The following is a 288,358-nucleotide window of genomic DNA, read 5'->3' as shown; positions in this document are numbered from 1 at the left end:
GCGGAGAGGTATTTGTACATGGAGCGGAGAGGTACTGTCGACACTTGACATTGAGCGGAGAGGTACTTGTACATGGAGCGGAGAGGTACTTGTACATGGAGCGGAGAGGTACTTGTACATGGACCGGAGAGGTACTTGTACATGGAGCGGAGAGGTACTTGTACATGGAGCGGAGATGTACTTGTACATTGAGCGGAGAGGTACTTGTACATGGAGCAGAGATGTACTTGTACATGGAGCGGAGATGTACTTGTACATTGAGCGGAGAGGTACTTGTACATGGAGCGGAGAGGTACTTGTACATGGAGCGGAGATGTACTTGTACATGGAGCGGAGAGGTACTTGTACATGGAGCGGAGATGTACTTGTACATTGAGCGGAGAGGTACTTGTACATGGAGCAGAGATGTACTTCTACATGGAGCGGAGAGGTACTTGTACATGGAGCGGAGAGGTACTTGTACATGGAGCGGAGAGGTACTTGTACATGGAGCGGAGAGGTACTTGTACATTGAGCGGAGAGGTACTTGTACATTGAGCGGAGAGGTACTTGTACATGGAGCTAGGGCTGGGTATCGAGTTTCGATACTTACTTGGCACCGAAATGGAAACATCGATACTAAGGGGTATCGAAGCCTCCCTTGTCAATCGATACCAATTTTCGATACCAAAACAAAACAGCGTCATTGAGCCTATAAGCATGCGACATGCTTGCACGCCGCGCTCTAATACGGCTGGTGATTGGCTGTCATGTAGAGGCATGCAGGAAACGTTACGCCCACTTTAGCCGGTGTGTTTGTTGTGACTGTGAGCCAGGCGTGCGGTGCGGATAGTATACAAGAAGTTAGCCACTCAAGCTACTCCTATGCTGGATTACCATATGGCGAAGATGATGAAAAGCAGGAAAAGAAACAGAAACAACACGGACTGGTTTCCACAGACAAGAGAAATAATTGAGAGGTGGGTCAGCTCAGCTTACCGCAAGTTAGCGGTTATCAGATCCCTCAGTCTGACAAATCCATGCATCTGGCTGTGAGTTGTAGCATTAGATCGTTTAATTAATTGCCGCCGTAACGTTATGCGCAAGCGGGCATTGTGTATTTTTAGCAACTCGTTAACAAACGCTGATGTCATGATAGTTTGTTGAATGTAAATGCGATTCATTTATATTGATTGGCTAGTCAGTGAAGTTGAGCTGTCTCGTCAGATTTGACAAGAATGACGTTCTGTTGCAGCAGTGAGCACACTGATCTGCAACGCTAGCGTTAATGTTTAATTAATTAGCGTTATGTGCAAGCGGGCAGTTATCGCCCATGTATTTTTAGCAACTCGTTAACAAACGCTGATGTCATGATAGTTTGTTGAATATAAATGCGATTCACTTTGTGGCATATAAGGCTATATTGATAGGCTAGTCAATGCTCAACTAGTCTTCCATGCATGAAGTGGAGCCATCTCATCAGTTTGTACAAGAATAGAGTTCTGTTGCATCAGTGAGCATTAAACCCTGATTTGCAACTCTCTGTTTTGCACTGAAAACTATTCCACTGATTTATTTGTTTTAGCTACATTTCTTTCCTTTGTAGTACTCCAATATTTTTTGTAGGGACGGCAATACGTTTAGAGAACTTAAAGTTATGTTAAATACAGTAGGTTTTATTTTTTTCTGCTGTAAAACTTAAGATGGGGGGAAACTAAAGATTTGTAAAATAATTTCAATGTGTAATGCAGTTTTATTTTTGTTAAAATGGATTTTTCTAAAAATTGGTATCGAAAAAAGTATCGTTCAGGAACCCGTATCGAAATCCAAGTATCGAAACGGTATCGATATCGAAAAATTTTGAACGATACCCAGCCCTACATGGAGCGCAGATGTACTTGTACATTGAGCGGAGAGGTACTTGTACATGGAGTGGAGAGGTACTTGTACATGGAGCGGAGAGGTACTTGTACATGGACCGGAGAGGTACTTGTACATGGAGCGGAGAGGTACTTGTACATGGAGCGGAGATGTACTTGTACATTGAGCGGAGAGGTACTTGTACATGGAGCAGAGATGTACTTGTACATGGAGCGGAGATGTACTTGTACATTGAGCGGAGAGGTACTTGTACATGGAGCGGAGAGGTACTTGTACATGGAGCGGAGATGTACTTGTACATGGAGCGGAGAGGTACTTGTACATGGAGCGGAGATGTACTTGTACATTGAGCGGAGAGGTACTTGTACATGGAGCAGAGATGTACTTGTACATGGAGCGGAGAGGTACTTGTACATGGAGCGGAGAGGTACTTGTACATGGAGCGGAGAGGTACTTGTACATGGAGCGGAGAGGTACTTGTACATTGAGCGGAGAGGTACTTGTACATTGAGCGGAGAGGTACTTGTACATGGAGCTAGGGCTGGGTATCGAGTTTCGATACTTACTTGGCACCGAAATGGAAACATCGATACTAAGGGGTATCGAAGCCTCCCTTGTCAATCGATACCAATTTTCGATACCAAAACAAAACAGCGTCATTGAGCCTATAAGCATGCGACATGCTTGCACGCCGCGCTCTAATACGGCTGGTGATTGGCTGTCATGTAGAGGCATGCAGGAAACGTTACGCCCACTTTAGCCGGTGTGTTTGTTGTGACTGTGAGCCAGGCGTGCGGTGCGGATAGTATACAAGAAGTTAGCCACTCAAGCTACTCCTATGCTGGATTACCATATGGCGAAGATGATGAAAAGCAGGAAAAGAAACAGAAACAACACGGACTGGTTTCCACAGACAAGAGAAATAATTGAGAGGTGGGTCAGCTCAGCTTACCGCAAGTTAGCGGTTATCAGATCCCTCAGTCTGACAAATCCATGCATCTGGCTGTGAGTTGTAGCATTAGATCGTTTAATTAATTGCCGCCGTAACGTTATGCGCAAGCGGGCATTGTGTATTTTTAGCAACTCGTTAACAAACGCTGATGTCATGATAGTTTGTTGAATGTAAATGCGATTCATTTATATTGATTGGCTAGTCAGTGAAGTTGAGCTGTCTCGTCAGATTTGACAAGAATGACGTTCTGTTGCAGCAGTGAGCACACTGATCTGCAACGCTAGCGTTAATGTTTAATTAATTAGCGTTATGTGCAAGCGGGCAGTTATCGCCCATGTATTTTTAGCAACTCGTTAACAAACGCTGATGTCATGATAGTTTGTTGAATATAAATGCGATTCACTTTGTGGCATATAAGGCTATATTGATAGGCTAGTCAATGCTCAACTAGTCTTCCATGCATGAAGTGGAGCCATCTCATCAGTTTGTACAAGAATAGAGTTCTGTTGCATCAGTGAGCATTAAACCCTGATTTGCAACTCTCTGTTTTGCACTGAAAACTATTCCACTGATTTATTTGTTTTAGCTACATTTCTTTCCTTTGTAGTACTCCAATATTTTTTGTAGGGACGGCAATACGTTTAGAGAACTTAAAGTTATGTTAAATACAGTAGGTTTTATTTTTTTCTGCTGTAAAACTTAAGATGGGGGGAAACTAAAGATTTGTAAAATAATTTCAATGTGTAATGCAGTTTTATTTTTGTTAAAATGGATTTTTCTAAAAATTGGTATCGAAAAAAGTATCGTTCAGGAACCGGTATCGAAATCCAAGTATCGAAACGGTATCGATATCGAAAAATTTTGAACGATACCCAGCCCTACATGGAGCGCAGATGTACTTGTACATTGAGCGGAGAGGTACTTGTACATGGAGCGGAGAGGTATTTGTACATTGAGCGGAGAGGTACTTGTACATGGAGCGGAGAGGTACTTGTACATAGAGCGGAGAGGTACTTATACATGGAGCGGAGAGGTATTTGTACATTGAGCGGAGAGGTACTTGTACATGGAGCGGAGAGGTACTTGTACATGAGAGCGGAGAGGTATTTGTACATGGAGCGGAAAGGTACTGTCGACACTTGTACATTGAGCGGAGAGCTACTTGTACATGGAGCGGAGAGGTACTTGTACATGAGAGCGGAGAGGTACTTGTACATGGAGCGGAGAGGTATTTGTACATGGAGCGGAGAGGTACTGTCGACACTTGACATTGAGCGGAGAGGTACTTGTACATGGAGCGGAGAGGTACTTGTACATGAGAGCGGAGAGGTATTTGTACATGGAGCGGAGAGGTACTGTCGACACTTGACATTGAGCGGAGAGGTACTTGTACATGGAGCGGAGAGGTACTTGTACATGGAGCGGAGAGGTACTTGTACATGGACCGGAGAGGTACTTGTACATGGAGCGGAGAGGTACTTGTACATGGAGCGGAGATGTACTTGTACATTGAGCGGAGAGGTACTTGTACATGGAGCGGAGAGGTACTTGTACATGGAGCGGAGATGTACTTGTACATGGAGCGGAGAGGTACTTGTACATGGAGCGGAGATGTACTTGTACATTGAGCGGAGAGGTACTTGTACATGGAGCAGAGATGTACTTGTACATGGAGCGGAGAGGTACTTGTACATGGAGCGGAGAGGTACTTGTACATGGAGCGGAGAGGTACTTGTACATGGAGCGGAGAGGTACTTGTACATTGAGCGGAGAGGTACTTGTACATTGAGCGGAGAGGTACTTGTACATGGAGCTAGGGCTGGGTATCGAGTTTCGATACTTACTTGGCACCGAAATGGAAACATCGATACTAAGGGGTATCGAAGCCTCCCTTGTCAATCGATACCAATTTTCGATACCAAAACAAAACAGCGTCATTGAGCCTATAAGCATGCGACATGCTTGCACGCCGCGCTCTAATACGGCTGGTGATTGGCTGTCATGTAGAGGCATGCAGGAAACGTTACGCCCACTTTAGCCGGTGTGTTTGTTGTGACTGTGAGCCAGGCGTGCGGTGCGGATAGTATACAAGAAGTTAGCCACTCAAGCTACTCCTATGCTGGATTACCATATGGCGAAGATGATGAAAAGCAGGAAAAGAAACAGAAACAACACGGACTGGTTTCCACAGACAAGAGAAATAATTGAGAGGTGGGTCAGCTCAGCTTACCGCAAGTTAGCGGTTATCAGATCCCTCAGTCTGACAAATCCATGCATCTGGCTGTGAGTTGTAGCATTAGATCGTTTAATTAATTGCCGCCGTAACGTTATGCGCAAGCGGGCATTGTGTATTTTTAGCAACTCGTTAACAAACGCTGATGTCATGATAGTTTGTTGAATGTAAATGCGATTCATTTATATTGATTGGCTAGTCAGTGAAGTTGAGCTGTCTCGTCAGATTTGACAAGAATGACGTTCTGTTGCAGCAGTGAGCACACTGATCTGCAACGCTAGCGTTAATGTTTAATTAATTAGCGTTATGTGCAAGCGGGCAGTTATCGCCCATGTATTTTTAGCAACTCGTTAACAAACGCTGATGTCATGATAGTTTGTTGAATATAAATGCGATTCACTTTGTGGCATATAAGGCTATATTGATAGGCTAGTCAATGCTCAACTAGTCTTCCATGCATGAAGTGGAGCCATCTCATCAGTTTGTACAAGAATAGAGTTCTGTTGCATCAGTGAGCATTAAACCCTGATTTGCAACTCTCTGTTTTGCACTGAAAACTATTCCACTGATTTATTTGTTTTAGCTACATTTCTTTCCTTTGTAGTACTCCAATATTTTTTGTAGGGACGGCAATACGTTTAGAGAACTTAAAGTTATGTTAAATACAGTAGGTTTTATTTTTTTCTGCTGTAAAACTTAAGATGGGGGGAAACTAAAGATTTGTAAAATAATTTCAATGTGTAATGCAGTTTTATTTTTGTTAAAATGGATTTTTCTAAAAATTGGTATCGAAAAAAGTATCGTTCAGGAACCGGTATCGAAATCCAAGTATCGAAACGGTATCGATATCGAAAAATTTTGAACGATACCCAGCCCTACATGGAGCGCAGATGTACTTGTACATTGAGCGGAGAGGTACTTGTACATGGAGTGGAGAGGTACTTGTACATGGAGCGGAGAGGTACTTGTACATGGACCGGAGAGGTACTTGTACATGGAGCGGAGAGGTACTTGTACATGGAGCGGAGATGTACTTGTACATTGAGCGGAGAGGTACTTGTACATGGAGCAGAGATGTACTTGTACATGGAGCGGAGATGTACTTGTACATTGAGCGGAGAGGTACTTGTACATGGAGCGGAGAGGTACTTGTACATGGAGCGGAGATGTACTTGTACATGGAGCGGAGAGGTACTTGTACATGGAGCGGAGATGTACTTGTACATTGAGCGGAGAGGTACTTGTACATGGAGCAGAGATGTACTTGTACATGGAGCGGAGAGGTACTTGTACATGGAGCGGAGAGGTACTTGTACATGGAGCGGAGAGGTACTTGTACATGGAGCGGAGAGGTACTTGTACATTGAGCGGAGAGGTACTTGTACATTGAGCGGAGAGGTACTTGTACATGGAGCTAGGGCTGGGTATCGAGTTTCGATACTTACTTGGCACCGAAATGGAAACATCGATACTAAGGGGTATCGAAGCCTCCCTTGTCAATCGATACCAATTTTCGATACCAAAACAAAACAGCGTCATTGAGCCTATAAGCATGCGACATGCTTGCACGCCGCGCTCTAATACGGCTGGTGATTGGCTGTCATGTAGAGGCATGCAGGAAACGTTACGCCCACTTTAGCCGGTGTGTTTGTTGTGACTGTGAGCCAGGCGTGCGGTGCGGATAGTATACAAGAAGTTAGCCACTCAAGCTACTCCTATGCTGGATTACCATATGGCGAAGATGATGAAAAGCAGGAAAAGAAACAGAAACAACACGGACTGGTTTCCACAGACAAGAGAAATAATTGAGAGGTGGGTCAGCTCAGCTTACCGCAAGTTAGCGGTTATCAGATCCCTCAGTCTGACAAATCCATGCATCTGGCTGTGAGTTGTAGCATTAGATCGTTTAATTAATTGCCGCCGTAACGTTATGCGCAAGCGGGCATTGTGTATTTTTAGCAACTCGTTAACAAACGCTGATGTCATGATAGTTTGTTGAATGTAAATGCGATTCATTTATATTGATTGGCTAGTCAGTGAAGTTGAGCTGTCTCGTCAGATTTGACAAGAATGACGTTCTGTTGCAGCAGTGAGCACACTGATCTGCAACGCTAGCGTTAATGTTTAATTAATTAGCGTTATGTGCAAGCGGGCAGTTATCGCCCATGTATTTTTAGCAACTCGTTAACAAACGCTGATGTCATGATAGTTTGTTGAATATAAATGCGATTCACTTTGTGGCATATAAGGCTATATTGATAGGCTAGTCAATGCTCAACTAGTCTTCCATGCATGAAGTGGAGCCATCTCATCAGTTTGTACAAGAATAGAGTTCTGTTGCATCAGTGAGCATTAAACCCTGATTTGCAACTCTCTGTTTTGCACTGAAAACTATTCCACTGATTTATTTGTTTTAGCTACATTTCTTTCCTTTGTAGTACTCCAATATTTTTTGTAGGGACGGCAATACGTTTAGAGAACTTAAAGTTATGTTAAATACAGTAGGTTTTATTTTTTTCTGCTGTAAAACTTAAGATGGGGGGAAACTAAAGATTTGTAAAATAATTTCAACGTGTAATGCAGTTTTATTTTTGTTAAAATGGATTTTTCTAAAAATTGGTATCGAAAAAAGTATCGTTCAGGAACCGGTATCGAAATCCAAGTATCGAAACGGTATCGATATCGAAAAATTTTGAACGATACCCAGCCCTACATGGAGCGCAGATGTACTTGTACATTGAGCGGAGAGGTACTTGTACATGGAGCGGAGAGGTATTTGTACATTGAGCGGAGAGGTACTTGTACATGGAGTGGAGAGGTACTTGTACATAGAGCGGAGAGGTACTTATACATGGAGCGGAGAGGTATTTGTACATTGAGCGGAGAGGTACTTGTACATGGAGCGGAGAGGTACTTGTACATGAGAGCGGAGAGGTATTTGTACATGGAGCGGAAAGGTACTGTCGACACTTGTACATTGAGCGGAGAGCTACTTGTACATGGAGCGGAGAGGTACTTGTACATGAGAGCGGAGAGGTACTTGTACATGGAGCGGAGAGGTATTTGTACATGGAGCGGAGAGGTACTGTCGACACTTGACATTGAGCGGAGAGGTACTTGTACATGGAGCGGAGAGGTACTTGTACATGAGAGCGGAGAGGTATTTGTACATGGAGCGGAGAGGTACTGTCGACACTTGACATTGAGCGGAGAGGTACTTGTACATGGAGCGGAGAGGTACTTGTACATGGAGCGGAGAGGTACTTGTACATGGACCGGAGAGGTACTTGTACATGGAGCGGAGAGGTACTTGTACATGGAGCGGAGATGTACTTGTACATTGAGCGGAGAGGTACTTGTACATGGAGCAGAGATGTACTTGTACATGGAGCGGAGATGTACTTGTACATTGAGCGGAGAGGTACTTGTACATGGAGCGGAGAGGTACTTGTACATGGAGCGGAGATGTACTTGTACATGGAGCGGAGAGGTACTTGTACATGGAGCGGAGATGTACTTGTACATTGAGCGGAGAGGTACTTGTACATGGAGCAGAGATGTACTTGTACATGGAGCGGAGAGGTACTTGTACATGGAGCGGAGAGGTACTTGTACATGGAGCGGAGAGGTACTTGTACATGGAGCGGAGAGGTACTTGTACATTGAGCGGAGAGGTACTTGTACATTGAGCGGAGAGGTACTTGTACATGGAGCTAGGGCTGGGTATCGAGTTTCGATACTTACTTGGCACCGAAATGGAAACATCGATACTAAGGGGTATCGAAGCCTCCCTTGTCAATCGATACCAATTTTCGATACCAAAACAAAACAGCGTCATTGAGCCTATAAGCATGCGACATGCTTGCACGCCGCGCTCTAATACGGCTGGTGATTGGCTGTCATGTAGAGGCATGCAGGAAACGTTACGCCCACTTTAGCCGGTGTGTTTGTTGTGACTGTGAGCCAGGCGTGCGGTGCGGATAGTATACAAGAAGTTAGCCACTCAAGCTACTCCTATGCTGGATTACCATATGGCGAAGATGATGAAAAGCAGGAAAAGAAACAGAAACAACACGGACTGGTTTCCACAGACAAGAGAAATAATTGAGAGGTGGGTCAGCTCAGCTTACCGCAAGTTAGCGGTTATCAGATCCCTCAGTCTGACAAATCCATGCATCTGGCTGTGAGTTGTAGCATTAGATCGTTTAATTAATTGCCGCCGTAACGTTATGCGCAAGCGGGCATTGTGTATTTTTAGCAACTCGTTAACAAACGCTGATGTCATGATAGTTTGTTGAATGTAAATGCGATTCATTTATATTGATTGGCTAGTCAGTGAAGTTGAGCTGTCTCGTCAGATTTGACAAGAATGACGTTCTGTTGCAGCAGTGAGCACACTGATCTGCAACGCTAGCGTTAATGTTTAATTAATTAGCGTTATGTGCAAGCGGGCAGTTATCGCCCATGTATTTTTAGCAACTCGTTAACAAACGCTGATGTCATGATAGTTTGTTGAATATAAATGCGATTCACTTTGTGGCATATAAGGCTATATTGATAGGCTAGTCAATGCTCAACTAGTCTTCCATGCATGAAGTGGAGCCATCTCATCAGTTTGTACAAGAATAGAGTTCTGTTGCATCAGTGAGCATTAAACCCTGATTTGCAACTCTCTGTTTTGCACTGAAAACTATTCCACTGATTTATTTGTTTTAGCTACATTTCTTTCCTTTGTAGTACTCCAATATTTTTTGTAGGGACGGCAATACGTTTAGAGAACTTAAAGTTATGTTAAATACAGTAGGTTTTATTTTTTTCTGCTGTAAAACTTAAGATGGGGGGAAACTAAAGATTTGTAAAATAATTTCAATGTGTAATGCAGTTTTATTTTTGTTAAAATGGATTTTTCTAAAAATTGGTATCGAAAAAAGTATCGTTCAGGAACCGGTATCGAAATCCAAGTATCGAAACGGTATCGATATCGAAAAATTTTGAACGATACCCAGCCCTACATGGAGCGCAGATGTACTTGTACATTGAGCGGAGAGGTACTTGTACATGGAGCGGAGAGGTATTTGTACATTGAGCGGAGAGGTACTTGTACATGGAGTGGAGAGGTACTTGTACATAGAGCGGAGAGGTACTTATACATGGAGCGGAGAGGTATTTGTACATTGAGCGGAGAGGTACTTGTACATGGAGCGGAGAGGTACTTGTACATGAGAGCGGAGAGGTATTTGTACATGGAGCGGAAAGGTACTGTCGACACTTGTACATTGAGCGGAGAGCTACTTGTACATGGAGCGGAGAGGTACTTGTACATGAGAGCGGAGAGGTACTTGTACATGGAGCGGAGAGGTATTTGTACATGGAGCGGAGAGGTACTGTCGACACTTGACATTGAGCGGAGAGGTACTTGTACATGGAGCGGAGAGGTACTTGTACATGAGAGCGGAGAGGTATTTGTACATGGAGCGGAGAGGTACTGTCGACACTTGACATTGAGCGGAGAGGTACTTGTACATGGAGCGGAGAGGTACTTGTACATGGAGCGGAGAGGTACTTGTACATGGACCGGAGAGGTACTTGTACATGGAGCGGAGAGGTACTTGTACATGGAGCGGAGATGTACTTGTACATTGAGCGGAGAGGTACTTGTACATGGAGCAGAGATGTACTTGTACATGGAGCGGAGATGTACTTGTACATTGAGCGGAGAGGTACTTGTACATGGAGCGGAGAGGTACTTGTACATGGAGCGGAGATGTACTTGTACATGGAGCGGAGAGGTACTTGTACATGGAGCGGAGATGTACTTGTACATTGAGCGGAGAGGTACTTGTACATGGAGCAGAGATGTACTTGTACATGGAGCGGAGAGGTACTTGTACATGGAGCGGAGAGGTACTTGTACATGGAGCGGAGAGGTACTTGTACATGGAGCGGAGAGGTACTTGTACATTGAGCGGAGAGGTACTTGTACATTGAGCGGAGAGGTACTTGTACATGGAGCTAGGGCTGGGTATCGAGTTTCGATACTTACTTGGCACCGAAATGGAAACATCGATACTAAGGGGTATCGAAGCCTCCCTTGTCAATCGATACCAATTTTCGATACCAAAACAAAACAGCGTCATTGAGCCTATAAGCATGCGACATGCTTGCACGCCGCGCTCTAATACGGCTGGTGATTGGCTGTCATGTAGAGGCATGCAGGAAACGTTACGCCCACTTTAGCCGGTGTGTTTGTTGTGACTGTGAGCCAGGCGTGCGGTGCGGATAGTATACAAGAAGTTAGCCACTCAAGCTACTCCTATGCTGGATTACCATATGGCGAAGATGATGAAAAGCAGGAAAAGAAACAGAAACAACACGGACTGGTTTCCACAGACAAGAGAAATAATTGAGAGGTGGGTCAGCTCAGCTTACCGCAAGTTAGCGGTTATCAGATCCCTCAGTCTGACAAATCCATGCATCTGGCTGTGAGTTGTAGCATTAGATCGTTTAATTAATTGCCGCCGTAACGTTATGCGCAAGCGGGCATTGTGTATTTTTAGCAACTCGTTAACAAACGCTGATGTCATGATAGTTTGTTGAATGTAAATGCGATTCATTTATATTGATTGGCTAGTCAGTGAAGTTGAGCTGTCTCGTCAGATTTGACAAGAATGACGTTCTGTTGCAGCAGTGAGCACACTGATCTGCAACGCTAGCGTTAATGTTTAATTAATTAGCGTTATGTGCAAGCGGGCAGTTATCGCCCATGTATTTTTAGCAACTCGTTAACAAACGCTGATGTCATGATAGTTTGTTGAATATAAATGCGATTCACTTTGTGGCATATAAGGCTATATTGATAGGCTAGTCAATGCTCAACTAGTCTTCCATGCATGAAGTGGAGCCATCTCATCAGTTTGTACAAGAATAGAGTTCTGTTGCATCAGTGAGCATTAAACCCTGATTTGCAACTCTCTGTTTTGCACTGAAAACTATTCCACTGATTTATTTGTTTTAGCTACATTTCTTTCCTTTGTAGTACTCCAATATTTTTTGTAGGGACGGCAATACGTTTAGAGAACTTAAAGTTATGTTAAATACAGTAGGTTTTATTTTTTTCTGCTGTAAAACTTAAGATGGGGGGAAACTAAAGATTTGTAAAATAATTTCAATGTGTAATGCAGTTTTATTTTTGTTAAAATGGATTTTTCTAAAAATTGGTATCGAAAAAAGTATCGTTCAGGAACCGGTATCGAAATCCAAGTATCGAAACGGTATCGATATCGAAAAATTTTGAACGATACCCAGCCCTACATGGAGCGCAGATGTACTTGTACATTGAGCGGAGAGGTACTTGTACATGGAGTGGAGATGTACTTGTACATTGAGCGGAGAGGTACTGGTACATGGAGCGGAGATGTACTTGTACATTGAGCGGAGAGGTACTTGTACATGGAGTGGAGATGTACTCGTACATTGAGCGGAGAGGTACTGGTACATGGAGCGGAGATGTACTTGTACATTGAGCGGAGAGGTACTTGTACATGGAGTGGAGATGTACTTGTACATGGAGCAGAGATGTACTTGTACATTGAGCGGAGAGGTACTTGTACATGGAGCGGAGATGTACTTGTACATGGAGCGGAGAGGTACTTGTACATGGAGCGGAGATGTACTTGTACATTGAGCGGAGAGGTACTTGTACATGGAGCGGAGAGGTACTTGTACATGGAGCGGAGATGTACTTGTACATGGAGCGGAGAGGTACTTGTACATGGAGCGGAGATGTACTTGTACATTGAGCGGAGAGGTACTTGTACATGGAGCAGAGATGTACTTGTACATGGAGCGGAGAGGTACTTGTACATGGAGCGGAGAGGTACTTGTACATGGAGCGGAGAGGTACTGGTACATGGAGCGGAGATGTACTTGTACATTGAGCGGAGAGGTACTTGTACATGGAGTGGAGATGTACTTCTACATTGAGCGGAGAGGTGCTGGTACATGGAGCGGAGATGTACTTGTACATTGAGCGGAGAGGTACTTGTACATGGAGTGGAGATGTACTTGTACATTGAGCGGAGAGGTACTGGTACATGGAGCGGAGATGTACTTGTACATTGAGCGGAGAGGTACTTGTACATGGAGTGGAGATGTACTTGTACATGGAGCGGAGATGTACTTGTACATTGAGCGGAGAGGTACTTGTACATGGAGCGGAGATGTACTTGTACATGGAGCGGAGAGGTACTTGTACATGGAGCGGAGATGTACTTGTACATTGAGCGGAGAGGTACTTGTACATGGAGCGGAGAGGTACTTGTACATGGAGCGGAGATGTACTTGTACATGGAGCGGAGAGGTACTTGTACATGGAGCGGAGATGTACTTGTACATTGAGCGGAGAGGTACTTGTACATGGAGCAGAGATGTACTTGTACATGGAGCGGAGAGGTACTTGTACATGGAGCGGAGAGGTACTTGTACATGGAGCGGAGAGGTACTGGTACATGGAGCGGAGATGTACTTGTACATTGAGCGGAGAGGTACTTGTACATGGAGTGGAGATGTACTTGTACATTGAGCGGAGAGGTACTGGTACATGGAGCGGAGATGTACTTGTACATTGAGCGGAGAGGTACTTGTACATGGAGTGGAGATGTACTTGTACATTGAGCGGAGAGGTACTGGTACATGGAGCGGAGATGTACTTGTACATTGAGCGGAGAGGTACTTGTACATGGAGTGGAGATGTACTTGTACATGGAGCGGAGATGTACTTGTACATTGAGCGGAGAGGTACTTGTACATGGAGCGGAGATGTACTTGTACATGGAGCGGAGAGGTACTTGTACATGGAGCGGAGATGTACTTGTACATTGAGCGGAGAGGTACTTGTACATGGAGCGGAGAGGTACTTGTACATGGAGCGGAGATGTACTTGTACATGGAGCGGAGAGGTACTTGTACATGGAGCGGAGATGTACTTGTACATTGAGCGGAGAGGTACTTGTACATGGAGCAGAGATGTACTTGTACATGAAGCGGAGAGGTACTTGTACATGGAGCGGAGAGGTACTTGTACATGGAGCGGAGAGGTACTTGTACATGGAGCGGAGAGGTACTTGTACATTGAGCGGAGAGGTACTTGTACATTGAGCGGAGAGGTACTTGTACATGGAGCTAGGGCTGGGTATCGAGTTTCGATACTTACTTGGCACCGAAATGGAAACATCGATACTAAGGGGTATCGAAGCCTCCCTTGTCAATCGATACCAATTTTCGATACCAAAACAAAACAGCGTCATTGAGCCTATAAGCATGCGACATGCTTGCACGCCGCGCTCTAATACGGCTGGTGATTGGCTGTCATGTAGAGGCATGCAGGAAACGTTACGCCCACTTTAGCCGGTGTGTTTGTTGTGACTGTGAGCCAGGCGTGCGGTGCGGATAGTATACAAGAAGTTAGCCACTCAAGCTACTCCTATCCTGGATTACCATATGGCGAAGATGATGAAAAGCAGGAAAAGAAACAGAAACAACACGGACTGGTTTCCACAGACAAGATAAATAATTGAGAGGTGGGTCAGCTCAGCTTACCGCAAGTTAGCGGTTATCAGATCCCTCAGTCTGACAAATCCATGCATCTGGCTGTGAGTTGTAGCATTAGATCGTTTAATTAATTGCCGCCGTAACGTTATGCGCAAGCGGGCATTGTGTATTTTTAGCAACTCGTTAACAAACGCTGATGTCATGATAGTTTGTTGAATGTAAATGCGATTCATTTATATTGATTGGCTAGTCAGTGAAGTTGAGCTGTCTCGTCAGATTTGACAAGAATGACGTTATGTTGCAGCAGTGAGCACACTGATCTGCAACGCTAGCGTTAATGTTTAATTAATTAGCGTTATGTGCAAGCGGGCAGTTATCGCCCATGTATTTTTAGCAACTCGTTAACAAACGCTGATGTCATGATAGTTTGTTGAATATAAATGCGATTCACTTTGTGGCATATAAGGCTATATTGATAGGCTAGTCAATGCTCAACTAGTCTTCCATGCATGAAGTGGAGCCATCTCATCAGTTTGTACAAGAATAGAGTTCTGTTGCATCAGTGAGCATTAAACCCTGATTTGCAACTCTCTGTTTTGCACTGAAAACTATTCCACTGATTTATTTCTTTTAGCTACATTTCTTTCCTTTGTAGTACTCCAATATTTTTTGTAGGGACGGCAATACGTTTAGAGAACTTAAAGTTATGTTAAATACAGTAGGTTTTATTTTTTTCTGCTGTAAAACTTAAGATGGGGGGAAACTAAAGATTTGTAAAATAATTTCAATGTGTAATGCAGTTTTATTTTTGTTAAAATGGATTTTTCTAAAAATTGGTATCGAAAAAAGTATCGTTCAGGAACCGGTATCGAAATCCAAGTATCGAAACGGTATCGATATCGAAAAATTTTGAACGATACCCAGCCCTACATGGAGCGCAGATGTACTTGTACATTGAGCGGAGAGGTACTTGTACATGGAGCGGAGAGGTATTTGTACATTGAGCGGAGAGGTACTTGTACATGGAGCGGAGAGGTACTTGTACATAGAGCGGAGAGGTACTTATACATGGAGCGGAGAGGTATTTGTACATTGAGCGGAGAGGTACTTGTACATGGAGCGGAGAGGTACTTGTACATGAGAGCGGAGAGGTATTTGTACATGGAGCGGAAAGGTACTGTCGACACTTGTACATTGAGCGGAGAGCTACTTGTACATGGAGCGGAGAGGTACTTGTACATGAGAGCGGAGAGGTACTTGTACATGGAGCGGAGAGGTATTTGTACATGGAGCGGAGAGGTACTGTCGACACTTGACATTGAGCGGAGAGGTACTTGTACATGGAGCGGAGAGGTACTTGTACATGAGAGCGGAGAGGTATTTGTACATGGAGCGGAGAGGTACTGTCGACACTTGACATTGAGCGGAGAGGTACTTGTACATGGAGCGGAGAGGTACTTGTACATGGAGCGGAGAGGTACTTGTACATGGACCGGAGAGGTACTTGTACATGGAGCGGAGAGGTACTTGTACATGGAGCGGAGATGTACTTGTACATTGAGCGGAGAGGTACTTGTACATGGAGCAGAGATGTACTTGTACATGGAGCGGAGATGTACTTGTACATTGAGCGGAGAGGTACTTGTACATGGAGCGGAGAGGTACTTGTACATGGAGCGGAGATGTACTTGTACATGGAGCGGAGAGGTACTTGTACATGGAGCGGAGATGTACTTGTACATTGAGCAGAGAGGTACTTGTACATGGAGCAGAGATGTACTTGTACATGGAGCGGAGAGGTACTTGTACATGGAGCGGAGAGGTACTTGTACATGGAGCGGAGAGGTACTTGTACATGGAGCGGAGAGGTACTTGTACATTGAGCGGAGAGGTACTTATACATGGAGCGGAGAGGTATTTGTACATTGAGCGGAGAGGTACTTGTACATGGAGCGGAGAGGTACTTGTACATGAGAGCGGAGAGGTATTTGTACATGGAGCGGAAAGGTACTGTCGACACTTGTACATTGAGCGGAGAGCTACTTGTACATGGAGCGGAGAGGTACTTGTACATGAGAGCGGAGAGGTACTTGTACATGGAGCGGAGAGGTATTTGTACATGGAGCGGAGAGGTACTGTCGACACTTGACATTGAGCGGAGAGGTACTTGTACATGGAGCGGAGAGGTACTTGTACATGAGAGCGGAGAGGTATTTGTACATGGAGCGGAGAGGTACTGTCGACACTTGACATTGAGCGGAGAGGTACTTGTACATGGAGCGGAGAGGTACTTGTACATGGAGCGGAGAGGTACTTGTACATGGACCGGAGAGGTACTTGTACATGGAGCGGAGAGGTACTTGTACATGGAGCGGAGATGTACTTGTACATTGAGCGGAGAGGTACTTGTACATGGAGCAGAGATGTACTTGTACATGGAGCGGAGATGTACTTGTACATTGAGCGGAGAGGTACTTGTACATGGAGCGGAGAGGTACTTGTACATGGAGCGGAGATGTACTTGTACATGGAGCGGAGAGGTACTTGTACATGGAGCGGAGATGTACTTGTACATTGAGCGGAGAGGTACTTGTACATGGAGCAGAGATGTACTTGTACATGGAGCGGAGAGGTACTTGTACATGGAGCGGAGAGGTACTTGTACATGGAGCGGAGAGGTACTTGTACATGGAGCGGAGAGGTACTTGTACATTGAGCGGAGAGGTACTTGTACATTGAGCGGAGAGGTACTTGTACATGGAGCTAGGGCTGGGTATCGAGTTTCGATACTTACTTGGCACCGAAATGGAAACATCGATACTAAGGGGTATCGAAGCCTCCCTTGTCAATCGATACCAATTTTCGATACCAAAACAAAACAGCGTCATTGAGCCTATAAGCATGCGACATGCTTGCACGCCGCGCTCTAATACGGCTGGTGATTGGCTGTCATGTAGAGGCATGCAGGAAACGTTACGCCCACTTTAGCCGGTGTGTTTGTTGTGACTGTGAGCCAGGCGTGCGGTGCGGATAGTATACAAGAAGTTAGCCACTCAAGCTACTCCTATGCTGGATTACCATATGGCGAAGATGATGAAAAGCAGGAAAAGAAACAGAAACAACACGGACTGGTTTCCACAGACAAGATAAATAATTGAGAGGTGGGTCAGCTCAGCTTACCGCAAGTTAGCGGTTATCAGATCCCTCAGTCTGACAAATCCATGCATCTGGCTGTGAGTTGTAGCATTAGATCGTTTAATTAATTGCCGCCGTAACGTTATGCGCAAGCGGGCATTGTGTATTTTTAGCAACTCGTTAACAAACGCTGATGTCATGATAGTTTGTTGAATGTAAATGCGATTCATTTATATTGATTGGCTAGTCAGTGAAGTTGAGCTGTCTCGTCAGATTTGACAAGAATGACGTTCTGTTGCAGCAGTGAGCACACTGATCTGCAACGCTAGCGTTAATGTTTAATTAATTAGCGTTATGTGCAAGCGGGCAGTTATCGCCCATGTATTTTTAGCAACTCGTTAACAAACGCTGATGTCATGATAGTTTGTTGAATATAAATGCGATTCACTTTGTGGCATATAAGGCTATATTGATAGGCTAGTCAATGCTCAACTAGTCTTCCATGCATGAAGTGGAGCCATCTCATCAGTTTGTACAAGAATAGAGTTCTGTTGCATCAGTGAGCATTAAACCCTGATTTGCAACTCTCTGTTTTGCACTGAAAACTATTCCACTGATGTATTTGTTTTAGCTACATTTCTTTCCTTTGTAGTACTCCAATATTTTTTGTAGGGACGGCAATACGTTTAGAGAACTTAAAGTTATGTTAAATACAGTAGGTTTTATTTTTTTCTGCTGTAAAACTTAAGATGGGGGGAAACTAAAGATTTGTAAAATAATTTCAATGTGTAATGCAGTTTTATTTTTGTTAAAATGGATTTTTCTAAAAATTGGTATCGAAAAAAGTATCGTTCAGGAACCGGTATCGAAATCCAAGTATCGAAACGGTATCGATATCGAAAAATTTTGAACGATACCCAGCCCTACATGGAGCGCAGATGTACTTGTACATTGAGCGGAGAGGTACTTGTACATGGAGTGGAGATGTACTTGTACATTGAGCGGAGAGGTACTGGTACATGGAGCGGAGATGTACTTGTACATTGAGCGGAGAGGTACTTGTACATGGAGTGGAGATGTACTTGTACATTGAGCGGAGAGGTACTGGTACATGGAGCGGAGATGTACTTGTACATTGAGCGGAGAGGTACTTGTACATGGAGTGGAGATGTACTTGTACATGGAGCGGAGATGTACTTGTACATTGAGCGGAGAGGTACTTGTACATGGAGCGGAGATGTACTTGTACATGGAGCGGAGAGGTACTTGTACATGGAGCGGAGATGTACTTGTACATTGAGCGGAGAGGTACTTGTACATGGAGCGGAGAGGTACTTGTACATGGAGCGGAGATGTACTTGTACATGGAGCGGAGAGGTACTTGTACATGGAGCGGAGATGTACTTGTACATTGAGCGGAGAGGTACTTGTACATGGAGCAGAGATGTACTTGTACATGGAGCGGAGAGGTACTTGTACATGGAGCGGAGAGGTACTTGTACATGGAGCGGAGAGGTACTGGTACATGGAGCGGAGATGTACTTGTACATTGAGCGGAGAGGTACTTGTACATGGAGTGGAGATGTACTTGTACATTGAGCGGAGAGGTACTGGTACATGGAGCGGAGATGTACTTGTACATTGAGCGGAGAGGTACTTGTACATGGAGTGGAGATGTACTTGTACATTGAGCGGAGAGGTACTGGTACATGGAGCGGAGATGTACTTGTACATTGAGCGGAGAGGTACTTGTACATGGAGTGGAGATGTACTTGTACATGGAGCGGAGATGTACTTGTACATTGAGCGGAGAGGTACTTGTACATGGAGCGGAGATGTACTTGTACATGGAGCGGAGAGGTACTTGTACATGGAGCGGAGATGTACTTGTACATTGAGCGGAGAGGTACTTGTACATGGAGCGGAGAGGTACTTGTACATGGAGCGGAGATGTACTTGTACATGGAGCGGAGAGGTACTTGTACATGGAGCGGAGATGTACTTGTACATTGAGCGGAGAGGTACTTGTACATGGAGCAGAGATGTACTTGTACATGGAGCGGAGAGGTACTTGTACATGGAGCGGAGAGGTACTTGTACATGGAGCGGAGAGGTACTGGTACATGGAGCGGAGATGTACTTGTACATTGAGCGGAGAGGTACTTGTACATGGAGTGGAGATGTACTTGTACATTGAGCGGAGAGGTACTGGTACATGGAGCGGAGATGTACTTGTACATTGAGCGGAGAGGTACTTGTACATGGAGTGGAGATGTACTTGTACATTGAGCGGAGAGGTACTGGTACATGGAGCGGAGATGTACTTGTACATTGAGCGGAGAGGTACTTGTACATGGAGTGGAGATGTACTTGTACATGGAGCGGAGATGTACTTGTACATTGAGCGGAGAGGTACTTGTACATGGAGCGGAGATGTACTTGTACATGGAGCGGAGAGGTACTTGTACATGGAGCGGAGATGTACTTGTACATTGAGCGGAGAGGTACTTGTACATGGAGCGGAGAGGTACTTGTACATGGAGCGGAGATGTACTTGTACATGGAGCGGAGAGGTACTTGTACATGGAGCGGAGATGTACTTGTACATTGAGCGGAGAGGTACTTGTACATGGAGCAGAGATGTACTTGTACATGGAGCGGAGAGGTACTTGTACATGGAGCGGAGAGGTACTTGTACATGGAGCGGAGAGGTACTTGTACATGGAGCGGAGAGGTACTTGTACATTGAGCGGAGAGGTACTTGTACATTGAGCGGAGAGGTACTTGTACATGGAGCTAGGGCTGGGTATCGAGTTTCGATACTTACTTGGCACCGAAATGGAAACATCGATACTAAGGGGTATCGAAGCCTCCCTTGTCAATCGATACCAATTTTCGATACCAAAACAAAACAGCGTCATTGAGCCTATAAGCATGCGACATGCTTGCACGCCGCGCTCTAATACGGCTGGTGATTGGCTGTCATGTAGAGGCATGCAGGAAACGTTACGCCCACTTTAGCCGGTGTGTTTGTTGTGACTGTGAGCCAGGCGTGCGGTGCGGATAGTATACAAGAAGTTAGCCACTCAAGCTACTCCTATCCTGGATTACCATATGGCGAAGATGATGAAAAGCAGGAAAAGAAACAGAAACAACACGGACTGGTTTCCACAGACAAGAGAAATAATTGAGAGGTGGGTCAGCTCAGCTTACCGCAAGTTAGCGGTTATCAGATCCCTCAGTCTGACAAATCCATGCATCTGGCTGTGAGTTGTAGCATTAGATCGTTTAATTAATTGCCGCCGTAACGTTATGCGCAAGCGGGCATTGTGTATTTTTAGCAACTCGTTAACAAACGCTGATGTCATGATAGTTTGTTGAATGTAAATGCGATTCATTTATATTGATTGGCTAGTCAGTGAAGTTGAGCTGTCTCGTCAGATTTGACAAGAATGACGTTCTGTTGCAGCAGTGAGCACACTGATCTGCAACGCTAGCGTTAATGTTTAATTAATTAGCGTTATGTGCAAGCGGGCAGTTATCGCCCATGTATTTTTAGCAACTCGTTAACAAACGCTGATGTCATGATAGTTTGTTGAATATAAATGCGATTCACTTTGTGGCATATAAGGCTATATTGATAGGCTAGTCAATGCTCAACTAGTCTTCCATGCATGAAGTGGAGCCATCTCATCAGTTTGTACAAGAATAGAGTTCTGTTGCATCAGTGAGCATTAAACCCTGATTTGCAACTCTCTGTTTTGCACTGAAAACTATTCCACTGATTTATTTGTTTTAGCTACATTTCTTTCCTTTGTAGTACTCCAATATTTTTTGTAGGGACGGCAATACGTTTAGAGAACTTAAAGTTATGTTAAATACAGTAGGTTTTATTTTTTTCTGCTGTAAAACTTAAGATGGGGGGAAACTAAAGATTTGTAAAATAATTTCAATGTGTAATGCAGTTTTATTTTTGTTAAAATGGATTTTTCTAAAAATTGGTATCGAAAAAAGTATCGTTCAGGAACCGGTATCGAAATCCAAGTATCGAAACGGTATCGATATCGAAAAATTTTGAACGATACCCAGCCCTACATGGAGCGCAGATGTACTTGTACATTCAGCGGAGAGCTACTTGTACATGGAGCGGAGAGGTATTTGTACATTGAGCGGAGAGGTACTTGTACATGGAGCGGAGAGGTACTTGTACATAGAGCGGAGAGGTACTTATACATGGAGCGGAGAGGTATTTGTACATTGAGCGGAGAGGTACTTGTACATGGAGCGGAGAGGTACTTGTACATGAGAGCGGAGAGGTATTTGTACATGGAGCGGAAAGGTACTGTCGACACTTGTACATTGAGCGGAGAGCTACTTGTACATGGAGCGGAGAGGTACTTGTACATGAGAGCGGAGAGGTACTTGTACATGGAGCGGAGAGGTATTTGTACATGGAGCGGAGAGGTACTGTCGACACTTGACATTGAGCGGAGAGGTACTTGTACATGGAGCGGAGAGGTACTTGTACATGAGAGCGGAGAGGTATTTGTACATGGAGCGGAGAGGTACTGTCGACACTTGACATTGAGCGGAGAGGTACTTGTACATGGAGCGGAGAGGTACTTGTACATGGAGCGGAGAGGTACTTGTACATGGACCGGAGAGGTACTTGTACATGGAGCGGAGAGGTACTTGTACATGGAGCGGAGATGTACTTGTACATTGAGCGGAGAGGTACTGGTACATGGAGCGGAGATGTACTTGTACATTGAGCGGAGAGGTACTTGTACATGGAGTGGAGATGTACTTGTACATGGAGCGGAGAGGTACTTGTACATTGAGCGGAGAGGTACTGTCGACACTTGTACATTCAGCGGAGAGGTACTTGTACATGGAGCGGAGAGGTACTGTCGATACTTGACATTGAGCGGAGAGGTACTTGTACATGGAGCGGAGAGGTACTTGTACATGGAGCGGAGAGGTACTTGTACATGGAGCGGAGAGGTACTTGTACATTGAGCGGAGAGGTACTTGTACATGGAGCGGAGAGGTACTTGTACATTGAGCGGAGAGGTACTTGTACATGGAGCGGAGAGGTACTTGTACATGGAGCGGAGAGGTACTTGTACATGGAGCGGAGAGGTACTTGTACATGGAGCGGAGAGGTACTTGTACATTGAGCGGAGATGTACTTGTACATGGAGCGGAGATGTACTTGTACATGGATCGGAGAGGTACTTGTACATGAGAGCGGAGAGGTACTGTCGACACTTGTACATTGAGCGTAGAGGTACTGTCGACACTTGTACATTGAGCGGAGAGGTACTTGTACATGGAGCGGAGAGGTACTGTCGACACTTGTACATTGAGCGGAGAGGTACTTGTACATTGAGCGGAGAGGTACTTGTACATGGAGCGCAGAGGTACTTGTACATTGAGCGGAGAGGTACTTGTACATGGAGCGGAGAGGTACTTGTACATGAGAGCGGAGAGGTACTTGTACATGGAGCGGAGAGGTACTTGTACATTGAGCGGAGAGGTACTGTCGACACTTGTACATTCAGCGGAGAGGTACTTGTACATGGAGCGGAGAGGTACTGTCGATACTTGACATTGAGCGGAGAGGTACTTGTACATGGAGCGGAGAGGTATTTGTACATTGAGCGGAGAGGTACTTGTACATTGAGCGGAGAGGTACTGTCGACACTTGTACATTGAGCGGAGAGGTACTTGTACATGGAGCGGAGAGGTATTTGTACATTGAGTGGAGAGGTACTTGTACATGGAGCGGAGAGGTACTTGTACATAGAGCGGAGAGGTACTTATACATGGAGCGGAGAGGTATTTGTACATTGAGCGGAGAGGTACTTGTACATGGAGCAGAGAGGTACTTGTACATGAGAGCGGAGAGGTATTTGTACATGGAGCGGAAAGGTACTGTCGACACTTGTACATTGAGCGGAGAGCTACTTGTACATGGAGCGGAGAGGTACTTGTACATGAGAGCGGAGAGGTACTTGTACATGGAGCGGAGAGGTATTTGTACATGGAGCGGAGAGGTACTGTCGACACTTGACATTGAGCGGAGAGGTACTTGTACATGGAGCGGAGAGGTACTTGTACATGAGAGCGGAGAGGTATTTGTACATGGAGCGGAGAGGTACTGTCGACACTTGACATTGAGCGGAGAGGTACTTGTACATGGAGCGGAGAGGTACTTGTACATGGAGCGGAGAGGTACTTGTACATGGACCGGAGAGGTACTTGTACATGGAGCGGAGAGGTACTTGTACATGGAGCGGAGATGTACTTGTACATTGAGCGGAGAGGTACTGGTACATGGAGCGGAGATGTACTTGTACATTGAGCGGAGAGGTACTTGTACATGGAGTGGAGATGTACTTGTACATGGAGCGGAGAGGTACTTGTACATTGAGCGGAGAGGTACTGTCGACACTTGTACATTCAGCGGAGAGGTACTTGTACATGGAGCGGAGAGGTACTGTCGATACTTGACATTGAGCGGAGAGGTACTTGTACATGGAGCGGAGAGGTACTTGTACATGGAGCGGAGAGGTACTTGTACATGGAGCGGAGAGGTACTTGTACATTGAGCGGAGAGGTACTTGTACATGGAGCGGAGAGGTACTTGTACATTGAGCGGAGAGGTACTTGTACATGGAGCGGAGAGGTACTTGTACATGGAGCGGAGAGGTACTTGTACATGGAGCGGAGAGGTACTTGTACATGGAGCGGAGAGGTACTTGTACATTGAGCGGAGATGTACTTGTACATGGAGCGGAGATGTACTTGTACATGGATCGGAGAGGTACTTGTACATGAGAGCGGAGAGGTACTGTCGACACTTGTACATTGAGCGTAGAGGTACTGTCGACACTTGTACATTGAGCGGAGAGGTACTTGTACATGGAGCGGAGAGGTACTGTCGACACTTGTACATTGAGCGGAGAGGTACTTGTACATTGAGCGGAGAGGTACTTGTACATGGAGCGCAGAGGTACTTGTACATTGAGCGGAGAGGTACTTGTACATGGAGCGGAGAGGTACTTGTACATGAGAGCGGAGAGGTACTTGTACATGGAGCGGAGAGGTACTTGTACATTGAGCGGAGAGGTACTGTCGACACTTGTACATTCAGCGGAGAGGTACTTGTACATGGAGCGGAGAGGTACTGTCGATACTTGACATTGAGCGGAGAGGTACTTGTACATGGAGCGGAGAGGTATTTGTACATTGAGCGGAGAGGTACTTGTACATTGAGCGGAGAGGTACTGTCGACACTTGTACATTGAGCGGAGAGGTACTTGTACATGGAGCGGAGAGGTATTTGTACATTGAGCGGAGAGGTACTTGTACATGGAGCGGAGAGGTACTTGTACATAGAGCGGAGAGGTACTTATACATGGAGCGGAGAGGTATTTGTACATTGAGCGGAGAGGTACTTGTACATGGAGCGGAGAGGTACTTGTACATGAGAGCGGAGAGGTATTTGTACATGGAGCGGAAAGGTACTGTCGACACTTGTACATTGAGCGGAGAGCTACTTGTACATGGAGCGGAGAGGTACTTGTACATGAGAGCGGAGAGGTACTTGTACATGGAGCGGAGAGGTATTTGTACATGGAGCGGAGAGGTACTGTCGACACTTGACATTGAGCGGAGAGGTACTTGTACATGGAGCGGAGAGGTACTTGTACATGAGAGCGGAGAGGTATTTGTACATGGAGCGGAGAGGTACTGTCGACACTTGACATTGAGCGGAGAGGTACTTGTACATGGAGCGGAGAGGTACTTGTACATGGAGCGGAGAGGTACTTGTACATGGACCGGAGAGGTACTTGTACATGGAGCGGAGAGGTACTTGTACATGGAGCGGAGATGTACTTGTACATTGAGCGGAGAGGTACTTGTACATGGAGCAGAGATGTACTTGTACATGGAGCGGAGATGTACTTGTACATTGAGCGGAGAGGTACTTGTACATGGAGCGGAGAGGTACTTGTACATGGAGCGGAGATGTACTTGTACATGGAGCGGAGAGGTACTTGTACATGGAGCGGAGATGTACTTGTACATTGAGCGGAGAGGTACTTGTACATGGAGCAGAGATGTACTTGTACATGGAGCGGAGAGGTACTTGTACATGGAGCGGAGAGGTACTTGTACATTGAGCGGAGAGGTACTTGTACATTGAGCGGAGAGGTACTTGTACATGGAGCTAGGGCTGGGTATCGAGTTTCGATACTTACTTGGCACCGAAATGGAAACATCGATACTAAGGGGTATCGAAGCCTCCCTTGTCAATCGATACCAATTTTCGATACCAAAACAAAACAGCGTCATTGAGCCTATAAGCATGCGACATGCTTGCACGCCGCGCTCTAATACGGCTGGTGATTGGCTGTCATGTAGAGGCATGCAGGAAACGTTACGCCCACTTTAGCCGGTGTGTTTGTTGTGACTGTGAGCCAGGCGTGCGGTGCGGATAGTATACAAGAAGTTAGCCACTCAAGCTACTCCTATGCTGGATTACCATATGGCGAAGATGATGAAAAGCAGGAAAAGAAACAGAAACAACACGGACTGGTTTCCACAGACAAGAGAAATAATTGAGAGGTGGGTCAGCTCAGCTTACCGCAAGTTAGCGGTTATCAGATCCCTCAGTCTGACAAATCCATGCATCTGGCTGTGAGTTGTAGCATTAGATCGTTTAATTAATTGCCGCCGTAACGTTATGCGCAAGCGGGCATTGTGTATTTTTAGCAACTCGTTAACAAACGCTGATGTCATGATAGTTTGTTGAATGTAAATGCGATTCATTTATATTGATTGGCTAGTCAGTGAAGTTGAGCTGTCTCGTCAGATTTGACAAGAATGACGTTCTGTTGCAGCAGTGAGCACACTGATCTGCAACGCTAGCGTTAATGTTTAATTAATTAGCGTTATGTGCAAGCGGGCAGTTATCGCCCATGTATTTTTAGCAACTCGTTAACAAACGCTGATGTCATGATAGTTTGTTGAATATAAATGCGATTCACTTTGTGGCATATAAGGCTATATTGATAGGCTAGTCAATGCTCAACTAGTCTTCCATGCATGAAGTGGAGCCATCTCATCAGTTTGTACAAGAATAGAGTTCTGTTGCATCAGTGAGCATTAAACCCTGATTTGCAACTCTCTGTTTTGCACTGAAAACTATTCCACTGATTTATTTGTTTTAGCTACATTTCTTTCCTTTGTAGTACTCCAATATTTTTTGTAGGGACGGCAATACGTTTAGAGAACTTAAAGTTATGTTAAATACAGTAGGTTTTATTTTTTTCTGCTGTAAAACTTAAGATGGGGGGAAACTAAAGATTTGTAAAATAATTTCAATGTGTAATGCAGTTTTATTTTTGTTAAAATGGATTTTTCTAAAAATTGGTATCGAAAAAAGTATCGTTCAGGAACCGGTATCGAAATCCAAGTATCGAAACGGTATCGATATCGAAAAATTTTGAACGATACCCAGCCCTACATGGAGCGCAGATGTACTTGTACATTCAGCGGAGAGCTACTTGTACATGGAGCGGAGAGGTATTTGTACATTGAGCGGAGAGGTACTTGTACATGGAGCGGAGAGGTACTTGTACATAGAGCGGAGAGGTACTTATACATGGAGCGGAGAGGTATTTGTACATTGAGCGGAGAGGTACTTGTACATGGAGCGGAGAGGTACTTGTACATGAGAGCGGAGAGGTATTTGTACATGGAGCGGAAAGGTACTGTCGACACTTGTACATTGAGCGGAGAGCTACTTGTACATGGAGCGGAGAGGTACTTGTACATGAGAGCGGAGAGGTACTTGTACATGGAGCGGAGAGGTATTTGTACATGGAGCGGAGAGGTACTGTCGACACTTGACATTGAGCGGAGAGGTACTTGTACATGGAGCGGAGAGGTACTTGTACATGAGAGCGGAGAGGTATTTGTACATGGAGCGGAGAGGTACTGTCGACACTTGACATTGAGCGGAGAGGTACTTGTACATGGAGCGGAGAGGTACTTGTACATGGAGCGGAGAGGTACTTGTACATGGACCGGAGAGGTACTTGTACATGGAGCGGAGAGGTACTTGTACATGGAGCGGAGATGTACTTGTACATTGAGCGGAGAGGTACTGGTACATGGAGCGGAGATGTACTTGTACATTGAGCGGAGAGGTACTTGTACATGGAGTGGAGATGTACTTGTACATGGAGCGGAGAGGTACTTGTACATTGAGCGGAGAGGTACTGTCGACACTTGTACATTCAGCGGAGAGGTACTTGTACATGGAGCGGAGAGGTACTGTCGATACTTGACATTGAGCGGAGAGGTACTTGTACATTGAGCGGAGAGGTACTTGTACATGGAGCGGAGAGGTACTTGTACATTGAGCGGAGAGGTACTTGTACATGGAGCGGAGAGGTACTTGTACATGGAGCGGAGAGGTACTTGTACATGGAGCGGAGAGGTACTTGTACATGGAGCGGAGAGGTACTTGTACATTGAGCGGAGATGTACTTGTACATGGAGCGGAGATGTACTTGTACATGGATCGGAGAGGTACTTGTACATGAGAGCGGAGAGGTACTGTCGACACTTGTACATTGAGCGTAGAGGTACTGTCGACACTTGTACATTGAGCGGAGAGGTACTTGTACATGGAGCGGAGAGGTACTGTCGACACTTGTACATTGAGCGGAGAGGTACTTGTACATTGAGCGGAGAGGTACTTGTACATGGAGCGCAGAGGTACTTGTACATTGAGCGGAGAGGTACTTGTACATGGAGCGGAGAGGTACTTGTACATGAGAGCGGAGAGGTACTTGTACATGGAGCGGAGAGGTACTTGTACATTGAGCGGAGAGGTACTGTCGACACTTGTACATTCAGCGGAGAGGTACTTGTACATGGAGCGGAGAGGTACTGTCGATACTTGACATTGAGCGGAGAGGTACTTGTACATGGAGCGGAGAGGTATTTGTACATTGAGCGGAGAGGTACTTGTACATTGAGCGGAGAGGTACTGTCGACACTTGTACATTGAGCGGAGAGGTACTTGTACATGGAGCGGAGAGGTATTTGTACATTGAGCGGAGAGGTACTTGTACATGGAGCGGAGAGGTACTTGTACATAGAGCGGAGAGGTACTTATACATGGAGCGGAGAGGTATTTGTACATTGAGCGGAGAGGTACTTGTACATGGAGCAGAGAGGTACTTGTACATGAGAGCGGAGAGGTATTTGTACATGGAGCGGAAAGGTACTGTCGACACTTGTACATTGAGCGGAGAGCTACTTGTACATGGAGCGGAGAGGTACTTGTACATGAGAGCGGAGAGGTACTTGTACATGGAGCGGAGAGGTATTTGTACATGGAGCGGAGAGGTACTGTCGACACTTGACATTGAGCGGAGAGGTACTTGTACATGGAGCGGAGAGGTACTTGTACATGAGAGCGGAGAGGTATTTGTACATGGAGCGGAGAGGTACTGTCGACACTTGACATTGAGCGGAGAGGTACTTGTACATGGAGCGGAGAGGTACTTGTACATGGAGCGGAGAGGTACTTGTACATGGACCGGAGAGGTACTTGTACATGGAGCGGAGAGGTACTTGTACATGGAGCGGAGATGTACTTGTACATTGAGCGGAGAGGTACTGGTACATGGAGCGGAGATGTACTTGTACATTGAGCGGAGAGGTACTTGTACATGGAGTGGAGATGTACTTGTACATGGAGCGGAGAGGTACTTGTACATTGAGCGGAGAGGTACTGTCGACACTTGTACATTCAGCGGAGAGGTACTTGTACATGGAGCGGAGAGGTACTGTCGATACTTGACATTGAGCGGAGAGGTACTTGTACATGGAGCGGAGAGGTACTTGTACATGGAGCGGAGAGGTACTTGTACATGGAGCGGAGAGGTACTTGTACATTGAGCGGAGAGGTACTTGTACATGGAGCGGAGAGGTACTTGTACATTGAGCGGAGAGGTACTTGTACATGGAGCGGAGAGGTACTTGTACATGGAGCGGAGAGGTACTTGTACATGGAGCGGAGAGGTACTTGTACATGGAGCGGAGAGGTACTTGTACATTGAGCGGAGATGTACTTGTACATGGAGCGGAGATGTACTTGTACATGGATCGGAGAGGTACTTGTACATGAGAGCGGAGAGGTACTGTCGACACTTGTACATTGAGCGTAGAGGTACTGTCGACACTTGTACATTGAGCGGAGAGGTACTTGTACATGGAGCGGAGAGGTACTGTCGACACTTGTACATTGAGCGGAGAGGTACTTGTACATTGAGCGGAGAGGTACTTGTACATGGAGCGCAGAGGTACTTGTACATTGAGCGGAGAGGTACTTGTACATGGAGCGGAGAGGTACTTGTACATGAGAGCGGAGAGGTACTTGTACATGGAGCGGAGAGGTACTTGTACATTGAGCGGAGAGGTACTGTCGACACTTGTACATTCAGCGGAGAGGTACTTGTACATGGAGCGGAGAGGTACTGTCGATACTTGACATTGAGCGGAGAGGTACTTGTACATGGAGCGGAGAGGTATTTGTACATTGAGCGGAGAGGTACTTGTACATTGAGCGGAGAGGTACTGTCGACACTTGTACATTGAGCGGAGAGGTACTTGTACATGGAGCGGAGAGGTATTTGTACATTGAGCGGAGAGGTACTTGTACATGGAGCGGAGAGGTACTTGTACATAGAGCGGAGAGGTACTTATACATGGAGCGGAGAGGTATTTGTACATTGAGCGGAGAGGTACTTGTACATGGAGCGGAGAGGTACTTGTACATGAGAGCAGAGAGGTATTTGTACATGGAGCGGAAAGGTACTGTCGACACTTGTACATTGAGCGGAGAGCTACTTGTACATGGAGCGGAGAGGTACTTGTACATGAGAGCGGAGAGGTACTTGTACATGGAGCGGAGAGGTATTTGTACATGGAGCGGAGAGGTACTGTCGACACTTGACATTGAGCGGAGAGGTACTTGTACATGGAGCGGAGAGGTACTTGTACATGAGAGCGGAGAGGTATTTGTACATGGAGCGGAGAGGTACTGTCGACACTTGACATTGAGCGGAGAGGTACTTGTACATGGAGCGGAGAGGTACTTGTACATGGAGCGGAGAGGTACTTGTACATGGACCGGAGAGGTACTTGTACATGGAGCGGAGAGGTACTTGTACATGGAGCGGAGATGTACTTGTACATTGAGCGGAGAGGTACTTGTACATGGAGCAGAGATGTACTTGTACATGGAGCGGAGATGTACTTGTACATTGAGCGGAGAGGTACTTGTACATGGAGCGGAGAGGTACTTGTACATGGAGCGGAGATGTACTTGTACATGGAGCGGAGAGGTACTTGTACATGGAGCGGAGATGTACTTGTACATTGAGCGGAGAGGTACTTGTACATGGAGCAGAGATGTACTTGTACATGGAGCGGAGAGGTACTTGTACATGGAGCGGAGAGGTACTTGTACATTGAGCGGAGAGGTACTTGTACATTGAGCGGAGAGGTACTTGTACATGGAGCTAGGGCTGGGTATCGAGTTTCGATACTTACTTGGCACCGAAATGGAAACATCGATACTAAGGGGTATCGAAGCCTCCCTTGTCAATCGATACCAATTTTCGATACCAAAACAAAACAGCGTCATTGAGCCTATAAGCATGCGACATGCTTGCACGCCGCGCTCTAATACGGCTGGTGATTGGCTGTCATGTAGAGGCATGCAGGAAACGTTACGCCCACTTTAGCCGGTGTGTTTGTTGTGACTGTGAGCCAGGCGTGCGGTGCGGATAGTATACAAGAAGTTAGCCACTCAAGCTACTCCTATGCTGGATTACCATATGGCGAAGATGATGAAAAGCAGGAAAAGAAACAGAAACAACACGGACTGGTTTCCACAGACAAGAGAAATAATTGAGAGGTGGGTCAGCTCAGCTTACCGCAAGTTAGCGGTTATCAGATCCCTCAGTCTGACAAATCCATGCATCTGGCTGTGAGTTGTAGCATTAGATCGTTTAATTAATTGCCGCCGTAACGTTATGCGCAAGCGGGCATTGTGTATTTTTAGCAACTCGTTAACAAACGCTGATGTCATGATAGTTTGTTGAATGTAAATGCGATTCATTTATATTGATTGGCTAGTCAGTGAAGTTGAGCTGTCTCGTCAGATTTGACAAGAATGACGTTCTGTTGCAGCAGTGAGCACACTGATCTGCAACGCTAGCGTTAATGTTTAATTAATTAGCGTTATGTGCAAGCGGGCAGTTATCGCCCATGTATTTTTAGCAACTCGTTAACAAACGCTGATGTCATGATAGTTTGTTGAATATAAATGCGATTCACTTTGTGGCATATAAGGCTATATTGATAGGCTAGTCAATGCTCAACTAGTCTTCCATGCATGAAGTGGAGCCATCTCATCAGTTTGTACAAGAATAGAGTTCTGTTGCATCAGTGAGCATTAAACCCTGATTTGCAACTCTCTGTTTTGCACTGAAAACTATTCCACTGATTTATTTGTTTTAGCTACATTTCTTTCCTTTGTAGTACTCCAATATTTTTTGTAGGGACGGCAATACGTTTAGAGAACTTAAAGTTATGTTAAATACAGTAGGTTTTATTTTTTTCTGCTGTAAAACTTAAGATGGGGGGAAACTAAAGATTTGTAAAATAATTTCAATGTGTAATGCAGTTTTATTTTTGTTAAAATGGATTTTTCTAAAAATTGGTATCGAAAAAAGTATCGTTCAGGAACCGGTATCGAAATCCAAGTATCGAAACGGTATCGATATCGAAAAATTTTGAACGATACCCAGCCCTACATGGAGCGCAGATGTACTTGTACATTCAGCGGAGAGCTACTTGTACATGGAGCGGAGAGGTATTTGTACATTGAGCGGAGAGGTACTTGTACATGGAGCGGAGAGGTACTTGTACATAGAGCGGAGAGGTACTTATACATGGAGCGGAGAGGTATTTGTACATTGAGCGGAGAGGTACTTGTACATGGAGCGGAGAGGTACTTGTACATGAGAGCGGAGAGGTATTTGTACATGGAGCGGAAAGGTACTGTCGACACTTGTACATTGAGCGGAGAGCTACTTGTACATGGAGCGGAGAGGTACTTGTACATGAGAGCGGAGAGGTACTTGTACATGGAGCGGAGAGGTATTTGTACATGGAGCGGAGAGGTACTGTCGACACTTGACATTGAGCGGAGAGGTACTTGTACATGGAGCGGAGAGGTACTTGTACATGAGAGCGGAGAGGTATTTGTACATGGAACGGAGAGGTACTGTCGACACTTGACATTGAGCGGAGAGGTACTTGTACATGGAGCGGAGAGGTACTTGTACATGGAGCGGAGAGGTACTTGTACATGGACCGGAGAGGTACTTGTACATGGAGCGGAGAGGTACTTGTACATGGATCGGAGATGTACTTGTACATTGAGCGGAGAGGTACTGGTACATGGAGCGGAGATGTACTTGTACATTGAGCGGAGAGGTACTTGTACATGGAGTGGAGATGTACTTGTACATGGAGCGGAGAGGTACTTGTACATTGAGCGGAGAGGTACTGTCGACACTTGTACATTCAGCGGATAGGTACTTGTACATGGAGCGGAGAGGTACTGTCGATACTTGACATTGAGCGGAGAGGTACTTGTACATGGAGCGGAGAGGTACTTGTACATGGAGCGGAGAGGTACTTGTACATGGAGCGGAGAGGTACTTGTACATTGAGCGGAGAGGTACTTGTACATGGAGCGGAGAGGTACTTGTACATTGAGCGGAGAGGTACTTGTACATGGAGCGGAGAGGTACTTGTACATGGAGCGGAGAGGTACTTGTACATGGAGCGGAGAGGTACTTGTACATGGAGCGGAGAGGTACTTGTACATTGAGCGGAGATGTACTTGTACATGGAGCGGAGATGTACTTGTACATGGATCGGAGAGGTACTTGTACATGAGAGCGGAGAGGTACTGTCGACACTTGTACATTGAGCGTAGAGGTACTGTCGACACTTGTACATTGAGCGGAGAGGTACTTGTACATGGAGCGGAGAGGTACTGTCGACACTTGTACATTGAGCGGAGAGGTACTTGTACATTGAGCGGAGAGGTACTTGTACATGGAGCGCAGAGGTACTTGTACATTGAGCGGAGAGGTACTTGTACATGGAGCGGAGAGGTACTTGTACATGAGAGCGGAGAGGTACTTGTACATGGAGCGGAGAGGTACTTGTACATTGAGCGGAGAGGTACTGTCGACACTTGTACATTCAGCGGAGAGGTACTTGTACATGGAGCGGAGAGGTACTGTCGATACTTGACATTGAGCGGAGAGGTACTTGTACATGGAGCGGAGAGGTATTTGTACATTGAGCGGAGAGGTACTTGTACATTGAGCGGAGAGGTACTGTCGACACTTGTACATTGAGCGGAGAGGTACTTGTACATGGAGCGGAGAGGTATTTGTACATTGAGCGGAGAGGTACTTGTACATGGAGCGGAGAGGTACTTGTACATAGAGCGGAGAGGTACTTATACATGGAGCGGAGAGGTATTTGTACATTGAGCGGAGAGGTACTTGTACATGGAGCGGAGAGGTACTTGTACATGAGAGCGGAGAGGTATTTGTACATGGAGCGGAAAGGTACTGTCGACACTTGTACATTGAGCGGAGAGCTACTTGTACATGGAGCGGAGAGGTACTTGTACATGAGAGCGGAGAGGTACTTGTACATGGAGCGGAGAGGTATTTGTACATGGAGCGGAGAGGTACTGTCGACACTTGACATTGAGCGGAGAGGTACTTGTACATGGAGCGGAGAGGTACTTGTACATGAGAGCGGAGAGGTATTTGTACATGGAGCGGAGAGGTACTGTCGACACTTGACATTGAGCGGAGAGGTACTTGTACATGGAGCGGAGAGGTACTTGTACATGGAGCGGAGAGGTACTTGTACATGGACCGGAGAGGTACTTGTACATGGAGCGGAGAGGTACTTGTACATGGAGCGGAGATGTACTTGTACATTGAGCGGAGAGGTACTTGTACATGGAGCAGAGATGTACTTGTACATGGAGCGGAGATGTACTTGTACATTGAGCGGAGAGGTACTTGTACATGGAGCGGAGAGGTACTTGTACATGGAGCGGAGATGTACTTGTACATGGAGCGGAGAGGTACTTGTACATGGAGCGGAGATGTACTTGTACATTGAGCGGAGAGGTACTTGTACATGGAGCAGAGATGTACTTGTACATGGAGCGGAGAGGTACTTGTACATGGAGCGGAGAGGTACTTGTACATGGAGCGGAGAGGTACTTGTACATGGAGCGGAGAGGTACTTGTACATTGAGCGGAGAGGTACTTGTACATTGAGCGGAGAGGTACTTGTACATGGAGCTAGGGCTGGGTATCGAGTTTCGATACTTACTTGGCACCGAAATGGAAACATCGATACTAAGGGGTATCGAAGCCTCCCTTGTCAATCGATACCAATTTTCGATACCAAAACAAAACAGCGTCATTGAGCCTATAAGCATGCGACATGCTTGCACGCCGCGCTCTAATACGGCTGGTGATTGGCTGTCATGTAGAGGCATGCAGGAAACGTTACGCCCACTTTAGCCGGTGTGTTTGTTGTGACTGTGAGCCAGGCGTGCGGTGCGGATAGTATACAAGAAGTTAGCCACTCAAGCTACTCCTATGCTGGATTACCATATGGCGAAGATGATGAAAAGCAGGAAAAGAAACAGAAACAACACGGACTGGTTTCCACAGACAAGAGAAATAATTGAGAGGTGGGTCAGCTCAGCTTACCGCAAGTTAGCGGTTATCAGATCCCTCAGTCTGACAAATCCATGCATCTGGCTGTGAGTTGTAGCATTAGATCGTTTAATTAATTGCCGCCGTAACGTTATGCGCAAGCGGGCATTGTGTATTTTTAGCAACTCGTTAACAAACGCTGATGTCATGATAGTTTGTTGAATGTAAATGCGATTCATTTATATTGATTGGCTAGTCAGTGAAGTTGAGCTGTCTCGTCAGATTTGACAAGAATGACGTTCTGTTGCAGCAGTGAGCACACTGATCTGCAACGCTAGCGTTAATGTTTAATTAATTAGCGTTATGTGCAAGCGGGCAGTTATCGCCCATGTATTTTTAGCAACTCGTTAACAAACGCTGATGTCATGATAGTTTGTTGAATATAAATGCGATTCACTTTGTGGCATATAAGGCTATATTGATAGGCTAGTCAATGCTCAACTAGTCTTCCATGCATGAAGTGGAGCCATCTCATCAGTTTGTACAAGAATAGAGTTCTGTTGCATCAGTGAGCATTAAACCCTGATTAGCAACTCTCTGTTTTGCACTGAAAACTATTCCACTGATTTATTTGTTTTAGCTACATTTCTTTCCTTTGTAGTACTCCAATATTTTTTGTAGGGACGGCAATACGTTTAGAGAACTTAAAGTTATGTTAAATACAGTAGGTTTTATTTTTTTCTGCTGTAAAACTTAAGATGGGGGGAAACTAAAGATTTGTAAAATAATTTCAATGTGTAATGCAGTTTTATTTTTGTTAAAATGGATTTTTCTAAAAATTGGTATCGAAAAAAGTATCGTTCAGGAACCGGTATCGAAATCCAAGTATCGAAACGGTATCGATATCGAAAAATTTTGAACGATACCCAGCCCTACATGGAGCGCAGATGTACTTGTACATTGAGCGGAGAGGTACTTGTACATGGAGTGGAGATGTACTTGTACATTGAGCGGAGAGGTACTGGTACATGGAGCGGAGATGTACTTGTACATTGAGCGGAGAGGTACTTGTACATGGAGTGGAGATGTACTTGTACATTGAGCGGAGAGGTACTGGTACATGGAGCGGAGATGTACTTGTACATTGAGCGGAGAGGTACTTGTACATGGAGTGGAGATGTACTTGTACATGGAGCGGAGATGTACTTGTACATTGAGCGGAGAGGTACTTGTACATGGAGCGGAGATGTACTTGTACATGGAGCGGAGAGGTACTTGTACATGGAGCGGAGATGTACTTGTACATTGAGCGGAGAGGTACTTGTACATGGAGCGGAGAGGTACTTGTACATGGAGCGGAGATGTACTTGTACATGGAGCGGAGAGGTACTTGTACATGGAGCGGAGATGTACTTGTACATTGAGCGGAGAGGTACTTGTACATGGAGCAGAGAGGTACTTGTACATGGAGTGGAGATGTACTTGTACATTGAGCGGAGAGGTACTGGTACATGGAGCGGAGATGTACTTGTACATTGAGCGGAGAGGTACTTGTACATGGAGTGGAGATGTACTTGTACATTGAGCGGAGAGGTACTGGTACATGGAGCGGAGATGTACTTGTACATTGAGCGGAGAGGTACTTGTACATGGAGTGGAGATGTACTTGTACATTGAGCGGAGAGGTACTGGTACATGGAGCGGAGATGTACTTGTACATTGAGCGGAGAGGTACTTGTACATGGAGTGGAGATGTACTTGTACATTGAGCGGAGAGGTACTGGTACATGGAGCGGAGATGTACTTGTACATTGAGCGGAGAGGTACTTGTACATGGAGTGGAGATGTACTTGTACATGGAGCGGAGATGTACTTGTACATTGAGCGGAGAGGTACTTGTACATGGAGCGGAGATGTACTTGTACATGGAGCGGAGAGGTACTTGTACATGGAGCGGAGATGTACTTGTACATTGAGCGGAGAGGTACTTGTACATGGAGCGGAGAGGTACTTGTACATGGAGCGGAGATGTACTTGTACATGGAGCGGAGAGGTACTTGTACATGGAGCGGAGATGTACTTGTACATTGAGCGGAGAGGTACTTGTACATGGAGCAGAGATGTACTTGTACATGGAGCGGAGAGGTACTTGTACATGGAGCGGAGAGGTACTTGTACATGGAGCGGAGAGGTACTTGTACATGGAGCGGAGAGGTACTTGTACATTGAGCGGAGAGGTACTTGTACATTGAGCGGAGAGGTACTTGTACATGGAGCTAGGGCTGGGTATCGAGTTTCGATACTTACTTGGCACCGAAATGGAAACATCGATACTAAGGGGTATCGAAGCCTCCCTTGTCAATCGATACCAATTTTCGATACCAAAACAAAACAGCGTCATTGAGCCTATAAGCATGCGACATGCTTGCACGCCGCGCTCTAATACGGCTGGTGATTGGCTGTCATGTAGAGGCATGCAGGAAACGTTACGCCCACTTTAGCCGGTGTGTTTGTTGTGACTGTGAGCCAGGCGTGCGGTGCGGATAGTATACAAGAAGTTAGCCACTCAAGCTACTCCTATGCTGGATTACCATATGGCGAAGATGATGAAAAGCAGGAAAAGAAACAGAAACAACACGGACTGGTTTCCACAGACAAGAGAAATAATTGAGAGGTGGGTCAGCTCAGCTTACCGCAAGTTAGCGGTTATCAGATCCCTCAGTCTGACAAATCCATGCATCTGGCTGTGAGTTGTAGCATTAGATCGTTTAATTAATTGCCGCCGTAACGTTATGCGCAAGCGGGCATTGTGTATTTTTAGCAACTCGTTAACAAACGCTGATGTCATGATAGTTTGTTGAATGTAAATGCGATTCATTTATATTGATTGGCTAGTCAGTGAAGTTGAGCTGTCTCGTCAGATTTGACAAGAATGACGTTCTGTTGCAGCAGTGAGCACACTGATCTGCAACGCTAGCGTTAATGTTTAATTAATTAGCGTTATGTGCAAGCGGGCAGTTATCGCCCATGTATTTTTAGCAACTCGTTAACAAACGCTGATGTCATGATAGTTTGTTGAATATAAATGCGATTCACTTTGTGGCATATAAGGCTATATTGATAGGCTAGTCAATGCTCAACTAGTCTTCCATGCATGAAGTGGAGCCATCTCATCAGTTTGTACAAGAATAGAGTTCTGTTGCATCAGTGAGCATTAAACCCTGATTTGCAACTCTCTGTTTTGCACTGAAAACTATTCCACTGATTTATTTGTTTTAGCTACATTTCTTTCCTTTGTAGTACTCCAATATTTTTTGTAGGGACGGCAATACGTTTAGAGAACTTAAAGTTATGTTAAATACAGTAGGTTTTATTTTTTTCTGCTGTAAAACTTAAGATGGGGGGAAACTAAAGATTTGTAAAATAATTTCAATGTGTAATGCAGTTTTATTTTTGTTAAAATGGATTTTTCTAAAAATTGGTATCGAAAAAAGTATCGTTCAGGAACCGGTATCGAAATCCAAGTATCGAAACGGTATCGATATCGAAAAATTTTGAACGATACCCAGCCCTACATGGAGCGCAGATGTACTTGTACATTGAGCGGAGAGGTACTTGTACATGGAGTGGAGATGTACTTGTACATTGAGCGGAGAGGTACTGGTACATGGAGCGGAGATGTACTTGTACATTGAGCGGAGAGGTACTTGTACATGGAGTGGAGATGTACTTGTACATTGAGCGGAGAGGTACTGGTACATGGAGCGGAGATGTACTTGTACATTGAGCGGAGAGGTACTTGTACATGGAGTGGAGATGTACTTGTACATGGAGCGGAGATGTACTTGTACATTGAGCGGAGAGGTACTTGTACATGGAGCGGAGATGTACTTGTACATGGAGCGGAGAGGTACTTGTACATGGAGCGGAGATGTACTTGTACATTGAGCGGAGAGGTACTTGTACATGGAGCGGAGAGGTACTTGTACATGGAGCGGAGATGTACTTGTACATGGAGCGGAGAGGTACTTGTACATGGAGCGGAGATGTACTTGTACATTGAGCGGAGAGGTACTTGTACATGGAGCAGAGATGTACTTGTACATGGAGCGGAGAGGTACTTGTACATGGAGCGGAGAGGTACTTGTACATGGAGCGGAGAGGTACTGGTACATGGAGCGGAGATGTACTTGTACATTGAGCGGAGAGGTACTTGTACATGGAGTGGAGATGTACTTGTACATTGAGCGGAGAGGTACTGGTACATGGAGCGGAGATGTACTTGTACATTGAGCGGAGAGGTACTTGTACATGGAGTGGAGATGTACTTGTACATTGAGCGGAGAGGTACTGGTACATGGAGCGGAGATGTACTTGTACATTGAGCGGAGAGGTACTTGTACATGGAGTGGAGATGTACTTGTACATGGAGCGGAGATGTACTTGTACATGGAGCGGAGAGGTACTTGTACATGGAGCGGAGAGGTACTTGTACATGGAGCGGAGAGGTACTTGTACATGGAGCGGAGAGGTACTTGTACATTGAGCGGAGAGGTACTTGTACATTGAGCGGAGAGGTACTTGTACATGGAGCTAGGGCTGGGTATCGAGTTTCGATACTTACTTGGCACCGAAATGGAAACATCGATACTAAGGGGTATCGAAGCCTCCCTTGTCAATCGATACCAATTTTCGATACCAAAACAAAACAGCGTCATTGAGCCTATAAGCATGCGACATGCTTGCACGCCGCGCTCTAATACGGCTGGTGATTGGCTGTCATGTAGAGGCATGCAGGAAACGTTACGCCCACTTTAGCCGGTGTGTTTGTTGTGACTGTGAGCCAGGCGTGCGGTGCGGATAGTATACAAGAAGTTAGCCACTCAAGCTACTCCTATCCTGGATTACCATATGGCGAAGATGATGAAAAGCAGGAAAAGAAACAGAAACAACACGGACTGGTTTCCACAGACAAGAGAAATAATTGAGAGGTGGGTCAGCTCAGCTTACCGCAAGTTAGCGGTTATCAGATCCCTCAGTCTGACAAATCCATGCATCTGGCTGTGAGTTGTAGCATTAGATCGTTTAATTAATTGCCGCCGTAACGTTATGCGCAAGCGGGCATTGTGTATTTTTAGCAACTCGTTAACAAACGCTGATGTCATGATAGTTTGTTGAATGTAAATGCGATTCATTTATATTGATTGGCTAGTCAGTGAAGTTGAGCTGTCTCGTCAGATTTGACAAGAATGACGTTCTGTTGCAGCAGTGAGCACACTGATCTGCAACGCTAGCGTTAATGTTTAATTAATTAGCGTTATGTGCAAGCGGGCAGTTATCGCCCATGTATTTTTAGCAACTCGTTAACAAACGCTGATGTCATGATAGTTTGTTGAATATAAATGCGATTCACTTTGTGGCATATAAGGCTATATTGATAGGCTAGTCAATGCTCAACTAGTCTTCCATGCATGAAGTGGAGCCATCTCATCAGTTTGTACAAGAATAGAGTTCTGTTGCATCAGTGAGCATTAAACCCTGATTTGCAACTCTCTGTTTTGCACTGAAAACTATTCCACTGATTTATTTGTTTTAGCTACATTTCTTTCCTTTGTAGTACTCCAATATTTTTTGTAGGGACGGCAATACGTTTAGAGAACTTAAAGTTATGTTAAATACAGTAGGTTTTATTTTTTTCTGCTGTAAAACTTAAGATGGGGGGAAACTAAAGATTTGTAAAATAATTTCAATGTGTAATGCAGTTTTATTTTTGTTAAAATGGATTTTTCTAAAAATTGGTATCGAAAAAAGTATCGTTCAGGAACCGGTATCGAAATCCAAGTATCGAAACGGTATCGATATCGAAAAATTTTGAACGATACCCAGCCCTACATGGAGCGCAGATGTACTTGTACATTGAGCGGAGAGGTACTGGTACATGGAGCGGAGATGTACTTGTACATTGAGCGGAGAGGTACTTGTACATTGAACGGAGAGGTACTTGTACATGGAGCGGAGATGTACTTGTACATTGAGCGGAGAGGTACTGGTACATGGAGCGGAGATGTACTTGTACATTGAGCGGAGAGGTACTTGTACATGGAGTGGAGATGTACTTGTACATTGAGCGGAGAGGTACTGGTACATGGAGCGGAGATGTACTTGTACATTGAGCGGAGAGGTACTTGTACATGGAGTGGAGATGTACTTGTACATTGAGCGGAGAGGTACTGGTACATGGAGCGGAGATGTACTTGTACATTGAGCGGAGAGGTACTTGTACATGGAGTGGAGATGTACTTGTACATGGAGCGGAGATGTACTTGTACATTGAGCGGAGAGGTACTTGTACATGGAGCGGAGATGTACTTGTACATGGAGCGGAGAGGTACTTGTACATGGAGCGGAGATGTACTTGTACATTGAGCGGAGAGGTACTTGTACATGGAGCGGAGAGGTACTTGTACATGGAGCGGAGATGTACTTGTACATGGAGCAGAGAGGTACTTGTACATGGAGCGGAGATGTACTTGTACATTGAGCGGAGAGGTACTTGTACATGGAGCAGAGATGTACTTGTACATGGAGCGGAGAGGTACTTGTACATGGAGCGGAGAGGTACTTGTACATGGAGCGGAGAGGTACTTGTACATGGAGCGGAGAGGTACTTGTACATTGAGCGGAGAGGTACTTGTACATTGAGCGGAGAGGTACTTGTACATGGAGCTAGGGCTGGGTATCGAGTTTCGATACTTACTTGGCACCGAAATGGAAACATCGATACTAAGGGGTATCGAAGCCTCCCTTGTCAATCGATACCAATTTTCGATACCAAAACAAAACAGCGTCATTGAGCCTATAAGCATGCGACATGCTTGCACGCCGCGCTCTAATACGGCTGGTGATTGGCTGTCATGTAGAGGCATGCAGGAAACGTTACGCCCACTTTAGCCGGTGTGTTTGTTGTGACTGTGAGCCAGGCGTGCGGTGCGGATAGTATACAAGAAGTTAGCCACTCAAGCTACTCCTATCCTGGATTACCATATGGCGAAGATGATGAAAAGCAGGAAAAGAAACAGAAACAACACGGACTGGTTTCCACAGACAAGAGAAATAATTGAGAGGTGGGTCAGCTCAGCTTACCGCAAGTTAGCGGTTATCAGATCCCTCAGTCTGACAAATCCATGCATCTGGCTGTGAGTTGTAGCATTAGATCGTTTAATTAATTGCTGCCGTAACGTTATGCGCAAGCGGGCATTGTGTATTTTTAGCAACTCGTTAACAAACGCTGATGTCATGATAGTTTGTTGAATGTAAATGCGATTCATTTATATTGATTGGCTAGTCAGTGAAGTTGAGCTGTCTCATCAGATTTGACAAGAATGACGTTCTGTTGCAGCAGTGAGCACACTGATCTGCAACGCTAGCGTTAATGTTTAATTAATTAGCGTTATGTGCAAGCGGGCAGTTATCGCCCATGTATTTTTAGCAACTCGTTAACAAACGCTGATGTCATGATAGTTTGTTGAATATAAATGCGATTCACTTTGTGGCATATAAGGCTATATTGATAGGCTAGTCAATGCTCAACTAGTCTTCCATGCATGAAGTGGAGCCATCTCATCAGTTTGTACAAGAATAGAGTTCTGTTGCATCAGTGAGCATTAAACCCTGATTTCCAACTCTCTGTTTTGCACTGAAAACTATTCCACTGATTTATTTGTTTTAGCTACATTTCTTTCCTTTGTAGTACTCCAATATTTTTTGTAGGGACGGCAATACGTTTAGAGAACTTAAAGTTATGTTAAATACAGTAGGTTTTATTTTTTTCTGCTGTAAAACTTAAGATGGGGGGAAACTAAAGATTTGTAAAATAATTTCAATGTGTAATGCAGTTTTATTTTTGTTAAAATGGATTTTTCTAAAAATTGGTATCGAAAAAAGTATCGTTCAGGAACCGGTATCGAAATCCAAGTATCGAAACGGTATCGATATCGAAAAATTTTGAACGATACCCAGCCCTACATGGAGCGCAGATGTACTTGTACATTGAGCGGAGAGGTACTGGTACATGGAGCGGAGATGTACTTGTACATTGAGCGGAGAGGTACTTGTACATTGAGCGGAGAGGTACTTGTACATGGAGCGGAGATGTACTTGTACATTGAGCGGAGAGGTACTGGTACATGGAGCGGAGATGTACTTGTACATTGAGCGGAGAGGTACTTGTACATGGAGTGGAGATGTACTTGTACATTGAGCGGAGAGGTACTGGTACATGGAGCGGAGATGTACTTGTACATTGAGCGGAGAGGTACTTGTACATTGAACGGAGAGGTACTTGTACATGGAGCGGAGATGTACTTGTACATTGAGCGGAGAGGTACTGGTACATGGAGCGGAGATGTACTTGTACATTGAGCGGAGAGGTACTTGTACATGGAGTGGAGATGTACTTGTACATTGAGCGGAGAGGTACTGGTACATGGAGCGGAGATGTACTTGTACATTGAGCGGAGAGGTACTTGTACATGGAGTGGAGATGTACTTGTACATTGAGCGGAGAGGTACTGGTACATGGAGCGGAGATGTACTTGTACATTGAGCGGAGAGGTACTTGTACATGGAGTGGAGATGTACTTGTACATGGAGCGGAGATGTACTTGTACATTGAGCGGAGAGGTACTTGTACATGGAGCGGAGATGTACTTGTACATGGAGCGGAGAGGTACTTGTACATGGAGCGGAGATGTACTTGTACATTGAGCGGAGAGGTACTTGTACATGGAGCGGAGAGGTACTTGTACATGGAGCGGAGATGTACTTGTACATGGAGCAGAGAGGTACTTGTACATGGAGCGGAGATGTACTTGTACATTGAGCGGAGAGGTACTTGTACATGGAGCAGAGATGTACTTGTACATGGAGCGGAGAGGTACTTGTACATGGAGCGGAGAGGTACTTGTACATGGAGCGGAGAGGTACTTGTACATGGAGCGGAGAGGTACTTGTACATTGAGCGGAGAGGTACTTGTACATTGAGCGGAGAGGTACTTGTACATGGAGCTAGGGCTGGGTATCGAGTTTCGATACTTACTTGGCACCGAAATGGAAACATCGATACTAAGGGGTATCGAAGCCTCCCTTGTCAATCGATACCAATTTTCGATACCAAAACAAAACAGCGTCATTGAGCCTATAAGCATGCGACATGCTTGCACGCCGCGCTCTAATACGGCTGGTGATTGGCTGTCATGTAGAGGCATGCAGGAAACGTTACGCCCACTTTAGCCGGTGTGTTTGTTGTGACTGTGAGCCAGGCGTGCGGTGCGGATAGTATACAAGAAGTTAGCCACTCAAGCTACTCCTATCCTGGATTACCATATGGCGAAGATGATGAAAAGCAGGAAAAGAAACAGAAACAACACGGACTGGTTTCCACAGACAAGAGAAATAATTGAGAGGTGGGTCAGCTCAGCTTACCGCAAGTTAGCGGTTATCAGATCCCTCAGTCTGACAAATCCATGCATCTGGCTGTGAGTTGTAGCATTAGATCGTTTAATGAATTGCTGCCGTAACGTTATGCGCAAGCGGGCATTGTGTATTTTTAGCAACTCGTTAACAAACGCTGATGTCATGATAGTTTGTTGAATGTAAATGCGATTCATTTATATTGATTGGCTAGTCAGTGAAGTTGAGCTGTCTCGTCAGATTTGACAAGAATGACGTTCTGTTGCAGCAGTGAGCACACTGATCTGCAACGCTAGCGTTAATGTTTAATTAATTAGCGTTATGTGCAAGCGGGCAGTTATCGCCCATGTATTTTTAGCAACTCGTTAACAAACGCTGATGTCATGATAGTTTGTTGAATATAAATGCGATTCACTTTGTGGCATATAAGGCTATATTGATAGGCTAGTCAATGCTCAACTAGTCTTCCATGCATGAAGTGGAGCCATCTCATCAGTTTGTACAAGAATAGAGTTCTGTTGCATCAGTGAGCATTAAACCCTGATTTGCAACTCTCTGTTTTGCACTGAAAACTATTCCACTGATTTATTTGTTTTAGCTACATTTCTTTCCTTTGTAGTACTCCAATATTTTTTGTAGGGACGGCAATACGTTTAGAGAACTTAAAGTTATGTTAAATACAGTAGGTTTTATTTTTTTCTGCTGTAAAACTTAAGATGGGGGGAAACTAAAGATTTGTAAAATAATTTCAATGTGTAATGCAGTTTTATTTTTGTTAAAATGGATTTTTCTAAAAATTGGTATCGAAAAAAGTATCGTTCAGGAACCGGTATCGAAATCCAAGTATCGAAACGGTATCGATATCGAAAAATTTTGAACGATACCCAGCCCTACATGGAGCGCAGATGTACTTGTACATTGAGCGGAGAGGTACTGGTACATGGAGCGGAGATGTACTTGTACATTGAGCGGAGAGGTACTTGTACATTGAGCGGAGAGGTACTTGTACATGGAGCGGAGATGTACTTGTACATTGAGCGGAGAGGTACTGGTACATGGAGCGGAGATGTACTTGTACATTGAGCGGAGAGGTACTTGTACATGGAGTGGAGATGTACTTGTACATTGAGCGGAGAGGTACTGGTACATGGAGCGGAGATGTACTTGTACATTGAGCGGAGAGGTACTTGTACATTGAACGGAGAGGTACTTGTACATGGAGCGGAGATGTACTTGTACATTGAGCGGAGAGGTACTGGTACATGGAGCGGAGATGTACTTGTACATTGAGCGGAGAGGTACTTGTACATGGAGTGGAGATGTACTTGTACATTGAGCGGAGAGGTACTGGTACATGGAGCGGAGATGTACTTGTACATTGAGCGGAGAGGTACTTGTACATGGAGTGGAGATGTACTTGTACATTGAGCGGAGAGGTACTGGTACATGGAGCGGAGATGTACTTGTACATTGAGCGGAGAGGTACTTGTACATGGAGTGGAGATGTACTTGTACATGGAGCGGAGATGTACTTGTACATTGAGCGGAGAGGTACTTGTACATGGAGCGGAGATGTACTTGTACATGGAGCGGAGAGGTACTGGTACATGGAGCGGAGATGTACTTGTACATTGAGCGGAGAGGTACTTGTACATGGAGCGCAGATGTACTTGTACATTGAGCGGAGAGGTACTGGTACATGGAGCGGAGATGTACTTGTACATTGAGCGGAGAGGTACTTGTACATTGAGCGGAGAGGTACTTGTACATGGAGCGGAGATGTACTTGTACATTGAGCGGAGAGGTACTGGTACATGGAGCGGAGATGTACTTGTACATTGAGCGGAGAGGTACTTGTACATGGAGTGGAGATGTACTTGTACATTGAGCGGAGAGGTACTGGTACATGGAGCGGAGATGTACTTGTACATTGAGCGGAGAGGTACTTGTACATTGAACGGAGAGGTACTTGTACATGGAGCGGAGATGTACTTGTACATTGAGCGGAGAGGTACTGGTACATGGAGCGGAGATGTACTTGTACATTGAGCGGAGAGGTACTTGTACATGGAGTGGAGATGTACTTGTACATTGAGCGGAGAGGTACTGGTACATGGAGCGGAGATGTACTTGTACATTGAGCGGAGAGGTACTTGTACATGGAGTGGAGATGTACTTGTACATTGAGCGGAGAGGTACTGGTACATGGAGCGGAGATGTACTTGTACATTGAGCGGAGAGGTACTTGTACATGGAGTGGAGATGTACTTGTACATGGAGCGGAGATGTACTTGTACATTGAGCGGAGAGGTACTTGTACATGGAGCGGAGATGTACTTGTACATGGAGCGGAGAGGTACTTGTACATGGAGCGGAGATGTACTTGTACATTGAGCGGAGAGGTACTTGTACATGGAGCGGAGAGGTACTTGTACATGGAGCGGAGATGTACTTGTACATGGAGCAGAGAGGTACTTGTACATGGAGCGGAGATGTACTTGTACATTGAGCGGAGAGGTACTTGTACATGGAGCAGAGATGTACTTGTACATGGAGCGGAGAGGTACTTGTACATGGAGCGGAGAGGTACTTGTACATGGAGCGGAGAGGTACTTGTACATGGAGCGGAGAGGTACTTGTACATTGAGCGGAGAGGTACTTGTACATTGAGCGGAGAGGTACTTGTACATGGAGCTAGGGCTGGGTATCGAGTTTCGATACTTACTTGGCACCGAAATGGAAACATCGATACTAAGGGGTATCGAAGCCTCCCTTGTCAATCGATACCAATTTTCGATACCAAAACAAAACAGCGTCATTGAGCCTATAAGCATGCGACATGCTTGCACGCCGCGCTCTAATACGGCTGGTGATTGGCTGTCATGTAGAGGCATGCAGGAAACGTTACGCCCACTTTAGCCGGTGTGTTTGTTGTGACTGTGAGCCAGGCGTGCGGTGCGGATAGTATACAAGAAGTTAGCCACTCAAGCTACTCCTATCCTGGATTACCATATGGCGAAGATGATGAAAAGCAGGAAAAGAAACAGAAACAACACGGACTGGTTTCCACAGACAAGAGAAATAATTGAGAGGTGGGTCAGCTCAGCTTACCGCAAGTTAGCGGTTATCAGATCCCTCAGTCTGACAAATCCATGCATCTGGCTGTGAGTTGTAGCATTAGATCGTTTAATTAATTGCTGCCGTAACGTTATGCGCAAGCGGGCATTGTGTATTTTTAGCAACTCGTTAACAAACGCTGATGTCATGATAGTTTGTTGAATGTAAATGCGATTCATTTATATTGATTGGCTAGTCAGTGAAGTTGAGCTGTCTCGTCAGATTTGACAAGAATGACGTTCTGTTGCAGCAGTGAGCACACTGATCTGCAACGCTAGCGTTAATGTTTAATTAATTAGCGTTATGTGCAAGCGGGCAGTTATCGCCCATGTATTTTTAGCAACTCGTTAACAAACGCTGATGTCATGATAGTTTGTTGAATATAAATGCGATTCACTTTGTGGCATATAAGGCTATATTGATAGGCTAGTCAATGCTCAACTAGTCTTCCATGCATGAAGTGGAGCCATCTCATCAGTTTGTACAAGAATAGAGTTCTGTTGCATCAGTGAGCATTAAACCCTGATTTGCAACTCTCTGTTTTGCACTGAAAACTATTCCACTGATTTATTTGTTTTAGCTACATTTCTTTCCTTTGTAGTACTCCAATATTTTTTGTAGGGACGGCAATACGTTTAGAGAACTTAAAGTTATGTTAAATACAGTAGGTTTTATTTTTTTCTGCTGTAAAACTTAAGATGGGGGGAAACTAAAGATTTGTAAAATAATTTCAATGTGTAATGCAGTTTTATTTTTGTTAAAATGGATTTTTCTAAAAATTGGTATCGAAAAAAGTATCGTTCAGGAACCGGTATCGAAATCCAAGTATCGAAACGGTATCGATATCGAAAAATTTTGAACGATACCCAGCCCTACATGGAGCGCAGATGTACTTGTACATTGAGCGGAGAGGTACTGGTACATGGAGCGGAGATGTACTTGTACATTGAGCGGAGAGGTACTTGTACATTGAGCGGAGAGGTACTTGTACATGGAGCGGAGATGTACTTGTACATTGAGCGGAGAGGTACTGGTACATGGAGCGGAGATGTACTTGTACATTGAGCGGAGAGGTACTTGTACATGGAGTGGAGATGTACTTGTACATTGAGCGGAGAGGTACTGGTACATGGAGCGGAGATGTACTTGTACATTGAGCGGAGAGGTACTTGTACATGGAGTGGAGATGTACTTGTACATTGAGCGGAGAGGTACTGGTACATGGAGCGGAGATGTACTTGTACATTGAGCGGAGAGGTACTTGTACATGGAGTGGAGATGTACTTGTACATGGAGCGGAGATGTACTTGTACATTGAGCGGAGAGGTACTTGTACATGGAGCGGAGATGTACTTGTACATGGAGCGGAGAGGTACTTGTACATGGAGCGGAGAGGTACTTGTACATGGAGCGGAGATGTACTTGTACATGGAGCGGAGATGTACTTGTACATGGAGCGGAGAGGTACTTGTACATGGAGCGGAGAGGTACTTATACATTGAGCGGAGACGTACTTGTACATGGAGCGGAGATGTACTTGTACATTGAGCGGAGAGGTACTTGTACATTGAGCGGAGAGGTACTGGTACATGGAGCGGAGATGTACTTGTACATTGAGCGGAGAGGTACTTGTACATGGAGCGGAGAGGTACTTGTACATTGAGCGGAGAGGTACTTGTACATTGAGCGGAGACGTACTTGTACATTGAGCGGAGATGTACTTGTACATTGAGTGGAGATGTACTTGTACATTGAGCGGAGAGGTACTGGTACATGGAGCGGAGAGGTACTTGTACATGGAGCGGAGAGGTATTTGTACATGGAGCGGAGAGGTATTTGTACATGGAGCGGAGAGGTACTTGTACATTGAGCGGAGAGGTACTTGTACATGGAGCGGAGAGGTACTTGTACATGGAGCGGAGAGGTACTTGTACATGTAGCGGAGAGGTGCTTGTACATGGAGCGGAGAGGTACTTGTACATGGAGCGGAGAGGTATTTGTACATGGAGCGGAGAGGTACTTGTACATGGAGCGGAGAGGTACTTGTACATTCAGCGGAGAGGTACTTGTACATTGAGCGGAGAGGTACTTGTAGATGGAGCGGAGAGGTACTGTCGACACTTGTACATTGAGCGGAGAGGTACTTGTACATGGAGCGGAGAGGTACTTGTACATGGAGCGGAGAGGTACTGTCGACACTTGTACATTGAGCGGAGAGGTACTTGTACATGGAGCGGAGAGGTACTTGTACATGGAGCGGAGATGTACTTGTACAGGGAGCGGAGAGGTACTTGTACATTGAGCGGAGAGGTACTTGTACATGGAGCGGAGAGGTACTTGTACATGGAGCGGAGAGGTACTTGTACATGGAGCGGAGAGGTACTTGTACATTGAGCGGAGAGGTACTTGTACATGGAGCGGAGAGGTACTTGTACATGGAGCGGAGAGGTACTTGTACATGGAGCGGAGAGGTACTTGTACATTGAGCGGAGAGGTACTTGTACATGGAGCGGAGAGGTACTTGTACATGGAGCGGAGAGGTACTTGTACATGGAGCGGAGAGGTACTTGTACATGGAGCGGAGAGGTACTTGTACATTGAGCGGAGATGTACTTGTACATGGAGCGGAGATGTACTTGTACATGGATCGGAGAGGTACTTGTACATGAGAGCGGAGAGGTACTGTCGACACTTGTACATTGAGCGTAGAGGTACTGTCGACACTTGTACATTGAGCGGAGAGGTACTTGTACATGGAGCGGAGAGGTACTGTCGACACTTGTACATTGAGCGGAGAGGTACTTGTACATTGAGCGGAGAGGTACTTGTACATGGAGCGCAGAGGTACTTGTACATTGAGCGGAGAGGTACTTGTACATGGAGCGGAGAGGTACTTGTACATGAGAGCGGAGAGGTACTTGTACATGGAGCGGAGAGGTACTTGTACATTGAGCGGAGAGGTACTGTCGACACTTGTACATTCAGCGGAGAGGTACTTGTACATGGAGCGGAGAGGTACTGTCGATACTTGACATTGAGCGGAGAGGTACTTGTACATGGAGCGGAGAGGTACTTGTACATGGAGCGGAGAGGTACTTGTACATTGAGCGGAGAGGTACTTGTACATGGAGCGGAGAGGTACTTGTACATTGAGCGGAGAGGTACTTGTACATGGAGCGGAGAGGTACTTGTACATGGAGCGGAGAGGTACTTGTACATGGAGCGGAGAGGTACTTGTACATGGAGCGGAGAGGTACTTGTACATTGAGCGGAGATGTACTTGTACATGGAGCGGAGATGTACTTGTACATGGATCGGAGAGGTACTTGTACATGAGAGCGGAGAGGTACTGTCGACACTTGTACATTGAGCGTAGAGGTACTGTCGACACTTGTACATTGAGCGGAGAGGTACTTGTACATGGAGCGGAGAGGTACTGTCGACACTTGTACATTGAGCGGAGAGGTACTTGTACATTGAGCGGAGAGGTACTTGTACATGGAGCGCAGAGGTACTTGTACATTGAGCGGAGAGGTACTTGTACATGGAGCGGAGAGGTACTTGTACATGAGAGCGGAGAGGTACTTGTACATGGAGCGGAGAGGTACTTGTACATTGAGCGGAGAGGTACTGTCGACACTTGTACATTCAGCGGAGAGGTACTTGTACATGGAGCGGAGAGGTACTGTCGATACTTGACATTGAGCGGAGAGGTACTTGTACATGGAGCGGAGAGGTATTTGTACATTGAGCGGAGAGGTACTTGTACATTGAGCGGAGAGGTACTGTCGACACTTGTACATTCAGCGGAGAGCTACTTGTACATGGAGCGGAGAGGTATTTGTACATTGAGCGGAGAGGTACTTGTACATGGAGCGGAGAGGTACTTGTACATAGAGCGGAGAGGTACTTATACATGGAGCGGAGAGGTATTTGTACATTGAGCGGAGAGGTACTTGTACATGGAGCGGAGAGGTACTTGTACATGAGAGCGGAGAGGTATTTGTACATGGAGCGGAAAGGTACTGTCGACACTTGTACATTGAGCGGAGAGCTACTTGTACATGGAGCGGAGAGGTACTTGTACATGAGAGCGGAGAGGTACTTGTACATGGAGCGGAGAGGTATTTGTACATGGAGCGGAGAGGTACTGTCGACACTTGACATTGAGCGGAGAGGTACTTGTACATGGAGCGGAGAGGTACTTGTACATGAGAGCGGAGAGGTATTTGTACATGGAGCGGAGAGGTACTGTCGACACTTGACATTGAGCGGAGAGGTACTTGTACATGGAGCGGAGAGGTACTTGTACATGGAGCGGAGAGGTACTTGTACATGGACCGGAGAGGTACTTGTACATGGAGCGGAGAGGTACTTGTACATGGAGCGGAGATGTACTTGTACATTGAGCGGAGAGGTACTTGTACATGGAGCAGAGATGTACTTGTACATGGAGCGGAGATGTACTTGTACATTGAGCGGAGAGGTACTTGTACATGGAGCGGAGAGGTACTTGTACATGGAGCGGAGATGTACTTGTACATGGAGCGGAGAGGTACTTGTACATGGAGCGGAGATGTACTTGTACATTGAGCGGAGAGGTACTTGTACATGGAGCAGAGATGTACTTGTACATGGAGCGGAGAGGTACTTGTACATGGAGCGGAGAGGTACTTGTACATGGAGCGGAGAGGTACTTGTACATGGAGCGGAGAGGTACTTGTACATTGAGCGGAGAGGTACTTGTACATTGAGCGGAGAGGTACTTGTACATGGAGCTAGGGCTGGGTATCGAGTTTCGATACTTACTTGGCACCGAAATGGAAACATCGATACTAAGGGGTATCGAAGCCTCCCTTGTCAATCGATACCAATTTTCGATACCAAAACAAAACAGCGTCATTGAGCCTATAAGCATGCGACATGCTTGCACGCCGCGCTCTAATACGGCTGGTGATTGGCTGTCATGTAGAGGCATGCAGGAAACGTTACGCCCACTTTAGCCGGTGTGTTTGTTGTGACTGTGAGCCAGGCGTGCGGTGCGGATAGTATACAAGAAGTTAGCCACTCAAGCTACTCCTATGCTGGATTACCATATGGCGAAGATGATGAAAAGCAGGAAAAGAAACAGAAACAACACGGACTGGTTTCCACAGACAAGAGAAATAATTGAGAGGTGGGTCAGCTCAGCTTACCGCAAGTTAGCGGTTATCAGATCCCTCAGTCTGACAAATCCATGCATCTGGCTGTGAGTTGTAGCATTAGATCGTTTAATTAATTGCCGCCGTAACGTTATGCGCAAGCGGGCATTGTGTATTTTTAGCAACTCGTTAACAAACGCTGATGTCATGATAGTTTGTTGAATGTAAATGCGATTCATTTATATTGATTGGCTAGTCAGTGAAGTTGAGCTGTCTCGTCAGATTTGACAAGAATGACGTTCTGTTGCAGCAGTGAGCACACTGATCTGCAACGCTAGCGTTAATGTTTAATTAATTAGCGTTATGTGCAAGCGGGCAGTTATCGCCCATGTATTTTTAGCAACTCGTTAACAAACGCTGATGTCATGATAGTTTGTTGAATATAAATGCGATTCACTTTGTGGCATATAAGGCTATATTGATAGGCTAGTCAATGCTCAACTAGTCTTCCATGCATGAAGTGGAGCCATCTCATCAGTTTGTACAAGAATAGAGTTCTGTTGCATCAGTGAGCATTAAACCCTGATTTGCAACTCTCTGTTTTGCACTGAAAACTATTCCACTGATTTATTTGTTTTAGCTACATTTCTTTCCTTTGTAGTACTCCAATATTTTTTGTAGGGACGGCAATACGTTTAGAGAACTTAAAGTTATGTTAAATACAGTAGGTTTTATTTTTTTCTGCTGTAAAACTTAAGATGGGGGGAAACTAAAGATTTGTAAAATAATTTCAATGTGTAATGCAGTTTTATTTTTGTTAAAATGGATTTTTCTAAAAATTGGTATCGAAAAAAGTATCGTTCAGGAACCGGTATCGAAATCCAAGTATCGAAACGGTATCGATATCGAAAAATTTTGAACGATACCCAGCCCTACATGGAGCGCAGATGTACTTGTACATTGAGCGGAGAGGTACTGGTACATGGAGCGGAGATGTACTTGTACATTGAGCGGAGAGGTACTTGTACATTGAGCGGAGAGGTACTTGTACATGGAGCGGAGATGTACTTGTACATTGAGCGGAGAGGTACTGGTACATGGAGCGGAGATGTACTTGTACATTGAGCGGAGAGGTACTTGTACATGGAGTGGAGATGTACTTGTACATTGAGCGGAGAGGTACTGGTACATGGAGCGGAGATGTACTTGTACATTGAGCGGAGAGGTACTTGTACATGGAGTGGAGATGTACTTGTACATTGAGCGGAGAGGTACTGGTACATGGAGCGGAGATGTACTTGTACATTGAGCGGAGAGGTACTTGTACATGGAGTGGAGATGTACTTGTACATGGAGCGGAGATGTACTTGTACATTGAGCGGAGAGGTACTTGTACATGGAGCGGAGATGTACTTGTACATGGAGCGGAGAGGTACTTGTACATGGAGCGGAGAGGTACTTGTACATGGAGCGGAGATGTACTTGTACATGGAGCGGAGATGTACTTGTACATGGAGCGGAGAGGTACTTGTACATGGAGCGGAGAGGTACTTATACATTGAGCGGAGACGTACTTGTACATGGAGCGGAGATGTACTTGTACATTGAGCGGAGAGGTACTTGTACATTGAGCGGAGAGGTACTGGTACATGGAGCGGAGATGTACTTGTACATTGAGCGGAGAGGTACTTGTACATGGAGCGGAGAGGTACTTGTACATTGAGCGGAGAGGTACTTGTACATTGAGCGGAGACGTACTTGTACATTGAGCGGAGATGTACTTGTACATTGAGCGGAGATGTACTTGTACATTGAGCGGAGAGGTACTGGTACATGGAGCGGAGAGGTACTTGTACATGGAGCGGAGAGGTATTTGTACATGGAGCGGAGAGGTATTTGTACATGGAGCGGAGAGGTACTTGTACATTGAGCGGAGAGGTACTTGTACATGGAGCGGAGAGGTACTTGTACATGGAGCGGAGAGGTACTTGTACATGTAGCGGAGAGGTGCTTGTACATGGAGCGGAGAGGTACTTGTACATGGAGCGGAGAGGTATTTGTACATGGAGCGGAGAGGTACTTGTACATGGAGCGGAGAGGTACTTGTACATTCAGCGGAGAGGTACTTGTACATTGAGCGGAGAGGTACTTGTAGATGGAGCGGAGAGGTACTGTCGACACTTGTACATTGAGCGGAGAGGTACTTGTACATGGAGCGGAGAGGTACTTGTACATGGAGCGGAGAGGTACTGTCGACACTTGTACATTGAGCGGAGAGGTACTTGTACATGGAGCGGAGAGGTACTTGTACATGGAGCGGAGATGTACTTGTACAGGGAGCGGAGAGGTACTTGTACATTGAGCGGAGAGGTACTTGTACATGGAGCGGAGAGGTACTTGTACATGGAGCGGAGAGGTACTTGTACATGGAGCGGAGAGGTACTTGTACATTGAGCGGAGAGGTACTTGTACATGGAGCGGAGAGGTACTTGTACATGGAGCGGAGAGGTACTTGTACATGGAGCGGAGAGGTACTTGTACATTGAGCGGAGAGGTACTTGTACATGGAGCGGAGAGGTACTTGTACATGGAGCGGAGAGGTACTTGTACATGGAGCGGAGAGGTACTTGTACATGGAGCGGAGAGGTACTTGTACATTGAGCGGAGATGTACTTGTACATGGAGCGGAGATGTACTTGTACATGGATCGGAGAGGTACTTGTACATGAGAGCGGAGAGGTACTGTCGACACTTGTACATTGAGCGTAGAGGTACTGTCGACACTTGTACATTGAGCGGAGAGGTACTTGTACATGAAGGGGAGAGGTACTGTCGACACTTGTACATTGAGCGGAGAGGTACTTGTACATTGAGCGGAGAGGTACTTGTACATGGAGCGCAGAGGTACTTGTACATGAGAGCGGAGAGGTACTTGTACATGGAGCGGAGAGGTACTTGTACATTGAGCGGAGAGGTACTGTCGACACTTGTACATTCAGCGGAGAGGTACTTGTACATGGAGCGGAGAGGTACTGTCGATACTTGACATTGAGCGGAGAGGTACTTGTACATGGAGCGGAGAGGTACTTGTACATGGAGCGGAGAGGTACTTGTACATGAAGGGGAGAGGTACTGTCGACACTTGTACATTGAGCGGAGAGGTACTTGTACATTGAGCGGAGAGGTACTTGTACATGGAGCGGAGAGGTACTTGTACATGAGAGCGGAGAGGTACTTGTACATGGAGCGGAGAGGTACTTGTACATTGAGCGGAGAGGTACTGTCGACACTTGTACATTCAGCGGAGAGGTACTTGTACATGGAGCGGAGAGGTACTGTCGATACTTGACATTGAGCGGAGAGGTACTTGTACATGGAGCGGAGAGGTACTTGTACATGGAGCGGAGAGGTACTTGTACATGGAGCGGAGAGGTACTTGTACATTGAGCGGAGAGGTACTTGTACATGGAGCGGAGAGGTACTTGTACATTGAGCGGAGAGGTACTTGTACATGGAGCGGAGAGGTACTTGTACATGGAGCGGAGAGGTACTTGTACATGGAGCGGAGAGGTACTTGTACATGGAGCGGAGAGGTACTTGTACATTGAGCGGAGATGTACTTGTACATGGAGCGGAGATGTACTTGTACATGGATCGGAGAGGTACTTGTACATGAGAGCGGAGAGGTACTGTCGACACTTGTACATTGAGCGTAGAGGTACTGTCGACACTTGTACATTGAGCGGAGAGGTACTTGTACATGGAGCGGAGAGGTACTGTCGACACTTGTACATTGAGCGGAGAGGTACTTGTACATTGAGCGGAGAGGTACTTGTACATGGAGCGGAGAGGTACTTGTACATGAGAGCGGAGAGGTACTTGTACATGGAGCGGAGAGGTACTTGTACATTGAGCGGAGAGGTACTGTCGACACTTGTACATTCAGCGGAGAGGTACTTGTACATGGAGCGGAGAGGTACTGTCGATACTTGACATTGAGCGGAGAGGTACTTGTACATGGAGCGGAGAGGTATTTGTACATTGAGCGGAGAGGTACTTGTACATTGAGCGGAGAGGTACTGTCGACACTTGTACATTCAGCGGAGAGCTACTTGTACATGGAGCGGAGAGGTATTTGTACATTGAGCGGAGAGGTACTTGTACATGGAGCGGAGAGGTACTTGTACATAGAGCGGAGAGGTACTTATACATGGAGCGGAGAGGTATTTGTACATTGAGCGGAGAGGTACTTGTACATGGAGCGGAGAGGTACTTGTACATGAGAGCGGAGAGGTATTTGTACATGGAGCGGAAAGGTACTGTCGACACTTGTACATTGAGCGGAGAGCTACTTGTACATGGAGCGGAGAGGTACTTGTACATGAGAGCGGAGAGGTACTTGTACATGGAGCGGAGAGGTATTTGTACATGGAGCGGAGAGGTACTGTCGACACTTGACATTGAGCGGAGAGGTACTTGTACATGGAGCGGAGAGGTACTTGTACATGAGAGCGGAGAGGTATTTGTACATGGAGCGGAGAGGTACTGTCGACACTTGACATTGAGCGGAGAGGTACTTGTACATGGAGCGGAGAGGTACTTGTACATGGAGCGGAGAGGTACTTGTACATGGACCGGAGAGGTACTTGTACATGGAGCGGAGAGGTACTTGTACATGGAGCGGAGATGTACTTGTACATGGAGCGGAGAGGTACTTGTACATGGAGCTAGGGCTGGGTATCGAGTTTCGATACTTACTTGGCACCGAAATGGAAACATCGATACTAAGGGGTATCGAAGCCTCCCTTGTCAATCGATACCAATTTTCGATACCAAAACAAAACAGCGTCATTGAGCCTATAAGCATGCGACATGCTTGCACGCCGCGCTCTAATACGGCTGGTGATTGGCTGTCATGTAGAGGCATGCAGGAAACGTTACGCCCACTTTAGCCGGTGTGTTTGTTGTGACTGTGAGCCAGGCGTGCGGTGCGGATAGTATACAAGAAGTTAGCCACTCAAGCTACTCCTATGCTGGATTACCATATGGCGAAGATGATGAAAAGCAGGAAAAGAAACAGAAACAACACGGACTGGTTTCCACAGACAAGAGAAATAATTGAGAGGTGGGTCAGCTCAGCTTACCGCAAGTTAGCGGTTATCAGATCCCTCAGTCTGACAAATCCATGCATCTGGCTGTGAGTTGTAGCATTAGATCGTTTAATTAATTGCCGCCGTAACGTTATGCGCAAGCGGGCATTGTGTATTTTTAGCAACTCGTTAACAAACGCTGATGTCATGATAGTTTGTTGAATGTAAATGCGATTCATTTATATTGATTGGCTAGTCAGTGAAGTTGAGCTGTCTCGTCAGATTTGACAAGAATGACGTTCTGTTGCAGCAGTGAGCACACTGATCTGCAACGCTAGCGTTAATGTTTAATTAATTAGCGTTATGTGCAAGCGGGCAGTTATCGCCCATGTATTTTTAGCAACTCGTTAACAAACGCTGATGTCATGATAGTTTGTTGAATATAAATGCGATTCACTTTGTGGCATATAAGGCTATATTGATAGGCTAGTCAATGCTCAACTAGTCTTCCATGCATGAAGTGGAGCCATCTCATCAGTTTGTACAAGAATAGAGTTCTGTTGCATCAGTGAGCATTAAACCCTGATTTGCAACTCTCTGTTTTGCACTGAAAACTATTCCACTGATTTATTTGTTTTAGCTACATTTCTTTCCTTTGTAGTACTCCAATATTTTTTGTAGGGACGGCAATACGTTTAGAGAACTTAAAGTTATGTTAAATACAGTAGGTTTTATTTTTTTCTGCTGTAAAACTTAAGATGGGGGGAAACTAAAGATTTGTAAAATAATTTCAATGTGTAATGCAGTTTTATTTTTGTTAAAATGGATTTTTCTAAAAATTGGTATCGAAAAAAGTATCGTTCAGGAACCGGTATCGAAATCCAAGTATCGAAACGGTATCGATATCGAAAAATTTTGAACTTTACCCAGCCCTACATGGAGCGCAGATGTACTTGTACATTGAGCGGAGAGGTACTGGTACATGGAGCGGAGATGTACTTGTACATTGAGCGGAGAGGTACTTGTACATTGAGCGGAGAGGTACTTGTACATGGAGCGGAGATGTACTTGTACATTGAGCGGAGAGGTACTGGTACATGGAGCGGAGATGTACTTGTACATTGAGCAGAGATGTACTTGTACATTGAGCGGAGAGGTACTGGTACATGGAGCGGAGAGGTACTTGTACATGGAGCGGAGAGGTATTTGTACATGGAGCGGAGAGGTATTTGTACATGGAGCGGAGAGGTACTTGTACATTGAGCGGAGAGGTACTTGTACATGGAGCGGAGAGGTACTTGTACATGGAGCGGAGAGGTACTTGTACATGTAGCGGAGAGGTGCTTGTACATGGAGCGGAGAGGTACTTGTACATGGAGCGGAGAGGTATTTGTACATGGAGCGGAGAGGTACTTGTACATGGAGCGGAGAGGTACTTGTACATTCAGCGGAGAGGTACTTGTACATTGAGCGGAGAGGTACTTGTAGATGGAGCGGAGAGGTACTGTCGACACTTGTACATTGAGCGGAGAGGTACTTGTACATGGAGCGGAGAGGTACTTGTACATGGAGCGGAGAGGTACTGTCGACACTTGTACATTGAGCGGAGAGGTACTTGTACATGGAGCGGAGAGGTACTTGTACATGGAGCGGAGATGTACTTGTACAGGGAGCGGAGAGGTACTTGTACATTGAGCGGAGAGGTACTTGTACATGGAGCGGAGAGGTACTTGTACATGGAGCGGAGAGGTACTTGTACATGGAGCGGAGAGGTACTTGTACATGGAGCGGAGAGGTACTTGTACATGGAGCGGAGAGGTACTTGTACATTGAGCGGAGAGGTACTTGTACATGGAGCGGAGAGGTACTTGTACATGGAGCGGAGAGGTACTTGTACATGGAGCGGAGAGGTACTTGTACATGGAGCGGAGAGGTACTTGTACATTGAGCGGAGATGTACTTGTACATGGAGCGGAGATGTACTTGTACATGGATCGGAGAGGTACTTGTACATGAGAGCGGAGAGGTACTGTCGACACTTGTACATTGAGCGTAGAGGTACTGTCGACACTTGTACATTGAGCGGAGAGGTACTTGTACATGGAGCGGAGAGGTACTGTCGACACTTGTACATTGAGCGGAGAGGTACTTGTACATTGAGCGGAGAGGTACTTGTACATGGAGCGCAGAGGTACTTGTACATTGAGCGGAGAGGTACTTGTACATGGAGCGGAGAGGTACTTGTACATGAGAGCGGAGAGGTACTTGTACATGGAGCGGAGAGGTACTTGTACATTGAGCGGAGAGGTACTGTCGACACTTGTACATTCAGCGGAGAGGTACTTGTACATGGAGCGGAGAGGTACTTGTACATTGAGCGGAGAGGTACTTGTACATGGAGCGGAGATGTACTTGTACATGGAGCGGAGAGGTACTTGTACATGGAGCGGAGAGGTACTTGTACATGGAGCGGAGAGGTACTTGTACATTGAGCGGAGATGTACTTGTACATGGAGCGGAGATGTACTTGTACATGGATCGGAGAGGTACTTGTACATGAGAGCGGAGAGGTACTGTCGACACTTGTACATTGAGCGTAGAGGTACTGTCGACACTTGTACATTGAGCGGAGAGGTACTTGTACATGGAGCGGAGAGGTACTGTCGACACTTGTACATTGAGCGGAGAGGTACTTGTACATTGAGCGGAGAGGTACTTGTACATGGAGCGCAGAGGTACTTGTACATGAGAGCGGAGAGGTACTTGTACATGGAGCGGAGAGGTACTTGTACATTGAGCGGAGAGGTACTGTCGACACTTGTACATTCAGCGGAGAGGTACTTGTACATGGAGCGGAGAGGTACTGTCGATACTTGACATTGAGCGGAGAGGTACTTGTACATGGAGCGGAGAGGTATTTGTACATTGAGCGGAGAGGTACTTGTACATTGAGCGGAGAGGTACTGTCGACACTTGTACATTCAGCGGAGAGCTACTTGTACATGGAGCGGAGAGGTATTTGTACATTGAGCGGAGAGGTACTTGTACATGGAGCGGAGAGGTACTTGTACATAGAGCGGAGAGGTACTTATACATGGAGCGGAGAGGTATTTGTACATTGAGCGGAGAGGTACTTGTACATGGAGCGGAGAGGTACTTGTACATGAGAGCGGAGAGGTATTTGTACATGGAGCGGAAAGGTACTGTCGACACTTGTACATTGAGCGGAGAGCTACTTGTACATGGAGCGGAGAGGTACTTGTACATGAGAGCGGAGAGGTACTTGTACATGGAGCGGAGAGGTATTTGTACATGGAGCGGAGAGGTACTGTCGACACTTGACATTGAGCGGAGAGGTACTTGTACATGGAGCGGAGAGGTACTTGTACATGAGAGCGGAGAGGTATTTGTACATGGAGCGGAGAGGTACTGTCGACACTTGACATTGAGCGGAGAGGTACTTGTACATGGAGCGGAGAGGTACTTGTACATGGAGCGGAGAGGTACTTGTACATGGACCGGAGAGGTACTTGTACATGGAGCGGAGAGGTACTTGTACATGGAGCGGAGATGTACTTGTACATTGAGCGGAGAGGTACTTGTACATGGAGCAGAGATGTACTTGTACATGGAGCGGAGATGTACTTGTACATTGAGCGGAGAGGTACTTGTACATGGAGCGGAGAGGTACTTGTACATGGAGCGGAGATGTACTTGTACATGGAGCGGAGAGGTACTTGTACATGGAGCGGAGATGTACTTGTACATTGAGCGGAGAGGTACTTGTACATGGAGCAGAGATGTACTTGTACATGGAGCGGAGAGGTACTTGTACATGGAGCGGAGAGGTACTTGTACATGGAGCGGAGAGGTACTTGTACATGGAGCGGAGAGGTACTTGTACATTGAGCGGAGAGGTACTTGTACATTGAGCGGAGAGGTACTTGTACATGGAGCTAGGGCTGGGTATCGAGTTTCGATACTTACTTGGCACCGAAATGGAAACATCGATACTAAGGGGTATCGAAGCCTCCCTTGTCAATCGATACCAATTTTCGATACCAAAACAAAACAGCGTCATTGAGCCTATAAGCATGCGACATGCTTGCACGCCGCGCTCTAATACGGCTGGTGATTGGCTGTCATGTAGAGGCATGCAGGAAACGTTACGCCCACTTTAGCCGGTGTGTTTGTTGTGACTGTGAGCCAGGCGTGCGGTGCGGATAGTATACAAGAAGTTAGCCACTCAAGCTACTCCTATGCTGGATTACCATATGGCGAAGATGATGAAAAGCAGGAAAAGAAACAGAAACAACACGGACTGGTTTCCACAGACAAGAGAAATAATTGAGAGGTGGGTCAGCTCAGCTTACCGCAAGTTAGCGGTTATCAGATCCCTCAGTCTGACAAATCCATGCATCTGGCTGTGAGTTGTAGCATTAGATCGTTTAATTAATTGCCGCCGTAACGTTATGCGCAAGCGGGCATTGTGTATTTTTAGCAACTCGTTAACAAACGCTGATGTCATGATAGTTTGTTGAATGTAAATGCGATTCATTTATATTGATTGGCTAGTCAGTGAAGTTGAGCTGTCTCGTCAGATTTGACAAGAATGACGTTCTGTTGCAGCAGTGAGCACACTGATCTGCAACGCTAGCGTTAATGTTTAATTAATTAGCGTTATGTGCAAGCGGGCAGTTATCGCCCATGTATTTTTAGCAACTCGTTAACAAACGCTGATGTCATGATAGTTTGTTGAATATAAATGCGATTCACTTTGTGGCATATAAGGCTATATTGATAGGCTAGTCAATGCTCAACTAGTCTTCCATGCATGAAGTGGAGCCATCTCATCAGTTTGTACAAGAATAGAGTTCTGTTGCATCAGTGAGCATTAAACCCTGATTTGCAACTCTCTGTTTTGCACTGAAAACTATTCCACTGATTTATTTGTTTTAGCTACATTTCTTTCCTTTGTAGTACTCCAATATTTTTTGTAGGGACGGCAATACGTTTAGAGAACTTAAAGTTATGTTAAATACAGTAGGTTTTATTTTTTTCTGCTGTAAAACTTAAGATGGGGGGAAACTAAAGATTTGTAAAATAATTTCAATGTGTAATGCAGTTTTATTTTTGTTAAAATGGATTTTTCTAAAAATTGGTATCGAAAAAAGTATCGTTCAGGAACCGGTATCGAAATCCAAGTATCGAAACGGTATCGATATCGAAAAATTTTGAACTTTACCCAGCCCTACATGGAGCGCAGATGTACTTGTACATTGAGCGGAGAGGTACTGGTACATGGAGCGGAGATGTACTTGTACATTGAGCGGAGAGGTACTTGTACATTGAGCGGAGAGGTACTTGTACATGGAGCGGAGATGTACTTGTACATTGAGCGGAGAGGTACTGGTACATGGAGCGGAGATGTACTTGTACATTGAGCGGAGATGTACTTGTACATTGAGCGGAGAGGTACTGGTACATGGAGCGGAGAGGTACTTGTACATGGAGCGGAGAGGTACTTGTACATGAGAGCGGAGAGGTACTTGTACATGGAGCGGAGAGGTACTTGTACATTGAGCGGAGAGGTACTGTCGACACTTGTACATTCAGCGGAGAGGTACTTGTACATGGAGCGGAGAGGTACTGTCGATACTTGACATTGAGCGGAGAGGTACTTGTACATGGAGCGGAGAGGTATTTGTACATTGAGCGGAGAGGTACTTGTACATTGAGCGGAGAGGTACTGTCGACACTTGTACATTCAGCGGAGAGCTACTTGTACATGGAGCGGAGAGGTATTTGTACATTGAGCGGAGAGGTACTTGTACATGGAGCGGAGAGGTACTTGTACATAGAGCGGAGAGGTACTTATACATGGAGCGGAGAGGTATTTGTACATTGAGCGGAGAGGTACTTGTACATGGAGCGGAGAGGTACTTGTACATGAGAGCGGAGAGGTATTTGTACATGGAGCGGAAAGGTACTGTCGACACTTGTACATTGAGCGGAGAGCTACTTGTACATGGAGCGGAGAGGTACTTGTACATGAGAGCGGAGAGGTACTTGTACATGGAGCGGAGAGGTATTTGTACATGGAGCGGAGAGGTACTGTCGACACTTGACATTGAGCGGAGAGGTACTTGTACATGGAGCGGAGAGGTACTTGTACATGAGAGCGGAGAGGTATTTGTACATGGAGCGGAGAGGTACTGTCGACACTTGACATTGAGCGGAGAGGTACTTGTACATGGAGCGGAGAGGTACTTGTACATGGAGCGGAGAGGTACTTGTACATGGACCGGAGAGGTACTTGTACATGGAGCGGAGAGGTACTTGTACATGGAGCGGAGATGTACTTGTACATTGAGCGGAGAGGTACTTGTACATGGAGCAGAGATGTACTTGTACATGGAGCGGAGATGTACTTGTACATTGAGCGGAGAGGTACTTGTACATGGAGCGGAGAGGTACTTGTACATGGAGCGGAGATGTACTTGTACATGGAGCGGAGAGGTACTTGTACATGGAGCGGAGATGTACTTGTACATTGAGCGGAGAGGTACTTGTACATGGAGCAGAGATGTACTTGTACATGGAGCGGAGAGGTACTTGTACATGGAGCGGAGAGGTACTTGTACATGGAGCGGAGAGGTACTTGTACATGGAGCGGAGAGGTACTTGTACATTGAGCGGAGAGGTACTTGTACATTGAGCGGAGAGGTACTTGTACATGGAGCTAGGGCTGGGTATCGAGTTTCGATACTTACTTGGCACCGAAATGGAAACATCGATACTAAGGGGTATCGAAGCCTCCCTTGTCAATCGATACCAATTTTCGATACCAAAACAAAACAGCGTCATTGAGCCTATAAGCATGCGACATGCTTGCACGCCGCGCTCTAATACGGCTGGTGATTGGCTGTCATGTAGAGGCATGCAGGAAACGTTACGCCCACTTTAGCCGGTGTGTTTGTTGTGACTGTGAGCCAGGCGTGCGGTGCGGATAGTATACAAGAAGTTAGCCACTCAAGCTACTCCTATGCTGGATTACCATATGGCGAAGATGATGAAAAGCAGGAAAAGAAACAGAAACAACACGGACTGGTTTCCACAGACAAGAGAAATAATTGAGAGGTGGGTCAGCTCAGCTTACCGCAAGTTAGCGGTTATCAGATCCCTCAGTCTGACAAATCCATGCATCTGGCTGTGAGTTGTAGCATTAGATCGTTTAATTAATTGCCGCCGTAACGTTATGCGCAAGCGGGCATTGTGTATTTTTAGCAACTCGTTAACAAACGCTGATGTCATGATAGTTTGTTGAATGTAAATGCGATTCATTTATATTGATTGGCTAGTCAGTGAAGTTGAGCTGTCTCGTCAGATTTGACAAGAATGACGTTCTGTTGCAGCAGTGAGCACACTGATCTGCAACGCTAGCGTTAATGTTTAATTAATTAGCGTTATGTGCAAGCGGGCAGTTATCGCCCATGTATTTTTAGCAACTCGTTAACAAACGCTGATGTCATGATAGTTTGTTGAATATAAATGCGATTCACTTTGTGGCATATAAGGCTATATTGATAGGCTAGTCAATGCTCAACTAGTCTTCCATGCATGAAGTGGAGCCATCTCATCAGTTTGTACAAGAATAGAGTTCTGTTGCATCAGTGAGCATTAAACCCTGATTTGCAACTCTCTGTTTTGCACTGAAAACTATTCCACTGATTTATTTGTTTTAGCTACATTTCTTTCCTTTGTAGTACTCCAATATTTTTTGTAGGGACGGCAATACGTTTAGAGAACTTAAAGTTATGTTAAATACAGTAGGTTTTATTTTTTTCTGCTGTAAAACTTAAGATGGGGGGAAACTAAAGATTTGTAAAATAATTTCAATGTGTAATGCAGTTTTATTTTTGTTAAAATGGATTTTTCTAAAAATTGGTATCGAAAAAAGTATCGTTCAGGAACCGGTATCGAAATCCAAGTATCGAAACGGTATCGATATCGAAAAATTTTGAACGATACCCAGCCCTACATGGAGCGCAGATGTACTTGTACATTGAGCGGAGAGGTACTGGTACATGGAGCGGAGATGTACTTGTACATTGAGCGGAGAGGTACTTGTACATTGAGCGGAGAGGTACTTGTACATGGAGCGGAGATGTACTTGTACATTGAGCGGAGAGGTACTGGTACATGGAGCGGAGATGTACTTGTACATTGAGCGGAGAGGTACTTGTACATGGAGTGGAGATGTACTTGTACATTGAGCGGAGAGGTACTGGTACATGGAGCGGAGATGTACTTGTACATTGAGCGGAGAGGTACTTGTACATGGAGTGGAGATGTACTTGTACATTGAGCGGAGAGGTACTGGTACATGGAGCGGAGATGTACTTGTACATTGAGCGGAGAGGTACTTGTACATGGAGTGGAGATGTACTTGTACATGGAGCGGAGATGTACTTGTACATTGAGCGGAGAGGTACTTGTACATGGAGCGGAGATGTACTTGTACATGGAGCGGAGAGGTACTTGTACATGGAGCGGAGAGGTACTTGTACATGGAGCGGAGATGTACTTGTACATGGAGCGGAGATGTACTTGTACATGGAGCGGAGAGGTACTTGTACATGGAGCGGAGAGGTACTTATACATTGAGCGGAGACGTACTTGTACATGGAGCGGAGATGTACTTGTACATTGAGCGGAGAGGTACTTGTACATGGAGTGGAGATGTACTTGTACATTGAGCGGAGAGGTACTGGTACATGGAGCGGAGATGTACTTGTACATTGAGCGGAGAGGTACTTGTACATGGAGCGGAGATGTACTTGTACATTGAGCGGAGAGGTACTTGTACATGGAGCGGAGAGGTACTTGTACATTGAGCGGAGAGGTACTTGTACATTGAGCGGAGAGGTACTTGTACATGGAGCTAGGGCTGGGTATCGAGTTTCGATACTTACTTGGCACCGAAATGGAAACATCGATACTAAGGGGTATCGAAGCCTCCCTTGTCAATCGATACCAATTTTCGATACCAAAACAAAACAGCGTCATTGAGCCTATAAGCATGCGACATGCTTGCACGCCGCGCTCTAATACGGCTGGTGATTGGCTGTCATGTAGAGGCATGCAGGAAACGTTACGCCCACTTTAGCCGGTGTGTTTGTTGTGACTGTGAGCCAGGCGTGCGGTGCGGATAGTATACAAGAAGTTAGCCACTCAAGCTACTCCTATGCTGGATTACCATATGGCGAAGATGATGAAAAGCAGGAAAAGAAACAGAAACAACACGGACTGGTTTCCACAGACAAGAGAAATAATTGAGAGGTGGGTCAGCTCAGCTTACCGCAAGTTAGCGGTTATCAGATCCCTCAGTCTGACAAATCCATGCATCTGGCTGTGAGTTGTAGCATTAGATCGTTTAATTAATTGCCGCCGTAACGTTATGCGCAAGCGGGCATTGTGTATTTTTAGCAACTCGTTAACAAACGCTGATGTCATGATAGTTTGTTGAATGTAAATGCGATTCATTTATATTGATTGGCTAGTCAGTGAAGTTGAGCTGTCTCGTCAGATTTGACAAGAATGACGTTCTGTTGCAGCAGTGAGCACACTGATCTGCAACGCTAGCGTTAATGTTTAATTAATTAGCGTTATGTGCAAGCGGGCAGTTATCGCCCATGTATTTTTAGCAACTCGTTAACAAACGCTGATGTCATGATAGTTTGTTGAATATAAATGCGATTCACTTTGTGGCATATAAGGCTATATTGATAGGCTAGTCAATGCTCAACTAGTCTTCCATGCATGAAGTGGAGCCATCTCATCAGTTTGTACAAGAATAGAGTTCTGTTGCATCAGTGAGCATTAAACCCTGATTTGCAACTCTCTGTTTTGCACTGAAAACTATTCCACTGATTTATTTGTTTTAGCTACATTTCTTTCCTTTGTAGTACTCCAATATTTTTTGTAGGGACGGCAATACGTTTAGAGAACTTAAAGTTATGTTAAATACAGTAGGTTTTATTTTTTTCTGCTGTAAAACTTAAGATGGGGGGAAACTAAAGATTTGTAAAATAATTTCAATGTGTAATGCAGTTTTATTTTTGTTAAAATGGATTTTTCTAAAAATTGGTATCGAAAAAAGTATCGTTCAGGAACCGGTATCGAAATCCAAGTATCGAAACGGTATCGATATCGAAAAATTTTGAACGATACCCAGCCCTACATGGAGCGCAGATGTACTTGTACATTGAGCGGAGAGGTACTGGTACATGGAGCGGAGATGTACTTGTACATTGAGCGGAGAGGTACTTGTACATTGAGCGGAGAGGTACTTGTACATGGAGCGGAGATGTACTTGTACATTGAGCGGAGAGGTACTGGTACATGGAGCGGAGATGTACTTGTACATTGAGCGGAGAGGTACTTGTACATGGAGTGGAGATGTACTTGTACATTGAGCGGAGAGGTACTGGTACATGGAGCGGAGATGTACTTGTACATTGAGCGGAGAGGTACTTGTACATGGAGTGGAGATGTACTTGTACATTGAGCGGAGAGGTACTGGTACATGGAGCGGAGATGTACTTGTACATTGAGCGGAGAGGTACTTGTACATGGAGTGGAGATGTACTTGTACATGGAGCGGAGATGTACTTGTACATTGAGCGGAGAGGTACTTGTACATGGAGCGGAGATGTACTTGTACATGGAGCGGAGAGGTACTTGTACATGGAGCGGAGAGGTACTTGTACATGGAGCGGAGATGTACTTGTACATGGAGCGGAGATGTACTTGTACATGGAGCGGAGAGGTACTTGTACATGGAGCGGAGAGGTACTTATACATTGAGCGGAGACGTACTTGTACATGGAGCGGAGATGTACTTGTACATTGAGCGGAGAGGTACTTGTACATGGAGTGGAGATGTACTTGTACATTGAGCGGAGAGGTACTGGTACATGGAGCGGAGATGTACTTGTACATTGAGCGGAGAGGTACTTGTACATGGAGCGGAGATGTACTTGTACATTGAGCGGAGAGGTACTTGTACATGGAGCGGAGAGGTACTTGTACATTGAGCGGAGAGGTACTTGTACATTGAGCGGAGAGGTACTTGTACATGGAGCTAGGGCTGGGTATCGAGTTTCGATACTTACTTGGCACCGAAATGGAAACATCGATACTAAGGGGTATCGAAGCCTCCCTTGTCAATCGATACCAATTTTCGATACCAAAACAAAACAGCGTCATTGAGCCTATAAGCATGCGACATGCTTGCACGCCGCGCTCTAATACGGCTGGTGATTGGCTGTCATGTAGAGGCATGCAGGAAACGTTACGCCCACTTTAGCCGGTGTGTTTGTTGTGACTGTGAGCCAGGCGTGCGGTGCGGATAGTATACAAGAAGTTAGCCACTCAAGCTACTCCTATGCTGGATTACCATATGGCGAAGATGATGAAAAGCAGGAAAAGAAACAGAAACAACACGGACTGGTTTCCACAGACAAGAGAAATAATTGAGAGGTGGGTCAGCTCAGCTTACCGCAAGTTAGCGGTTATCAGATCCCTCAGTCTGACAAATCCATGCATCTGGCTGTGAGTTGTAGCATTAGATCGTTTAATTAATTGCCGCCGTAACGTTATGCGCAAGCGGGCATTGTGTATTTTTAGCAACTCGTTAACAAACGCTGATGTCATGATAGTTTGTTGAATGTAAATGCGATTCATTTATATTGATTGGCTAGTCAGTGAAGTTGAGCTGTCTCGTCAGATTTGACAAGAATGACGTTCTGTTGCAGCAGTGAGCACACTGATCTGCAACGCTAGCGTTAATGTTTAATTAATTAGCGTTATGTGCAAGCGGGCAGTTATCGCCCATGTATTTTTAGCAACTCGTTAACAAACGCTGATGTCATGATAGTTTGTTGAATATAAATGCGATTCACTTTGTGGCATATAAGGCTATATTGATAGGCTAGTCAATGCTCAACTAGTCTTCCATGCATGAAGTGGAGCCATCTCATCAGTTTGTACAAGAATAGAGTTCTGTTGCATCAGTGAGCATTAAACCCTGATTTGCAACTCTCTGTTTTGCACTGAAAACTATTCCACTGATTTATTTGTTTTAGCTACATTTCTTTCCTTTGTAGTACTCCAATATTTTTTGTAGGGACGGCAATACGTTTAGAGAACTTAAAGTTATGTTAAATACAGTAGGTTTTATTTTTTTCTGCTGTAAAACTTAAGATGGGGGGAAACTAAAGATTTGTAAAATAATTTCAATGTGTAATGCAGTTTTATTTTTGTTAAAATGGATTTTTCTAAAAATTGGTATCGAAAAAAGTATCGTTCAGGAACCGGTATCGAAATCCAAGTATCGAAACGGTATCGATATCGAAAAATTTTGAACGATACCCAGCCCTACATGGAGCGCAGATGTACTTGTACATTGAGCGGAGAGGTACTGGTACATGGAGCGGAGATGTACTTGTACATTGAGCGGAGAGGTACTTGTACATTGAGCGGAGAGGTACTTGTACATGGAGCGGAGATGTACTTGTACATTGAGCGGAGAGGTACTGGTACATGGAGCGGAGATGTACTTGTACATTGAGCGGAGAGGTACTTGTACATGGAGTGGAGATGTACTTGTACATTGAGCGGAGAGGTACTGGTACATGGAGCGGAGATGTACTTGTACATTGAGCGGAGAGGTACTTGTACATGGAGTGGAGATGTACTTGTACATTGAGCGGAGAGGTACTGGTACATGGAGCGGAGATGTACTTGTACATTGAGCGGAGAGGTACTTGTACATGGAGTGGAGATGTACTTGTACATGGAGCGGAGATGTACTTGTACATTGAGCGGAGAGGTACTTGTACATGGAGCGGAGATGTACTTGTACATGGAGCGGAGAGGTACTTGTACATGGAGCGGAGAGGTACTTGTACATGGAGCGGAGATGTACTTGTACATGGAGCGGAGATGTACTTGTACATGGAGCGGAGAGGTACTTGTACATGGAGCGGAGAGGTACTTATACATTGAGCGGAGACGTACTTGTACATGGAGCGGAGATGTACTTGTACATTGAGCGGAGAGGTACTTGTACATGGAGTGGAGATGTACTTGTACATTGAGCGGAGAGGTACTGGTACATGGAGCGGAGATGTACTTGTACATTGAGCGGAGAGGTACTTGTACATGGAGCGGAGATGTACTTGTACATTGAGCGGAGAGGTACTGGTACATGGAGCGGAGATGTACTTGTACATTGAGCGGAGATGTACTTGTACATTGAGCGGAGAGGTACTGGTACATGGAGCGGAGAGGTACTTGTACATGGAGCGGAGAGGTATTTGTACATGGAGCGGAGAGGTATTTGTACATGGAGCGGAGAGGTACTTGTACATTGAGCGGAGAGGTACTTGTACATGGAGCGGAGAGGTACTTGTACATGGAGTGGAGATGTACTTGTACATTGAGCGGAGAGGTACTGGTACATGGAGCGGAGATGTACTTGTACATTGAGCGGAGAGGTACTTGTACATGGAGTGGAGATGTACTTGTACATTGAGCGGAGAGGTACTGGTACATGGAGCGGAGATGTACTTGTACATTGAGCGGAGAGGTACTTGTACATGGAGTGGAGATGTACTTGTACATGGAGCGGAGATGTACTTGTACATTGAGCGGAGAGGTACTTGTACATGGAGCGGAGATGTACTTGTACATGGAGCGGAGAGGTACTTGTACATGGAGCGGAGAGGTACTTGTACATGGAGCGGAGATGTACTTGTACATGGAGCGGAGATGTACTTGTACATGGAGCGGAGAGGTACTTGTACATGGAGCGGAGAGGTACTTATACATTGAGCGGAGACGTACTTGTACATGGAGCGGAGATGTACTTGTACATTGAGCGGAGAGGTACTTGTACATGGAGTGGAGATGTACTTGTACATTGAGCGGAGAGGTACTGGTACATGGAGCGGAGATGTACTTGTACATTGAGCGGAGAGGTACTTGTACATGGAGCGGAGATGTACTTGTACATTGAGCGGAGAGGTACTTGTACATGGAGCGGAGAGGTACTTGTACATTGAGCGGAGAGGTACTTGTACATTGAGCGGAGAGGTACTTGTACATGGAGCTAGGGCTGGGTATCGAGTTTCGATACTTACTTGGCACCGAAATGGAAACATCGATACTAAGGGGTATCGAAGCCTCCCTTGTCAATCGATACCAATTTTCGATACCAAAACAAAACAGCGTCATTGAGCCTATAAGCATGCGACATGCTTGCACGCCGCGCTCTAATACGGCTGGTGATTGGCTGTCATGTAGAGGCATGCAGGAAACGTTACGCCCACTTTAGCCGGTGTGTTTGTTGTGACTGTGAGCCAGGCGTGCGGTGCGGATAGTATACAAGAAGTTAGCCACTCAAGCTACTCCTATGCTGGATTACCATATGGCGAAGATGATGAAAAGCAGGAAAAGAAACAGAAACAACACGGACTGGTTTCCACAGACAAGAGAAATAATTGAGAGGTGGGTCAGCTCAGCTTACCGCAAGTTAGCGGTTATCAGATCCCTCAGTCTGACAAATCCATGCATCTGGCTGTGAGTTGTAGCATTAGATCGTTTAATTAATTGCCGCCGTAACGTTATGCGCAAGCGGGCATTGTGTATTTTTAGCAACTCGTTAACAAACGCTGATGTCATGATAGTTTGTTGAATGTAAATGCGATTCATTTATATTGATTGGCTAGTCAGTGAAGTTGAGCTGTCTCGTCAGATTTGACAAGAATGACGTTCTGTTGCAGCAGTGAGCACACTGATCTGCAACGCTAGCGTTAATGTTTAATTAATTAGCGTTATGTGCAAGCGGGCAGTTATCGCCCATGTATTTTTAGCAACTCGTTAACAAACGCTGATGTCATGATAGTTTGTTGAATATAAATGCGATTCACTTTGTGGCATATAAGGCTATATTGATAGGCTAGTCAATGCTCAACTAGTCTTCCATGCATGAAGTGGAGCCATCTCATCAGTTTGTACAAGAATAGAGTTCTGTTGCATCAGTGAGCATTAAACCCTGATTTGCAACTCTCTGTTTTGCACTGAAAACTATTCCACTGATTTATTTGTTTTAGCTACATTTCTTTCCTTTGTAGTACTCCAATATTTTTTGTAGGGACGGCAATACGTTTAGAGAACTTAAAGTTATGTTAAATACAGTAGGTTTTATTTTTTTCTGCTGTAAAACTTAAGATGGGGGGAAACTAAAGATTTGTAAAATAATTTCAATGTGTAATGCAGTTTTATTTTTGTTAAAATGGATTTTTCTAAAAATTGGTATCGAAAAAAGTATCGTTCAGGAACCGGTATCGAAATCCAAGTATCGAAACGGTATCGATATCGAAAAATTTTGAACGATACCCAGCCCTACATGGAGCGCAGATGTACTTGTACATTGAGCGGAGAGGTACTGGTACATGGAGCGGAGATGTACTTGTACATTGAGCGGAGAGGTACTTGTACATTGAGCGGAGAGGTACTTGTACATGGAGCGGAGATGTACTTGTACATTGAGCGGAGAGGTACTGGTACATGGAGCGGAGATGTACTTGTACATTGAGCGGAGAGGTACTTGTACATGGAGTGGAGATGTACTTGTACATTGAGCGGAGAGGTACTGGTACATGGAGCGGAGATGTACTTGTACATTGAGCGGAGAGGTACTTGTACATGGAGTGGAGATGTACTTGTACATTGAGCGGAGAGGTACTGGTACATGGAGCGGAGATGTACTTGTACATTGAGCGGAGAGGTACTTGTACATGGAGTGGAGATGTACTTGTACATGGAGCGGAGATGTACTTGTACATTGAGCGGAGAGGTACTTGTACATGGAGCGGATATGTACTTGTACATGGAGCGGAGAGGTACTTGTACATGGAGCGGAGAGGTACTTGTACATGGAGCGGAGATGTACTTGTACATGGAGCGGAGATGTACTTGTACATGGAGCGGAGAGGTACTTGTACATGGAGCGGAGAGGTACTTATACATTGAGCGGAGACGTACTTGTACATGGAGCGGAGATGTACTTGTACATTGAGCGGAGAGGTACTTGTACATGGAGTGGAGATGTACTTGTACATTGAGCGGAGAGGTACTGGTACATGGAGCGGAGATGTACTTGTACATTGAGCGGAGAGGTACTTGTACATGGAGCGGAGATGTACTTGTACATTGAGCGGAGAGGTACTGGTACATGGAGCGGAGATGTACTTGTACATTGAGCGGAGATGTACTTGTACATTGAGCGGAGAGGTACTGGTACATGGAGCGGAGAGGTACTTGTACATGGAGCGGAGAGGTATTTGTACATGGAGCGGAGAGGTATTTGTACATGGAGCGGAGAGGTACTTGTACATTGAGCGGAGAGGTACTTGTACATGGAGCGGAGAGGTACTTGTACATGGAGCGGAGAGGTACTTGTACATGTAGCGGAGAGGTGCTTGTACATGGAGCGGAGAGGTACTTGTACATGGAGCGGAGAGGTATTTGTACATGGAGCGGAGAGGTACTTGTACATGGAGCGGAGAGGTACTTGTACATTCAGCGGAGAGGTACTTGTACATTGAGCGGAGAGGTACTTGTAGATGGAGCGGAGAGGTACTGTCGACACTTGTACATTGAGCGGAGAGGTACTTGTACATGGAGCGGAGAGGTACTTGTACATGGAGCGGAGAGGTACTGTCGACACTTGTACATTGAGCGGAGAGGTACTTGTACATGGAGCGGAGAGGTACTTGTACATGGAGCGGAGATGTACTTGTACAGGGAGCGGAGAGGTACTTGTACATTGAGCGGAGAGGTACTTGTACATGGAGCGGAGAGGTACTTGTACATGGAGCGGAGAGGTACTTGTACATGGAGCGGAGAGGTACTTGTACATTGAGCGGAGAGGTACTTGTACATGGAGCGGAGAGGTACTTGTACATGGAGCGGAGAGGTACTTGTACATGGAGCGGAGAGGTACTTGTACATTGAGCGGAGAGGTACTTGTACATGGAGCGGAGAGGTACTTGTACATGGAGCGGAGAGGTACTTGTACATGGAGCGGAGAGGTACTTGTACATGGAGCGGAGAGGTACTTGTACATTGAGCGGAGATGTACTTGTACATGGAGCGGAGATGTACTTGTACATGGATCGGAGAGGTACTTGTACATGAGAGCGGAGAGGTACTGTCGACACTTGTACATTGAGCGTAGAGGTACTGTCGACACTTGTACATTGAGCGGAGAGGTACTTGTACATGGAGCGGAGAGGTACTGTCGACACTTGTACATTGAGCGGAGAGGTACTTGTACATTGAGCGGAGAGGTACTTGTACATGGAGCGCAGAGGTACTTGTACATTGAGCGGAGAGGTACTTGTACATGGAGCGGAGAGGTACTTGTACATGAGAGCGGAGAGGTACTTGTACATGGAGCGGAGAGGTACTTGTACATTGAGCGGAGAGGTACTGTCGACACTTGTACATTCAGCGGAGAGGTACTTGTACATGGAGCGGAGAGGTACTTGTACATTGAGCGGAGAGGTACTTGTACATGGAGCGGAGAGGTACTTGTACATGGAGCGGAGAGGTACTTGTACATGGAGCGGAGAGGTACTTGTACATGGAGCGGAGAGGTACTTGTACATTGAGCGGAGATGTACTTGTACATGGAGCGGAGATGTACTTGTACATGGATCGGAGAGGTACTTGTACATGAGAGCGGAGAGGTACTGTCGACACTTGTACATTGAGCGTAGAGGTACTGTCGACACTTGTACATTGAGCGGAGAGGTACTTGTACATGGAGCGGAGAGGTACTGTCGACACTTGTACATTGAGCGGAGAGGTACTTGTACATTGAGCGGAGAGGTACTTGTACATGGAGCGCAGAGGTACTTGTACATGAGAGCGGAGAGGTACTTGTACATGGAGCGGAGAGGTACTTGTACATTGAGCGGAGAGGTACTGTCGACACTTGTACATTCAGCGGAGAGGTACTTGTACATGGAGCGGAGAGGTACTGTCGATACTTGACATTGAGCGGAGAGGTACTTGTACATGGAGCGGAGAGGTATTTGTACATTGAGCGGAGAGGTACTTGTACATTGAGCGGAGAGGTACTGTCGACACTTGTACATTCAGCGGAGAGCTACTTGTACATGGAGCGGAGAGGTATTTGTACATTGAGCGGAGAGGTACTTGTACATGGAGCGGAGAGGTACTTGTACATAGAGCGGAGAGGTACTTATACATGGAGCGGAGAGGTATTTGTACATTGAGCGGAGAGGTACTTGTACATGGAGCGGAGAGGTACTTGTACATGAGAGCGGAGAGGTATTTGTACATGGAGCGGAAAGGTACTGTCGACACTTGTACATTGAGCGGAGAGCTACTTGTACATGGAGCGGAGAGGTACTTGTACATGAGAGCGGAGAGGTACTTGTACATGGAGCGGAGAGGTATTTGTACATGGAGCGGAGAGGTACTGTCGACACTTGACATTGAGCGGAGAGGTACTTGTACATGGAGCGGAGAGGTACTTGTACATGAGAGCGGAGAGGTATTTGTACATGGAGCGGAGAGGTACTGTCGACACTTGACATTGAGCGGAGAGGTACTTGTACATGGAGCGGAGAGGTACTTGTACATGGAGCGGAGAGGTACTTGTACATGGACCGGAGAGGTACTTGTACATGGAGCGGAGAGGTACTTGTACATGGAGCGGAGATGTACTTGTACATTGAGCGGAGAGGTACTTGTACATGGAGCAGAGATGTACTTGTACATGGAGCGGAGATGTACTTGTACATTGAGCGGAGAGGTACTTGTACATGGAGCGGAGAGGTACTTGTACATGGAGCGGAGATGTACTTGTACATGGAGCGGAGAGGTACTTGTACATGGAGCGGAGATGTACTTGTACATTGAGCGGAGAGGTACTTGTACATGGAGCAGAGATGTACTTGTACATGGAGCGGAGAGGTACTTGTACATGGAGCGGAGAGGTACTTGTACATGGAGCGGAGAGGTACTTGTACATGGAGCGGAGAGGTACTTGTACATTGAGCGGAGAGGTACTTGTACATTGAGCGGAGAGGTACTTGTACATGGAGCTAGGGCTGGGTATCGAGTTTCGATACTTACTTGGCACCGAAATGGAAACATCGATACTAAGGGGTATCGAAGCCTCCCTTGTCAATCGATACCAATTTTCGATACCAAAACAAAACAGCGTCATTGAGCCTATAAGCATGCGACATGCTTGCACGCCGCGCTCTAATACGGCTGGTGATTGGCTGTCATGTAGAGGCATGCAGGAAACGTTACGCCCACTTTAGCCGGTGTGTTTGTTGTGACTGTGAGCCAGGCGTGCGGTGCGGATAGTATACAAGAAGTTAGCCACTCAAGCTACTCCTATGCTGGATTACCATATGGCGAAGATGATGAAAAGCAGGAAAAGAAACAGAAACAACACGGACTGGTTTCCACAGACAAGAGAAATAATTGAGAGGTGGGTCAGCTCAGCTTACCGCAAGTTAGCGGTTATCAGATCCCTCAGTCTGACAAATCCATGCATCTGGCTGTGAGTTGTAGCATTAGATCGTTTAATTAATTGCCGCCGTAACGTTATGCGCAAGCGGGCATTGTGTATTTTTAGCAACTCGTTAACAAACGCTGATGTCATGATAGTTTGTTGAATGTAAATGCGATTCATTTATATTGATTGGCTAGTCAGTGAAGTTGAGCTGTCTCGTCAGATTTGACAAGAATGACGTTCTGTTGCAGCAGTGAGCACACTGATCTGCAACGCTAGCGTTAATGTTTAATTAATTAGCGTTATGTGCAAGCGGGCAGTTATCGCCCATGTATTTTTAGCAACTCGTTAACAAACGCTGATGTCATGATAGTTTGTTGAATATAAATGCGATTCACTTTGTGGCATATAAGGCTATATTGATAGGCTAGTCAATGCTCAACTAGTCTTCCATGCATGAAGTGGAGCCATCTCATCAGTTTGTACAAGAATAGAGTTCTGTTGCATCAGTGAGCATTAAACCCTGATTTGCAACTCTCTGTTTTGCACTGAAAACTATTCCACTGATTTATTTGTTTTAGCTACATTTCTTTCCTTTGTAGTACTCCAATATTTTTTGTAGGGACGGCAATACGTTTAGAGAACTTAAAGTTATGTTAAATACAGTAGGTTTTATTTTTTTCTGCTGTAAAACTTAAGATGGGGGGAAACTAAAGATTTGTAAAATAATTTCAATGTGTAATGCAGTTTTATTTTTGTTAAAATGGATTTTTCTAAAAATTGGTATCGAAAAAAGTATCGTTCAGGAACCGGTATCGAAATCCAAGTATCGAAACGGTATCGATATCGAAAAATTTTGAACGGTACCCAGCCCTACATGGAGCGCAGATGTACTTGTACATTGAGCGGAGAGGTACTGGTACATGGAGCGGAGATGTACTTGTACATTGAGCGGAGAGGTACTTGTACATTGAGCGGAGAGGTACTTGTACATGGAGCGGAGATGTACTTGTACATTGAGCGGAGAGGTACTGGTACATGGAGCGGAGATGTACTTGTACATTGAGCGGAGAGGTACTTGTACATGGAGTGGAGATGTACTTGTACATTGAGCGGAGAGGTACTGGTACATGGAGCGGAGATGTACTTGTACATTGAGCGGAGAGGTACTTGTACATGGAGTGGAGATGTACTTGTACATTGAGCGGAGAGGTACTGGTACATGGAGCGGAGATGTACTTGTACATTGAGCGGAGAGGTACTTGTACATGGAGTGGAGATGTACTTGTACATGGAGCGGAGATGTACTTGTACATTGAGCGGAGAGGTACTTGTACATGGAGTGGAGATGTACTTGTACATGGAGCGGAGATGTACTTGTACATTGAGCGGAGAGGTACTTGTACATGGAGCGGAGATGTACTTGTACATGGAGCGGAGAGGTACTTGTACATGGAGCGGAGAGGTACTTGTACATGGAGCGGAGATGTACTTGTACATGGAGCGGAGATGTACTTGTACATGGAGCGGAGAGGTACTTGTACATGGAGCGGAGAGGTACTTATACATTGAGCGGAGACGTACTTGTACATGGAGCGGAGATGTACTTGTACATTGAGCGGAGAGGTACTTGTACATGGAGTGGAGATGTACTTGTACATTGAGCGGAGAGGTACTGGTACATGGAGCGGAGATGTACTTGTACATTGAGCGGAGAGGTACTTGTACATGGAGCGGAGATGTACTTGTACATTGAGCGGAGAGGTACTGGTACATGGAGCGGAGATGTACTTGTACATTGAGCGGAGATGTACTTGTACATTGAGCGGAGAGGTACTGGTACATGGAGCGGAGAGGTACTTGTACATGGAGCGGAGAGGTATTTGTACATGGAGCGGAGAGGTATTTGTACATGGAGCGGAGAGGTACTTGTACATTGAGCGGAGAGGTACTTGTACATGGAGCGGAGAGGTACTTGTACATGGAGCGGAGAGGTACTTGTACATGTAGCGGAGAGGTGCTTGTACATGGAGCGGAGAGGTACTTGTACATGGAGCGGAGAGGTATTTGTACATGGAGCGGAGAGGTACTTGTACATGGAGCGGAGAGGTACTTGTACATTCAGCGGAGAGGTACTTGTACATTGAGCGGAGAGGTACTTGTAGATGGAGCGGAGAGGTACTGTCGACACTTGTACATTGAGCGGAGAGGTACTTGTACATGGAGCGGAGAGGTACTTGTACATGGAGCGGAGAGGTACTGTCGACACTTGTACATTGAGCGGAGAGGTACTTGTACATGGAGCGGAGAGGTACTTGTACATGGAGCGGAGATGTACTTGTACAGGGAGCGGAGAGGTACTTGTACATTGAGCGGAGAGGTACTTGTACATGGAGCGGAGAGGTACTTGTACATGGAGCGGAGAGGTACTTGTACATGGAGCGGAGAGGTACTTGTACATTGAGCGGAGAGGTACTTGTACATGGAGCGGAGAGGTACTTGTACATGGAGCGGAGAGGTACTTGTACATTGAGCGGAGAGGTACTTGTACATGGAGCGGAGAGGTACTTGTACATGGAGCGGAGAGGTACTTGTACATGGAGCGGAGAGGTACTTGTACATGGAGCGGAGAGGTACTTGTACATTGAGCGGAGATGTACTTGTACATGGAGCGGAGATGTACTTGTACATGGATCGGAGAGGTACTTGTACATGAGAGCGGAGAGGTACTGTCGACACTTGTACATTGAGCGTAGAGGTACTGTCGACACTTGTACATTGAGCGGAGAGGTACTTGTACATGGAGCGGAGAGGTACTGTCGACACTTGTACATTGAGCGGAGAGGTATTTGTACATTGAGCGGAGAGGTACTTGTACATGGAGCGCAGAGGTACTTGTACATTGAGCGGAGAGGTACTTGTACATGGAGCGGAGAGGTACTTGTACATGAGAGCGGAGAGGTACTTGTACATGGAGCGGAGAGGTACTTGTACATTGAGCGGAGAGGTACTGTCGACACTTGTACATTCAGCGGAGAGGTACTTGTACATGGAGCGGAGAGGTACTTGTACATTGAGCGGAGAGGTACTTGTACATGGAGCGGAGAGGTACTTGTACATGGAGCGGAGAGGTACTTGTACATGGAGCGGAGAGGTACTTGTACATGGAGCGGAGAGGTACTTGTACATTGAGCGGAGATGTACTTGTACATGGAGCGGAGATGTACTTGTACATGGATCGGAGAGGTACTTGTACATGAGAGCGGAGAGGTACTGTCGACACTTGTACATTGAGCGTAGAGGTACTGTCGACACTTGTACATTGAGCGGAGAGGTACTTGTACATGGAGCGGAGAGGTACTGTCGACACTTGTACATTGAGCGGAGAGGTACTTGTACATTGAGCGGAGAGGTACTTGTACATGGAGCGCAGAGGTACTTGTACATGAGAGCGGAGAGGTACTTGTACATGGAGCGGAGAGGTACTTGTACATTGAGCGGAGAGGTACTGTCGACACTTGTACATTCAGCGGAGAGGTACTTGTACATGGAGCGGAGAGGTACTGTCGATACTTGACATTGAGCGGAGAGGTACTTGTACATGGAGCGGAGAGGTATTTGTACATTGAGCGGAGAGGTACTTGTACATTGAGCGGAGAGGTACTGTCGACACTTGTACATTCAGCGGAGAGCTACTTGTACATGGAGCGGAGAGGTATTTGTACATTGAGCGGAGAGGTACTTGTACATGGAGCAGAGATGTACTTGTACATGGAGCGGAGATGTACTTGTACATTGAGCGGTGAGGTACTTGTACATGGAGCGGAGAGGTACTTGTACATGGAGCGGAGATGTACTTGTACATGGAGCGGAGAGGTACTTGTACATGGAGCGGAGATGTACTTGTACATTGAGCGGAGAGGTACTTGTACATGGAGCAGAGATGTACTTGTACATGGAGCGGAGAGGTACTTGTACATGGAGCGGAGAGGTACTTGTACATGGAGCGGAGAGGTACTTGTACATGGAGCGGAGAGGTACTTGTACATTGAGCGGAGAGGTACTTGTACATTGAGCGGAGAGGTACTTGTACATGGAGCTAGGGCTGGGTATCGAGTTTCGATACTTACTTGGCACCGAAATGGAAACATCGATACTAAGGGGTATCGAAGCCTCCCTTGTCAATCGATACCAATTTTCGATACCAAAACAAAACAGCGTCATTGAGCCTATAAGCATGCGACATGCTTGCACGCCGCGCTCTAATACGGCTGGTGATTGGCTGTCATGTAGAGGCATGCAGGAAACGTTACGCCCACTTTAGCCGGTGTGTTTGTTGTGACTGTGAGCCAGGCGTGCGGTGCGGATAGTATACAAGAAGTTAGCCACTCAAGCTACTCCTATGCTGGATTACCATATGGCGAAGATGATGAAAAGCAGGAAAAGAAACAGAAACAACACGGACTGGTTTCCACAGACAAGAGAAATAATTGAGAGGTGGGTCAGCTCAGCTTACCGCAAGTTAGCGGTTATCAGATCCCTCAGTCTGACAAATCCATGCATCTGGCTGTGAGTTGTAGCATTAGATCGTTTAATTAATTGCCGCCGTAACGTTATGCGCAAGCGGGCATTGTGTATTTTTAGCAACTCGTTAACAAACGCTGATGTCATGATAGTTTGTTGAATGTAAATGCGATTCATTTATATTGATTGGCTAGTCAGTGAAGTTGAGCTGTCTCGTCAGATTTGACAAGAATGACGTTCTGTTGCAGCAGTGAGCACACTGATCTGCAACGCTAGCGTTAATGTTTAATTAATTAGCGTTATGTGCAAGCGGGCAGTTATCGCCCATGTATTTTTAGCAACTCGTTAACAAACGCTGATGTCATGATAGTTTGTTGAATATAAATGCGATTCACTTTGTGGCATATAAGGCTATATTGATAGGCTAGTCAATGCTCAACTAGTCTTCCATGCATGAAGTGGAGCCATCTCATCAGTTTGTACAAGAATAGAGTTCTGTTGCATCAGTGAGCATTAAACCCTGATTTGCAACTCTCTGTTTTGCACTGAAAACTATTCCACTGATTTATTTGTTTTAGCTACATTTCTTTCCTTTGTAGTACTCCAATATTTTTTGTAGGGACGGCAATACGTTTAGAGAACTTAAAGTTATGTTAAATACAGTAGGTTTTATTTTTTTCTGCTGTAAAACTTAAGATGGGGGGAAACTAAAGATTTGTAAAATAATTTCAATGTGTATTATTTTTGTTAAAATGGATTTTTCTAAAAATTGGTATCGAAAAAAGTATCGTTCAGGAACCGGTATCGAAATCCAAGTATCGAAACGGTATCGATATCGAAAAATTTTGAACGATACCCAGCCCTACATGGAGCGCAGATGTACTTGTACATTGAGCGGAGAGGTACTGGTACATGGAGCGGAGATGTACTTGTACATTGAGCGGAGAGGTACTTGTACATTGAGCGGAGAGGTACTTGTACATGGAGCGGAGATGTACTTGTACATTGAGCGGAGAGGTACTGGTACATGGAGCGGAGATGTACTTGTACATTGAGCGGAGAGGTACTTGTACATGGAGTGGAGATGTACTTGTACATTGAGCGGAGAGGTACTGGTACATGGAGCGGAGATGTACTTGTACATTGAGCGGAGAGGTACTTGTACATGGAGTGGAGATGTACTTGTACATTGAGCGGAGAGGTACTGGTACATGGAGCGGAGATGTACTTGTACATTGAGCGGAGAGGTACTTGTACATGGAGTGGAGATGTACTTGTACATGGAGCGGAGATGTACTTGTACATTGAGCGGAGAGGTACTTGTACATGGAGCGGAGATGTACTTGTACATGGAGCGGAGAGGTACTTGTACATGGAGCGGAGAGGTACTTGTACATGGAGCGGAGATGTACTTGTACATGGAGCGGAGATGTACTTGTACATGGAGCGGAGAGGTACTTGTACATGGAGCGGAGAGGTACTTATACATTGAGCGGAGACGTACTTGTACATGGAGCGGAGATGTACTTGTACATTGAGCGGAGAGGTACTTGTACATTGAGCGGATAGGTACTGGTACATGGAGCGGAGATGTACTTGTACATTGAGCGGAGAGGTACTTGTACATGGAGCGGAGAGGTACTTGTACATTGAGCGGAGAGGTACTTGTACATTGAGCGGAGACGTACTTGTACATTGAGCGGAGATGTACTTGTACATTGAGCGGAGATGTACTTGTACATTGAGCGGAGAGGTACTGGTACATGGAGCGGAGAGGTACTTGTACATGGAGCGGAGAGGTATTTGTACATGGAGCGGAGAGGTATTTGTACATGGAGCGGAGAGGTACTTGTACATTGAGCGGAGAGGTACTTGTACATGGAGCGGAGAGGTACTTGTACATGGAGCGGAGAGGTACTTGTACATGTAGCGGAGAGGTGCTTGTACATGGAGCGGAGAGGTACTTGTACATGGAGCGGAGAGGTATTTGTACATGGAGTGGAGAGGTACTTGTACATGGAGCGGAGAGGTACTTGTACATTCAGCGGAGAGGTACTTGTACATTGAGCGGAGAGGTACTTGTAGATGGAGCGGAGAGGTACTGTCGACACTTGTACATTGAGCGGAGAGGTACTTGTACATGGAGCGGAGAGGTACTTGTACATGGAGCGGAGAGGTACTGTCGACACTTGTACATTGAGCGGAGAGGTAATTGTACATGGAGCGGAGAGGTACTTGTACATGGAGCGGAGATGTACTTGTACAGGGAGCGGAGAGGTACTTGTACATTGAGCGGAGAGGTACTTGTACATGGAGCGGAGAGGTACTTGTACATGGAGCGGAGAGGTACTTGTACATGGAGCGGAGAGGTACTTGTACATTGAGCGGAGAGGTACTTGTACATGGAGCGGAGAGGTACTTGTACATGGAGCGGAGAGGTACTTGTACATGGAGCGGAGAGGTACTTGTACATTGAGCGGAGAGGTACTTGTACATGGAGCGGAGAGGTACTTGTACATGGAGCGGAGAGGTACTTGTACATGGAGCGGAGAGGTACTTGTACATGGAGCGGAGAGGTACTTGTACATGGAGCGGAGAGGTACTTGTACATGGAGCGGAGAGGTACTTGTACATTGAGCGGAGATGTACTTGTACATGGAGCGGAGATGTACTTGTACATGGATCGGAGAGGTACTTGTACATGAGAGCGGAGAGGTACTGTCGACACTTGTACATTGAGCGTAGAGGTACTGTCGACACTTGTACATTGAGCGGAGAGGTACTTGTACATGGAGCGGAGAGGTACTGTCGACACTTGTACATTGAGCGGAGAGGTACTTGTACATTGAGCGGAGAGGTACTTGTACATGGAGCGCAGAGGTACTTGTACATTGAGCGGAGAGGTACTTGTACATGGAGCGGAGAGGTACTTGTACATGAGAGCGGAGAGGTACTTGTACATGGAGCGGAGAGGTACTTGTACATTGAGCGGAGAGGTACTGTCGACACTTGTACATTCAGCGGAGAGGTACTTGTACATGGAGCGGAGAGGTACTGTCGATACTTGACATTGAGCGGAGAGGTACTTGTACATGGAGCGGAGAGGTACTTGTACATGGAGCGGAGAGGTACTTGTACATGAGAGCGGAGAGGTACTTGTACATGGAGCGGAGAGGTACTTGTACATTGAGCGGAGAGGTACTGTCGACACTTGTACATTCAGCGGAGAGGTACTTGTACATGGAGCGGAGAGGTACTGTCGATACTTGACATTGAGCGGAGAGGTACTTGTACATTGAGCGGAGAGGTACTTGTACATGGAGCGGAGAGGTACTTGTACATGGAGCGGAGAGGTACTTGTACATGTAGCGGAGAGGTGCTTGTACATGGAGCGGAGAGGTACTTGTACATGGAGCGGAGAGGTATTTGTACATGGAGCGGAGAGGTACTTGTACATGGAGCGGAGAGGTACTTGTACATTCAGCGGAGAGGTACTTGTACATTGAGCGGAGAGGTACTTGTAGATGGAGCGGAGAGGTACTGTCGACACTTGTACATTGAGCGGAGAGGTACTTGTACATGGAGCGGATAGGTACTTGTACATGGAGCGGAGAGGTACTGTCGACACTTGTACATTGAGCGGAGAGGTACTTGTACATGGAGCGGAGAGGTACTTGTACATGGAGCGGAGATGTACTTGTACAGGGAGCGGAGAGGTACTTGTACATTGAGCGGAGAGGTACTTGTACATGGAGCGGAGAGGTACTTGTACATGGAGCGGAGAGGTACTTGTACATGGAGCGGAGAGGTACTTGTACATGGAGCGGAGAGGTACTTGTACATGGAGCGGAGAGGTACTTGTACATGGAGCGGAGAGGTACTTGTACATGGAGCGGAGAGGTACTTGTACATTGAGCGGAGAGGTACTTGTACATGGAGCGGAGAGGTACTTGTACATGGAGCGGAGAGGTACTTGTACATGGAGCGGAGAGGTACTTGTACATGGAGCGGAGAGGTACTTGTACATGGAGCGGAGAGGTACTTGTACATGGAGCGGAGAGGTACTTGTACATTGAGCGGAGATGTACTTGTACATGGAGCGGAGATGTACTTGTACATGGATCAGAGAGGTACTTGTACATGAGAGCGGAGAGGTACTGTCGACACTTGTACATTGAGCGTAGAGGTACTGTCGACACTTGTACATTGAGCGGAGAGGTACTTGTACATGGAGCGGAGAGGTACTGTCGACACTTGTACATTGAGCGGAGAGGTACTTGTACATTGAGCGGAGAGGTACTTGTACATGGAGCGCAGAGGTACTTGTACATTGAGCGGAGAGGTACTTGTACATGGAGCGGAGAGGTACTTGTACATGAGAGCGGAGAGGTACTTGTACATGGAGCGGAGAGGTACTTGTACATTGAGCGGAGAGGTACTGTCGACACTTGTACATTCAGCGGAGAGGTACTTGTACATGGAGCGGAGAGGTACTGTCGATACTTGACATTGAGCGGAGAGGTACTTGTACATGGAGCGGAGAGGTACTTGTACATGGAGCGGAGAGGTACTTGTACATGGAGCGGAGAGGTACTTGTACATTGAGCGGAGAGGTACTTGTACATGGAGCGGAGAGGTACTTGTACATTGAGCGGAGAGGTACTTGTACATGGAGCGGAGAGGTACTTGTACATGGAGCGGAGAGGTACTTGTACATGGAGCGGAGAGGTACTTGTACATGGAGCGGAGAGGTACTTGTACATTGAGCGGAGATGTACTTGTACATGGAGCGGAGATGTACTTGTACATGGATCGGAGAGGTACTTGTACATGAGAGCGGAGAGGTACTGTCGACACTTGTACATTGAGCGTAGAGGTACTGTCGACACTTGTACATTGAGCGGAGAGGTACTTGTACATGGAGCGGAGAGGTACTGTCGACACTTGTACATTGAGCGGAGAGGTACTTGTACATTGAGCGGAGAGGTACTTGTACATGGAGCGCAGAGGTACTTGTACATTGAGCGGAGAGGTACTTGTACATGGAGCGGAGAGGTACTTGTACATGAGAGCGGAGAGGTACTTGTACATGGAGCGGAGAGGTACTTGTACATTGAGCGGAGAGGTACTGTCGACACTTGTACATTCAGCGGAGAGGTACTTGTACATGGAGCGGAGAGGTACTGTCGATACTTGACATTGAGCGGAGAGGTACTTGTACATGGAGCGGAGAGGTACTTGTACATGGAGCGGAGAGGTACTTGTACATGAGAGCGGAGAGGTACTTGTACATGGAGCGGAGAGGTACTTGTACATTGAGCGGAGAGGTACTGTCGACACTTGTACATTCAGCGGAGAGGTACTTGTACATGGAGCGGAGAGGTACTGTCGATACTTGACATTGAGCGGAGAGGTACTTGTACATTGAGCGGAGAGGTACTTGTACATGGAGCGGAGAGGTACTTGTACATGGAGCGGAGAGGTACTTGTACATGTAGCGGAGAGGTGCTTGTACATGGAGCGGAGAGGTACTTGTACATGGAGCGGAGAGGTATTTGTACATGGAGCGGAGAGGTACTTGTACATGGAGCGGAGAGGTACTTGTACATTCAGCGGAGAGGTACTTGTACATTGAGCGGAGAGGTACTTGTAGATGGAGCGGAGAGGTACTGTCGACACTTGTACATTGAGCGGAGAGGTACTTGTACATGGAGCGGATAGGTACTTGTACATGGAGCGGAGAGGTACTGTCGACACTTGTACATTGAGCGGAGAGGTACTTGTACATGGAGCGGAGAGGTACTTGTACATGGAGCGGAGATGTACTTGTACAGGGAGCGGAGAGGTACTTGTACATTGAGCGGAGAGGTACTTGTACATGGAGCGGAGAGGTACTTGTACATGGAGCGGAGAGGTACTTGTACATGGAGCGGAGAGGTACTTGTACATGGAGCGGAGAGGTACTTGTACATGGAGCGGAGAGGTACTTGTACATGGAGCGGAGAGGTACTTGTACATGGAGCGGAGAGGTACTTGTACATTGAGCGGAGAGGTACTTGTACATGGAGCGGAGAGGTACTTGTACATGGAGCGGAGAGGTACTTGTACATGGAGCGGAGAGGTACTTGTACATGGAGCGGAGAGGTACTTGTACATGGAGCGGAGAGGTACTTGTACATGGAGCGGAGAGGTACTTGTACATTGAGCGGAGATGTACTTGTACATGGAGCGGAGATGTACTTGTACATGGATCGGAGAGGTACTTGTACATGAGAGCGGAGAGGTACTGTCGACACTTGTACATTGAGCGTAGAGGTACTGTCGACACTTGTACATTGAGCGGAGAGGTACTTGTACATGGAGCGGAGAGGTACTGTCGACACTTGTACATTGAGCGGAGAGGTACTTGTACATTGAGCGGAGAGGTACTTGTACATTGAGCGGAGAGGTACTTGTACATGGAGCGGAGAGGTACTTGTACATGGAGCGGAGAGGTACTTGTACATGGAGCGGAGAGGTACTTGTACATGGAGCGGAGAGGTACTTGTACATGGAGCGGAGAGGTACTTGTACATGGAGCGGAGAGGTACTTGTACATTGAGCGGAGATGTACTTGTACATGGAGCGGAGATGTACTTGTACATGGATCGGAGAGGTACTTGTACATGAGAGCGGAGAGGTACTGTCGACACTTGTACATTGAGCGTAGAGGTACTGTCGACACTTGTACATTGAGCGGAGAGGTACTTGTACATGGAGCGGAGAGGTACTGTCGACACTTGTACATTGAGCGGAGAGGTATTTGTACATTGAGCGGAGAGGTACTTGTACATGGAGCGCAGAGGTACTTGTACATTGAGCGGAGAGGTACTTGTACATGGAGCGGAGAGGTACTTGTACATGAGAGCGGAGAGGTACTTGTACATGGAGCGGAGAGGTACTTGTACATTGAGCGGAGAGGTACTGTCGACACTTGTACATTCAGCGGAGAGGTACTTGTACATGGAGCGGAGAGGTACTTGTACATTGAGCGGAGAGGTACTTGTACATGGAGCGGAGAGGTACTTGTACATGGAGCGGAGAGGTACTTGTACATGGAGCGGAGAGGTACTTGTACATGGAGCGGAGAGGTACTTGTACATTGAGCGGAGATGTACTTGTACATGGAGCGGAGATGTACTTGTACATGGATCGGAGAGGTACTTGTACATGAGAGCGGAGAGGTACTGTCGACACTTGTACATTGAGCGTAGAGGTACTGTCGACACTTGTACATTGAGCGGAGAGGTACTTGTACATGGAGCGGAGAGGTACTGTCGACACTTGTACATTGAGCGGAGAGGTACTTGTACATTGAGCGGAGAGGTACTTGTACATGGAGCGCAGAGGTACTTGTACATGAGAGCGGAGAGGTACTTGTACATGGAGCGGAGAGGTACTTGTACATTGAGCGGAGAGGTACTGTCGACACTTGTACATTCAGCGGAGAGGTACTTGTACATGGAGCGGAGAGGTACTGTCGATACTTGACATTGAGCGGAGAGGTACTTGTACATGGAGCGGAGAGGTATTTGTACATTGAGCGGAGAGGTACTTGTACATTGAGCGGAGAGGTACTGTCGACACTTGTACATTCAGCGGAGAGCTACTTGTACATGGAGCGGAGAGGTATTTGTACATTGAGCGGAGAGGTACTTGTACATGGAGCAGAGATGTACTTGTACATGGAGCGGAGATGTACTTGTACATTGAGCGGTGAGGTACTTGTACATGGAGCGGAGAGGTACTTGTACATGGAGCGGAGATGTACTTGTACATGGAGCGGAGAGGTACTTGTACATGGAGCGGAGATGTACTTGTACATTGAGCGGAGAGGTACTTGTACATGGAGCAGAGATGTACTTGTACATGGAGCGGAGAGGTACTTGTACATGGAGCGGAGAGGTACTTGTACATGGAGCGGAGAGGTACTTGTACATGGAGCGGAGAGGTACTTGTACATTGAGCGGAGAGGTACTTGTACATTGAGCGGAGAGGTACTTGTACATGGAGCTAGGGCTGGGTATCGAGTTTCGATACTTACTTGGCACCGAAATGGAAACATCGATACTAAGGGGTATCGAAGCCTCCCTTGTCAATCGATACCAATTTTCGATACCAAAACAAAACAGCGTCATTGAGCCTATAAGCATGCGACATGCTTGCACGCCGCGCTCTAATACGGCTGGTGATTGGCTGTCATGTAGAGGCATGCAGGAAACGTTACGCCCACTTTAGCCGGTGTGTTTGTTGTGACTGTGAGCCAGGCGTGCGGTGCGGATAGTATACAAGAAGTTAGCCACTCAAGCTACTCCTATGCTGGATTACCATATGGCGAAGATGATGAAAAGCAGGAAAAGAAACAGAAACAACACGGACTGGTTTCCACAGACAAGAGAAATAATTGAGAGGTGGGTCAGCTCAGCTTACCGCAAGTTAGCGGTTATCAGATCCCTCAGTCTGACAAATCCATGCATCTGGCTGTGAGTTGTAGCATTAGATCGTTTAATTAATTGCCGCCGTAACGTTATGCGCAAGCGGGCATTGTGTATTTTTAGCAACTCGTTAACAAACGCTGATGTCATGATAGTTTGTTGAATGTAAATGCGATTCATTTATATTGATTGGCTAGTCAGTGAAGTTGAGCTGTCTCGTCAGATTTGACAAGAATGACGTTCTGTTGCAGCAGTGAGCACACTGATCTGCAACGCTAGCGTTAATGTTTAATTAATTAGCGTTATGTGCAAGCGGGCAGTTATCGCCCATGTATTTTTAGCAACTCGTTAACAAACGCTGATGTCATGATAGTTTGTTGAATATAAATGCGATTCACTTTGTGGCATATAAGGCTATATTGATAGGCTAGTCAATGCTCAACTAGTCTTCCATGCATGAAGTGGAGCCATCTCATCAGTTTGTACAAGAATAGAGTTCTGTTGCATCAGTGAGCATTAAACCCTGATTTGCAACTCTCTGTTTTGCACTGAAAACTATTCCACTGATTTATTTGTTTTAGCTACATTTCTTTCCTTTGTAGTACTCCAATATTTTTTGTAGGGACGGCAATACGTTTAGAGAACTTAAAGTTATGTTAAATACAGTAGGTTTTATTTTTTTCTGCTGTAAAACTTAAGATGGGGGGAAACTAAAGATTTGTAAAATAATTTCAATGTGTATTATTTTTGTTAAAATGGATTTTTCTAAAAATTGGTATCGAAAAAAGTATCGTTCAGGAACCGGTATCGAAATCCAAGTATCGAAACGGTATCGATATCGAAAAATTTTGAACGATACCCAGCCCTACATGGAGCGCAGATGTACTTGTACATTGAGCGGAGAGGTACTGGTACATGGAGCGGAGATGTACTTGTACATTGAGCGGAGAGGTACTTGTACATTGAGCGGAGAGGTACTTGTACATGGAGCGGAGATGTACTTGTACATTGAGCGGAGAGGTACTGGTACATGGAGCGGAGATGTACTTGTACATTGAGCGGAGAGGTACTTGTACATGGAGTGGAGATGTACTTGTACATTGAGCGGAGAGGTACTGGTACATGGAGCGGAGATGTACTTGTACATTGAGCGGAGAGGTACTTGTACATGGAGTGGAGATGTACTTGTACATTGAGCGGAGAGGTACTGGTACATGGAGCGGAGATGTACTTGTACATTGAGCGGAGAGGTACTTGTACATGGAGTGGAGATGTACTTGTACATGGAGCGGAGATGTACTTGTACATTGAGCGGAGAGGTACTTGTACATGGAGCGGAGATGTACTTGTACATGGAGCGGAGAGGTACTTGTACATGGAGCGGAGAGGTACTTGTACATGGAGCGGAGATGTACTTGTACATGGAGCGGAGATGTACTTGTACATGGAGCGGAGAGGTACTTGTACATGGAGCGGAGAGGTACTTATACATTGAGCGGAGACGTACTTGTACATGGAGCGGAGATGTACTTGTACATTGAGCGGAGAGGTACTTGTACATTGAGCGGATAGGTACTGGTACATGGAGCGGAGATGTACTTGTACATTGAGCGGAGAGGTACTTGTACATGGAGCGGAGAGGTACTTGTACATTGAGCGGAGAGGTACTTGTACATTGAGCGGAGACGTACTTGTACATTGAGCGGAGATGTACTTGTACATTGAGCGGAGATGTACTTGTACATTGAGCGGAGAGGTACTGGTACATGGAGCGGAGAGGTACTTGTACATGGAGCGGAGAGGTATTTGTACATGGAGCGGAGAGGTATTTGTACATGGAGCGGAGAGGTACTTGTACATTGAGCGGAGAGGTACTTGTACATGGAGCGGAGAGGTACTTGTACATGGAGCGGAGAGGTACTTGTACATGTAGCGGAGAGGTGCTTGTACATGGAGCGGAGAGGTACTTGTACATGGAGCGGAGAGGTATTTGTACATGGAGTGGAGAGGTACTTGTACATGGAGCGGAGAGGTACTTGTACATTCAGCGGAGAGGTACTTGTACATTGAGCGGAGAGGTACTTGTAGATGGAGCGGAGAGGTACTGTCGACACTTGTACATTGAGCGGAGAGGTACTTGTACATGGAGCGGAGAGGTACTTGTACATGGAGCGGAGAGGTACTGTCGACACTTGTACATTGAGCGGAGAGGTAATTGTACATGGAGCGGAGAGGTACTTGTACATGGAGCGGAGATGTACTTGTACAGGGAGCGGAGAGGTACTTGTACATTGAGCGGAGAGGTACTTGTACATGGAGCGGAGAGGTACTTGTACATGGAGCGGAGAGGTACTTGTACATGGAGCGGAGAGGTACTTGTACATTGAGCGGAGAGGTACTTGTACATGGAGCGGAGAGGTACTTGTACATGGAGCGGAGAGGTACTTGTACATGGAGCGGAGAGGTACTTGTACATTGAGCGGAGAGGTACTTGTACATGGAGCGGAGAGGTACTTGTACATGGAGCGGAGAGGTACTTGTACATGGAGCGGAGAGGTACTTGTACATGGAGCGGAGAGGTACTTGTACATGGAGCGGAGAGGTACTTGTACATGGAGCGGAGAGGTACTTGTACATTGAGCGGAGATGTACTTGTACATGGAGCGGAGATGTACTTGTACATGGATCGGAGAGGTACTTGTACATGAGAGCGGAGAGGTACTGTCGACACTTGTACATTGAGCGTAGAGGTACTGTCGACACTTGTACATTGAGCGGAGAGGTACTTGTACATGGAGCGGAGAGGTACTGTCGACACTTGTACATTGAGCGGAGAGGTACTTGTACATTGAGCGGAGAGGTACTTGTACATGGAGCGCAGAGGTACTTGTACATTGAGCGGAGAGGTACTTGTACATGGAGCGGAGAGGTACTTGTACATGAGAGCGGAGAGGTACTTGTACATGGAGCGGAGAGGTACTTGTACATTGAGCGGAGAGGTACTGTCGACACTTGTACATTCAGCGGAGAGGTACTTGTACATGGAGCGGAGAGGTACTGTCGATACTTGACATTGAGCGGAGAGGTACTTGTACATGGAGCGGAGAGGTACTTGTACATGGAGCGGAGAGGTACTTGTACATGAGAGCGGAGAGGTACTTGTACATGGAGCGGAGAGGTACTTGTACATTGAGCGGAGAGGTACTGTCGACACTTGTACATTCAGCGGAGAGGTACTTGTACATGGAGCGGAGAGGTACTGTCGATACTTGACATTGAGCGGAGAGGTACTTGTACATTGAGCGGAGAGGTACTTGTACATGGAGCGGAGAGGTACTTGTACATGGAGCGGAGAGGTACTTGTACATGTAGCGGAGAGGTGCTTGTACATGGAGCGGAGAGGTACTTGTACATGGAGCGGAGAGGTATTTGTACATGGAGCGGAGAGGTACTTGTACATGGAGCGGAGAGGTACTTGTACATTCAGCGGAGAGGTACTTGTACATTGAGCGGAGAGGTACTTGTAGATGGAGCGGAGAGGTACTGTCGACACTTGTACATTGAGCGGAGAGGTACTTGTACATGGAGCGGATAGGTACTTGTACATGGAGCGGAGAGGTACTGTCGACACTTGTACATTGAGCGGAGAGGTACTTGTACATGGAGCGGAGAGGTACTTGTACATGGAGCGGAGATGTACTTGTACAGGGAGCGGAGAGGTACTTGTACATTGAGCGGAGAGGTACTTGTACATGGAGCGGAGAGGTACTTGTACATGGAGCGGAGAGGTACTTGTACATGGAGCGGAGAGGTACTTGTACATGGAGCGGAGAGGTACTTGTACATGGAGCGGAGAGGTACTTGTACATGGAGCGGAGAGGTACTTGTACATGGAGCGGAGAGGTACTTGTACATTGAGCGGAGAGGTACTTGTACATGGAGCGGAGAGGTACTTGTACATGGAGCGGAGAGGTACTTGTACATGGAGCGGAGAGGTACTTGTACATGGAGCGGAGAGGTACTTGTACATGGAGCGGAGAGGTACTTGTACATGGAGCGGAGAGGTACTTGTACATTGAGCGGAGATGTACTTGTACATGGAGCGGAGATGTACTTGTACATGGATCGGAGAGGTACTTGTACATGAGAGCGGAGAGGTACTGTCGACACTTGTACATTGAGCGTAGAGGTACTGTCGACACTTGTACATTGAGCGGAGAGGTACTTGTACATGGAGCGGAGAGGTACTGTCGACACTTGTACATTGAGCGGAGAGGTACTTGTACATTGAGCGGAGAGGTACTTGTACATGGAGCGCAGAGGTACTTGTACATTGAGCGGAGAGGTACTTGTACATGGAGCGGAGAGGTACTTGTACATGAGAGCGGAGAGGTACTTGTACATGGAGCGGAGAGGTACTTGTACATTGAGCGGAGAGGTACTGTCGACACTTGTACATTCAGCGGAGAGGTACTTGTACATGGAGCGGAGAGGTACTGTCGATACTTGACATTGAGCGGAGAGGTACTTGTACATGGAGCGGAGAGGTACTTGTACATGGAGCGGAGAGGTACTTGTACATGGAGCGGAGAGGTACTTGTACATTGAGCGGAGAGGTACTTGTACATGGAGCGGAGAGGTACTTGTACATTGAGCGGAGAGGTACTTGTACATGGAGCGGAGAGGTACTTGTACATGGAGCGGAGAGGTACTTGTACATGGAGCGGAGAGGTACTTGTACATGGAGCGGAGAGGTACTTGTACATTGAGCGGAGATGTACTTGTACATGGAGCGGAGATGTACTTGTACATGGATCGGAGAGGTACTTGTACATGAGAGCGGAGAGGTACTGTCGACACTTGTACATTGAGCGTAGAGGTACTGTCGACACTTGTACATTGAGCGGAGAGGTACTTGTACATGGAGCGGAGAGGTACTGTCGACACTTGTACATTGAGCGGAGAGGTACTTGTACATTGAGCGGAGAGGTACTTGTACATGGAGCGCAGAGGTACTTGTACATTGAGCGGAGAGGTACTTGTACATGGAGCGGAGAGGTACTTGTACATGAGAGCGGAGAGGTACTTGTACATGGAGCGGAGAGGTACTTGTACATTGAGCGGAGAGGTACTGTCGACACTTGTACATTCAGCGGAGAGGTACTTGTACATGGAGCGGAGAGGTACTGTCGATACTTGACATTGAGCGGAGAGGTACTTGTACATGGAGCGGAGAGGTACTTGTACATGGAGCGGAGAGGTACTTGTACATGAGAGCGGAGAGGTACTTGTACATGGAGCGGAGAGGTACTTGTACATTGAGCGGAGAGGTACTGTCGACACTTGTACATTCAGCGGAGAGGTACTTGTACATGGAGCGGAGAGGTACTGTCGATACTTGACATTGAGCGGAGAGGTACTTGTACATTGAGCGGAGAGGTACTTGTACATGGAGCGGAGAGGTACTTGTACATGGAGCGGAGAGGTACTTGTACATGTAGCGGAGAGGTGCTTGTACATGGAGCGGAGAGGTACTTGTACATGGAGCGGAGAGGTATTTGTACATGGAGCGGAGAGGTACTTGTACATGGAGCGGAGAGGTACTTGTACATTCAGCGGAGAGGTACTTGTACATTGAGCGGAGAGGTACTTGTAGATGGAGCGGAGAGGTACTGTCGACACTTGTACATTGAGCGGAGAGGTACTTGTACATGGAGCGGATAGGTACTTGTACATGGAGCGGAGAGGTACTGTCGACACTTGTACATTGAGCGGAGAGGTACTTGTACATGGAGCGGAGAGGTACTTGTACATGGAGCGGAGATGTACTTGTACAGGGAGCGGAGAGGTACTTGTACATTGAGCGGAGAGGTACTTGTACATGGAGCGGAGAGGTACTTGTACATGGAGCGGAGAGGTACTTGTACATGGAGCGGAGAGGTACTTGTACATGGAGCGGAGAGGTACTTGTACATGGAGCGGAGAGGTACTTGTACATGGAGCGGAGAGGTACTTGTACATGGAGCGGAGAGGTACTTGTACATTGAGCGGAGAGGTACTTGTACATGGAGCGGAGAGGTACTTGTACATGGAGCGGAGAGGTACTTGTACATGGAGCGGAGAGGTACTTGTACATGGAGCGGAGAGGTACTTGTACATGGAGCGGAGAGGTACTTGTACATGGAGCGGAGAGGTACTTGTACATTGAGCGGAGATGTACTTGTACATGGAGCGGAGATGTACTTGTACATGGATCGGAGAGGTACTTGTACATGAGAGCGGAGAGGTACTGTCGACACTTGTACATTGAGCGTAGAGGTACTGTCGACACTTGTACATTGAGCGGAGAGGTACTTGTACATGGAGCGGAGAGGTACTGTCGACACTTGTACATTGAGCGGAGAGGTACTTGTACATTGAGCGGAGAGGTACTTGTACATGGAGCGCAGAGGTACTTGTACATTGAGCGGAGAGGTACTTGTACATGGAGCGGAGAGGTACTTGTACATGAGAGCGGAGAGGTACTTGTACATGGAGCGGAGAGGTACTTGTACATTGAGCGGAGAGGTACTGTCGACACTTGTACATTCAGCGGAGAGGTACTTGTACATGGAGCGGAGAGGTACTGTCGATACTTGACATTGAGCGGAGAGGTACTTGTACATGGAGCGGAGAGGTACTTGTACATGGAGCGGAGAGGTACTTGTACATGGAGCGGAGAGGTACTTGTACATTGAGCGGAGAGGTACTTGTACATGGAGCGGAGAGGTACTTGTACATTGAGCGGAGAGGTACTTGTACATGGAGCGGAGAGGTACTTGTACATGGAGCGGAGAGGTACTTGTACATGGAGCGGAGAGGTACTTGTACATGGAGCGGAGAGGTACTTGTACATTGAGCGGAGATGTACTTGTACATGGAGCGGAGATGTACTTGTACATGGATCGGAGAGGTACTTGTACATGAGAGCGGAGAGGTACTGTCGACACTTGTACATTGAGCGTAGAGGTACTGTCGACACTTGTACATTGAGCGGAGAGGTACTTGTACATGGAGCGGAGAGGTACTGTCAACACTTGTACATTGAGCGGAGAGGTACTTGTACATTGAGCGGAGAGGTACTTGTACATGGAGCGCAGAGGTACTTGTACATTGAGCGGAGAGGTACTTGTACATGGAGCGGAGAGGTACTTGTACATGAGAGCGGAGAGGTACTTGTACATGGAGCGGAGAGGTACTTGTACATTGAGCGGAGAGGTACTGTCGACACTTGTACATTCAGCGGAGAGGTACTTGTACATGGAGCGGAGAGGTACTGTCGATACTTGACATTGAGCGGAGAGGTACTTGTACATGGAGCGGAGAGGTATTTGTACATTGAGCGGAGAGGTACTTGTACATTGAGCGGAGAGGTACTGTCGACACTTGTACATTCAGCGGAGAGCTACTTGTACATGGAGCGGAGAGGTATTTGTACATTGAGCGGAGAGGTACTTGTACATGGAGCGGAGAGGTACTTGTACATAGAGCGGAGAGGTACTTATACATGGAGCGGAGAGGTATTTGTACATTGAGCGGAGAGGTACTTGTACATGGAGCGGAGAGGTACTTGTACATGAGAGCGGAGAGGTATTTGTACATGGAGCGGAAAGGTACTGTCGACACTTGTACATTGAGCGGAGAGCTACTTGTACATGGAGCGGAGAGGTACTTGTACATGAGAGCGGAGAGGTACTTGTACATGGAGCGGAGAGGTATTTGTACATGGAGCGGAGAGGTACTGTCGACAATTGACATTGAGCGGAGAGGTACTTGTACATGGAGCGGAGAGGTACTTGTACATGAGAGCGGAGAGGTATTTGTACATGGAGCGGAGAGGTACTGTCGACACTTGACATTGAGCGGAGAGGTACTTGTACATGGAGCGGAGAGGTACTTGTACATGGAGCGGAGAGGTACTTGTACATGGACCGGAGAGGTACTTGTACATGGAGCGGAGAGGTACTTGTACATGGAGCGGAGATGTACTTGTACATTGAGCGGAGAGGTACTTGTACATGGAGCGGAGAGGTACTTGTACATGGAGCGGAGAGGTACTTGTACATGGAGCGGAGAGGTACTTGTACATGGAGCGGAGAGGTACTTGTACATGGAGCGGAGAGGTACTTGTACATGGAGCGGAGAGGTACTTGTACATGGAGCGGAGAGGTACTTGTACATGGAGCGGAGAGGTACTTGTACATTGAGCGGAGATGTACTTGTACATGGAGCGGAGATGTACTTGTACATGGATCGGAGAGGTACTTGTACATGAGAGCGGAGAGGTACTGTCGACACTTGTACATTGAGCGTAGAGGTACTGTCGACACTTGTACATTGAGCGGAGAGGTACTTGTACATGGAGCGGAGAGGTACTGTCGACACTTGTACATTGAGCGGAGAGGTACTTGTACATTGAGCGGAGAGGTACTTGTACATGGAGCGCAGAGGTACTTGTACATTGAGCGGAGAGGTACTTGTACATGGAGCGGAGAGGTACTTGTACATGAGAGCGGAGAGGTACTTGTACATGGAGCGGAGAGGTACTTGTACATTGAGCGGAGAGGTACTGTCGACACTTGTACATTCAGCGGAGAGGTACTTGTACATGGAGCGGAGAGGTACTGTCGATACTTGACATTGAGCGGAGAGGTACTTGTACATGGAGCGGAGAGGTACTTGTACATGGAGCGGAGAGGTACTTGTACATGAGAGCGGAGAGGTACTTGTACATGGAGCGGAGAGGTACTTGTACATTGAGCGGAGAGGTACTGTCGACACTTGTACATTCAGCGGAGAGGTACTTGTACATGGAGCGGAGAGGTACTGTCGATACTTGACATTGAGCGGAGAGGTACTTGTACATTGAGCGGAGAGGTACTTGTACATGGAGCGGAGAGGTACTTGTACATGGAGCGGAGAGGTACTTGTACATGTAGCGGAGAGGTGCTTGTACATGGAGCGGAGAGGTACTTGTACATGGAGCGGAGAGGTATTTGTACATGGAGCGGAGAGGTACTTGTACATGGAGCGGAGAGGTACTTGTACATTCAGCGGAGAGGTACTTGTACATTGAGCGGAGAGGTACTTGTAGATGGAGCGGAGAGGTACTGTCGACACTTGTACATTGAGCGGAGAGGTACTTGTACATGGAGCGGATAGGTACTTGTACATGGAGCGGAGAGGTACTGTCGACACTTGTACATTGAGCGGAGAGGTACTTGTACATGGAGCGGAGAGGTACTTGTACATGGAGCGGAGATGTACTTGTACAGGGAGCGGAGAGGTACTTGTACATTGAGCGGAGAGGTACTTGTACATGGAGCGGAGAGGTACTTGTACATGGAGCGGAGAGGTACTTGTACATGGAGCGGAGAGGTACTTGTACATGGAGCGGAGAGGTACTTGTACATGGAGCGGAGAGGTACTTGTACATGGAGCGGAGAGGTACTTGTACATGGAGCGGAGAGGTACTTGTACATTGAGCGGAGAGGTACTTGTACATGGAGCGGAGAGGTACTTGTACATGGAGCGGAGAGGTACTTGTACATGGAGCGGAGAGGTACTTGTACATGGAGCGGAGAGGTACTTGTACATGGAGCGGAGAGGTACTTGTACATGGAGCGGAGAGGTACTTGTACATTGAGCGGAGATGTACTTGTACATGGAGCGGAGATGTACTTGTACATGGATCGGAGAGGTACTTGTACATGAGAGCGGAGAGGTACTGTCGACACTTGTACATTGAGCGTAGAGGTACTGTCGACACTTGTACATTGAGCGGAGAGGTACTTGTACATGGAGCGGAGAGGTACTGTCGACACTTGTACATTGAGCGGAGAGGTACTTGTACATTGAGCGGAGAGGTACTTGTACATGGAGCGCAGAGGTACTTGTACATTGAGCGGAGAGGTACTTGTACATGGAGCGGAGAGGTACTTGTACATGAGAGCGGAGAGGTACTTGTACATGGAGCGGAGAGGTACTTGTACATTGAGCGGAGAGGTACTGTCGACACTTGTACATTCAGCGGAGAGGTACTTGTACATGGAGCGGAGAGGTACTGTCGATACTTGACATTGAGCGGAGAGGTACTTGTACATGGAGCGGAGAGGTACTTGTACATGGAGCGGAGAGGTACTTGTACATGGAGCGGAGAGGTACTTGTACATTGAGCGGAGAGGTACTTGTACATGGAGCGGAGAGGTACTTGTACATTGAGCGGAGAGGTACTTGTACATGGAGCGGAGAGGTACTTGTACATGGAGCGGAGAGGTACTTGTACATGGAGCGGAGAGGTACTTGTACATGGAGCGGAGAGGTACTTGTACATTGAGCGGAGATGTACTTGTACATGGAGCGGAGATGTACTTGTACATGGATCGGAGAGGTACTTGTACATGAGAGCGGAGAGGTACTGTCGACACTTGTACATTGAGCGTAGAGGTACTGTCGACACTTGTACATTGAGCGGAGAGGTACTTGTACATGGAGCGGAGAGGTACTGTCGACACTTGTACATTGAGCGGAGAGGTACTTGTACATTGAGCGGAGAGGTACTTGTACATGGAGCGCAGAGGTACTTGTACATTGAGCGGAGAGGTACTTGTACATGGAGCGGAGAGGTACTTGTACATGAGAGCGGAGAGGTACTTGTACATGGAGCGGAGAGGTACTTGTACATTGAGCGGAGAGGTACTGTCGACACTTGTACATTCAGCGGAGAGGTACTTGTACATGGAGCGGAGAGGTACTGTCGATACTTGACATTGAGCGGAGAGGTACTTGTACATGGAGCGGAGAGGTACTTGTACATGGAGCGGAGAGGTACTTGTACATGAGAGCGGAGAGGTACTTGTACATGGAGCGGAGAGGTACTTGTACATTGAGCGGAGAGGTACTGTCGACACTTGTACATTCAGCGGAGAGGTACTTGTACATGGAGCGGAGAGGTACTGTCGATACTTGACATTGAGCGGAGAGGTACTTGTACATTGAGCGGAGAGGTACTTGTACATGGAGCGGAGAGGTACTTGTACATGGAGCGGAGAGGTACTTGTACATGTAGCGGAGAGGTGCTTGTACATGGAGCGGAGAGGTACTTGTACATGGAGCGGAGAGGTATTTGTACATGGAGCGGAGAGGTACTTGTACATGGAGCGGAGAGGTACTTGTACATTCAGCGGAGAGGTACTTGTACATTGAGCGGAGAGGTACTTGTAGATGGAGCGGAGAGGTACTGTCGACACTTGTACATTGAGCGGAGAGGTACTTGTACATGGAGCGGATAGGTACTTGTACATGGAGCGGAGAGGTACTGTCGACACTTGTACATTGAGCGGAGAGGTACTTGTACATGGAGCGGAGAGGTACTTGTACATGGAGCGGAGATGTACTTGTACAGGGAGCGGAGAGGTACTTGTACATTGAGCGGAGAGGTACTTGTACATGGAGCGGAGAGGTACTTGTACATGGAGCGGAGAGGTACTTGTACATGGAGCGGAGAGGTACTTGTACATGGAGCGGAGAGGTACTTGTACATGGAGCGGAGAGGTACTTGTACATGGAGCGGAGAGGTACTTGTACATGGAGCGGAGAGGTACTTGTACATTGAGCGGAGAGGTACTTGTACATGGAGCGGAGAGGTACTTGTACATGGAGCGGAGAGGTACTTGTACATGGAGCGGAGAGGTACTTGTACATGGAGCGGAGAGGTACTTGTACATGGAGCGGAGAGGTACTTGTACATGGAGCGGAGAGGTACTTGTACATTGAGCGGAGATGTACTTGTACATGGAGCGGAGATGTACTTGTACATGGATCGGAGAGGTACTTGTACATGAGAGCGGAGAGGTACTGTCGACACTTGTACATTGAGCGTAGAGGTACTGTCGACACTTGTACATTGAGCGGAGAGGTACTTGTACATGGAGCGGAGAGGTACTGTCGACACTTGTACATTGAGCGGAGAGGTACTTGTACATTGAGCGGAGAGGTACTTGTACATGGAGCGCAGAGGTACTTGTACATTGAGCGGAGAGGTACTTGTACATGGAGCGGAGAGGTACTTGTACATGAGAGCGGAGAGGTACTTGTACATGGAGCGGAGAGGTACTTGTACATTGAGCGGAGAGGTACTGTCGACACTTGTACATTCAGCGGAGAGGTACTTGTACATGGAGCGGAGAGGTACTGTCGATACTTGACATTGAGCGGAGAGGTACTTGTACATGGAGCGGAGAGGTACTTGTACATGGAGCGGAGAGGTACTTGTACATGGAGCGGAGAGGTACTTGTACATTGAGCGGAGAGGTACTTGTACATGGAGCGGAGAGGTACTTGTACATTGAGCGGAGAGGTACTTGTACATGGAGCGGAGAGGTACTTGTACATGGAGCGGAGAGGTACTTGTACATGGAGCGGAGAGGTACTTGTACATGGAGCGGAGAGGTACTTGTACATTGAGCGGAGATGTACTTGTACATGGAGCGGAGATGTACTTGTACATGGATCGGAGAGGTACTTGTACATGAGAGCGGAGAGGTACTGTCGACACTTGTACATTGAGCGTAGAGGTACTGTCGACACTTGTACATTGAGCGGAGAGGTACTTGTACATGGAGCGGAGAGGTACTGTCAACACTTGTACATTGAGCGGAGAGGTACTTGTACATTGAGCGGAGAGGTACTTGTACATGGAGCGCAGAGGTACTTGTACATTGAGCGGAGAGGTACTTGTACATGGAGCGGAGAGGTACTTGTACATGAGAGCGGAGAGGTACTTGTACATGGAGCGGAGAGGTACTTGTACATTGAGCGGAGAGGTACTGTCGACACTTGTACATTCAGCGGAGAGGTACTTGTACATGGAGCGGAGAGGTACTGTCGATACTTGACATTGAGCGGAGAGGTACTTGTACATGGAGCGGAGAGGTATTTGTACATTGAGCGGAGAGGTACTTGTACATTGAGCGGAGAGGTACTGTCGACACTTGTACATTCAGCGGAGAGCTACTTGTACATGGAGCGGAGAGGTATTTGTACATTGAGCGGAGAGGTACTTGTACATGGAGCGGAGAGGTACTTGTACATAGAGCGGAGAGGTACTTATACATGGAGCGGAGAGGTATTTGTACATTGAGCGGAGAGGTACTTGTACATGGAGCGGAGAGGTACTTGTACATGAGAGCGGAGAGGTATTTGTACATGGAGCGGAAAGGTACTGTCGACACTTGTACATTGAGCGGAGAGCTACTTGTACATGGAGCGGAGAGGTACTTGTACATGAGAGCGGAGAGGTACTTGTACATGGAGCGGAGAGGTATTTGTACATGGAGCGGAGAGGTACTGTCGACAATTGACATTGAGCGGAGAGGTACTTGTACATGGAGCGGAGAGGTACTTGTACATGAGAGCGGAGAGGTATTTGTACATGGAGCGGAGAGGTACTGTCGACACTTGACATTGAGCGGAGAGGTACTTGTACATGGAGCGGAGAGGTACTTGTACATGGAGCGGAGAGGTACTTGTACATGGACCGGAGAGGTACTTGTACATGGAGCGGAGAGGTACTTGTACATGGAGCGGAGATGTACTTGTACATTGAGCGGAGAGGTACTTGTACATGGAGCAGAGATGTACTTGTACATGGAGCGGAGATGTACTTGTACATTGAGCGGAGAGGTACTTGTACATGGAGCGGAGAGGTACTTGTACATGGAGCGGAGATGTACTTGTACATGGAGCGGAGAGGTACTTGTACATGGAGCGGAGATGTACTTGTACATTGAGCGGAGAGGTACTTGTACATGGAGCAGAGATGTACTTGTACATGGAGCGGAGAGGTACTTGTACATGGAGCGGAGAGGTACTTGTACATGGAGCGGAGAGGTACTTGTACATGGAGCGGAGAGGTACTTGTACATTGAGCGGAGAGGTACTTGTACATGGAGCGGAGAGGTACTTGTACATTGAGCGGAGAGGTACTTGTACATGGAGCGGAGAGGTACTTGTACATGGAGCGGAGAGGTACTTGTACATGGAGCGGAGAGGTACTTGTACATGGAGCGGAGAGGTACTTGTACATTGAGCGGAGATGTACTTGTACATGGAGCGGAGATGTACTTGTACATGGATCGGAGAGGTACTTGTACATGAGAGCGGAGAGGTACTGTCGACACTTGTACATTGAGCGTAGAGGTACTGTCGACACTTGTACATTGAGCGGAGAGGTACTTGTACATGGAGCGGAGAGGTACTGTCGACACTTGTACATTGAGCGGAGAGGTACTTGTACATTGAGCGGAGAGGTACTTGTACATGGAGCGCAGAGGTACTTGTACATTGAGCGGAGAGGTACTTGTACATGGAGCGGAGAGGTACTTGTACATGAGAGCGGAGAGGTACTTGTACATGGAGCGGAGAGGTACTTGTACATTGAGCGGAGAGGTACTGTCGACACTTGTACATTCAGCGGAGAGGTACTTGTACATGGAGCGGAGAGGTACTGTCGATACTTGACATTGAGCGGAGAGGTACTTGTACATGGAGCGGAGAGGTATTTGTACATTGAGCGGAGAGGTACTTGTACATTGAGCGGAGAGGTACTGTCGACACTTGTACATTCAGCGGAGAGCTACTTGTACATGGAGCGGAGAGGTATTTGTACATTGAGCGGAGAGGTACTTGTACATGGAGCGGAGAGGTACTTGTACATAGAGCGGAGAGGTACTTATACATGGAGCGGAGAGGTATTTGTACATTGAGCGGAGAGGTACTTGTACATGGAGCGGAGAGGTACTTGTACATGAGAGCGGAGAGGTATTTGTACATGGAGCGGAAAGGTACTGTCGACACTTGTACATTGAGCGGAGAGCTACTTGTACATGGAGCGGAGAGGTACTTGTACATGAGAGCGGAGAGGTACTTGTACATGGAGCGGAGAGGTATTTGTACATGGAGCGGAGAGGTACTGTCGACACTTGACATTGAGCGGAGAGGTACTTGTACATGGAGCGGAGAGGTACTTGTACATGAGAGCGGAGAGGTATTTGTACATGGAGCGGAGAGGTACTGTCGACACTTGACATTGAGCGGAGAGGTACTTGTACATGGAGCGGAGAGGTACTTGTACATGGAGCGGAGAGGTACTTGTACATGGACCGGAGAGGTACTTGTACATGGAGCGGAGAGGTACTTGTACATGGAGCGGAGATGTACTTGTACATTGAGCGGAGAGGTACTTGTACATGGAGCAGAGATGTACTTGTACATGGAGCGGAGATGTACTTGTACATTGAGCGGAGAGGTACTTGTACATGGAGCGGAGAGGTACTTGTACATGGAGCGGAGATGTACTTGTACATGGAGCGGAGAGGTACTTGTACATGGAGCGGAGATGTACTTGTACATTGAGCGGAGAGGTACTTGTACATGGCGCAGAGATGTACTTGTACATGGAGCGGAGAGGTACTTGTACATGGAGCGGAGAGGTACTTGTACATGGAGCGGAGAGGTACTTGTACATTGAGCGGAGAGGTACTTGTACATTGAGCGGAGAGGTACTTGTACATGGAGCTAGGGCTGGGTATCGAGTTTCGATACTTACTTGGCACCGAAATGGAAACATTGATACTAAGGGGTATCGAAGCCTCCCTTGTCAATCGATACCAATTTTCGATACCAAAACAAAACAGCGTCATTGAGCCTATAAGCATGCGACATGCTTGCACGCCGCGCTCTAATACGGCTGGTGATTGGCTGTCATGTAGAGGCATGCAGGAAACGTTACGCCCACTTTAGCCGGTGTGTTTGTTGTGACTGTGAGCCAGGCGTGCGGTGCGGATAGTATACAAGAAGTTAGCCACTCAAGCTACTCCTATCCTGGATTACCATATGGCGAAGATGATGAAAAGCAGGAAAAGAAACAGAAACAACACGGACTGGTTTCCACAGACAAGAGAAATAATTGAGAGGTGGGTCAGCTCAGCTTACCGCAAGTTAGCGGTTATCAGATCCCTCAGTCTGACAAATCCATGCATCTGGCTGTGAGTTGTAGCATTAGATCGTTTAATTAATTGCCGCCGTAACGTTATGCGCAAGCGGGCATTGTGTATTTTTAGCAACTCGTTAACAAACGCTGATGTCATGATAGTTTGTTGAATGTAAATGCGATTCATTTATATTGATTGGCTAGTCAGTGAAGTTGAGCTGTCTCGTCAGATTTGACAAGAATGACGTTCTGTTGCAGCAGTGAGCACACTGATCTGCAACGCTAGCGTTAATGTTTAATTAATTAGCGTTATGTGCAAGCGGGCAGTTATCGCCCATGTATTTTTAGCAACTCGTTAACAAACGCTGATGTCATGATAGTTTGTTGAATATAAATGCGATTCACTTTGTGGCATATAAGGCTATATTGATAGGCTAGTCAATGCTCAACTAGTCTTCCATGCATGAAGTGGAGCCATCTCATCAGTTTGTACAAGAATAGAGTTCTGTTGCATCAGTGAGCATTAAACCCTGATTTGCAACTCTCTGTTTTGCACTGAAAACTATTCCACTGATTTATTTGTTTTAGCTACATTTCTTTCCTTTGTAGTACTCCAATATTTTTTGTAGGGACGGCAATACGTTTAGAGAACTTAAAGTTATGTTAAATACAGTAGGTTTTATTTTTTTCTGCTGTAAAACTTAAGATGGGGGGAAACTAAAGATTTGTAAAATAATTTCAATGTGTAATGCAGTTTTATTTTTGTTAAAATGGATTTTTCTAAAAATTGGTATCGAAAAAAGTATCGTTCAGGAACCGGTATCGAAATCCAAGTATCGAAACGGTATCGATATCGAAAAATTTTGAACGATACCCAGCCCTACATGGAGCGCAGATGTACTTGTACATTGAGCGGAGAGGTACTGGTACATGGAGCGGAGATGTACTTGTACATTGAGCGGAGAGGTACTTGTACATTGAGCGGAGAGGTACTTGTACATGGAGCGGAGATGTACTTGTACATTGAGCGGAGAGGTACTGGTACATGGAGCGGAGATGTACTTGTACATTGAGCGGAGAGGTACTTGTACATGGAGTGGAGATGTACTTGTACATTGAGCGGAGAGGTACTGGTACATGGAGCGGAGATGTACTTGTACATTGAGCGGAGAGGTACTTGTACATGGAGTGGAGATGTACTTGTACATTGAGCGGAGAGGTACTGGTACATGGAGCGGAGATGTACTTGTACATTGAGCGGAGAGGTACTTGTACATGGAGTGGAGATGTACTTGTACATGGAGCGGAGAGGTACTGTCGACACTTGACATTGAGCGGAGAGGTACTTGTACATGGAGCGGAGAGGTACTTGTACATGGAGCGGAGAGGTACTAGTACATGGACCGGAGAGGTACTTGTACATGGAGCGGAGAGGTACTTGTACATGGAGCGGAGATGTACTTGTACATTGAGCGGAGAGGTACTTGTACATGGAGCAGAGATGTACTTGTACATGGAGCGGAGATGTACTTGTACATTGAGCGGAGAGGTACTTGTACATGGAGCGGAGAGGTACTTGTACATGGAGCGGAGATGTACTTGTACATGGAGCGGAGAGGTACTTGTACATGGAGCGGAGATGTACTTGTACATTGAGCGGAGAGGTACTTGTACATGGAGCAGAGATGTACTTGTACATGGAGCGGAGAGGTACTTGTACATGGAGCGGAGAGGTACTTGTACATGGAGCGGAGAGGTACTTGTACATTGAGCGGAGAGGTACTTGTACATTGAGCGGAGAGGTACTTGTACATGGAGCTAGGGCTGGGTATCGAGTTTCGATACTTACTTGGCACCGAAATGGAAACATCGATACTAAGGGGTATCGAAGCCTCCCTTGTCAATCGATACCAATTTTCGATACCAAAACAAAACAGCGTCATTGAGCCTATAAGCATGCGACATGCTTGCACGCCGCGCTCTAATACGGCTGGTGATTGGCTGTCATGTAGAGGCATGCAGGAAACGTTACGCCCACTTTAGCCGGTGTGTTTGTTGTGACTGTGAGCCAGGCGTGCGGTGCGGATAGTATACAAGAAGTTAGCCACTCAAGCTACTCCTATCCTGGATTACCATATGGCGAAGATGATGAAAAGCAGGAAAAGAAACAGAAACAACACGGACTGGTTTCCACAGACAAGAGAAATAATTGAGAGGTGGGTCAGCTCAGCTTACCGCAAGTTAGCGGTTATCAGATCCCTCAGTCTGACAAATCCATGCATCTGGCTGTGAGTTGTAGCATTAGATCGTTTAATTAATTGCCGCCGTAACGTTATGCGCAAGCGGGCATTGTGTATTTTTAGCAACTCGTTAACAAACGCTGATGTCATGATAGTTTGTTGAATGTAAATGCGATTCATTTATATTGATTGGCTAGTCAGTGAAGTTGAGCTGTCTCGTCAGATTTGACAAGAATGACGTTCTGTTGCAGCAGTGAGCACACTGATCTGCAACGCTAGCGTTAATGTTTAATTAATTAGCGTTATGTGCAAGCGGGCAGTTATCGCCCATGTATTTTTAGCAACTCGTTAACAAACGCTGATGTCATGATAGTTTGTTGAATATAAATGCGATTCACTTTGTGGCATATAAGGCTATATTGATAGGCTAGTCAATGCTCAACTAGTCTTCCATGCATGAAGTGGAGCCATCTCATCAGTTTGTACAAGAATAGAGTTCTGTTGCATCAGTGAGCATTAAACCCTGATTTGCAACTCTCTGTTTTGCACTGAAAACTATTCCACTGATTTATTTGTTTTAGCTACATTTCTTTCCTTTGTAGTACTCCAATATTTTTTGTAGGGACGGCAATACGTTTAGAGAACTTAAAGTTATGTTAAATACAGTAGGTTTTATTTTTTTCTGCTGTAAAACTTAAGATGGGGGGAAACTAAAGATTTGTAAAATAATTTCAATGTGTAATGCAGTTTTATTTTTGTTAAAATGGATTTTTCTAAAAATTGGTATCGAAAAAAGTATCGTTCAGGAACCGGTATCGAAATCCAAGTATCGAAACGGTATCGATATCGAAAAATTTTGAACGATACCCAGCCCTACATGGAGCGCAGATGTACTTGTACATTGAGCGGAGAGGTACTGGTACATGGAGCGGAGATGTACTTGTACATTGAGCGGAGAGGTACTTGTACATTGAGCGGAGAGGTACTTGTACATGGAGCGGAGATGTACTTGTACATTGAGCGGAGAGGTACTGGTACATGGAGCGGAGATGTACTTGTACATTGAGCGGAGAGGTACTTGTACATGGAGTGGAGATGTACTTGTACATTGAGCGGAGAGGTACTGGTACATGGAGCGGAGATGTACTTGTACATTGAGCGGAGAGGTACTTGTACATGGAGTGGAGATGTACTTGTACATTGAGCGGAGAGGTACTTGTACATTGAGCGGAGAGGTACTTGTACATGGAGTGGAGATGTACTTGTACATGGAGCGGAGATGTACTTGTACATTGAGCGGAGAGGTACTTGTACATGGAGCGGAGATGTACTTGTACATGGAGCGGAGAGGTACTTGTACATTGAGCGGAGAGGTACTTGTACATGGAGCGGAGAGGTACTTGTACATGGAGCGGAGATGTACTTGTACATGGAGCGGAGAGGTACTTGTACATGGAGCGGAGATGTACTTGTACATTGAGCGGAGAGGTACTTGTACATGGAGCAGAGATGTACTTGTACATGGAGCGGAGAGGTACTTGTACATGGAGCGGAGAGGTACTTGTACATGGAGCGGAGAGGTACTTGTACATGGAGCGGAGAGGTACTTGTACATTGAGCGGAGAGGTACTTGTACATTGAGCGGAGAGGTACTTGTACATGGAGCTAGGGCTGGGTATCGAGTTTCGATACTTACTTGGCACCGAAATGGAAACATCGATACTAAGGGGTATCGAAGCCTCCCTTGTCAATCGATACCAATTTTCGATACCAAAACAAAACAGCGTCATTGAGCCTATAAGCATGCGACATGCTTCCACGCCGCGCTCTAATACGGCTGGTGATTGGCTGTCATGTAGAGGCATGCAGGAAACGTTACGCCCACTTTAGCCGGTGTGTTTGTTGTGACTGTGAGCCAGGCGTGCGGTGCGGATAGTATACAAGAAGTTAGCCACTCAAGCTACTCCTATCCTGGATTACCATATGGCGAAGATGATGAAAAGCAGGAAAAGAAACAGAAACAACACGGACTGGTTTCCACAGACAAGAGAAATAATTGAGAGGTGGGTCAGCTCAGCTTACCGCAAGTTAGCGGTTATCAGATCCCTCAGTCTGACAAATCCATGCATCTGGCTGTGAGTTGTAGCATTAGATCGTTTAATTAATTGCCGCCGTAACGTTATGCGCAAGCGGGCATTGTGTATTTTTAGCAACTCGTTAACAAACGCTGATGTCATGATAGTTTGTTGAATGTAAATGCGATTCATTTATATTGATTGGCTAGTCAGTGAAGTTGAGCTGTCTCGTCAGATTTGACAAGAATGACGTTCTGTTGCAGCAGTGAGCACACTGATCTGCAACGCTAGCGTTAATGTTTAATTAATTAGCGTTATGTGCAAGCGGGCAGTTATCGCCCATGTATTTTTAGCAACTCGTTAACAAACGCTGATGTCATGATAGTTTGTTGAATATAAATGTGATTCACTTTGTGGCATATAAGGCTATATTGATAGGCTAGTCAATGCTCAACTAGTCTTCCATGCATGAAGTGGAGCCATCTCATCAGTTTGTACAAGAATAGAGTTCTGTTGCATCAGTGAGCATTAAACCCTGATTTGCAACTCTCTGTTTTGCACTGAAAACTATTCCACTGATTTATTTGTTTTAGCTACATTTCTTTCCTTTGTAGTACTCCAATATTTTTTGTAGGGACGGCAATACGTTTAGAGAACTTAAAGTTATGTTAAATACAGTAGGTTTTATTTTTTTCTGCTGTAAAACTTAAGATGGGGGGAAACTAAAGATTTGTAAAATAATTTCAATGTGTAATGCAGTTTTATTTTTGTTAAAATGGATTTTTCTAAAAATTGGTATCGAAAAAAGTATCGTTCAGGAACCGGTATCGAAATCCAAGTATCGAAACGGTATCGATATCGAAAAATTTTGAACGATACCCAGCCCTACATGGAGCGCAGATGTACTTGTACATTGAGCGGAGAGGTACTGGTACATGGAGCGGAGATGTACTTGTACATTGAGCGGAGAGGTACTTGTACATTGAGCGGAGAGGTACTTGTACATGGAGCGGAGATGTACTTGTACATTGAGCGGAGAGGTACTGGTACATGGAGCGGAGATGTACTTGTACATTGAGCGGAGACGTACTTGTACATTGAGCGGAGAGGTACTTGTACATGGAGCGGAGAGGTACTTGTACATTGAGCGGAGAGGTACTTGTACATTGAGCGGAGACGTACTTGTACATTGAGCGGAGATGTACTTGTACATTGAGCGGAGATGTACTTGTACATTGAGCGGAGAGGTACTGGTACATGGAGCGGAGAGGTACTTGTACATGGAGCGGAGAGGTATTTGTACATGGAGCGGAGAGGTATTTGTACATGGAGCGGAGAGGTACTTGTACATTGAGCGGAGAGGTACTTGTACATGGAGCGGAGATGTACTTGTACATTGAGCGGAGAGGTACTGGTACATGGAGCGGAGATGTACTTGTACATTGAGCGGAGAGGTACTTGTACATGGAGTGGAGATGTACTTGTACATGGAGCGGAGAGGTACTGTCGACACTTGACATTGAGCGGAGAGGTACTTGTACATGGAGCGGAGAGGTACTTGTACATGGAGCGGAGAGGTACTAGTACATGGACCGGAGAGGTACTTGTACATGGAGCGGAGAGGTACTTGTACATGGAGCGGAGATGTACTTGTACATTGAGCGGAGAGGTACTTGTACATGGAGCAGAGATGTACTTGTACATGGAGCGGAGATGTACTTGTACATTGAGCGGAGAGGTACTTGTACATGGAGCGGAGAGGTACTTGTACATGGAGCGGAGATGTACTTGTACATGGAGCGGAGAGGTACTTGTACATGGAGCGGAGATGTACTTGTACATTGAGCGGAGAGGTACTTGTACATGGAGCAGAGATGTACTTGTACATGGAGCGGAGAGGTACTTGTACATGGAGCGGAGAGGTACTTGTACATGGAGCGGAGAGGTACTTGTACATTGAGCGGAGAGGTACTTGTACATTGAGCGGAGAGGTACTTGTACATGGAGCTAGGGCTGGGTATCGAGTTTCGATACTTACTTGGCACCGAAATGGAAACATCGATACTAAGGGGTATCGAAGCCTCCCTTGTCAATCGATACCAATTTTCGATACCAAAACAAAACAGCGTCATTGAGCCTATAAGCATGCGACATGCTTGCACGCCGCGCTCTAATACGGCTGGTGATTGGCTGTCATGTAGAGGCATGCAGGAAACGTTACGCCCACTTTAGCCGGTGTGTTTGTTGTGACTGTGAGCCAGGCGTGCGGTGCGGATAGTATACAAGAAGTTAGCCACTCAAGCTACTCCTATCCTGGATTACCATATGGCGAAGATGATGAAAAGCAGGAAAAGAAACAGAAACAACACGGACTGGTTTCCACAGACAAGAGAAATAATTGAGAGGTGGGTCAGCTCAGCTTACCGCAAGTTAGCGGTTATCAGATCCCTCAGTCTGACAAATCCATGCATCTGGCTGTGAGTTGTAGCATTAGATCGTTTAATTAATTGCCGCCGTAACGTTATGCGCAAGCGGGCATTGTGTATTTTTAGCAACTCGTTAACAAACGCTGATGTCATGATAGTTTGTTGAATGTAAATGCGATTCATTTATATTGATTGGCTAGTCAGTGAAGTTGAGCTGTCTCGTCAGATTTGACAAGAATGACGTTCTGTTGCAGCAGTGAGCACACTGATCTGCAACGCTAGCGTTAATGTTTAATTAATTAGCGTTATGTGCAAGCGGGCAGTTATCGCCCATGTATTTTTAGCAACTCGTTAACAAACGCTGATGTCATGATAGTTTGTTGAATATAAATGCGATTCACTTTGTGGCATATAAGGCTATATTGATAGGCTAGTCAATGCTCAACTAGTCTTCCATGCATGAAGTGGAGCCATCTCATCAGTTTGTACAAGAATAGAGTTCTGTTGCATCAGTGAGCATTAAACCCTGATTTGCAACTCTCTGTTTTGCACTGAAAACTATTCCACTGATTTATTTGTTTTAGCTACATTTCTTTCCTTTGTAGTACTCCAATATTTTTTGTAGGGACGGCAATACGTTTAGAGAACTTAAAGTTATGTTAAATACAGTAGGTTTTATTTTTTTCTGCTGTAAAACTTAAGATGGGGGGAAACTAAAGATTTGTAAAATAATTTCAATGTGTAATGCAGTTTTATTTTTGTTAAAATGGATTTTTCTAAAAATTGGTATCGAAAAAAGTATCGTTCAGGAACCGGTATCGAAATCCAAGTATCGAAACGGTATCGATATCGAAAAATTTTGAACGATACCCAGCCCTACATGGAGCGCAGATGTACTTGTACATTGAGCGGAGAGGTACTGGTACATGGAGCGGAGATGTACTTGTACATTGAGCGGAGAGGTACTTGTACATTGAGCGGAGAGGTACTTGTACATGGAGCGGAGATGTACTTGTACATTGAGCGGAGAGGTACTGGTACATGGAGCGGAGATGTACTTGTACATTGAGCGGAGAGGTACTTGTACATGGAGTGGAGATGTACTTGTACATTGAGCGGAGAGGTACTGGTACATGGAGCGGAGATGTACTTGTACATTGAGCGGAGAGGTACTTGTACATGGAGTGGAGATGTACTTGTACATTGAGCGGAGAGGTACTGGTACATGGAGCGGAGATGTACTTGTACATTGAGCGGAGAGGTACTTGTACATGGAGTGGAGATGTACTTGTACATGGAGCGGAGATGTACTTGTACATTGAGCGGAGAGGTACTTGTACATGGAGCGGAGATGTACTTGTACATGGAGCGGAGAGGTACTTGTACATTGAGCGGAGAGGTACTTGTACATGGAGCGGAGAGGTACTTGTACATGGAGCGGAGATGTACTTGTACATGGAGCGGAGAGGTACTTGTACATGGAGCGGAGATGTACTTGTACATTGAGCGGAGAGGTACTTGTACATGGAGCAGAGATGTACTTGTACATGGAGCGGAGAGGTACTTGTACATGGAGCGGAGAGGTACTTGTACATGGAGCGGAGAGGTACTTGTACATGGAGCGGAGAGGTACTTGTACATTGAGCGGAGAGGTACTTGTACATTGAGCGGAGAGGTACTTGTACATGGAGCTAGGGCTGGGTATCGAGTTTTGATACTTACTTGGCACCGAAATGGAAACATCGATACTAAGGGGTATCGAAGCCTCCCTTGTCAATCGATACCAATTTTCGATACCAAAACAAAACAGCGTCATTGAGCCTATAAGCATGCGACATGCTTCCACGCCGCGCTCTAATACGGCTGGTGATTGGCTGTCATGTAGAGGCATGCAGGAAACGTTACGCCCACTTTAGCCGGTGTGTTTGTTGTGACTGTGAGCCAGGCGTGCGGTGCGGATAGTATACAAGAAGTTAGCCACTCAAGCTACTCCTATCCTGGATTACCATATGGCGAAGATGATGAAAAGCAGGAAAAGAAACAGAAACAACACGGACTGGTTTCCACAGACAAGAGAAATAATTGAGAGGTGGGTCAGCTCAGCTTACCGCAAGTTAGCGGTTATCAGATCCCTCAGTCTGACAAATCCATGCATCTGGCTGTGAGTTGTAGCATTAGATCGTTTAATTAATTGCCGCCGTAACGTTATGCGCAAGCGGGCATTGTGTATTTTTAGCAACTCGTTAACAAACGCTGATGTCATGATAGTTTGTTGAATGTAAATGCGATTCATTTATATTGATTGGCTAGTCAGTGAAGTTGAGCTGTCTCGTCAGATTTGACAAGAATGACGTTCTGTTGCAGCAGTGAGCACACTGATCTGCAACGCTAGCGTTAATGTTTAATTAATTAGCGTTATGTGCAAGCGGGCAGTTATCGCCCATGTATTTTTAGCAACTCGTTAACAAACGCTGATGTCATGATAGTTTGTTGAATATAAATGTGATTCACTTTGTGGCATATAAGGCTATATTGATAGGCTAGTCAATGCTCAACTAGTCTTCCATGCATGAAGTGGAGCCATCTCATCAGTTTGTACAAGAATAGAGTTCTGTTGCATCAGTGAGCATTAAACCCTGATTTGCAACTCTCTGTTTTGCACTGAAAACTATTCCACTGATTTATTTGTTTTAGCTACATTTCTTTCCTTTGTAGTACTCCAATATTTTTTGTAGGGACGGCAATACGTTTAGAGAACTTAAAGTTATGTTAAATACAGTAGGTTTTATTTTTTTCTGCTGTAAAACTTAAGATGGGGGGAAACTAAAGATTTGTAAAATAATTTCAATGTGTAATGCAGTTTTATTTTTGTTAAAATGGATTTTTCTAAAAATTGGTATCGAAAAAAGTATCGTTCAGGAACCGGTATCGAAATCCAAGTATCGAAACGGTATCGATATCGAAAAATTTTGAACGATACCCAGCCCTACATGGAGCGCAGATGTACTTGTACATTGAGCGGAGAGGTACTGGTACATGGAGCGGAGATGTACTTGTACATTGAGCGGAGAGGTACTTGTACATTGAGCGGAGAGGTACTTGTACATGGAGCGGAGATGTACTTGTACATTGAGCGGAGAGGTACTGGTACATGGAGCGGAGATGTACTTGTACATTGAGCGGAGACGTACTTGTACATTGAGCGGAGAGGTACTTGTACATGGAGCGGAGAGGTACTTGTACATTGAGCGGAGAGGTACTTGTACATTGAGCGGAGACGTACTTGTACATTGAGCGGAGATGTACTTGTACATTGAGCGGAGATGTACTTGTACATTGAGCGGAGAGGTACTGGTACATGGAGCGGAGAGGTACTTGTACATGGAGCGGAGAGGTATTTGTACATGGAGCGGAGAGGTATTTGTACATGGAGCGGAGAGGTACTTGTACATTGAGCGGAGAGGTACTTGTACATGGAGCGGAGAGGTACTTGTACATGGAGCGGAGAGGTACTTGTACATGTAGCGGAGAGGTGCTTGTACATGGAGCGGAGAGGTACTTGTACATGGAGCGGAGAGGTATTTGTACATGGAGCGGAGAGGTACTTGTACATGGAGCGGAGAGGTACTTGTACATTCAGCGGAGAGGTACTTGTACATTGAGCGGAGAGGTACTTGTAGATGGAGCGGAGAGGTACTGTCGACACTTGTACATTGAGCGGAGAGGTACTTGTACATGGAGCGGAGAGGTACTTGTACATGGAGCGGAGAGGTACTGTCGACACTTGTACATTGAGCGGAGAGGTACTTGTACATGGAGCGGAGAGGTACTTGTACATGGAGCGGAGATGTACTTGTACAGGGAGCGGAGAGGTACTTGTACATTGAGCGGAGAGGTACTTGTACATGGAGTGGAGAGGTACTTGTACATGGAGCGGAGAGGTACTTGTACATGGAGCGGAGAGGTACTTGTACATTGAGCGGAGAGGTACTTGTACATGGAGCGGAGAGGTACTTGTACATGGAGCGGAGAGGTACTTGTACATGGAGCGGAGAGGTACTTGTACATTGAGCGGAGAGGTACTTGTACATGGAGCGGAGAGGTACTTGTACATGGAGCGGAGAGGTACTTGTACATGGAGCGGAGAGGTACTTGTACATGGAGCGGAGAGGTACTTGTACATTGAGCGGAGATGTACTTGTACATGGAGCGGAGATGTACTTGTACATGGATCGGAGAGGTACTTGTACATGAGAGCGGAGAGGTACTGTCGACACTTGTACATTGAGCGTAGAGGTACTGTCGACACTTGTACATTGAGCGGAGAGGTACTTGTACATGGAGCGGAGAGGTACTGTCGACACTTGTATATTGAGCGGAGAGGTACTTGTACATTGAGCGGAGAGGTACTTGTACATGGAGCGCAGAGGTACTTGTACATTGAGCGGAGAGGTACTTGTACATGGAGCGGAGAGGTACTTGTACATGAGAGCGGAGAGGTACTTGTACATGGAGCGGAGAGGTACTTGTACATTGAGCGGAGAGGTACTGTCGACACTTGTACATTCAGCGGAGAGGTACTTGTACATGGAGCGGAGAGGTACTGTCGATACTTGACATTGAGCGGAGAGGTACTTGTACATGGAGCGGAGAGGTACTTGTACATGGAGCGGAGAGGTACTTGTACATGGAGCGGAGAGGTACTTGTACATGGAGCGGAGAGGTACTTGTACATTGAGCGGAGAGGTACTTGTACATGGAGCGGAGAGGTACTTGTACATGGAGCGGAGAGGTACTTGTACATGGAGCGGAGAGGTACTTGTAGATGGAGCGGAGAGGTACTTGTACATTGAGCGGAGATGTACTTGTACATGGAGCGGAGATGTACTTGTACATGGATCGGAGAGGTACTTGTACATGAGAGCGGAGAGGTACTGTCGACACTTGTACATTGAGCGTAGAGGTACTGTCGACACTTGTACATTGAGCGGAGAGGTACTTGTACATGGAGCGGAGAGGTACTGTCGACACTTGTACATTGAGCGGAGAGGTACTTGTACATTGAGCGGAGAGGTACTTGTACATGGAGCGCAGAGGTACTTGTACATTGAGCGGAGAGGTACTTGTACATGGAGCGGAGAGGTACTTGTACATGAGAGCGGAGAGGTACTTGTACATGGAGCGGAGAGGTACTTGTACATTGAGCGGAGAGGTACTGTCGACACTTGTACATTCAGCGGAGAGGTACTTGTACATGGAGCGGAGAGGTACTGTCGATACTTGACATTGAGCGGAGAGGTACTTGTACATGGAGCGGAGAGGTATTTGTACATTGAGCGGAGAGGTACTTGTACATTGAGCGGAGAGGTACTGTCGACACTTGTACATTCAGCGGAGAGCTACTTGTACATGGAGCGGAGAGGTATTTGTACATTGAGCGGAGAGGTACTTGTACATGGAGCGGAGAGGTACTTGTACATAGAGCGGAGAGGTACTTATACATGGAGCGGAGAGGTATTTGTACATTGAGCGGAGAGGTACTTGTACATGGAGCGGAGAGGTACTTGTACATGAGAGCGGAGAGGTATTTGTACATGGAGCGGAAAGGTACTGTCGACACTTGTACATTGAGCGGAGAGCTACTTGTACATGGAGCGGAGAGGTACTTGTACATGAGAGCGGAGAGGTACTTGTACATGGAGCGGAGAGGTATTTGTACATGGAGCGGAGAGGTACTGTCGACACTTGACATTGAGCGGAGAGGTACTTGTACATGGAGCGGAGAGGTACTTGTACATGAGAGCGGAGAGGTATTTGTACATGGAGCGGAGAGGTACTGTCGACACTTGACATTGAGCGGAGAGGTACTTGTACATGGAGCGGAGAGGTACTTGTACATGGAGCGGAGAGGTACTTGTACATGGACCGGAGAGGTACTTGTACATGGAGCGGAGAGGTACTTGTACATGGAGCGGAGATGTACTTGTACATTGAGCGGAGAGGTACTTGTACATGGAGCAGAGATGTACTTGTACATGGAGCGGAGATGTACTTGTACATTGAGCGGAGAGGTACTTGTACATGGAGCGGAGAGGTACTTGTACATGGAGCGGAGATGTACTTGTACATGGAGCGGAGAGGTACTTGTACATGGAGCGGAGATGTACTTGTACATTGAGCGGAGAGGTACTTGTACATGGAGCAGAGATGTACTTGTACATGGAGCGGAGAGGTACTTGTACATGGAGCGGAGAGGTACTTGTACATGGAGCGGAGAGGTACTTGTACATGGAGCGGAGAGGTACTTGTACATTGAGCGGAGAGGTACTTGTACATGGAGCGGAGAGGTACTTGTACATTGAGCGGAGAGGTACTTGTACATGGAGCGGAGAGGTACTTGTACATGGAGCGGAGAGGTACTTGTACATGGAGCGGAGAGGTACTTGTACATGGAGCGGAGAGGTACTTGTACATTGAGCGGAGATGTACTTGTACATGGAGCGGAGATGTACTTGTACATGGATCGGAGAGGTACTTGTACATGAGAGCGGAGAGGTACTGTCGACACTTGTACATTGAGCGTAGAGGTACTGTCGACACTTGTACATTGAGCGGAGAGGTACTTGTACATGGAGCGGAGAGGTACTGTCGACACTTGTACATTGAGCGGAGAGGTACTTGTACATTGAGCGGAGAGGTACTTGTACATGGAGCGCAGAGGTACTTGTACATTGAGCGGAGAGGTACTTGTACATGGAGCGGAGAGGTACTTGTACATGAGAGCGGAGAGGTACTTGTACATGGAGCGGAGAGGTACTTGTACATTGAGCGGAGAGGTACTGTCGACACTTGTACATTCAGCGGAGAGGTACTTGTACATGGAGCGGAGAGGTACTGTCGATACTTGACATTGAGCGGAGAGGTATTTGTACATTGAGCGGAGAGGTACTTGTACATTGAGCGGAGAGGTACTGTCGACACTTGTACATTCAGCGGAGAGCTACTTGTACATGGAGCGGAGAGGTATTTGTACATTGAGCGGAGAGGTACTTGTACATGGAGCGGAGAGGTACTTGTACATAGAGCGGAGAGGTACTTATACATGGAGCGGAGAGGTATTTGTACATTGAGCGGAGAGGTACTTGTACATGGAGCGGAGAGGTACTTGTACATGAGAGCGGAGAGGTATTTGTACATGGAGCGGAAAGGTACTGTCGACACTTGTACATTGAGCGGAGAGCTACTTGTACATGGAGCGGAGAGGTACTTGTACATGAGAGCGGAGAGGTACTTGTACATGGAGCGGAGAGGTATTTGTACATGGAGCGGAGAGGTACTGTCGACACTTGACATTGAGCGGAGAGGTACTTGTACATGGAGCGGAGAGGTACTTGTACATGAGAGCGGAGAGGTATTTGTACATGGAGCGGAGAGGTACTGTCAACACTTGACATTGAGCGGAGAGGTACTTGTACATGGAGCGGAGAGGTACTTGTACATGGAGCGGAGAGGTACTTGTACATGGAGCGGAGAGGTACTTGTACATGGAGCGGAGAGGTACTTGTACATGGAGCGGAGATGTACTTGTACATTGAGCGGAGAGGTACTTGTACATGGAGCAGAGATGTACTTGTACATGGAGCGGAGATGTACTTGTACATTGAGCGGAGAGGTACTTGTACATGGAGCGGAGAGGTACTTGTACATTGAGCGGAGAGGTACTGTCGACACTTGTACATTCAGCGGAGAGGTACTTGTACATGGAGCGGAGAGGTACTGTCGATACTTGACATTGAGCGGAGAGGTACTTGTACATGGAGCGGAGAGGTATTTGTACATTGAGCGGAGAGGTACTTGTACATTGAGCGGAGAGGTACTGTCGACACTTGTACATTCAGCGGAGAGCTACTTGTACATGGAGCGGAGAGGTATTTGTACATTGAGCGGAGAGGTACTTGTACATGGAGCGGAGAGGTACTTGTACATAGAGCGGAGAGGTACTTATACATGGAGCGGAGAGGTATTTGTACATTGAGCGGAGAGGTACTTGTACATGGAGCGGAGAGGTACTTGTACATGAGAGCGGAGAGGTATTTGTACATGGAGCGGAAAGGTACTGTCGACACTTGTACATTGAGCGGAGAGCTACTTGTACATGGAGCGGAGAGGTACTTGTACATGAGAGCGGAGAGGTACTTGTACATGGAGCGGAGAGGTATTTGTACATGGAGCGGAGAGGTACTGTCGACACTTGACATTGAGCGGAGAGGTACTTGTACATGGAGCGGAGAGGTACTTGTACATGAGAGCGGAGAGGTATTTGTACATGGAGCGGAGAGGTACTGTCGACACTTGACATTGAGCGGAGAGGTACTTGTACATGGAGCGGAGAGGTACTTGTACATGGAGCGGAGATGTACTTGTACATTGAGCGGAGAGGTACTTGTACATGGAGCAGAGATGTACTTGTACATGGAGCGGAGATGTACTTGTACATTGAGCGGAGAGGTACTTGTACATGGAGCGGAGAGGTACTTGTACATGGAGCGGAGATGTACTTGTACATGGAGCGGAGAGGTACTTGTACATGGAGCGGAGATGTACTTGTACATTGAGCGGAGAGGTACTTGTACATGGAGCAGAGATGTACTTGTACATGGAGCGGAGAGGTACTTGTACATGGAGCGGAGAGGTACTTGTACATGGAGCGGAGAGGTACTTGTACATGGAGCGGAGAGGTACTTGTACATTGAGCGGAGAGGTACTTGTACATGGAGCGGAGAGGTACTTGTACATTGAGCGGAGAGGTACTTGTACATGGAGCGGAGAGGTACTTGTACATGGAGCGGAGAGGTACTTGTACATGGAGCGGAGAGGTACTTGTACATGGAGCGGAGAGGTACTTGTACATTGAGCGGAGATGTACTTGTACATGGAGCGGAGATGTACTTGTACATGGATCGGAGAGGTACTTGTACATGAGAGCGGAGAGGTACTGTCGACACTTGTACATTGAGCGTAGAGGTACTGTCGACACTTGTACATTGAGCGGAGAGGTATTTGTACATGGAGCGGAGAGGTACTTGTACATGGAGCGGAGAGGTACTTGTACATTCAGCGGAGAGGTACTTGTACATTGAGCGGAGAGGTACTTGTAGATGGAGCGGAGAGGTACTGTCGACACTTGTACATTGAGCGGAGAGGTACTTGTACATGGAGCGGAGAGGTACTTGTACATGGAGCGGAGAGGTACTGTCGACACTTGTACATTGAGCGGAGAGGTACTTGTACATGGAGCGGAGAGGTACTTGTACATGGAGCGGAGATGTACTTGTACAGGGAGCGGAGAGGTACTTGTACATTGAGCGGAGAGGTACTTGTACATGGAGTGGAGAGGTACTTGTACATGGAGCGGAGAGGTACTTGTACATGGAGCGGAGAGGTACTTGTACATTGAGCGGAGAGGTACTTGTACATGGAGCGGAGAGGTACTTGTACATGGAGCGGAGAGGTACTTGTACATGGAGCGGAGAGGTACTTGTACATTGAGCGGAGAGGTACTTGTACATGGAGCGGAGAGGTACTTGTACATGGAGCGGAGAGGTACTTGTACATGGAGCGGAGAGGTACTTGTACATGGAGCGGAGAGGTACTTGTACATTGAGCGGAGATGTACTTGTACATGGAGCGGAGATGTACTTGTACATGGATCGGAGAGGTACTTGTACATGAGAGCGGAGAGGTACTGTCGACACTTGTACATTGAGCGTAGAGGTACTGTCGACACTTGTACATTGAGCGGAGAGGTACTTGTACATGGAGCGGAGAGGTACTGTCGACACTTGTACATTGAGCGGAGAGGTACTTGTACATTGAGCGGAGAGGTACTTGTACATGGAGCGCAGAGGTACTTGTACATTGAGCGGAGAGGTACTTGTACATGGAGCGGAGAGGTACTTGTACATGAGAGCGGAGAGGTACTTGTACATGGAGCGGAGAGGTACTTGTACATTGAGCGGAGAGGTACTGTCGACACTTGTACATTCAGCGGAGAGGTACTTGTACATGGAGCGGAGAGGTACTGTCGATACTTGACATTGAGCGGAGAGGTACTTGTACATGGAGCGGAGAGGTACTTGTACATGGAGCGGAGAGGTACTTGTACATGGAGCGGAGAGGTACTTGTACATTGAGCGGAGAGGTACTTGTACATGGAGCGGAGAGGTACTTGTACATTGAGCGGAGAGGTACTTGTACATGGAGCGGAGAGGTACTTGTACATGGAGCGGAGAGGTACTTGTACATGGAGCGGAGAGGTACTTGTAGATGGAGCGGAGAGGTACTTGTACATTGAGCGGAGATGTACTTGTACATGGAGCGGAGATGTACTTGTACATGGATCGGAGAGGTACTTGTACATGAGAGCGGAGAGGTACTGTCGACACTTGTACATTGAGCGTAGAGGTACTGTCGACACTTGTACATTGAGCGGAGAGGTACTTGTACATGGAGCGGAGAGGTACTGTCGACACTTGTACATTGAGCGGAGAGGTACTTGTACATTGAGCGGAGAGGTACTTGTACATGGAGCGCAGAGGTACTTGTACATTGAGCGGAGAGGTACTTGTACATGGAGCGGAGAGGTACTTGTACATGAGAGCGGAGAGGTACTTGTACATGGAGCGGAGAGGTACTTGTACATTGAGCGGAGAGGTACTGTCGACACTTGTACATTCAGCGGAGAGGTACTTGTACATGGAGCGGAGAGGTACTGTCGATACTTGACATTGAGCGGAGAGGTACTTGTACATGGAGCGGAGAGGTATTTGTACATTGAGCGGAGAGGTACTTGTACATTGAGCGGAGAGGTACTGTCGACACTTGTACATTCAGCGGAGAGCTACTTGTACATGGAGCGGAGAGGTATTTGTACATTGAGCGGAGAGGTACTTGTACATGGAGCGGAGAGGTACTTGTACATAGAGCGGAGAGGTACTTATACATGGAGCGGAGAGGTATTTGTACATTGAGCGGAGAGGTACTTGTACATGGAGCGGAGAGGTACTTGTACATGAGAGCGGAGAGGTATTTGTACATGGAGCGGAAAGGTACTGTCGACACTTGTACATTGAGCGGAGAGCTACTTGTACATGGAGCGGAGAGGTACTTGTACATGAGAGCGGAGAGGTACTTGTACATGGAGCGGAGAGGTATTTGTACATGGAGCGGAGAGGTACTGTCGACACTTGACATTGAGCGGAGAGGTACTTGTACATGGAGCGGAGAGGTACTTGTACATGAGAGCGGAGAGGTATTTGTACATGGAGCGGAGAGGTACTGTCGACACTTGACATTGAGCGGAGAGGTACTTGTACATGGAGCGGAGAGGTACTTGTACATGGAGCGGAGAGGTACTTGTACATGGACCGGAGAGGTACTTGTACATGGAGCGGAGAGGTACTTGTACATGGAGCGGAGATGTACTTGTACATTGAGCGGAGAGGTACTTGTACATGGAGCAGAGATGTACTTGTACATGGAGCGGAGATGTACTTGTACATTGAGCGGAGAGGTACTTGTACATGGAGCGGAGAGGTACTTGTACATGGAGCGGAGATGTACTTGTACATGGAGCGGAGAGGTACTTGTACATGGAGCGGAGATGTACTTGTACATTGAGCGGAGAGGTACTTGTACATGGAGCAGAGATGTACTTGTACATGGAGCGGAGAGGTACTTGTACATGGAGCGGAGAGGTACTTGTACATGGAGCGGAGAGGTACTTGTACATTGAGCGGAGAGGTACTTGTACATGGAGCGGAGAGGTACTTGTACATGGAGCGGAGAGGTACTTGTACATGGAGCGGAGAGGTACTTGTACATGGAGCGGAGAGGTACTTGTACATTGAGCGGAGATGTACTTGTACATGGAGCGGAGATGTACTTGTACATGGATCGGAGAGGTACTTGTACATGAGAGCGGAGAGGTACTGTCGACACTTGTACATTGAGCGTAGAGGTACTGTCAACACTTGTACATTGAGCGGAGAGGTACTTGTACATGGAGCGGAGAGGTACTGTCGACACTTGTACATTGAGCGGAGAGGTACTTGTACATTGAGCGGAGAGGTACTTGTACATGGAGCGCAGAGGTACTTGTACATTGAGCGGAGAGGTACTTGTACATGGAGCGGAGAGGTACTTGTACATGAGAGCGGAGAGGTACTTGTACATGGAGCGGAGAGGTACTTGTACATTGAGCGGAGAGGTACTGTCGACACTTGTACATTCAGCGGAGAGGTACTTGTACATGGAGCGGAGAGGTACTGTCGATACTTGACATTGAGCGGAGAGGTATTTGTACATTGAGCGGAGAGGTACTTGTACATTGAGCGGAGAGGTACTGTCGACACTTGTACATTCAGCGGAGAGCTACTTGTACATGGAGCGGAGAGGTATTTGTACATTGAGCGGAGAGGTACTTGTACATGGAGCGGAGAGGTACTTGTACATAGAGCGGAGAGGTACTTATACATGGAGCGGAGAGGTATTTGTACATTGAGCGGAGAGGTACTTGTACATGGAGCGGAGAGGTACTTGTACATGAGAGCGGAGAGGTATTTGTACATGGAGCGGAAAGGTACTGTCGACACTTGTACATTGAGCGGAGAGCTACTTGTACATGGAGCGGAGAGGTACTTGTACATGAGAGCGGAGAGGTACTTGTACATGGAGCGGAGAGGTATTTGTACATGGAGCGGAGAGGTACTGTCGACACTTGACATTGAGCGGAGAGGTACTTGTACATGGAGCGGAGAGGTACTTGTACATGAGAGCGGAGAGGTATTTGTACATGGAGCGGAGAGGTACTGTCAACACTTGACATTGAGCGGAGAGGTACTTGTACATGGAGCGGAGAGGTACTTGTACATGGAGCGGAGAGGTACTTGTACATGGAGCGGAGAGGTACTTGTACATGGAGCGGAGAGGTACTTGTACATGGAGCGGAGATGTACTTGTACATTGAGCGGAGAGGTACTTGTACATGGAGCAGAGATGTACTTGTACATGGAGCGGAGATGTACTTGTACATTGAGCGGAGAGGTACTTGTACATGGAGCGGAGAGGTACTTGTACATTGAGCGGAGAGGTACTGTCGACACTTGTACATTCAGCGGAGAGGTACTTGTACATGGAGCGGAGAGGTACTGTCGATACTTGACATTGAGCGGAGAGGTACTTGTACATGGAGCGGAGAGGTATTTGTACATTGAGCGGAGAGGTACTTGTACATTGAGCGGAGAGGTACTGTCGACACTTGTACATTCAGCGGAGAGCTACTTGTACATGGAGCGGAGAGGTATTTGTACATTGAGCGGAGAGGTACTTGTACATGGAGCGGAGAGGTACTTGTACATAGAGCGGAGAGGTACTTATACATGGAGCGGAGAGGTATTTGTACATTGAGCGGAGAGGTACTTGTACATGGAGCGGAGAGGTACTTGTACATGAGAGCGGAGAGGTATTTGTACATGGAGCGGAAAGGTACTGTCGACACTTGTACATTGAGCGGAGAGCTACTTGTACATGGAGCGGAGAGGTACTTGTACATGAGAGCGGAGAGGTACTTGTACATGGAGCGGAGAGGTATTTGTACATGGAGCGGAGAGGTACTGTCGACACTTGACATTGAGCGGAGAGGTACTTGTACATGGAGCGGAGAGGTACTTGTACATGAGAGCGGAGAGGTATTTGTACATGGAGCGGAGAGGTACTGTCGACACTTGACATTGAGCGGAGAGGTACTTGTACATGGAGCGGAGAGGTACTTGTACATGGAGCGGAGATGTACTTGTACATTGAGCGGAGAGGTACTTGTACATGGAGCAGAGATGTACTTGTACATGGAGCGGAGATGTACTTGTACATTGAGCGGAGAGGTACTTGTACATGGAGCGGAGAGGTACTTGTACATGGAGCGGAGATGTACTTGTACATGGAGCGGAGAGGTACTTGTACATGGAGCGGAGATGTACTTGTACATTGAGCGGAGAGGTACTTGTACATGGAGCAGAGATGTACTTGTACATGGAGCGGAGAGGTACTTGTACATGGAGCGGATAGGTACTTGTACATGGAGCGGAGAGGTACTTGTACATGGAGCGGAGAGGTACTTGTACATTGAGCGGAGAGGTACTTGTACATGGAGCGGAGAGGTACTTGTACATTGAGCGGAGAGGTACTTGTACATGGAGCGGAGAGGTACTTGTACATGGAGCGGAGAGGTACTTGTACATGGAGCGGAGAGGTACTTGTACATGGAGCGGAGAGGTACTTGTACATTGAGCGGAGATGTACTTGTACATGGAGCGGAGATGTACTTGTACATGGATCAGAGAGGTACTTGTACATGAGAGCGGAGAGGTACTGTCGACACTTGTACATTGAGCGTAGAGGTACTGTCGACACTTGTACATTGAGCGGAGAGGTACTTGTACATGGAGCGGAGAGGTACTGTCGACACTTGTACATTGAGCGGAGAGGTACTTGTACATTGAGCGGAGAGGTACTTGTACATGGAGCGCAGAGGTACTTGTACATTGAGCGGAGAGGTACTTGTACATGGAGCGGAGAGGTACTTGTACATGAGAGCGGAGAGGTACTTGTACATGGAGCGGAGAGGTACTTGTACATTGAGCGGAGAGGTACTGTCGACACTTGTACATTCAGCGGAGAGGTACTTGTACATGGAGCGGAGAGGTACTGTCGATACTTGACATTGAGCGGAGAGGTACTTGTACATGGAGCGGAGAGGTATTTGTACATTGAGCGGAGAGGTACTTGTACATTGAGCGGAGAGGTACTGTCGACACTTGTACATTCAGCGGAGAGCTACTTGTACATGGAGCGGAGAGGTATTTGTACATTGAGCGGAGAGGTACTTGTACATGGAGCGGAGAGGTACTTGTACATAGAGCGGAGAGGTACTTATACATGGAGCGGAGAGGTATTTGTACATTGAGCGGAGAGGTACTTGTACATGGAGCGGAGAGGTACTTGTACATGAGAGCGGAGAGGTATTTGTACATGGAGCGGAAAGGTACTGTCGACACTTGTACATTGAGCGGAGAGCTACTTGTACATGGAGCGGAGAGGTACTTGTACATGAGAGCGGAGAGGTACTTGTACATGGAGCGGAGAGGTATTTGTACATGGAGCGGAGAGGTACTGTCGACACTTGACATTGAGCGGAGAGGTACTTGTACATGGAGCGGAGAGGTACTTGTACATGAGAGCGGAGAGGTATTTGTACATGGAGCGGAGAGGTACTGTCAACACTTGACATTGAGCGGAGAGGTACTTGTACATGGAGCGGAGAGGTACTTGTACATGGAGCGGAGAGGTACTTGTACATGGAGCGGAGAGGTACTTGTACATGGAGCGGAGAGGTACTTGTACATGGAGCGGAGATGTACTTGTACATTGAGCGGAGAGGTACTTGTACATGGAGCAGAGATGTACTTGTACATGGAGCGGAGATGTACTTGTACATTGAGCGGAGAGGTACTTGTACATGGAGCGGAGAGGTACTTGTACATTGAGCGGAGAGGTACTGTCGACACTTGTACATTCAGCGGAGAGGTACTTGTACATGGAGCGGAGAGGTACTGTCGATACTTGACATTGAGCGGAGAGGTACTTGTACATGGAGCGGAGAGGTATTTGTACATTGAGCGGAGAGGTACTTGTACATTGAGCGGAGAGGTACTGTCGACACTTGTACATTCAGCGGAGAGCTACTTGTACATGGAGCGGAGAGGTATTTGTACATTGAGCGGAGAGGTACTTGTACATGGAGCGGAGAGGTACTTGTACATAGAGCGGAGAGGTACTTATACATGGAGCGGAGAGGTATTTGTACATTGAGCGGAGAGGTACTTGTACATGGAGCGGAGAGGTACTTGTACATGAGAGCGGAGAGGTATTTGTACATGGAGCGGAAAGGTACTGTCGACACTTGTACATTGAGCGGAGAGCTACTTGTACATGGAGCGGAGAGGTACTTGTACATGAGAGCGGAGAGGTACTTGTACATGGAGCGGAGAGGTATTTGTACATGGAGCGGAGAGGTACTGTCGACACTTGACATTGAGCGGAGAGGTACTTGTACATGGAGCGGAGAGGTACTTGTACATGAGAGCGGAGAGGTATTTGTACATGGAGCGGAGAGGTACTGTCGACACTTGACATTGAGCGGAGAGGTACTTGTACATGGAGCGGAGAGGTACTTGTACATGGAGCGGAGATGTACTTGTACATTGAGCGGAGAGGTACTTGTACATGGAGCAGAGATGTACTTGTACATGGAGCGGAGATGTACTTGTACATTGAGCGGAGAGGTACTTGTACATGGAGCGGAGAGGTACTTGTACATGGAGCGGAGATGTACTTGTACATGGAGCGGAGAGGTACTTGTACATGGAGCGGAGATGTACTTGTACATTGAGCGGAGAGGTACTTGTACATGGAGCAGAGATGTACTTGTACATGGAGCGGAGAGGTACTTGTACATGGAGCGGAGAGGTACTTGTACATGGAGCGGAGAGGTACTTGTACATGGAGCGGAGAGGTACTTGTACATTGAGCGGAGAGGTACTTGTACATGGAGCGGAGAGGTACTTGTACATTGAGCGGAGAGGTACTTGTACATGGAGCGGAGAGGTACTTGTACATGGAGCGGAGAGGTACTTGTACATGGAGCGGAGAGGTACTTGTACATGGAGCGGAGAGGTACTTGTACATTGAGCGGAGATGTACTTGTACATGGAGCGGAGATGTACTTGTACATGGATCGGAGAGGTACTTGTACATGAGAGCGGAGAGGTACTGTCGACACTTGTACATTGAGCGTAGAGGTACTGTCGACACTTGTACATTGAGCGGAGAGGTACTTGTACATGGAGCGGAGAGGTACTGTCGACACTTGTACATTGAGCGGAGAGGTACTTGTACATTGAGCGGAGAGGTACTTGTACATGGAGCGCAGAGGTACTTGTACATTGAGCGGAGAGGTACTTGTACATGGAGCGGAGAGGTACTTGTACATGAGAGCGGAGAGGTACTTGTACATGGAGCGGAGAGGTACTTGTACATTGAGCGGAGAGGTACTGTCGACACTTGTACATTCAGCGGAGAGGTACTTGTACATGGAGCGGAGAGGTACTGTCGATACTTGACATTGAGCGGAGAGGTACTTGTACATGGAGCGGAGAGGTATTTGTACATTGAGCGGAGAGGTACTTGTACATTGAGCGGAGAGGTACTGTCGACACTTGTACATTCAGCGGAGAGCTACTTGTACATGGAGCGGAGAGGTATTTGTACATTGAGCGGAGAGGTACTTGTACATGGAGCGGAGAGGTACTTGTACATAGAGCGGAGAGGTACTTATACATGGAGCGGAGAGGTATTTGTACATTGAGCGGAGAGGTACTTGTACATGGAGCGGAGAGGTACTTGTACATGAGAGCGGAGAGGTATTTGTACATGGAGCGGAAAGGTACTGTCGACACTTGTACATTGAGCGGAGAGCTACTTGTACATGGAGCGGAGAGGTACTTGTACATGAGAGCGGAGAGGTACTTGTACATGGAGCGGAGAGGTATTTGTACATGGCGCGGAGAGGTACTGTCGACACTTGACATTGAGCGGAGAGGTACTTGTACATGGAGCGGAGAGGTACTTGTACATGAGAGCGGAGAGGTATTTGTACATGGAGCGGAGAGGTACTGTCGACACTTGACATTGAGCGGAGAGGTACTTGTACATGGAGCGGAGAGGTACTTGTACATGGAGCGGAGAGGTACTTGTACATGGACCGGAGAGGTACTTGTACATGGAGCGGAGAGGTACTTGTACATGGAGCGGAGATGTACTTGTACATTGAGCGGAGAGGTACTTGTACATGGAGCAGAGATGTACTTGTACATGGAGCGGAGATGTACTTGTACATTGAGCGGAGAGGTACTTGTACATGGAGCGGAGAGGTACTTGTACATGGAGCGGAGATGTACTTGTACATGGAGCGGAGAGGTACTTGTACATGGAGCGGAGATGTACTTGTACATTGAGCGGAGAGGTACTTGTACATGGAGCAGAGATGTACTTGTACATGGAGCGGAGAGGTACTTGTACATGGAGCGGAGAGGTACTTGTACATGGAGCGGAGAGGTACTTGTACATTGAGCGGAGAGGTACTTGTACATTGAGCGGAGAGGTACTTGTACATGGAGCTAGGGCTGGGTATCGAGTTTCGATACTTACTTGGCACCGAAATGGAAACATCGATACTAAGGGGTATCGAAGCCTCCCTTGTCAATCGATACCAATTTTCGATACCAAAACAAAACAGCGTCATTGAGCCTATAAGCATGCGACATGCTTGCACGCCGCGCTCTAATACGGCTGGTGATTGGCTGTCATGTAGAGGCATGCAGGAAACGTTACGCCCACTTTAGCCGGTGTGTTTGTTGTGACTGTGAGCCAGGCGTGCGGTGCGGATAGTATACAAGAAGTTAGCCACTCAAGCTACTCCTATCCTGGATTACCATATGGCGAAGATGATGAAAAGCAGGAAAAGAAACAGAAACAACACGGACTGGTTTCCACAGACAAGAGAAATAATTGAGAGGTGGGTCAGCTCAGCTTACCGCAAGTTAGCGGTTATCAGATCCCTCAGTCTGACAAATCCATGCATCTGGCTGTGAGTTGTAGCATTAGATCGTTTAATTAATTGCCGCCGTAACGTTATGCGCAAGCGGGCATTGTGTATTTTTAGCAACTCGTTAACAAACGCTGATGTCATGATAGTTTGTTGAATGTAAATGCGATTCATTTATATTGATTGGCTAGTCAGTGAAGTTGAGCTGTCTCGTCAGATTTGACAAGAATGACGTTCTGTTGCAGCAGTGAGCACACTGATCTGCAACGCTAGCGTTAATGTTTAATTAATTAGCGTTATGTGCAAGCGGGCAGTTATCGCCCATGTATTTTTAGCAACTCGTTAACAAACGCTGATGTCATGATAGTTTGTTGAATATAAATGCGATTCACTTTGTGGCATATAAGGCTATATTGATAGGCTAGTCAATGCTCAACTAGTCTTCCATGCATGAAGTGGAGCCATCTCATCAGTTTGTACAAGAATAGAGTTCTGTTGCATCAGTGAGCATTAAACCCTGATTTGCAACTCTCTGTTTTGCACTGAAAACTATTCCACTGATTTATTTGTTTTAGCTACATTTCTTTCCTTTGTAGTACTCCAATATTTTTTGTAGGGACGGCAATACGTTTAGAGAACTTAAAGTTATGTTAAATACAGTAGGTTTTATTTTTTTCTGCTGTAAAACTTAAGATGGGGGGAAACTAAAGATTTGTAAAATAATTTCAATGTGTAATGCAGTTTTATTTTTGTTAAAATGGATTTTTCTAAAAATTGGTATCGAAAAAAGTATCGTTCAGGAACCGGTATCGAAATCCAAGTATCGAAACGGTATCGATATCGAAAAATTTTGAACGATACCCAGCCCTACATGGAGCGCAGATGTACTTGTACATTGAGCGGAGAGGTACTGGTACATGGAGCGGAGATGTACTTGTACATTGAGCGGAGAGGTACTTGTACATTGAGCGGAGAGGTACTTGTACATGGAGCGGAGATGTACTTGTACATTGAGCGGAGAGGTACTTGTACATGGAGCGGAGATGTACTTGTACATGGAGCGGAGAGGTACTTGTACATGGAGCGGAGAGGTACTTGTACATGGAGCGGAGATGTACTTGTACATGGAGCGGAGATGTACTTGTACATTGAGCGGAGAGGTACTTGTACATGGAGCGGAGAGGTACTTGTACATGAGAGCGGAGAGGTACTTGTACATGGAGCGGAGAGGTACTTGTACATTGAGCGGAGAGGTACTGTCGACACTTGTACATTCAGCGGAGAGGTACTTGTACATGGAGCGGAGAGGTACTGTCGATACTTGACATTGAGCGGAGAGGTACTTGTACATGGAGCGGAGAGGTATTTGTACATTGAGCGGAGAGGTACTTGTACATTGAGCGGAGAGGTACTGTCGACACTTGTACATTCAGCGGAGAGCTACTTGTACATGGAGCGGAGAGGTATTTGTACATTGAGCGGAGAGGTACTTGTACATGGAGCGGAGAGGTACTTGTACATAGAGCGGAGAGGTACTTATACATGGAGCGGAGAGGTATTTGTACATTGAGCGGAGAGGTACTTGTACATGGAGCGGAGAGGTACTTGTACATGAGAGCGGAGAGGTATTTGTACATGGAGCGGAAAGGTACTGTCGACACTTGTACATTGAGCGGAGAGCTACTTGTACATGGAGCGGAGAGGTACTTGTACATGAGAGCGGAGAGGTACTTGTACATGGAGCGGAGAGGTATTTGTACATGGCGCGGAGAGGTACTGTCGACACTTGACATTGAGCGGAGAGGTACTTGTACATGGAGCGGAGAGGTACTTGTACATGAGAGCGGAGAGGTATTTGTACATGGAGCGGAGAGGTACTGTCGACACTTGACATTGAGCGGAGAGGTACTTGTACATGGAGCGGAGAGGTACTTGTACATGGAGCGGAGAGGTACTTGTACATGGACCGGAGAGGTACTTGTACATGGAGCGGAGAGGTACTTGTACATGGAGCGGAGATGTACTTGTACATTGAGCGGAGAGGTACTTGTACATGGAGCAGAGATGTACTTGTACATGGAGCGGAGATGTACTTGTACATTGAGCGGAGAGGTACTTGTACATGGAGCGGAGAGGTACTTGTACATGGAGCGGAGATGTACTTGTACATGGAGCGGAGAGGTACTTGTACATGGAGCGGAGATGTACTTGTACATTGAGCGGAGAGGTACTTGTACATGGAGCAGAGATGTACTTGTACATGGAGCGGAGAGGTACTTGTACATGGAGCGGAGAGGTACTTGTACATGGAGCGGAGAGGTACTTGTACATTGAGCGGAGAGGTACTTGTACATTGAGCGGAGAGGTACTTGTACATGGAGCTAGGGCTGGGTATCGAGTTTCGATACTTACTTGGCACCGAAATGGAAACATCGATACTAAGGGGTATCGAAGCCTCCCTTGTCAATCGATACCAATTTTCGATACCAAAACAAAACAGCGTCATTGAGCCTATAAGCATGCGACATGCTTGCACGCTGCGCTCTAATACGGCTGGTGATTGGCTGTCATGTAGAGGCATGCAGGAAACGTTACGCCCACTTTAGCCGGTGTGTTTGTTGTGACTGTGAGCCAGGCGTGCGGTGCGGATAGTATACAAGAAGTTAGCCACTCAAGCTACTCCTATCCTGGATTACCATATGGCGAAGATGATGAAAAGCAGGAAAAGAAACAGAAACAACACGGACTGGTTTCCACAGACAAGAGAAATAATTGAGAGGTGGGTCAGCTCAGCTTACCGCAAGTTAGCGGTTATCAGATCCCTCAGTCTGACAAATCCATGCATCTGGCTGTGAGTTGTAGCATTAGATCGTTTAATTAATTGCCGCCGTAACGTTATGCGCAAGCGGGCATTGTGTATTTTTAGCAACTCGTTAACAAACGCTGATGTCATGATAGTTTGTTGAATGTAAATGCGATTCATTTATATTGATTGGCTAGTCAGTGAAGTTGAGCTGTCTCGTCAGATTTGACAAGAATGACGTTCTGTTGCAGCAGTGAGCACACTGATCTGCAACGCTAGCGTTAATGTTTAATTAATTAGCGTTATGTGCAAGCGGGCAGTTATCGCCCATGTATTTTTAGCAACTCGTTAACAAACGCTGATGTCATGATAGTTTGTTGAATATAAATGCGATTCACTTTGTGGCATATAAGGCTATATTGATAGGCTAGTCAATGCTCAACTAGTCTTCCATGCATGAAGTGGAGCCATCTCATCAGTTTGTACAAGAATAGAGTTCTGTTGCATCAGTGAGCATTAAACCCTGATTTGCAACTCTCTGTTTTGCACTGAAAACTATTCCACTGATTTATTTGTTTTAGCTACATTTCTTTCCTTTGTAGTACTCCAATATTTTTTGTAGGGACGGCAATACGTTTAGAGAACTTAAAGTTATGTTAAATACAGTAGGTTTTATTTTTTTCTGCTGTAAAACTTAAGATGGGGGGAAACTAAAGATTTGTAAAATAATTTCAATGTGTAATGCAGTTTTATTTTTGTTAAAATGGATTTTTCTAAAAATTGGTATCGAAAAAAGTATCGTTCAGGAACCGGTATCGAAATCCAAGTATCGAAACGGTATCGATATCGAAAAATTTTGAACGATACCCAGCCCTACATGGAGCGCAGATGTACTTGTACATTGAGCGGAGAGGTACTGGTACATGGAGCGGAGATGTACTTGTACATTGAGCGGAGAGGTACTTGTACATTGAGCGGAGAGGAACTTGTACATGGAGCGGAGATGTACTTGTACATTGAGCGGAGAGGTACTTGTACATGGAGCGGAGATGTACTTGTACATGGAGCGGAGAGGTACTTGTACATGGAGCGGAGAGGTACTTGTACATGGAGCGGAGATGTACTTGTACATGGAGCGGAGATGTACTTGTACATTGAGCGGAGAGGTACTTGTACATGGAGCGGAGAGGTACTTATACATTGAGCGGAGAGGTACTTGTACATGGAGCGGAGAGGTACTTGTACATGGAGCGGAGAGGTACTTGTACATGGAGCGGAGAGGTACTTGTACATGGAGCGGAGAGGTACTTGTACATTGAGCGGAGAGGTACTTGTACATGGAGCGGAGAGGTACTTGTACATGGAGCGGAGAGGTACTTGTACATGGAGCGGAGAGGTACTTGTACATGGAGCGGAGAGGTACTTGTACATTGAGCGGAGATGTACTTGTACATGGAGCGGAGATGTACTTGTACATGGATCGGAGAGGTACTTGTACATGAGAGCGGAGAGGTACTGTCGACACTTGTACATTGAGCGTAGAGGTACTGTCGACACTTGTACATTGAGCGGAGAGGTACTTGTACATGGAGCGGAGAGGTACTGTCGACACTTGTACATTGAGCGGAGAGGTACTTGTACATTGAGCGGAGAGGTACTTGTACATGGAGCGCAGAGGTACTTGTACATTGAGGGGAGAGGTACTTGTACATGGAGCGGAGAGGTACTTGTACATGAGAGCGGAGAGGTACTTGTACATGGAGCGGAGAGGTACTTGTACATTGAGCGGAGAGGTACTGTCGACACTTGTACATTCAGCGGAGAGGTACTTGTACATGGAGCGGAGAGGTACTGTCGATACTTGACATTGAGCGGAGAGGTACTTGTACATTGAGCGGAGAGGTACTGTCGACACTTGTACATTCAGCGGAGAGGTACTTGTACATGGAGCGGAGAGGTACTGTCGATACTTGACATTGAGCGGAGAGGTACTTGTACATGGAGCGGAGAGGTATTTGTACATTGAGCGGAGAGGTACTTGTACATTGAGCGGAGAGGTACTGTCGACACTTGTACATTCAGCGGAGAGCTACTTGTACATGGAGCGGAGAGGTATTTGTACATTGAGCGGAGAGGTACTTGTACATGGAGCGGAGAGGTACTTGTACATAGAGCGGAGAGGTACTTATACATGGAGCGGAGAGGTATTTGTACATTGAGCGGAGAGGTACTTGTACATGGAGCGGAGAGGTACTTGTACATGAGAGCGGAGAGGTATTTGTACATGGAGCGGAAAGGTACTGTCGACACTTGTACATTGAGCGGAGAGCTACTTGTACATGGAGCGGAGAGGTACTTGTACATGAGAGCGGAGAGGTACTTGTACATGGAGCGGAGAGGTATTTGTACATGGAGCGGAGAGGTACTGTCGACACTTGACATTGAGCGGAGAGGTACTTGTACATGGAGCGGAGAGGTACTTGTACATGAGAGCGGAGAGGTATTTGTACATGGAGCGGAGAGGTACTGTCGACACTTGACATTGAGCGGAGAGGTACTTGTACATGGAGCGGAGAGGTACTTGTACATGGAGCGGAGAGGTACTTGTACATGGACCGGAGAGGTACTTGTACATGGAGCGGAGAGGTACTTGTACATGGAGCGGAGATGTACTTGTACATTGAGCGGAGAGGTACTTGTACATGGAGCAGAGATGTACTTGTACATGGAGCGGAGATGTACTTGTACATTGAGCGGAGAGGTACTTGTACATGGAGCGGAGAGGTACTTGTACATGGAGCGGAGATGTACTTGTACATGGAGCGGAGAGGTACTTGTACATGGAGCGGAGATGTACTTGTACATTGAGCGGAGAGGTACTTGTACATGGAGCAGAGATGTACTTGTACATGGAGCGGAGAGGTACTTGTACATGGAGCGGAGAGGTACTTGTACATGGAGCGGAGAGGTACTTGTACATGGAGCGGAGAGGTACTTGTACATTGAGCGGAGAGGTACTTGTACATGGAGCGGAGAGGTACTTGTACATTGAGCGGAGAGGTACTTGTACATGGAGCGGAGAGGTACTTGTACATGGAGCGGAGAGGTACTTGTACATGGAGCGGAGAGGTACTTGTACATGGAGCGGAGAGGTACTTGTACATTGAGCGGAGATGTACTTGTACATGGAGCGGAGATGTACTTGTACATGGATCGGAGAGGTACTTGTACATGAGAGCGGAGAGGTACTGTCGACACTTGTACATTGAGCGTAGAGGTACTGTCGACACTTGTACATTGAGCGGAGAGGTACTTGTACATGGAGCGGAGAGGTACTGTCGACACTTGTACATTGAGCGGAGAGGTACTTGTACATTGAGCGGAGAGGTACTTGTACATGGAGCGCAGAGGTACTTGTACATTGAGCGGAGAGGTACTTGTACATGGAGCGGAGAGGTACTTGTACATGAGAGCGGAGAGGTACTTGTACATGGAGCGGAGAGGTACTTGTACATTGAGCGGAGAGGTACTGTCGACACTTGTACATTCAGCGGAGAGGTACTTGTACATGGAGCGGAGAGGTACTGTTGATACTTGACATTGAGCGGAGAGGTACTTGTACATGGAGCGGAGAGGTATTTGTACATTGAGCGGAGAGGTACTTGTACATTGAGCGGAGAGGTACTGTCGACACTTGTACATTCAGCGGAGAGCTACTTGTACATGGAGCGGAGAGGTATTTGTACATTGAGCGGAGAGGTACTTGTACATGGAGCGGAGAGGTACTTGTACATAGAGCGGAGAGGTACTTATACATGGAGCGGAGAGGTACTTGTACATGGAGCGGAGAGGTACTTGTACATGAGAGCGGAGAGGTATTTGTACATGGAGCGGAAAGGTACTGTCGACACTTGTACATTGAGCGGAGAGCTACTTGTACATGGAGCGGAGAGGTACTTGTACATGAGAGCGGAGAGGTATTTGTACATGGAGCGGAAAGGTATTTGTACATGGAGCGGAGAGGTACTGTCGACACTTGACATTGAGCGGAGAGGTACTTGTACATGGAGCGGAGAGGTACTTGTACATGAGAGCGGAGAGGTATTTGTACATGGAGCGGAGAGGTACTGTCGACACTTGACATTGAGTGGAGAGGTACTTGTACATGGAGCGGAGAGGTACTTGTACATGGAGCGGAGAGGTACTTGTACATGGACCGGAGAGGTACTTGTACATGGAGCGGAGAGGTACTTGTACATGGAGCGGAGATGTACTTGTACATTGAGCGGAGAGGTACTTGTACATGGAGCAGAGATGTACTTGTACATGGAGCGGAGATGTACTTGTACATTGAGCGGAGAGGTACTTGTACATGGAGCGGAGAGGTACTTGTACATGGAGCGGAGATGTACTTGTACATGGAGCGGAGAGGTACTTGTACATGGAGCGGAGATGTACTTGTACATTGAGCGGAGAGGTACTTGTACATGGCGCAGAGATGTACTTGTACATGGAGCGGAGAGGTACTTGTACATGGAGCGGAGAGGTACTTGTACATGGAGCGGAGAGGTACTTGTACATTGAGCGGAGAGGTACTTGTACATTGAGCGGAGAGGTACTTGTACATGGAGCTAGGGCTGGGTATCGAGTTTCGATACTTACTTGGCACCGAAATGGAAACATCGATACTAAGGGGTATCGAAGCCTCCCTTGTCAATCGATACCAATTTTCGATACCAAAACAAAACAGCGTCATTGAGCCTATAAGCATGCGACATGCTTGCACGCCGCGCTCTAATACGGCTGGTGATTGGCTGTCATGTAGAGGCATGCAGGAAACGTTACGCCCACTTTAGCCGGTGTGTTTGTTGTGACTGTGAGCCAGGCGTGCGGTGCGGATAGTATACAAGAAGTTAGCCACTCAAGCTACTCCTACCCTGGATTACCATATGGCGAAGATGATGAAAAGCAGGAAAAGAAACAGAAACAACACGGACTGGTTTCCACAGACAAGAGAAATAATTGAGAGGTGGGTCAGCTCAGCTTACCGCAAGTTAGCGGTTATCAGATCCCTCAGTCTGACAAATCCATGCATCTGGCTGTGAGTTGTAGCATTAGATCGTTTAATTAATTGCCGCCGTAACGTTATGCGCAAGCGGGCATTGTGTATTTTTAGCAACTCGTTAACAAACGCTGATGTCATGATAGTTTGTTGAATGTAAATGCGATTCATTTATATTGATTGGCTAGTCAGTGAAGTTGAGCTGTCTCGTCAGATTTGACAAGAATGACGTTCTGTTGCAGCAGTGAGCACACTGATCTGCAACGCTAGCGTTAATGTTTAATTAATTAGCGTTATGTGCAAGCGGGCAGTTATCGCCCATGTATTTTTAGCAACTCGTTAACAAACGCTGATGTCATGATAGTTTGTTGAATATAAATGCGATTCACTTTGTGGCATATAAGGCTATATTGATAGGCTAGTCAATGCTCAACTAGTCTTCCATGCATGAAGTGGAGCCATCTCATCAGTTTGTACAAGAATAGAGTTCTGTTGCATCAGTGAGCATTAAACCCTGATTTGCAACTCTCTGTTTTGCACTGAAAACTATTCCACTGATTTATTTGTTTTAGCTACATTTCTTTCCTTTGTAGTACTCCAATATTTTTTGTAGGGACGGCAATACGTTTAGAGAACTTAAAGTTATGTTAAATACAGTAGGTTTTATTTTTTTCTGCTGTAAAACTTAAGATGGGGGGAAACTAAAGATTTGTAAAATAATTTCAATGTGTAATGCAGTTTTATTTTTGTTAAAATGGATTTTTCTAAAAATTGGTATCGAAAAAAGTATCGTTCAGGAACCGGTATCGAAATCCAAGTATCGAAACGGTATCGATATCGAAAAATTTTGAACGATACCCAGCCCTACATGGAGCGCAGATGTACTTGTACATTGAGCGGAGAGGTACTGGTACATGGAGCGGAGATGTACTTGTACATTGAGCGGAGAGGTACTTGTACATTGAGCGGAGAGGAACTTGTACATGGAGCGGAGATGTACTTGTACATTGAGCGGAGAGGTACTTGTACATGGAGCGGAGATGTACTTGTACATGGAGCGGAGAGGTACTTGTACATGGAGCGGAGAGGTACTTGTACATGGAGCGGAGATGTACTTGTACATGGAGCGGAGATGTACTTGTACATTGAGCGGAGAGGTACTTGTACATGGAGCGGAGAGGTACTTATACATTGAGCGGAGAGGTACTTGTACATGGAGCGGAGAGGTACTTGTACATGGAGCGGAGAGGTACTTGTACATGGAGCGGAGAGGTACTTGTACATGGAGCGGAGAGGTACTTGTACATTGAGCGGAGAGGTACTTGTACATGGAGCGGAGAGGTACTTGTACATGGAGCGGAGAGGTACTTGTACATGGAGCGGAGAGGTACTTGTACATGGAGCGGAGAGGTACTTGTACATTGAGCGGAGATGTACTTGTACATGGAGCGGAGATGTACTTGTACATGGATCGGAGAGGTACTTGTACATGAGAGCGGAGAGGTACTGTCGACACTTGTACATTGAGCGTAGAGGTACTGTCGACACTTGTACATTGAGCGGAGAGGTACTTGTACATGGAGCGGAGAGGTACTGTCGACACTTGTACATTGAGCGGAGAGGTACTTGTACATTGAGCGGAGAGGTACTTGTACATGGAGCGCAGAGGTACTTGTACATTGAGGGGAGAGGTACTTGTACATGGAGCGGAGAGGTACTTGTACATGAGAGCGGAGAGGTACTTGTACATGGAGCGGAGAGGTACTTGTACATTGAGCGGAGAGGTACTGTCGACACTTGTACATTCAGCGGAGAGGTACTTGTACATGGAGCGGAGAGGTACTGTCGATACTTGACATTGAGCGGAGAGGTACTTGTACATTGAGCGGAGAGGTACTGTCGACACTTGTACATTCAGCGGAGAGGTACTTGTACATGGAGCGGAGAGGTACTGTCGATACTTGACATTGAGCGGAGAGGTACTTGTACATGGAGCGGAGAGGTATTTGTACATTGAGCGGAGAGGTACTTGTACATTGAGCGGAGAGGTACTGTCGACACTTGTACATTCAGCGGAGAGCTACTTGTACATGGAGCGGAGAGGTATTTGTACATTGAGCGGAGAGGTACTTGTACATGGAGCGGAGAGGTACTTGTACATAGAGCGGAGAGGTACTTATACATGGAGCGGAGAGGTATTTGTACATTGAGCGGAGAGGTACTTGTACATGGAGCGGAGAGGTACTTGTACATGAGAGCGGAGAGGTATTTGTACATGGAGCGGAAAGGTACTGTCGACACTTGTACATTGAGCGGAGAGCTACTTGTACATGGAGCGGAGAGGTACTTGTACATGGAGCGGAGAGGTATTTGTACATGGAGCGGAGAGGTACTGTCGACACTTGACATTGAGCGGAGAGGTACTTGTACATGGAGCGGAGAGGTACTTGTACATGAGAGCGGAGAGGTATTTGTACATGGAGCGGAGAGGTACTGTCGACACTTGACATTGAGCGGAGAGGTACTTGTACATGGAGCGGAGAGGTACTTGTACATGGAGCGGAGAGGTACTTGTACATGGACCGGAGAGGTACTTGTACATGGAGCGGAGAGGTACTTGTACATGGAGCGGAGATGTACTTGTACATTGAGCGGAGAGGTACTTGTACATGGAGCAGAGATGTACTTGTACATGGAGCGGAGATGTACTTGTACATTGAGCGGAGAGGTACTTGTACATGGAGCGGAGAGGTATTTGTACATTGAGCGGAGAGGTACTTGTACATGGAGCGGAGAGGTACTTGTACATAGAGCGGAGAGGTACTTATACATGGAGCGGAGAGGTACTTGTACATGGAGCGGAGAGGTACTTGTACATGAGAGCGGAGAGGTATTTGTACATGGAGCGGAAAGGTACTGTCGACACTTGTACATTGAGCGGAGAGCTACTTGTACATGGAGCGGAGAGGTACTTGTACATGAGAGCGGAGAGGTATTTGTACATGGAGCGGAAAGGTATTTGTACATGGAGCGGAGAGGTACTGTCGACACTTGACATTGAGCGGAGAGGTACTTGTACATGGAGCGGAGAGGTACTTGTACATGAGAGCGGAGAGGTATTTGTACATGGAGCGGAGAGGTACTGTCGACACTTGACATTGAGTGGAGAGGTACTTGTACATGGAGCGGAGAGGTACTTGTACATGGAGCGGAGAGGTACTTGTACATGGACCGGAGAGGTACTTGTACATGGAGCGGAGAGGTACTTGTACATGGAGCGGAGATGTACTTGTACATTGAGCGGAGAGGTACTTGTACATGGAGCAGAGATGTACTTGTACATGGAGCGGAGATGTACTTGTACATTGAGCGGAGAGGTACTTGTACATGGAGCGGAGAGGTACTTGTACATGGAGCGGAGATGTACTTGTACATGGAGCGGAGAGGTACTTGTACATGGAGCGGAGATGTACTTGTACATTGAGCGGAGAGGTACTTGTACATGGCGCAGAGATGTACTTGTACATGGAGCGGAGAGGTACTTGTACATGGAGCGGAGAGGTACTTGTACATGGAGCGGAGAGGTACTTGTACATTGAGCGGAGAGGTACTTGTACATTGAGCGGAGAGGTACTTGTACATGGAGCTAGGGCTGGGTATCGAGTTTCGATACTTACTTGGCACCGAAATGGAAACATCGATACTAAGGGGTATCGAAGCCTCCCTTGTCAATCGATACCAATTTTCGATACCAAAACAAAACAGCGTCATTGAGCCTATAAGCATGCGACATGCTTGCACGCCGCGCTCTAATACGGCTGGTGATTGGCTGTCATGTAGAGGCATGCAGGAAACGTTACGCCCACTTTAGCCGGTGTGTTTGTTGTGACTGTGAGCCAGGCGTGCGGTGCGGATAGTATACAAGAAGTTAGCCACTCAAGCTACTCCTACCCTGGATTACCATATGGCGAAGATGATGAAAAGCAGGAAAAGAAACAGAAACAACACGGACTGGTTTCCACAGACAAGAGAAATAATTGAGAGGTGGGTCAGCTCAGCTTACCGCAAGTTAGCGGTTATCAGATCCCTCAGTCTGACAAATCCATGCATCTGGCTGTGAGTTGTAGCATTAGATCGTTTAATTAATTGCCGCCGTAACGTTATGCGCAAGCGGGCATTGTGTATTTTTAGCAACTCGTTAACAAACGCTGATGTCATGATAGTTTGTTGAATGTAAATGCGATTCATTTATATTGATTGGCTAGTCAGTGAAGTTGAGCTGTCTCGTCAGATTTGACAAGAATGACGTTCTGTTGCAGCAGTGAGCACACTGATCTGCAACGCTAGCGTTAATGTTTAATTAATTAGCGTTATGTGCAAGCGGGCAGTTATCGCCCATGTATTTTTAGCAACTCGTTAACAAACGCTGATGTCATGATAGTTTGTTGAATATAAATGCGATTCACTTTGTGGCATATAAGGCTATATTGATAGGCTAGTCAATGCTCAACTAGTCTTCCATGCATGAAGTGGAGCCATCTCATCAGTTTGTACAAGAATAGAGTTCTGTTGCATCAGTGAGCATTAAACCCTGATTTGCAACTCTCTGTTTTGCACTGAAAACTATTCCACTGATTTATTTGTTTTAGCTACATTTCTTTCCTTTGTAGTACTCCAATATTTTTTGTAGGGACGGCAATACGTTTAGAGAACTTAAAGTTATGTTAAATACAGTAGGTTTTATTTTTTTCTGCTGTAAAACTTAAGATGGGGGGAAACTAAAGATTTGTAAAATAATTTCAATGTGTAATGCAGTTTTATTTTTGTTAAAATGGATTTTTCTAAAAATTGGTATCGAAAAAAGTATCGTTCAGGAACCGGTATCGAAATCCAAGTATCGAAACGGTATCGATATCGAAAAATTTTGAACGATACCCAGCCCTACATGGAGCGCAGATGTACTTGTACATTGAGCGGAGAGGTACTGGTACATGGAGCGGAGATGTACTTGTACATTGAGCGGAGAGGTACTTGTACATTGAGCGGAGAGGAACTTGTACATGGAGCGGAGATGTACTTGTACATTGAGCGGAGAGGTACTTGTACATGGAGCGGAGATGTACTTGTACATGGAGCGGAGAGGTACTTGTACATGGAGCGGAGAGGTACTTGTACATGGAGCGGAGATGTACTTGTACATGGAGCGGAGATGTACTTGTACATTGAGCGGAGAGGTACTTGTACATGGAGCGGAGAGGTACTTATACATTGAGCGGAGAGGTACTTGTACATGGAGCGGAGAGGTACTTGTACATGGAGCGGAGAGGTACTTGTACATGGAGCGGAGAGGTACTTGTACATGGAGCGGAGAGGTACTTGTACATTGAGCGGAGAGGTACTTGTACATGGAGCGGAGAGGTACTTGTACATGGAGCGGAGAGGTACTTGTACATGGAGCGGAGAGGTACTTGTACATGGAGCGGAGAGGTACTTGTACATTGAGCGGAGATGTACTTGTACATGGAGCGGAGATGTACTTGTACATGGATCGGAGAGGTACTTGTACATGAGAGCGGAGAGGTACTGTCGACACTTGTACATTGAGCGTAGAGGTACTGTCGACACTTGTACATTGAGCGGAGAGGTACTTGTACATGGAGCGGAGAGGTACTGTCGACACTTGTACATTGAGCGGAGAGGTACTTGTACATTGAGCGGAGAGGTACTTGTACATGGAGCGCAGAGGTACTTGTACATTGAGGGGAGAGGTACTTGTACATGGAGCGGAGAGGTACTTGTACATGAGAGCGGAGAGGTACTTGTACATGGAGCGGAGAGGTACTTGTACATTGAGCGGAGAGGTACTGTCGACACTTGTACATTCAGCGGAGAGGTACTTGTACATGGAGCGGAGAGGTACTGTCGATACTTGACATTGAGCGGAGAGGTACTTGTACATTGAGCGGAGAGGTACTGTCGACACTTGTACATTCAGCGGAGAGGTACTTGTACATGGAGCGGAGAGGTACTGTCGATACTTGACATTGAGCGGAGAGGTACTTGTACATGGAGCGGAGAGGTATTTGTACATTGAGCGGAGAGGTACTTGTACATTGAGCGGAGAGGTACTGTCGACACTTGTACATTCAGCGGAGAGCTACTTGTACATGGAGCGGAGAGGTATTTGTACATTGAGCGGAGAGGTACTTGTACATGGAGCGGAGAGGTACTTGTACATAGAGCGGAGAGGTACTTATACATGGAGCGGAGAGGTATTTGTACATTGAGCGGAGAGGTACTTGTACATGGAGCGGAGAGGTACTTGTACATGAGAGCGGAGAGGTATTTGTACATGGAGCGGAAAGGTACTGTCGACACTTGTACATTGAGCGGAGAGCTACTTGTACATGGAGCGGAGAGGTACTTGTACATGGAGCGGAGAGGTATTTGTACATGGAGCGGAGAGGTACTGTCGACACTTGACATTGAGCGGAGAGGTACTTGTACATGGAGCGGAGAGGTACTTGTACATGAGAGCGGAGAGGTATTTGTACATGGAGCGGAGAGGTACTGTCGACACTTGACATTGAGCGGAGAGGTACTTGTACATGGAGCGGAGAGGTACTTGTACATGGAGCGGAGAGGTACTTGTACATGGACCGGAGAGGTACTTGTACATGGAGCGGAGAGGTACTTGTACATGGAGCGGAGATGTACTTGTACATTGAGCGGAGAGGTACTTGTACATGGAGCAGAGATGTACTTGTACATGGAGCGGAGATGTACTTGTACATTGAGCGGAGAGGTACTTGTACATGGAGCGGAGAGGTACTTGTACATGGAGCGGAGATGTACTTGTACATGGAGCGGAGAGGTACTTGTACATGGAGCGGAGATGTACTTGTACATTGAGCGGAGAGGTACTTGTACATGGAGCAGAGATGTACTTGTACATCGAGCGGAGAGGTACTTGTACATGGAGCGGAGAGGTACTTGTACATGGAGCGGAGAGGTACTTGTACATGGAGCGGAGAGGTACTTGTACATTGAGCGGAGAGGTACTTGTACATGGAGCGGAGAGGTACTTGTACATTGAGCGGAGAGGTACTTGTACATGGAGCGGAGAGGTACTTGTACATGGAGCGGAGAGGTACTTGTACATGGAGCGGAGAGGTACTTGTACATGGAGCGGAGAGGTACTTGTACATTGAGCGGAGATGTACTTGTACATGGAGCGGAGATGTACTTGTACATGGATCGGAGAGGTACTTGTACATGAGAGCGGAGAGGTACTGTCGACACTTGTACATTGAGCGTAGAGGTACTGTCGACACTTGTACATTGAGCGGAGAGGTACTTGTACATGGAGCGGAGAGGTACTGTCGACACTTGTACATTGAGCGGAGAGGTACTTGTACATTGAGCGGAGAGGTACTTGTACATGGAGCGCAGAGGTACTTGTACATTGAGCGGAGAGGTACTTGTACATGGAGCGGAGAGGTACTTGTACATGAGAGCGGAGAGGTACTTGTACATGGAGCGGAGAGGTACTTGTACATTGAGCGGAGAGGTACTGTCGACACTTGTACATTCAGCGGAGAGGTACTTGTACATGGAGCGGAGAGGTACTGTCGATACTTGACATTGAGCGGAGAGGTACTTGTACATGGAGCGGAGAGGTATTTGTACATTGAGCGGAGAGGTACTTGTACATTGAGCGGAGAGGTACTGTCGACACTTGTACATTCAGCGGAGAGCTACTTGTACATGGAGCGGAGAGGTATTTGTACATTGAGCGGAGAGGTACTTGTACATGGAGCGGAGAGGTACTTGTACATAGAGCGGAGAGGTACTTATACATGGAGCGGAGAGGTACTTGTACATGGAGCGGAGAGGTACTTGTACATGAGAGCGGAGAGGTATTTGTACATGGAGCGGAAAGGTACTGTCGACACTTGTACATTGAGCGGAGAGCTACTTGTACATGGAGCGGAGAGGTACTTGTACATGAGAGCGGAGAGGTATTTGTACATGGAGCGGAAAGGTATTTGTACATGGAGCGGAGAGGTACTGTCGACACTTGACATTGAGCGGAGAGGTACTTGTACATGGAGCGGAGAGGTACTTGTACATGAGAGCGGAGAGGTATTTGTACATGGAGCGGAGAGGTACTGTCGACACTTGACATTGAGTGGAGAGGTACTTGTACATGGAGCGGAGAGGTACTTGTACATGGAGCGGAGAGGTACTTGTACATGGACCGGAGAGGTACTTGTACATGGAGCGGAGAGGTACTTGTACATGGAGCGGAGATGTACTTGTACATTGAGCGGAGAGGTACTTGTACATGGAGCAGATATGTACTTGTACATGGAGCGGAGATGTACTTGTACATTGAGCGGAGAGGTACTTGTACATGGAGCGGAGAGGTACTTGTACATGGAGCGGAGATGTACTTGTACATGGAGCGGAGAGGTACTTGTACATGGAGCGGAGATGTACTTGTACATTGAGCGGAGAGGTACTTGTACATGGCGCAGAGATGTACTTGTACATGGAGCGGAGAGGTACTTGTACATGGAGCGGAGAGGTACTTGTACATGGAGCGGAGAGGTACTTGTACATTGAGCGGAGAGGTACTTGTACATTGAGCGGAGAGGTACTTGTACATGGAGCTAGGGCTGGGTATCGAGTTTCGATACTTACTTGGCACCGAAATGGAAACATCGATACTAAGGGGTATCGAAGCCTCCCTTGTCAATCGATACCAATTTTCGATACCAAAACAAAACAGCGTCATTGAGCCTATAAGCATGCGACATGCTTGCACGCCGCGCTCTAATACGGCTGGTGATTGGCTGTCATGTAGAGGCATGCAGGAAACGTTACGCCCACTTTAGCCGGTGTGTTTGTTGTGACTGTGAGCCAGGCGTGCGGTGCGGATAGTATACAAGAAGTTAGCCACTCAAGCTACTCCTACCCTGGATTACCATATGGCGAAGATGATGAAAAGCAGGAAAAGAAACAGAAACAACACGGACTGGTTTCCACAGACAAGAGAAATAATTGAGAGGTGGGTCAGCTCAGCTTACCGCAAGTTAGCGGTTATCAGATCCCTCAGTCTGACAAATCCATGCATCTGGCTGTGAGTTGTAGCATTAGATCGTTTAATTAATTGCCGCCGTAACGTTATGCGCAAGCGGGCATTGTGTATTTTTAGCAACTCGTTAACAAACGCTGATGTCATGATAGTTTGTTGAATGTAAATGCGATTCATTTATATTGATTGGCTAGTCAGTGAAGTTGAGCTGTCTCGTCAGATTTGACAAGAATGACGTTCTGTTGCAGCAGTGAGCACACTGATCTGCAACGCTAGCGTTAATGTTTAATTAATTAGCGTTATGTGCAAGCGGGCAGTTATCGCCCATGTATTTTTAGCAACTCGTTAACAAACGCTGATGTCATGATAGTTTGTTGAATATAAATGCGATTCACTTTGTGGCATATAAGGCTATATTGATAGGCTAGTCAATGCTCAACTAGTCTTCCATGCATGAAGTGGAGCCATCTCATCAGTTTGTACAAGAATAGAGTTCTGTTGCATCAGTGAGCATTAAACCCTGATTTGCAACTCTCTGTTTTGCACTGAAAACTATTCCACTGATTTATTTGTTTTAGCTACATTTCTTTCCTTTGTAGTACTCCAATATTTTTTGTAGGGACGGCAATACGTTTAGAGAACTTAAAGTTATGTTAAATACAGTAGGTTTTATTTTTTTCTGCTGTAAAACTTAAGATGGGGGGAAACTAAAGATTTGTAAAATAATTTCAATGTGTAATGCAGTTTTATTTTTGTTAAAATGGATTTTTCTAAAAATTGGTATCGAAAAAAGTATCGTTCAGGAACCGGTATCGAAATCCAAGTATCGAAACGGTATCGATATCGAAAAATTTTGAACGATACCCAGCCCTACATGGAGCGCAGATGTACTTGTACATTGAGCGGAGAGGTACTGGTACATGGAGCGGAGATGTACTTGTACATTGAGCGGAGAGGTACTTGTACATTGAGCGGAGAGGTACTTGTACATGGAGCGGAGATGTACTTGTACATTGAGCGGAGAGGTACTGGTACATGGAGCGGAGATGTACTTGTACATTGAGCGGAGAGGTACTTGTACATGGAGTGGAGATGTACTTGTACATTGAGCGGAGAGGTACTGGTACATGGAGCGGAGATGTACTTGTACATTGAGCGGAGAGGTACTTGTACATGGAGTGGAGATGTACTTGTACATTGAGCGGAGAGGTACTGGTACATGGAGCGGAGATGTACTTGTACATTGAGCGGAGAGGTACTTGTACATGGAGTGGAGATGTACTTGTACATGGAGCGGAGAGGTACTGTCGACACTTGACATTGAGCGGAGAGGTACTTGTACATGGAGCGGAGAGGTACTTGTACATGGAGCGGAGAGGTACTTGTACATGGACCGGAGAGGTACTTGTACATGGAGCGGAGAGGTACTTGTACATGGAGCGGAGATGTACTTGTACATTGAGCGGAGAGGTACTTGTACATGGAGCAGATATGTACTTGTACATGGAGCGGAGATGTACTTGTACATTGAGCGGAGAGGTACTTGTACATGGAGCGGAGAGGTACTTGTACATGGAGCGGAGATGTACTTGTACATGGAGCGGAGAGGTACTTGTACATGGAGCGGAGATGTACTTGTACATTGAGCGGAGAGGTACTTGTACATGGAGCAGAGATGTACTTGTACATGGAGCGGAGAGGTACTTGTACATGGAGCGGAGAGGTACTTGTACATGGAGCGGAGAGGTACTTGTACATTGAGCGGAGAGGTACTTGTACATTGAGCGGAGAGGTACTTGTACATGGAGCTAGGGCTGGGTATCGAGTTTCGATACTTACTTGGCACCGAAATGGAAACATCGATACTAAGGGGTATCGAAGCCTCCCTTGTCAATCGATACCAATTTTCGATACCAAAACAAAACAGCGTCATTGAGCCTATAAGCATGCGACATGCTTGCACGCCGCGCTCTAATACGGCTGGTGATTGGCTGTCATGTAGAGGCATGCAGGAAACGTTACGCCCACTTTAGCCGGTGTGTTTGTTGTGACTGTGAGCCAGGCGTGCGGTGCGGATAGTATACAAGAAGTTAGCCACTCAAGCTACTCCTATCCTGGATTACCATATGGCGAAGATGATGAAAAGCAGGAAAAGAAACAGAAACAACACGGACTGGTTTCCACAGACAAGAGAAATAATTGAGAGGTGGGTCAGCTCAGCTTACCGCAAGTTAGCGGTTATCAGATCCCTCAGTCTGACAAATCCATGCATCTGGCTGTGAGTTGTAGCATTAGATCGTTTAATTAATTGCCGCCGTAACGTTATGCGCAAGCGGGCATTGTGTATTTTTAGCAACTCGTTAACAAACGCTGATGTCATGATAGTTTGTTGAATGTAAATGCGATTCATTTATATTGATTGGCTAGTCAGTGAAGTTGAGCTGTCTCGTCAGATTTGACAAGAATGACGTTCTGTTGCAGCAGTGAGCACACTGATCTGCAACGCTAGCGTTAATGTTTAATTAATTAGCGTTATGTGCAAGCGGGCAGTTATCGCCCATGTATTTTTAGCAACTCGTTAACAAACGCTGATGTCATGATAGTTTGTTGAATATAAATGCGATTCACTTTGTGGCATATAAGGCTATATTGATAGGCTAGTCAATGCTCAACTAGTCTTCCATGCATGAAGTGGAGCCATCTCATCAGTTTGTACAAGAATAGAGTTCTGTTGCATCAGTGAGCATTAAACCCTGATTTGCAACTCTCTGTTTTGCACTGAAAACTATTCCACTGATTTATTTGTTTTAGCTACATTTCTTTCCTTTGTAGTACTCCAATATTTTTTGTAGGGACGGCAATACGTTTAGAGAACTTAAAGTTATGTTAAATACAGTAGGTTTTATTTTTTTCTGCTGTAAAACTTAAGATGGGGGGAAACTAAAGATTTGTAAAATAATTTCAATGTGTAATGCAGTTTTATTTTTGTTAAAATGGATTTTTCTAAAAATTGGTATCGAAAAAAGTATCGTTCAGGAACCGGTATCGAAATCCAAGTATCGAAACGGTATCGATATCGAAAAATTTTGAACGATACCCAGCCCTACATGGAGCGCAGATGTACTTGTACATTGAGCGGAGAGGTACTGGTACATGGAGCGGAGATGTACTTGTACATTGAGCGGAGAGGTACTTGTACATTGAGCGGAGAGGTACTTGTACATGGAGCGGAGATGTACTTGTACATTGAGCGGAGAGGTACTGGTACATGGAGCGGAGATGTACTTGTACATTGAGCGGAGAGGTACTTGTACATGGAGTGGAGATGTACTTGTACATTGAGCGGAGAGGTACTGGTACATGGAGCGGAGATGTACTTGTACATTGAGCGGAGAGGTACTTGTACATGGAGTGGAGATGTACTTGTACATTGAGCGGAGAGGTACTGGTACATGGAGCGGAGATGTACTTGTACATTGAGCGGAGAGGTACTTGTACATGGAGTGGAGATGTACTTGTACATGGAGCGGAGATGTACTTGTACATTGAGCGGAGAGGTACTTGTACATGGAGCGGAGATGTACTTGTACATGGAGCGGAGAGGTACTTGTACATTGAGCGGAGAGGTACTTGTACATGGAGCGGAGAGGTACTTGTACATGGAGCGGAGATGTACTTGTACATGGAGCGGAGAGGTACTTGTACATGGAGCGGAGATGTACTTGTACATTGAGCGGAGAGGTACTTGTACATGGAGCAGAGATGTACTTGTACATGGAGCGGAGAGGTACTTGTACATGGAGCGGAGAGGTACTTGTACATGGAGCGGAGAGGTACTTGTACATGGAGCGGAGAGGTACTTGTACATTGAGCGGAGAGGTACTTGTACATTGAGCGGAGAGGTACTTGTACATGGAGCTAGGGCTGGGTATCGAGTTTCGATACTTACTTGGCACCGAAATGGAAACATCGATACTAAGGGGTATCGAAGCCTCCCTTGTCAATCGATACCAATTTTCGATACCAAAACAAAACAGCGTCATTGAGCCTATAAGCATGCGACATGCTTCCACGCCGCGCTCTAATACGGCTGGTGATTGGCTGTCATGTAGAGGCATGCAGGAAACGTTACGCCCACTTTAGCCGGTGTGTTTGTTGTGACTGTGAGCCAGGCGTGCGGTGCGGATAGTATACAAGAAGTTAGCCACTCAAGCTACTCCTATCCTGGATTACCATATGGCGAAGATGATGAAAAGCAGGAAAAGAAACAGAAACAACACGGACTGGTTTCCACAGACAAGAGAAATAATTGAGAGGTGGGTCAGCTCAGCTTACCGCAAGTTAGCGGTTATCAGATCCCTCAGTCTGACAAATCCATGCATCTGGCTGTGAGTTGTAGCATTAGATCGTTTAATTAATTGCCGCCGTAACGTTATGCGCAAGCGGGCATTGTGTATTTTTAGCAACTCGTTAACAAACGCTGATGTCATGATAGTTTGTTGAATGTAAATGCGATTCATTTATATTGATTGGCTAGTCAGTGAAGTTGAGCTGTCTCGTCAGATTTGACAAGAATGACGTTCTGTTGCAGCAGTGAGCACACTGATCTGCAACGCTAGCGTTAATGTTTAATTAATTAGCGTTATGTGCAAGCGGGCAGTTATCGCCCATGTATTTTTAGCAACTCGTTAACAAACGCTGATGTCATGATAGTTTGTTGAATATAAATGCGATTCACTTTGTGGCATATAAGGCTATATTGATAGGCTAGTCAATGCTCAACTAGTCTTCCATGCATGAAGTGGAGCCATCTCATCAGTTTGTACAAGAATAGAGTTCTGTTGCATCAGTGAGCATTAAACCCTGATTTGCAACTCTCTGTTTTGCACTGAAAACTATTCCACTGATTTATTTGTTTTAGCTACATTTCTTTCCTTTGTAGTACTCCAATATTTTTTGTAGGGACGGCAATACGTTTAGAGAACTTAAAGTTATGTTAAATACAGTAGGTTTTATTTTTTTCTGCTGTAAAACTTAAGATGGGGGGAAACTAAAGATTTGTAAAATAATTTCAATGTGTAATGCAGTTTTATTTTTGTTAAAATGGATTTTTCTAAAAATTGGTATCGAAAAAAGTATCGTTCAGGAACCGGTATCGAAATCCAAGTATCGAAACGGTATCGATATCGAAAAATTTTGAACGATACCCAGCCCTACATGGAGCGCAGATGTACTTGTACATTGAGCGGAGAGGTACTGGTACATGGAGCGGAGATGTACTTGTACATTGAGCGGAGAGGTACTTGTACATTGAGCGGAGAGGTACTTGTACATGGAGCGGAGATGTACTTGTACATTGAGCGGAGAGGTACTGGTACATGGAGCGGAGATGTACTTGTACATTGAGCGGAGAGGTACTTGTACATGGAGTGGAGATGTACTTGTACATTGAGCGGAGAGGTACTGGTACATGGAGCGGAGATGTACTTGTACATTGAGCGGAGAGGTACTTGTACATGGAGTGGAGATGTACTTGTACATTGAGCGGAGAGGTACTGGTACATGGAGCGGAGATGTACTTGTACATTGAGCGGAGAGGTACTTGTACATGGAGTGGAGATGTACTTGTACATGGAGCGGAGATGTACTTGTACATTGAGCGGAGAGGTACTTGTACATGGAGCGGAGATGTACTTGTACATGGAGCGGAGAGGTACTTGTACATTGAGCGGAGAGGTACTTGTACATGGAGCGGAGAGGTACTTGTACATGGAGCGGAGATGTACTTGTACATGGAGCGGAGAGGTACTTGTACATGGAGCGGAGATGTACTTGTACATTGAGCGGAGAGGTACTTGTACATGGAGCAGAGATGTACTTGTACATGGAGCGGAGAGGTACTTGTACATGGAGCGGAGAGGTACTTGTACATGGAGCGGAGAGGTACTTGTACATGGAGCGGAGAGGTACTTGTACATTGAGCGGAGAGGTACTTGTACATTGAGCGGAGAGGTACTTGTACATGGAGCTAGGGCTGGGTATCGAGTTTCGATACTTACTTGGCACCGAAATGGAAACATCGATACTAAGGGGTATCGAAGCCTCCCTTGTCAATCGATACCAATTTTCGATACCAAAACAAAACAGCGTCATTGAGCCTATAAGCATGCGACATGCTTCCACGCCGCGCTCTAATACGGCTGGTGATTGGCTGTCATGTAGAGGCATGCAGGAAACGTTACGCCCACTTTAGCCGGTGTGTTTGTTGTGACTGTGAGCCAGGCGTGCGGTGCGGATAGTATACAAGAAGTTAGCCACTCAAGCTACTCCTATCCTGGATTACCATATGGCGAAGATGATGAAAAGCAGGAAAAGAAACAGAAACAACACGGACTGGTTTCCACAGACAAGAGAAATAATTGAGAGGTGGGTCAGCTCAGCTTACCGCAAGTTAGCGGTTATCAGATCCCTCAGTCTGACAAATCCATGCATCTGGCTGTGAGTTGTAGCATTAGATCGTTTAATTAATTGCCGCCGTAACGTTATGCGCAAGCGGGCATTGTGTATTTTTAGCAACTCGTTAACAAACGCTGATGTCATGATAGTTTGTTGAATGTAAATGCGATTCATTTATATTGATTGGCTAGTCAGTGAAGTTGAGCTGTCTCGTCAGATTTGACAAGAATGACGTTCTGTTGCAGCAGTGAGCACACTGATCTGCAACGCTAGCGTTAATGTTTAATTAATTAGCGTTATGTGCAAGCGGGCAGTTATCGCCCATGTATTTTTAGCAACTCGTTAACAAACGCTGATGTCATGATAGTTTGTTGAATATAAATGCGATTCACTTTGTGGCATATAAGGCTATATTGATAGGCTAGTCAATGCTCAACTAGTCTTCCATGCATGAAGTGGAGCCATCTCATCAGTTTGTACAAGAATAGAGTTCTGTTGCATCAGTGAGCATTAAACCCTGATTTGCAACTCTCTGTTTTGCACTGAAAACTATTCCACTGATTTATTTGTTTTAGCTACATTTCTTTCCTTTGTAGTACTCCAATATTTTTTGTAGGGACGGCAATACGTTTAGAGAACTTAAAGTTATGTTAAATACAGTAGGTTTTATTTTTTTCTGCTGTAAAACTTAAGATGGGGGGAAACTAAAGATTTGTAAAATAATTTCAATGTGTAATGCAGTTTTATTTTTGTTAAAATGGATTTTTCTAAAAATTGGTATCGAAAAAAGTATCGTTCAGGAACCGGTATCGAAATCCAAGTATCGAAACGGTATCGATATCGAAAAATTTTGAACGATACCCAGCCCTACATGGAGCGCAGATGTACTTGTACATTGAGCGGAGAGGTACTGGTACATGGAGCGGAGATGTACTTGTACATTGAGCGGAGAGGTACTTGTACATTGAGCGGAGAGGTACTTGTACATGGAGCGGAGATGTACTTGTACATTGAGCGGAGAGGTACTGGTACATGGAGCGGAGATGTACTTGTACATTGAGCGGAGACGTACTTGTACATTGAGCGGAGAGGTACTTGTACATGGAGCGGAGAGGTACTTGTACATTGAGCGGAGAGGTACTTGTACATTGAGCGGAGACGTACTTGTACATTGAGCGGAGATGTACTTGTACATTGAGCGGAGATGTACTTGTACATTGAGCGGAGAGGTACTGGTACATGGAGCGGAGAGGTACTTGTACATGGAGCGGAGAGGTATTTGTACATGGAGCGGAGAGGTATTTGTACATGGAGCGGAGAGGTACTTGTACATTGAGCGGAGAGGTACTTGTACATGGAGCGGAGAGGTACTTGTACATGGAGCGGAGAGGTACTTGTACATGTAGCGGAGAGGTGCTTGTACATGGAGCGGAGAGGTACTTGTACATGGAGCGGAGAGGTATTTGTACATGGAGCGGAGAGGTACTTGTACATGGAGCGGAGAGGTACTTGTACATTCAGCGGAGAGGTACTTGTACATTGAGCGGAGAGGTACTTGTAGATGGAGCGGAGAGGTACTGTCGACACTTGTACATTGAGCGGAGAGGTACTTGTACATGGAGCGGAGAGGTACTTGTACATGGAGCGGAGAGGTACTGTCGACACTTGTACATTGAGCGGAGAGGTACTTGTACATGGAGCGGAGAGGTACTTGTACATGGAGCGGAGATGTACTTGTACAGGGAGCGGAGAGGTACTTGTACATTGAGCGGAGAGGTACTTGTACATGGAGTGGAGAGGTACTTGTACATGGAGCGGAGAGGTACTTGTACATGGAGCGGAGAGGTACTTGTACATTGAGCGGAGAGGTACTTGTACATGGAGCGGAGAGGTACTTGTACATGGAGCGGAGAGGTACTTGTACATGGAGCGGAGAGGTACTTGTACATTGAGCGGAGAGGTACTTGTACATGGAGCGGAGAGGTACTTGTACATGGAGCGGAGAGGTACTTGTACATGGAGCGGAGAGGTACTTGTACATGGAGCGGAGAGGTACTTGTACATTGAGCGGAGATGTACTTGTACATGGAGCGGAGATGTACTTGTACATGGATCGGAGAGGTACTTGTACATGAGAGCGGAGAGGTACTGTCGACACTTGTACATTGAGCGTAGAGGTACTGTCGACACTTGTACATTGAGCGGAGAGGTACTTGTACATGGAGCGGAGAGGTACTGTCGACACTTGTACATTGAGCGGAGAGGTACTTGTACATTGAGCGGAGAGGTACTTGTACATGGAGCGCAGAGGTACTTGTACATTGAGCGGAGAGGTACTTGTACATGGAGCGGAGAGGTACTTGTACATGAGAGCGGAGAGGTACTTGTACATGGAGCGGAGAGGTACTTGTACATTGAGCGGAGAGGTACTGTCGACACTTGTACATTCAGCGGAGAGGTACTTGTACATGGAGCGGAGAGGTACTGTCGATACTTGACATTGAGCGGAGAGGTACTTGTACATGGAGCGGAGAGGTACTTGTACATGGAGCGGAGAGGTACTTGTACATGGAGCGGAGAGGTACTTGTACATTGAGCGGAGAGGTACTTGTACATGGAGCGGAGAGGTACTTGTACATTGAGCGGAGAGGTACTTGTACATGGAGCGGAGAGGTACTTGTACATGGAGCGGAGAGGTACTTGTACATGGAGCGGAGAGGTACTTGTAGATGGAGCGGAGAGGTACTTGTACATTGAGCGGAGATGTACTTGTACATGGAGCGGAGATGTACTTGTACATGGATCGGAGAGGTACTTGTACATGAGAGCGGAGAGGTACTGTCGACACTTGTACATTGAGCGTAGAGGTACTGTCGACACTTGTACATTGAGCGGAGAGGTACTTGTACATGGAGCGGAGAGGTACTGTCGACACTTGTACATTGAGCGGAGAGGTACTTGTACATTGAGCGGAGAGGTACTTGTACATGGAGCGCAGAGGTACTTGTACATTGAGCGGAGAGGTACTTGTACATGGAGCGGAGAGGTACTTGTACATGAGAGCGGAGAGGTACTTGTACATGGAGCGGAGAGGTACTTGTACATTGAGCGGAGAGGTACTGTCGACACTTGTACATTCAGCGGAGAGGTACTTGTACATGGAGCGGAGAGGTACTGTCGATACTTGACATTGAGCGGAGAGGTACTTGTACATGGAGCGGAGAGGTATTTGTACATTGAGCGGAGAGGTACTTGTACATTGAGCGGAGAGGTACTGTCGACACTTGTACATTCAGCGGAGAGCTACTTGTACATGGAGCGGAGAGGTATTTGTACATTGAGCGGAGAGGTACTTGTACATGGAGCGGAGAGGTACTTGTACATAGAGCGGAGAGGTACTTATACATGGAGCGGAGAGGTATTTGTACATTGAGCGGAGAGGTACTTGTACATGGAGCGGAGAGGTACTTGTACATGAGAGCGGAGAGGTATTTGTACATGGAGCGGAAAGGTACTGTCGACACTTGTACATTGAGCGGAGAGCTACTTGTACATGGAGCGGAGAGGGACTTGTACATGAGAGCGGAGAGGTACTTGTACATGGAGCGGAGAGGTATTTGTACATGGAGCGGAGAGGTACTGTCGACACTTGACATTGAGCGGAGAGGTACTTGTACATGGAGCGGAGAGGTACTTGTACATGAGAGCGGAGAGGTATTTGTACATGGAGCGGAGAGGTACTGTCGACACTTGACATTGAGCGGAGAGGTACTTGTACATGGAGCGGAGAGGTACTTGTACATGGAGCGGAGAGGTACTTGTACATGGACCGGAGAGGTACTTGTACATGGAGCGGAGAGGTACTTGTACATGGAGCGGAGATGTACTTGTACATTGAGCGGAGAGGTACTTGTACATGGAGCAGAGATGTACTTGTACATGGAGCGGAGATGTACTTGTACATTGAGCGGAGAGGTACTTGTACATGGAGCGGAGAGGTACTTGTACATGGAGCGGAGATGTACTTGTACATGGAGCGGAGAGGTACTTGTACATGGAGCGGAGATGTACTTGTACATTGAGCGGAGAGGTACTTGTACATGGAGCAGAGATGTACTTGTACATGGAGCGGAGAGGTACTTGTACATGGAGCGGAGAGGTACTTGTACATGGAGCGGAGAGGTACTTGTACATGGAGCGGAGAGGTACTTGTACATTGAGCGGAGAGGTACTTGTACATGGAGCGGAGAGGTACTTGTACATTGAGCGGAGAGGTACTTGTACATGGAGCGGAGAGGTACTTGTACATGGAGCGGAGAGGTACTTGTACATGGAGCGGAGAGGTACTTGTACATGGAGCGGAGAGGTACTTGTACATTGAGCGGAGATGTACTTGTACATGGAGCGGAGATGTACTTGTACATGGATCGGAGAGGTACTTGTACATGAGAGCGGAGAGGTACTGTCGACACTTGTACATTGAGCGTAGAGGTACTGTCGACACTTGTACATTGAGCGGAGAGGTACTTGTACATGGAGCGGAGAGGTACTGTCGACACTTGTACATTGAGCGGAGAGGTACTTGTACATTGAGCGGAGAGGTACTTGTACATGGAGCGCAGAGGTACTTGTACATTGAGCGGAGAGGTACTTGTACATGGAGCGGAGAGGTACTTGTACATGAGAGCGGAGAGGTACTTGTACATGGAGCGGAGAGGTACTTGTACATTGAGCGGAGAGGTACTGTCGACACTTGTACATTCAGCGGAGAGGTACTTGTACATGGAGCGGAGAGGTACTGTCGATACTTGACATTGAGCGGAGAGGTATTTGTACATTGAGCGGAGAGGTACTTGTACATTGAGCGGAGAGGTACTGTCGACACTTGTACATTCAGCGGAGAGCTACTTGTACATGGAGCGGAGAGGTATTTGTACATTGAGCGGAGAGGTACTTGTACATGGAGCGGAGAGGTACTTGTACATAGAGCGGAGAGGTACTTATACATGGAGCGGAGAGGTATTTGTACATTGAGCGGAGAGGTACTTGTACATGGAGCGGAGAGGTACTTGTACATGAGAGCGGAGAGGTATTTGTACATGGAGCGGAAAGGTACTGTCGACACTTGTACATTGAGCGGAGAGCTACTTGTACATGGAGCGGAGAGGTACTTGTACATGAGAGCGGAGAGGTACTTGTACATGGAACGGAGAGGTATTTGTACATGGAGCGGAGAGGTACTGTCGACACTTGACATTGAGCGGAGAGGTACTTGTACATGGAGCGGAGAGGTACTTGTACATGAGAGCGGAGAGGTATTTGTACATGGAGCGGAGAGGTACTGTCAACACTTGACATTGAGCGGAGAGGTACTTGTACATGGAGCGGAGAGGTACTTGTACATGGAGCGGAGAGGTACTTGTACATGGACCGGAGAGGTACTTGTACATGGAGCGGAGAGGTACTTGTACATGGAGCGGAGATGTACTTGTACATTGAGCGGAGAGGTACTTGTACATGGAGCAGAGATGTACTTGTACATGGAGCGGAGATGTACTTGTACATTGAGCGGAGAGGTACTTGTACATGGAGCGGAGAGGTACTTGTACATGGAGCGGAGATGTACTTGTACATGGAGCGGAGAGGTACTTGTACATGGAGCAGAGATGTACTTGTACATGGAGCGGAGAGGTACTTGTACATGGAGCGGAGAGGTACTTGTACATGGAGCGGAGAGGTACTTGTACATGGAGCGGAGAGGTACTTGTACATTGAGCGGAGAGGTACTTGTACATGGAGCGGAGAGGTACTTGTACATTGAGCGGAGAGGTACTTGTACATGGAGCGGAGAGGTACTTGTACATGGAGCGGAGAGGTACTTGTACATGGAGCGGAGAGGTACTTGTACATGGAGCGGAGAGGTACTTGTACATTGAGCGGAGATGTACTTGTACATGGAGCGGAGATGTACTTGTACATGGATCGGAGAGGTACTTGTACATGAGAGCGGAGAGGTACTGTCGACACTTGTACATTGAGCGTAGAGGTACTGTCGACACTTGTACATTGAGCGGAGAGGTACTTGTACATGGAGCGGAGAGGTACTGTCGACACTTGTACATTGAGCGGAGAGGTACTTGTACATTGAGCGGAGAGGTACTTGTACATGGAGCGCAGAGGTACTTGTACATTGAGGGGAGAGGTACTTGTACATGGAGCGGAGAGGTACTTGTACATGAGAGCGGAGAGGTACTTGTACATGGAGCGGAGAGGTACTTGTACATTGAGCGGAGAGGTACTGTCGACACTTGTACATTCAGCGGAGAGGTACTTGTACATGGAGCGGAGAGGTACTGTCGATACTTGACATTGAGCGGAGAGGTACTTGTACATGGAGCGGAGAGGTATTTGTACATTGAGCGGAGAGGTACTTGTACATTGAGCGGAGAGGTACTGTCGACACTTGTACATTCAGCGGAGAGCTACTTGTACATGGAGCGGAGAGGTATTTGTACATTGAGCGGAGAGGTACTTGTACATGGAGCGGAGAGGTACTTGTACATAGAGCGGAGAGGTACTTATACATGGAGCGGAGAGGTATTTGTACATTGAGCGGAGAGGTACTTGTACATGGAGCGGAGAGGTACTTGTACATGAGAGCGGAGAGGTATTTGTACATGGAGCGGAAAGGTACTGTCGACACTTGTACATTGAGCGGAGAGCTACTTGTACATGGAGCGGAGAGGTACTTGTACATGAGAGCGGAGAGGTACTTGTACATGGAGCGGAGAGGTATTTGTACATGGAGCGGAGAGGTACTGTCGACACTTGACATTGAGCGGAGAGGTACTTGTTCATGGAGCGGAGAGGTACTTGTACATGAGAGCGGAGAGGTATTTGTACATGGAGCGGAGAGGTACTGTCAACACTTGACATTGAGCGGAGAGGTACTTGTACATGGAGCGGAGAGGTACTTGTACATGGAGCGGAGAGGTACTTGTACATGGACCGGAGAGGTACTTGTACATGGAGCGGAGAGGTACTTGTACATGGAGCGGAGATGTACTTGTACATTGAGCGGAGAGGTACTTGTACATGGAGCAGAGATGTACTTGTACATGGAGCGGAGATGTACTTGTACATTGAGCGGAGAGGTACTTGTACATGGAGCGGAGAGGTACTTGTACATGGAGCGGAGATGTACTTGTACATGGAGCGGAGAGGTACTTGTACATGGAGCGGAGATGTACTTGTACATTGAGCGGAGAGGTACTTGTACATGGAGCAGAGATGTACTTGTACATGGAGCGGAGAGGTACTTGTACATGGAGCGGAGAGGTACTGTCGACACTTGTACATTGAGCGGAGAGGTACTTGTACATGGAGCGGAGAGGTACTGTCGACACTTGTACATTGAGCGGAGAGGTACTTGTACATTGAGCGGAGAGGTACTTGTACATGGAGCGCAGAGGTACTTGTACATTGAGCGGAGAGGTACTTGTACATGGAGCGGAGAGGTACTTGTACATGAGAGCGGAGAGGTACTTGTACATGGAGCGGAGAGGTACTTGTACATTGAGCGGAGAGGTACTGTCGACACTTGTACATTCAGCGGAGAGGTACTTGTACATGGAGCGGAGAGGTACTGTCGATACTTGACATTGAGCGGAGAGGTACTTGTACATGGAGCGGAGAGGTACTTGTACATGGAGCGGAGAGGTACTTGTACATGGAGCGGAGAGGTACTTGTACATTGAGCGGAGAGGTACTTGTACATGGAGCGGAGAGGTACTTGTACATTGAGCGGAGAGGTACTTGTACATGGAGCGGAGAGGTACTTGTACATGGAGCGGAGAGGTACTTGTACATGGAGCGGAGAGGTACTTGTAGATGGAGCGGAGAGGTACTTGTACATTGAGCGGAGATGTACTTGTACATGGAGCGGAGATGTACTTGTACATGGATCGGAGAGGTACTTGTACATGAGAGCGGAGAGGTACTGTCGACACTTGTACATTGAGCGTAGAGGTACTGTCGACACTTGTACATTGAGCGGAGAGGTACTTGTACATGGAGCGGAGAGGTACTGTCGACACTTGTACATTGAGCGGAGAGGTACTTGTACATTGAGCGGAGAGGTACTTGTACATGGAGCGCAGAGGTACTTGTACATTGAGCGGAGAGGTACTTGTACATGGAGCGGAGAGGTACTTGTACATGAGAGCGGAGAGGTACTTGTACATGGAGCGGAGAGGTACTTGTACATTGAGCGGAGAGGTACTGTCGACACTTGTACATTCAGCGGAGAGGTACTTGTACATGGAGCGGAGAGGTACTGTCGATACTTGACATTGAGCGGAGAGGTACTTGTACATGGAGCGGAGAGGTATTTGTACATTGAGCGGAGAGGTACTTGTACATTGAGCGGAGAGGTACTGTCGACACTTGTACATTCAGCGGAGAGCTACTTGTACATGGAGCGGAGAGGTATTTGTACATTGAGCGGAGAGGTACTTGTACATGGAGCGGAGAGGTACTTGTACATAGAGCGGAGAGGTACTTATACATGGAGCGGAGAGGTATTTGTACATTGAGCGGAGAGGTACTTGTACATGGAGCGGAGAGGTACTTGTACATGAGAGCGGAGAGGTATTTGTACATGGAGCGGAAAGGTACTGTCGACACTTGTACATTGAGCGGAGAGCTACTTGTACATGGAGCGGAGAGGTACTTGTACATGAGAGCGGAGAGGTACTTGTACATGGAGCGGAGAGGTATTTGTACATGGAGCGGAGAGGTACTGTCGACACTTGACATTGAGCGGAGAGGTACTTGTACATGGAGCGGAGAGGTACTTGTACATGAGAGCGGAGAGGTATTTGTACATGGAGCGGAGAGGTACTGTCGACACTTGACATTGAGCGGAGAGGTACTTGTACATGGAGCGGAGAGGTACTTGTACATGGAGCGGAGAGGTACTTGTACATGGACCGGAGAGGTACTTGTACATGGAGCGGAGAGGTACTTGTACATGGAGCGGAGATGTACTTGTACATTGAGCGGAGAGGTACTTGTACATGGAGCAGAGATGTACTTGTACATGGAGCGGAGATGTACTTGTACATTGAGCGGAGAGGTACTTGTACATGGAGCGGAGAGGTACTTGTACATGGAGCGGAGAAGTACTTGTACATGGAGCGGAGAGGTACTTGTACATGGAGCGGAGATGTACTTGTACATTGAGCGGAGAGGTACTTGTACATGGAGCAGAGATGTACTTGTACATGGAGCGGAGAGGTACTTGTACATGGAGCGGAGAGGTACTTGTACATGGAGCGGAGAGGTACTTGTACATGGAGCGGAGAGGTACTTGTACATTGAGCGGAGAGGTACTTGTACATGGAGCGGAGAGGTACTTGTACATTGAGCGGAGAGGTACTTGTACATGGAGCGGAGAGGTACTTGTACATGGAGCGGAGAGGTACTTGTACATGGAGCGGAGAGGTACTTGTACATGGAGCGGAGAGGTACTTGTACATTGAGCGGAGATGTACTTGTACATGGAGCGGAGATGTACTTGTACATGGATCGGAGAGGTACTTGTACATGAGAGCGGAGAGGTACTGTCGACACTTGTACATTGAGCGTAGAGGTACTGTCGACACTTGTACATTGAGCGGAGAGGTACTTGTACATGGAGCGGAGAGGTACTGTCGACACTTGTACATTGAGCGGAGAGGTACTTGTACATTGAGCGGAGAGGTACTTGTACATGGAGCGCAGAGGTACTTGTACATTGAGCGGAGAGGTACTTGTACATGGAGCGGAGAGGTACTTGTACATGAGAGCGGAGAGGTACTTGTACATGGAGCGGAGAGGTACTTGTACATTGAGCGGAGAGGTACTGTCGACACTTGTACATTCAGCGGAGAGGTACTTGTACATGGAGCGGAGAGGTACTGTCGATACTTGACATTGAGCGGAGAGGTATTTGTACATTGAGCGGAGAGGTACTTGTACATTGAGCGGAGAGGTACTGTCGACACTTGTACATTCAGCGGAGAGCTACTTGTACATGGAGCGGAGAGGTATTTGTACATTGAGCGGAGAGGTACTTGTACATGGAGCGGAGAGGTACTTGTACATAGAGCGGAGAGGTACTTATACATGGAGCGGAGAGGTATTTGTACATTGAGCGGAGAGGTACTTGTACATGGAGCGGAGAGGTACTTGTACATGAGAGCGGAGAGGTATTTGTACATGGAGCGGAAAGGTACTGTCGACACTTGTACATTGAGCGGAGAGCTACTTGTACATGGAGCGGAGAGGTACTTGTACATGAGAGCGGAGAGGTACTTGTACATGGAACGGAGAGGTATTTGTACATGGAGCGGAGATGTACTGTCGACACTTGACATTGAGCGGAGAGGTACTTGTACATGGAGCGGAGAGGTACTTGTACATGAGAGCGGAGAGGTATTTGTACATGGAGCGGAGAGGTACTGTCAACACTTGACATTGAGCGGAGAGGTACTTGTACATGGAGCGGAGAGGTACTTGTACATGGAGCGGAGAGGTACTTGTACATGGACCGGAGAGGTACTTGTACATGGAGCGGAGAGGTACTTGTACATGGAGCGGAGAGGTACTTGTACATGGAGCGGAGAGGTACTTGTACATTGAGCGGAGAGGTACTTGTACATGGAGCGGAGAGGTACTTGTACATTGAGCGGAGAGGTACTTGTACATGGAGCGGAGAGGTACTTGTACATGGAGCGGAGAGGTACTTGTACATGGAGCGGAGAGGTACTTGTACATGGAGCGGAGAGGTACTTGTACATTGAGTGGAGATGTACTTGTACATGGAGCGGAGATGTACTTGTACATGGATCGGAGAGGTACTTGTACATGAGAGCGGAGAGGTACTGTCGACACTTGTACATTGAGCGTAGAGGTACTGTCGACACTTGTACATTGAGCGGAGAGGTACTTGTACATGGAGCGGAGAGGTACTGTCGACACTTGTACATTGAGCGGAGAGGTACTTGTACATTGAGCGGAGAGGTACTTGTACATGGAGCGCAGAGGTACTTGTACATTGAGCGGAGAGGTACTTGTACATGGAGCGGAGAGGTACTTGTACATGAGAGCGGAGAGGTACTTGTACATGGAGCGGAGAGGTACTTGTACATTGAGCGGAGAGGTACTGTCGACACTTGTACATTCAGCGGAGAGGTACTTGTACATGGAGCGGAGAGGTACTGTCGATACTTGACATTGAGCGGAGAGGTATTTGTACATTGAGCGGAGAGGTACTTGTACATTGAGCGGAGAGGTACTGTCGACACTTGTACATTCAGCGGAGAGCTACTTGTACATGGAGCGGAGAGGTATTTGTACATTGAGCGGAGAGGTACTTGTACATGGAGCGGAGAGGTACTTGTACATAGAGCGGAGAGGTACTTATACATGGAGCGGAGAGGTATTTGTACATTGAGCGGAGAGGTACTTGTACATGGAGCGGAGAGGTACTTGTACATGAGAGCGGAGAGGTATTTGTACATGGAGCGGAAAGGTACTGTCGACACTTGTACATTGAGCGGAGAGCTACTTGTACATGGAGCGGAGAGGTACTTGTACATGAGAGCGGAGAGGTACTTGTACATGGAACGGAGAGGTATTTGTACATGGAGCGGAGAGGTACTGTCGACACTTGACATTGAGCGGAGAGGTACTTGTACATGGAGCGGAGAGGTACTTGTACATGAGAGCGGAGAGGTATTTGTACATGGAGCGGAGAGGTACTGTCAACACTTGACATTGAGCGGAGAGGTACTTGTACATGGAGCGGAGAGGTACTTGTACATGGAGCGGAGAGGTACTTGTACATGGACCGGAGAGGTACTTGTACATGGAGCGGAGAGGTACTTGTACATGGAGCGGAGATGTACTTGTACATTGAGCGGAGAGGTACTTGTACATGGAGCAGAGATGTACTTGTACATGGAGCGGAGATGTACTTGTACATTGAGCGGAGAGGTACTTGTACATGGAGCGGAGAGGTACTTGTACATGGAGCGGAGATGTACTTGTACATGGAGCGGAGAGGTACTTGTACATGGAGCAGAGATGTACTTGTACATGGAGCGGAGAGGTACTTGTACATGGAGCGGAGAGGTACTTGTACATGGAGCGGAGAGGTACTTGTACATGGAGCGGAGAGGTACTTGTACATTGAGCGGAGAGGTACTTGTACATGGAGCGGAGAGGTACTTGTACATTGAGCGGAGAGGTACTTGTACATGGAGCGGAGAGGTACTTGTACATGGAGCGGAGAGGTACTTGTACATGGAGCGGAGAGGTACTTGTACATGGAGCGGAGAGGTACTTGTACATTGAGCGGAGATGTACTTGTACATGGAGCGGAGATGTACTTGTACATGGATCGGAGAGGTACTTGTACATGAGAGCGGAGAGGTACTGTCGACACTTGTACATTGAGCGTAGAGGTACTGTCGACACTTGTACATTGAGCGGAGAGGTACTTGTACATGGAGCGGAGAGGTACTGTCGACACTTGTACATTGAGCGGAGAGGTACTTGTACATTGAGCGGAGAGGTACTTGTACATGGAGCGCAGAGGTACTTGTACATTGAGGGGAGAGGTACTTGTACATGGAGCGGAGAGGTACTTGTACATGAGAGCGGAGAGGTACTTGTACATGGAGCGGAGAGGTACTTGTACATTGAGCGGAGAGGTACTGTCGACACTTGTACATTCAGCGGAGAGGTACTTGTACATGGAGCGGAGAGGTACTGTCGATACTTGACATTGAGCGGAGAGGTACTTGTACATGGAGCGGAGAGGTATTTGTACATTGAGCGGAGAGGTACTTGTACATTGAGCGGAGAGGTACTGTCGACACTTGTACATTCAGCGGAGAGCTACTTGTACATGGAGCGGAGAGGTATTTGTACATTGAGCGGAGAGGTACTTGTACATGGAGCGGAGAGGTACTTGTACATAGAGCGGAGAGGTACTTATACATGGAGCGGAGAGGTATTTGTACATTGAGCGGAGAGGTACTTGTACATGGAGCGGAGAGGTACTTGTACATGAGAGCGGAGAGGTATTTGTACATGGAGCGGAAAGGTACTGTCGACACTTGTACATTGAGCGGAGAGCTACTTGTACATGGAGCGGAGAGGTACTTGTACATGAGAGCGGAGAGGTACTTGTACATGGAGCGGAGAGGTATTTGTACATGGAGCGGAGAGGTACTGTCGACACTTGACATTGAGCGGAGAGGTACTTGTTCATGGAGCGGAGAGGTACTTGTACATGAGAGCGGAGAGGTATTTGTACATGGAGCGGAGAGGTACTGTCAACACTTGACATTGAGCGGAGAGGTACTTGTACATGGAGCGGAGAGGTACTTGTACATGGAGCGGAGAGGTACTTGTACATGGACCGGAGAGGTACTTGTACATGGAGCGGAGAGGTACTTGTACATGGAGCGGAGATGTACTTGTACATTGAGCGGAGAGGTACTTGTACATGGAGCAGAGATGTACTTGTACATGGAGCGGAGATGTACTTGTACATTGAGCGGAGAGGTACTTGTACATGGAGCGGAGAGGTACTTGTACATGGAGCGGAGATGTACTTGTACATGGAGCGGAGAGGTACTTGTACATGGAGCGGAGATGTACTTGTACATTGAGCGGAGAGGTACTTGTACATGGAGCAGAGATGTACTTGTACATGGAGCGGAGAGGTACTTGTACATGGAGCGGAGAGGTACTGTCGACACTTGTACATTGAGCGGAGAGGTACTTGTACATGGAGCGGAGAGGTACTGTCGACACTTGTACATTGAGCGGAGAGGTACTTGTACATTGAGCGGAGAGGTACTTGTACATGGAGCGCAGAGGTACTTGTACATTGAGCGGAGAGGTACTTGTACATGGAGCGGAGAGGTACTTGTACATGAGAGCGGAGAGGTACTTGTACATGGAGCGGAGAGGTACTTGTACATTGAGCGGAGAGGTACTGTCGACACTTGTACATTCAGCGGAGAGGTACTTGTACATGGAGCGGAGAGGTACTGTCGATACTTGACATTGAGCGGAGAGGTACTTGTACATGGAGCGGAGAGGTACTTGTACATGGAGCGGAGAGGTACTTGTACATGGAGCGGAGAGGTACTTGTACATTGAGCGGAGAGGTACTTGTACATGGAGCGGAGAGGTACTTGTACATTGAGCGGAGAGGTACTTGTACATGGAGCGGAGAGGTACTTGTACATGGAGCGGAGAGGTACTTGTACATGGAGCGGAGAGGTACTTGTAGATGGAGCGGAGAGGTACTTGTACATTGAGCGGAGATGTACTTGTACATGGAGCGGAGATGTACTTGTACATGGATCGGAGAGGTACTTGTACATGAGAGCGGAGAGGTACTGTCGACACTTGTACATTGAGCGTAGAGGTACTGTCGACACTTGTACATTGAGCGGAGAGGTACTTGTACATGGAGCGGAGAGGTACTGTCGACACTTGTACATTGAGCGGAGAGGTACTTGTACATTGAGCGGAGAGGTACTTGTACATGGAGCGCAGAGGTACTTGTACATTGAGCGGAGAGGTACTTGTACATGGAGCGGAGAGGTACTTGTACATGAGAGCGGAGAGGTACTTGTACATGGAGCGGAGAGGTACTTGTACATTGAGCGGAGAGGTACTGTCGACACTTGTACATTCAGCGGAGAGGTACTTGTACATGGAGCGGAGAGGTACTGTCGATACTTGACATTGAGCGGAGAGGTACTTGTACATGGAGCGGAGAGGTATTTGTACATTGAGCGGAGAGGTACTTGTACATTGAGCGGAGAGGTACTGTCGACACTTGTACATTCAGCGGAGAGCTACTTGTACATGGAGCGGAGAGGTATTTGTACATTGAGCGGAGAGGTACTTGTACATGGAGCGGAGAGGTACTTGTACATTGAGCGGAGAGGTACTGTCGACACTTGTACATTCAGCGGAGAGGTACTTGTACATGGAGCGGAGAGGTACTGTCGATACTTGACATTGAGCGGAGAGGTACTTGTACATGGAGCGGAGAGGTATTTGTACATTGAGCGGAGAGGTACTTGTACATTGAGCGGAGAGGTACTGTCGACACTTGTACATTCAGCGGAGAGCTACTTGTACATGGAGCGGAGAGGTATTTGTACATTGAGCGGAGAGGTACTTGTACATGGAGCGGAGAGGTACTTGTACATAGAGCGGAGAGGTACTTATACATGGAGCGGAGAGGTATTTGTACATTGAGCGGAGAGGTACTTGTACATGGAGCGGAGAGGTACTTGTACATGAGAGCGGAGAGGTATTTGTACATGGAGCGGAAAGGTACTGTCGACACTTGTACATTGAGCGGAGAGCTACTTGTACATGGAGCGGAGAGGTACTTGTACATGAGAGCGGAGAGGTACTTGTACATGGAGCGGAGAGGTATTTGTACATGGAGCGGAGAGGTACTGTCGACACTTGACATTGAGCGGAGAGGTACTTGTTCATGGAGCGGAGAGGTACTTGTACATGAGAGCGGAGAGGTATTTGTACATGGAGCGGAGAGGTACTGTCAACACTTGACATTGAGCGGAGAGGTACTTGTACATGGAGCGGAGAGGTACTTGTACATGGAGCGGAGAGGTACTTGTACATGGACCGGAGAGGTACTTGTACATGGAGCGGAGAGGTACTTGTACATGGAGCGGAGATGTACTTGTACATTGAGCGGAGAGGTACTTGTACATGGAGCAGAGATGTACTTGTACATGGAGCGGAGATGTACTTGTACATTGAGCGGAGAGGTACTTGTACATGGAGCGGAGAGGTACTTGTACATGGAGCGGAGATGTACTTGTACATGGAGCGGAGAGGTACTTGTACATGGAGCGGAGATGTACTTGTACATTGAGCGGAGAGGTACTTGTACATGGAGCAGAGATGTACTTGTACATGGAGCGGAGAGGTACTTGTACATGGAGCGGAGAGGTACTGTCGACACTTGTACATTGAGCGGAGAGGTACTTGTACATGGAGCGGAGAGGTACTGTCGACACTTGTACATTGAGCGGAGAGGTACTTGTACATTGAGCGGAGAGGTACTTGTACATGGAGCGCAGAGGTACTTGTACATTGAGCGGAGAGGTACTTGTACATGGAGCGGAGAGGTACTTGTACATGAGAGCGGAGAGGTACTTGTACATGGAGCGGAGAGGTACTTGTACATTGAGCGGAGAGGTACTGTCGACACTTGTACATTCAGCGGAGAGGTACTTGTACATGGAGCGGAGAGGTACTGTCGATACTTGACATTGAGCGGAGAGGTACTTGTACATGGAGCGGAGAGGTACTTGTACATGGAGCGGAGAGGTACTTGTACATGGAGCGGAGAGGTACTTGTACATTGAGCGGAGAGGTACTTGTACATGGAGCGGAGAGGTACTTGTACATTGAGCGGAGAGGTACTTGTACATGGAGCGGAGAGGTACTTGTACATGGAGCGGAGAGGTACTTGTACATGGAGCGGAGAGGTACTTGTAGATGGAGCGGAGAGGTACTTGTACATTGAGCGGAGATGTACTTGTACATGGAGCGGAGATGTACTTGTACATGGATCGGAGAGGTACTTGTACATGAGAGCGGAGAGGTACTGTCGACACTTGTACATTGAGCGTAGAGGTACTGTCGACACTTGTACATTGAGCGGAGAGGTACTTGTACATGGAGCGGAGAGGTACTGTCGACACTTGTACATTGAGCGGAGAGGTACTTGTACATTGAGCGGAGAGGTACTTGTACATGGAGCGCAGAGGTACTTGTACATTGAGCGGAGAGGTACTTGTACATGGAGCGGAGAGGTACTTGTACATGAGAGCGGAGAGGTACTTGTACATGGAGCGGAGAGGTACTTGTACATTGAGCGGAGAGGTACTGTCGACACTTGTACATTCAGCGGAGAGGTACTTGTACATGGAGCGGAGAGGTACTGTCGATACTTGACATTGAGCGGAGAGGTACTTGTACATGGAGCGGAGAGGTATTTGTACATTGAGCGGAGAGGTACTTGTACATTGAGCGGAGAGGTACTGTCGACACTTGTACATTCAGCGGAGAGCTACTTGTACATGGAGCGGAGAGGTATTTGTACATTGAGCGGAGAGGTACTTGTACATGGAGCGGAGAGGTACTTGTACATAGAGCGGAGAGGTACTTATACATGGAGCGGAGAGGTATTTGTACATTGAGCGGAGAGGTACTTGTACATGGAGCGGAGAGGTACTTGTACATGAGAGCGGAGAGGTATTTGTACATGGAGCGGAAAGGTACTGTCGACACTTGTACATTGAGCGGAGAGCTACTTGTACATGGAGCGGAGAGGTACTTGTACATGAGAGCGGAGAGGTACTTGTACATGGAGCGGAGAGGTATTTGTACATGGAGCGGAGAGGTACTGTCGACACTTGACATTGAGCGGAGAGGTACTTGTACATGGAGCGGAGAGGTACTTGTACATGAGAGCGGAGAGGTATTTGTACATGGAGCGGAGAGGTACTGTCGACACTTGACATTGAGCGGAGAGGTACTTGTACATGGAGCGGAGAGGTACTTGTACATGGAGCGGAGAGGTACTTGTACATGGACCGGAGAGGTACTTGTACATGGAGCGGAGAGGTACTTGTACATGGAGCGGAGATGTACTTGTACATTGAGCGGAGAGGTACTTGTACATGGAGCAGAGATGTACTTGTACATGGAGCGGAGATGTACTTGTACATTGAGCGGAGAGGTACTTGTACATGGAGCGGAGAGGTACTTGTACATGGAGCGGAGATGTACTTGTACATGGAGCGGAGAGGTACTTGTACATGGAGCGGAGATGTACTTGTACATTGAGCGGAGAGGTACTTGTACATGGAGCAGAGATGTACTTGTACATGGAGCGGAGAGGTACTTGTACATGGAGCGGAGAGGTACTTGTACATGGAGCGGAGAGGTACTTGTACATGGAGCGGAGAGGTACTTGTACATTGAGCGGAGAGGTACTTGTACATGGAGCGGAGAGGTACTTGTACATTGAGCGGAGAGGTACTTGTACATGGAGCGGAGAGGTACTTGTACATGGAGCGGAGAGGTACTTGTACATGGAGCGGAGAGGTACTTGTACATGGAGCGGAGAGGTACTTGTACATTGAGCGGAGATGTACTTGTACATGGAGCGGAGATGTACTTGTACATGGATCGGAGAGGTACTTGTACATGAGAGCGGAGAGGTACTGTCGACACTTGTACATTGAGCGTAGAGGTACTGTCGACACTTGTACATTGAGCGGAGAGGTACTTGTACATGGAGCGGAGAGGTACTGTCGACACTTGTACATTGAGCGGAGAGGTACTTGTACATTGAGCGGAGAGGTACTTGTACATGGAGCGCAGAGGTACTTGTACATTGAGCGGAGAGGTACTTGTACATGGAGCGGAGAGGTACTTGTACATGAGAGCGGAGAGGTACTTGTACATGGAGCGGAGAGGTACTTGTACATTGAGCGGAGAGGTACTGTCGACACTTGTACATTCAGCGGAGAGGTACTTGTACATGGAGCGGAGAGGTACTGTCGATACTTGACATTGAGCGGAGAGGTATTTGTACATTGAGCGGAGAGGTACTTGTACATTGAGCGGAGAGGTACTGTCGACACTTGTACATTCAGCGGAGAGCTACTTGTACATGGAGCGGAGAGGTATTTGTACATTGAGCGGAGAGGTACTTGTACATGGAGCGGAGAGGTACTTGTACATAGAGCGGAGAGGTACTTATACATGGAGCGGAGAGGTATTTGTACATTGAGCGGAGAGGTACTTGTACATGGAGCGGAGAGGTACTTGTACATGAGAGCGGAGAGGTATTTGTACATGGAGCGGAAAGGTACTGTCGACACTTGTACATTGAGCGGAGAGCTACTTGTACATGGAGCGGAGAGGTACTTGTACATGAGAGCGGAGAGGTACTTGTACATGGAACGGAGAGGTATTTGTACATGGAGCGGAGATGTACTGTCGACACTTGACATTGAGCGGAGAGGTACTTGTACATGGAGCGGAGAGGTACTTGTACATGAGAGCGGAGAGGTATTTGTACATGGAGCGGAGAGGTACTGTCAACACTTGACATTGAGCGGAGAGGTACTTGTACATGGAGCGGAGAGGTACTTGTACATGGAGCGGAGAGGTACTTGTACATGGACCGGAGAGGTACTTGTACATGGAGCGGAGAGGTACTTGTACATGGAGCGGAGATGTACTTGTACATTGAGCGGAGAGGTACTTGTACATGGAGCAGAGATGTACTTGTACATGGAGCGGAGATGTACTTGTACATTGAGCGGAGAGGTACTTGTACATGGAGCGGAGAGGTACTTGTACATGGAGCGGAGATGTACTTGTACATGGAGCGGAGAGGTACTTGTACATGGAGCAGAGATGTACTTGTACATGGAGCGGAGAGGTACTTGTACATGGAGCGGAGAGGTACTTGTACATGGAGCGGAGAGGTACTTGTACATGGAGCGGAGAGGTACTTGTACATTGAGCGGAGAGGTACTTGTACATGGAGCGGAGAGGTACTTGTACATTGAGCGGAGAGGTACTTGTACATGGAGCGGAGAGGTACTTGTACATGGAGCGGAGAGGTACTTGTACATGGAGCGGAGAGGTACTTGTACATGGAGCGGAGAGGTACTTGTACATTGAGCGGAGATGTACTTGTACATGGAGCGGAGATGTACTTGTACATGGATCGGAGAGGTACTTGTACATGAGAGCGGAGAGGTACTGTCGACACTTGTACATTGAGCGTAGAGGTACTGTCGACACTTGTACATTGAGCGGAGAGGTACTTGTACATGGAGCGGAGAGGTACTGTCGACACTTGTACATTGAGCGGAGAGGTACTTGTACATTGAGCGGAGAGGTACTTGTACATGGAGCGCAGAGGTACTTGTACATTGAGGGGAGAGGTACTTGTACATGGAGCGGAGAGGTACTTGTACATGAGAGCGGAGAGGTACTTGTACATGGAGCGGAGAGGTACTTGTACATTGAGCGGAGAGGTACTGTCGACACTTGTACATTCAGCGGAGAGGTACTTGTACATGGAGCGGAGAGGTACTGTCGATACTTGACATTGAGCGGAGAGGTACTTGTACATGGAGCGGAGAGGTATTTGTACATTGAGCGGAGAGGTACTTGTACATTGAGCGGAGAGGTACTGTCGACACTTGTACATTCAGCGGAGAGCTACTTGTACATGGAGCGGAGAGGTATTTGTACATTGAGCGGAGAGGTACTTGTACATGGAGCGGAGAGGTACTTGTACATAGAGCGGAGAGGTACTTATACATGGAGCGGAGAGGTATTTGTACATTGAGCGGAGAGGTACTTGTACATGGAGCGGAGAGGTACTTGTACATGAGAGCGGAGAGGTATTTGTACATGGAGCGGAAAGGTACTGTCGACACTTGTACATTGAGCGGAGAGCTACTTGTACATGGAGCGGAGAGGTACTTGTACATGAGAGCGGAGAGGTACTTGTACATGGAGCGGAGAGGTATTTGTACATGGAGCGGAGAGGTACTGTCGACACTTGACATTGAGCGGAGAGGTACTTGTTCATGGAGCGGAGAGGTACTTGTACATGAGAGCGGAGAGGTATTTGTACATGGAGCGGAGAGGTACTGTCAACACTTGACATTGAGCGGAGAGGTACTTGTACATGGAGCGGAGAGGTACTTGTACATGGAGCGGAGAGGTACTTGTACATGGACCGGAGAGGTACTTGTACATGGAGCGGAGAGGTACTTGTACATGGAGCGGAGATGTACTTGTACATTGAGCGGAGAGGTACTTGTACATGGAGCAGAGATGTACTTGTACATGGAGCGGAGATGTACTTGTACATTGAGCGGAGAGGTACTTGTACATGGAGCGGAGAGGTACTTGTACATGGAGCGGAGATGTACTTGTACATGGAGCGGAGAGGTACTTGTACATGGAGCGGAGATGTACTTGTACATTGAGCGGAGAGGTACTTGTACATGGAGCAGAGATGTACTTGTACATGGAGCGGAGAGGTACTTGTACATGGAGCGGAGAGGTACTTGTACATGGAGCGGAGAGGTACTTGTACATGGAGCGGAGAGGTACTTGTACATTGAGCGGAGAGGTACTTGTACATGGAGCGGAGAGGTACTTGTACATTGAGCGGAGAGGTACTTGTACATGGAGCGGAGAGGTACTTGTACATGGAGCGGAGAGGTACTTGTACATGGAGCGGAGAGGTACTTGTACATGGAGCGGAGAGGTACTTGTACATTGAGCGGAGATGTACTTGTACATGGAGCGGAGATGTACTTGTACATGGATCGGAGAGGTACTTGTACATGAGAGCGGAGAGGTACTGTCGACACTTGTACATTGAGCGTAGAGGTACTGTCGACACTTGTACATTGAGCGGAGAGGTACTTGTACATGGAGCGGAGAGGTACTGTCGACACTTGTACATTGAGCGGAGAGGTACTTGTACATTGAGCGGAGAGGTACTTGTACATGGAGCGCAGAGGTACTTGTACATTGAGCGGAGAGGTACTTGTACATGGAGCGGAGAGGTACTTGTACATGAGAGCGGAGAGGTACTTGTACATGGAGCGGAGAGGTACTTGTACATTGAGCGGAGAGGTACTGTCGACACTTGTACATTCAGCGGAGAGGTACTTGTACATGGAGCGGAGAGGTACTGTCGATACTTGACATTGAGCGGAGAGGTACTTGTACATGGAGCGGAGAGGTATTTGTACATTGAGCGGAGAGGTACTTGTACATTGAGCGGAGAGGTACTGTCGACACTTGTACATTGAGCGGAGAGGTACTTGTACATGGAGCGGAGAGGTATTTGTACATTGAGCGGAGAGGTACTTGTACATGGAGCGGAGAGGTACTTGTACATAGAGCGGAGAGGTACTTATACATGGAGCGGAGAGGTATTTGTACATTGAGCGGAGAGGTACTTGTACATGGAGCGGAGAGGTACTTGTACATGAGAGCGGAGAGGTATTTGTACATGGAGCGGAAAGGTACTGTCGACACTTGTACATTGAGCGGAGAGCTACTTGTACATGGAGCGGAGAGGTACTTGTACATGAGAGCGGAGAGGTACTTGTACATGGAGCGGAGAGGTATTTGTACATGGAGCGGAGAGGTACTGTCGACACTTGACATTGAGCGGAGAGGTACTTGTACATGGAGCGGAGAGGTACTTGTACATGAGAGCGGAGAGGTATTTGTACATGGAGCGGAGAGGTACTGTCGACACTTGACATTGAGCGGAGAGGTACTTGTACATGGAGCGGAGAGGTACTTGTACATGGAGCGGAGAGGTACTTGTACATGGACCGGAGAGGTACTTGTACATGGAGCGGAGAGGTACTTGTACATGGAGCGGAGATGTACTTGTACATTGAGCGGAGAGGTACTTGTACATGGAGCAGAGATGTACTTGTACATGGAGCGGAGATGTACTTGTACATTGAGCGGAGAGGTACTTGTACATGGAGCGGAGAGGTACTTGTACATGGAGCGGAGATGTACTTGTACATGGAGCGGAGAGGTACTTGTACATGGAGCGGAGATGTACTTGTACATTGAGCGGAGAGGTACTTGTACATGGAGCAGAGATGTACTTGTACATGGAGCGGAGAGGTACTTGTACATGGAGCGGAGAGGTACTTGTACATGGAGCGGAGAGGTACTTGTACATGGAGCGGAGAGGTACTTGTACATTGAGCGGAGAGGTACTTGTACATTGAGCGGAGAGGTACTTGTACATGGAGCTAGGGCTGGGTATCGAGTTTCGATACTTACTTGGCACCGAAATGGAAACATCGATACTAAGGGGTATCGAAGCCTCCCTTGTCAATCGATACCAATTTTCGATACCAAAACAAAACAGCGTCATTGAGCCTATAAGCATGCGACATGCTTGCACGCCGCGCTCTAATACGGCTGGTGATTGGCTGTCATGTAGAGGCATGCAGGAAACGTTACGCCCACTTTAGCCGGTGTGTTTGTTGTGACTGTGAGCCAGGCGTGCGGTGCGGATAGTATACAAGAAGTTAGCCACTCAAGCTACTCCTATGCTGGATTACCATATGGCGAAGATGATGAAAAGCAGGAAAAGAAACAGAAACAACACGGACTGGTTTCCACAGACAAGAGAAATAATTGAGAGGTGGGTCAGCTCAGCTTACCGCAAGTTAGCGGTTATCAGATCCCTCAGTCTGACAAATCCATGCATCTGGCTGTGAGTTGTAGCATTAGATCGTTTAATTAATTGCCGCCGTAACGTTATGCGCAAGCGGGCATTGTGTATTTTTAGCAACTCGTTAACAAACGCTGATGTCATGATAGTTTGTTGAATGTAAATGCGATTCATTTATATTGATTGGCTAGTCAGTGAAGTTGAGCTGTCTCGTCAGATTTGACAAGAATGACGTTCTGTTGCAGCAGTGAGCACACTGATCTGCAACGCTAGCGTTAATGTTTAATTAATTAGCGTTATGTGCAAGCGGGCAGTTATCGCCCATGTATTTTTAGCAACTCGTTAACAAACGCTGATGTCATGATAGTTTGTTGAATATAAATGCGATTCACTTTGTGGCATATAAGGCTATATTGATAGGCTAGTCAATGCTCAACTAGTCTTCCATGCATGAAGTGGAGCCATCTCATCAGTTTGTACAAGAATAGAGTTCTGTTGCATCAGTGAGCATTAAACCCTGATTTGCAACTCTCTGTTTTGCACTGAAAACTATTCCACTGATTTATTTGTTTTAGCTACATTTCTTTCCTTTGTAGTACTCCAATATTTTTTGTAGGGACGGCAATACGTTTAGAGAACTTAAAGTTATGTTAAATACAGTAGGTTTTATTTTTTTCTGCTGTAAAACTTAAGATGGGGGGAAACTAAAGATTTGTAAAATAATTTCAATGTGTAATGCAGTTTTATTTTTGTTAAAATGGATTTTTCTAAAAATTGGTATCGAAAAAAGTATCGTTCAGGAACCGGTATCGAAATCCAAGTATCGAAACGGTATCGATATCGAAAAATTTTGAACGATACCCAGCCCTACATGGAGCGCAGATGTACTTGTACATTGAGCGGAGAGGTACTTGTACATGGAGTGGAGATGTACTTGTACATTGAGCGGAGAGGTACTGGTACATGGAGCGGAGATGTACTTGTACATTGAGCGGAGAGGTACTTGTACATGGAGTGGAGATGTACTTGTACATTGAGCGGAGAGGTACTGGTACATGGAGCGGAGATGTACTTGTACATTGAGCGGAGAGGTACTTGTACATGGAGTGGAGATGTACTTGTACATGGAGCGGAGATGTACTTGTACATTGAGCGGAGAGGTACTTGTACATGGAGCGGAGATGTACTTGTACATGGAGCGGAGAGGTACTTGTACATGGAGCGGAGATGTACTTGTACATTGAGCGGAGAGGTACTTGTACATGGAGCGGAGAGGTACTTGTACATGGAGCGGAGATGTACTTGTACATGGAGCGGAGAGGTACTTGTACATGGAGCGGAGATGTACTTGTACATTGAGCGGAGAGGTACTTGTACATGGAGCAGAGAGGTACTTGTACATGGAGTGGAGATGTACTTGTACATTGAGCGGAGAGGTACTGGTACATGGAGCGGAGATGTACTTGTACATTGAGCGGAGAGGTACTTGTACATGGAGTGGAGATGTACTTGTACATTGAGCGGAGAGGTACTGGTACATGGAGCGGAGATGTACTTGTACATTGAGCGGAGAGGTACTTGTACATGGAGTGGAGATGTACTTGTACATTGAGCGGAGAGGTACTGGTACATGGAGCGGAGATGTACTTGTACATTGAGCGGAGAGGTACTTGTACATGGAGTGGAGATGTACTTGTACATTGAGCGGAGAGGTACTGGTACATGGAGCGGAGATGTACTTGTACATTGAGCGGAGAGGTACTTGTACATGGAGTGGAGATGTACTTGTACATGGAGCGGAGATGTACTTGTACATTGAGCGGAGAGGTACTTGTACATGGAGCGGAGATGTACTTGTACATGGAGCGGAGAGGTACTTGTACATGGAGCGGAGATGTACTTGTACATTGAGCGGAGAGGTACTTGTACATGGAGCGGAGAGGTACTTGTACATGGAGCGGAGATGTACTTGTACATGGAGCGGAGAGGTACTTGTACATGGAGCGGAGATGTACTTGTACATTGAGCGGAGAGGTACTTGTACATGGAGCAGAGATGTACTTGTACATGGAGCGGAGAGGTACTTGTACATGGAGCGGAGAGGTACTTGTACATGGAGCGGAGAGGTACTTGTACATGGAGCGGAGAGGTACTTGTACATTGAGCGGAGAGGTACTTGTACATTGAGCGGAGAGGTACTTGTACATGGAGCTAGGGCTGGGTATCGAGTTTCGATACTTACTTGGCACCGAAATGGAAACATCGATACTAAGGGGTATCGAAGCCTCCCTTGTCAATCGATACCAATTTTCGATACCAAAACAAAACAGCGTCATTGAGCCTATAAGCATGCGACATGCTTGCACGCCGCGCTCTAATACGGCTGGTGATTGGCTGTCATGTAGAGGCATGCAGGAAACGTTACGCCCACTTTAGCCGGTGTGTTTGTTGTGACTGTGAGCCAGGCGTGCGGTGCGGATAGTATACAAGAAGTTAGCCACTCAAGCTACTCCTATGCTGGATTACCATATGGCGAAGATGATGAAAAGCAGGAAAAGAAACAGAAACAACACGGACTGGTTTCCACAGACAAGAGAAATAATTGAGAGGTGGGTCAGCTCAGCTTACCGCAAGTTAGCGGTTATCAGATCCCTCAGTCTGACAAATCCATGCATCTGGCTGTGAGTTGTAGCATTAGATCGTTTAATTAATTGCCGCCGTAACGTTATGCGCAAGCGGGCATTGTGTATTTTTAGCAACTCGTTAACAAACGCTGATGTCATGATAGTTTGTTGAATGTAAATGCGATTCATTTATATTGATTGGCTAGTCAGTGAAGTTGAGCTGTCTCGTCAGATTTGACAAGAATGACGTTCTGTTGCAGCAGTGAGCACACTGATCTGCAACGCTAGCGTTAATGTTTAATTAATTAGCGTTATGTGCAAGCGGGCAGTTATCGCCCATGTATTTTTAGCAACTCGTTAACAAACGCTGATGTCATGATAGTTTGTTGAATATAAATGCGATTCACTTTGTGGCATATAAGGCTATATTGATAGGCTAGTCAATGCTCAACTAGTCTTCCATGCATGAAGTGGAGCCATCTCATCAGTTTGTACAAGAATAGAGTTCTGTTGCATCAGTGAGCATTAAACCCTGATTTGCAACTCTCTGTTTTGCACTGAAAACTATTCCACTGATTTATTTGTTTTAGCTACATTTCTTTCCTTTGTAGTACTCCAATATTTTTTGTAGGGACGGCAATACGTTTAGAGAACTTAAAGTTATGTTAAATACAGTAGGTTTTATTTTTTTCTGCTGTAAAACTTAAGATGGGGGGAAACTAAAGATTTGTAAAATAATTTCAATGTGTAATGCAGTTTTATTTTTGTTAAAATGGATTTTTCTAAAAATTGGTATCGAAAAAAGTATCGTTCAGGAACCGGTATCGAAATCCAAGTATCGAAACGGTATCGATATCGAAAAATTTTGAACGATACCCAGCCCTACATGGAGCGCAGATGTACTTGTACATTGAGCGGAGAGGTACTTGTACATGGAGTGGAGATGTACTTGTACATTGAGCGGAGAGGTACTGGTACATGGAGCGGAGATGTACTTGTACATTGAGCGGAGAGGTACTTGTACATGGAGTGGAGATGTACTTGTACATTGAGCGGAGAGGTACTGGTACATGGAGCGGAGATGTACTTGTACATTGAGCGGAGAGGTACTTGTACATGGAGTGGAGATGTACTTGTACATGGAGCGGAGATGTACTTGTACATTGAGCGGAGAGGTACTTGTACATGGAGCGGAGATGTACTTGTACATGGAGCGGAGAGGTACTTGTACATGGAGCGGAGATGTACTTGTACATTGAGCGGAGAGGTACTTGTACATGGAGCGGAGAGGTACTTGTACATGGAGCGGAGATGTACTTGTACATGGAGCGGAGAGGTACTTGTACATGGAGCGGAGATGTACTTGTACATTGAGCGGAGAGGTACTTGTACATGGAGCAGAGATGTACTTGTACATGGAGCGGAGAGGTACTTGTACATGGAGCGGAGAGGTACTTGTACATGGAGCGGAGAGGTACTGGTACATGGAGCGGAGATGTACTTGTACATTGAGCGGAGAGGTACTTGTACATGGAGTGGAGATGTACTTGTACATTGAGCGGAGAGGTACTGGTACATGGAGCGGAGATGTACTTGTACATTGAGCGGAGAGGTACTTGTACATGGAGTGGAGATGTACTTGTACATTGAGCGGAGAGGTACTGGTACATGGAGCGGAGATGTACTTGTACATTGAGCGGAGAGGTACTTGTACATGGAGTGGAGATGTACTTGTACATGGAGCGGAGATGTACTTGTACATTGAGCGGAGAGGTACTTGTACATGGAGCGGAGATGTACTTGTACATGGAGCGGAGAGGTACTTGTACATGGAGCGGAGATGTACTTGTACATTGAGCGGAGAGGTACTTGTACATGGAGCGGAGAGGTACTTGTACATGGAGCGGAGATGTACTTGTACATGGAGCGGAGAGGTACTTGTACATGGAGCGGAGATGTACTTGTACATTGAGCGGAGAGGTACTTGTACATGGAGCAGAGATGTACTTGTACATGGAGCGGAGAGGTACTTGTACATGGAGCGGAGAGGTACTTGTACATGGAGCGGAGAGGTACTTGTACATGGAGCGGAGAGGTACTTGTACATTGAGCGGAGAGGTACTTGTACATTGAGCGGAGAGGTACTTGTACATGGAGCTAGGGCTGGGTATCGAGTTTCGATACTTACTTGGCACCGAAATGGAAACATCGATACTAAGGGGTATCGAAGCCTCCCTTGTCAATCGATACCAATTTTCGATACCAAAACAAAACAGCGTCATTGAGCCTATAAGCATGCGACATGCTTGCACGCCGCGCTCTAATACGGCTGGTGATTGGCTGTCATGTAGAGGCATGCAGGAAACGTTACGCCCACTTTAGCCGGTGTGTTTGTTGTGACTGTGAGCCAGGCGTGCGGTGCGGATAGTATACAAGAAGTTAGCCACTCAAGCTACTCCTATGCTGGATTACCATATGGCGAAGATGATGAAAAGCAGGAAAAGAAACAGAAACAACACGGACTGGTTTCCACAGACAAGAGAAATAATTGAGAGGTGGGTCAGCTCAGCTTACCGCAAGTTAGCGGTTATCAGATCCCTCAGTCTGACAAATCCATGCATCTGGCTGTGAGTTGTAGCATTAGATCGTTTAATTAATTGCCGCCGTAACGTTATGCGCAAGCGGGCATTGTGTATTTTTAGCAACTCGTTAACAAACGCTGATGTCATGATAGTTTGTTGAATGTAAATGCGATTCATTTATATTGATTGGCTAGTCAGTGAAGTTGAGCTGTCTCGTCAGATTTGACAAGAATGACGTTCTGTTGCAGCAGTGAGCACACTGATCTGCAACGCTAGCGTTAATGTTTAATTAATTAGCGTTATGAGGTTAGAGGTACTTGTACATGGAGCGGAGAGGTACTTGTACATGGAGCGGAGAGGTACTTGTACATTGAGCGGAGATGTACTTGTACATGGAGCGGAGATGTACTTGTACATGGATCGGAGAGGTACTTGTACATGAGAGCGGAGAGGTACTGTCGACACTTGTACATTGAGCGTAGAGGTACTGTCGACACTTGTACATTGAGCGGAGAGGTACTTGTACATGGAGCGGAGAGGTACTGTCGACACTTAAATAGAGTTTAAGAGAATAGAGTTCTGTTGCATCAGTGAGCATTAAACCCTGATTTGCAACTCTCTGTTTTGCACTGAAAACTATTCCACTGATTTATTTGTTTTAGCTACATTTCTTTCCTTTGTAGTACTCCAATATTTTTTGTAGGGACGGCAATACGTTTAGAGAACTTAAAGTTATGTTAAATACAGTAGGTTTTATTTTTTTCTGCTGTAAAACTTAAGATGGGGGGAAACTAAAGATTTGTAAAATAATTTCAATGTGTAATGCAGTTTTATTTTTGTTAAAATGGATTTTTCTAAAAATTGGTATCGAAAAAAGTATCGTTCAGGAACCGGTATCGAAATCCAAGTATCGAAACGGTATCGATATCGAAAAATTTTGAACGATACCCAGCCCTACATGGAGCGCAGATGTACTTGTACATTGAGCGGAGAGGTACTGGTACATGGAGCGGAGATGTACTTGTACATTGAGCGGAGAGGTACTTGTACATTGAGCGGAGAGGTACTTGTACATGGAGCGGAGATGTACTTGTACATTGAGCGGAGAGGTACTGGTACATGGAGCGGAGATGTACTTGTACATTGAGCGGAGACGTACTTGTACATTGAGCGGAGAGGTACTTGTACATGGAGCGGAGAGGTACTTGTACATTGAGCGGAGAGGTACTTGTACATTGAGCGGAGACGTACTTGTACATTGAGCGGAGATGTACTTGTACATTGAGCGGAGATGTACTTGTACATTGAGCGGAGAGGTACTGGTACATGGAGCGGAGAGGTACTTGTACATGGAGCGGAGAGGTATTTGTACATGGAGCGGAGAGGTATTTGTACATGGAGCGGAGAGGTACTTGTACATTGAGCGGAGAGGTACTTGTACATGGAGCGGAGAGGTACTTGTACATGGAGCGGAGAGGTACTTGTACATGTAGCGGAGAGGTGCTTGTACATGGAGCGGAGAGGTACTTGTACATGGAGCGGAGAGGTATTTGTACATGGAGCGGAGAGGTACTTGTACATGGAGCGGAGAGGTACTTGTACATTCAGCGGAGAGGTACTTGTACATTGAGCGGAGAGGTACTTGTAGATGGAGCGGAGAGGTACTGTCGACACTTGTACATTGAGCGGAGAGGTACTTGTACATGGAGCGGAGAGGTACTTGTACATGGAGCGGAGAGGTACTGTCGACACTTGTACATTGAGCGGAGAGGTACTTGTACATGGAGCGGAGAGGTACTTGTACATGGAGCGGAGATGTACTTGTACAGGGAGCGGAGAGGTACTTGTACATTGAGCGGAGAGGTACTTGTACATGGAGTGGAGAGGTACTTGTACATGGAGCGGAGAGGTACTTGTACATGGAGCGGAGAGGTACTTGTACATTGAGCGGAGAGGTACTTGTACATGGAGCGGAGAGGTACTTGTACATGGAGCGGAGAGGTACTTGTACATGGAGCGGAGAGGTACTTGTACATTGAGCGGAGAGGTACTTGTACATGGAGCGGAGAGGTACTTGTACATGGAGCGGAGAGGTACTTGTACATGGAGCGGAGAGGTACTTGTACATGGAGCGGAGAGGTACTTGTACATTGAGCGGAGATGTACTTGTACATGGAGCGGAGATGTACTTGTACATGGATCGGAGAGGTACTTGTACATGAGAGCGGAGAGGTACTGTCGACACTTGTACATTGAGCGTAGAGGTACTGTCGACACTTGTACATTGAGCGGAGAGGTACTTGTACATGGAGCGGAGAGGTACTGTCGACACTTGTACATTGAGCGGAGAGGTACTTGTACATTGAGCGGAGAGGTACTTGTACATGGAGCGCAGAGGTACTTGTACATTGAGCGGAGAGGTACTTGTACATGGAGCGGAGAGGTACTTGTACATGAGAGCGGAGAGGTACTTGTACATGGAGCGGAGAGGTACTTGTACATTGAGCGGAGAGGTACTGTCAACACTTGTACATTCAGCGGAGAGGTACTTGTACATGGAGCGGAGAGGTACTGTCGATACTTGACATTGAGCGGAGAGGTACTTGTACATGGAGCGGAGAGGTACTTGTACATGGAGCGGAGAGGTACTTGTACATGGAGCGGAGAGGTACTTGTACATTGAGCGGAGAGGTACTTGTACATGGAGCGGAGAGGTACTTGTACATTGAGCGGAGAGGTACTTGTACATGGAGCGGAGAGGTACTTGTACATGGAGCGGAGAGGTACTTGTACATGGAGCGGAGAGGTACTTGTAGATGGAGCGGAGAGGTACTTGTACATTGAGCGGAGATGTACTTGTACATGGAGCGGAGATGTACTTGTACATGGATCGGAGAGGTACTTGTACATGAGAGCGGAGAGGTACTGTCGACACTTGTACATTGAGCGTAGAGGTACTGTCGACACTTGTACATTGAGCGGAGAGGTACTTGTACATGGAGCGGAGAGGTACTGTCGACACTTGTACATTGAGCGGAGAGGTACTTGTACATTGAGCGGAGAGGTACTTGTACATGGAGCGCAGAGGTACTTGTACATTGAGCGGAGAGGTACTTGTACATGGAGCGGAGAGGTACTTGTACATGAGAGCGGAGAGGTACTTGTACATGGAGCGGAGAGGTACTTGTACATTGAGCGGAGAGGTACTGTCGACACTTGTACATTCAGCGGAGAGGTACTTGTACATGGAGCGGAGAGGTACTGTCGATACTTGACATTGAGCGGAGAGGTACTTGTACATGGAGCGGAGAGGTATTTGTACATTGAGCGGAGAGGTACTTGTACATTGAGCGGAGAGGTACTGTCGACACTTGTACATTCAGCGGAGAGCTACTTGTACATGGAGCGGAGAGGTATTTGTACATTGAGCGGAGAGGTACTTGTACATGGAGCGGAGAGGTACTTGTACATAGAGCGGAGAGGTACTTATACATGGAGCGGAGAGGTATTTGTACATTGAGCGGAGAGGTACTTGTACATGGAGCGGAGAGGTACTTGTACATGAGAGCGGAGAGGTATTTGTACATGGAGCGGAAAGGTACTGTCGACACTTGTACATTGAGCGGAGAGCTACTTGTACATGGAGCGGAGAGGTACTTGTACATGAGAGCGGAGAGGTACTTGTACATGGAGCGGAGAGGTATTTGTACATGGAGCGGAGAGGTACTGTCGACACTTGACATTGAGCGGAGAGGTACTTGTACATGGAGCGGAGAGGTACTTGTACATGAGAGCGGAGAGGTATTTGTACATGGAGCGGAGAGGTACTGTCGACACTTGACATTGAGCGGAGAGGTACTTGTACATGGAGCGGAGAGGTACTTGTACATGGAGCGGAGAGGTACTTGTACATGGACCGGAGAGGTACTTGTACATGGAGCGGAGAGGTACTTGTACATGGAGCGGAGATGTACTTGTACATTGAGCGGAGAGGTACTTGTACATGGAGCAGAGATGTACTTGTACATGGAGCGGAGATGTACTTGTACATTGAGCGGAGAGGTACTTGTACATGGAGCGGAGAGGTACTTGTACATGGAGCGGAGATGTACTTGTACATGGAGCGGAGAGGTACTTGTACATGGAGCGGAGATGTACTTGTACATTGAGCGGAGAGGTACTTGTACATGGAGCAGAGATGTACTTGTACATGGAGCGGAGAGGTACTTGTACATGGAGCGGAGAGGTACTTGTACATGGAGCGGAGAGGTACTTGTACATGGAGCGGAGAGGTACTTGTACATTGAGCGGAGAGGTACTTGTACATGGAGCGGAGAGGTACTTGTACATTGAGCGGAGAGGTACTTGTACATGGAGCGGAGAGGTACTTGTACATGGAGCGGAGAGGTACTTGTACATGGAGCGGAGAGGTACTTGTACATGGAGCGGAGAGGTACTTGTACATTGAGCGGAGATGTACTTGTACATGGAGCGGAGATGTACTTGTACATGGATCGGAGAGGTACTTGTACATGAGAGCGGAGAGGTACTGTCGACACTTGTACATTGAGCGTAGAGGTACTGTCGACACTTGTACATTGAGCGGAGTGGTACTTGTACATGGAGCGGAGAGGTACTGTCGACACTTGTACATTGAGCGGAGAGGTACTTGTACATTGAGCGGAGAGGTACTTGTACATGGAGCGCAGAGGTACTTGTACATTGAGCGGAGAGGTACTTGTACATGGAGCGGAGAGGTACTTGTACATGAGAGCGGAGAGGTACTTGTACATGGAGCGGAGAGGTACTTGTACATTGAGCGGAGAGGTACTGTCGACACTTGTACATTCAGCGGAGAGGTACTTGTACATGGAGCGGAGAGGTACTGTCGATACTTGACATTGAGCGGAGAGGTATTTGTACATTGAGCGGAGAGGTACTTGTACATTGAGCGGAGAGGTACTGTCGACACTTGTACATTCAGCGGAGAGCTACTTGTACATGGAGCGGAGAGGTATTTGTACATTGAGCGGAGAGGTACTTGTACATGGAGCGGAGAGGTACTTGTACATAGAGCGGAGAGGTACTTATACATGGAGCGGAGAGGTATTTGTACATTGAGCGGAGAGGTACTTGTACATGGAGCGGAGAGGTACTTGTACATGAGAGCGGAGAGGTATTTGTACATGGAGCGGAAAGGTACTGTCGACACTTGTACATTGAGCGGAGAGCTACTTGTACATGGAGCGGAGAGGTACTTGTACATGAGAGCGGAGAGGTACTTGTACATGGAGCGGAGAGGTATTTGTACATGGAGCGGAGAGGTACTGTCGACACTTGACATTGAGCGGAGAGGTACTTGTACATGGAGCGGAGAGGTACTTGTACATGAGAGCGGAGAGGTATTTGTACATGGAGCGGAGAGGTACTGTCAACACTTGACATTGAGCGGAGAGGTACTTGTACATGGAGCGGAGAGGTACTTGTACATGGAGCGGAGAGGTACTTGTACATGGAGCGGAGAGGTACTTGTACATGGAGCGGAGAGGTACTTGTACATGGAGCGGAGATGTACTTGTACATTGAGCGGAGAGGTACTTGTACATGGAGCAGAGATGTACTTGTACATGGAGCGGAGATGTACTTGTACATTGAGCGGAGAGGTACTTGTACATGGAGCGGAGAGGTACTTGTACATTGAGCGGAGAGGTACTGTCGACACTTGTACATTCAGCGGAGAGGTACTTGTACATGGAGCGGAGAGGTACTGTCGATACTTGACATTGAGCGGAGAGGTACTTGTACATGGAGCGGAGAGGTATTTGTACATTGAGCGGAGAGGTACTTGTACATTGAGCGGAGAGGTACTGTCGACACTTGTACATTCAGCGGAGAGCTACTTGTACATGGAGCGGAGAGGTATTTGTACATTGAGCGGAGAGGTACTTGTACATGGAGCGGAGAGTTACTTGTACATAGAGCGGAGAGGTACTTATACATGGAGCGGAGAGGTATTTGTACATTGAGCGGAGAGGTACTTGTACATGGAGCGGAGAGGTACTTGTACATGAGAGCGGAGAGGTATTTGTACATGGAGCGGAAAGGTACTGTCGACACTTGTACATTGAGCGGAGAGCTACTTGTACATGGAGCGGAGAGGTACTTGTACATGAGAGCGGAGAGGTACTTGTACATGGAGCGGAGAGGTATTTGTACATGGAGCGGAGAGGTACTGTCGACACTTGACATTGAGCGGAGAGGTACTTGTACATGGAGCGGAGAGGTACTTGTACATGAGAGCGGAGAGGTATTTGTACATGGAGCGGAGAGGTACTGTCGACACTTGACATTGAGCGGAGAGGTACTTGTACATGGAGCGGAGAGGTACTTGTACATGGAGCGGAGATGTACTTGTACATTGAGCGGAGAGGTACTTGTACATGGAGCAGAGATGTACTTGTACATGGAGCGGAGATGTACTTGTACATTGAGCGGAGAGGTACTTGTACATGGAGCGGAGAGGTACTTGTACATGGAGCGGAGATGTACTTGTACATGGAGCGGAGAGGTACTTGTACATGGAGCGGAGATGTACTTGTACATTGAGCGGAGAGGTACTTGTACATGGAGCAGAGATGTACTTGTACATGGAGCGGAGAGGTACTTGTACATGGAGCGGAGAGGTACTTGTACATGGAGCGGAGAGGTACTTGTACATGGAGCGGAGAGGTACTTGTACATTGAGCGGAGAGGTACTTGTACATGGAGCGGAGAGGTACTTGTACATTGAGCGGAGAGGTACTTGTACATGGAGCGGAGAGGTACTTGTACATGGAGCGGAGAGGTACTTGTACATGGAGCGGAGAGGTACTTGTACATGGAGCGGAGAGGTACTTGTACATTGAGCGGAGATGTACTTGTACATGGAGCGGAGATGTACTTGTACATGGATCGGAGAGGTACTTGTACATGAGAGCGGAGAGGTACTGTCGACACTTGTACATTGAGCGTAGAGGTACTGTCGACACTTGTACATTGAGCGGAGAGGTACTTGTACATGGAGCGGAGAGGTACTGTCGACACTTGTACATTGAGCGGAGAGGTACTTGTACATTGAGCGGAGAGGTACTTGTACATGGAGCGCAGAGGTACTTGTACATTGAGCGGAGAGGTACTTGTACATGGAGCGGAGAGGTACTTGTACATGAGAGCGGAGAGGTACTTGTACATGGAGCGGAGAGGTACTTGTACATTGAGCGGAGAGGTACTGTCGACACTTGTACATTCAGCGGAGAGGTACTTGTACATGGAGCGGAGAGGTACTGTCGATACTTGACATTGAGCGGAGAGGTACTTGTACATGGAGCGGAGAGGTATTTGTACATTGAGCGGAGAGGTACTTGTACATTGAGCGGAGAGGTACTGTCGACACTTGTACATTCAGCGGAGAGCTACTTGTACATGGAGCGGAGAGGTATTTGTACATTGAGCGGAGAGGTACTTGTACATGGAGCGGAGAGGTACTTGTACATAGAGCGGAGAGGTACTTATACATGGAGCGGAGAGGTATTTGTACATTGAGCGGAGAGGTACTTGTACATGGAGCGGAGAGGTACTTGTACATGAGAGCGGAGAGGTATTTGTACATGGAGCGGAAAGGTACTGTCGACACTTGTACATTGAGCGGAGAGCTACTTGTACATGGAGCGGAGAGGTACTTGTACATGAGAGCGGAGAGGTACTTGTACATGGAGCGGAGAGGTATTTGTACATGGCGCGGAGAGGTACTGTCGACACTTGACATTGAGCGGAGAGGTACTTGTACATGGAGCGGAGAGGTACTTGTACATGAGAGCGGAGAGGTATTTGTACATGGAGCGGAGAGGTACTGTCGACACTTGACATTGAGCGGAGAGGTACTTGTACATGGAGCGGAGAGGTACTTGTACATGGAGCGGAGAGGTACTTGTACATGGACCGGAGAGGTACTTGTACATGGAGTGGAGAGGTACTTGTACATGGAGCGGAGATGTACTTGTACATTGAGCGGAGAGGTACTTGTACATGGAGCAGAGATGTACTTGTACATGGAGCGGAGATGTACTTGTACATTGAGCGGAGAGGTACTTGTACATGGAGCGGAGAGGTACTTGTACATGGAGCGGAGATGTACTTGTACATGGAGCGGAGAGGTACTTGTACATGGAGCGGAGATGTACTTGTACATTGAGCGGAGAGGTACTTGTACATGGAGCAGAGATGTACTTGTACATGGAGCGGAGAGGTACTTGTACATGGAGCGGAGAGGTACTTGTACATGGAGCGGAGAGGTACTTGTACATTGAGCGGAGAGGTACTTGTACATTGAGCGGAGAGGTACTTGTACATGGAGCTAGGGCTGGGTATCGAGTTTCGATACTTACTTGGCACCGAAATGGAAACATCGATACTAAGGGGTATCGAAGCCTCCCTTGTCAATCGATACCAATTTTCGATACCAAAACAAAACAGCGTCATTGAGCCTATAAGCATGCGACATGCTTGCACGCCGCGCTCTAATACGGCTGGTGATTGGCTGTCATGTAGAGGCATGCAGGAAACGTTACGCCCACTTTAGCCGGTGTGTTTGTTGTGACTGTGAGCCAGGCGTGCGGTGCGGATAGTATACAAGAAGTTAGCCACTCAAGCTACTCCTATCCTGGATTACCATATGGCGAAGATGATGAAAAGCAGGAAAAGAAACAGAAACAACACGGACTGGTTTCCACAGACAAGAGAAATAATTGAGAGGTGGGTCAGCTCAGCTTACCGCAAGTTAGCGGTTATCAGATCCCTCAGTCTGACAAATCCATGCATCTGGCTGTGAGTTGTAGCATTAGATCGTTTAATTAATTGCCGCCGTAACGTTATGCGCAAGCGGGCATTGTGTATTTTTAGCAACTCGTTAACAAACGCTGATGTCATGATAGTTTGTTGAATGTAAATGCGATTCATTTATATTGATTGGCTAGTCAGTGAAGTTGAGCTGTCTCGTCAGATTTGACAAGAATGACGTTCTGTTGCAGCAGTGAGCACACTGATCTGCAACGCTAGCGTTAATGTTTAATTAATTAGCGTTATGTGCAAGCGGGCAGTTATCGCCCATGTATTTTTAGCAACTCGTTAACAAACGCTGATGTCATGATAGTTTGTTGAATATAAATGCGATTCACTTTGTGGCATATAAGGCTATATTGATAGGCTAGTCAATGCTCAACTAGTCTTCCATGCATGAAGTGGAGCCATCTCATCAGTTTGTACAAGAATAGAGTTCTGTTGCATCAGTGAGCATTAAACCCTGATTTGCAACTCTCTGTTTTGCACTGAAAACTATTCCACTGATTTATTTGTTTTAGCTACATTTCTTTCCTTTGTAGTACTCCAATATTTTTTGTAGGGACGGCAATACGTTTAGAGAACTTAAAGTTATGTTAAATACAGTAGGTTTTATTTTTTTCTGCTGTAAAACTTAAGATGGGGGGAAACTAAAGATTTGTAAAATAATTTCAATGTGTAATGCAGTTTTATTTTTGTTAAAATGGATTTTTCTAAAAATTGGTATCGAAAAAAGTATCGTTCAGGAACCGGTATCGAAATCCAAGTATCGAAACGGTATCGATATCGAAAAATTTTGAACGATACCCAGCCCTACATGGAGCGCAGATGTACTTGTACATTGAGCGGAGAGGTACTGGTACATGGAGCGGAGATGTACTTGTACATTGAGCGGAGAGGTACTTGTACATTGAGCGGAGAGGTACTTGTACATGGAGCGGAGATGTACTTGTACATTGAGCGGAGAGGTACTTGTACATGGAGCGGAGATGTACTTGTACATGGAGCGGAGAGGTACTTGTACATGGAGCGGAGAGGTACTTGTACATGGAGCGGAGATGTACTTGTACATGGAGCGGAGATGTACTTGTACATTGAGCGGAGAGGTACTTGTACATGGAGCGGAGAGGTACTTGTACATGAGAGCGGAGAGGTACTTGTACATGGAGCGGAGAGGTACTTGTACATTGAGCGGAGAGGTACTGTCGACACTTGTACATTCAGCGGAGAGGTACTTGTACATGGAGCGGAGAGGTACTGTCGATACTTGACATTGAGCGGAGAGGTACTTGTACATGGAGCGGAGAGGTATTTGTACATTGAGCGGAGAGGTACTTGTACATTGAGCGGAGAGGTACTGTCGACACTTGTACATTCAGCGGAGAGCTACTTGTACATGGAGCGGAGAGGTATTTGTACATTGAGCGGAGAGGTACTTGTACATGGAGCGGAGAGGTACTTGTACATAGAGCGGAGAGGTACTTATACATGGAGCGGAGAGGTATTTGTACATTGAGCGGAGAGGTACTTGTACATGGAGCGGAGAGGTACTTGTACATGAGAGCGGAGAGGTATTTGTACATGGAGCGGAAAGGTACTGTCGACACTTGTACATTGAGCGGAGAGCTACTTGTACATGGATCGGAGAGGTACTTGTACATGAGAGCGGAGAGGTACTTGTACATGGAGCGGAGAGGTATTTGTACATGGCGCGGAGAGGTACTGTCGACACTTGACATTGAGCGGAGAGGTACTTGTACATGGAGCGGAGAGGTACTTGTACATGAGAGCGGAGAGGTATTTGTACATGGAGCGGAGAGGTACTGTCGACACTTGACATTGAGCGGAGAGGTACTTGTACATGGAGCGGAGAGGTACTTGTACATGGAGCGGAGAGGTACTTGTACATGGACCGGAGAGGTACTTGTACATGGAGCGGAGAGGTACTTGTACATGGAGCGGAGATGTACTTGTACATTGAGCGGAGAGGTACTTGTACATGGAGCAGAGATGTACTTGTACATGGAGCGGAGATGTACTTGTACATTGAGCGGAGAGGTACTTGTACATGGAGCGGAGAGGTACTTGTACATGGAGCGGAGATGTACTTGTACATGGAGCGGAGAGGTACTTGTACATGGAGCGGAGATGTACTTGTACATTGAGCGGAGAGGTACTTGTACATGGAGCAGAGATGTACTTGTACATGGAGCGGAGAGGTACTTGTACATGGAGCGGAGAGGTACTTGTACATGGAGCGGAGAGGTACTTGTACATTGAGCGGAGAGGTACTTGTACATTGAGCGGAGAGGTACTTGTACATGGAGCTAGGGCTGGGTATCGAGTTTCGATACTTACTTGGCACCGAAATGGAAACATCGATACTAAGGGGTATCGAAGCCTCCCTTGTCAATCGATACCAATTTTCGATACCAAAACAAAACAGCGTCATTGAGCCTATAAGCATGTGACATGCTTGCACGCTGCGCTCTAATACGGCTGGTGATTGGCTGTCATGTAGAGGCATGCAGGAAACGTTACGCCCACTTTAGCCGGTGTGTTTGTTGTGACTGTGAGCCAGGCGTGCGGTGCGGATAGTATACAAGAAGTTAGCCACTCAAGCTACTCCTATCCTGGATTACCATATGGCGAAGATGATGAAAAGCAGGAAAAGAAACAGAAACAACACGGACTGGTTTCCACAGACAAGAGAAATAATTGAGAGGTGGGTCAGCTCAGCTTACCGCAAGTTAGCGGTTATCAGATCCCTCAGTCTGACAAATCCATGCATCTGGCTGTGAGTTGTAGCATTAGATCGTTTAATTAATTGCCGCCGTAACGTTATGCGCAAGCGGGCATTGTGTATTTTTAGCAACTCGTTAACAAACGCTGATGTCATGATAGTTTGTTGAATGTAAATGCGATTCATTTATATTGATTGGCTAGTCAGTGAAGTTGAGCTGTCTCGTCAGATTTGACAAGAATGACGTTCTGTTGCAGCAGTGAGCACACTGATCTGCAACGCTAGCGTTAATGTTTAATTAATTAGCGTTATGTGCAAGCGGGCAGTTATCGCCCATGTATTTTTAGCAACTCGTTAACAAACGCTGATGTCATGATAGTTTGTTGAATATAAATGCGATTCACTTTGTGGCATATAAGGCTATATTGATAGGCTAGTCAATGCTCAACTAGTCTTCCATGCATGAAGTGGAGCCATCTCATCAGTTTGTACAAGAATAGAGTTCTGTTGCATCAGTGAGCATTAAACCCTGATTTGCAACTCTCTGTTTTGCACTGAAAACTATTCCACTGATTTATTTGTTTTAGCTACATTTCTTTCCTTTGTAGTACTCCAATATTTTTTGTAGGGACGGCAATACGTTTAGAGAACTTAAAGTTATGTTAAATACAGTAGGTTTTATTTTTTTCTGCTGTAAAACTTAAGATGGGGGGAAACTAAAGATTTGTAAAATAATTTCAATGTGTAATGCAGTTTTATTTTTGTTAAAATGGATTTTTCTAAAAATTGGTATCGAAAAAAGTATCGTTCAGGAACCGGTATCGAAATCCAAGTATCGAAACGGTATCGATATCGAAAAATTTTGAACGATACCCAGCCCTACATGGAGCGCAGATGTACTTGTACATTGAGCGGAGAGGTACTGGTACATGGAGCGGAGATGTACTTGTACATTGAGCGGAGAGGTACTTGTACATTGAGCGGAGAGGTACTTGTACATGGAGCGGAGATGTACTTGTACATTGAGCGGAGAGGTACTTGTACATGGAGCGGAGATGTACTTGTACATGGAGCGGAGAGGTACTTGTACATGGAGCGGAGAGGTACTTGTACATGGAGCGGAGATGTACTTGTACATGGAGCGGAGATGTACTTGTACATTGAGCGGAGAGGTACTTGTACATGGAGCGGAGAGGTACTTATACATTGAGCGGAGAGGTACTTGTACATGGAGCGGAGAGGTACTTGTACATGGAGCGGAGAGGTACTTGTACATGGAGCGGAGAGGTACTTGTACATGGAGCGGAGAGGTACTTGTACATTGAGCGGAGAGGTACTTGTACATGGAGCGGAGAGGTACTTGTACATGGAGCGGAGAGGTACTTGTACATGGAGCGGAGAGGTACTTGTACATGGAGCGGAGAGGTACTTGTACATTGAGCGGAGATGTACTTGTACATGGAGCAGAGATGTACTTGTACATGGATCGGAGAGGTACTTGTACATGAGAGCGGAGAGGTACTGTCGACACTTGTACATTGAGCGTAGAGGTACTGTCGACACTTGTACATTGAGCGGAGAGGTACTTGTACATGGAGCGGAGAGGTACTGTCGACACTTGTACATTGAGCGGAGAGGTACTTGTACATTGAGCGGAGAGGTACTTGTACATGGAGCGCAGAGGTACTTGTACATTGAGGGGAGAGGTACTTGTACATGGAGCGGAGAGGTACTTGTACATGAGAGCGGAGAGGTACTTGTACATGGAGCGGAGAGGTACTTGTACATTGAGCGGAGAGGTACTGTCGACACTTGTACATTCAGCGGAGAGGTACTTGTACATGGAGCGGAGAGGTACTGTCGATACTTGACATTGAGCGGAGAGGTACTTGTACATTGAGCGGAGAGGTACTGTCGACACTTGTACATTCAGCGGAGAGGTACTTGTACATGGAGCGGAGAGGTACTGTCGATACTTGACATTGAGCGGAGAGGTACTTGTACATGGAGCGGAGAGGTATTTGTACATTGAGCGGAGAGGTACTTGTACATTGAGCGGAGAGGTACTGTCGACACTTGTACATTCAGCGGAGAGCTACTTGTACATGGAGCGGAGAGGTATTTGTACATTGAGCGGAGAGGTACTTGTACATGGAGCGGAGAGGTACTTGTACATAGAGCGGAGAGGTACTTATACATGGAGCGGAGAGGTATTTGTACATTGAGCGGAGAGGTACTTGTACATGGAGCGGAGAGGTACTTGTACATGAGAGCGGAGAGGTATTTGTACATGGAGCGGAAAGGTACTGTCGACACTTGTACATTGAGCGGAGAGCTACTTGTACATGGAGCGGAGAGGTACTTGTACATGAGAGCGGAGAGGTACTTGTACATGGAGCGGAGAGGTATTTGTACATGGAGCGGAGAGGTACTGTCGACACTTGACATTGAGCGGAGAGGTACTTGTACATGGAGCGGAGAGGTACTTGTACATGAGAGCGGAGAGGTATTTGTACATGGAGCGGAGAGGTACTGTCGACACTTGACATTGAGCGGAGAGGTACTTGTACATGGAGCAGAGATGTACTTGTACATGGAGCGGAGATGTACTTGTACATTGAGCGGAGAGGTACTTGTACATGGAGCGGAGAGGTACTTGTACATGGAGCGGAGATGTACTTGTACATGGAGCGGAGAGGTACTTGTACATGGAGCGGAGATGTACTTGTACATTGAGCGGAGAGGTACTTGTACATGGAGCAGAGATGTACTTGTACATGGAGCGGAGAGGTACTTGTACATGGAGCGGAGAGGTACTTGTACATGGAGCGGAGAGGTACTTGTACATTGAGCGGAGAGGTACTTGTACATTGAGCGGAGAGGTACTTGTACATGGAGCTAGGGCTGGGTATCGAGTTTCGATACTTACTTGGCACCGAAATGGAAACATCGATACTAAGGGGTATCGAAGCCTCCCTTGTCAATCGATACCAATTTTCGATACCAAAACAAAACAGCGTCATTGAGCCTATAAGCATGTGACATGCTTGCACGCTGCGCTCTAATACGGCTGGTGATTGGCTGTCATGTAGAGAGGCATGCAGGAAACGTTACGCCCACTTTAGCCGGTGTGTTTGTTGTGACTGTGAGCCAGGCGTGCGGTGCGGATAGTATACAAGAAGTTAGCCACTCAAGCTACTCCTATCCTGGATTACCATATGGCGAAGATGATGAAAAGCAGGAAAAGAAACAGAAACAACACGGACTGGTTTCCACAGACAAGAGAAATAATTGAGAGGTGGGTCAGCTCAGCTTACCGCAAGTTAGCGGTTATCAGATCCCTCAGTCTGACAAATCCATGCATCTGGCTGTGAGTTGTAGCATTAGATCGTTTAATTAATTGCCGCCGTAACGTTATGCGCAAGCGGGCATTGTGTATTTTTAGCAACTCGTTAACAAACGCTGATGTCATGATAGTTTGTTGAATGTAAATGCGATTCATTTATATTGATTGGCTAGTCAGTGAAGTTGAGCTGTCTCGTCAGATTTGACAAGAATGACGTTCTGTTGCAGCAGTGAGCACACTGATCTGCAACGCTAGCGTTAATGTTTAATTAATTAGCGTTATGTGCAAGCGGGCAGTTATCGCCCATGTATTTTTAGCAACTCGTTAACAAACGCTGATGTCATGATAGTTTGTTGAATATAAATGCGATTCACTTTGTGGCATATAAGGCTATATTGATAGGCTAGTCAATGCTCAACTAGTCTTCCATGCATGAAGTGGAGCCATCTCATCAGTTTGTACAAGAATAGAGTTCTGTTGCATCAGTGAGCATTAAACCCTGATTTGCAACTCTCTGTTTTGCACTGAAAACTATTCCACTGATTTATTTGTTTTAGCTACATTTCTTTCCTTTGTAGTACTCCAATATTTTTTGTAGGGACGGCAATACGTTTAGAGAACTTAAAGTTATGTTAAATACAGTAGGTTTTATTTTTTTCTGCTGTAAAACTTAAGATGGGGGGAAACTAAAGATTTGTAAAATAATTTCAATGTGTAATGCAGTTTTATTTTTGTTAAAATGGATTTTTCTAAAAATTGGTATCGAAAAAAGTATCGTTCAGGAACCGGTATCGAAATCCAAGTATCGAAACGGTATCGATATCGAAAAATTTTGAACGATACCCAGCCCTACATGGAGCGCAGATGTACTTGTACATTGAGCGGAGAGGTACTGGTACATGGAGCGGAGATGTACTTGTACATTGAGCGGAGAGGTACTTGTACATTGAGCGGAGAGGTACTTGTACATGGAGCGGAGATGTACTTGTACATTGAGCGGAGAGGTACTTGTACATGGAGCGGAGATGTACTTGTACATGGAGCGGAGAGGTACTTGTACATGGAGCGGAGAGGTACTTGTACATGGAGCGGAGATGTACTTGTACATGGAGCGGAGATGTACTTGTACATTGAGCGGAGAGGTACTTGTACATGGAGCGGAGAGGTACTTATACATTGAGCGGAGAGGTACTTGTACATGGAGCGGAGAGGTACTTGTACATGGAGCGGAGAGGTACTTGTACATGGAGCGGAGAGGTACTTGTACATGGAGCGGAGAGGTACTTGTACATTGAGCGGAGAGGTACTTGTACATGGAGCGGAGAGGTACTTGTACATGGAGCGGAGAGGTACTTGTACATGGAGCGGAGAGGTACTTGTACATGGAGCGGAGAGGTACTTGTACATTGAGCGGAGATGTACTTGTACATGGAGCAGAGATGTACTTGTACATGGATCGGAGAGGTACTTGTACATGAGAGCGGAGAGGTACTGTCGACACTTGTACATTGAGCGTAGAGGTACTGTCGACACTTGTACATTGAGCGGAGAGGTACTTGTACATGGAGCGGAGAGGTACTGTCGACACTTGTACATTGAGCGGAGAGGTACTTGTACATTGAGCGGAGAGGTACTTGTACATGGAGCGCAGAGGTACTTGTACATTGAGGGGAGAGGTACTTGTACATGGAGCGGAGAGGTACTTGTACATGAGAGCGGAGAGGTACTTGTACATGGAGCGGAGAGGTACTTGTACATTGAGCGGAGAGGTACTGTCGACACTTGTACATTCAGCGGAGAGGTACTTGTACATGGAGCGGAGAGGTACTGTCGATACTTGACATTGAGCGGAGAGGTACTTGTACATTGAGCGGAGAGGTACTGTCGACACTTGTACATTCAGCGGAGAGGTACTTGTACATGGAGCGGAGAGGTACTGTCGATACTTGACATTGAGCGGAGAGGTACTTGTACATGGAGCGGAGAGGTATTTGTACATTGAGCGGAGAGGTACTTGTACATTGAGCGGAGAGGTACTGTCGACACTTGTACATTCAGCGGAGAGCTACTTGTACATGGAGCGGAGAGGTATTTGTACATTGAGCGGAGAGGTACTTGTACATGGAGCGGAGAGGTACTTGTACATAGAGCGGAGAGGTACTTATACATGGAGCGGAGAGGTATTTGTACATTGAGCGGAGAGGTACTTGTACATGGAGCGGAGAGGTACTTGTACATGAGAGCGGAGAGGTATTTGTACATGGAGCGGAAAGGTACTGTCGACACTTGTACATTGAGCGGAGAGCTACTTGTACATGGAGCGGAGAGGTACTTGTACATGAGAGCGGAGAGGTACTTGTACATGGAGCGGAGAGGTATTTGTACATGGAGCGGAGAGGTACTGTCGACACTTGACATTGAGCGGAGAGGTACTTGTACATGGAGCGGAGAGGTACTTGTACATGAGAGCGGAGAGGTATTTGTACATGGAGCGGAGAGGTACTGTCGACACTTGACATTGAGCGGAGAGGTACTTGTACATGGAGCGGAGAGGTACTTGTACATGGAGCGGAGAGGTACTTGTACATGGACCGGAGAGGTACTTGTACATGGAGCGGAGAGGTACTTGTACATTGAGCGGAGAGGTACTTGTACATGGAGCAGAGATGTACTTGTACATGGAGCGGAGATGTACTTGTACATTGAGCGGAGAGGTACTTGTACATGGAGCGGAGAGGTACTTGTACATGGAGCGGAGATGTACTTGTACATGGAGCGGAGAGGTACTTGTACATGGAGCGGAGATGTACTTGTACATTGAGCGGAGAGGTACTTGTACATGGAGCAGAGATGTACTTGTACATGGAGCGGAGAGGTACTTGTACATGGAGCGGAGAGGTACTTGTACATGGAGCGGAGAGGTACTTGTACATGGAGCGGAGAGGTACTTGTACATTGAGCGGAGAGGTACTTGTACATGGAGCGGAGAGGTACTTGTACATTGAGCGGAGAGGTACTTGTACATGGAGCGGAGAGGTACTTGTACATGGAGCGGAGAGGTACTTGTACATGGAGCGGAGAGGTACTTGTACATGGAGCGGAGAGGTACTTGTACATTGAGCGGAGATGTACTTGTACATGGAGCGGAGATGTACTTGTACATGGATCGGAGAGGTACTTGTACATGAGAGCGGAGAGGTACTGTCGACACTTGTACATTGAGCGTAGAGGTACTGTCGACACTTGTACATTGAGCGGAGAGGTACTTGTACATGGAGCGGAGAGGTACTGTCGACACTTGTACATTGAGCGGAGAGGTACTTGTACATTGAGCGGAGAGGTACTTGTACATGGAGCGCAGAGGTACTTGTACATTGAGCGGAGAGGTACTTGTACATGGAGCGGAGAGGTACTTGTACATGAGAGCGGAGAGGTACTTGTACATGGAGCGGAGAGGTACTTGTACATTGAGCGGAGAGGTACTGTCGACACTTGTACATTCAGCGGAGAGGTACTTGTACATGGAGCGGAGAGGTACTGTCGATACTTGACATTGAGCGGAGAGGTACTTGTACATGGAGCGGAGAGGTATTTGTACATTGAGCGGAGAGGTACTTGTACATTGAGCGGAGAGGTACTGTCGACACTTGTACATTCAGCGGAGAGCTACTTGTACATGGAGCGGAGAGGTATTTGTACATTGAGCGGAGAGGTACTTGTACATGGAGCGGAGAGGTACTTGTACATAGAGCGGAGAGGTACTTATACATGGAGCGGAGAGGTACTTGTACATGGAGCGGAGAGGTACTTGTACATGAGAGCGGAGAGGTATTTGTACATGGAGCGGAAAGGTACTGTCGACACTTGTACATTGAGCGGAGAGCTACTTGTACATGGAGCGGAGAGGTACTTGTACATGAGAGCGGAGAGGTATTTGTACATGGAGCGGAAAGGTATTTGTACATTGAGCGGAGAGGTACTTGTACATGGAGCGGAGAGGTACTTGTACATAGAGCGGAGAGGTACTTATACATGGAGCGGAGAGGTATTTGTACATTGAGCGGAGAGGTACTTGTACATGGAGCGGAGAGGTACTTGTACATGAGAGCGGAGAGGTATTTGTACATGGAGCGGAAAGGTACTGTCGACACTTGTACATTGAGCGGAGAGCTACTTGTACATGGATCGGAGAGGTACTTGTACATGAGAGCGGAGAGGTACTTGTACATGGAGCGGAGAGGTATTTGTACATGGCGCGGAGAGGTACTGTCGACACTTGACATTGAGCGGAGAGGTACTTGTACATGGAGCGGAGAGGTACTTGTACATGAGAGCGGAGAGGTATTTGTACATGGAGCGGAGAGGTACTGTCGACACTTGACATTGAGCGGAGAGGTACTTGTACATGGAGCGGAGAGGTACTTGTACATGGAGCGGAGAGGTACTTGTACATGGACCGGAGAGGTACTTGTACATGGAGCGGAGAGGTACTTGTACATGGAGCGGAGATGTACTTGTACATTGAGCGGAGAGGTACTTGTACATGGAGCAGAGATGTACTTGTACATGGAGCGGAGATGTACTTGTACATTGAGCGGAGAGGTACTTGTACATGGAGCGGAGAGGTACTTGTACATGGAGCGGAGATGTACTTGTACATGGAGCGGAGAGGTACTTGTACATGGAGCGGAGATGTACTTGTACATTGAGCGGAGAGGTACTTGTACATGGAGCAGAGATGTACTTGTACATGGAGCGGAGAGGTACTTGTACATGGAGCGGAGAGGTACTTGTACATGGAGCGGAGAGGTACTTGTACATTGAGCGGAGAGGTACTTGTACATTGAGCGGAGAGGTACTTGTACATGGAGCTAGGGCTGGGTATCGAGTTTCGATACTTACTTGGCACCGAAATGGAAACATCGATACTAAGGGGTATCGAAGCCTCCCTTGTCAATCGATACCAATTTTCGATACCAAAACAAAACAGCGTCATTGAGCCTATAAGCATGTGACATGCTTGCACGCTGCGCTCTAATACGGCTGGTGATTGGCTGTCATGTAGAGGCATGCAGGAAACGTTACGCCCACTTTAGCCGGTGTGTTTGTTGTGACTGTGAGCCAGGCGTGCGGTGCGGATAGTATACAAGAAGTTAGCCACTCAAGCTACTCCTATCCTGGATTACCATATGGCGAAGATGATGAAAAGCAGGAAAAGAAACAGAAACAACACGGACTGGTTTCCACAGACAAGAGAAATAATTGAGAGGTGGGTCAGCTCAGCTTACCGCAAGTTAGCGGTTATCAGATCCCTCAGTCTGACAAATCCATGCATCTGGCTGTGAGTTGTAGCATTAGATCGTTTAATTAATTGCCGCCGTAACGTTATGCGCAAGCGGGCATTGTGTATTTTTAGCAACTCGTTAACAAACGCTGATGTCATGATAGTTTGTTGAATGTAAATGCGATTCATTTATATTGATTGGCTAGTCAGTGAAGTTGAGCTGTCTCGTCAGATTTGACAAGAATGACGTTCTGTTGCAGCAGTGAGCACACTGATCTGCAACGCTAGCGTTAATGTTTAATTAATTAGCGTTATGTGCAAGCGGGCAGTTATCGCCCATGTATTTTTAGCAACTCGTTAACAAACGCTGATGTCATGATAGTTTGTTGAATATAAATGCGATTCACTTTGTGGCATATAAGGCTATATTGATAGGCTAGTCAATGCTCAACTAGTCTTCCATGCATGAAGTGGAGCCATCTCATCAGTTTGTACAAGAATAGAGTTCTGTTGCATCAGTGAGCATTAAACCCTGATTTGCAACTCTCTGTTTTGCACTGAAAACTATTCCACTGATTTATTTGTTTTAGCTACATTTCTTTCCTTTGTAGTACTCCAATATTTTTTGTAGGGACGGCAATACGTTTAGAGAACTTAAAGTTATGTTAAATACAGTAGGTTTTATTTTTTTCTGCTGTAAAACTTAAGATGGGGGGAAACTAAAGATTTGTAAAATAATTTCAATGTGTAATGCAGTTTTATTTTTGTTAAAATGGATTTTTCTAAAAATTGGTATCGAAAAAAGTATCGTTCAGGAACCGGTATCGAAATCCAAGTATCGAAACGGTATCGATATCGAAAAATTTTGAACGATACCCAGCCCTACATGGAGCGCAGATGTACTTGTACATTGAGCGGAGAGGTACTGGTACATGGAGCGGAGATGTACTTGTACATTGAGCGGAGAGGTACTTGTACATTGAGCGGAGAGGTACTTGTACATGGAGCGGAGATGTACTTGTACATTGAGCGGAGAGGTACTTGTACATGGAGCGGAGATGTACTTGTACATGGAGCGGAGAGGTACTTGTACATGGAGCGGAGAGGTACTTGTACATGGAGCGGAGATGTACTTGTACATGGAGCGGAGATGTACTTGTACATTGAGCGGAGAGGTACTTGTACATGGAGCGGAGAGGTACTTATACATTGAGCGGAGAGGTACTTGTACATGGAGCGGAGAGGTACTTGTACATGGAGCGGAGAGGTACTTGTACATGGAGCGGAGAGGTACTTGTACATGGAGCGGAGAGGTACTTGTACATTGAGCGGAGAGGTACTTGTACATGGAGCGGAGAGGTACTTGTACATGGAGCGGAGAGGTACTTGTACATGGAGCGGAGAGGTACTTGTACATGGAGCGGAGAGGTACTTGTACATTGAGCGGAGATGTACTTGTACATGGAGCAGAGATGTACTTGTACATGGATCGGAGAGGTACTTGTACATGAGAGCGGAGAGGTACTGTCGACACTTGTACATTGAGCGTAGAGGTACTGTCGACACTTGTACATTGAGCGGAGAGGTACTTGTACATGGAGCGGAGAGGTACTGTCGACACTTGTACATTGAGCGGAGAGGTACTTGTACATTGAGCGGAGAGGTACTTGTACATGGAGCGCAGAGGTACTTGTACATTGAGGGGAGAGGTACTTGTACATGGAGCGGAGAGGTACTTGTACATGAGAGCGGAGAGGTACTTGTACATGGAGCGGAGAGGTACTTGTACATTGAGCGGAGAGGTACTGTCGACACTTGTACATTCAGCGGAGAGGTACTTGTACATGGAGCGGAGAGGTACTGTCGATACTTGACATTGAGCGGAGAGGTACTTGTACATTGAGCGGAGAGGTACTGTCGACACTTGTACATTCAGCGGAGAGGTACTTGTACATGGAGCGGAGAGGTACTGTCGATACTTGACATTGAGCGGAGAGGTACTTGTACATGGAGCGGAGAGGTATTTGTACATTGAGCGGAGAGGTACTTGTACATTGAGCGGAGAGGTACTGTCGACACTTGTACATTCAGCGGAGAGCTACTTGTACATGGAGCGGAGAGGTATTTGTACATTGAGCGGAGAGGTACTTGTACATGGAGCGGAGAGGTACTTGTACATAGAGCGGAGAGGTACTTATACATGGAGCGGAGAGGTATTTGTACATTGAGCGGAGAGGTACTTGTACATGGAGCGGAGAGGTACTTGTACATGAGAGCGGAGAGGTATTTGTACATGGAGCGGAAAGGTACTGTCGACACTTGTACATTGAGCGGAGAGCTACTTGTACATGGAGCGGAGAGGTACTTGTACATGAGAGCGGAGAGGTACTTGTACATGGAGCGGAGAGGTATTTGTACATGGAGCGGAGAGGTACTGTCGACACTTGACATTGAGCGGAGAGGTACTTGTACATGGAGCGGAGAGGTACTTGTACATGAGAGCGGAGAGGTATTTGTACATGGAGCGGAGAGGTACTGTCGACACTTGACATTGAGCGGAGAGGTACTTGTACATGGAGCGGAGAGGTACTTGTACATGGAGCGGAGAGGTACTTGTACATGGACCGGAGAGGTACTTGTACATGGAGCGGAGAGGTACTTGTACATTGAGCGGAGAGGTACTTGTACATGGAGCAGAGATGTACTTGTACATGGAGCGGAGATGTACTTGTACATTGAGCGGAGAGGTACTTGTACATGGAGCGGAGAGGTACTTGTACATGGAGCGGAGATGTACTTGTACATGGAGCGGAGAGGTACTTGTACATGGAGCGGAGATGTACTTGTACATTGAGCGGAGAGGTACTTGTACATGGAGCAGAGATGTACTTGTACATGGAGCGGAGAGGTACTTGTACATGGAGCGGAGAGGTACTTGTACATGGAGCGGAGAGGTACTTGTACATGGAGCGGAGAGGTACTTGTACATTGAGCGGAGAGGTACTTGTACATGGAGCGGAGAGGTACTTGTACATTGAGCGGAGAGGTACTTGTACATGGAGCGGAGAGGTACTTGTACATGGAGCGGAGAGGTACTTGTACATGGAGCGGAGAGGTACTTGTACATGGAGCGGAGAGGTACTTGTACATTGAGCGGAGATGTACTTGTACATGGAGCGGAGATGTACTTGTACATGGATCGGAGAGGTACTTGTACATGAGAGCGGAGAGGTACTGTCGACACTTGTACATTGAGCGTAGAGGTACTGTCGACACTTGTACATTGAGCGGAGAGGTACTTGTACATGGAGCGGAGAGGTACTGTCGACACTTGTACATTGAGCGGAGAGGTACTTGTACATTGAGCGGAGAGGTACTTGTACATGGAGCGCAGAGGTACTTGTACATTGAGCGGAGAGGTACTTGTACATGGAGCGGAGAGGTACTTGTACATGAGAGCGGAGAGGTACTTGTACATGGAGCGGAGAGGTACTTGTACATTGAGCGGAGAGGTACTGTCGACACTTGTACATTCAGCGGAGAGGTACTTGTACATGGAGCGGAGAGGTACTGTCGATACTTGACATTGAGCGGAGAGGTACTTGTACATGGAGCGGAGAGGTATTTGTACATTGAGCGGAGAGGTACTTGTACATTGAGCGGAGAGGTACTGTCGACACTTGTACATTCAGCGGAGAGCTACTTGTACATGGAGCGGAGAGGTATTTGTACATTGAGCGGAGAGGTACTTGTACATGGAGCGGAGAGGTACTTGTACATAGAGCGGAGAGGTACTTATACATGGAGCGGAGAGGTACTTGTACATGGAGCGGAGAGGTACTTGTACATGAGAGCGGAGAGGTATTTGTACATGGAGCGGAAAGGTACTGTCGACACTTGTACATTGAGCGGAGAGCTACTTGTACATGGAGCGGAGAGGTACTTGTACATGAGAGCGGAGAGGTATTTGTACATGGAGCGGAAAGGTATTTGTACATGGAGCGGAGAGGTACTGTCGACACTTGACATTGAGCGGAGAGGTACTTGTACATGGAGCGGAGAGGTACTTGTACATGAGAGCGGAGAGGTATTTGTACATGGAGCGGAGAGGTACTGTCGACACTTGACATTGAGTGGAGAGGTACTTGTACATGGAGCGGAGAGGTACTTGTACATGGAGCGGAGAGGTACTTGTACATGGACCGGAGAGGTACTTGTAAATGGAGCGGAGAGGTACTTGTACATGGAGCGGAGATGTACTTGTACATTGAGCGGAGAGGTACTTGTACATGGAGCAGAGATGTACTTGTACATGGAGCGGAGATGTACTTGTACATTGAGCGGAGAGGTACTTGTACATGGAGCGGAGAGGTACTTGTACATGGAGCGGAGATGTACTTGTACATGGAGCGGAGAGGTACTTGTACATGGAGCGGAGATGTACTTGTACATTGAGCGGAGAGGTACTTGTACATGGCGCAGAGATGTACTTGTACATGGAGCGGAGAGGTACTTGTACATGGAGCGGAGAGGTACTTGTACATGGAGCGGAGAGGTACTTGTACATTGAGCGGAGAGGTACTTGTACATTGAGCGGAGAGGTACTTGTACATGGAGCTAGGGCTGGGTATCGAGTTTCGATACTTACTTGGCACCGAAATGGAAACATCGATACTAAGGGGTATCGAAGCCTCCCTTGTCAATCGATACCAATTTTCGATACCAAAACAAAACAGCGTCATTGAGCCTATAAGCATGCGACATGCTTGCACGCCGCGCTCTAATACGGCTGGTGATTGGCTGTCATGTAGAGGCATGCAGGAAACGTTACGCCCACTTTAGCCGGTGTGTTTGTTGTGACTGTGAGCCAGGCGTGCGGTGCGGATAGTATACAAGAAGTTAGCCACTCAAGCTACTCCTACCCTGGATTACCATATGGCGAAGATGATGAAAAGCAGGAAAAGAAACAGAAACAACACGGACTGGTTTCCACAGACAAGAGAAATAATTGAGAGGTGGGTCAGCTCAGCTTACCGCAAGTTAGCGGTTATCAGATCCCTCAGTCTGACAAATCCATGCATCTGGCTGTGAGTTGTAGCATTAGATCGTTTAATTAATTGCCGCCGTAACGTTATGCGCAAGCGGGCATTGTGTATTTTTAGCAACTCGTTAACAAACGCTGATGTCATGATAGTTTGTTGAATGTAAATGCGATTCATTTATATTGATTGGCTAGTCAGTGAAGTTGAGCTGTCTCGTCAGATTTGACAAGAATGACGTTCTGTTGCAGCAGTGAGCACACTGATCTGCAACGCTAGCGTTAATGTTTAATTAATTAGCGTTATGTGCAAGCGGGCAGTTATCGCCCATGTATTTTTAGCAACTCGTTAACAAACGCTGATGTCATGATAGTTTGTTGAATATAAATGCGATTCACTTTGTGGCATATAAGGCTATATTGATAGGCTAGTCAATGCTCAACTAGTCTTCCATGCATGAAGTGGAGCCATCTCATCAGTTTGTACAAGAATAGAGTTCTGTTGCATCAGTGAGCATTAAACCCTGATTTGCAACTCTCTGTTTTGCACTGAAAACTATTCCACTGATTTATTTGTTTTAGCTACATTTCTTTCCTTTGTAGTACTCCAATATTTTTTGTAGGGACGGCAATACGTTTAGAGAACTTAAAGTTATGTTAAATACAGTAGGTTTTATTTTTTTCTGCTGTAAAACTTAAGATGGGGGGAAACTAAAGATTTGTAAAATAATTTCAATGTGTAATGCAGTTTTATTTTTGTTAAAATGGATTTTTCTAAAAATTGGTATCGAAAAAAGTATCGTTCAGGAACCGGTATCGAAATCCAAGTATCGAAACGGTATCGATATCGAAAAATTTTGAACGATACCCAGCCCTACATGGAGCGCAGATGTACTTGTACATTGAGCGGAGAGGTACTGGTACATGGAGCGGAGATGTACTTGTACATTGAGCGGAGAGGTACTTGTACATTGAGCGGAGAGGTACTTGTACATGGAGCGGAGATGTACTTGTACATTGAGCGGAGAGGTACTGGTACATGGAGCGGAGATGTACTTGTACATTGAGCGGAGAGGTACTTGTACATGGAGTGGAGATGTACTTGTACATTGAGCGGAGAGGTACTGGTACATGGAGCGGAGATGTACTTGTACATTGAGCGGAGAGGTACTTGTACATGGAGTGGAGATGTACTTGTACATTGAGCGGAGAGGTACTGGTACATGGAGCGGAGATGTACTTGTACATTGAGCGGAGAGGTACTTGTACATGGAGTGGAGATGTACTTGTACATGGAGCGGAGAGGTACTGTCGACACTTGACATTGAGCGGAGAGGTACTTGTACATGGAGCGGAGAGGTACTTGTACATGGAGCGGAGAGGTACTTGTACATGGACCGGAGAGGTACTTGTACATGGAGCGGAGAGGTACTTGTACATGGAGCGGAGATGTACTTGTACATTGAGCGGAGAGGTACTTGTACATGGAGCAGAGATGTACTTGTACATGGAGCGGAGATGTACTTGTACATTGAGCGGAGAGGTACTTGTACATGGAGCGGAGAGGTACTTGTACATGGAGCGGAGATGTACTTGTACATGGAGCGGAGAGGTACTTGTACATGGAGCGGAGATGTACTTGTACATTGAGCGGAGAGGTACTTGTACATGGAGCAGAGATGTACTTGTACATGGAGCGGAGAGGTACTTGTACATGGAGCGGAGAGGTACTTGTACATGGAGCGGAGAGGTACTTGTACATTGAGCGGAGAGGTACTTGTACATTGAGCGGAGAGGTACTTGTACATGGAGCTAGGGCTGGGTATCGAGTTTCGATACTTACTTGGCACCGAAATGGAAACATCGATACTAAGGGGTATCGAAGCCTCCCTTGTCAATCGATACCAATTTTCGATACCAAAACAAAACAGCGTCATTGAGCCTATAAGCATGCGACATGCTTGCACGCCGCGCTCTAATACGGCTGGTGATTGGCTGTCATGTAGAGGCATGCAGGAAACGTTACGCCCACTTTAGCCGGTGTGTTTGTTGTGACTGTGAGCCAGGCGTGCGGTGCGGATAGTATACAAGAAGTTAGCCACTCAAGCTACTCCTATCCTGGATTACCATATGGCGAAGATGATGAAAAGCAGGAAAAGAAACAGAAACAACACGGACTGGTTTCCACAGACAAGAGAAATAATTGAGAGGTGGGTCAGCTCAGCTTACCGCAAGTTAGCGGTTATCAGATCCCTCAGTCTGACAAATCCATGCATCTGGCTGTGAGTTGTAGCATTAGATCGTTTAATTAATTGCCGCCGTAACGTTATGCGCAAGCGGGCATTGTGTATTTTTAGCAACTCGTTAACAAACGCTGATGTCATGATAGTTTGTTGAATGTAAATGCGATTCATTTATATTGATTGGCTAGTCAGTGAAGTTGAGCTGTCTCGTCAGATTTGACAAGAATGACGTTCTGTTGCAGCAGTGAGCACACTGATCTGCAACGCTAGCGTTAATGTTTAATTAATTAGCGTTATGTGCAAGCGGGCAGTTATCGCCCATGTATTTTTAGCAACTCGTTAACAAACGCTGATGTCATGATAGTTTGTTGAATATAAATGCGATTCACTTTGTGGCATATAAGGCTATATTGATAGGCTAGTCAATGCTCAACTAGTCTTCCATGCATGAAGTGGAGCCATCTCATCAGTTTGTACAAGAATAGAGTTCTGTTGCATCAGTGAGCATTAAACCCTGATTTGCAACTCTCTGTTTTGCACTGAAAACTATTCCACTGATTTATTTGTTTTAGCTACATTTCTTTCCTTTGTAGTACTCCAATATTTTTTGTAGGGACGGCAATACGTTTAGAGAACTTAAAGTTATGTTAAATACAGTAGGTTTTATTTTTTTCTGCTGTAAAACTTAAGATGGGGGGAAACTAAAGATTTGTAAAATAATTTCAATGTGTAATGCAGTTTTATTTTTGTTAAAATGGATTTTTCTAAAAATTGGTATCGAAAAAAGTATCGTTCAGGAACCGGTATCGAAATCCAAGTATCGAAACGGTATCGATATCGAAAAATTTTGAACGATACCCAGCCCTACATGGAGCGCAGATGTACTTGTACATTGAGCGGAGAGGTACTGGTACATGGAGCGGAGATGTACTTGTACATTGAGCGGAGAGGTACTTGTACATTGAGCGGAGAGGTACTTGTACATGGAGCGGAGATGTACTTGTACATTGAGCGGAGAGGTACTGGTACATGGAGCGGAGATGTACTTGTACATTGAGCGGAGAGGTACTTGTACATGGAGTGGAGATGTACTTGTACATTGAGCGGAGAGGTACTGGTACATGGAGCGGAGATGTACTTGTACATTGAGCGGAGAGGTACTTGTACATGGAGTGGAGATGTACTTGTACATTGAGCGGAGAGGTACTGGTACATGGAGCGGAGATGTACTTGTACATTGAGCGGAGAGGTACTTGTACATGGAGTGGAGATGTACTTGTACATGGAGCGGAGATGTACTTGTACATTGAGCGGAGAGGTACTTGTACATGGAGCGGAGATGTACTTGTACATGGAGCGGAGAGGTACTTGTACATTGAGCGGAGAGGTACTTGTACATGGAGCGGAGAGGTACTTGTACATGGAGCGGAGATGTACTTGTACATGGAGCGGAGAGGTACTTGTACATGGAGCGGAGATGTACTTGTACATTGAGCGGAGAGGTACTTGTACATGGAGCAGAGATGTACTTGTACATGGAGCGGAGAGGTACTTGTACATGGAGCGGAGAGGTACTTGTACATGGAGCGGAGAGGTACTTGTACATGGAGCGGAGAGGTACTTGTACATTGAGCGGAGAGGTACTTGTACATTGAGCGGAGAGGTACTTGTACATGGAGCTAGGGCTGGGTATCGAGTTTCGATACTTACTTGGCACCGAAATGGAAACATCGATACTAAGGGGTATCGAAGCCTCCCTTGTCAATCGATACCAATTTTCGATACCAAAACAAAACAGCGTCATTGAGCCTATAAGCATGCGACATGCTTCCACGCCGCGCTCTAATACGGCTGGTGATTGGCTGTCATGTAGAGGCATGCAGGAAACGTTACGCCCACTTTAGCCGGTGTGTTTGTTGTGACTGTGAGCCAGGCGTGCGGTGCGGATAGTATACAAGAAGTTAGCCACTCAAGCTACTCCTATCCTGGATTACCATATGGCGAAGATGATGAAAAGCAGGAAAAGAAACAGAAACAACACGGACTGGTTTCCACAGACAAGAGAAATAATTGAGAGGTGGGTCAGCTCAGCTTACCGCAAGTTAGCGGTTATCAGATCCCTCAGTCTGACAAATCCATGCATCTGGCTGTGAGTTGTAGCATTAGATCGTTTAATTAATTGCCGCCGTAACGTTATGCGCAAGCGGGCATTGTGTATTTTTAGCAACTCGTTAACAAACGCTGATGTCATGATAGTTTGTTGAATGTAAATGCGATTCATTTATATTGATTGGCTAGTCAGTGAAGTTGAGCTGTCTCGTCAGATTTGACAAGAATGACGTTCTGTTGCAGCAGTGAGCACACTGATCTGCAACGCTAGCGTTAATGTTTAATTAATTAGCGTTATGTGCAAGCGGGCAGTTATCGCCCATGTATTTTTAGCAACTCGTTAACAAACGCTGATGTCATGATAGTTTGTTGAATATAAATGCGATTCACTTTGTGGCATATAAGGCTATATTGATAGGCTAGTCAATGCTCAACTAGTCTTCCATGCATGAAGTGGAGCCATCTCATCAGTTTGTACAAGAATAGAGTTCTGTTGCATCAGTGAGCATTAAACCCTGATTTGCAACTCTCTGTTTTGCACTGAAAACTATTCCACTGATTTATTTGTTTTAGCTACATTTCTTTCCTTTGTAGTACTCCAATATTTTTTGTAGGGACGGCAATACGTTTAGAGAACTTAAAGTTATGTTAAATACAGTAGGTTTTATTTTTTTCTGCTGTAAAACTTAAGATGGGGGGAAACTAAAGATTTGTAAAATAATTTCAATGTGTAATGCAGTTTTATTTTTGTTAAAATGGATTTTTCTAAAAATTGGTATCGAAAAAAGTATCGTTCAGGAACCGGTATCGAAATCCAAGTATCGAAACGGTATCGATATCGAAAAATTTTGAACGATACCCAGCCCTACATGGAGCGCAGATGTACTTGTACATTGAGCGGAGAGGTACTGGTACATGGAGCGGAGATGTACTTGTACATTGAGCGGAGAGGTACTTGTACATTGAGCGGAGAGGTACTTGTACATGGAGCGGAGATGTACTTGTACATTGAGCGGAGAGGTACTGGTACATGGAGCGGAGATGTACTTGTACATTGAGCGGAGACGTACTTGTACATTGAGCGGAGAGGTACTTGTACATGGAGCGGAGAGGTACTTGTACATTGAGCGGAGAGGTACTTGTACATTGAGCGGAGACGTACTTGTACATTGAGCGGAGATGTACTTGTACATTGAGCGGAGATGTACTTGTACATTGAGCGGAGAGGTACTGGTACATGGAGCGGAGAGGTACTTGTACATGGAGCGGAGAGGTATTTGTACATGGAGCGGAGAGGTATTTGTACATGGAGCGGAGAGGTACTTGTACATTGAGCGGAGAGGTACTTGTACATGGAGCGGAGAGGTACTTGTACATGGAGCGGAGAGGTACTTGTACATGTAGCGGAGAGGTGCTTGTACATGGAGCGGAGAGGTACTTGTACATGGAGCGGAGAGGTATTTGTACATGGAGCGGAGAGGTACTTGTACATGGAGCGGAGAGGTACTTGTACATTCAGCGGAGAGGTACTTGTACATTGAGCGGAGAGGTACTTGTAGATGGAGCGGAGAGGTACTGTCGACACTTGTACATTGAGCGGAGAGGTACTTGTACATGGAGCGGAGAGGTACTTGTACATGGAGCGGAGAGGTACTGTCGACACTTGTACATTGAGCGGAGAGGTACTTGTACATGGAGCGGAGAGGTACTTGTACATGGAGCGGAGATGTACTTGTACAGGGAGCGGAGAGGTACTTGTACATTGAGCGGAGAGGTACTTGTACATGGAGTGGAGAGGTACTTGTACATGGAGCGGAGAGGTACTTGTACATGGAGCGGAGAGGTACTTGTACATTGAGCGGAGAGGTACTTGTACATGGAGCGGAGAGGTACTTGTACATGGAGCGGAGAGGTACTTGTACATGGAGCGGAGAGGTACTTGTACATTGAGCGGAGAGGTACTTGTACATGGAGCGGAGAGGTACTTGTACATGGAGCGGAGAGGTACTTGTACATGGAGCGGAGAGGTACTTGTACATGGAGCGGAGAGGTACTTGTACATTGAGCGGAGATGTACTTGTACATGGAGCGGAGATGTACTTGTACATGGATCGGAGAGGTACTTGTACATGAGAGCGGAGAGGTACTGTCGACACTTGTACATTGAGCGTAGAGGTACTGTCGACACTTGTACATTGAGCGGAGAGGTACTTGTACATGGAGCGGAGAGGTACTGTCGACACTTGTACATTGAGCGGAGAGGTACTTGTACATTGAGCGGAGAGGTACTTGTACATGGAGCGCAGAGGTACTTGTACATTGAGCGGAGAGGTACTTGTACATGGAGCGGAGAGGTACTTGTACATGAGAGCGGAGAGGTACTTGTACATGGAGCGGAGAGGTACTTGTACATTGAGCGGAGAGGTACTGTCGACACTTGTACATTCAGCGGAGAGGTACTTGTACATGGAGCGGAGAGGTACTGTCGATACTTGACATTGAGCGGAGAGGTACTTGTACATGGAGCGGAGAGGTACTTGTACATGGAGCGGAGAGGTACTTGTACATGGAGCGGAGAGGTACTTGTACATTGAGCGGAGAGGTACTTGTACATGGAGCGGAGAGGTACTTGTACATTGAGCGGAGAGGTACTTGTACATGGAGCGGAGAGGTACTTGTACATGGAGCGGAGAGGTACTTGTACATGGAGCGGAGAGGTACTTGTAGATGGAGCGGAGAGGTACTTGTACATTGAGCGGAGATGTACTTGTACATGGAGCGGAGATGTACTTGTACATGGATCGGAGAGGTACTTGTACATGAGAGCGGAGAGGTACTGTCGACACTTGTACATTGAGCGTAGAGGTACTGTCGACACTTGTACATTGAGCGGAGAGGTACTTGTACATGGAGCGGAGAGGTACTGTCGACACTTGTACATTGAGCGGAGAGGTACTTGTACATTGAGCGGAGAGGTACTTGTACATGGAGCGCAGAGGTACTTGTACATTGAGCGGAGAGGTACTTGTACATGGAGCGGAGAGGTACTTGTACATGAGAGCGGAGAGGTACTTGTACATGGAGCGGAGAGGTACTTGTACATTGAGCGGAGAGGTACTGTCGACACTTGTACATTCAGCGGAGAGGTACTTGTACATGGAGCGGAGAGGTACTGTCGATACTTGACATTGAGCGGAGAGGTACTTGTACATGGAGCGGAGAGGTATTTGTACATTGAGCGGAGAGGTACTTGTACATTGAGCGGAGAGGTACTGTCGACACTTGTACATTCAGCGGAGAGCTACTTGTACATGGAGCGGAGAGGTATTTGTACATTGAGCGGAGAGGTACTTGTACATGGAGCGGAGAGGTACTTGTACATAGAGCGGAGAGGTACTTATACATGGAGCGGAGAGGTATTTGTACATTGAGCGGAGAGGTACTTGTACATGGAGCGGAGAGGTACTTGTACATGAGAGCGGAGAGGTATTTGTACATGGAGCGGAAAGGTACTGTCGACACTTGTACATTGAGCGGAGAGCTACTTGTACATGGAGCGGAGAGGTACTTGTACATGAGAGCGGAGAGGTACTTGTACATGGAGCGGAGAGGTATTTGTACATGGAGCGGAGAGGTACTGTTGACACTTGACATTGAGCGGAGAGGTACTTGTACATGGAGCGGAGAGGTACTTGTACATGAGAGCGGAGAGGTATTTGTACATGGAGCGGAGAGGTACTGTCGACACTTGACATTGAGCGGAGAGGTACTTGTACATGGAGCGGAGAGGTACTTGTACATGGAGCGGAGAGGTACTTGTACATGGACCGGAGAGGTACTTGTACATGGAGCGGAGAGGTACTTGTACATGGAGCGGAGATGTACTTGTACATTGAGCGGAGAGGTACTTGTACATGGAGCAGAGATGTACTTGTACATGGAGCGGAGATGTACTTGTACATTGAGCGGAGAGGTACTTGTACATGGAGCGGAGAGGTACTTGTACATGGAGCGGAGATGTACTTGTACATGGAGCGGAGAGGTACTTGTACATGGAGCGGAGATGTACTTGTACATTGAGCGGAGAGGTACTTGTACATGGAGCAGAGATGTACTTGTACATGGAGCGGAGAGGTACTTGTACATGGAGCGGAGAGGTACTTGTACATGGAGCGGAGAGGTACTTGTACATGGAGCGGAGAGGTACTTGTACATTGAGCGGAGAGGTACTTGTACATGGAGCGGAGAGGTACTTGTACATTGAGCGGAGAGGTACTTGTACATGGAGCGGAGAGGTACTTGTACATGGAGCGGAGAGGTACTTGTACATGGAGCGGAGAGGTACTTGTACATGGAGCGGAGAGGTACTTGTACATTGAGCGGAGATGTACTTGTACATGGAGCGGAGATGTACTTGTACATGGATCGGAGAGGTACTTGTACATGAGAGCGGAGAGGTACTGTCGACACTTGTACATTGAGCGTAGAGGTACTGTCGACACTTGTACATTGAGCGGAGAGGTACTTGTACATGGAGCGGAGAGGTACTGTCGACACTTGTACATTGAGCGGAGAGGTACTTGTACATTGAGCGGAGAGGTACTTGTACATGGAGCGCAGAGGTACTTGTACATTGAGCGGAGAGGTACTTGTACATGGAGCGGAGAGGTACTTGTACATGAGAGCGGAGAGGTACTTGTACATGGAGCGGAGAGGTACTTGTACATTGAGCGGAGAGGTACTGTCGACACTTGTACATTCAGCGGAGAGGTACTTGTACATGGAGCGGAGAGGTACTGTCGATACTTGACATTGAGCGGAGAGGTATTTGTACATTGAGCGGAGAGGTACTTGTACATTGAGCGGAGAGGTACTGTCGACACTTGTACATTCAGCGGAGAGCTACTTGTACATGGAGCGGAGAGGTATTTGTACATTGAGCGGAGAGGTACTTGTACATGGAGCGGAGAGGTACTTGTACATAGAGCGGAGAGGTACTTATACATGGAGCGGAGAGGTATTTGTACATTGAGCGGAGAGGTACTTGTACATGGAGCGGAGAGGTACTTGTACATGAGAGCGGAGAGGTATTTGTACATGGAGCGGAAAGGTACTGTCGACACTTGTACATTGAGCGGAGAGCTACTTGTACATGGAGCGGAGAGGTACTTGTACATGAGAGCGGAGAGGTACTTGTACATGGAACGGAGAGGTATTTGTACATGGAGCGGAGAGGTACTGTCGACACTTGACATTGAGCGGAGAGGTACTTGTACATGGAGCGGAGAGGTACTTGTACATGAGAGCGGAGAGGTATTTGTACATGGAGCGGAGAGGTACTGTCAACACTTGACATTGAGCGGAGAGGTACTTGTACATGGAGCGGAGAGGTACTTGTACATGGAGCGGAGAGGTACTTGTACATGGACCGGAGAGGTACTTGTACATGGAGCGGAGAGGTACTTGTACATGGAGCGGAGATGTACTTGTACATTGAGCGGAGAGGTACTTGTACATGGAGCAGAGATGTACTTGTACATGGAGCGGAGATGTACTTGTACATTGAGCGGAGAGGTACTTGTACATGGAGCGGAGAGGTACTTGTACATGGAGCGGAGATGTACTTGTACATGGAGCGGAGAGGTACTTGTACATGGAGCAGAGATGTACTTGTACATGGAGCGGAGAGGTACTTGTACATGGAGCGGAGAGGTACTTGTACATGGAGCGGAGAGGTACTTGTACATGGAGCGGAGAGGTACTTGTACATTGAGCGGAGAGGTACTTGTACATGGAGCGGAGAGGTACTTGTACATTGAGCGGAGAGGTACTTGTACATGGAGCGGAGAGGTACTTGTACATGGAGCGGAGAGGTACTTGTACATGGAGCGGAGAGGTACTTGTACATGGAGCGGAGAGGTACTTGTACATTGAGCGGAGATGTACTTGTACATGGAGCGGAGATGTACTTGTACATGGATCGGAGAGGTACTTGTACATGAGAGCGGAGAGGTACTGTCGACACTTGTACATTGAGCGTAGAGGTACTGTCGACACTTGTACATTGAGCGGAGAGGTACTTGTACATGGAGCGGAGAGGTACTGTCGACACTTGTACATTGAGCGGAGAGGTACTTGTACATTGAGCGGAGAGGTACTTGTACATGGAGCGCAGAGGTACTTGTACATTGAGGGGAGAGGTACTTGTACATGGAGCGGAGAGGTACTTGTACATGAGAGCGGAGAGGTACTTGTACATGGAGCGGAGAGGTACTTGTACATTGAGCGGAGAGGTACTGTCGACACTTGTACATTCAGCGGAGAGGTACTTGTACATGGAGCGGAGAGGTACTGTCGATACTTGACATTGAGCGGAGAGGTACTTGTACATGGAGCGGAGAGGTATTTGTACATTGAGCGGAGAGGTACTTGTACATTGAGCGGAGAGGTACTGTCGACACTTGTACATTCAGCGGAGAGCTACTTGTACATGGAGCGGAGAGGTATTTGTACATTGAGCGGAGAGGTACTTGTACATGGAGCGGAGAGGTACTTGTACATAGAGCGGAGAGGTACTTATACATGGAGCGGAGAGGTATTTGTACATTGAGCGGAGAGGTACTTGTACATGGAGCGGAGAGGTACTTGTACATGAGAGCGGAGAGGTATTTGTACATGGAGCGGAAAGGTACTGTCGACACTTGTACATTGAGCGGAGAGCTACTTGTACATGGAGCGGAGAGGTACTTGTACATGAGAGCGGAGAGGTACTTGTACATGGAGCGGAGAGGTATTTGTACATGGAGCGGAGAGGTACTGTCGACACTTGACATTGAGCGGAGAGGTACTTGTTCATGGAGCGGAGAGGTACTTGTACATGAGAGCGGAGAGGTATTTGTACATGGAGCGGAGAGGTACTGTCAACACTTGACATTGAGCGGAGAGGTACTTGTACATGGAGCGGAGAGGTACTTGTACATGGAGCGGAGAGGTACTTGTACATGGACCGGAGAGGTACTTGTACATGGAGCGGAGAGGTACTTGTACATGGAGCGGAGATGTACTTGTACATTGAGCGGAGAGGTACTTGTACATGGAGCAGAGATGTACTTGTACATGGAGCGGAGATGTACTTGTACATTGAGCGGAGAGGTACTTGTACATGGAGCGGAGAGGTACTTGTACATGGAGCGGAGATGTACTTGTACATGGAGCGGAGAGGTACTTGTACATGGAGCGGAGATGTACTTGTACATTGAGCGGAGAGGTACTTGTACATGGAGCAGAGATGTACTTGTACATGGAGCGGAGAGGTACTTGTACATGGAGCGGAGAGGTACTGTCGACACTTGTACATTGAGCGGAGAGGTACTTGTACATGGAGCGGAGAGGTACTGTCGACACTTGTACATTGAGCGGAGAGGTACTTGTACATTGAGCGGAGAGGTACTTGTACATGGAGCGCAGAGGTACTTGTACATTGAGCGGAGAGGTACTTGTACATGGAGCGGAGAGGTACTTGTACATGAGAGCGGAGAGGTACTTGTACATGGAGCGGAGAGGTACTTGTACATTGAGCGGAGAGGTACTGTCGACACTTGTACATTCAGCGGAGAGGTACTTGTACATGGAGCGGAGAGGTACTGTCGATACTTGACATTGAGCGGAGAGGTACTTGTACATGGAGCGGAGAGGTACTTGTACATGGAGCGGAGAGGTACTTGTACATGGAGCGGAGAGGTACTTGTACATTGAGCGGAGAGGTACTTGTACATGGAGCGGAGAGGTACTTGTACATTGAGCGGAGAGGTACTTGTACATGGAGCGGAGAGGTACTTGTACATGGAGCGGAGAGGTACTTGTACATGGAGCGGAGAGGTACTTGTAGATGGAGCGGAGAGGTACTTGTACATTGAGCGGAGATGTACTTGTACATGGAGCGGAGATGTACTTGTACATGGATCGGAGAGGTACTTGTACATGAGAGCGGAGAGGTACTGTCGACACTTGTACATTGAGCGTAGAGGTACTGTCGACACTTGTACATTGAGCGGAGAGGTACTTGTACATGGAGCGGAGAGGTACTGTCGACACTTGTACATTGAGCGGAGAGGTACTTGTACATTGAGCGGAGAGGTACTTGTACATGGAGCGCAGAGGTACTTGTACATTGAGCGGAGAGGTACTTGTACATGGAGCGGAGAGGTACTTGTACATGAGAGCGGAGAGGTACTTGTACATGGAGCGGAGAGGTACTTGTACATTGAGCGGAGAGGTACTGTCGACACTTGTACATTCAGCGGAGAGGTACTTGTACATGGAGCGGAGAGGTACTGTCGATACTTGACATTGAGCGGAGAGGTACTTGTACATGGAGCGGAGAGGTATTTGTACATTGAGCGGAGAGGTACTTGTACATTGAGCGGAGAGGTACTGTCGACACTTGTACATTCAGCGGAGAGCTACTTGTACATGGAGCGGAGAGGTATTTGTACATTGAGCGGAGAGGTACTTGTACATGGAGCGGAGAGGTACTTGTACATAGAGCGGAGAGGTACTTATACATGGAGCGGAGAGGTATTTGTACATTGAGCGGAGAGGTACTTGTACATGGAGCGGAGAGGTACTTGTACATGAGAGCGGAGAGGTATTTGTACATGGAGCGGAAAGGTACTGTCGACACTTGTACATTGAGCGGAGAGCTACTTGTACATGGAGCGGAGAGGTACTTGTACATGAGAGCGGAGAGGTACTTGTACATGGAGCGGAGAGGTATTTGTACATGGAGCGGAGAGGTACTGTCGACACTTGACATTGAGCGGAGAGGTACTTGTACATGGAGCGGAGAGGTACTTGTACATGAGAGCGGAGAGGTATTTGTACATGGAGCGGAGAGGTACTGTCGACACTTGACATTGAGCGGAGAGGTACTTGTACATGGAGCGGAGAGGTACTTGTACATGGAGCGGAGAGGTACTTGTACATGGACCGGAGAGGTACTTGTACATGGAGCGGAGAGGTACTTGTACATGGAGCGGAGATGTACTTGTACATTGAGCGGAGAGGTACTTGTACATGGAGCAGAGATGTACTTGTACATGGAGCGGAGATGTACTTGTACATTGAGCGGAGAGGTACTTGTACATGGAGCGGAGAGGTACTTGTACATGGAGCGGAGATGTACTTGTACATGGAGCGGAGAGGTACTTGTACATGGAGCGGAGATGTACTTGTACATTGAGCGGAGAGGTACTTGTACATGGAGCAGAGATGTACTTGTACATGGAGCGGAGAGGTACTTGTACATGGAGCGGAGAGGTACTTGTACATGGAGCGGAGAGGTACTTGTACATGGAGCGGAGAGGTACTTGTACATTGAGCGGAGAGGTACTTGTACATGGAGCGGAGAGGTACTTGTACATTGAGCGGAGAGGTACTTGTACATGGAGCGGAGAGGTACTTGTACATGGAGCGGAGAGGTACTTGTACATGGAGCGGAGAGGTACTTGTACATGGAGCGGAGAGGTACTTGTACATTGAGCGGAGATGTACTTGTACATGGAGCGGAGATGTACTTGTACATGGATCGGAGAGGTACTTGTACATGAGAGCGGAGAGGTACTGTCGACACTTGTACATTGAGCGTAGAGGTACTGTCGACACTTGTACATTGAGCGGAGAGGTACTTGTACATGGAGCGGAGAGGTACTGTCGACACTTGTACATTGAGCGGAGAGGTACTTGTACATTGAGCGGAGAGGTACTTGTACATGGAGCGCAGAGGTACTTGTACATTGAGCGGAGAGGTACTTGTACATGGAGCGGAGAGGTACTTGTACATGAGAGCGGAGAGGTACTTGTACATGGAGCGGAGAGGTACTTGTACATTGAGCGGAGAGGTACTGTCGACACTTGTACATTCAGCGGAGAGGTACTTGTACATGGAGCGGAGAGGTACTGTCGATACTTGACATTGAGCGGAGAGGTATTTGTACATTGAGCGGAGAGGTACTTGTACATTGAGCGGAGAGGTACTGTCGACACTTGTACATTCAGCGGAGAGCTACTTGTACATGGAGCGGAGAGGTATTTGTACATTGAGCGGAGAGGTACTTGTACATGGAGCGGAGAGGTACTTGTACATAGAGCGGAGAGGTACTTATACATGGAGCGGAGAGGTATTTGTACATTGAGCGGAGAGGTACTTGTACATGGAGCGGAGAGGTACTTGTACATGAGAGCGGAGAGGTATTTGTACATGGAGCGGAAAGGTACTGTCGACACTTGTACATTGAGCGGAGAGCTACTTGTACATGGAGCGGAGAGGTACTTGTACATGAGAGCGGAGAGGTACTTGTACATGGAACGGAGAGGTATTTGTACATGGAGCGGAGAGGTACTGTCGACACTTGACATTGAGCGGAGAGGTACTTGTACATGGAGCGGAGAGGTACTTGTACATGAGAGCGGAGAGGTATTTGTACATGGAGCGGAGAGGTACTGTCAACACTTGACATTGAGCGGAGAGGTACTTGTACATGGAGCGGAGAGGTACTTGTACATGGAGCGGAGAGGTACTTGTACATGGACCGGAGAGGTACTTGTACATGGAGCGGAGAGGTACTTGTACATGGAGCGGAGATGTACTTGTACATTGAGCGGAGAGGTACTTGTACATGGAGCAGAGATGTACTTGTACATGGAGCGGAGATGTACTTGTACATTGAGCGGAGAGGTACTTGTACATGGAGCGGAGAGGTACTTGTACATGGAGCGGAGATGTACTTGTACATGGAGCGGAGAGGTACTTGTACATGGAGCAGAGATGTACTTGTACATGGAGCGGAGAGGTACTTGTACATGGAGCGGAGAGGTACTTGTACATGGAGCGGAGAGGTACTTGTACATGGAGCGGAGAGGTACTTGTACATTGAGCGGAGAGGTACTTGTACATGGAGCGGAGAGGTACTTGTACATTGAGCGGAGAGGTACTTGTACATGGAGCGGAGAGGTACTTGTACATGGAGCGGAGAGGTACTTGTACATGGAGCGGAGAGGTACTTGTACATGGAGCGGAGAGGTACTTGTACATTGAGCGGAGATGTACTTGTACATGGAGCGGAGATGTACTTGTACATGGATCGGAGAGGTACTTGTACATGAGAGCGGAGAGGTACTGTCGACACTTGTACATTGAGCGTAGAGGTACTGTCGACACTTGTACATTGAGCGGAGAGGTACTTGTACATGGAGCGGAGAGGTACTGTCGACACTTGTACATTGAGCGGAGAGGTACTTGTACATTGAGCGGAGAGGTACTTGTACATGGAGCGCAGAGGTACTTGTACATTGAGGGGAGAGGTACTTGTACATGGAGCGGAGAGGTACTTGTACATGAGAGCGGAGAGGTACTTGTACATGGAGCGGAGAGGTACTTGTACATTGAGCGGAGAGGTACTGTCGACACTTGTACATTCAGCGGAGAGGTACTTGTACATGGAGCGGAGAGGTACTGTCGATACTTGACATTGAGCGGAGAGGTACTTGTACATGGAGCGGAGAGGTATTTGTACATTGAGCGGAGAGGTACTTGTACATTGAGCGGAGAGGTACTGTCGACACTTGTACATTCAGCGGAGAGCTACTTGTACATGGAGCGGAGAGGTATTTGTACATTGAGCGGAGAGGTACTTGTACATGGAGCGGAGAGGTACTTGTACATAGAGCAGAGAGGTACTTATACATGGAGCGGAGAGGTATTTGTACATTGAGCGGAGAGGTACTTGTACATGGAGCGGAGAGGTACTTGTACATGAGAGCGGAGAGGTATTTGTACATGGAGCGGAAAGGTACTGTCGACACTTGTACATTGAGCGGAGAGCTACTTGTACATGGAGCGGAGAGGTACTTGTACATGAGAGCGGAGAGGTACTTGTACATGGAGCGGAGAGGTATTTGTACATGGAGCGGAGAGGTACTGTCGACACTTGACATTGAGCGGAGAGGTACTTGTTCATGGAGCGGAGAGGTACTTGTACATGAGAGCGGAGAGGTATTTGTACATGGAGCGGAGAGGTACTGTCAACACTTGACATTGAGCGGAGAGGTACTTGTACATGGAGCGGAGAGGTACTTGTACATGGAGCGGAGAGGTACTTGTACATGGACCGGAGAGGTACTTGTACATGGAGCGGAGAGGTACTTGTACATGGAGCGGAGATGTACTTGTACATTGAGCGGAGAGGTACTTGTACATGGAGCAGAGATGTACTTGTACATGGAGCGGAGATGTACTTGTACATTGAGCGGAGAGGTACTTGTACATGGAGCGGAGAGGTACTTGTACATGGAGCGGAGATGTACTTGTACATGGAGCGGAGAGGTACTTGTACATGGAGCGGAGATGTACTTGTACATTGAGCGGAGAGGTACTTGTACATGGAGCAGAGATGTACTTGTACATGGAGCGGAGAGGTACTTGTACATGGAGCGGAGAGGTACTTGTACATGGAGCGGAGAGGTACTTGTACATGGAGCGGAGAGGTACTTGTACATTGAGCGGAGAGGTACTTGTACATGGAGCGGAGAGGTACTTGTACATTGAGCGGAGAGGTACTTGTACATGGAGCGGAGAGGTACTTGTACATGGAGCGGAGAGGTACTTGTACATGGAGCGGAGAGGTACTTGTACATGGAGCGGAGAGGTACTTGTACATTGAGCGGAGATGTACTTGTACATGGAGCGGAGATGTACTTGTACATGGATCGGAGAGGTACTTGTACATGAGAGCGGAGAGGTACTGTCGACACTTGTACATTGAGCGTAGAGGTACTGTCGACACTTGTACATTGAGCGGAGAGGTACTTGTACATGGAGCGGAGAGGTACTGTCGACACTTGTACATTGAGCGGAGAGGTACTTGTACATTGAGCGGAGAGGTACTTGTACATGGAGCGCAGAGGTACTTGTACATTGAGCGGAGAGGTACTTGTACATGGAGCGGAGAGGTACTTGTACATGAGAGCGGAGAGGTACTTGTACATGGAGCGGAGAGGTACTTGTACATTGAGCGGAGAGGTACTGTCGACACTTGTACATTCAGCGGAGAGGTACTTGTACATGGAGCGGAGAGGTACTGTCGATACTTGACATTGAGCGGAGAGGTACTTGTACATGGAGCGGAGAGGTATTTGTACATTGAGCGGAGAGGTACTTGTACATTGAGCGGAGAGGTACTGTCGACACTTGTACATTCAGCGGAGAGCTACTTGTACATGGAGCGGAGAGGTATTTGTACATTGAGCGGAGAGGTACTTGTACATGGAGCGGAGAGGTACTTGTACATAGAGCGGAGAGGTACTTATACATGGAGCGGAGAGGTATTTGTACATTGAGCAAGGATTCAAGGATTCAAGGATTCAAGATTTATTAAGTGTCCCAAAAGGGCAAATTGGATTGCAGGAAGCGTAGTACGAAGTACATACATAAAAACAAATAAGACAAAAAGAACATTGTAAAAGCAGTCTAGAGCAGCAGTTTAAAGTGCAACACAATAGTTAAAGTGCAAATGACACAATAGTTAAAGTGCAAATGACAACAGTAGCAACGATCTAAAGTGCACAGTAGAGATATAAAGTGCATAGTAGCAAAGTGCAGTTCACTCACAGCAGCACATTTATATCACAAGAAAGAGCTACAATGTATCATTGTATTAAAGCACAAGAGAAAAAAAAGAGAAAAAACCTCAGTCCAGACCAAAGGGCAGACAAAGTATATAATACAGATATACTGTATTGTACCCCTAAGAATAAATAAAGATAAAAGAATAAAAGAATAAAAGGATAAAATAAATAAATAACAGCAACGGCAGATGGGGAGACATTACATTTGTACCCCAGCAGCGTTCAACGCTCTGATAGAGACAGGCACAAAGGAATTTCTGTACCTGTTCTTTTTAACTATGGGGGCACGAAGGCGGAGCCCGGAAGGAAGCAGCTCATATTCGAACCTCAGAGGGTGGGCATCATCTGATCGGATGGACTCAGCTTTCTTCAGCACCTGTTTATTACAGATCTGGTCCAGGCTTCTGAACTGGGTTCCGGCTATTTTTGAAGCCACCTTCACTATTCTCCCCAGGGAGTTCTTGTCTTTAGTACAAAGATTACCATACCAGCAGATTATGGAAAATGATATGACAGACTCCACAAAGGCACTATAGAACATTTTCATCAAAGTTTTATCAACCTGAAATTTGAGCGGAGAGGTACTTGTACATGGAGCGGAGAGGTACTTGTACATGAGAGCGGAGAGGTATTTGTACATGGAGCGGAAAGGTACTGTCGACACTTGTACATTGAGCGGAGAGCTACTTGTACATGGAGCGGAGAGGTACTTGTACATGAGAGCGGAGAGGTACTTGTACATGGAGCGGAGAGGTATTTGTACATGGAGCGGAGAGGTACTGTCGACACTTGACATTGAGCGGAGAGGTACTTGTACATGGAGCGGAGAGGTACTTGTACATGAGAGCGGAGAGGTATTTGTACATGGAGCGGAGAGGTACTGTCGACACTTGACATTGAGCGGAGAGGTACTTGTACATGGAGCGGAGAGGTACTTGTACATGGAGCGGAGAGGTACTTGTACATGGACCGGAGAGGTACTTGTACATGGAGCGGAGAGGTACTTGTACATGGAGCGGAGATGTACTTGTACATTGAGCGGAGAGGTACTTGTACATGGAGCAGAGATGTACTTGTACATGGAGCGGAGATGTACTTGTACATTGAGCGGAGAGGTACTTGTACATGGAGCGGAGAGGTACTTGTACATGGAGCGGAGATGTACTTGTACATGGAGCGGAGAGGTACTTGTACATGGAGCGGAGATGTACTTGTACATTGAGCGGAGAGGTACTTGTACATGGAGCAGAGATGTACTTGTACATGGAGCGGAGAGGTACTTGTACATGGAGCGGAGAGGTACTTGTACATGGAGCGGAGAGGTACTTGTACATTGAGCGGAGAGGTACTTGTACATTGAGCGGAGAGGTACTTGTACATGGAGCTAGGGCTGGGTATCGAGTTTCGATACTTACTTGGCACCGAAATGGAAACATCGATACTAAGGGGTATCGAAGCCTTCCTTGTCAATCGATACCAATTTTCGATACCAAAACAAAACAGCGTCATTGAGCCTATAAGCATGCGACATGCTTGCACGCCGCGCTCTAATACGGCTGGTGATTGGCTGTCATGTAGAGGCATGCAGGAAACGTTACGCCCACTTTAGCCAGTGTGTTTGTTGTGACTGTGAGCCAGGCGTGCGGTGCGGATAGTATACAAGAAGTTAGCCACTCAAGCTACTCCTATCCTGGATTACCATATGGCGAAGATGATGAAAAGCAGGAAAAGAAACAGAAACAACACGGACTGGTTTCCACAGACAAGAGAAATAATTGAGAGGTGGGTCAGCTCAGCTTACCGCAAGTTAGCGGTTATCAGATCCCTCAGTCTGACAAATCCATGCATCTGGCTGTGAGTTGTAGCATTAGATCGTTTAATTAATTGCCGCCGTAACGTTATGCGCAAGCGGGCATTGTGTATTTTTAGCAACTCGTTAACAAACGCTGATGTCATGATAGTTTGTTGAATGTAAATGCGATTCATTTATATTGATTGGCTAGTCAGTGAAGTTGAGCTGTCTCGTCAGATTTGACAAGAATGACGTTCTGTTGCAGCAGTGAGCACACTGATCTGCAACGCTAGCGTTAATGTTTAATTAATTAGCGTTATGTGCAAGCGGGCAGTTATCGCCCATGTATTTTTAGCAACTCGTTAACAAACGCTGATGTCATGATAGTTTGTTGAATATAAATGCGATTCACTTTGTGGCATATAAGGCTATATTGATAGGCTAGTCAATGCTCAACTAGTCTTCCATGCATGAAGTGGAGCCATCTCATCAGTTTGTACAATAATAGAGTTCTGTTGCATCAGTGAGCATTAAACCCTGATTTGCAACTCTCTGTTTTGCACTGAAAACTATTCCACTGATTTATTTGTTTTAGCTACATTTCTTTCCTTTGTAGTACTCCAATATTTTTTGTAGGGACGGCAATACGTTTAGAGAACTTAAAGTTATGTTAAATACAGTAGGTTTTATTTTTTTCTGCTGTAAAACTTAAGATGGGGGGAAACTAAAGATTTGTAAAATAATTTCAATGTGTAATGCAGTTTTATTTTTGTTAAAATGGATTTTTCTAAAAATTGGTATCGAAAAAAGTATCGTTCAGGAACCGGTATCGAAATCCAAGTATCGAAACGGTATCGATATCGAAAAATTTTGAACGATACCCAGCCCTACATGGAGCGCAGATGTACTTGTACATTGAGCGGAGAGGTACTGGTACATGGAGCGGAGATGTACTTGTACATTGAGCGGAGAGGTACTTGTACATTGAGCGGAGAGGTACTTGTACATGGAGCGGAGATGTACTTGTACATTGAGCGGAGAGGTACTGGTACATGGAGCGGAGATGTACTTGTACATTGAGCGGAGAGGTACTTGTACATGGAGTGGAGATGTACTTGTACATTGAGCGGAGAGGTACTGGTACATGGAGCGGAGATGTACTTGTACATTGAGCGGAGAGGTACTTGTACATGGAGTGGAGATGTACTTGTACATTGAGCGGAGAGGTACTGGTACATGGAGCGGAGATGTACTTGTACATTGAGCGGAGAGGTACTTGTACATGGAGTGGAGATGTACTTGTACATGGAGCGGAGATGTACTTGTACATTGAGCGGAGAGGTACTTGTACATGGAGCGGAGATGTACTTGTACATGGAGCGGAGAGGTACTTGTACATGGAGCGGAGAGGTACTTGTACATTGAGCGGAGAGGTACTTGTACATGGAGCGGAGAGGTACTTGTACATGGAGCGGAGATGTACTTGTACATGGAGCGGAGAGGTACTTGTACATGGAGCGGAGATGTACTTGTACATTGAGCGGAGAGGTACTTGTACATGGAGCAGAGATGTACTTGTACATGGAGCGGAGAGGTACTTGTACATGGAGCGGAGAGGTACTTGTACATGGAGCGGAGAGGTACTTGTACATGGAGCGGAGAGGTACTTGTACATTGAGCGGAGAGGTACTTGTACATTGAGCGGAGAGGTACTTGTACATGGAGCTAGGGCTGGGTATCGAGTTTCGATACTTACTTGGCACCGAAATGGAAACATCGATACTAAGGGGTATCGAAGCCTCCCTTGTCAATCGATACCAATTTTCGATACCAAAACAAAACAGCGTCATTGAGCCTATAAGCATGCGACATGCTTGCACGCCGCGCTCTAATACGGCTGGTGATTGGCTGTCATGTAGAGGCATGCAGGAAACGTTACGCCCACTTTAGCCGGTGTGTTTGTTGTGACTGTGAGCCAGGCGTGCGGTGCGGATAGTATACAAGAAGTTAGCCACTCAAGCTACTCCTATCCTGGATTACCATATGGCGAAGATGATGAAAAGCAGGAAAAGAAACAGAAACAACACGGACTGGTTTCCACAGACAAGAGAAATAATTGAGAGGTGGGTCAGCTCAGCTTACCGCAAGTTAGCGGTTATCAGATCCCTCAGTCTGACAAATCCATGCATCTGGCTGTGAGTTGTAGCATTAGATCGTTTAATTAATTGCCGCCGTAACGTTATGCGCAAGCGGGCATTGTGTATTTTTAGCAACTCGTTAACAAACGCTGATGTCATGATAGTTTGTTGAATGTAAATGCGATTCATTTATATTGATTGGCTAGTCAGTGAAGTTGAGCTGTCTCGTCAGATTTGACAAGAATGACGTTCTGTTGCAGCAGTGAGCACACTGATCTGCAACGCTAGCGTTAATGTTTAATTAATTAGCGTTATGTGCAAGCGGGCAGTTATCGCCCATGTATTTTTAGCAACTCGTTAACAAACGCTGATGTCATGATAGTTTGTTGAATATAAATGCGATTCACTTTGTGGCATATAAGGCTATATTGATAGGCTAGTCAATGCTCAACTAGTCTTCCATGCATGAAGTGGAGCCATCTCATCAGTTTGTACAAGAATAGAGTTCTGTTGCATCAGTGAGCATTAAACCCTGATTTGCAACTCTCTGTTTTGCACTGAAAACTATTCCACTGATTTATTTGTTTTAGCTACATTTCTTTCCTTTGTAGTACTCCAATATTTTTTGTAGGGACGGCAATACGTTTAGAGAACTTAAAGTTATGTTAAATACAGTAGGTTTTATTTTTTTCTGCTGTAAAACTTAAGATGGGGGGAAACTAAAGATTTGTAAAATAATTTCAATGTGTAATGCAGTTTTATTTTTGTTAAAATGGATTTTTCTAAAAATTGGTATCGAAAAAAGTATCGTTCAGGAACCGGTATCGAAATCCAAGTATCGAAACGGTATCGATATCGAAAAATTTTGAACGATACCCAGCCCTACATGGAGCGCAGATGTACTTGTACATTGAGCGGAGAGGTACTGGTACATGGAGCGGAGATGTACTTGTACATTGAGCGGAGAGGTACTTGTACATTGAGCGGAGAGGTACTTGTACATGGAGCGGAGATGTACTTGTACATTGAGCGGAGAGGTACTGGTACATGGAGCGGAGATGTACTTGTACATTGAGCGGAGAGGTACTTGTACATGGAGTGGAGATGTACTTGTACATTGAGCGGAGAGGTACTGGTACATGGAGCGGAGATGTACTTGTACATTGAGCGGAGAGGTACTTGTACATGGAGTGGAGATGTACTTGTACATTGAGCGGAGAGGTACTGGTACATGGAGCGGAGATGTACTTGTACATTGAGCGGAGAGGTACTTGTACATGGAGTGGAGATGTACTTGTACATGGAGCGGAGATGTACTTGTACATTGAGCGGAGAGGTACTTGTACATGGAGCGGAGATGTACTTGTACATGGAGCGGAGAGGTACTTGTACATGGAGCGGAGAGGTACTTGTACATGGAGCGGAGAGGTACTTGTACATGGAGCGGAGATGTACTTGTACATGGAGCGGAGAGGTACTTGTACATGGAGCGGAGAGGTACTTATACATTGAGCGGAGACGTACTTGTACATGGAGCGGAGATGTACTTGTACATTGAGCGGAGAGGTACTTGTACATTGAGCGGAGAGGTACTGGTACATGGAGCGGAGATGTACTTGTACATTGAGCGGAGAGGTACTTGTACATGGAGCGGAGAGGTACTTGTACATTGAGCGGAGAGGTACTTGTACATTGAGCGGAGACGTACTTGTACATTGAGCGGAGATGTACTTGTACATTGAGCGGAGATGTACTTGTACATTGAGCGGAGAGGTACTGGTACATGGAGCGGAGAGGTACTTGTACATGGAGCGGAGAGGTATTTGTACATGGAGCGGAGAGGTATTTGTACATGGAGCGGAGAGGTACTTGTACATTGAGCGGAGAGGTACTTGTACATGGAGCGGAGAGGTACTTGTACATGGAGCGGAGAGGTACTTGTACATGTAGCGGAGAGGTGCTTGTACATGGAGCGGAGAGGTACTTGTACATGGAGCGGAGAGGTATTTGTACATGGAGCGGAGAGGTACTTGTACATGGAGCGGAGAGGTACTTGTACATTCAGCGGAGAGGTACTTGTACATTGAGCGGAGAGGTACTTGTAGATGGAGCGGAGAGGTACTGTCGACACTTGTACATTGAGCGGAGAGGTACTTGTACATGGAGCGGAGAGGTACTTGTACATGGAGCGGAGAGGTACTGTCGACACTTGTACATTGAGCGGAGAGGTACTTGTACATGGAGCGGAGAGGTACTTGTACATGGAGCGGAGATGTACTTGTACAGGGAGCGGATAGGTACTTGTACATTGAGCGGAGAGGTACTTGTACATGGAGCGGAGAGGTACTTGTACATGGAGCGGAGAGGTACTTGTACATGGAGCGGAGAGGTACTTGTACATTGAGCGGAGAGGTACTTGTACATGGAGCGGAGAGGTACTTGTACATGGAGCGGAGAGGTACTTGTACATGGAGCGGAGAGGTACTTGTACATTGAGCGGAGAGGTACTTGTACATGGAGCGGAGAGGTACTTGTACATGGAGCGGAGAGGTACTTGTACATGGAGCGGAGAGGTACTTGTACATGGAGCGGAGAGGTACTTGTACATTGAGCGGAGATGTACTTGTACATGGAGCGGAGATGTACTTGTACATGGATCGGAGAGGTACTTGTACATGAGAGCGGAGAGGTACTGTCGACACTTGTACATTGAGCGTAGAGGTACTGTCGACACTTGTACATTGAGCGGAGAGGTACTTGTACATGGAGCGGAGAGGTACTGTCGACACTTGTACATTGAGCGGAGAGGTACTTGTACATTGAGCGGAGAGGTACTTGTACATGGAGCGCAGAGGTACTTGTACATTGAGCGGAGAGGTACTTGTACATGGAGCGGAGAGGTACTTGTACATGAGAGCGGAGAGGTACTTGTACATGGAGCGGAGAGGTACTTGTACATTGAGCGGAGAGGTACTGTCGACACTTGTACATTCAGCGGAGAGGTACTTGTACATGGAGCGGAGAGGTACTGTCGATACTTGACATTGAGCGGAGAGGTACTTGTACATGGAGCGGAGAGGTACTTGTACATGGAGCGGAGAGGTACTTGTACATGGAGCGGAGAGGTACTTGTACATTGAGCGGAGAGGTACTTGTACATGGAGCGGAGAGGTACTTGTACATTGAGCGGAGAGGTACTTGTACATGGAGCGGAGAGGTACTTGTACATGGAGCGGAGAGGTACTTGTACATGGAGCGGAGAGGTACTTGTACATGGAGCGGAGAGGTACTTGTACATTGAGCGGAGATGTACTTGTACATGGAGCGGAGATGTACTTGTACATGGATCAGAGAGGTACTTGTACATGAGAGCGGAGAGGTACTGTCGACACTTGTACATTGAGCGTAGAGGTACTGTCGACACTTGTACATTGAGCGGAGAGGTACTTGTACATGGAGCGGAGAGGTACTGTCGACACTTGTACATTGAGCGGAGAGGTACTTGTACATTGAGCGGAGAGGTACTTGTACATGGAGCGCAGAGGTACTTGTACATTGAGCGGAGAGGTACTTGTACATGGAGCGGAGAGGTACTTGTACATGAGAGCGGAGAGGTACTTGTACATGGAGCGGAGAGGTACTTGTACATTGAGCGGAGAGGTACTGTCGACACTTGTACATTCAGCGGAGAGGTACTTGTACATGGAGCGGAGAGGTACTGTCGATACTTGACATTGAGCGGAGAGGTACTTGTACATGGAGCGGAGAGGTATTTGTACATTGATCGGAGAGGTACTTGTACATTGAGCGGAGAGGTACTGTCGACACTTGTACATTCAGCGGAGAGCTACTTGTACATGGAGCGGAGAGGTATTTGTACATTGAGCGGAGAGGTACTTGTACATGGAGCGGAGAGGTACTTGTACATAGAGCGGAGAGGTACTTATACATGGAGCGGAGAGGTATTTGTACATTGAGCGGAGAGGTACTTGTACATGGAGCGGAGAGGTACTTGTACATGAGAGCGGAGAGGTATTTGTACATGGAGCGGAAAGGTACTGTCGACACTTGTACATTGAGCGGAGAGCTACTTGTACATGGAGCGGAGAGGTACTTGTACATGAGAGCGGAGAGGTACTTGTACATGGAGCGGAGAGGTATTTGTACATGGAGCGGAGAGGTACTGTCGACACTTGACATTGAGCGGAGAGGTACTTGTACATGGAGCGGAGAGGTACTTGTACATGAGAGCGGAGAGGTATTTGTACATGGAGCGGAGAGGTACTGTCGACACTTGACATTGAGCGGAGAGGTACTTGTACATGGAGCGGAGAGGTACTTGTACATGGAGCGGAGAGGTACTTGTACATGGAGCGGAGAGGTACTTGTACATGGAGCGGAGAGGTACTTGTACATGGAGCGGAGATGTACTTGTACATTGAGCGGAGAGGTACTTGTACATGGAGCAGAGATGTACTTGTACATGGAGCGGAGATGTACTTGTACATTGAGCGGAGAGGTACTTGTACATGGAGCGGAGAGGTACTTGTACATGGAGCGGAGATGTACTTGTACATGGAGCGGAGAGGTACTTGTACATGGAGCGGAGATGTACTTGTACATTGAGCGGAGAGGTACTTGTACATGGAGCAGAGATGTACTTGTACATGGAGCGGAGAGGTACTTGTACATGGAGCGGAGAGGTACTTGTACATGGAGCGGAGAGGTACTTGTACATTGAGCGGAGAGGTACTTGTACATTGAGCGGAGAGGTACTTGTACATGGAGCTAGGGCTGGGTATCGAGTTTCGATACTTACTTGGCACCGAAATGGAAACATCGATACTAAGGGGTATCGAAGCCTCCCTTGTCAATCGATACCAATTTTTGATACCAAAACAAAACAGCGTCATTGAGCCTATAAGCATGCGACATGCTTGCACGCCGCGCTCTAATACGGCTGGTGATTGGCTGTCATGTAGAGGCATGCAGGAAACGTTACGCCCACTTTAGCCGGTGTGTTTGTTGTGACTGTGAGCCAGGCGTGCGGTGCGGATAGTATACAAGAAGTTAGCCACTCAAGCTACTCCTATCCTGGATTACCATATGGCGAAGATGATGAAAAGCAGGAAAAGAAACAGAAACAACACGGACTGGTTTCCACAGACAAGAGAAATAATTGAGAGGTGGGTCAGCTCAGCTTACCGCAAGTTAGCGGTTATCAGATCCCTCAGTCTGACAAATCCATGCATCTGGCTGTGAGTTGTAGCATTAGATCGTTTAATTAATTGCCGCCGTAACGTTATGCGCAAGCGGGCATTGTGTATTTTTAGCAACTCGTTAACAAACGCTGATGTCATGATAGTTTGTTGAATGTAAATGCGATTCATTTATATTGATTGGCTAGTCAGTGAAGTTGAGCTGTCTCGTCAGATTTGACAAGAATGACGTTCTGTTGCAGCAGTGAGCACACTGATCTGCAACGCTAGCGTTAATGTTTAATTAATTAGCGTTATGTGCAAGCGGGCAGTTATCGCCCATGTATTTTTAGCAACTCGTTAACAAACGCTGATGTCATGATAGTTTGTTGAATATAAATGCGATTCACTTTGTGGCATATAAGGCTATATTGATAGGCTAGTCAATGCTCAACTAGTCTTCCATGCATGAAGTGGAGCCATCTCATCAGTTTGTACAAGAATAGAGTTCTGTTGCATCAGTGAGCATTAAACCCTGATTTGCAACTCTCTGTTTTGCACTGAAAACTATTCCACTGATTTATTTGTTTTAGCTACATTTCTTTCCTTTGTAGTACTCCAATATTTTTTGTAGGGACGGCAATACGTTTAGAGAACTTAAAGTTATGTTAAATACAGTAGGTTTTATTTTTTTCTGCTGTAAAACTTAAGATGGGGGGAAACTAAAGATTTGTAAAATAATTTCAATGTGTAATGCAGTTTTATTTTTGTTAAAATGGATTTTTCTAAAAATTGGTATCGAAAAAAGTATCGTTCAGGAACCGGTATCGAAATCCAAGTATCGAAACGGTATCGATATCGAAAAATTTTGAACGATACCCAGCCCTACATGGAGCGCAGATGTACTTGTACATTGAGCGGAGAGGTACTGGTACATGGAGCGGAGATGTACTTGTACATTGAGCGGAGAGGTACTTGTACATTGAGCGGAGAGGTACTTGTACATGGAGCGGAGATGTACTTGTACATTGAGCGGAGAGGTACTGGTACATGGAGCGGAGATGTACTTGTACATTGAGCGGAGAGGTACTTGTACATGGAGTGGAGATGTACTTGTACATTGAGCGGAGAGGTACTGGTACATGGAGCGGAGATGTACTTGTACATTGAGCGGAGAGGTACTTGTACATGGAGTGGAGATGTACTTGTACATTGAGCGGAGAGGTACTGGTACATGGAGCGGAGATGTACTTGTACATTGAGCGGAGAGGTACTTGTACATGGAGTGGAGATGTACTTGTACATGGAGCGGAGATGTACTTGTACATTGAGCGGAGAGGTACTTGTACATGGAGCGGAGATGTACTTGTACATGGAGTGGAGAGGTACTTGTACATGGAGCGGAGATGTACTTGTACATTGAGCGGAGAGGTACTTGTACATGGAGCGGAGAGGTACTTGTACATGGAGCGGAGATGTACTTGTACATGGAGCGGAGAGGTACTTGTACATGGAGCGGAGATGTACTTGTACATTGAGCGGAGAGGTACTTGTACATGGAGCAGAGATGTACTTGTACATGGAGCGGAGAGGTACTTGTACATGGAGCGGAGAGGTACTTGTACATTGAGCGGAGATGTACTTGTACATGGAGCGGAGATGTACTTGTACATGGATCGGAGAGGTACTTGTACATGAGAGCGGAGAGGTACTGTCGACACTTGTACATTGAGCGTAGAGGTACTGTCGACACTTGTACATTGAGCGGAGAGGTACTTGTACATGGAGCGGAGAGGTACTGTCGACACTTGTACATTGAGCGGAGAGGTACTTGTACATTGAGCGGAGAGGTACTTGTACATGGAGCGCAGAGGTACTTGTACATTGAGCGGAGAGGTACTTGTACATGGAGCGGAGAGGTACTTGTACATGAGAGCGGAGAGGTACTTGTACATGGAGCGGAGAGGTACTTGTACATTGAGCGGAGAGGTACTGTCGACACTTGTACATTCAGCGGAGAGGTACTTGTACATGGAGCGGAGAGGTACTGTCGATACTTGACATTGAGCGGAGAGGTACTTGTACATGGAGCGGAGAGGTACTTGTACATGGAGCGGAGAGGTACTTGTACATGGAGCGGAGATGTACTTGTACATTGAGCGGAGAGGTACTTGTACATGGAGCGGAGAGGTACTTGTACATGGAGCGGAGATGTACTTGTACATGGAGCGGAGAGGTACTTGTACATGGAGCGGAGATGTACTTGTACATTGAGCGGAGAGGTACTTGTACATGGAGCAGAGATGTACTTGTACATGGAGCGGAGAGGTACTTGTACATGGAGCGGAGAGGTACTTGTACATTGAGCGGAGATGTACTTGTACATGGAGCGGAGATGTACTTGTACATGGATCGGAGAGGTACTTGTACATGAGAGCGGAGAGGTACTGTCGACACTTGTACATTGAGCGTAGAGGTACTGTCGACACTTGTACATTGAGCGGAGAGGTACTTGTACATGGAGCGGAGAGGTACTGTCGACACTTGTACATTGAGCGGAGAGGTACTTGTACATTGAGCGGAGAGGTACTTGTACATGGAGCGCAGAGGTACTTGTACATTGAGCGGAGAGGTACTTGTACATGGAGCGGAGAGGTACTTGTACATGAGAGCGGAGAGGTACTTGTACATGGAGCGGAGAGGTACTTGTACATTGAGCGGAGAGGTACTGTCGACACTTGTACATTCAGCGGAGAGGTACTTGTACATGGAGCGGAGAGGTACTGTCGATACTTGACATTGAGCGGAGAGGTACTTGTACATGGAGCGGAGAGGTACTTGTACATGGAGCGGAGAGGTACTTGTACATGGAGCGGAGAGGTACTTGTACATTGAGCGGAGAGGTACTTGTACATGGAGCGGAGAGGTACTTGTACATGGAGCGGAGAGGTACTTGTACATGGAGCGGAGAGGTACTTGTACATGGAGCGGAGAGGTACTTGTACATGGAGCGGAGAGGTACTTGTACATGGAGCGGAGAGGTACTTGTACATTGAGCGGAGATGTACTTGTACATGGAGCGGAGATGTACTTGTACATGGATCGGAGAGGTACTTGTACATGAGAGCGGAGAGGTACTGTCGACACTTGTACATTGAGCGTAGAGGTACTGTCGACACTTGTACATTGAGCGGAGAGGTACTTGTACATGGAGCGGAGAGGTACTGTCGACACTTGTACATTGAGCGGAGAGGTACTTGTACATTGAGCGGAGAGGTACTTGTACATGGAGCGGAGATGTACTTGTACATGGATCGGAGAGGTACTTGTACATGAGAGCGGAGAGGTACTGTCGACACTTGTACATTGAGCGTAGAGGTACTGTCGACACTTGTACATTGAGCGGAGAGGTACTTGTACATGGAGCGGAGAGGTACTGTCGACACTTGTACATTGAGCGGAGAGGTACTTGTACATTGAGCGGAGAGGTACTTGTACATGGAGCGCAGAGGTACTTGTACATTGAGCGGAGAGGTACTTGTACATGGAGCGGAGAGGTACTTGTACATGAGAGCGGAGAGGTACTTGTACATGGAGCGGAGAGGTACTTGTACATTGAGCGGAGAGGTACTTGTACATGGAGCGCAGAGGTACTTGTACATTCAGCGGAGAGGTACTTGTACATGGAGCGGAGAGGTACTGTCGATACTTGACATTGAGCGGAGAGGTACTTGTACATGGAGCGGAGAGGTACTTGTACATGGAGCGGAGAGGTACTTGTACATGGAGCGGAGAGGTACTTGTACATTGAGCGGAGAGGTACTTGTACATGGAGCGGAGAGGTACTTGTACATTGAGCGGAGAGGTACTTGTACATGGAGCGGAGAGGTACTTGTACATGGAGCGGAGAGGTACTTGTACATGGAGCGGAGAGGTACTTGTACATGGAGCGGAGAGGTACTTGTACATTGAGCGGAGATGTACTTGTACATGGAGCGGAGATGTACTTGTACATGGATCGGAGAGGTACTTGTACATGAGAGCGGAGAGGTACTGTCGACACTTGTACATTGAGCGTAGAGGTACTGTCGACACTTGTACATTGAGCGGAGAGGTACTTGTACATGGAGCGGAGAGGTACTGTCGACACTTGTACATTGAGCGGAGAGGTACTTGTACATTGAGCGGAGAGGTACTTGTACATGGAGCGCAGAGGTACTTGTACATTGAGCGGAGAGGTACTTGTACATGGAGCGGAGAGGTACTTGTACATGAGAGCGGAGAGGTACTTGTACATGGAGCGGAGAGGTACTTGTACATTGAGCGGAGAGGTACTGTCGACACTTGTACATTCAGCGGAGAGGTACTTGTACATGGAGCGGAGAGGTACTGTCGATACTTGACATTGAGCGGAGAGGTACTTGTACATGGAGCGGAGAGGTATTTGTACATTGAGCGGAGAGGTACTTGTACATTGAGCGGAGAGGTACTGTCGACACTTGTACATTCAGCGGAGAGCTACTTGTACATGGAGCGGAGAGGTATTTGTACATTGAGCGGAGAGGTACTTGTACATGGAGCGGAGAGGTACTTGTACATGGAGCGGAGAGGTACTTGTACATGGAGCGGAGAGGTACTTGTACATGGAGCGGAGATGTACTTGTACATTGAGCGGAGAGGTACTTGTACATGGAGCAGAGATGTACTTGTACATGGAGCGGAGATGTACTTGTACATTGAGCGGAGAGGTACTTGTACATGGAGCGGAGAGGTACTTGTACATGGAGCGGAGATGTACTTGTACATGGAGCGGAGAGGTACTTGTACATGGAGCGGAGATGTACTTGTACATTGAGCGGAGAGGTACTTGTACATGGAGCAGAGAGGTACTTGTACATGGAGCGGAGAGGTACTTGTACATGGAGCGGAGAGGTACTTGTACATGGAGCGGAGAGGTACTTGTACATTGAGCGGAGAGGTACTTGTACATGGAGCTAGGGCTGGGTATCGAGTTTCGATACTTACTTGGCACCGAAATGGAAACATCGATACTAAGGGGTATCGAAGCCTCCCTTGTCAATCGATACCAATTTTCGATACCAAAACAAAACAGCGTCATTGAGCCTATAAGCATGCGACATGCTTGCACGCCGCGCTCTAATACGGCTGGTGATTGGCTGTCATGTAGAGGCATGCAGGAAACGTTACGCCCACTTTAGCCGGTGTGTTTGTTGTGACTGTGAGCCAGGCGTGCGGTGCGGATAGTATACAAGAAGTTAGCCACTCAAGCTACTCCTATCCTGGATTACCATATGGCGAAGATGATGAAAAGCAGGAAAAGAAACAGAAACAACACGGACTGGTTTCCACAGACAAGAGAAATAATTGAGAGGTGGGTCAGCTCAGCTTACCGCAAGTTAGCGGTTATCAGATCCCTCAGTCTGACAAATCCATGCATCTGGCTGTGAGTTGTAGCATTAGATCGTTTAATTAATTGCCGCCGTAACGTTATGCGCAAGCGGGCATTGTGTATTTTTAGCAACTCGTTAACAAACGCTGATGTCATGATAGTTTGTTGAATGTAAATGTGATTCATTTATATTGATTGGCTAGTCAGTGAAGTTGAGCTGTCTCGTCAGATTTGACAAGAATGACGTTCTGTTGCAGCAGTGAGCACACTGATCTGCAACGCTAGCGTTAATGTTTAATTAATTAGCGTTATGTGCAAGCGGGCAGTTATCGCCCATGTATTTTTAGCAACTCGTTAACAAACGCTGATGTCATGATAGTTTGTTGAATATAAATGCGATTCACTTTGTGGCATATAAGGCTATATTGATAGGCTAGTCAATGCTCAACTAGTCTTCCATGCATGAAGTGGAGCCATCTCATCAGTTTGTACAAGAATAGAGTTCTGTTGCATCAGTGAGCATTAAACCCTGATTTGCAACTCTCTGTTTTGCACTGAAAACTATTCCACTGATTTATTTGTTTTAGCTACATTTCTTTCCTTTGTAGTACTCCAATATTTTTTGTAGGGACGGCAATACGTTTAGAGAACTTAAAGTTATGTTAAATACAGTAGGTTTTATTTTTTTCTGCTGTAAAACTTAAGATGGGGGGAAACTAAAGATTTGTAAAATAATTTCAATGTGTAATGCAGTTTTATTTTTGTTAAAATGGATTTTTCTAAAAATTGGTATCGAAAAAAGTATCGTTCAGGAACCGGTATCGAAATCCAAGTATCGAAACGGTATCGATATCGAAAAATTTTGAACGATACCCAGCCCTACATGGAGCGCAGATGTACTTGTACATTGAGCGGAGAGGTACTGGTACATGGAGCGGAGATGTACTTGTACATTGAGCGGAGAGGTACTTGTACATTGAGCGGAGAGGTACTTGTACATGGAGCGGAGATGTACTTGTACATTGAGCGGAGAGGTACTGGTACATGGAGCGGAGATGTACTTGTACATTGAGCGGAGAGGTACTTGTACATGGAGTGGAGATGTACTTGTACATTGAGCGGAGAGGTACTGGTACATGGAGCGGAGATGTACTTGTACATTGAGCGGAGAGGTACTTGTACATGGAGTGGAGATGTACTTGTACATTGAGCGGAGAGGTACTGGTACATGGAGCGGAGATGTACTTGTACATTGAGCGGAGAGGTACTTGTACATGGAGTGGAGATGTACTTGTACATGGAGCGGAGATGTACTTGTACATTGAGCGGAGAGGTACTTGTACATGGAGCGGAGATGTACTTGTACATGGAGTGGAGAGGTACTTGTACATGGAGCGGAGATGTACTTGTACATTGAGCGGAGAGGTACTTGTACATGGAGCGGAGAGGTACTTGTACATGGAGCGGAGATGTACTTGTACATGGAGCGGAGAGGTACTTGTACATGGAGCGGAGATGTACTTGTACATTGAGCGGAGAGGTACTTGTACATGGAGCAGAGATGTACTTGTACATGGAGCGGAGAGGTACTTGTACATGGAGCGGAGAGGTACTTGTACATTGAGCGGAGATGTACTTGTACATGGAGCGGAGATGTACTTGTACATGGATCGGAGAGGTACTTGTACATGAGAGCGGAGAGGTACTGTCGACACTTGTACATTGAGCGTAGAGGTACTGTCGACACTTGTACATTGAGCGGAGAGGTACTTGTACATGGAGCGGAGAGGTACTGTCGACACTTGTACATTGAGCGGAGAGGTACTTGTACATTGAGCGGAGAGGTACTTGTACATGGAGCGCAGAGGTACTTGTACATTGAGCGGAGAGGTACTTGTACATGGAGCGGAGAGGTACTTGTACATGAGAGCGGAGAGGTACTTGTACATGGAGCGGAGAGGTACTTGTACATTGAGCGGAGAGGTACTGTCGACACTTGTACATTCAGCGGAGAGGTACTTGTACATGGAGCGGAGAGGTACTGTCGATACTTGACATTGAGCGGAGAGGTACTTGTACATGGAGCGGAGAGGTACTTGTACATGGAGCGGAGAGGTACTTGTACATGGAGCGGAGATGTACTTGTACATTGAGCGGAGAGGTACTTGTACATGGAGCGGAGAGGTACTTGTACATGGAGCGGAGATGTACTTGTACATGGAGCGGAGAGGTACTTGTACATGGAGCGGAGATGTACTTGTACATTGAGCGGAGAGGTACTTGTACATGGAGCAGAGATGTACTTGTACATGGAGCGGAGAGGTACTTGTACATGGAGCGGAGAGGTACTTGTACATTGAGCGGAGATGTACTTGTACATGGAGCGGAGATGTACTTGTACATGGATCGGAGAGGTACTTGTACATGAGAGCGGAGAGGTACTGTCGACACTTGTACATTGAGCGTAGAGGTACTGTCGACACTTGTACATTGAGCGGAGAGGTACTTGTACATGGAGCGGAGAGGTACTGTCGACACTTGTACATTGAGCGGAGAGGTACTTGTACATTGAGCGGAGAGGTACTTGTACATGGAGCGCAGAGGTACTTGTACATTGAGCGGAGAGGTACTTGTACATGGAGCGGAGAGGTACTTGTACATGAGAGCGGAGAGGTACTTGTACATGGAGCGGAGAGGTACTTGTACATTGAGCGGAGAGGTACTGTCGACACTTGTACATTCAGCGGAGAGGTACTTGTACATGGAGCGGAGAGGTACTGTCGATACTTGACATTGAGCGGAGAGGTACTTGTACATGGAGCGGAGAGGTACTTGTACATGGAGCGGAGAGGTACTTGTACATGGAGCGGAGAGGTACTTGTACATTGAGCGGAGAGGTACTTGTACATGGAGCGGAGAGGTACTTGTACATGGAGCGGAGAGGTACTTGTACATGGAGCGGAGAGGTACTTGTACATGGAGCGGAGAGGTACTTGTACATGGAGCGGAGAGGTACTTGTACATGGAGCGGAGAGGTACTTGTACATTGAGCGGAGATGTACTTGTACATGGAGCGGAGATGTACTTGTACATGGATCGGAGAGGTACTTGTACATGAGAGCGGAGAGGTACTGTCGACACTTGTACATTGAGCGTAGAGGTACTGTCGACACTTGTACATTGAGCGGAGAGGTACTTGTACATGGAGCGGAGAGGTACTGTCGACACTTGTACATTGAGCGGAGAGGTACTTGTACATTGAGCGGAGAGGTACTTGTACATGGAGCGGAGATGTACTTGTACATGGATCGGAGAGGTACTTGTACATGAGAGCGGAGAGGTACTGTCGACACTTGTACATTGAGCGTAGAGGTACTGTCGACACTTGTACATTGAGCGGAGAGGTACTTGTACATGGAGCGGAGAGGTACTGTCGACACTTGTACATTGAGCGGAGAGGTACTTGTACATTGAGCGGAGAGGTACTTGTACATGGAGCGCAGAGGTACTTGTACATTGAGCGGAGAGGTACTTGTACATGGAGCGGAGAGGTACTTGTACATGAGAGCGGAGAGGTACTTGTACATGGAGCGGAGAGGTACTTGTACATTGAGCGGAGAGGTACTTGTACATGGAGCGCAGAGGTACTTGTACATTCAGCGGAGAGGTACTTGTACATGGAGCGGAGAGGTACTGTCGATACTTGACATTGAGCGGAGAGGTACTTGTACATGGAGCGGAGAGGTACTTGTACATGGAGCGGAGAGGTACTTGTACATGGAGCGGAGAGGTACTTGTACATTGAGCGGAGAGGTACTTGTACATGGAGCGGAGAGGTACTTGTACATTGAGCGGAGAGGTACTTGTACATGGAGCGGAGAGGTACTTGTACATGGAGCGGAGAGGTACTTGTACATGGAGCGGAGAGGTACTTGTACATGGAGCGGAGAGGTACTTGTACATTGAGCGGAGATGTACTTGTACATGGAGCGGAGATGTACTTGTACATGGATCGGAGAGGTACTTGTACATGAGAGCGGAGAGGTACTGTCGACACTTGTACATTGAGCGTAGAGGTACTGTCGACACTTGTACATTGAGCGGAGAGGTACTTGTACATGGAGCGGAGAGGTACTGTCGACACTTGTACATTGAGCGGAGAGGTACTTGTACATTGAGCGGAGAGGTACTTGTACATGGAGCGCAGAGGTACTTGTACATTGAGCGGAGAGGTACTTGTACATGGAGCGGAGAGGTACTTGTACATGAGAGCGGAGAGGTACTTGTACATGGAGCGGAGAGGTACTTGTACATTGAGCGGAGAGGTACTGTCGACACTTGTACATTCAGCGGAGAGGTACTTGTACATGGAGCGGAGAGGTACTGTCGATACTTGACATTGAGCGGAGAGGTACTTGTACATGGAGCGGAGAGGTATTTGTACATTGAGCGGAGAGGTACTTGTACATTGAGCGGAGAGGTACTGTCGACACTTGTACATTCAGCGGAGAGCTACTTGTACATGGAGCGGAGAGGTATTTGTACATTGAGCGGAGAGGTACTTGTACATGGAGCGGAGAGGTACTTGTACATGGAGCGGAGAGGTACTTGTACATGGAGCGGAGAGGTACTTGTACATGGAGCGGAGATGTACTTGTACATTGAGCGGAGAGGTACTTGTACATGGAGCAGAGATGTACTTGTACATGGAGCGGAGATGTACTTGTACATTGAGCGGAGAGGTACTTGTACATGGAGCGGAGAGGTACTTGTACATGGAGCGGAGATGTACTTGTACATGGAGCGGAGAGGTACTTGTACATGGAGCGGAGATGTACTTGTACATTGAGCGGAGAGGTACTTGTACATGGAGCAGAGAGGTACTTGTACATGGAGCGGAGAGGTACTTGTACATGGAGCGGAGAGGTACTTGTACATGGAGCGGAGAGGTACTTGTACATTGAGCGGAGAGGTACTTGTACATGGAGCTAGGGCTGGGTATCGAGTTTCGATACTTACTTGGCACCGAAATGGAAACATCGATACTAAGGGGTATCGAAGCCTCCCTTGTCAATCGATACCAATTTTCGATACCAAAACAAAACAGCGTCATTGAGCCTATAAGCATGCGACATGCTTGCACGCCGCGCTCTAATACGGCTGGTGATTGGCTGTCATGTAGAGGCATGCAGGAAACGTTACGCCCACTTTAGCCGGTGTGTTTGTTGTGACTGTGAGCCAGGCGTGCGGTGCGGATAGTATACAAGAAGTTAGCCACTCAAGCTACTCCTATCCTGGATTACCATATGGCGAAGATGATGAAAAGCAGGAAAAGAAACAGAAACAACACGGACTGGTTTCCACAGACAAGAGAAATAATTGAGAGGTGGGTCAGCTCAGCTTACCGCAAGTTAGCGGTTATCAGATCCCTCAGTCTGACAAATCCATGCATCTGGCTGTGAGTTGTAGCATTAGATCGTTTAATTAATTGCCGCCGTAACGTTATGCGCAAGCGGGCATTGTGTATTTTTAGCAACTCGTTAACAAACGCTGATGTCATGATAGTTTGTTGAATGTAAATGTGATTCATTTATATTGATTGGCTAGTCAGTGAAGTTGAGCTGTCTCGTCAGATTTGACAAGAATGACGTTCTGTTGCAGCAGTGAGCACACTGATCTGCAACGCTAGCGTTAATGTTTAATTAATTAGCGTTATGTGCAAGCGGGCAGTTATCGCCCATGTATTTTTAGCAACTCGTTAACAAACGCTGATGTCATGATAGTTTGTTGAATATAAATGCGATTCACTTTGTGGCATATAAGGCTATATTGATAGGCTAGTCAATGCTCAACTAGTCTTCCATGCATGAAGTGGAGCCATCTCATCAGTTTGTACAAGAATAGAGTTCTGTTGCATCAGTGAGCATTAAACCCTGATTTGCAACTCTCTGTTTTGCACTGAAAACTATTCCACTGATTTATTTGTTTTAGCTACATTTCTTTCCTTTGTAGTACTCCAATATTTTTTGTAGGGACGGCAATACGTTTAGAGAACTTAAAGTTATGTTAAATACAGTAGGTTTTATTTTTTTCTGCTGTAAAACTTAAGATGGGGGGAAACTAAAGATTTGTAAAATAATTTCAATGTGTAATGCAGTTTTATTTTTGTTAAAATGGATTTTTCTAAAAATTGGTATCGAAAAAAGTATCGTTCAGGAACCGGTATCGAAATCCAAGTATCGAAACGGTATCGATATCGAAAAATTTTGAACGATACCCAGCCCTACATGGAGCGCAGATGTACTTGTACATTGAGCGGAGAGGTACTGGTACATGGAGCGGAGATGTACTTGTACATTGAGCGGAGAGGTACTTGTACATTGAGCGGAGAGGTACTTGTACATGGAGCGGAGATGTACTTGTACATTGAGCGGAGAGGTACTGGTACATGGAGCGGAGATGTACTTGTACATTGAGCGGAGAGGTACTTGTACATGGAGTGGAGATGTACTTGTACATTGAGCGGAGAGGTACTGGTACATGGAGCGGAGATGTACTTGTACATTGAGCGGAGAGGTACTTGTACATGGAGTGGAGATGTACTTGTACATTGAGCGGAGAGGTACTGGTACATGGAGCGGAGATGTACTTGTACATTGAGCGGAGAGGTAGTTGTACATGGAGTGGAGATGTACTTGTACATGGAGCGGAGATGTACTTGTACATTGAGCGGAGAGGTACTTGTACATGGAGCGGAGATGTACTTGTACATGGAGCGGAGAGGTACTTGTACATGGAGCGGAGATGTACTTGTACATTGAGCGGAGAGGTACTTGTACATGGAGCGGAGAGGTACTTGTACATGGAGCGGAGATGTACTTGTACATGGAGCGGAGAGGTACTTGTACATGGAGCGGAGATGTACTTGTACATTGAGCGGAGAGGTACTTGTACATGGAGCAGAGATGTACTTGTACATGGAGCGGAGAGGTACTTGTACATGGAGCGGAGAGGTACTTGTACATGGAGCGGAGAGGTACTTGTACATGGAGCGGAGAGGTACTTGTACATTGAGCGGAGAGGTACTTGTACATTGAGCGGAGAGGTACTTGTACATGGAGCTAGGGCTGGGTATCGAGTTTCGATACTTACTTGGCACCGAAATGGAAACATCGATACTAAGGGGTATCGAAGCCTCCCTTGTCAATCGATACCAATTTTCGATACCAAAACAAAACAGCGTCATTGAGCCTATAAGCATGCGACATGCTTGCACGCCGCGCTCTAATACGGCTGGTGATTGGCTGTCATGTAGAGGCATGCAGGAAACGTTACGCCCACTTTAGCCGGTGTGTTTGTTGTGACTGTGAGCCAGGCGTGCGGTGCGGATAGTATACAAGAAGTTAGCCACTCAAGCTACTCCTATCCTGGATTACCATATGGCGAAGATGATGAAAAGCAGGAAAAGAAACAGAAACAACACGGACTGGTTTCCACAGACAAGAGAAATAATTGAGAGGTGGGTCAGCTCAGCTTACCGCAAGTTAGCGGTTATCAGATCCCTCAGTCTGACAAATCCATGCATCTGGCTGTGAGTTGTAGCATTAGATCGTTTAATTAATTGCCGCCGTAACGTTATGCGCAAGCGGGCATTGTGTATTTTTAGCAACTCGTTAACAAACGCTGATGTCATGATAGTTTGTTGAATGTAAATGCGATTCATTTATATTGATTGGCTAGTCAGTGAAGTTGAGCTGTCTCGTCAGATTTGACAAGAATGACGTTCTGTTGCAGCAGTGAGCACACTGATCTGCAACGCTAGCGTTAATGTTTAATTAATTAGCGTTATGTGCAAGCGGGCAGTTATCGCCCATGTATTTTTAGCAACTCGTTAACAAACGCTGATGTCATGATAGTTTGTTGAATATAAATGCGATTCACTTTGTGGCATATACGGCTATATTGATAGGCTAGTCAATGCTCAACTAGTCTTCCATGCATGAAGTGGAGCCATCTCATCAGTTTGTACAAGAATAGAGTTCTGTTGCATCAGTGAGCATTAAACCCTGATTTGCAACTCTCTGTTTTGCACTGAAAACTATTCCACTGATTTATTTGTTTTAGCTACATTTCTTTCCTTTGTAGTACTCCAATATTTTTTGTAGGGACGGCAATACGTTTAGAGAACTTAAAGTTATGTTAAATACAGTAGGTTTTATTTTTTTCTGCTGTAAAACTTAAGATGGGGGGAAACTAAAGATTTGTAAAATAATTTCAATGTGTAATGCAGTTTTATTTTTGTTAAAATGGATTTTTCTAAAAATTGGTATTGAAAAAAGTATCGTTCAGGAACCGGTATCGAAATCCAAGTATCGAAACGGTATCGATATCGAAAAATTTTGAACGATACCCAGCCCTACATGGAGCGCAGATGTACTTGTACATTGAGCGGAGAGGTACTGGTACATGGAGCGGAGATGTACTTGTACATTGAGCGGAGAGGTACTTGTACATTGAGCGGAGAGGTACTTGTACATGGAGCGGAGATGTACTTGTACATTGAGCGGAGAGGTACTGGTACATGGAGCAGAGATGTACTTGTACATTGAGCGGAGAGGTACTTGTACATGGAGTGGAGATGTACTTGTACATTGAGCGGAGAGGTACTGGTACATGGAGCGGAGATGTACTTGTACATTGAGCGGAGAGGTACTTGTACATGGAGTGGAGATGTACTTGTACATTGAGCGGAGAGGTACTGGTACATGGAGCGGAGATGTACTTGTACATTGAGCGGAGAGGTACTTGTACATGGAGTGGAGATGTACTTGTACATGGAGCGGAGATGTACTTGTACATTGAGCGGAGAGGTACTTGTACATGGAGCGGAGATGTACTTGTACATGGAGCGGAGAGGTACTTGTACATGGAGCGGAGATGTACTTGTACATTGAGCGGAGAGGTACTTGTACATGGAGCGGAGAGGTACTTGTACATGGAGCGGAGATGTACTTGTACATGGAGCGGAGAGGTACTTGTACATGGAGCGGAGATGTACTTGTACATTGAGCGGAGAGGTACTTGTACATGGAGCAGAGATGTACTTGTACATGGAGCGGAGAGGTACTTGTACATGGAGCGGAGAGGTACTTGTACATGGAGCGGAGAGGTACTTGTACATGGAGCGGAGAGGTACTTGTACATTGAGCGGAGAGGTACTTGTACATTGAGCGGAGAGGTACTTGTACATGGAGCTAGGGCTGGGTATCGAGTTTCGATACTTACTTGGCACCGAAATGGAAACATCGATACTAAGGGGTATCGAAGCCTCCCTTGTCAATCGATACCAATTTTCGATACCAAAACAAAACAGCGTCATTGAGCCTATAAGCATGCGACATGCTTGCACGCCGCGCTCTAATACGGCTGGTGATTGGCTGTCATGTAGAGGCATGCAGGAAACGTTACGCCCACTTTAGCCGGTGTGTTTGTTGTGACTGTGAGCCAGGCGTGCGGTGCGGATAGTATACAAGAAGTTAGCCACTCAAGCTACTCCTATCCTGGATTACCATATGGCGAAGATGATGAAAAGCAGGAAAAGAAACAGAAACAACACGGACTGGTTTCCACAGACAAGAGAAATAATTGAGAGGTGGGTCAGCTCAGCTTACCGCAAGTTAGCGGTTATCAGATCCCTCAGTCTGACAAATCCATGCATCTGGCTGTGAGTTGTAGCATTAGATCGTTTAATTAATTGCCGCCGTAACGTTATGCGCAAGCGGGCATTGTGTATTTTTAGCAACTCGTTAACAAACGCTGATGTCATGATAGTTTGTTGAATGTAAATGCGATTCATTTATATTGATTGGCTAGTCAGTGAAGTTGAGCTGTCTCGTCAGATTTGACAAGAATGACGTTCTGTTGCAGCAGTGAGCACACTGATCTGCAACGCTAGCGTTAATGTTTAATTAATTAGCGTTATGTGCAAGCGGGCAGTTATCGCCCATGTATTTTTAGCAACTCGTTAACAAACGCTGATGTCATGATAGTTTGTTGAATATAAATGCGATTCACTTTGTGGCATATAAGGCTATATTGATAGGCTAGTCAATGCTCAACTAGTCTTCCATGCATGAAGTGGAGCCATCTCATCAGTTTGTACAAGAATAGAGTTCTGTTGCATCAGTGAGCATTAAACCCTGATTTGCAACTCTCTGTTTTGCACTGAAAACTATTCCACTGATTTATTTGTTTTAGCTACATTTCTTTCCTTTGTAGTACTCCAATATTTTTTGTAGGGACGGCAATACGTTTAGAGAACTTAAAGTTATGTTAAATACAGTAGGTTTTATTTTTTTCTGCTGTAAAACTTAAGATGGGGGGAAACTAAAGATTTGTAAAATAATTTCAATGTGTAATGCAGTTTTATTTTTGTTAAAATGGATTTTTCTAAAAATTGGTATCGAAAAAAGTATCGTTCAGGAACCGGTATCGAAATCCAAGTATCGAAACGGTATCGATATCGAAAAATTTTGAACGATACCCAGCCCTACATGGAGCGCAGATGTACTTGTACATTGAGCGGAGAGGTACTGGTACATGGAGCGGAGATGTACTTGTACATTGAGCGGAGAGGTACTTGTACATTGAGCGGAGAGGTACTTGTACATGGAGCGGAGATGTACTTGTACATTGAGCGGAGAGGTACTGGTACATGGAGCGGAGATGTACTTGTACATTGAGCGGAGAGGTACTTGTACATGGAGTGGAGATGTACTTGTACATTGAGCGGAGAGGTACTGGTACATGGAGCGGAGATGTACTTGTACATTGAGCGGAGAGGTACTTGTACATGGAGTGGAGATGTACTTGTACATTGAGCGGAGAGGTACTGGTACATGGAGCGGAGATGTACTTGTACATTGAGCGGAGAGGTACTTGTACATGGAGTGGAGATGTACTTGTACATGGAGCGGAGATGTACTTGTACATTGAGCGGAGAGGTACTTGTACATGGAGCGGAGATGTACTTGTACATGGAGCGGAGAGGTACTTGTACATGGAGCGGAGAGGTACTTGTACATGGAGCGGAGAGGTACTTGTACATGGAGCGGAGATGTACTTGTACATGGAGCGGAGAGGTACTTGTACATGGAGCGGAGAGGTACTTATACATTGAGCGGAGACGTACTTGTACATGGAGCGGAGATGTACTTGTACATTGAGCGGAGAGGTACTTGTACATTGAGCGGAGAGGTACTGGTACATGGAGCGGAGATGTACTTGTACATTGAGCGGAGAGGTACTTGTACATGGAGCGGAGAGGTACTTGTACATTGAGCGGAGAGGTACTTGTACATTGAGCGGAGACGTACTTGTACATTGAGCGGAGATGTACTTGTACATTGAGCGGAGATGTACTTGTACATTGAGCGGAGAGGTACTGGTACATGGAGCGGAGAGGTACTTGTACATGGAGCGGAGAGGTATTTGTACATGGAGCGGAGAGGTATTTGTACATGGAGCGGAGAGGTACTTGTACATTGAGCGGAGAGGTACTTGTACATGGAGCGGAGAGGTACTTGTACATGGAGCGGAGAGGTACTTGTACATGTAGCGGAGAGGTGCTTGTACATGGAGCGGAGAGGTACTTGTACATGGAGCGGAGAGGTATTTGTACATGGAGCGGAGAGGTACTTGTACATGGAGCGGAGAGGTACTTGTACATTCAGCGGAGAGGTACTTGTACATTGAGCGGAGAGGTACTTGTAGATGGAGCGGAGAGGTACTGTCGACACTTGTACATTGAGCGGAGAGGTACTTGTACATGGAGCGGAGAGGTACTTGTACATGGAGCGGAGAGGTACTGTCGACACTTGTACATTGAGCGGAGAGGTACTTGTACATGGAGCGGAGAGGTACTTGTACATGGAGCGGAGATGTACTTGTACAGGGAGCGGAGAGGTACTTGTACATTGAGCGGAGAGGTACTTGTACATGGAGCGGAGAGGTACTTGTACATGGAGCGGAGAGGTACTTGTACATGGAGCGGAGAGGTACTTGTACATTGAGCGGAGAGGTACTTGTACATGGAGCGGAGAGGTACTTGTACATGGAGCGGAGAGGTACTTGTACATGGAGCGGAGAGGTACTTGTACATTGAGCGGAGAGGTACTTGTACATGGAGCGGAGAGGTACTTGTACATGGAGCGGAGAGGTACTTGTACATGGAGCGGAGAGGTACTTGTACATGGAGCGGAGAGGTACTTGTACATTGAGCGGAGATGTACTTGTACATGGAGCGGAGATGTACTTGTACATGGATCGGAGAGGTACTTGTACATGAGAGCGGAGAGGTACTGTCGACACTTGTACATTGAGCGTAGAGGTACTGTCGACACTTGTACATTGAGCGGAGAGGTACTTGTACATGGAGCGGAGAGGTACTGTCGACACTTGTACATTGAGCGGAGAGGTACTTGTACATTGAGCGGAGAGGTACTTGTACATGGAGCGCAGAGGTACTTGTACATTGAGCGGAGAGGTACTTGTACATGGAGCGGAGAGGTACTTGTACATGAGAGCGGAGAGGTACTTGTACATGGAGCGGAGAGGTACTTGTACATTGAGCGGAGAGGTACTGTCGACACTTGTACATTCAGCGGAGAGGTACTTGTACATGGAGCGGAGAGGTACTGTCGATACTTGACATTGAGCGGAGAGGTACTTGTACATGGAGCGGAGAGGTACTTGTACATGGAGCGGAGAGGTACTTGTACATGGAGCGGAGAGGTACTTGTACATTGAGCGGAGAGGTACTTGTACATGGAGCGGAGAGGTACTTGTACATTGAGCGGAGAGGTACTTGTACATGGAGCGGAGAGGTACTTGTACATGGAGCGGAGAGGTACTTGTACATGGAGCGGAGAGGTACTTGTACATGGAGCGGAGAGGTACTTGTACATTGAGCGGAGATGTACTTGTACATGGAGCGGAGATGTACTTGTACATGGATCGGAGAGGTACTTGTACATGAGAGCGGAGAGGTACTGTCGACACTTGTACATTGAGCGTAGAGGTACTGTCGACACTTGTACATTGAGCGGAGAGGTACTTGTACATGGAGCGGAGAGGTACTGTCGACACTTGTACATTGAGCGGAGAGGTACTTGTACATTGAGCGGAGAGGTACTTGTACATGGAGCGCAGAGGTACTTGTACATTGAGCGGAGAGGTACTTGTACATGGAGCGGAGAGGTACTTGTACATGAGAGCGGAGAGGTACTTGTACATGGAGCGGAGAGGTACTTGTACATTGAGCGGAGAGGTACTGTCGACACTTGTACATTCAGCGGAGAGGTACTTGTACATGGAGCGGAGAGGTACTGTCGATACTTGACATTGAGCGGAGAGGTACTTGTACATGGAGCGGAGAGGTATTTGTACATTGAGCGGAGAGGTACTTGTACATTGAGCGGAGAGGTACTGTCGACACTTGTACATTCAGCGGAGAGCTACTTGTACATGGAGCGGAGAGGTATTTGTACATTGAGCGGAGAGGTACTTGTACATGGAGCGGAGAGGTACTTGTACATAGAGCGGAGAGGTACTTATACATGGAGCGGAGAGGTATTTGTACATTGAGCGGAGAGGTACTTGTACATGGAGCGGAGAGGTACTTGTACATGAGAGCGGAGAGGTATTTGTACATGGAGCGGAAAGGTACTGTCGACACTTGTACATTGAGCGGAGAGCTACTTGTACATGGAGCGGAGAGGTACTTGTACATGAGAGCGGAGAGGTACTTGTACATGGAGCGGAGAGGTATTTGTACATGGAGCGGAGAGGTACTGTCGACACTTGACATTGAGCGGAGAGGTACTTGTACATGGAGCGGAGAGGTACTTGTACATGAGAGCGGAGAGGTATTTGTACATGGAGCGGAGAGGTACTGTCGACACTTGACATTGAGCGGAGAGGTACTTGTACATGGAGCGGAGAGGTACTTGTACATGGAGCGGAGAGGTACTTGTACATGGAGCGGAGAGGTACTTGTACATGGAGCGGAGAGGTACTTGTACATGGAGCGGAGATGTACTTGTACATTGAGCGGAGAGGTACTTGTACATGGAGCAGAGATGTACTTGTACATGGAGCGGAGATGTACTTGTACATTGAGCGGAGAGGTACTTGTACATGGAGCGGAGAGGTACTTGTACATGGAGCGGAGATGTACTTGTACATGGAGCGGAGAGGTACTTGTACATGGAGCGGAGATGTACTTGTACATTGAGCGGAGAGGTACTTGTACATGGAGCAGAGATGTACTTGTACATGGAGCGGAGAGGTACTTGTACATGGAGCGGAGAGGTACTTGTACATGGAGCGGAGAGGTACTTGTACATTGAGCGGAGAGGTACTTGTACATTGAGCGGAGAGGTACTTGTACATGGAGCTAGGGCTGGGTATCGAGTTTCGATACTTACTTGGCACCGAAATGGAAACATCGATACTAAGGGGTATCGAAGCCTCCCTTGTCAATCGATACCAATTTTTGATACCAAAACAAAACAGCGTCATTGAGCCTATAAGCATGCGACATGCTTGCACGCCGCGCTCTAATACGGCTGGTGATTGGCTGTCATGTAGAGGCATGCAGGAAACGTTACGCCCACTTTAGCCGGTGTGTTTGTTGTGACTGTGAGCCAGGCGTGCGGTGCGGATAGTATACAAGAAGTTAGCCACTCAAGCTACTCCTATCCTGGATTACCATATGGCGAAGATGATGAAAAGCAGGAAAAGAAACAGAAACAACACGGACTGGTTTCCACAGACAAGAGAAATAATTGAGAGGTGGGTCAGCTCAGCTTACCGCAAGTTAGCGGTTATCAGATCCCTCAGTCTGACAAATCCATGCATCTGGCTGTGAGTTGTAGCATTAGATCGTTTAATTAATTGCCGCCGTAACGTTATGCGCAAGCGGGCATTGTGTATTTTTAGCAACTCGTTAACAAACGCTGATGTCATGATAGTTTGTTGAATGTAAATGCGATTCATTTATATTGATTGGCTAGTCAGTGAAGTTGAGCTGTCTCGTCAGATTTGACAAGAATGACGTTCTGTTGCAGCAGTGAGCACACTGATCTGCAACGCTAGCGTTAATGTTTAATTAATTAGCGTTATGTGCAAGCGGGCAGTTATCGCCCATGTATTTTTAGCAACTCGTTAACAAACGCTGATGTCATGATAGTTTGTTGAATATAAATGCGATTCACTTTGTGGCATATAAGGCTATATTGATAGGCTAGTCAATGCTCAACTAGTCTTCCATGCATGAAGTGGAGCCATCTCATCAGTTTGTACAAGAATAGAGTTCTGTTGCATCAGTGAGCATTAAACCCTGATTTGCAACTCTCTGTTTTGCACTGAAAACTATTCCACTGATTTATTTGTTTTAGCTACATTTCTTTCCTTTGTAGTACTCCAATATTTTTTGTAGGGACGGCAATACGTTTAGAGAACTTAAAGTTATGTTAAATACAGTAGGTTTTATTTTTTTCTGCTGTAAAACTTAAGATGGGGGGAAACTAAAGATTTGTAAAATAATTTCAATGTGTAATGCAGTTTTATTTTTGTTAAAATGGATTTTTCTAAAAATTGGTATCGAAAAAAGTATCGTTCAGGAACCGGTATCGAAATCCAAGTATCGAAACGGTATCGATATCGAAAAATTTTGAACGATACCCAGCCCTACATGGAGCGCAGATGTACTTGTACATTGAGCGGAGAGGTACTGGTACATGGAGCGGAGATGTACTTGTACATTGAGCGGAGAGGTACTTGTACATTGAGCGGAGAGGTACTTGTACATGGAGCGGAGATGTACTTGTACATTGAGCGGAGAGGTACTGGTACATGGAGCGGAGATGTACTTGTACATTGAGCGGAGAGGTACTTGTACATGGAGTGGAGATGTACTTGTACATTGAGCGGAGAGGTACTGGTACATGGAGCGGAGATGTACTTGTACATTGAGCGGAGAGGTACTTGTACATGGAGTGGAGATGTACTTGTACATTGAGCGGAGAGGTACTGGTACATGGAGCGGAGATGTACTTGTACATTGAGCGGAGAGGTACTTGTACATGGAGTGGAGATGTACTTGTACATGGAGCGGAGATGTACTTGTACATTGAGCGGAGAGGTACTTGTACATGGAGCGGAGATGTACTTGTACATGGAGTGGAGAGGTACTTGTACATGGAGCGGAGATGTACTTGTACATTGAGCGGAGAGGTACTTGTACATGGAGCGGAGAGGTACTTGTACATGGAGCGGAGATGTACTTGTACATGGAGCGGAGAGGTACTTGTACATGGAGCGGAGATGTACTTGTACATTGAGCGGAGAGGTACTTGTACATGGAGCAGAGATGTACTTGTACATGGAGCGGAGAGGTACTTGTACATGGAGCGGAGAGGTACTTGTACATTGAGCGGAGATGTACTTGTACATGGAGCGGAGATGTACTTGTACATGGATCGGAGAGGTACTTGTACATGAGAGCGGAGAGGTACTGTCGACACTTGTACATTGAGCGTAGAGGTACTGTCGACACTTGTACATTGAGCGGAGAGGTACTTGTACATGGAGCGGAGAGGTACTGTCGACACTTGTACATTGAGCGGAGAGGTACTTGTACATTGAGCGGAGAGGTACTTGTACATGGAGCGCAGAGGTACTTGTACATTGAGCGGAGAGGTACTTGTACATGGAGCGGAGAGGTACTTGTACATGAGAGCGGAGAGGTACTTGTACATGGAGCGGAGAGGTACTTGTACATTGAGCGGAGAGGTACTGTCGACACTTGTACATTCAGCGGAGAGGTACTTGTACATGGAGCGGAGAGGTACTGTCGATACTTGACATTGAGCGGAGAGGTACTTGTACATGGAGCGGAGAGGTACTTGTACATGGAGCGGAGAGGTACTTGTACATGGAGCGGAGATGTACTTGTACATTGAGCGGAGAGGTACTTGTACATGGAGCGGAGAGGTACTTGTACATGGAGCGGAGATGTACTTGTACATGGAGCGGAGAGGTACTTGTACATGGAGCGGAGATGTACTTGTACATTGAGCGGAGAGGTACTTGTACATGGAGCAGAGATGTACTTGTACATGGAGCGGAGAGGTACTTGTACATGGAGCGGAGAGGTACTTGTACATTGAGCGGAGATGTACTTGTACATGGAGCGGAGATGTACTTGTACATGGATCGGAGAGGTACTTGTACATGAGAGCGGAGAGGTACTGTCGACACTTGTACATTGAGCGTAGAGGTACTGTCGACACTTGTACATTGAGCGGAGAGGTACTTGTACATGGAGCGGAGAGGTACTGTCGACACTTGTACATTGAGCGGAGAGGTACTTGTACATTGAGCGGAGAGGTACTTGTACATGGAGCGCAGAGGTACTTGTACATTGAGCGGAGAGGTACTTGTACATGGAGCGGAGAGGTACTTGTACATGAGAGCGGAGAGGTACTTGTACATGGAGCGGAGAGGTACTTGTACATTGAGCGGAGAGGTACTGTCGACACTTGTACATTCAGCGGAGAGGTACTTGTACATGGAGCGGAGAGGTACTGTCGATACTTGACATTGAGCGGAGAGGTACTTGTACATGGAGCGGAGAGGTACTTGTACATGGAGCGGAGAGGTACTTGTACATGGAGCGGAGAGGTACTTGTACATTGAGCGGAGAGGTACTTGTACATGGAGCGGAGAGGTACTTGTACATGGAGCGGAGAGGTACTTGTACATGGAGCGGAGAGGTACTTGTACATGGAGCGGAGAGGTACTTGTACATGGAGCGGAGAGGTACTTGTACATGGAGCGGAGAGGTACTTGTACATTGAGCGGAGATGTACTTGTACATGGAGCGGAGATGTACTTGTACATGGATCGGAGAGGTACTTGTACATGAGAGCGGAGAGGTACTGTCGACACTTGTACATTGAGCGTAGAGGTACTGTCGACACTTGTACATTGAGCGGAGAGGTACTTGTACATGGAGCGGAGAGGTACTGTCGACACTTGTACATTGAGCGGAGAGGTACTTGTACATTGAGCGGAGAGGTACTTGTACATGGAGCGGAGATGTACTTGTACATGGATCGGAGAGGTACTTGTACATGAGAGCGGAGAGGTACTGTCGACACTTGTACATTGAGCGTAGAGGTACTGTCGACACTTGTACATTGAGCGGAGAGGTACTTGTACATGGAGCGGAGAGGTACTGTCGACACTTGTACATTGAGCGGAGAGGTACTTGTACATTGAGCGGAGAGGTACTTGTACATGGAGCGCAGAGGTACTTGTACATTGAGCGGAGAGGTACTTGTACATGGAGCGGAGAGGTACTTGTACATGAGAGCGGAGAGGTACTTGTACATGGAGCGGAGAGGTACTTGTACATTGAGCGGAGAGGTACTTGTACATGGAGCGCAGAGGTACTTGTACATTCAGCGGAGAGGTACTTGTACATGGAGCGGAGAGGTACTGTCGATACTTGACATTGAGCGGAGAGGTACTTGTACATGGAGCGGAGAGGTACTTGTACATGGAGCGGAGAGGTACTTGTACATGGAGCGGAGAGGTACTTGTACATTGAGCGGAGAGGTACTTGTACATGGAGCGGAGAGGTACTTGTACATTGAGCGGAGAGGTACTTGTACATGGAGCGGAGAGGTACTTGTACATGGAGCGGAGAGGTACTTGTACATGGAGCGGAGAGGTACTTGTACATGGAGCGGAGAGGTACTTGTACATTGAGCGGAGATGTACTTGTACATGGAGCGGAGATGTACTTGTACATGGATCGGAGAGGTACTTGTACATGAGAGCGGAGAGGTACTGTCGACACTTGTACATTGAGCGTAGAGGTACTGTCGACACTTGTACATTGAGCGGAGAGGTACTTGTACATGGAGCGGAGAGGTACTGTCGACACTTGTACATTGAGCGGAGAGGTACTTGTACATTGAGCGGAGAGGTACTTGTACATGGAGCGCAGAGGTACTTGTACATTGAGCGGAGAGGTACTTGTACATGGAGCGGAGAGGTACTTGTACATGAGAGCGGAGAGGTACTTGTACATGGAGCGGAGAGGTACTTGTACATTGAGCGGAGAGGTACTGTCGACACTTGTACATTCAGCGGAGAGGTACTTGTACATGGAGCGGAGAGGTACTGTCGATACTTGACATTGAGCGGAGAGGTACTTGTACATGGAGCGGAGAGGTATTTGTACATTGAGCGGAGAGGTACTTGTACATTGAGCGGAGAGGTACTGTCGACACTTGTACATTCAGCGGAGAGCTACTTGTACATGGAGCGGAGAGGTATTTGTACATTGAGCGGAGAGGTACTTGTACATGGAGCGGAGAGGTACTTGTACATGGAGCGGAGAGGTACTTGTACATGGAGCGGAGAGGTACTTGTACATGGAGCGGAGATGTACTTGTACATTGAGCGGAGAGGTACTTGTACATGGAGCAGAGATGTACTTGTACATGGAGCGGAGATGTACTTGTACATTGAGCGGAGAGGTACTTGTACATGGAGCGGAGAGGTACTTGTACATGGAGCGGAGATGTACTTGTACATGGAGCGGAGAGGTACTTGTACATGGAGCGGAGATGTACTTGTACATTGAGCGGAGAGGTACTTGTACATGGAGCAGAGAGGTACTTGTACATGGAGCGGAGAGGTACTTGTACATGGAGCGGAGAGGTACTTGTACATGGAGCGGAGAGGTACTTGTACATTGAGCGGAGAGGTACTTGTACATGGAGCTAGGGCTGGGTATCGAGTTTCGATACTTACTTGGCACCGAAATGGAAACATCGATACTAAGGGGTATCGAAGCCTCCCTTGTCAATCGATACCAATTTTCGATACCAAAACAAAACAGCGTCATTGAGCCTATAAGCATGCGACATGCTTGCACGCCGCGCTCTAATACGGCTGGTGATTGGCTGTCATGTAGAGGCATGCAGGAAACGTTACGCCCACTTTAGCCGGTGTGTTTGTTGTGACTGTGAGCCAGGCGTGCGGTGCGGATAGTATACAAGAAGTTAGCCACTCAAGCTACTCCTATCCTGGATTACCATATGGCGAAGATGATGAAAAGCAGGAAAAGAAACAGAAACAACACGGACTGGTTTCCACAGACAAGAGAAATAATTGAGAGGTGGGTCAGCTCAGCTTACCGCAAGTTAGCGGTTATCAGATCCCTCAGTCTGACAAATCCATGCATCTGGCTGTGAGTTGTAGCATTAGATCGTTTAATAAATTGCCGCCGTAACGTTATGCGCAAGCGGGCATTGTGTATTTTTAGCAACTCGTTAACAAACGCTGATGTCATGATAGTTTGTTGAATGTAAATGTGATTCATTTATATTGATTGGCTAGTCAGTGAAGTTGAGCTGTCTCGTCAGATTTGACAAGAATGACGTTCTGTTGCAGCAGTGAGCACACTGATCTGCAACGCTAGCGTTAATGTTTAATTAATTAGCGTTATGTGCAAGCGGGCAGTTATCGCCCATGTATTTTTAGCAACTCGTTAACAAACGCTGATGTCATGATAGTTTGTTGAATATAAATGCGATTCACTTTGTGGCATATAAGGCTATATTGATAGGCTAGTCAATGCTCAACTAGTCTTCCATGCATGAAGTGGAGCCATCTCATCAGTTTGTACAAGAATAGAGTTCTGTTGCATCAGTGAGCATTAAACCCTGATTTGCAACTCTCTGTTTTGCACTGAAAACTATTCCACTGATTTATTTGTTTTAGCTACATTTCTTTCCTTTGTAGTACTCCAATATTTTTTGTAGGGACGGCAATACGTTTAGAGAACTTAAAGTTATGTTAAATACAGTAGGTTTTATTTTTTTCTGCTGTAAAACTTAAGATGGGGGGAAACTAAAGATTTGTAAAATAATTTCAATGTGTAATGCAGTTTTATTTTTGTTAAAATGGATTTTTCTAAAAATTGGTATCGAAAAAAGTATCGTTCAGGAACCGGTATCGAAATCCAAGTATCGAAACGGTATCGATATCGAAAAATTTTGAACGATACCCAGCCCTACATGGAGCGCAGATGTACTTGTACATTGAGCGGAGAGGTACTGGTACATGGAGCGGAGATGTACTTGTACATTGAGCGGAGAGGTACTTGTACATTGAGCGGAGAGGTACTTGTACATGGAGCGGAGATGTACTTGTACATTGAGCGGAGAGGTACTGGTACATGGAGCGGAGATGTACTTGTACATTGAGCGGAGAGGTACTTGTACATGGAGTGGAGATGTACTTGTACATTGAGCGGAGAGGTACTGGTACATGGAGCGGAGATGTACTTGTACATTGAGCGGAGAGGTACTTGTACATGGAGTGGAGATGTACTTGTACATTGAGCGGAGAGGTACTGGTACATGGAGCGGAGATGTACTTGTACATTGAGCGGAGAGGTAGTTGTACATGGAGTGGAGATGTACTTGTACATGGAGCGGAGATGTACTTGTACATTGAGCGGAGAGGTACTTGTACATGGAGCGGAGATGTACTTGTACATGGAGCGGAGAGGTACTTGTACATGGAGCGGAGATGTACTTGTACATTGAGCGGAGAGGTACTTGTACATGGAGCGGAGAGGTACTTGTACATGGAGCGGAGATGTACTTGTACATGGAGCGGAGAGGTACTTGTACATGGAGCGGAGATGTACTTGTACATTGAGCGGAGAGGTACTTGTACATGGAGCAGAGATGTACTTGTACATGGAGCGGAGAGGTACTTGTACATGGAGCGGAGAGGTACTTGTACATGGAGCGGAGAGGTACTTGTACATGGAGCGGAGAGGTACTTGTACATTGAGCGGAGAGGTACTTGTACATTGAGCGGAGAGGTACTTGTACATGGAGCTAGGGCTGGGTATCGAGTTTCGATACTTACTTGGCACCGAAATGGAAACATCGATACTAAGGGGTATCGAAGCCTCCCTTGTCAATCGATACCAATTTTCGATACCAAAACAAAACAGCGTCATTGAGCCTATAAGCATGCGACATGCTTGCACGCCGCGCTCTAATACGGCTGGTGATTGGCTGTCATGTAGAGGCATGCAGGAAACGTTACGCCCACTTTAGCCGGTGTGTTTGTTGTGACTGTGAGCCAGGCGTGCGGTGCGGATAGTATACAAGAAGTTAGCCACTCAAGCTACTCCTATCCTGGATTACCATATGGCGAAGATGATGAAAAGCAGGAAAAGAAACAGAAACAACACGGACTGGTTTCCACAGACAAGAGAAATAATTGAGAGGTGGGTCAGCTCAGCTTACCGCAAGTTAGCGGTTATCAGATCCCTCAGTCTGACAAATCCATGCATCTGGCTGTGAGTTGTAGCATTAGATCGTTTAATTAATTGCCGCCGTAACGTTATGCGCAAGCGGGCATTGTGTATTTTTAGCAACTCGTTAACAAACGCTGATGTCATGATAGTTTGTTGAATGTAAATGCGATTCATTTATATTGATTGGCTAGTCAGTGAAGTTGAGCTGTCTCGTCAGATTTGACAAGAATGACGTTCTGTTGCAGCAGTGAGCACACTGATCTGCAACGCTAGCGTTAATGTTTAATTAATTAGCGTTATGTGCAAGCGGGCAGTTATCGCCCATGTATTTTTAGCAACTCGTTAACAAACGCTGATGTCATGATAGTTTGTTGAATATAAATGCGATTCACTTTGTGGCATATACGGCTATATTGATAGGCTAGTCAATGCTCAACTAGTCTTCCATGCATGAAGTGGAGCCATCTCATCAGTTTGTACAAGAATAGAGTTCTGTTGCATCAGTGAGCATTAAACCCTGATTTGCAACTCTCTGTTTTGCACTGAAAACTATTCCACTGATTTATTTGTTTTAGCTACATTTCTTTCCTTTGTAGTACTCCAATATTTTTTGTAGGGACGGCAATACGTTTAGAGAACTTAAAGTTATGTTAAATACAGTAGGTTTTATTTTTTTCTGCTGTAAAACTTAAGATGGGGGGAAACTAAAGATTTGTAAAATAATTTCAATGTGTAATGCAGTTTTATTTTTGTTAAAATGGATTTTTCTAAAAATTGGTATCGAAAAAAGTATCGTTCAGGAACCGGTATCGAAATCCAAGTATCGAAACGGTATCGATATCGAAAAATTTTGAACGATACCCAGCCCTACATGGAGCGCAGATGTACTTGTACATTGAGCGGAGAGGTACTGGTACATGGAGCGGAGATGTACTTGTACATTGAGCGGAGAGGTACTTGTACATTGAGCGGAGAGGTACTTGTACATGGAGCGGAGATGTACTTGTACATTGAGCGGAGAGGTACTGGTACATGGAGCAGAGATGTACTTGTACATTGAGCGGAGAGGTACTTGTACATGGAGTGGAGATGTACTTGTACATTGAGCGGAGAGGTACTGGTACATGGAGCGGAGATGTACTTGTACATTGAGCGGAGAGGTACTTGTACATGGAGTGGAGATGTACTTGTACATTGAGCGGAGAGGTACTGGTACATGGAGCGGAGATGTACTTGTACATTGAGCGGAGAGGTACTTGTACATGGAGTGGAGATGTACTTGTACATGGAGCGGAGATGTACTTGTACATTGAGCGGAGAGGTACTTGTACATGGAGCGGAGATGTACTTGTACATGGAGCGGAGAGGTACTTGTACATGGAGCGGAGATGTACTTGTACATTGAGCGGAGAGGTACTTGTACATGGAGCGGAGAGGTACTTGTACATGGAGCGGAGATGTACTTGTACATGGAGCGGAGAGGTACTTGTACATGGAGCGGAGATGTACTTGTACATTGAGCGGAGAGGTACTTGTACATGGAGCAGAGATGTACTTGTACATGGAGCGGAGAGGTACTTGTACATGGAGCGGAGAGGTACTTGTACATGGAGCGGAGAGGTACTTGTACATGGAGCGGAGAGGTACTTGTACATTGAGCGGAGAGGTACTTGTACATTGAGCGGAGAGGTACTTGTACATGGAGCTAGGGCTGGGTATCGAGTTTCGATACTTACTTGGCACCGAAATGGAAACATCGATACTAAGGGGTATCGAAGCCTCCCTTGTCAATCGATACCAATTTTCGATACCAAAACAAAACAGCGTCATTGAGCCTATAAGCATGCGACATGCTTGCACGCCGCGCTCTAATACGGCTGGTGATTGGCTGTCATGTAGAGGCATGCAGGAAACGTTACGCCCACTTTAGCCGGTGTGTTTGTTGTGACTGTGAGCCAGGCGTGCGGTGCGGATAGTATACAAGAAGTTAGCCACTCAAGCTACTCCTATCCTGGATTACCATATGGCGAAGATGATGAAAAGCAGGAAAAGAAACAGAAACAACACGGACTGGTTTCCACAGACAAGAGAAATAATTGAGAGGTGGGTCAGCTCAGCTTACCGCAAGTTAGCGGTTATCAGATCCCTCAGTCTGACAAATCCATGCATCTGGCTGTGAGTTGTAGCATTAGATCGTTTAATTAATTGCCGCCGTAACGTTATGCGCAAGCGGGCATTGTGTATTTTTAGCAACTCGTTAACAAACGCTGATGTCATGATAGTTTGTTGAATGTAAATGCGATTCATTTATATTGATTGGCTAGTCAGTGAAGTTGAGCTGTCTCGTCAGATTTGACAAGAATGACGTTCTGTTGCAGCAGTGAGCACACTGATCTGCAACGCTAGCGTTAATGTTTAATTAATTAGCGTTATGTGCAAGCGGGCAGTTATCGCCCATGTATTTTTAGCAACTCGTTAACAAACGCTGATGTCATGATAGTTTGTTGAATATAAATGCGATTCACTTTGTGGCATATAAGGCTATATTGATAGGCTAGTCAATGCTCAACTAGTCTTCCATGCATGAAGTGGAGCCATCTCATCAGTTTGTACAAGAATAGAGTTCTGTTGCATCAGTGAGCATTAAACCCTGATTTGCAACTCTCTGTTTTGCACTGAAAACTATTCCACTGATTTATTTGTTTTAGCTACATTTCTTTCCTTTGTAGTACTCCAATATTTTTTGTAGGGACGGCAATACGTTTAGAGAACTTAAAGTTATGTTAAATACAGTAGGTTTTATTTTTTTCTGCTGTAAAACTTAAGATGGGGGGAAACTAAAGATTTGTAAAATAATTTCAATGTGTAATGCAGTTTTATTTTTGTTAAAATGGATTTTTCTAAAAATTGGTATCGAAAAAAGTATCGTTCAGGAACCGGTATCGAAATCCAAGTATCGAAACGGTATCGATATCGAAAAATTTTGAACGATACCCAGCCCTACATGGAGCGCAGATGTACTTGTACATTGAGCGGAGAGGTACTGGTACATGGAGCGGAGATGTACTTGTACATTGAGCGGAGAGGTACTTGTACATTGAGCGGAGAGGTACTTGTACATGGAGCGGAGATGTACTTGTACATTGAGCGGAGAGGTACTGGTACATGGAGCGGAGATGTACTTGTACATTGAGCGGAGAGGTACTTGTACATGGAGCGGAGAGGTACTTGTACATGGAGTGGAGATGTACTTGTACATGGAGCGGAGATGTACTTGTACATTGAGCGGAGAGGTACTTGTACATGGAGCGGAGATGTACTTGTACATGGAGCGGAGAGGTACTTGTACATGGAGCGGAGAGGTACTGGTACATGGAGCGGAGATGTACTTGTACATTGAGCGGAGAGGTACTTGTACATGGAGTGGAGATGTACTTGTACATTGAGCGGAGAGGTACTGGTACATGGAGCGGAGATGTACTTGTACATTGAGCGGAGAGGTACTTGTACATGGAGTGGAGATGTACTTGTACATGGAGCGGAGATGTACTTGTACATTGAGCGGAGAGGTACTTGTACATGGAGCGGAGATGTACTTGTACATGGAGCGGAGAGGTACTTGTACATGGAGCGGAGAGGTACTTGTACATGGAGCGGAGATGTACTTGTACATGGAGCGGAGATGTACTTGTACATGGAGCGGAGAGGTACTTGTACATGGAGCGGAGAGGTACTTATACATTGAGCGGAGACGTACTTGTACATGGAGCGGAGATGTACTTGTACATTGAGCGGAGAGGTACTTGTACATTGAGCGGAGAGGTACTGGTACATGGAGCGGAGATGTACTTGTACATTGAGCGGAGAGGTACTTGTACATGGAGCGGAGAGGTACTTGTACATTGAGCGGAGAGGTACTTGTACATTGAGCGGAGACGTACTTGTACATTGAGCGGAGATGTACTTGTACATTGAGCGGAGATGTACTTGTACATTGAGCGGAGAGGTACTGGTACATGGAGCGGAGAGGTACTTGTACATGGAGCAGAGAGGTATTTGTACATGGAGCGGAGAGGTACTTGTACATGGAGCGGAGAGGTACTTGTACATTGAGCGGAGAGGTACTTGTACATTGAGCGGAGAGGTACTTGTACATGGAGCTAGGGCTGGGTATCGAGTTTCGATACTTACTTGGCACCGAAATGGAAACATCGATACTAAGGGGTATCGAAGCCTCCCTTGTCAATCGATACCAATTTTCGATACCAAAACAAAACAGCGTCATTGAGCCTATAAGCATGCGACATGCTTGCACGCCGCGCTCTAATACGGCTGGTGATTGGCTGTCATGTAGAGGCATGCAGGAAATGTTACGCCCACTTTAGCCGGTGTGTTTGTTGTGACTGTGAGCCAGGCGTGCGGTGCGGATAGTATACAAGAAGTTAGCCACTCAAGCTACTCCTATCCTGGATTACCATATGGCGAAGATGATGAAAAGCAGGAAAAGAAACAGAAACAACACGGACTGGTTTCCACAGACAAGAGAAATAATTGAGAGGTGGGTCAGCTCAGCTTACCGCAAGTTAGCGGTTATCAGATCCCTCAGTCTGACAAATCCATGCATCTGGCTGTGAGTTGTAGCATTAGATCGTTTAATTAATTGCCGCCGTAACGTTATGCGCAAGCGGGCATTGTGTATTTTTAGCAACTCGTTAACAAACGCTGATGTCATGATAGTTTGTTGAATGTAAATGCGATTCATTTATATTGATTGGCTAGTCAGTGAAGTTGAGCTGTCTCGTCAGATTTGACAAGAATGACGTTCTGTTGCAGCAGTGAGCACACTGATCTGCAACGCTAGCGTTAATGTTTAATTAATTAGCGTTATGTGCAAGCGGGCAGTTATCGCCCATGTATTTTTAGCAACTCGTTAACAAACGCTGATGTCATGATAGTTTGTTGAATATAAATGCGATTCACTTTGTGGCATATACGGCTATATTGATAGGCTAGTCAATGCTCAACTAGTCTTCCATGCATGAAGTGGAGCCATCTCATCAGTTTGTACAAGAATAGAGTTCTGTTGCATCAGTGAGCATTAAACCCTGATTTGCAACTCTCTGTTTTGCACTGAAAACTATTCCACTGATTTATTTGTTTTAGCTACATTTCTTTCCTTTGTAGTACTCCAATATTTTTTGTAGGGACGGCAATACGTTTAGAGAACTTAAAGTTATGTTAAATACAGTAGGTTTTATTTTTTTCTGCTGTAAAACTTAAGATGGGGGGAAACTAAAGATTTGTAAAATAATTTCAATGTGTAATGCAGTTTTATTTTTGTTAAAATGGATTTTTCTAAAAATTGGTATCGAAAAAAGTATCGTTCAGGAACCGGTATCGAAATCCAAGTATCGAAACGGTATCGATATCGAAAAATTTTGAACGATACCCAGCCCTACATGGAGCGCAGATGTACTTGTACATTGAGCGGAGAGGTACTGGTACATGGAGCGGAGATGTACTTGTACATTGAGCGGAGAGGTACTTGTACATTGAGCGGAGAGGTACTTGTACATGGAGCGGAGATGTACTTGTACATTGAGCGGAGAGGTACTGGTACATGGAGCGGAGATGTACTTGTACATTGAGCGGAGAGGTACTTGTACATGGAGTGGAGATGTACTTGTACATTGAGCGGAGAGGTACTGGTACATGGAGCGGAGATGTACTTGTACATTGAGCGGAGAGGTACTTGTACATGGAGTGGAGATGTACTTGTACATTGAGCGGAGAGGTACTGGTACATGGAGCGGAGATGTACTTGTACATTGAGCGGAGAGGTACTTGTACATGGAGTGGAGATGTACTTGTACATGGAGCGGAGATGTACTTGTACATTGAGCGGAGAGGTACTTGTACATGGAGCGGAGAGGTACTTGTACATGGAGCGGAGATGTACTTGTACATGGAGCGGAGAGGTACTTGTACATGGAGCGGAGATGTACTTGTACATTGAGCGGAGAGGTACTTGTACATGGAGCGGAGAGGTACTTGTACATGGAGCGGAGATGTACTTGTACATGGAGCGGAGAGGTACTTGTACATGGAGCGGAGATGTACTTGTACATTGAGCGGAGAGGTACTTGTACATGGAGCAGAGATGTACTTGTACATGGAGCGGAGAGGTACTTGTACATGGAGCGGAGAGGTACTTGTACATGGAGCGGAGAGGTACTTGTACATGGAGCGGAGAGGTACTTGTACATTGAGCGGAGAGGTACTTGTACATTGAGCGGAGAGGTACTTGTACATGGAGCTAGGGCTGGGTATCGAGTTTCGATACTTACTTGGCACCGAAATGGAAACATCGATACTAAGGGGTATCGAAGCCTCCCTTGTCAATCGATACCAATTTTCGATACCAAAACAAAACAGCGTCATTGAGCCTATAAGCATGCGACATGCTTGCACGCCGCGCTCTAATACGGCTGGTGATTGGCTGTCATGTAGAGGCATGCAGGAAACGTTACGCCCACTTTAGCCGGTGTGTTTGTTGTGACTGTGAGCCAGGCGTGCGGTGCGGATAGTATACAAGAAGTTAGCCACTCAAGCTACTCCTATCCTGGATTACCATATGGCGAAGATGATGAAAAGCAGGAAAAGAAACAGAAACAACACGGACTGGTTTCCACAGACAAGAGAAATAATTGAGAGGTGGGTCAGCTCAGCTTACCGCAAGTTAGCGGTTATCAGATCCCTCAGTCTGACAAATCCATGCATCTGGCTGTGAGTTGTAGCATTAGATCGTTTAATTAATTGCCGCCGTAACGTTATGCGCAAGCGGGCATTGTGTATTTTTAGCAACTCGTTAACAAACGCTGATGTCATGATAGTTTGTTGAATGTAAATGCGATTCATTTATATTGATTGGCTAGTCAGTGAAGTTGAGCTGTCTCGTCAGATTTGACAAGAATGACGTTCTGTTGCAGCAGTGAGCACACTGATCTGCAACGCTAGCGTTAATGTTTAATTAATTAGCGTTATGTGCAAGCGGGCAGTTATCGCCCATGTATTTTTAGCAACTCGTTAACAAACGCTGATGTCATGATAGTTTGTTGAATATAAATGCGATTCACTTTGTGGCATATAAGGCTATATTGATAGGCTAGTCAATGCTCAACTAGTCTTCCATGCATGAAGTGGAGCCATCTCATCAGTTTGTACAAGAATAGAGTTCTGTTGCATCAGTGAGCATTAAACCCTGATTTGCAACTCTCTGTTTTGCACTGAAAACTATTCCACTGATTTATTTGTTTTAGCTACATTTCTTTCCTTTGTAGTACTCCAATATTTTTTGTAGGGACGGCAATACGTTTAGAGAACTTAAAGTTATGTTAAATACAGTAGGTTTTATTTTTTTCTGCTGTAAAACTTAAGATGGGGGGAAACTAAAGATTTGTAAAATAATTTCAATGTGTAATGCAGTTTTATTTTTGTTAAAATGGATTTTTCTAAAAATTGGTATCGAAAAAAGTATCGTTCAGGAACCGGTATCGAAATCCAAGTATCGAAACGGTATCGATATCGAAAAATTTTGAACGATACCCAGCCCTACATGGAGCGCAGATGTACTTGTACATTGAGCGGAGAGGTACTGGTACATGGAGCGGAGATGTACTTGTACATTGAGCGGAGAGGTACTTGTACATTGAGCGGAGAGGTACTTGTACATGGAGCGGAGATGTACTTGTACATTGAGCGGAGAGGTACTGGTACATGGAGCGGAGATGTACTTGTACATTGAGCGGAGAGGTACTTGTACATGGAGCGGAGAGGTACTTGTACATGGAGTGGAGATGTACTTGTACATGGAGCGGAGATGTACTTGTACATTGAGCGGAGAGGTACTTGTACATGGAGCGGAGATGTACTTGTACATGGAGCGGAGAGGTACTTGTACATGGAGCGGAGAGGTACTGGTACATGGAGCGGAGATGTACTTGTACATTGAGCGGAGAGGTACTTGTACATGGAGTGGAGATGTACTTGTACATTGAGCGGAGAGGTACTGGTACATGGAGCGGAGATGTACTTGTACATTGAGCGGAGAGGTACTTGTACATGGAGTGGAGATGTACTTGTACATGGAGCGGAGATGTACTTGTACATTGAGCGGAGAGGTACTTGTACATGGAGCGGAGATGTACTTGTACATGGAGCGGAGAGGTACTTGTACATGGAGCGGAGAGGTACTTGTACATGGAGCGGAGATGTACTTGTACATGGAGCGGAGATGTACTTGTACATGGAGCGGAGAGGTACTTGTACATGGAGCGGAGAGGTACTTATACATTGAGCGGAGACGTACTTGTACATGGAGCGGAGATGTACTTGTACATTGAGCGGAGAGGTACTTGTACATTGAGCGGAGAGGTACTGGTACATGGAGCGGAGATGTACTTGTACATTGAGCGGAGAGGTACTTGTACATGGAGCGGAGAGGTACTTGTACATTGAGCGGAGAGGTACTTGTACATTGAGCGGAGACGTACTTGTACATTGAGCGGAGATGTACTTGTACATTGAGCGGAGATGTACTTGTACATTGAGCGGAGAGGTACTGGTACATGGAGCGGAGAGGTACTTGTACATGGAGCAGAGAGGTATTTGTACATGGAGCGGAGAGGTATTTGTACATGGAGCGGAGAGGTACTTGTACATTGAGCGGAGAGGTACTTGTACATGGAGCGGAGAGGTACTTGTACATGGAGCGGAGAGGTACTTGTACATGTAGCGGAGAGGTGCTTGTACATGGAGCGGAGAGGTACTTGTACATGGAGCGGAGAGGTATTTGTACATGGAGCGGAGAGGTACTTGTACATGGAGCGGAGAGGTACTTGTACATTCAGCGGAGAGGTACTTGTACATTGAGCGGAGAGGTACTTGTAGATGGAGCGGAGAGGTACTGTCGACACTTGTACATTGAGCGGAGAGGTACTTGTACATGGAGCGGAGAGGTACTTGTACATGGAGCAGAGAGGTACTGTCGACACTTGTACATTGAGCGGAGAGGTACTTGTACATGGAGTGGAGAGGTACTTGTACATTGAGCGGAGAGGTACTTGTACATGGAGCGGAGAGGTACTTGTACATGGAGCGGAGATGTACTTGTACATGGAGCGGAGAGGTACTTGTACATGGAGCGGAGATGTACTTGTACATTGAGCGGAGAGGTACTTGTACATGGAGCAGAGATGTACTTGTACATGGAGCGGAGAGGTACTTGTACATGGAGCGGAGAGGTACTTGTACATGGAGCGGAGAGGTACTTGTACATGGAGCGGAGAGGTACTTGTACATTGAGCGGAGAGGTACTTGTACATTGAGCGGAGAGGTACTTGTACATGGAGCTAGGGCTGGGTATCGAGTTTCGATACTTACTTGGCACCGAAATGGAAACATCGATACTAAGGGGTATCGAAGCCTCCCTTGTCAATCGATACCAATTTTCGATACCAAAACAAAACAGCGTCATTGAGCCTATAAGCATGCGACATGCTTGCACGCCGCGCTCTAATACGGCTGGTGATTGGCTGTCATGTAGAGGCATGCAGGAAACGTTACGCCCACTTTAGCCGGTGTGTTTGTTGTGACTGTGAGCCAGGCGTGCGGTGCGGATAGTATACAAGAAGTTAGCCACTCAAGCTACTCCTATCCTGGATTACCATATGGCGAAGATGATGAAAAGCAGGAAAAGAAACAGAAACAACACGGACTGGTTTCCACAGACAAGAGAAATAATTGAGAGGTGGGTCAGCTCAGCTTACCGCAAGTTAGCGGTTATCAGATCCCTCAGTCTGACAAATTCATGCATCTGGCTGTGAGTTGTAGCATTAGATCGTTTAATTAATTGCCGCCGTAACGTTATGCGCAAGCGGGCATTGTGTATTTTTAGCAACTCGTTAACAAACGCTGATGTCATGATAGTTTGTTGAATGTAAATGCGATTCATTTATATTGATTGGCTAGTCAGTGAAGTTGAGCTGTCTCGTCAGATTTGACAAGAATGACGTTCTGTTGCAGCAGTGAGCACACTGATCTGCAACGCTAGCGTTAATGTTTAATTAATTAGCGTTATGTGCAAGCGGGCAGTTATCGCCCATGTATTTTTAGCAACTCGTTAACAAACGCTGATGTCATGATAGTTTGTTGAATATAAATGCGATTCACTTTGTGGCATATAAGGCTATATTGATAGGCTAGTCAATGCTCAACTAGTCTTCCATGCATGAAGTGGAGCCATCTCATCAGTTTGTACAAGAATAGAGTTCTGTTGCATCAGTGAGCATTAAACCCTGATTTGCAACTCTCTGTTTTGCACTGAAAACTATTCCACTGATTTATTTGTTTTAGCTACATTTCTTTCCTTTGTAGTACTCCAATATTTTTTGTAGGGACGGCAATACGTTTAGAGAACTTAAAGTTATGTTAAATACAGTAGGTTTTATTTTTTTCTGCTGTAAAACTTAAGATGGGGGGAAACTAAAGATTTGTAAAATAATTTCAATGTGTAATGCAGTTTTATTTTTGTTAAAATGGATTTTTCTAAAAATTGGTATCGAAAAAAGTATCGTTCAGGAACCGGTATCGAAATCCAAGTATCGAAACGGTATCGATATCGAAAAATTTTGAACGATACCCAGCCCTACATGGAGCGCAGATGTACTTGTACATTGAGCGGAGAGGTACTGGTACATGGAGCGGAGATGTACTTGTACATTGAGCGGAGAGGTACTTGTACATTGAGCGGAGAGGTACTTGTACATGGAGCGGAGATGTACTTGTACATTGAGCGGAGAGGTACTGGTACATGGAGCGGAGATGTACTTGTACATTGAGCGGAGAGGTACTTGTACATGGAGCGGAGAGGTACTTGTACATGGAGTGGAGATGTACTTGTACATGGAGCGGAGATGTACTTGTACATTGAGCGGAGAGGTACTTGTACATGGAGCGGAGATGTACTTGTACATGGAGCGGAGAGGTACTTGTACATGGAGCGGAGAGGTACTGGTACATGGAGCGGAGATGTACTTGTACATTGAGCGGAGAGGTACTTGTACATGGAGTGGAGATGTACTTGTACATTGAGCGGAGAGGTACTGGTACATGGAGCGGAGATGTACTTGTACATTGAGCGGAGAGGTACTTGTACATGGAGTGGAGATGTACTTGTACATGGAGCGGAGATGTACTTGTACATTGAGCGGAGAGGTACTTGTACATGGAGCGGAGATGTACTTGTACATGGAGCGGAGAGGTACTTGTACATGGAGCGGAGAGGTACTTGTACATGGAGCGGAGATGTACTTGTACATGGAGCGGAGATGTACTTGTACATGGAGCGGAGAGGTACTTGTACATGGAGCGGAGAGGTACTTATACATTGAGCGGAGACGTACTTGTACATGGAGCGGAGATGTACTTGTACATTGAGCGGAGAGGTACTTGTACATTGAGCGGAGAGGTACTGGTACATGGAGCGGAGATGTACTTGTACATTGAGCGGAGAGGTACTTGTACATGGAGCGGAGAGGTACTTGTACATTGAGCGGAGAGGTACTTGTACATTGAGCGGAGACGTACTTGTACATTGAGCGGAGATGTACTTGTACATTGAGCGGAGATGTACTTGTACATTGAGCGGAGAGGTACTGGTACATGGAGCGGAGAGGTACTTGTACATGGAGCAGAGAGGTATTTGTACATGGAGCGGAGAGGTACTTGTACATGGAGCGGAGAGGTACTTGTACATTGAGCGGAGAGGTACTTGTACATTGAGCGGAGAGGTACTTGTACATGGAGCTAGGGCTGGGTATCGAGTTTCGATACTTACTTGGCACCGAAATGGAAACATCGATACTAAGGGGTATCGAAGCCTCCCTTGTCAATCGATACCAATTTTCGATACCAAAACAAAACAGCGTCATTGAGCCTATAAGCATGCGACATGCTTGCACGCCGCGCTCTAATACGGCTGGTGATTGGCTGTCATGTAGAGGCATGCAGGAAACGTTACGCCCACTTTAGCCGGTGTGTTTGTTGTGACTGTGAGCCAGGCGTGCGGTGCGGATAGTATACAAGAAGTTAGCCACTCAAGCTACTCCTATCCTGGATTACCATATGGCGAAGATGATGAAAAGCAGGAAAAGAAACAGAAACAACACGGACTGGTTTCCACAGACAAGAGAAATAATTGAGAGGTGGGTCAGCTCAGCTTACCGCAAGTTAGCGGTTATCAGATCCCTCAGTCTGACAAATCCATGCATCTGGCTGTGAGTTGTAGCATTAGATCGTTTAATTAATTGCCGCCGTAACGTTATGCGCAAGCGGGCATTGTGTATTTTTAGCAACTCGTTAACAAACGCTGATGTCATGATAGTTTGTTGAATGTAAATGCGATTCATTTATATTGATTGGCTAGTCAGTGAAGTTGAGCTGTCTCGTCAGATTTGACAAGAATGACGTTCTGTTGCAGCAGTGAGCACACTGATCTGCAACGCTAGCGTTAATGTTTAATTAATTAGCGTTATGTGCAAGCGGGCAGTTATCGCCCATGTATTTTTAGCAACTCGTTAACAAACGCTGATGTCATGATAGTTTGTTGAATATAAATGCGATTCACTTTGTGGCATATACGGCTATATTGATAGGCTAGTCAATGCTCAACTAGTCTTCCATGCATGAAGTGGAGCCATCTCATCAGTTTGTACAAGAATAGAGTTCTGTTGCATCAGTGAGCATTAAACCCTGATTTGCAACTCTCTGTTTTGCACTGAAAACTATTCCACTGATTTATTTGTTTTAGCTACATTTCTTTCCTTTGTAGTACTCCAATATTTTTTGTAGGGACGGCAATACGTTTAGAGAACTTAAAGTTATGTTAAATACAGTAGGTTTTATTTTTTTCTGCTGTAAAACTTAAGATGGGGGGAAACTAAAGATTTGTAAAATAATTTCAATGTGTAATGCAGTTTTATTTTTGTTAAAATGGATTTTTCTAAAAATTGGTATCGAAAAAAGTATCGTTCAGGAACCGGTATCGAAATCCAAGTATCGAAACGGTATCGATATCGAAAAATTTTGAACGATACCCAGCCCTACATGGAGCGCAGATGTACTTGTACATTGAGCGGAGAGGTACTGGTACATGGAGCGGAGATGTACTTGTACATTGAGCGGAGAGGTACTTGTACATTGAGCGGAGAGGTACTTGTACATGGAGCGGAGATGTACTTGTACATTGAGCGGAGAGGTACTGGTACATGGAGCGGAGATGTACTTGTACATTGAGCGGAGAGGTACTTGTACATGGAGTGGAGATGTACTTGTACATTGAGCGGAGAGGTACTGGTACATGGAGCGGAGATGTACTTGTACATTGAGCGGAGAGGTACTTGTACATGGAGTGGAGATGTACTTGTACATTGAGCGGAGAGGTACTGGTACATGGAGCGGAGATGTACTTGTACATTGAGCGGAGAGGTACTTGTACATGGAGTGGAGATGTACTTGTACATGGAGCGGAGATGTACTTGTACATTGAGCGGAGAGGTACTTGTACATGGAGCGGAGATGTACTTGTACATGGAGCGGAGAGGTACTTGTACATGGAGCGGATATGTACTTGTACATTGAGCGGAGAGGTACTTGTACATGGAGCGGAGAGGTACTTGTACATGGAGCGGAGATGTACTTGTACATGGAGCGGAGAGGTACTTGTACATGGAGCGGAGATGTACTTGTACATTGAGCGGAGAGGTACTTGTACATGGAGCAGAGATGTACTTGTACATGGAGCGGAGAGGTACTTGTACATGGAGCGGAGAGGTACTTGTACATGGAGCGGAGAGGTACTTGTACATGGAGCGGAGAGGTACTTGTACATTGAGCGGAGAGGTACTTGTACATTGAGCGGAGAGGTACTTGTACATGGAGCTAGGGCTGGGTATCGAGTTTCGATACTTACTTGGCACCGAAATGGAAACATCGATACTAAGGGGTATCGAAGCCTCCCTTGTCAATCGATACCAATTTTCGATACCAAAACAAAACAGCGTCATTGAGCCTATAAGCATGCGACATGCTTGCACGCCGCGCTCTAATACGGCTGGTGATTGGCTGTCATGTAGAGGCATGCAGGAAACGTTACGCCCACTTTAGCCGGTGTGTTTGTTGTGACTGTGAGCCAGGCGTGCGGTGCGGATAGTATACAAGAAGTTAGCCACTCAAGCTACTCCTATCCTGGATTACCATATGGCGAAGATGATGAAAAGCAGGAAAAGAAACAGAAACAACACGGACTGGTTTCCACAGACAAGATAAATAATTGAGAGGTGGGTCAGCTCAGCTTACCGCAAGTTAGCGGTTATCAGATCCCTCAGTCTGACAAATCCATGCATCTGGCTGTGAGTTGTAGCATTAGATCGTTTAATTAATTGCCGCCGTAACGTTATGCGCAAGCGGGCATTGTGTATTTTTAGCAACTCGTTAACAAACGCTGATGTCATGATAGTTTGTTGAATGTAAATGCGATTCATTTATATTGATTGGCTAGTCAGTGAAGTTGAGCTGTCTCGTCAGATTTGACAAGAATGACGTTCTGTTGCAGCAGTGAGCACACTGATCTGCAACGCTAGCGTTAATGTTTAATTAATTAGCGTTATGTGCAAGCGGGCAGTTATCGCCCATGTATTTTTAGCAACTCGTTAACAAACGCTGATGTCATGATAGTTTGTTGAATATAAATGCGATTCACTTTGTGGCATATAAGGCTATATTGATAGGCTAGTCAATGCTCAACTAGTCTTCCATGCATGAAGTGGAGCCATCTCATCAGTTTGTACAAGAATAGAGTTCTGTTGCATCAGTGAGCATTAAACCCTGATTTGCAACTCTCTGTTTTGCACTGAAAACTATTCCACTGATTTATTTGTTTTAGCTACATTTCTTTCCTTTGTAGTACTCCAATATTTTTTGTAGGGACGGCAATACGTTTAGAGAACTTAAAGTTATGTTAAATACAGTAGGTTTTATTTTTTTCTGCTGTAAAACTTAAGATGGGGGGAAACTAAAGATTTGTAAAATAATTTCAATGTGTAATGCAGTTTTATTTTTGTTAAAATGGATTTTTCTAAAAATTGGTATCGAAAAAAGTATCGTTCAGGAACCGGTATCGAAATCCAAGTATCGAAACGGTATCGATATCGAAAAATTTTGAACGATACCCAGCCCTACATGGAGCGCAGATGTACTTGTACATTGAGCGGAGAGGTACTGGTACATGGAGCGGAGATGTACTTGTACATTGAGCGGAGAGGTACTTGTACATTGAGCGGAGAGGTACTTGTACATGGAGCGGAGATGTACTTGTACATTGAGCGGAGAGGTACTGGTACATGGAGCGGAGATGTACTTGTACATTGAGCGGAGAGGTACTTGTACATGGAGCGGAGAGGTACTTGTACATGGAGTGGAGATGTACTTGTACATGGAGCGGAGATGTACTTGTACATTGAGCGGAGAGGTACTTGTACATGGAGCGGAGATGTACTTGTACATGGAGCGGAGAGGTACTTGTACATGGAGCGGAGAGGTACTGGTACATGGAGCGGAGATGTACTTGTACATTGAGCGGAGAGGTACTTGTACATGGAGTGGAGATGTACTTGTACATTGAGCGGAGAGGTACTGGTACATGGAGCGGAGATGTACTTGTACATTGAGCGGAGAGGTACTTGTACATGGAGTGGAGATGTACTTGTACATGGAGCGGAGATGTACTTGTACATTGAGCGGAGAGGTACTTGTACATGGAGCGGAGATGTACTTGTACATGGAGCGGAGAGGTACTTGTACATGGAGCGGAGAGGTACTTGTACATGGAGCGGAGATGTACTTGTACATGGAGCGGAGATGTACTTGTACATGGAGCGGAGAGGTACTTGTACATGGAGCGGAGAGGTACTTATACATTGAGCGGAGACGTACTTGTACATGGAGCGGAGATGTACTTGTACATTGAGCGGAGAGGTACTTGTACATTGAGCGGAGAGGTACTGGTACATGGAGCGGAGATGTACTTGTACATTGAGCGGAGAGGTACTTGTACATGGAGCGGAGAGGTACTTGTACATTGAGCGGAGAGGTACTTGTACATTGAGCGGAGACGTACTTGTACATTGAGCGGAGATGTACTTGTACATTGAGCGGAGATGTACTTGTACATTGAGCGGAGAGGTACTGGTACATGGAGCGGAGAGGTACTTGTACATGGAGCAGAGAGGTATTTGTACATGGAGCGGAGAGGTATTTGTACATGGAGCGGAGAGGTACTTGTACATTGAGCGGAGAGGTACTTGTACATGGAGCGGAGAGGTACTTGTACATGGAGCGGAGAGGTACTTGTACATGTAGCGGAGAGGTGCTTGTACATGGAGCGGAGAGGTACTTGTACATGGAGCGGAGAGGTATTTGTACATGGAGCGGAGAGGTACTTGTACATGGAGCGGAGAGGTACTTGTACATTCAGCGGAGAGGTACTTGTACATTGAGCGGAGAGGTACTTGTAGATGGAGCGGAGAGGTACTGTCGACACTTGTACATTGAGCGGAGAGGTACTTGTACATGGAGCGGAGAGGTACTTGTACATGGAGCAGAGAGGTACTGTCGACACTTGTACATTGAGCGGAGAGGTACTTGTACATGGAGTGGAGAGGTACTTGTACATTGAGCGGAGAGGTACTTGTACATGGAGCGGAGAGGTACTTGTACATGGAGCGGAGATGTACTTGTACATGGAGCGGAGAGGTACTTGTACATGGAGCGGAGATGTACTTGTACATTGAGCGGAGAGGTACTTGTACATGGAGCAGAGATGTACTTGTACATGGAGCGGAGAGGTACTTGTACATGGAGCGGAGAGGTACTTGTACATGGAGCGGAGAGGTACTTGTACATGGAGCGGAGAGGTACTTGTACATTGAGCGGAGAGGTACTTGTACATTGAGCGGAGAGGTACTTGTACATGGAGCTAGGGCTGGGTATCGAGTTTCGATACTTACTTGGCACCGAAATGGAAACATCGATACTAAGGGGTATCGAAGCCTCCCTTGTCAATCGATACCAATTTTCGATACCAAAACAAAACAGCGTCATTGAGCCTATAAGCATGCGACATGCTTGCACGCCGCGCTCTAATACGGCTGGTGATTGGCTGTCATGTAGAGGCATGCAGGAAACGTTACGCCCACTTTAGCCGGTGTGTTTGTTGTGACTGTGAGCCAGGCGTGCGGTGCGGATAGTATACAAGAAGTTAGCCACTCAAGCTACTCCTATCCTGGATTACCATATGGCGAAGATGATGAAAAGCAGGAAAAGAAACAGAAACAACACGGACTGGTTTCCACAGACAAGAGAAATAATTGAGAGGTGGGTCAGCTCAGCTTACCGCAAGTTAGCGGTTATCAGATCCCTCAGTCTGACAAATCCATGCATCTGGCTGTGAGTTGTAGCATTAGATCGTTTAATTAATTGCCGCCGTAACGTTATGCGCAAGCGGGCATTGTGTATTTTTAGCAACTCGTTAACAAACGCTGATGTCATGATAGTTTGTTGAATGTAAATGCGATTCATTTATATTGATTGGCTAGTCAGTGAAGTTGAGCTGTCTCGTCAGATTTGACAAGAATGACGTTCTGTTGCAGCAGTGAGCACACTGATCTGCAACGCTAGCGTTAATGTTTAATTAATTAGCGTTATGTGCAAGCGGGCAGTTATCGCCCATGTATTTTTAGCAACTCGTTAACAAACGCTGATGTCATGATAGTTTGTTGAATATAAATGCGATTCACTTTGTGGCATATAAGGCTATATTGATAGGCTAGTCAATGCTCAACTAGTCTTCCATGCATGAAGTGGAGCCATCTCATCAGTTTGTACAAGAATAGAGTTATGTTGCATCAGTGAGCATTAAACCCTGATTTGCAACTCTCTGTTTTGCACTGAAAACTATTCCACTGATTTATTTGTTTTAGCTACATTTCTTTCCTTTGTAGTACTCCAATATTTTTTGTAGGGACGGCAATACGTTTAGAGAACTTAAAGTTATGTTAAATACAGTAGGTTTTATTTTTTTCTGCTGTAAAACTTAAGATGGGGGGAAACTAAAGATTTGTAAAATAATTTCAATGTGTAATGCAGTTTTATTTTTGTTAAAATGGATTTTTCTAAAAATTGGTATCGAAAAAAGTATCGTTCAGGAACCGGTATCGAAATCCAAGTATCGAAACGGTATCGATATCGAAAAATTTTGAACGATACCCAGCCCTACATGGAGCGCAGATGTACTTGTACATTGAGCGGAGAGGTACTGGTACATGGAGCGGAGATGTACTTGTACATTGAGCGGAGAGGTACTTGTACATTGAGCGGAGAGGTACTTGTACATGGAGCGGAGATGTACTTGTACATTGAGCGGAGAGGTACTGGTACATGGAGCGGAGATGTACTTGTACATTGAGCGGAGAGGTACTTGTACATGGAGCGGAGAGGTACTTGTACATGGAGTGGAGATGTACTTGTACATGGAGCGGAGATGTACTTGTACATTGAGCGGAGAGGTACTTGTACATGGAGCGGAGATGTACTTGTACATGGAGCGGAGAGGTACTTGTACATGGAGCGGAGAGGTACTGGTACATGGAGCGGAGATGTACTTGTACATTGAGCGGAGAGGTACTTGTACATGGAGTGGAGATGTACTTGTACATTGAGCGGAGAGGTACTGGTACATGGAGCGGAGATGTACTTGTACATTGAGCGGAGAGGTACTTGTACATGGAGTGGAGATGTACTTGTACATGGAGCGGAGATGTACTTGTACATTGAGCGGAGAGGTACTTGTACATGGAGCGGAGATGTACTTGTACATGGAGCGGAGAGGTACTTGTACATGGAGCGGAGAGGTACTTGTACATGGAGCGGAGATGTACTTGTACATGGAGCGGAGATGTACTTGTACATGGAGCGGAGAGGTACTTGTACATGGAGCGGAGAGGTACTTATACATTGAGCGGAGACGTACTTGTACATGGAGCGGAGATGTACTTGTACATTGAGCGGAGAGGTACTTGTACATTGAGCGGAGAGGTACTGGTACATGGAGCGGAGATGTACTTGTACATTGAGCGGAGAGGTACTTGTACATGGAGCGGAGAGGTACTTGTACATTGAGCGGAGAGGTACTTGTACATTGAGCGGAGACGTACTTGTACATTGAGCGGAGATGTACTTGTACATTGAGCGGAGATGTACTTGTACATTGAGCGGAGAGGTACTGGTACATGGAGCGGAGAGGTACTTGTACATGGAGCAGAGAGGTATTTGTACATGGAGCGGAGAGGTACTTGTACATGGAGCGGAGAGGTACTTGTACATTGAGCGGAGAGGTACTTGTACATTGAGCGGAGAGGTACTTGTACATGGAGCTAGGGCTGGGTATCGAGTTTCGATACTTACTTGGCACCGAAATGGAAACATCGATACTAAGGGGTATCGAAGCCTCCCTTGTCAATCGATACCAATTTTCGATACCAAAACAAAACAGCGTCATTGAGCCTATAAGCATGCGACATGCTTGCACGCCGCGCTCTAATACGGCTGGTGATTGGCTGTCATGTAGAGGCATGCAGGAAACGTTACGCCCACTTTAGCCGGTGTGTTTGTTGTGACTGTGAGCCAGGCGTGCGGTGCGGATAGTATACAAGAAGTTAGCCACTCAAGCTACTCCTATCCTGGATTACCATATGGCGAAGATGATGAAAAGCAGGAAAAGAAACAGAAACAACACGGACTGGTTTCCACAGACAAGAGAAATAATTGAGAGGTGGGTCAGCTCAGCTTACCGCAAGTTAGCGGTTATCAGATCCCTCAGTCTGACAAATCCATGCATCTGGCTGTGAGTTGTAGCATTAGATCGTTTAATTAATTGCCGCCGTAACGTTATGCGCAAGCGGGCATTGTGTATTTTTAGCAACTCGTTAACAAACGCTGATGTCATGATAGTTTGTTGAATGTAAATGCGATTCATTTATATTGATTGGCTAGTCAGTGAAGTTGAGCTGTCTCGTCAGATTTGACAAGAATGACGTTCTGTTGCAGCAGTGAGCACACTGATCTGCAACGCTAGCGTTAATGTTTAATTAATTAGCGTTATGTGCAAGCGGGCAGTTATCGCCCATGTATTTTTAGCAACTCGTTAACAAACGCTGATGTCATGATAGTTTGTTGAATATAAATGCGATTCACTTTGTGGCATATACGGCTATATTGATAGGCTAGTCAATGCTCAACTAGTCTTCCATGCATGAAGTGGAGCCATCTCATCAGTTTGTACAAGAATAGAGTTCTGTTGCATCAGTGAGCATTAAACCCTGATTTGCAACTCTCTGTTTTGCACTGAAAACTATTCCACTGATTTATTTGTTTTAGCTACATTTCTTTCCTTTGTAGTACTCCAATATTTTTTGTAGGGACGGCAATACGTTTAGAGAACTTAAAGTTATGTTAAATACAGTAGGTTTTATTTTTTTCTGCTGTAAAACTTAAGATGGGGGGAAACTAAAGATTTGTAAAATAATTTCAATGTGTAATGCAGTTTTATTTTTGTTAAAATGGATTTTTCTAAAAATTGGTATCGAAAAAAGTATCGTTCAGGAACCGGTATCGAAATCCAAGTATCGAAACGGTATCGATATCGAAAAATTTTGAACGATACCCAGCCCTACATGGAGCGCAGATGTACTTGTACATTGAGCGGAGAGGTACTGGTACATGGAGCGGAGATGTACTTGTACATTGAGCGGAGAGGTACTTGTACATTGAGCGGAGAGGTACTTGTACATGGAGCGGAGATGTACTTGTACATTGAGCGGAGAGGTACTGGTACATGGAGCGGAGATGTACTTGTACATTGAGCGGAGAGGTACTTGTACATGGAGTGGAGATGTACTTGTACATTGAGCGGAGAGGTACTGGTACATGGAGCGGAGATGTACTTGTACATTGAGCGGAGAGGTACTTGTACATGGAGTGGAGATGTACTTGTACATTGAGCGGAGAGGTACTGGTACATGGAGCGGAGATGTACTTGTACATTGAGCGGAGAGGTACTTGTACATGGAGTGGAGATGTACTTGTACATGGAGCGGAGATGTACTTGTACATTGAGCGGAGAGGTACTTGTACATGGAGCGGAGATGTACTTGTACATGGAGCGGAGAGGTACTTGTACATGGAGCGGAGATGTACTTGTACATTGAGCGGAGAGGTACTTGTACATGGAGCGGAGAGGTACTTGTACATGGAGCGGAGATGTACTTGTACATGGAGCGGAGAGGTACTTGTACATGGAGCGGAGATGTACTTGTACATTGAGCGGAGAGGTACTTGTACATGGAGCAGAGATGTACTTGTACATGGAGCGGAGAGGTACTTGTACATGGAGCGGAGAGGTACTTGTACATGGAGCGGAGAGGTACTTGTACATGGAGCGGAGAGGTACTTGTACATTGAGCGGAGAGGTACTTGTACATTGAGCGGAGAGGTACTTGTACATGGAGCTAGGGCTGGGTATCGAGTTTCGATACTTACTTGGCACCGAAATGGAAACATCGATACTAAGGGGTATCGAAGCCTCCCTTGTCAATCGATACCAATTTTCGATACCAAAACAAAACAGCGTCATTGAGCCTATAAGCATGCGACATGCTTGCACGCCGCGCTCTAATACGGCTGGTGATTGGCTGTCATGTAGAGGCATGCAGGAAACGTTACGCCCACTTTAGCCGGTGTGTTTGTTGTGACTGTGAGCCAGGCGTGCGGTGCGGATAGTATACAAGAAGTTAGCCACTCAAGCTACTCCTATCCTGGATTACCATATGGCGAAGATGATGAAAAGCAGGAAAAGAAACAGAAACAACACGGACTGGTTTCCACAGACAAGAGAAATAATTGAGAGGTGGGTCAGCTCAGCTTACCGCAAGTTAGCGGTTATCAGATCCCTCAGTCTGACAAATCCATGCATCTGGCTGTGAGTTGTAGCATTAGATCGTTTAATTAATTGCCGCCGTAACGTTATGCGCAAGCGGGCATTGTGTATTTTTAGCAACTCGTTAACAAACGCTGATGTCATGATAGTTTGTTGAATGTAAATGCGATTCATTTATATTGATTGGCTAGTCAGTGAAGTTGAGCTGTCTCGTCAGATTTGACAAGAATGACGTTCTGTTGCAGCAGTGAGCACACTGATCTGCAACGCTAGCGTTAATGTTTAATTAATTAGCGTTATGTGCAAGCGGGCAGTTATCGCCCATGTATTTTTAGCAACTCGTTAACAAACGCTGATGTCATGATAGTTTGTTGAATATAAATGCGATTCACTTTGTGGCATATAAGGCTATATTGATAGGCTAGTCAATGCTCAACTAGTCTTCCATGCATGAAGTGGAGCCATCTCATCAGTTTGTACAAGAATAGAGTTCTGTTGCATCAGTGAGCATTAAACCCTGATTTGCAACTCTCTGTTTTGCACTGAAAACTATTCCACTGATTTATTTGTTTTAGCTACATTTCTTTCCTTTGTAGTACTCCAATATTTTTTGTAGGGACGGCAATACGTTTAGAGAACTTAAAGTTATGTTAAATACAGTAGGTTTTATTTTTTTCTGCTGTAAAACTTAAGATGGGGGCAAACTAAAGATTTGTAAAATAATTTCAATGTGTAATGCAGTTTTATTTTTGTTAAAATGGATTTTTCTAAAAATTGGTATCGAAAAAAGTATCGTTCAGGAACCGGTATCGAAATCCAAGTATCGAAACGGTATCGATATCGAAAAATTTTGAACGATACCCAGCCCTACATGGAGCGCAGATGTACTTGTACATTGAGCGGAGAGGTACTGGTACATGGAGCGGAGATGTACTTGTACATTGAGCGGAGAGGTACTTGTACATTGAGCGGAGAGGTACTTGTACATGGAGCGGAGATGTACTTGTACATTGAGCGGAGAGGTACTGGTACATGGAGCGGAGATGTACTTGTACATTGAGCGGAGAGGTACTTGTACATGGAGTGGAGATGTACTTGTACATTGAGCGGAGAGGTACTGGTACATGGAGCGGAGATGTACTTGTACATTGAGCGGAGAGGTACTTGTACATGGAGTGGAGATGTACTTGTACATTGAGCGGAGAGGTACTGGTACATGGAGCGGAGATGTACTTGTACATTGAGCGGAGAGGTACTTGTACATGGAGTGGAGATGTACTTGTACATGGAGCGGAGATGTACTTGTACATTGAGCGGAGAGGTACTTGTACATGGAGCGGAGATGTACTTGTACATGGAGCGGAGAGGTACTTGTACATGGAGCGGAGAGGTACTTGTACATGGAGCGGAGATGTACTTGTACA

The sequence above is a fragment of the Poromitra crassiceps genome (genome assembly GCF_964638095.1).
Source record: "Poromitra crassiceps genome assembly, contig: HAP1_SCAFFOLD_61, whole genome shotgun sequence".
NCBI lineage: Eukaryota > Metazoa > Chordata > Actinopteri > Beryciformes > Melamphaidae > Poromitra > Poromitra crassiceps.
Note: the sequence above shows the minus strand (reverse complement) of the source record.